The sequence below is a fragment of the Perissodus microlepis genome, chromosome 6, assembly GCF_051167445.1.
Source record: "Perissodus microlepis isolate ML-2025 ecotype Zambia chromosome 6, ASM5116744v1, whole genome shotgun sequence".
Taxonomy (NCBI): Eukaryota; Metazoa; Chordata; class Actinopteri; order Cichliformes; family Cichlidae; genus Perissodus; species Perissodus microlepis.
Genome location: NC_140466.1, coordinates 13,550,246 through 13,775,321, shown reverse-complemented (window position 1 = coordinate 13,775,321; position 225,076 = coordinate 13,550,246). Strand labels below are relative to the sequence as shown.

At 40.0% G+C, this 225,076-nt stretch overlaps 9 protein-coding genes and 2 non-coding genes across 18 annotated transcripts; 5 read left to right on the top strand and 6 right to left on the bottom strand.

Annotated features, from left to right (window-relative positions):
• The first annotated feature begins 20,865 nt into the window (after positions 1-20,865).
• Positions 20,866-24,907, top strand: LOC146385264 (C-type lectin domain family 4 member M-like). Its single transcript, XM_084929974.1, has 6 exons — positions 20,866-21,023; positions 21,276-21,365; positions 21,789-21,851; positions 21,977-22,119; positions 22,220-22,320; positions 24,084-24,907. Exons 1-6 carry the CDS (start codon positions 20,987-20,989, stop codon positions 24,229-24,231), a joined length of 582 nt encoding a protein of 193 aa, XP_084786100.1. The 5' UTR covers positions 20,866-20,986; the 3' UTR covers positions 24,232-24,907.
• Positions 24,908-26,943: 2,036 nt separating this feature from the next.
• On the top strand, positions 26,944-40,587 carry LOC146385263 (centrosomal protein of 95 kDa-like). Its single transcript, XM_084930893.1, has 21 exons — positions 26,944-27,137; positions 27,869-27,997; positions 28,716-28,823; positions 29,042-29,152; positions 29,599-29,719; positions 31,386-31,504; positions 31,727-31,932; positions 32,730-32,790; positions 32,908-32,975; positions 33,147-33,364; positions 33,509-33,635; positions 33,748-33,865; positions 34,120-34,325; positions 34,585-34,680; positions 35,163-35,313; positions 37,375-37,544; positions 37,641-37,715; positions 38,000-38,152; positions 38,705-38,851; positions 38,939-39,010; positions 39,700-40,587. The coding sequence occupies exons 1-21, from the start codon at positions 27,113-27,115 to the stop codon at positions 39,874-39,876; spliced, it is 2,658 nt and encodes an 885-aa protein (XP_084787019.1). The 5' UTR covers positions 26,944-27,112; the 3' UTR covers positions 39,877-40,587.
• A 4,305-nt stretch (positions 40,588-44,892) lies between these two features.
• LOC146385262 (E3 ubiquitin-protein ligase SMURF2-like) lies at positions 44,893-112,802 on the bottom strand. Of its 2 annotated transcripts, none has more exons than XM_084930891.1 (20): positions 112,361-112,802; positions 81,403-81,441; positions 79,492-79,600; positions 75,037-75,170; positions 71,559-71,624; positions 69,948-70,032; positions 69,516-69,599; positions 67,808-68,019; positions 64,970-65,054; positions 63,189-63,347; positions 62,160-62,216; positions 53,484-53,697; positions 50,820-50,923; positions 50,590-50,704; positions 50,138-50,316; positions 49,343-49,480; positions 49,073-49,193; positions 48,740-48,941; positions 48,068-48,143; positions 44,893-47,926 (listed from the first exon to the last, which is right to left on the bottom strand). In XM_084930891.1, the coding sequence occupies exons 1-20, from the start codon at positions 112,410-112,412 to the stop codon at positions 47,827-47,829; spliced, it is 2,331 nt and encodes a 776-aa protein (XP_084787017.1). In that variant the 5' UTR covers positions 112,413-112,802; the 3' UTR covers positions 44,893-47,826. The 2 variants fall into 2 exon arrangements, with proteins under 2 accessions (XP_084787017.1, XP_084787018.1); XM_084930892.1 differs by having other exon boundaries at positions 62,160-62,213.
• A 1,103-nt stretch (positions 112,803-113,905) lies between these two features.
• On the bottom strand, positions 113,906-122,889 carry LOC146385261 (importin subunit alpha-1-like). Of its 2 annotated transcripts, XM_084930890.1 has the most exons (11): positions 122,784-122,889; positions 122,365-122,478; positions 122,129-122,263; positions 121,586-121,674; positions 120,810-121,078; positions 119,460-119,554; positions 118,584-118,847; positions 117,961-118,194; positions 117,488-117,670; positions 115,179-115,328; positions 113,906-114,174 (listed from the first exon to the last, which is right to left on the bottom strand). In XM_084930890.1, the coding sequence occupies exons 2-11, from the start codon at positions 122,428-122,430 to the stop codon at positions 114,085-114,087; spliced, it is 1,575 nt and encodes a 524-aa protein (XP_084787016.1). In that variant the 5' UTR covers positions 122,431-122,478; positions 122,784-122,889; the 3' UTR covers positions 113,906-114,084. The 2 variants fall into 2 exon arrangements, with proteins under 2 accessions (XP_084787016.1, XP_084787015.1); XM_084930889.1 differs by lacking the exon at positions 122,784-122,889 and having other exon boundaries at positions 122,365-122,777.
• Positions 122,890-123,168: 279 nt separating this feature from the next.
• On the top strand, positions 123,169-123,241 carry trnar-ccg (transfer RNA arginine (anticodon CCG)). Its single transcript has one exon. It is a non-coding gene; the product is annotated as a tRNA-Arg (tRNA).
• A 929-nt stretch (positions 123,242-124,170) lies between these two features.
• On the top strand, positions 124,171-128,370 carry LOC146385259 (uncharacterized). The gene is made up of 5 exons (XM_084930887.1): positions 124,171-124,293; positions 124,894-125,556; positions 126,457-126,543; positions 127,208-127,399; positions 127,915-128,370. Exons 1-5 carry the CDS (start codon positions 124,221-124,223, stop codon positions 128,100-128,102), a joined length of 1,203 nt encoding a protein of 400 aa, XP_084787013.1. The 5' UTR covers positions 124,171-124,220; the 3' UTR covers positions 128,103-128,370.
• Positions 128,371-133,948: 5,578 nt separating this feature from the next.
• On the bottom strand, positions 133,949-190,680 carry LOC146385258 (nucleosome-remodeling factor subunit BPTF-like). 6 transcript variants are annotated; one of them, XM_084930881.1, is made up of 36 exons: positions 189,858-190,680; positions 185,532-186,354; positions 177,557-177,608; positions 177,168-177,336; positions 174,818-175,078; positions 174,162-174,359; positions 172,964-173,152; positions 172,593-172,768; positions 171,545-171,724; positions 171,050-171,231; positions 170,629-170,760; positions 169,820-169,949; positions 169,105-169,240; positions 168,531-168,818; positions 166,311-168,399; positions 162,945-163,069; positions 162,047-162,199; positions 161,440-161,590; positions 161,049-161,088; positions 160,566-160,788; positions 159,347-159,496; positions 154,962-155,092; positions 154,224-154,338; positions 153,586-153,803; positions 151,905-152,145; positions 151,495-151,772; positions 151,139-151,252; positions 150,705-150,866; positions 150,290-150,372; positions 146,441-146,666; positions 145,938-146,257; positions 145,354-145,527; positions 143,779-143,971; positions 143,048-143,132; positions 139,078-139,264; positions 133,949-136,351 (listed from the first exon to the last, which is right to left on the bottom strand). In XM_084930881.1, the coding sequence occupies exons 1-36, from the start codon at positions 190,429-190,431 to the stop codon at positions 136,315-136,317; spliced, it is 8,985 nt and encodes a 2,994-aa protein (XP_084787007.1). In that variant the 5' UTR covers positions 190,432-190,680; the 3' UTR covers positions 133,949-136,314. The 6 variants fall into 6 exon arrangements, with proteins under 6 accessions (XP_084787007.1, XP_084787009.1, XP_084787008.1 ...); XM_084930883.1 differs by having other exon boundaries at positions 162,047-162,175; XM_084930882.1 differs by having other exon boundaries at positions 172,964-173,149.
• Positions 190,681-191,695: 1,015 nt separating this feature from the next.
• On the top strand, positions 191,696-191,777 carry trnas-aga (transfer RNA serine (anticodon AGA)). The gene has a single exon. It is a non-coding gene; the product is annotated as a tRNA-Ser (tRNA).
• A 383-nt stretch (positions 191,778-192,160) lies between these two features.
• On the bottom strand, positions 192,161-205,459 carry nol11 (nucleolar protein 11). Its single transcript, XM_084930880.1, has 18 exons — positions 205,281-205,459; positions 204,487-204,600; positions 203,811-203,867; positions 203,283-203,431; positions 203,123-203,180; positions 202,863-203,004; positions 202,133-202,339; positions 201,426-201,502; positions 200,846-200,969; positions 200,637-200,728; positions 200,206-200,271; positions 199,910-200,094; positions 199,539-199,664; positions 195,398-195,619; positions 195,129-195,207; positions 194,932-195,024; positions 192,814-192,921; positions 192,161-192,681 (listed from the first exon to the last, which is right to left on the bottom strand). The coding sequence occupies exons 1-18, from the start codon at positions 205,425-205,427 to the stop codon at positions 192,568-192,570; spliced, it is 2,160 nt and encodes a 719-aa protein (XP_084787006.1). The 5' UTR covers positions 205,428-205,459; the 3' UTR covers positions 192,161-192,567.
• A 7,534-nt stretch (positions 205,460-212,993) lies between these two features.
• Positions 212,994-218,268, bottom strand: LOC146385255 (beta-2-glycoprotein 1-like). Its single transcript, XM_084930878.1, has 8 exons — positions 218,107-218,268; positions 217,399-217,575; positions 216,823-216,919; positions 216,359-216,435; positions 215,888-216,076; positions 215,147-215,326; positions 214,814-215,011; positions 212,994-213,388 (listed from the first exon to the last, which is right to left on the bottom strand). Exons 1-8 carry the CDS (start codon positions 218,174-218,176, stop codon positions 213,324-213,326), a joined length of 1,053 nt encoding a protein of 350 aa, XP_084787004.1. The 5' UTR covers positions 218,177-218,268; the 3' UTR covers positions 212,994-213,323.
• Positions 218,269-219,576: 1,308 nt separating this feature from the next.
• Positions 219,577-222,270, bottom strand: LOC146385254 (beta-2-glycoprotein 1-like). Its single transcript, XM_084929973.1, has 8 exons — positions 222,134-222,270; positions 221,654-221,833; positions 221,409-221,505; positions 221,253-221,329; positions 220,914-221,099; positions 220,579-220,758; positions 220,151-220,348; positions 219,577-219,760 (listed from the first exon to the last, which is right to left on the bottom strand). Exons 1-8 carry the CDS (start codon positions 222,201-222,203, stop codon positions 219,651-219,653), a joined length of 1,098 nt encoding a protein of 365 aa, XP_084786099.1. The 5' UTR covers positions 222,204-222,270; the 3' UTR covers positions 219,577-219,650.
• Positions 222,271-225,076: the final 2,806 nt, after the last annotated feature.

The following is a 225,076-nucleotide window of genomic DNA, read 5'->3' as shown; positions in this document are numbered from 1 at the left end:
CACAAATAAATTGTAGATAGAATGATGTGAGGTTGCCTGACTGTTCTGACTTGTATTGCATATACTTCATTAAAAGGTCTGGAATTGCTTTTTCTTATTTAAAAAACATTGCCATTTTACATGCAAAATCTGGTTATGTTTAATGGTCTACAGAATTATGTAAACAGCATACATAGCATTACAACAGGTAATCATGTACAGGTACTCAGACTTCCCACAGCCAAAAGGCATGCATGTGGTTACGTTAATTAGGTTAAATGGTGATTCTAAATCTGCCATAAGTGTACAAGCGTGCGTATTCTTAGTACGGGTCCCAAGCCTGTATGAATAGATAAAGGGCATCTGATATAAAGTCATTGCTCACTCCATTCAATTTCAATTCAATTCAATTCAATTTTATTTATATAGCGCCAAATCATAAGAAAAGTCGCCTCAAGGCGCTTCATAGATACAGAGAAAAACCCAACAATCATATGACCCCCACTCCTAAGTTAAGTGAGTTCCAAGTCAGAAAAGGAAGAAAAAGTAGGATATGTTTTACTTCTGCTTTTCAGATTTTGTCCCCATGTAAAGCACTTCATGGAGCATACAACTATCAGCCCAACTATGATCAGTATCTAGACTTGTACAGACTTTGCTTCTGTTTTTGATCATTCTCCTCGTATAAGTAAAGGTGCAAGACACTTTTGTGGTATATAGTATAGAGTTTAATTTTTTCACTTATAAGTACACCTCTGATGTTGACATCTGTACTGTTTGTGTCACGTCATCACTACTAGAATTGGTTGTTATTTATCCTAAAAGGAATTCTGCAGGGTGTATGTTTGTCATGTCAAGTTTCAGATTTCAACATCACTGATGCAGAAATCAGGTGAGGGGAGAAAAACAGGACAAAATACTTTCTCTGAAAGAGAGCCAGAGATTAATAATAACTAATAATTAAATACAGAGAAGTGTATAAACACATAGTGGGTTGGAAAAGTGACTAAAGAAGAAACACTAAATGCATCATGGGAATTCCCCAGCAGCCTACACCTATTGCAGCATAAATAAGGGAGGATTCAGGGTCACCTGATCCAGCCCTGACTATATGCTTTAGCAAAAAGTAAAGTTTAAAGCCTAATCTTAAAAGTAGAGATAGTGTCTGTCTCCTGAATCCAAACTGGAAGCTGGTTCCAAAGAAGAGGGGCCTGAAAATCAAAGGCTCTCCCTCCCATTCTACTTTTAAAAACTCTAGGAACAACAAGTAGGCCTGAAGTCTGACAGTGAAGTGCTCTAATAGCGTGACATGTTACTATAAAGTCATAAAGATAAGATGAGCCCTGATTATAAAAGACCTTGTACATGAGGAACAGGATTTTGAATTTGATTCTGGATTTAACAGGGAGCCAATGAAGGGAAGCCAACACAGGAGAAATATGCTCTCTCTTTCTATTCCCTGTCAGTACTCTTGCTGCAGCAGTTTGGATCAAATGAAGCACTTTTCAGGAAGTTTACAGGACATCCTGATAACGATGAATTACAGTAGTCGAACATAGAAGAAGTAAATGCATGAACCAGTTTTTCAGCGTCACTCTGAGACAGGATTAGGGATGGGTACCGGTATCCGGTGCCATGATGGCACCGGTTCTGACATAAACGGTAGTAACCAGACCGAAAAGCAGCGCACATTTCGGTGCTTTATTTCGGTGCTTTTTTTCCTGAGCTGTGATACACTTTAGATTCTAGCCAATCATTTTACGTTTCCGAGGATAGTAGGCGGGCTCAGGTATGTACGTTCTTTTAGAGCAAAGCTACAGATTAAAAATGCCCAAGGCAAAGCGGTCAAAAGTCTGTGATGTACTTCACAGCAAAAGATGCAAACTCAGCAGCCTGCAACAAGTGCTTTAAGGTGATACTGTGCAAAGGAGGTAACACCTCGAATCTGATGAAACACCTGGCGACGCATAGCGTTTTTTTAAAAGCCGAGAAATGCGCCGTATTTGATAGCTTGCTGCGAGACCTCACACCGGGCACATCTACTGCGGGTGTGGTGCCTGTTATCGGACCCGGAGTTAGCAACATCCCCCAAAAACCCGAAGAGGAGAGTCCTGGACCCTAGCGCTGCCAGTGTAGCAGAAATGATGATGGCAGCAGCAGCCGTTCTTCTCTGCGTGAGTAGCTTAATGTTGTTCGTGTGTAATTTACGTTGAGTAGGCTAACCGCGTTATTACATTAATGCATGTAAGGTGAACTAGCAAACACCGTTGTAGTTACATGCGGCTGTCTTCTTGTTTGATGGCAGATACTCCCTTCACCCTGGCCAAAAAGGCTAAAATGACCAAAGAAAAAGTGGAAAACAGTTAAACATGAGAGGTTTTTGGACAAAGTTTGTGTTTTTTCCATTGTTTAAGCACTGCTTCCAGCCAAGAGCGATACCATATATGCCCCATAGCTGCAGAAAAGGCTAACATTGTTATCTTTTTACAAAAAAACAGCTGAACATGAGAGGTTTTTGGACCAAGTTTGTGTTCTCCATTCTTTAAGCACCGGTTTGAGCACCGTTTAAGCACCAGCACCGTTTCAAAAGTACCGGTTTGGCACCGGTATCGGATAAAACCTAAACGATACCCATCCCTAGACAAGATGTTTCTAATTTTATAGATATTGTGCAAATGGAAGAAAGAGCCCTACATATTTGTTGAATGACTTCAAAATTCCTGACAGTGTTAATGGGAAAAACAAAGATACATTTAAATATAAAGATTGTTTTTAATACTTGGATGAAGAAACTTTGCAGCCATGAGTAAATAAACAACCCGGTTACTTATCGTCTACGGCTTCCAACAGCTATGAAGGTCCATCCCGTTTTTCACATGAAGGAGATTTTCCTGGCCTGGCTTTTTATAGCAGATAACCTTAAAAATATTCTGCAATATTCTGCAATTTTGCATAGTTTTAAGAAGTTTAAATGTCTTCAGTATTGAACAGCAGAAATGAGTCTTTCTTGTCCGAGGTCATTAAGTAAAAAAAGAAAAAAAAGACAGCAGCCAACAGCGCTGTAAACAACGGTAGACTGGTGGATAATAAGCGAATGGATAATGCAGAAAACAGGTTTGAGATGGGAAACTGTTCTTGAAGTACACAGAGAGAGGGCAAGAGAGAGAGCTGTGCATGAAGGGTGATTTTTATTGTGGTGGAGGCAAAACAGCAAAAGTAAGAGGGAATTCATGACGATGTTTATCAAATGTGAAGTGTAGTTTGCTGCTGATTCAGTGAATTTTGGTTGGAGAGAGACAAAACCTGCAGCTCAGAATCTAGCGTAAAAAAAGACATAAACACAGCGCGGACCCGACGCATCAGAATCAGTGAGCTGTCGGCTTTCAGCCCCAAAGGCCATGTACGTGCCACCGGGTGAGAAAGCCGAGAAAGAGAAAGCTGATTCTGATGCGTTGGGTCCGCGCTCTGTGTTTACGTCTTTGTGTGGAATCCGTGTACCTGCTCTCATTTACTGTTTGGTGGTTGTTGAAAAAGTTTTCTGAGCTTTAACCTGAGATTATGGCGTTTCTGGCAAAACACATTTATATTTAAAAGTCGATTCAGGATTAAACTAATCGATATCACTTTATTCAAGCTCTTTCCCTCCACCTGCCCTGCACTTTCAAATGTACACACGGACTACATGAATATCTAGACCACGACCACTCAGAGAGCTCCCGCCCTTGACTGTCTCTGATTGGTTTAGACCACGACGGGGGCACAATGTGTGTCTGCTGTTGACCACACAGAAACTTTCAGAGTTGCAGAGTATTTTTTATTTTATTTATTTTTTTTACTCGAACAGTTGGTCGCACCGGTGCGACATAAGATTTCTTTTAGTCGCACCATTGAAAAATTTGGTCGCACTCTAGAGCCCTGTATATATTTTTTATATATAGCGCAAAATCACAACAATGGTCGCCTATTGTACAGTAGATCATACAATAATAGATACAGAGAAAAACCCAACAAGCACTTTGGCGACAGTGGGAAGGAAAAACTCCCTTTTAACAGGAAGAAACCTCCGACAGAACCAGGCTCAGGGAGGGGCGGCCATCTGCTGTGACCGGTTGGGGTTAGAGAAGGAAAACAGTATGAGGTGCGTAAGGGACATTATTACTGAAACGCTCTCACACACACTACTGAAATTTTATCTCTCACACACACTACTGAAACGCTCTCACACACACTATTGAAACGCTCTCACACACTACTGAAACGCTCTCACACACACTACTGAAATGCTCTCACACACACTACTGAAACGCTCTCACACACACTACTGAAATTTTATCTCTCACACACACTACTGAAACGCTCTCACACACACTACTGAAATGCTCTCGCACACACTACTGAAATGCTCTCACACACACTACTGAAACGCTCTCACACACACTACTGAAATGCTCTCACACACACTACTGAAACACTCTCACACACACTACTGAAATTTTATCTCTCACACACACTACTGAAACGCTCTCACACACACTACTGAAATGCTCTCACACACACCTGAAATTTTATCTCTCACACACACTACTGAAACGCTCTCACACACACTACTGAAATTTTAGCTCTCACACACAATACTGAAATGCTCTCACACACACTACTGAAACGCTCTCACACACACTACTGAAATTTTATCTCTCACACACACTACTGAAACGCTCTCACACACACTACTGAAACGCTCTCACACACACTACTGAAATGCTCTCACACACTACTGAAATGCTCTCGCACACACTACTGAAATGCTCTCACACACACTACTGAAACGCTCTCACACACACTACTGAAATTTTATCTCTCACACACACTACTGAAACGCTCTCACACACACTACTGAAACGCTCTCACACACACTACTGAAATGCTCTCACACACTACTGAAACGCTCTCACACACACTACTGAAACGCTCTCACACACACTACTGAAATGCTCTCACACACTACTGAAATGCTCTCGCACACACTACTGAAATGCTCTCACACACACTACTGAAACACTCTCACACACACTACTGAAATTTTATCTCTCACACACATCGTTGAGTGCGTCTTGTAGCGTAGCTTCTGATTGGGCAGACCAATGTTTCACCTCCCTCGTGGTTACTTCTTCCCTCCGTATCTTTTGTTTATGCTAGGGAATGAGGAAGATGGCGTTGTGGTCAGACTTCCCAAAAGCCGGGTGTGAGACAGCTTTGTAGCCCTGCTTGTATGGCGTGTAGCAGTGATCCAAAATTCGATCCCCCCTCGTCGGACACGAGACATGCTGGTAAAAGTTCGGCATGACTTGTCCGAGGTTCGCTTTATTAAAATCTCTGCTACAATGAGGGCTGCGCCCGGGTTCTTGTTTTGAAGCGAACTCAGCACATCATGTAGTTCGGACAAAGCCAAACCATGTTCCATGTTCCAGCTATCTTTGTATCCACACCAAGATTCATGTTTTTGTTTTGTTATGTTTATCTATAGTTACTCCAGTTTAAGTTTTGTTTGTTCTCATCTTTGTTTGCCTTATTTATTACTTTTTATTTCTTCATCAGCCACATTAAACAACTCCCTTTTTGTTACAGTTTTTTTCAGTCGCTAACAAGCGTTTGTCCAAACAGTTGTCACATTTGCAAAACTCTAAACACAATTAGCACAGCATCGGTCTGTTGTGGCCATACCATTCACACATTTCATGTCGTGTTCACCCAATATGCAGTCAGTGAACACATTTCCACAATGCTTACATTTTCTTAACAGACAAGCTATACCTCCCAACAAAATTATGGACTGTTTTTGTAGTATCTACGAATGTTAACACACAACATCCCACAATAGCAAAAACAATATTCCAAACCTTAGATACAGTATAAAAACCTCTGCTTCTGCAATGATATCAGTACAAAAACAATATCAATATCAAAAATATATCTCAGCTGATAATAAACAAACAATTGAATAATTGACACACAGCTGATTTATGTTGGGTAAATTGGGCCAACCACAGCTTCTTCCATTCTGGCTTAGACTCAGTGGGGTTTATAAGGCAAGACCTTGAGGAGTGATGTTTTTGGAAACAAAAAAAAGACAAACACTGTAATGTCTGGTCGAGGAAGAGTAAGAGCAAGGGGCCCAGGGAGAAGAGCAGGCCCAAGGAGAGGGCAAGGTAGAGGTGTAAGAATGCGTGGTGGTGGCATTCCAAGGGCTGCAAGAACAGTAGTCAGTGATGAAATTCGTGCCACTATCATTGACCATGTAATCAACCATGGTCTTTCACTAAGAGAGGCTGGTGAAAGAGTGCAGCCCAATTTGAGGCGGTCAACGGTTGCCTCCATTATACGCATCTTTCAACAAACCAACAGGTAAGTATTGCATTTTACATGGATTGTTTCTATTCTCACTTGACATGTCAATATGGTCATACAGTAATGCATATGTTGAATTTTTTGTCTTTCTAAAGAATGCAACGTCTTCCACCCTCTGGGGGAAGAGGAAAGCTCCTCAGTAATGATCAGGAGCTTGCCATTGTAGAAATGGTCACTGCAAATAATGCAATAAAACTGCGTGAAATTCAAACTAGAATTGTGGCGGACCATGAGATATTTGACAATATCGATAGAATCAGCCTCACAACCATTACGCGGACATTGTCCAAACACAGAGTGTGGATGAAGCAGCTCTACACTGTTCCCTTTGAGAGGAACAGTGAGAGGGTCAAGGAGCTACGACGACAATATGTCCAGGTATAGTGTATATTCAATCCAATGTCCAGTTCTATAAGCTTTGCACTTTGCAAGTAGGTAACCTACACAATGCTAGGTTACAGTACAGTATGGTATACAGTAATAACATGACTTACATAAACTTTGTTTCAGAGAGTTATGGAATTGGAAGCCAACCAGGCCCCTCATGAATTCATATACATCGATGAGGCAGGATTCAATCTGGCCAAAAGGCGTCGACGTGGACGAAATGTAATTGGAAAAAGGGCCACAGTTGATGTGCCAGGACAGAGAGGGGCAAACATTACCATGTGTGCAGCAATTGCAAATGCAGGATTACTCCTTCACAGATGTCAGGTTGGACCCTATAATACAGAGCGCTTGCTTGCCTTTCTCAATGATCTCCACCAGCGCCTGGTTCCAGAGCAGGGTCAGGAGGGTGAAAACATGAGGACCTTTGTAATTACCTGGGACAATGTGGCTTTCCATCACTCGCAAGCAATAACAACATGGTTTGAAGTCCACCCAAGACTGGTAAGTCTCTTCCTTCCACCCTATTCACCTTTCCTCAACCCCATAGAGGAGTTCTTTTCTGCATGGAGGTGGAAGGTTTATGACCATCAGCCACATGACCAGATGTCCCTCCTTGAAGCCATGGATGCTGGCTCCAGGGACATCACAGTTGACGATTGCCAAGGGTGGATCCGACATACCAGGCGGTTTTATCCCAGGTGCATCGACTTGGATAACATCAGATGTGATGTTGATGAAAACATGTGGCCTAACCCTGAAGATCGCAGAGATTAGATGCAACTTTTTTGCCTTTTTTTAGCCCCCCTCCCCCTCCCCCCCTTTTTATCTTGGCTTTTTGCTGTTGTTTTTTTGTTCAGAATGCTCTTGTGTGTTTCATGGATATTTTGTTCACTGTAAGCAATACTGTAAAACTTTCTCTGTCCTATCATACCGTGTTTCTACTGTACCTCCTGTAGTAAACAGTAAAGAAACAAAAACTTGTTTGCTTTTTACTGGAATGCTTTTGAATGTGAACATTACTGTACATGTGGACATACAGTTACCAACCAAGACATTTCTGGTGTCAAAATGGTGGATTGCATGTTTCACATGCAAATACCTGTAAAACTGAAACATAAAAGTCTATGCAGTTTTTGTAATGTCAATAATAGCCAGTATTTTGAAACCTGGTGTACTTTGATTGACTGCATGTACCTTGTGAAGTGAAAACAAGTGTTATTCTTTGACAGACTAATTTCATTTTGAGTCAGAGTTATAGTGTTTTTGTACAGTTAGTGTGTGCAGAGAAAGATGTGTTCTATTTTGAAATGAAGAGTTAGTATATATTTACCAAAATGTATTTTTGAGAAGAAAATTATCCATTTGGCCAATTGTGTTTTGTAGGTGTGAGTCTGTGTTAAGAGTTTAGAAAAAGTATCTGAAGTATGGGTAGGCGCTTGTTAGCGATTGCAAAAAACTGTAATACTCAAGTTTGGGTTCCACGTTCCTTTGTGTCACATTTTGGGTCCACTCTTCACAAATTCATAAAGTCTTCTTCAGCACACTGAAACAAACAGCCTTCAAATCCTGAAGGTTCTGTGGCTCCCACCTATACCACTGAGTTTCTTCAATCCTGCTCTCCAAGGCAGATGCTTAGATCCACTGGTAGTCGTCTTATGACTATTCATAGGGCTGGGTATCGTCACTGATTTCTACAAGTGATTCGATTCCGATTCACAAGGTCCTGATTCGATTCGGGTGATTTTGCCTCAGACAGTCAGAAATATTATAATTCTGATCATTTGTCAGTACATATCTATAAAAAGACAGCTGAGACTTGAGACTTTATCAAAGGTGTAAGCACCACAGCAGATGCCTTTGTGTCAAAGTAACTGAGCATAAAACACAGAAAAACATGAAGGAGATTTTCCTGGCCTGGTTTTCTATAGCAGATAACCACCTTAAAAATATTCTGCCGAAGAACAAAAACTGAAGAAAACCATGAATCAACATAAACATTAATGACATAAGAAGACTTTATGGACAGGAGAGGAATTTTATTTTTATTTCAACCTTGTGTTCATTCGAGTCCCATCCACCCATTTCCATGTCCCTTCTGTCTCTGAGTCAGTCAGTCCAATCCACAAATGCTTCTTGAACTGGTTCACAAAGTTCTTTTCCAGAAAGAAAGAAATGAAATGTACACATGCAGAACTTAAAGTGATGCATCAGTGTATCCTCTGTTTTAGTCTTTGTTCTACACACATTTGTATTAGGTTTGCACACACACACCTGTTCCTCTCGGTTCTTAATAATCATCAGGTCTGAACCTTTTTGAAGACAGTCTTGTCTGCTTTCTTGCCAGGATTTCTGCTCTGAAGAAACTTGGTACAAACTATCACTGAAGGCCACCCAATTTTCTCTGCAATCTGTTTAAGAAAAACAGAATAACGGATTGAATTTATATAGCGCTTTTCAAGGCACCCAAAGCGCTTTACAATTCCATTATCCATTATTCATTCACTCTCACATTCACACACTGCTGGAGGCAAGCTACAGTTTAATAGAATAAGAATAATAATTTGTGCTTGCTTTGTGATAGGTAGCATACATAAAATAAGTAACGAGCCTTTAAAGGCGGCTCATAACTGGGAGAAGAAATCAGTGGTACAAATTCAAAGCACTTCAATTAATATATACGGTGGCCCCTAGAGACAAAGCACGTACAAACTCCAAAACACTTGCAAACTCCAAAACACATGCAAACTCCAAAACACTTGCAAACTCCAAAACACTTGCAAACTCCAAAACACATGCAAACTCCAAAACACTTGCAAACTCCAAAACACTTGCAAACCCCAAAACACATACAAATTCCAAAACACAACGGAAGTGCTCCAGGACGCTAGGGGCAGTGTTGAGCTTTTGTTACCTAGTAACTACACAAGCCAGGAAGTACCAATGACCGGATTTGGGCTGTATCCCAATTCAGGGTCTGCAACCTTAAAGGCCGCATTTTAAGGCCGATTACGTCACAGCGACACGACGAAGGCTGTCCCAATTCAAAGGCTGCTTAAATGCAAATGCGTCCTTAATTTCCCTGATTTTTAAGGATGGGTCGTGTAGCCTTCATGGCCCAACATATCCCAGATTTCATAGCGCGGCGGTGGTGTGGATAATTTTGCCGGAAAAAACGGCGGAAGCAGAGCCGCCGAAGAGTAAACTTTCAGAAGTAAGTACTGAATATTATGTCACTTATTTATGCGCAAATGTTTTTATAATGAAGAACATTAAAACATTACTGTTGGCCACATGTCGGGAAAGTTATGTGACATTAGAGATGTTTGTACTAACTTGGTTTTAAAGCCTTTACTTCAAAATATACGCCGTTCAATAGTTGACTTTAATCTTACAGAGAATGTGATGATTTTATGGATAATTAAAGTCAGTCATATATCCACAAACACAACAAGCTGAAAGTCAGTGATGCTGCTCGGTTTGCAGTCCTGAATATCACGGCACAAGCAGGATTCACTGCACTGTTAATGTTAGCTATGTTATATTGCTGCCTCTGTTCGGTGGTGTCGAGCCAAACGGACTTTAACGTGTGTTTGAACGAGCTGACGGTTCACTCGTTAAGCTGAAAGAAAGATGCTTTAATCACAGGAGTCACAGATGTGTCCACTGTACCATCTGGGAACTCTTCTTGTTTCGTAATAACACAATCCTCCTTCTTTTGTGCTGTTTTGTAGCAGTGTATACACCTGAGACTGTCATCTGTCTGTCTGTCCTGCACTCTCTCTCTTTTTCTTTCTCTCTGATTGTGTAATAAAAGTATGAACATTCATTAATAAGTTACACTTGTGTTTGAATCCTGCAGCTTATCACACATTTGATTTCCATGTGTGACAACTGCAAGTGTCCAGAGTGAGGACAGACTGAGCGACCCACTGCTGCACATCATCTGTGAGGCTTTGCACCCCTGATGATCCACCAGGACAAACTCAGCAGTGTGTGAGGAAGAGGAAGAGCCAGCAGCAGCTGACAGATGGAGAGAATAGACAGACTGTTCCCTGTTTTTGAAGGACTGCTAGAAAAGTTTAACATAACTAATTGTCTGTCCTGAATCAGTCTTATTAGGTAATGTTCAAATAATTTTATCATTCCAGTGTTTGCAGTGTGGGAGAAAGTACTCAGGGCCTTCAAGTTACACACTATGAAAGGCAGCAACAAGTTTAATATTCAGAAACCTAAAGTATGTATCAGCAGCAGAATGGAGCTAAAAATAAATGTTTGTTTCAGTTCTATGAAGCTTTGAGTATTTTGGATTAGTAGTACTGTTATGTTTGTTGCATCATATTGCTGTAATTGTTTATATGCTTTATATATTCTGAGGTAAGTTGATCTATAGTGTTACATCATATTCTATAAGGATGTTATGTGTTTGTATACTTTCTGCCCAGTTTGACCCATTTAGCAGAAGTCAGCCTGTTTAAGGCTCTGATATCTATTCTGTATGACTTAAAGCAGTTATGACATGGTCTGATTTTCTCACCCAATAAAGGAATATTCAATATATCAGTCTACTCTTCATTTTATCAGAAACAGTTATCACAGCTTGTACATTTTCTTTTTATAAATATATGTAAGCAATGAGCCAAATTTAGTAATGCCAACATACTGAAGGAACAACATTTGTCTCTTATATATGATACACCTATATATGCACTGTCAAAGATACTTTGAGTGAAGATTTAAGGTGATAAGACATATAAATAACTGCAACTTGAATCTGTACTAAGGCTCAGTATTTGACACAGAGTTCATGTTCACTGCTGTAATAGCTAATAATGATTAATATAATAACTATAATATTGGCCATATTATATTTACATTACCAAAGTGATATGACTTTAGTCTCATGAACAACATTAGCTAATTGTTATTTACTAACTAATCTTAAATGACTGTTCAGTACAGAAATGAAGCCCAACAATCATGTCCTGTGGTCTCAGCCTCAGATACTTATCAAATCACACAAAGCTCTTGTAGAAACAAACAAACAAATGAACAAAATATGTTCTCCTTCATTTCTGTCAAACAAAGTTGTATGACATGTCTCCAGCGGTTAGTATCATGGTTGCTAGGCAACCTGGGAAGCGCAACGGAGACTAGACCGTCCCATACAGACAAACTTGCCGTTTATTTTGCAAATCGAGCTCAACACTGCCCCTAGCGTCCTGGAGCACTTCCGTTGTGTTTTGGAGTTTGCAAGTGTTTTGGAGTTTGCAAGTGTTTTGGAGTTTGCATGTGTTTTGGAGTTTGTACGTGCTTTGTCTCTAGGGGCCACCGTAAATATATACTGCACATATATGTACACATACGCGCATATATATATATATATATATATATATATACACACACACAGAGAAAGAGAGAGAGAGAGCAAAAACCCTGCAAACATAGAGAGAACATGCAAACTCCACACACTCCACACAAACCCAGGATTCTTGCCTCACCATGCTTTTTAAAAAGCTAAATTTGTTAAAGTGTTAAAGAGCCAAAAATGCTGTTAGAGATAAATCGGCCATCAAGCATTAAGATATAATTACACTGAAGCTTTCTCTGAAGGTCATCTCTGTTTGTGGTCATGTCTTCCAATCTTTTCTGGAGCTGGTCTCTCTCTTTAACCAGATTGTTGTGACTGGCCTGTAATTGGTCTTATTTGGTTGTCAAGTTGTTGAAAATGTTCTCTAAATGCTTTCTCTCGCCGGTCACATTGTCAACAGGCTGGTGTAGCACCGCTTTCTCCATTTCCCAAAGAGATTTGCTTTGGGTGGCTGTGGTGGACACATCATCATGAAATAAATGCATCACCTTTGAGGATTTTAGCATGCTAATTACATTTCTTTTGTACTCACAAAGACAAACCACATTTATGAGTCCAATCAGGAGGAAAACACACAGCAGACCCAGAAGAATCACAGCAGCTCTGCAGGAACTCTTCTTTACAAATTCAGCACCTGAAGATAGAAATCAGTATTTGTTATATGTCTAAACATTTTATTATAACACCAATTTGGAGGCTTTGGGGTTAGGGTTTTTCCCGCTGTAAGCATCCACTGGGGTAACGGGGGTGTTGGGGCTTAACAGGTTCTCATTACTTTATTATTATAGCACTATGTCTGTGAAGGTTCTCAGTCATCCAGGTCATCGTAGTCAAAGGAGCTTGCAAATTATAGCACTAGAGATTATAGCACTGGGAATAAGGGAAGGATTATGGATGAGCACCATGATGAAAACTTGTGGCAGTATATATACAGTATTCTGAAAAAGGTATAAAATGTAACTGGTCGTTGTCTCGTCGTTAATGTCATCCACACCTTCTCCGTGCTGTGTCTCATGCTCCGTGTTCAGGAGAACTTCTACTTCCCAGTCCTGCTCTCCTAGTCTATGCTTCCTAGATTTAGTTTCCTAAGTTTAGTTAGTTCCAGTTTGAGATTCTTGGTTTGTTTTGGTAAATATAACTTCTGACAAAGGATGTTCCAGCAAATAAAGCTGTGCTTTCAGATAACTTCCTGTTTCTCAATCCTGCATTTGAGTCCACATCCTGCCTGCACACAGCGGTAACCTTGACACATAACACTTGTTTAATCAACTACTATCTCGCCTATAGACTTTTTAATGTCTACAGTCTCAGATCAACACACTATCAGTGCCCTCCGGCACTATTAGCAGCAGGAGCAGCAGTAACCCCTTAACTGCAACATTGCACCCCATCACGTAAAACATAGGCTACTTTTGCACCTTCAGACGTCTCTGCATGGCCCTGTGCATCAGAGCCACTTCTGCCAACAATTGCCAATTTAGGCCCAGTTACAGACACGTGAGTAGATCACACCCTGTGTCCACGTGGGGTTCGGCCTTACAAATTCTGGTTGGTTGGTTTTAAAAAATTAGGCAAGGAAAAAAATCTACTTTTTCTGTGTTCCAGCCTCAGTAACTTTGACACAGTAACATCTGCTGTAATATTTATCCAATGAAATCTCAGAAGTGTTAGCTTTATTTTGATACCAAGATTGTTTAGACAGGGTTTGTAATTGTAGAGAAATACTCCGTTCATTTTGGTCATGTCTTTTTCGAGCAGGAAATGACAGTGTTATGTGAGATTCGAATGACAACAAGGTTGAAAGGAAAATTAAATTCCTCTCTTGTTCAGAAAGTCTTGTTATGTCATGTACATTAACTAGCTTAATTTGATTAATATCTTGGTAATGAAAGTATAAATACTGACTGAACTGTTGAGTTTAACTCTTATAATATTACCTCTTTTTCAGCTACTGGAATAATGGTGAGCTAAATGATGAGAAAAAAGACAACTGTGGACAGATAGATACTTACAACTCTTACAACAGCTGGAATGATGCAACATCAACATCTGATAATTTGTTTTGTTGTCAGTGACACAAATGCTGTTAGTCACAAAGTATTTAATTGCATTATTATTTCTCTTCTAAACTCCTTCCAGTCAGGCAAATGCCGGCAATGGCGTAAAATTAAACCAACATTGAAACTAATACAAACATTATTAAACAATAAAAACTAAACTGAAAAAAAAAAACCCCACACATTCTGGAAAATCAGCTAAGAGCAAACCAGGATTAAACAAAAATGTATGTCTCAATCAAAATTAACAGCCAAAAAAGATTTCAAAACCACAGTAACTCTACAGTAAACCAGACTCCAGATTACGTTCCCTGAAATTGGTCTTTTGTTTTCTTCAGGCAATTTGTCTGAAATTCTCTGTTCTATTTTTAGTTTGGTTTATGCACAAAACCTCAGCAACATGTACATTGTAATATCTATAGATATGTTTGTGTTCTTTACCTGAGGGTGTAGGTCCGGTTGGTTCACGTTGGTTCACATACATGATTTTTATTTGTATTGCAGGTTAAGTTGGGTATTTAAGTCTCTGAGGTGATCAGTGCTTTTTGAGAGTCTCTGAAGTTCTGTGTAGTAGCTCTGAGCTATGTGAAAATACAAGCGGTTCTCTATTTAACAGGAAACCAAGGGTCCATTTCCTATACATTTCCTATGCAAACACACACACACACAAAAAAATTCCCCACACACCCCTGCGGGCGGTCTATCATTCAAGCTCAGGTCTTCTACCACAGGCCTGGGAGCTTGACGGTCCTGCACAGTATCTTAGCTGTTCCTAGGAGTGCGCTCTTCTGGACAGAGATTTTTTTTCCTGGGATCTGCTGGACCCACTCACTTAGCTTGGGAGTCACTGCACCTAGTGCTCCGATTACCACTAGGACCACTGTTACCTTCACCCTCCACATCTTCTCGAGCTCTTCTCTGAGCCCTTGGTATTTCTCGAGCTTCTCGTGTTCCTTCTTCCTAATGTTACTATCATTCGGAAACGCTCCATCTATCCCTACGGCCATCTTCTTCTGTTTGTCCACCACCTCTATGTCCAGTTGGTTAGCCATTTAGCCATCACCATTTTGTCCGTCTGTGTCTGGAAGTCCCACAGGATCTTAGCTCGCTTATTATCAGCTTATTATCCCGGCAGGGTACCTGATCACGGGTAGGGCGTAGGTGTTGATACACCGGATCTTGTTCATACCATTCAGCTGACTCCTCAGGACTTGCCTGACTCTCTGCAGGTACTTGGTGGTTGCAGTTTTCCTGGCAGCCTCTTTGTGGTTCCCATTTGCCTGTGGGATCCCCAATGTACTTGTAGTTGTCCTATATGTCTGAAATACTGCCTTCTGGTAGTTCGATCCCCTCAGTTCTGACTACCTTCCCTCTCTGTGTTATCATCCGACTACATGTCTCCAGTCCGAATGACATTCCGATGTCATTGCTGTATATCCTGGTTGTGTGGATCAGTGAATCGATGTCTCATTTACTCTTGTCAAACAGCTTGATGTCATCCATGTACAGGAGGTGGATGACAACTGTTTCCTTCCGTAGTTGGTATCCGTAGCCAGTCTTGTCAATGATCTTACTGAGGGGGTTCAGGCCAATGCAGAACAGCAGTGGAGACAGAGCATCTCCTTGGTAGATCCCGCACTTGTTGGTGACTTGTGCTATGGGCTTGAAGTTGGCCTCTAGTGTAGTCCTCCACATCCCCATTGAGTTCCCGATGAAGGCTCTTAGGGTCCTGTTGATCTTGTACAGATCTAGGCATTCCAGGATCCAGGTGTGGGGCATTGAGTCATAGGCCTTCTTGTAGAAAATCCAGGCAGAGCACAGGTTGGTCAGCTTGGTCTTGCAGTATCGCCTGATTGCTTGTTCTACCAGTAGCTGGTGTTTTGCACCTCTGGTATTCTTGCCAATCCCTTTCTGTGCCCCACTCATGTATTGAACCATATGTCTGTCCATCTTAGCCGCTATGATGCCTGACAGGAGCTTCCATGTGGTACCGAGGCAGGTTGTTGTTCGGTAGTTGGATGGGGCCGGCCCCTTGTGGGGGTCCTTGAGGATCAGGACTGTCCAGCCTTCGGTTTGCCATTCCGGGTGTCTCTCGTCAACTAGTAGCTGGTTCATTTGTGCTGCCAGACGCTCATGGAGTGCAGTCAGCTTCTTCAGCCAGGAGGCGTGAACCATGTCATGGCCTGGTGCTGTCCAAGTCTTCATATTGGAGACCCTTGAATGTCTGCCACTGTGATGGTTACTGGACCCTGTTCAGAGAGGTTGCTGTGGTCTGCCCTCAGCCCTCAGCCCTCCAATAGCCACTGAGCATTGCCATTATGGGTTGTATCCTTCTCCCATATGCTCTTCCAGTATTGCTCCGTCTCCAGCCTTGGTAGTGCTGTTCTCATGTTGTTCCCCTGCCACTGAGAGTACACCTTGGCTGATTCTGTGGAGAACAGCTGGCTGCCTTCAATCTCTCTGGTTTACCTCTTTAAGCGGCTGGCCAAGGCTGTGAGCCGTTGCTTGGCAGTTTCCAAGGCCTCAGGTATGGACAGCTTGCTGTACTTCTCAGGCACCTTCTTTGTCACACCTTTCTGCAGCTCCGACAGTTGGCTAACCTCCCTCTGTGCTACTTTGTTCTTCCAGTATTGCTCCGTCTCCAGCCTTGGTGGTGCTGTTCTCATGTTGTTCCCCTGCCACTGAGAGTACACCTTGGCTGATTCTGTGGAGAACAGCTGGATTATTCTCCTGCCTTCAATCTCTCTGGTTTACCTCTTTAAGCGGCTGGCCAAGGCTGTGAGCCGTTGCTTGGCAGTTTCCAAGGCCTCAGGTATGGACAGCTTGCTGTACTTCTCAGGCACCTTCTTTGTCGCACCTTTCTGCAGCTCCGACAGTTGGCTAACCTCCCTCTGTGCTACTTTGTTCTTCCAGTATTGCTCCGTCTCTAGCCTTGGTGGTGCTTTTCTCATATTTTTCCCCTGTCACTGAGAGAACTTCATTAAACAATTCAAAGAGTTCACATGGATCAGACTGACTGACTCAGAAGAAGAGGGGACCTGGAAGTGGGTGAACGGGACTTTACTGAACAGAAGGTTCATAAATTCTCTTTATAATTTAAAGTTATAATCACTAATAATGTGTCAATATTGACCAATCATGACCAGTCATAAAACTGTTCCACAAAGTAGTTGCATTTTGCAGAAGTAATGTTGGTCATGTTGTATAAACAGTTTAAAGATGAGTGTAGCTGAAATGCATTCACAAATCAATAAATAAGTTTTTATCATAGTAAGTAATTACTCAACCTTCAGTGAATTGTATTCTGTGATTGAATGTTTTGTGATATGTTGCAGCATCTGCAGGTATACAGAGACTTGAGTTCAGTGTATCGGACGATATCTAAGATTTAAACAGTTAATCATTATCATTATTCATATTTAATCATATCATATTTATTCAATATTTTATCGTTATTTGATTTATTTGTTAGGATGCCTGGGTCGTTGACCCAGGGTTTTTGAGTTTATTATTATTTATAAATTCTAGTCTTTGGTTTCTTTGTTAGAGTTCTGTCTTTTGGTTTATGTCTCTGTCTTCTCTAGTCGCTCTGTCTCCCCTGTCAGTTATATCCCCTTGTCTAGTTCGCGTCTCTGTGTATCCTTAGTTGCTATATCCCCGTGTCCAGTCACTGTCTGTGTTGCCCTGGTCCCACGTCTCTGTTCCCTCTGTAGTGCCTGCATGTGAGTCTTTGTCTTTTGTTCAGTCTGTGTTTTGTGTTTCCTGTTTTACTTTGAAGGTCTCTGTCTCATCTCAGTGTGTTCAGTTTACGCTTCCTTGTCTCGTCAGTTCTGATTTGCCCCAGCTGTGTTTCCCTCCTGTTACCCATTCCCTGATTGCTCCCTCTGTGTATTTAAGCCCTGTGTTTCTTTGTGTCTGTGTCGCGATCTACCGTTTACCTAGCTGTGTGTTCTGTCAGTCCTCCGGTTTAAGTTTATTTTGATTTTTTCCAGTTATGTTATATTTGAGTTTAACATTAAAGCTGTTTTGAGTTCACGTTTGTCTCCGGAGTCTGCACCTTGGGTCCTATTCCTGTCTGCACACAGCCGTCACATAACATTATTTAGTGGTTACTGTTTTACTGATGCAGGTTGAACTTCAAGCTACAGCTAATTTGAGGACCTCGTTCCTGTTTGTTCATAAGTTGTTGATATGCATCTCTGATTTCTTGTTAAAAGCTGATTCTTTAGTTTCAGATGGCACAATGGAGAGCTCAACAGCTACAATGGCCGAGATGAAGACTTTGGAGAAATGAAGATTGTTAAAGATGAAAACAAATGGAAAAAACTTATGGATCTGTGAAAAGATTGTGGATCTGTAATTGGCTGTCGCACTAGTATTTTAAGCCACAGGGAAAACGGCTTATCATTATGCATGCAAGTTCAAACACACATGGACATAAACCTTTATTAATGCACAACTAATAACAGGAAATATGTTGCTTTGCCACATGTTTCCTGTTTTTGTGAACATCTCCCTTCACAGCAACCAACAAGAGTTAGCAGCACTGTGAAATTTCTTTTACAAAGAAGGACAAATCAGGGACTTTGCTGTGTATTAATAAATTACTGCAACAGTGAAAACTGCTCAAGTGTGTAAAAAGAAAACTTCTGACTATGTAAAAGTAACAGTCAGCAAATATCCGACTGAACTTTATTTCTCTGTAAGACAGTATTAGCGTACTACTACCTACTAAATAATAACAATTGTAACTATATTTTGTTGCCAAGACAACAATGTGGCAGGCAGAGTACTTTGATGTGTTACTCATTAAGTAAACTTCTTGCTGTGGTTAGCACTGTCACCTCAGTTAAATTTGGCAAAGCTGTTCTGAATCAGCCATTTTACTAATAAACTGTACTGTATATGACATGAAAAGGACTGGATTTCAGTTTTCTTATAAAGAACTTTATATTGTATAGCACAAAATTGTCATTCCATTTGATCAGATTTATTGGCAATTTGTTTATAAAAATTAAATATGCCGAAATTTTTTTTAGAGGTGGCTATGTTGTTTAAACATTTTCCTTTTGTTTTAATAATCCTGGATCATTGTGGAACTCAGCAACCTTTGTATGGAAGTGTGATTGGATGCTTGTATGTGTATGTCATATCTTATATATGAATATGAACTCTATGCAGGTCTGTACACCTTATAGACTATAGACTATAGTCTCCACTCACAGGCTGAGGACCGGCTCCCCATAGGACAGTGTGCTGAGCCCCCTCCTGTATTGCCTCTACACCTACGACTGCAGTTTGGCCCACAACAACAACAACCTCATCATCAAGTTTGCTGATGACACCACGGTAGTCGAACTCATGTCAAGGGGAGAGAAAAAGGGAGACAGAGAGGAAGTCTTAAAGTTGGCAGCATGGTGTTCAGAGAACAACCTGCCACTGAACACCAAGAAAACCAAAGAGAACATTGTCCACTTCAAGAGGCACAGCACTGACATAGCCCCCTATTCATCAACGGTGACTGTGTGGAGAGGGTCCACACCTTCCGGTTTCTCCATGTCCTTATCTCCACTGACATCTCCTGGACAGACAACATAACAGCGGTGGTCAAGGCCCAGCAGCAGCTGGACTTCTGCTGATCTTCTACTGCTCATCCATTGAGAGCCTGCTGACATACTGCATCACAGTATGGTACGGCAGCTGCACTAAGCTGAATAGAGTGAGGTTTCAGAGAGTATTCAAGGCAGCACAGAAGATCATCGGCTGCCCTCTCCCCTCCCTGATGGACATTTATTCTTCCCGGTGCCTCCGCAGAGCAGCAAATGTTGTCAAAGACAGTTCCCACCCTGGTTTTGACCTGTTCAACCTGTTTCCCTCAGGGAAGAGCTACAGGTGCATCAGCACAAAGACTGACAGATGCAAAAATAGTTTCTTCCCAAACGCCATAACCACCCTGAACTCACACATGCACTGACAACACAGTTTCACCCCCCAATCCAAGGACTTTCCTCTATACACAGAATACACATCTACCATCACCACTGTGCAATACTTAATTTACATGCAATGACCCACACTGTAAATGTATAAGGTTATGTCTTTATTTATTTTTTCCCCCAATTTGTATAATTGTACATTTTATTTATTTATTTTTGAATACTGTTCATATGTAAATAGTCACCCACCTTTTCCCACATGTCTGCATTGAGTATGAGATGCCCTGCATCTTATTGTACATGTGTATAGTGGCAATAAAAGGCATTCTATTCTAAAGCTGGGTCATGTAAAGGACAATGATGCCAAGCTCAGCAGAAAATCTGCAACAGAATTGCTGAAAAAGAAAAATGATGGTGTTGCAACACCCCACTCAAGGTCTAGACCTCAACTGGAAAAAAATGCTGTGGTAGAAACTTTACAGAGCTGTGCTGAAATTAATGCCCACAAACCTTAAGGAACTGAAGCCACAGTGTAAAGAAGAGTGGGCCAAAGATCCTCCACAATGATGTGAAAGACTGATAAAGTCCTACAGAGATGTACTACTTTATGTTATTGCGAAAAGCAGATCTAATAGTTACTGAATCAGAGGGTTCATTGGTTTCTATGGTGGTAAGTAAGCAGGGGCAAATATGTAGCAAAAGTGTCAGTATTTTGAGGAACAGGAGGTTGCTTTTTCAGTGTTAAAAAAGGGAAACAGGAAAAAGAGAAATCAGTTTGTGGATAAGTTCAAAATATCATTATATGAGTACATTCCTTTATCTTATCCTGATAAAATAAAGAACAGCCTGAGATGGACTATGAAAATGTACCTGATACATCAGCAAGAAGTAAGTATCTTAAAGATTGTTTATTTGTTTCATTTCAGCTCGGTGTAAGTATGCGCTCCACCATCGTCCACCATCGTGGGCAATGTCAGAATCAGGTGAAAGGTTTTGTTCAAAAACAAACAGATGCAACCAACTGTGTGGAGTTTCTTTTCATCTGCTGGCAGTAATATGAAAATACTTTTTAGACATTTGAGTCTTTTTGCTGTTTAATAAAGATGATTTTGTGTTTGTCTGTTTGATTTCTGCACACAGAAAGAAAACTCTGCAGACTAGTTGTTCTGAGCTTTGGACTTCTGTTTATTCTTCAAGTTATTCTCAGCATTTCCCTGCGACTGGCTCTTTGTGAGTTCACTTACATTTTATCTGTAATGTAAAATTCATCATTTGAATAGTGTAAGAACAGAAGTTAGAAATAATTACCATTACCATCGGAAAAACTGCAACTAACTCCACTTAATTCAAGTTTATTTTTACAGCACTCTATTATAACATCACAGTCTAATTACTTTGTCAGCAGTTTACTTAATGAGGCCAAAACCTCATATTATTATATAAGACTGGAATAATTTAAAAATAATTACAAAACACTTACAGCTGTCTGTCCACTCCTTTAATAAAGAAACGTGGCCCTCTAACACATACTATCATATCACTGTATAATTTCTTCACTGCAAACTGTCTTGGCCTCCATCCATCTGTGGAATAACTGAATAAACTAAAGATATCTAAATGCATCCTTTAACATAATGTTTTATTTCACATCAGACCAGGCCACTAAAAATGAGACTAAAGAAGAAGAGTCACTGAGGAGGAAGCTGAATATTTTCGGTAAGTATGATGCTGGAAATTAAGAGTCAAATCTTTAATATTAGCCCATTTTACTAATAGTATTATCATTAGTGAAGTAGATGAAACCGTTTTCTTTTATCTTTTTATGTTTACATTTTGAACAGATCTCAATACACAACAAGGATGGGTATACTTCAGGGGTGATTTTTATTACATTTCTCATATTAAAAAGTCCTGGAGTGACAGCAGAGAGGACTGTTTGCAAAGAGGTGCAGACCTGGTGATTATCAGCAACACAGAGGAACAGGTACAGACTGTAATTCTGAAATCTGCAAGAGTTGAAACAAAATTTTAAGAACTGCAAGATTACCAAGATTTATTTTCTTGATTCTTTTACTGGGAACAAGAACTTCATAAGGCTGTTCAGGCGTAACACGTGGATCGGACTGAGTGACACAGAGGAAGAGGGGACGTGGAAGTGGGTGGACGGGAGTTTGCTGAACAGCAGGTCCATACATTTTTAATTTTTAATAATAAATACTGATTATTTATAAATCAATCCTAATCTCAATAAAACTCCACAAAGCAGTAGTAATCACTCATAATAAAATCCTCCATCCATCAGCAGCAGCACTTTGTTCATCCTCACTGTGTGTTGTGTAAATATACTTGAAGTAAATGTATTATAGTTCAAAATTGGTATGATATTAAAATATTCTTCTATTAGAATAGAATAGAACAGAACAGAATATATTTTAGTTTCACATGTAAATATAACTAAAATAACAACTATAAAAAAAACACATAAAAACTTTGTAGACATATAAAAAACTAAGACGTAAAGTTGTCATGAATATTTCAATATCCACACAATGTTTATGCTCAAAAAGAAGTAGGATGAAGTTTGCATTTATTTGTTCCCACCTCCTTATTTCAAATTCCATAATTTGCAAATCAGAATTCACAGTTTGGCATATTATCCCACAATATACATGTTTAACTGCATAGAAGTCTACACTCATATAAAATACTCACATAAAAGAATTAAAGTTCAAAAACCAAAACATTTTTACATTTGCCAAACACCCCGTCATTAACACTCCACTAAATCTCTGTGCTTTGTCCACATACTCTCTTTTATATTTGTTTTTAAACTGAGTTATGTTTGGGCATTGCTTCATATAGAATTACATCGATGTGACAGTTATCTTAATGAAAACTTTAAGTTTGGGTTACTCTCGCCTTGATCTATATAAGATGTCACACTAAAATGTTTTAGATCATCAAACAAATTGAAATTTTAGACAATGATAACACAAGTAAACACAGAATACAGTTTCTAAATGAGGGTGTTTATTAAGGGGGGGAAGAATGCCAAACCTACACGGCCCTGTGTGAAAAAGTAATTTCATCCCTGTTTGTGGATAATGGCTCTCACTGTGGTTTGCAAGAGTCTCAAAGCCTTTGTAAACCTTTCCAGACTGATAGCTGTCAGTGACTTTGTTTCTCAGGTGTTTCTTTATATCGTGGCATGGTGTGTTGCTTTTTGCGATCTTTTAGGCTGCTTCACTTTGTCCGACTGGTTCTATTTAATTGATTTAATTAAATGATTGTATTTAATTGATTCAACAGGTCTCCTAGTAATCAGGCCTGTGTGTGTTTAATGAAACTAAACTCAGTGGTTAATCACAGTGAATTCATGATTTAACAAGAGGGGCAGTTACTTTTTCACACAGATAGACCAGATAGGTTTGGATTACTTTTCTCCCTTAATCAATGAAATCATCATTTAAAAACTGCATTTTTCTATATACTCAGGTTATCTTTGTCTAGTATTAAAATTTGTTTGATGATCTGGAACATGTAGGTGGGACAAAAATGCAAAACAGGAAACCAGGCAGGGGGTAAACACCTTTTTACACCTCTGTAAGCTATAAGATAAGTACTCACTATTCAGTGGGTGGATATCTGTGACTAAATATCTCTTAATGTGCAGTGGTATCTCATTTTGTGTAACTTGGGTTTTGTAATACGCACACACTTTGTTTTTATCACTATCTGCTTATTACTTTATTCAATTTAATTCAATTTTATTTATATACCACCAAATCACAACAGCAGGTGCATCAATGTGCTTTAGGATTAGGGTTAGGATACCGTGTGTGTAGGACTTAAAGTCAGAGCTAATTTGAAGACTTTCTCCTTTGTTTATAAGTTGCTGAAATGCAAATCTTCATTTCAGCAACTTGGCTGAAAGGCAACTTTCTTTAGTTTCAGATACTGGCGAACCGGGGAGCCCAACAGCCTTGGAGACGAAGACTGTGGCGTGATGGCAGCCAATGACGAAGAAAACTGCTGGAATGACGCAAACTGCAGAGATGAAAACTTTTGGATCTGTGAAAAAAAGGTGGAACAGTGATCAGTAGCAGGAAAATTGTTCCATCACATACAGATGTTAACACGTTTGTCTCGACTGCTGGCTTGCTAGGTTGTGGAAAATCCTTTAAATTGATAATTTGTGAGTCTTTTATATCTGCTTTTAAATTCCTTAGGGAGACCTCTAAAGGGAAGTCTGCAGAGCATGTAGATGAAACCCTATTTATAAATTGCTGTTAAACATTAAGTTCCTGTTATTATTGTATACTTACTAACACATACATAGAGTTCCACTAGCTGATGCAATTTTTAAAATAATTCAAATGTTGAGAGAATACCAATATAATAGATGAGATTTTCTTTTATATTACATTTAAAGTTCCGAAGTTCTCACTTTGTTGTTTGAATAAACTCAGTTTTCTGGTTTTAACATTTTGTTTAATCAGGGTATGCTGTTGTAGGCTATTAAAGAACACTTCTTTGTTTCTGTTCCATAACAGCTGCTATAAATGCTACTAAGCCATCTTTCACATAACAACGCTAAGCCCTGAGATCATATTACTGTAAATACAACAAGACAAAAGTCTCTGTACAAAAACAAACATCCTTGATTTGTGAGCATTAAGAAATTGAAACATATTTTTATCTCTATCTGCATGTAGCTTAACTTAATTTGAGTGTGTGAAGGAAAACTGTGCATTAAAGTGAACTTCCTTATATTAATGTTTCTCATTTCTGATGCAAAAGAAAAAGCCAAGAATAACAACATATACAAGAGCATTGGTGACTTTTACAAAGTATGCACGTCATCAGCCACTTTGTAACTTTGTAGTTCTTATATAGTTGCCATTTTCTATCCTACTTGAGCAGTCAATCATTTTTGTTTGCACACACACACACACACACACACACACACACACACACATTTGTACAAGCTCTTTTTCTGCTGAACCAGTTTCTATTTAACACACATGAAAACTGTGATGAAAGCATGTTCCCTATCTTGCTCAAGGACACTTTGACATGCAAACTGGAGTAGTTAATCAGAGCAGTTAATCCTGGAATATCTAGGATGGACAAAATTTCACAAACTGACTTGTTGTAATGGTGGCCATCTGGTTACAGCCAGATGGATAAAATCATGCTAAAAAGCCTCTAAAGCCTCTATTGATCATATTAACTATGTATCATTCACACAGGAAAAAGAGAAGTATTGCAACATATTTTTGCATGTGAAATGTACACTTTCAAAACAGGACAGACGTACAGATGATACTCACCCTGTTCCTGTTCAGATGCTGCAATGATAAAAACCTGATGAAGCACGCATTAACGGGCGATATCTATGACAGCTCTGTAGCGTTCTTATTTAGATATCATGCACAAGTTCCTAAATGAGCTTTAGTCAACACATCTGCTGTTTATTCTTAAGATTTAAAAAAAAAAAAGAAAAAACTTCACACCCAGTACACCTCTCACATCCGAATGAAATGTAACTGACATGAAATTAGAAGTGAGAACTTCTTTCTTTTTATCTTCTTCAGTGTCCCATCCCACAAGGCTCAGTTCAACTGTGCGGTATTTACCTTTTGGTGGTTCAGTCTTTAGTTATTTAAAGCAGAATGCAAAGTGTTATGTTAAGGCACTAACATGACACCATTATTTCATCTTACAAAGTTGTGCCAAAGCTCAGTGTTGGGCTTTAATTCAATGCTTTTGTTTATTTAATCCTTCACCTTTATTTCTTTCTTAATAATGTTTTCTTATGTTGTTCATTTTAAATTCTTCTTTCTTGTGCTCCCTGTATGGGTCACCACAGAGGATCATCTATCTATCCCCAGTATCCTCTTCGGTCACACCACCTCTCTACATGTCCTCCTTCACTATATTGATGAATCTTCTCTTCCTCTTTTCTTCTGCCTGGTAGCTCCATATTCAATATCCTTTGTCCTGTTTACTCTCTCTTCACCTCCAAAACAATCTTTAAATACCCCAGTCCTATCTACACCACAGCAGGACAGCTTGAATTCACCTCCAATGCTCCTGTCTTTCCTTCCCTTCAACCTGGTTTCCTAAACACAACAGTATAACTACTTCCATCATATCTCCATCATACCTGTTTCTTTATCAGCCATAGTCCCTACATTTAAAGCCTTCGTGCTGTCTAAGCAGCTCTAACCTGTTTATCTGTGTCAGTATCTGCATCCTGTGGTGTATAACACTGGACAGGGACAACAGATTTTTAAGGTTATGTGAGCAGCAGCATTGCAGTTCAGTGTTCACTCTGTTACTTGGGTTTCTCCTGGGCAGGTTGTGTAGAGAGCTTCATCCTCCCTCTGACGTAAGGAACAGCCAATGCTGTGGGGAGTGTGTTTCTTCTGCAACAATGTTTTGGTGGGTGGTACGTGTCAAAGTAATATCCACATGAATGCAGGAGTGCGATTGTGACTACTTTGTGATTGGGTGAATGATACTTGCGTTAGTGCTTACTATTACTATTTACTTTTTTAGTGGTCTTCCACTTTTCCTCCTTTCTGCTAGCTATATGTTCAGCATCTTTTGTCCAAGATATCCACTACAGAAGGACGAGAACGATATCAGAAGGACACCTCAGTCCTTCTGATGTACTTACCGGTACTTGTAATCCTACCCCTCGTGGTACTGTTGTTGTCATTGTCTATGGAGGTTGGAGTATTGGTACCAGTAGGGGGCGGTACGTACCAATCGAAAGGCACTTCCGGAAACAAAGAACGAGCTAATGTCCAATCAGAAGACTTTTCACTTTCAAACGATGGTTCCTTCTCCCAGTTACCGAAAACCACAACAAAACGGATCGTAGCGCTCGGTCCAGGCGTTTACAGGACTCTCTTTTACAGCTAGTAGTTTTTTGTCAGCTCCATCTGCCTGCTGCAGACAGCTGTTTCATGGGAACCCAGGAGGGAGAGAGAGGTAAGGCAGAAGACCCTCCAACTCCGAGGAAAGCTAATGACACGTAACGCTGACTTAGAGCTAACGTTAGCACACGGTTAAAGTTGCGACTTCTCACTTGTCAGTAAGCCTGGCTGGTAAAAGCGATTTATCCATATATTATAGAGAGAACTAGAGATGAAAACGTGGGCTCTGCTTTTGTTGTTTTCTTAAAATGTTCACGTTCGTGTTAGCAAACATTAGCAGTCTTAGCTAGCTACTTTTGAGTTGTCTTAGCCGGTGAAGTTGCGTAAAAAACATAAAATATAACGAAACAGATGGCAGACAAATTTAGAGAGTTTTTTGATTTCAGGACAAAACACGACTACTGATGTTATTTATTTAAAACTTAATTTGTTCCCATCAAATCAACAGTTTTAGCCGGCGACTAGTGTAGATAGTAGGTAAAGACTACCCCCGCCCCGCTCTCAGACTTAAGTTTGCCGGGGGCGGTCACGATTGAGGCAAACTTAAAAGGCGTTGTGATAGAAGAACCACTTAATGTCATTAAAATGAGTTATACAAAAGTTAATAAAACTCTTCATGCTCGATAACCTCGATGTATTGTTTTAATTAAAGCGAGTTTTCCACTCGAAGTGATGACAAAGGCTCTGCTTTTGTAATTTCTTTTATACTCCATGATTACGTCAGAGAAATAAGTTCTCGAGTTGCTGTTATATGAATGAACGTGACTTCTCTTTTTTTGTCTACAGATTGGGTTGATGTGGCAAATGATCTTCTCAGCAAGTGTCACGTAAACCTGAGGCTGAAGAAACTGACTGACTGTAATGCAGATGTTTTCATTGCCCTGTATGAGAACATCCTGGGGGAGAAAGTTCCAGGTAAGAGGAAGTTACAGATCTGGCAGATGTCTGCTTTTACATTTTTTTAAGCAAAAGTGTAAAAATGTCTCTGTTCATAGCTTTGTAACTCAGTATCTTGAGATTTTGACATGTCTAATGTCTATAGATGGCGGAGCATGGGGGGCATTACTGTTGCAGGTAATCATGTAATCAAGTAGGGGGGCTACAGTCTTAAGAGAAATTCCAGTTCCAGAGTTAACAGTACTGTGAGTTTTGACTATGGCATTAATCAAATTTACAATCTTTTAAACAATACTGACATTACAATCGTTTAACAAAAGTACTCACAGTATTTGAGAAAAACCTGGATAAATAAAAATTTAAAAACAAACCAATTCAAACAAATAAAAAAACTGGACTGCACTTGCCACAGGGAGTTAACTGAACTTTCATGGAAGGACAAAAGTAAAAGACAAGATGTGCTAAAAGGGAAATGAGTGAATTATTGCAAAACATATAATCCAGAACAATAATTGTTTAACTTTCATTATATGTGGAAGCCAAAGTTGTAATTCAAATTAAAATAAAATTATTGCACAGTCCAACTATGACTTTAGTTGGGAGATTAGTTTTGTAAGCTTGCTTTCCAAGGCCCTGTTTTCTTTATTGTTAAGTTGACGGGGAAAGTTGAGCATGTATGCATTAATTCATTCAGCATTTGGTTAATCAGATGCTTGTTTGTTTTTTATATGTTTAGATTATATTGCAGTGCCATGTAGTCAAGAGGAAGATGTCCACAATGTCCAGTGTGTGATTGATTCTCTGTCCTTGGATTACCTTCAAATCAGCCTCTCACATATTACAGGTAAGAGAAAAAAAATAATTTGTAAAAACAAGGAGTTAATAATATAGGTCTAAAATTTTGAATGTGCATGTCAGAGAAGCGCAAATATGAATCACTGTTTCACATCTGCATAACATTAACTTAAATGAACTTGAGATCATCATGAAATTCATTCAATTTGTACTGCATGGCAGATGTTGCAGAAACAAGACATTTAATGAGTATGAGTTTGTTTTCAGGCGAAAATGTTGTCAGAGGGGATAAAGAGTCGGTTAAGAACCTCTTGGAAATCTTTGATGGCCTCTTGGAATATCTGAACGAGGAGATAAATGACGGGTCGCCGAACAGTGGTAGGAAAATGAAATTGTTGCTTTTCCCTCATCTTTTCCTCATTTACTTTTACTTTGAAAGGCAATTAAAACTATATGATTTCAAATGTCTATAGTGTCACAGCTTAGTGTTTCTAAAGGACTTTTGTAGTGTTTTTATACATTATGAAATGCTTTTTGTTAGGAGGCATAAAAGCTGCACTCCTGCCTCTCTTTGTTTGAGTAGAGTAGTTAAGTAGTAAAATTACAATCTGTCTTTTTTTAGTGTTTGTCAGACATTTATAACTGTGACTCTTTGAGGTTAGCACTTTGACATTTGGTGAGGGGGGGTTTCTGACTCTGTTGGGTATGAGTTTGTTTCTCTTTAAATTTCCATGAAACATGTTGTTATCACTACTTTTGTTCTCTTTTAAATCAGTGCCTTTTCTGTTTCTACCTCTGTCATTTGCAAAATTCATGTTTTTCAGAGGAGCAGAATGGCAGTCTCAGTGAGGATGCACACGGTGACATCAATGATCCGCCTGGATGTGATGCTACAGAGCAGAAGGAGACAAAGCTGGAGGTGGCGTCCTTGTCATCGAGTGCAGAGTAAGCACAGACATGTTTTATAGACTTTACACAAGTCTCAGTACAATGTAAAAGAATATTACTGTTTGTTTTCTTCCCATGAACCAAAACACCACTGACAGACAGGTCTGATATTGATGACTCAGACCGCCATCATTCAGCTTTAGAGCACATCCTGCTCTACGCCCTGTTGACACAGCAGCCTTTTAACAGCAGTGTAAATAATAAAATGTTAATGGCTGTCATAATAGATGAAAGACATCAAAACATGTTTGAGTTTTTTTGTGGTGCTGCTTGGACCACTGCTTTATTAATTCTCTTCAGAACTCTTAATATTCATGTTTTTTAAGAATAATAAGAAATTAACAAAAGTACTGATACTAGGGCTGCCACGATTAGTCGACTAGTCACGATTACGTCGACTGTCAAAATCGTCGACGACTGATTTAACAGTCGACGCGTCGTTTGAAGCTTTGTAAGATCCCAAAAGACGCAGGAATAAGTAGTAGGATTTAAGAGTGTAATAACGGACTGAAACAGAAGATGGCAGCACTGCATGTACAAGGATGCCAGCTGCCGTTAAACCCCGAAGAAGAAGAAGAAGCTGTGTCCCAGAATTCATAGCGCGGCCCAGCTCAGTTTACAACAATGGCGGCAGCTAGTTAGTTTTAATATTACTCTTATTATTCTTTCTGGGTCACAAAATAAACGTTTAACATATTTTCAGGCGAGAATGTAGCTGTGTAAACCTCAAATATCTGCTCAGTTTATCAAGACACCACATATTTTAAAAAGCGCCCCGACGTTTTCGGAGACGTCTGTTACCCACTAGCTCGATAGCTAGCCGGGGGCAAGGCTCACTAGAGCTGCTGAGAACCGCGGACTCCCGGCTTCAAACCCACCACTGTCTTTCGCTACTCGGGTTAAACATATATAAGTCACTTAGATAACTTAAAAATGTTATTGTTTGGCTTTTTTCAGTATTTTATTTGTTCCTGAGTAAATCGGTTTGGCTGAGATTAAAGTTATAGTTTTTACACAGCTGAATAAACGTCAAGCAGACAGCTGATTATCAGAAGTGTGAGATGCTCGAGAATTTACTCCGGTGTCCTGTTATATTTTAGATAGCAAGGAGTTTATTAAACTTCACTGAAACAATCTGCAAATGTCATTAAAATTCAATAAACTATCATCTTGTCTTTATTTTTAGTTAGCACATACCTTAAACACTGAAAGCTGTAAGCTAATGATAGTTATATAAGAGCAGATGCTGCTGGTGCAATAAGCTGTACGTTTTACGTCCAATGGATGATGATCTGATTAGTCGACTAATCGCAAAAATAATCGGTGACTAGTCGACTATCAGAATAATCGTTTGTGGCAGCCCTAACTGATACAGCACGTGTCTGAGTCATTCTACACACCCGTTAAAATTACTGGCAATCTTTTCTAAGCCTTGTATCTTAAAAATATAATTAACTGACATTTTAATGTCTAAGTTTAATTATTTCTAGACTTCTTGTGCTGCAGTTGAATTTAGTAGAAATTTGTCCTTATGGGTTGCCCACTCTAATCATCTGAGAAAGAGAGATACGCACGTGCTGTGAAGATTACAGAGGCGGCTTGTTAAAGTCAAAAAACTTGTCGGTAATTAATTTGATACAGTCTGAATGTTCTCATTATTCAGGTCTGCCGTCCAGTCCAGTAAACAGTCCATCCACTCCTGGAATGGTGAGGAGGTGGGGTCAGCCAGCGAGCTCATTGGGCTGGGCGTGTCTGCGCGCACATTCATAGATAAAAAAGAAGGTAAGGCTTGCTTTGCCTCAATGACAGTGATTGTTTTGGGGATAATACTTTATTTCTTTGTGCATATAACAAAAAATTATAATTTTCCACAGTTTCTTCAATTTTTTTTGTGTTTGATATTTTGGAAATGTATAAGAAGACATGGGCAATTTGATGCTTTATTAAAAGTCCAGGTGAGCTACCTTTTAATCCAAGAACTGGCTGTCCCTCCGCCAACCTCAGATGCACCAACCACCTCTGGTCCTGTGGACAATGATGAAGCTCCACAGACTGAACCGATATACTCAGCCATTGCACTGCAGCCACCAAACCAGTCCAACACTCCTCACACTCCCATTGTAGGCCCTCACTTACCCGATCAACTCCCCACAGCTGCTGTTGTCAAAGAACAGCACACAGAGGAGGAAGTCAGCCTCATCACTACAGAGGTATCCTTTAAATATAGTATGATAAGGTTGAAGTGTTTTATGTGTTCTGTCTGCTGTGAACTGCAGTTTAAAACGACATGCAAAGTTTTACAACTGGTGTGTTATGTTAATATTCTACACTTTTCCTATCATACACACACTTCCCACTTTGGTGACTCCAATTCAAATAAAGGAAGGATGAGCTTATGCTGACTTGGCTTCTCTGACAACATAAGTTACTCCAGTAATGCACTTCATTTTGACGTTCACATTTTCTGAATGTCTTCAACATTCACTTGCTGAACCTTTATATATATTTGTGTTTTGAGTATCTGTTGTCTGCAAGCAGAACTTGGTTATAAGATAATATCTGATAAAATTGAATTGAATTGAATTGAATTGAATCTGCTAAAAGATTAGCATTTTTCCAGCATGTTTCAAGTCTGTTTACATCTGTTCATCACTTGATGAGGAAGTCTCTGGAATCAGGAAGTGCCATGTTTACGCTGTTGTGATCTGTAAAACTATCTATGCTAACAGGTCCTGACGTGAGTCTGACCGTCTACAGCACAAAGTACAGAGAAACAAGCACCAAGTTAATTTTCCCTTATCTTTCTTCTGAGTAGTTTTTTTGTACTTTGATTATCAGCCCTTATATTAGATTCTAAAAAGCCTTCTTAGGTTTCTGATTATTTTATAGAGTTGAGTTTTGAGTGCTGCAGATTATGTTTAGTGCTAAATCTAAGTCTTTGTAATGAATTAGTTTTGCCTAAAACTCTTTATGCTTTCTCCTTATTTTTTCACTCCTCTTTTCACAGACCTCAAAACTAGTGGCTGAAACTAATGGACTACAGTCTCCTACCCACTGCCAGTCCCCTGGTGAGTCAAAGCACACCACAGTCGATAAGGACACAATTTCAAGTGAATTGTGATGAAAGTGATGAAAACATGATTGGAGATTAAGTGAAGCATCACATAGTTTTGTTTAATTTTCAGCTGTAAGTGAGAAATCTTCAACCAGCCAGCAGAGAGTTGAGACAGAAGTGGAGGGAGAGACGCTGGAGGTGAGAGTGCAAGCAGTAAGACTTCACTTGTACCAATTTTACAGTTTTAATATACCATCTAATGGTAAATTGTAAACTTGTGTGCTAGATGTGGTGCTTAATTAGCATGTACAATAATACTCAGATGCACAGTTTAAGTCAAATTGACGCTTTTCTTCTTTCTATTCTTAGCCGACTAACGGAGGTCCCAGGAGGGTTTTATTCCGAACACAACCAGATGTGCTTTTCCTCACCCTGCAAGATGGGACGACACCTGCCACCCCTTCTCCACAAGACACTGAAGAGGAAGATGAGGAGAATTTGAGTTGCACACGAAGATTAAAGGACAGAAGGATACACTGTAGAGAAAGAACTGCTCTCAAGGAAGACTTTGTAACTCACACTGAGAGGTAAACCGAATGGAAGAAAGCTATGGGGAAAAACAGAATCTATCACAGATTCAGATTGTTATGTGGAGGCAGTGTGGTGAATGTCATGTTTTTGATTTCCTAACCATCTTCTTTATGCTCTATATTATTGCCCTGGCCAAGCAGTAGCAGGACAGCACAAGAGGATTTTGAAGAGCCTCTGTCTTATAATCGAAAAAGGAACAAGCAGGCAGAACAAGAGTTGCATGAGATATCTGAAAACCTCTCCCATCGACTAGAAGAACTCGATCAGGTATGTTTGCATTTAGTTGACTGAAGTGATCAGTGAGTTCACAACTCAGTTGTGTCACTGTTCTCGAGTGAGTACTGGTTACGATATTTTAAGTCTTGTGTAATTAATGTAGATGCTTAAACGAGTTCTGGGGGAAACTGGAGAGTCCACCGAGGTCAGAGAGGAGGACAAGCAGTCGCACCACAGCGACAGCATCATGGAGCGTCGCAGGACTTCAAGACAGGACACAGGTGTGCACACATTTTTGAGCACAAACTTTGTTGTTGTTCTTTTCAATTTTGACAGTAAACTACTAACAAATGCCACAACTTTTATTATTGATTTTTACCACATCACATTGCCTGGTTGGTGAAAAAAGGATTTCCAGTTGATTTTAAAAATCTTGTTGTAGGTCTTTATATTGTTCTTAGAAAATACTATCTTAACCATTCTGGATCTCATGCAAATTATTGAAATTGGTGAATTATACATTTAACTGTTTCAGGAGCACCTGATTTTGAGTCTACCCACCGAGCACGCTCCTTATCCCCTTCCCCTCCACGAGTCCGTCGTTCCCTGCAGGGACAGCTGGAGGATGTGATGGCAGAGGCTCTTAGGTTGGATGATGGGAGACAGTCCAACCTCACAGCGTCTGATCGATCAAGGCGAGGAGAGCTACACCACAGACCATCTCACAGAAAACATGACAAGGTATTAACACAGTACTAGTGCACTAAATATTACAAGATAATCAATTAGATGCTAAACTGACTTTTAAGAGTAGTTAAAGGACAATAATGATCAAGTTTAGTCATGAACGTTTTTGCAACTGAAAAAAAGGTCATATTTGGCAAATATACTGTGCAAATTTAAAGATGCCATACGCAAATGTGAGCAATATTTTAAGCAAATAAAATATACAACCAGAAATGGTGAAGTTGAAAATAAAATGATTATTTCTCTTTTTCAGTATCTGGAGAACGAAGCGTACGAGGAGGAGCTAAAAAGATATGAAGAAAAAGAACGTAAAGAGTTAGATAAGGCTCGCATCAAAGCTCGGGAAGCTGTAAGTTATAAATCTACGGTTTTCTGTTAAAGATTATTTAATTATTAAAAAAGTAAAACCAACCCTGGGTCCAAATTTAAAAAAAAAAAAAAGATGGTATATTCTAAAAAATAGGTACACCTTTGAGATAACATAAGTAGAAAAAAATTTCTAACGTATAGCATATTGGTTCACAGAGAATACAAAGTTGAATCTATTTAAACAAAAATCAGTGAACTATGGTACAGTAAATGTTTTGGGATGCATTCAAAGAAAATTTCCAAATAAGGGAAAAAAAATTACTAGAAAAATAAAAACTGCCCTTAATTTTAGGCGTATTTTACTTAAGACTTTTATGAACATAAACAACAAGATTTTCCTTTTAAAGCAATATGTCAAAATGGTAAAGAAGCAGTTATATTAATCTCTGTGAATCCTTCTGTTTAGTTGTGAGCGTAGAGTCGTTTGTTCTAGTTTACTAAACTGGGACTGTGTGTGTGCAGGAGCGAGAATACAGAGAGGCCATACTAAAGGATGTTTCGCCAGACCCCAGACCCTCACCAGCTAAACTGAAAGCTCAGCATAAATCACAGCGTACTGCACAAACCACTCCAGGACAGAGACGACTGGAGGCTCCCAGGAAAGCTCCATCAAGTAAGTTTTGGGTGAGGCTGAGGGTTTGGAAACTGTTCTGTTTGGCTGTGATCACTCAGCTTTAGCATTAACCAGTGTTTGAGTTTTATGAATGTTCGTATTTGTGGCTTCGGGCTGGCTGGCCCTCTGATAATCACAGAAATAGCACTTCTGGTAGATTCAGAGGTAAGGACACAAAGTGTGTTTGCTGCTGCAGCACTTTCTGTTGGACATTAGGCGAGTCTTCATCAGCTGAATGGACTCCTCATCTACTGTGTAATGTGGAGCTTTTCTGAAATGCATCAGAAAAAAGAGCTGAGAAACAAAAGGACTGACTGTATGAAGCATGACTACAGATGGTGAAATACAGGAGAGGGTGGAGTGGAGGATGGAGTTCAGAGTACTTGAGTATAGTTGAATGATGTAAAGCAAAGCTTAGAAAGAGTTTTCTACTTAAATCTTGTTGCTGAATGTGATCACTGCTTACTTAATTCTCTGGCAGATTTACTTGAAGGTCTTTAAACTAATGTCAGGATGCTAATGTCTTTATAATGGCTTTATAACTTCATAGCCTTTAAATGGTTGAAGATATGGAACGTTTGGCAAATCGATTTTAGATTGAGAAGAAACAGATATTTTTAAAAAATGGCGAAGGAAAAATGAAAGTGTTTTGGTGATAGGTCTAAATTCAGAAGATTTGGGCATGCTGAAGCAATGATTCTCTTTTGGTGAGTGTTCTTGTTTGTGTGTTTGTTGTTTCCGTTTGTCAGTGGATTGCTTCTTGATGCTAAGAATGAAGATGAAGAGACTACCCTGAAACATTTGTGGACATTTACCAATAAATTGACACAGATATTACAACACCTCTGTATCTTCCACACTGCAAATATCACATGTTATGCATGACTATTACACAGGTTTGGCTGTGTAAATCATTCATAGCGATGCACGGAGAATCCAAATTAGATGGAAGTAGATTATTCTCCAACGCCCGTGTGCATCTGAACTGACCTGACGGTTGGTCCCTTACTTCCTTGTCGCCATGGCAACAGTACCAACCAAAAACACATACTTTAAGACAGACCGGGTCATAATGTATTATTGTTACACTCAAACATTGCAACTATTCTTTCTGTATTTGCTTTGACAGACAATAACTGAACCTCTGTTATTGTCTGTCTTTCTTTAACACTCCCCCCCCCCGACTTTGCTAGAAAAAGTAATGAGGTCAAGGAAAACAATGCTTTAGGAAATATCCTATATCCTGTGATCCTCGGATAATGACTGCACACTCATACCGATTTCAATTCGCTGATAAATAACATTTACATAATTTGCACCACTTCTAAACAGAGAGTTAGTTTAATTTTGTGTGAGAGTTGTTCTGCAGTCTTGTATTCTTAGTTTAACCTTTAAAACTGTGGTTTTGAGTTTTTGTTTAATCTAGTTTCCTTACTGGGTTCCTTGGGGATGGTTCAACTAGTATCTCTTTTTGAGCCACAGGTTTCTATCTGAGATTCAAAAAGAGAGAGAATCATCAGCTGCATTTCCTGTAATTTGTGGTAGTTTTTCCAGACATAAATGTTGAGTATCTTGTGACTTTGTGGTGGCTGAAGTTTCCACCCCTTGGGCGTGTAGGCAGATGATGTTGACATGTAAACCTGATGATGTCCCTCTGAAGAGCTACTCACTATGTCTAACTTTAGAAACATGTCTCTGTTGACAGTATTGAAGACTGAAGGAAAGATGAAAAGTGTCCGGATATAGGACAAGTAATGACATTCTTGTAAAGCCCCACATAAAAAGGCACACACACCAGGTCCCCTGCTTTGATGTTGGCTTCCCTGTTGAGCTGATGTTTGAGTTGTAAACAGAAAAAGACTTAATCCAATTAGACACGTTTCTGGTTAATCTGCTTTGAAATGGGTATAACTTTTATTCTTATTGTAGTAAATGCCATCCGTGGAGTCTTATAAATGAGACAGATATGTTGAATGGAGGATTGCATTGAAGTATGTTAGTTGTTAGTTTGTCACAAACAATAAATAAATGTTCTTCTCTGTGCTTCATGTGTCTCTACAGTGAGAATAATGGAGAATGAGCTTCTCCCGGTGCTCCGGGACGAGTTGCCTCACCTTCACATCTCACCTCACGCCCTGGGTCGAATGTGGGAGCAGCAAATGCAGCAGGTGGACAGACTCCACGTAATGTCGTCCAATCACAGTCGGCATCGCAGCAAACTCTCCAGAGAGGTAGGACAGTGGTCATTACATGTCTGGTGCATTTTTGACCTGTACTAGATCATCTGATGAATGGCCTCATTAATAAATATGTAATTAAACTTCCAGTTGGAGGAAGCTCAGAGGAAACACGATCTGCTGGCTGAGCTCGTTCATAAAGGACAGGACCACAGCAGGCGCCTGGTGAGCTTTAACATATCAGACAGTTACACTACAGTCCACTGCTGTCCCTTTTTCAAAACTAAACCTGATCCTACACATTTCGACCAAACATCGTCTGGTGCAGGTGCCAAAAACCTGGCAACACTGAGTAAAAATCATTTCTCAAACCTTTCAACATAAAAGACACCAAAGTCAAGCTGGCTCTGCAATGGCGTCCTGTTGCTGTGCAAAAAAAAAGTGCAGGACACAGGCTCTACCTGCCTGTGCTGGACAGCATTTCTCTAACTGACCTTTCGATCATTTAGAGAGACTTCAAAGAGCGAATCCAGCAGCAGAAGTCGACGCAGAACAGGCTGAGGGACCAGAGACAGCAGATAGCTCGAGCCAAGAAGTACCACAACGACTATCATGTTCAGCACCGAGCCCGCCTCATGAGGGCTCGCACCAAGGAGGAGAGGGTGGGTACTGAAGGGACAGTTTAGGACTAAAGACAAGTAATTATTTACTCATAATCATGATGTTCCTCTTTGTTTTAAAAATGTGCATGCTGGTGCCTGATGTGATATTAACAAACTCACCGTGTGGCAGCATAAAAACATTTTATTGCTGTAAAGGTAGAAATGTATCCAGTGATCTCAGTTAACAAGCTGAAACAGTAAATGCTGGATTTATTTGACGGCTTCTACTTTCTACAGTGGACTCAATATCGTACCTACCATTGTACCCTCATCCATGTCCTCTGAGTCCAGACTGTTTCTGACTCTAAGCAATAAAGTTTGACATCAAATACTGGTGTGGGTGTTTGAAAGGAGCAGTACAGGAAATTTGAGCCACCAGCTTATTTTCCCATTTTCAGCAGCTCCCTGTAAATAGATAAATATGAAAATGAAAAAAGTTTTACAGCAGATATTTATAGTTACTGGACTGCTGTAGATTATTTATCAAGTAGACTTCAGTAAAGGTTGGACTAATTTGAGTGATGACTAAAGTGTGTCTGTGTGTGTTTGCAGATGTTTCGGCAGCTATTCGACGAGGGTTTGGAGATACAGAAGAATCGGCTGAGAGAGCAGAGAGCTTATGCCAGGGAGCAGCGACTGGAACAGCAGAGACGACACGAGGATCAGATCAAGTCCATGGAGAACTATTATAAAGATCAGGTAAGATGCAGCTTTCTGCCATTTCAAAATAAAGGCGACGACACACCCATTCCAGGTGAAGTCGGTGACGTGCTGTCTCTCTTTCAGTTTTCACTGCTAGCTGAAAAACTTGCACAAGAGCGGCAGGACATCCAGGTTCGGAAAAAAGCTCAAGAAAAGGTAAATTATATACTTGTTGCTGCTGCTTATTGTTAATTTAAATATTTGTTAGAAAGTAGGAAAATTAAATGTTCAAATTGCACCTGATCCCGTCAAAACGCATTAAAGAAATCAATGTAATTTGCTATACGGTCCAGCAGAGGGCACCCTTTAAACTCACCTGCATGCTCTGCAGGTAGAGAATGCAGTACTGCAGCGATCGTCCAGAAATCCAAACAAATAGTTGTCAAAACCAGGCAGCAGCATCAACTGTACATTTTTTTTATTTTATTTTTTTTGTACACCCAGTTTCTCACAACCATAAAAAGCATTTGTATAAAAGGAAATGCAGCGATTTGAAATTATTTTTGGTAGAAGTTTTTCAGGATGAAGACAAACTGGGTCCCAGCTGTAGGACATCCAAGAGGGAATTGTATAAACTTTGTAGAGTTTTTATGTGATTTCATGTGAATCCACAGATTTTCCTGTGCATGGTATGCAGCATATCAAAACTAAATATATTACACTGAATTTCCTCAGTCCACTCTTAGAGATCCTCATAAACCACAGTGCTTTGCTGTTGCACTGTAGTCATGGAAACCGCAGGACAAACAACATACACACAGTTTATATGCCAGAAAACACAAATGATCAATCATTTAAATAATTTAAAGATTTACAGTTTATTTTCTTTCTTTTTTTCCCCGCAGGCACTGCTGAAGATGAAGCGAGAGCTGCGTTCCAGGATGGAGCGTGAAATCGGCGAATTGCAAAGAATCATTATCCAGAACGACGAGGACGACTACTTCCAGGAGCTGGAGATCCAGAGGCTGCGTAATCGGGTTCGGATGGCCTCCTTCCAGTACAACACTAGCTATCTGCACTGACCAAGGAAGACTCGGGTCTGACTGGTTTGAATCAAAGGACTTTCTGCCATTCACAGCCAACGGTACGAGAACCCGATGAACAGTACGATCTACTAAGGCGTCCTCCTTCAGAGCTTTGCACAGGAAAAGGATATTCTCTTTGTAAGAACTTGTTCATGTGCTGATTATTGATTACTGATGAACTGAACACACTCTGACTAAATGTAGCTATTGGCTAGTTTGGCTAGCTCTTCCTCTCTCACCTCAGCTGCTGATCTTAAAAAGACACCTTGGACCTTTTCTGGGTGGGTTTTTGGTACTTGATAACTAAGAATGTTTTAACTCCTTCACTGTGCAGTCTTTGTGTTGTTAATGTAGCAAAAAACCTAGCAATGTTCTTCCTCTTGCCAAATAAGGACCACAGATGCAAAGTTAAGTATGAACGTCACAGACTGACGACTCTTAACATTTTTCCTTTTATGTGCAACATCTTCCTTAATATTTTAACCATGCCAGTGGATTATTTATTTTTTAACTTTAATGTTTGGATTTTAATTAACCTGGTTTGCTTTCTCATCACCGGGGTAGCGATAATCAGTCTTTAATGATCCCTTATTTTCCTCAGCTCCATTGTGATTGTTTTTTTGTTTTGTTTTTTTTTAACCTCAGCTGAACTTGAAAGCTTTGGACTGATGCACAAAGGTTTCCTCCATTAAAAACACCGTCTACTGACACTGTATCGTTTCTATGAGCACACACACAACAACTGTCAGCACCTATTAAATGTGTGAGCGTGACTTGAATGATACATAGATGCCTAATACAGTCAACTGAATGATCATAAACATACTGTGAAGGATGAAGGTTGTTGTTTTAAAGCTGAGGTAAGATTTTTTTTTTTGTTAAAGTGAAGAGGAGACTGTGGCTCAGGACGTAGACTAGGTCATATAGTAATTTGAAAGTCAGCAGTTCAAGTCATCCAGAGGCAACCTCTAGACTTCAATCCCCATGTTAAGATGGACGGCATTAGAGCATTAACCTCTTGAAAGCCTACCAGGAGTAACCCTTGATGATCTTTTCTAAAATGAATGGTTTCTGTCGTGTTTCAGGCCTGTTACATGACTGGATGTGCATCAGAAGTTAGTGGGGGTGGTCTCTGCCTATGTAGCTATTCTTGGAAAACTATGACGACCACTAAAATAGCTTCCAAACTCTGACTTTATTGATACATGCTGAGGTTAATTGTTTGATGTCTGGGTAGTTTCCCCCTTCATAACAACTCTGAGTGAGGTGGTGTGTTTTTAAATAACTCATCCACCCGCGTAATTCGGTTAGCGGTGTTGGCACATTAACTGTAAGGTGTACTAGGCTCCATCGACGTTTGTGAGATTGATCAGCAAAAGCATTTAAAATCTCTGAGTGCTCTGTGGGAGTGGGCAAGTGCCATTAAACTACCAGTCCATTTACCATGGCATGCAGAGGAAAACTGGGTAATCTAGAGGCCTTTGGATATATTATCTCCTTCCTGTCTGCCCTTAGTTTGCATAATGATTTCCAGTCATTATGCAAACTAGTCTGGGTTAACTTGAAAAGGTTTTTTTTTTTTTTTTAAAAAAGGCATTGCCACTGATGGGTAACCAGGCAGCAGTCAAACTAAAATCACCTTTGACAGGGAAACTTGCTACTAATGCACACTGCTTGTAGCCATTGCCAGATTTGGCTTTTTAAACTGAAGAAGAGGGAAGTAGGTTAATTTTTATTTTATTTTTTTACTTACTGAGTAGTCTGGGAACCAATCGGATCATTCAGACCACCGGATGTAGCAGAGGCTGAGAGTTTAATCAGTAAGCAAGGAAATGAGATCAGATGTTGAAAATGAAACAGCACAAACTTTCTTCAGCGGGATCTTCTGATCTGTTAGAACCATTTGTTCAACTGTAATCAGAGTTTGTTTGTGGAAGCAAACTCGAACACTGTGAAAGTCCACAGGGGCCTAACAAGGAATACAATCAAGTGAGTTTTATACATGAACCAGCTTAACATCAGCCGATACTCCCCTCTGGTACTTGTTGGTGACACTTCTTTGCTCCGTCCATTTTCTGACTCTTTCCCACTAGGAATAGTGGGAAACACTAGGAATAACCATCGTCTTTGTCATCGTCATCGTCCGACAGGTTGGCCCGCTTACAGTGGCTCTCACAGAAGCATCAGTCCTGGTAAGTGACCAGCTTCAGTCCTTTGACTTCTTTCCTTACTGTACACTGCTGCATTCCTGGCATGACTCGAACAGCTGCAGGATGCACTCTTCATCCACGATGATCTCTGACAGGCTGAAGGGAGCAAAAGAAATGCAGCAGTTAATTATAGGAGGATGCTGATGTTTTTAAAGAGTATGAAAATGTGAGGTGATGCAGTGAAGTTTTGCTGAAAATGAACAAAAGCCTGATTTTTGAGCTGAGGTATCACAGCTGAGGTACCTTCCCATGTCCACCAGGTGATGTCCATCTCCCACCCTTAATGAGGTGCTGAATTATTTGTTTACATCTTCTTGATCTATTCTAGATTTATTTTACATGTGTGAGCACTTTTACTGAAATAATCTGCTATTTTTTTTTCAAGTCTTTTAGCTTTGGTAAGTGAAACTCGCCTCCATTTTCTTTATTTTTGCCTGCGTCTTTTTTCCTCAGCTCCTGAGAATAGACAAGCAGCAGGTCAGCAGAAAAGCTTAGGCAGCAGCTGGATTTATATCCAATACTTCATATTCAGCTGTATCACAAAATTCACTAAAACCGGATTCAAATTCAGCAACAAAAATAAAATTCAAAGTGCAGGGTCCACAGCCGAAGTCTCGAAAAAGAGTAACAATTTTAAAAGAATAACATGTACGGACTAAAAAAAAAAATCCAGTTATTTTAACATGTAAACACACACAGCTGCAGTTGACTGTGCTTGAAAAAAAACACACTTTCTTTTAAAAGGAGGTTTTATGTAGCAGCTGTGTTTCAACTAAAGTTAAACTTGCTTTGAAATGATCTTAATTAACTGACTGCCTTTTTAAATTCATTTGAAGTTCAGTTTGCTTGCTTTGTCTCAATATGTGAATGTTTATCTGCTAGTAATACTGGCACTAGATTAATGACCTCAAATAATGTCAACATTCACGCGCAGAACTTCTTACTAGGATTCAGCTGAAGAGCTTTTTTTCAAGCCTGGCCTGTTTAGGTTGACTTGCTGACTACAGTCATAACACAAAGCAGCGCATTTACATAAGCACAAACAGCATGAAGAAACACAAAAGGAAAGCACTAATGTCTGGTCTCTACATCATGGCTGCAAGCAGCTTTATGCTATTTTCCTTTGCAACCTTTATAATGCAAATAGTGACACAAACGTAATTACTGAATTGAGTACAGTAACGCATCACATTACCGGGTTACTGATTATAGTAATGCGTTACTTTATTTGGTGGTTTATAACATGTTATGCCCAACAGTGCGTGAATGAAAGAAAACATAATAATATGTTGTTGTTTTACAGGCACGATGTTCACAAATTCACTGTTAGACGTCAGTAGATCGCAGCTGCAGTCATGTTATGAGTTATGTTTTTCTATTAGCTCAACCTTTATTTTTTCTTTCTTTTTTAACTCGTTGTGTAAAGATGCCCGCTTGACCTGCCTGTCGAGGAGAAAGCAGGCGACTTCAGCATCATTTTTTTTTAATTCTTAGCTCTTCGCAACTCCTACTACCTAAAAGCTACTATCCCGATGTTTACATTGGTTTTATACCCACGCGGGTTTCATCGTCTCTTTCCTTCGACTTTTCGCTTCTTTGCTGAAGATGGCTCATTCTGAGTTGAGCAAACATAGGTATGGTCCTTCATACTTTGACTGCAGGTGCAGACAGACACAAATTAAAATTTGCCTCCACTACACGGGAAGCTTTCCTTTCCTCCTGTGTGCTGCATTTGTGGGCGGTCTCTGTATTCAAGGTGGCTTCTACAGACCTGGTCCTGTGTGTTTTTCAATGAATTAATTATATGTTTGTGAGAACGCATCGATTTACTGGAAGACGCAGTTACACAGTAATATGTGTATTTATCAGTTCAATGATTTTCCGCCATTGAAGCAGGATTTCCACCAATTGGAGGGAAGTGCATCTGCGTCTGCTGAACAGCCAACAGGAAATCAGTCCCTCTGAAATAGGCACCTGATTGGCTAAAACCTTTCCTAGCCCAGTATGCGGAAACGTTCGGTAGTCTTTATGTTTTTTGGTTAAAGGTACCCGAACCCAAACGGTTAATACCAGCTGACGGTAAAAATAAAAACTAAAAGCCTACCCCACCTGTAGAGCATTGATCGGATCAGTGGTTACTGTGCAACCCCTCATTTCTTTTATTTACGTAATTTACTCAGAGATAAAGTATTCCGATTCTGCTTTTTTTTTTTTTTTTTTTGAAAGCAGAAAATATTTGCAGCAAAAATAGTTTGTGCAATTCTAATGAGCTCGAAAGTCAATATTTGGTACGATCACCTTTATTCTTCAACACAGCCTTCAGGGAGTAATCTTTAGTAATAATTCTCCGGGATTCTTAAAGTACATTCAAAATTCTTATTTGTTTTTGCATTTTGTTGCACTCTTTGTGAGGTAACTTTTAGGCCCAGCACTTCTTTTGTCCTCCATTTGTCAAATTTATTTAAAAAAATAAATAAATAAATTAGAATAAAATTAACTCTTTGGGAATCGTATTTAATGCCTGTCAGACTGTGCACTTTGCCTTTTTGTTGCTTTGTTTAAAATTTGAAAGACAATATGAAGAAACGACAGACCAATGTTCTCTAAGATAATTTTCAACACAGCATCAAATATGTAGATTTTCTGAAGGCCCTACCTGTGTCACCCCCCCTGTGAACCCCCCATACGTATTCACTTAAGTCCTACTTAATAAGCAGATTATTACATGACCAGAAAAACCATCACTCAAAAAAAAAAAAATTACAGCTACAACAATAGATAAAAACCACAGTAACAGTCATAATTCTATAAAACATAATGCTGTTAGGTCCAAACAGCACAGTTTTATTGCTCAGCTTTCTGCAAGGGTACAAGAAGTTTATAACTTTGCTTCTTTATTGTCTTTATGTACAGGTGTCAGTTACAAACTCACAGAGCAGCTGATGTTAAAAACTATGCAAACATATACTGTAATAATAAATACAAAAACAGGATTCAAAAGGAAACATGGTGCATTAAAAAAAAGAAAAAAAGTTTTTTTTGTACTGAATTCCACCAAAAATCATTAACTCGCTCACACACACACAGGAATTAAAGGGGAGAGGAGTCTGCCGAACACTAACTTGTTGTGGTTTTTAACCAGCTGATTTTTTTTTAAGTGCACAATATCAACCAGAATCAGATTTAAGTTTGCGCTTTTATATATCGCAGATGTTGCTTCAGAAGGTTAACAATCATCTGTAAAACTGTTCATACTGTCTGATTAATTTGGCTGCTTAACAGGAGGGAGAGAGCATTTTCCCCCTCGTCTGGAAGCACTCAGCCCCGACAGCTTTTGTACGGAAGACCAAACTGTCCGGAAAAAGTAAAGACGGCAACAAAGACCAGATGCGGACTTTGTGCACTGAATAAACATACTTGTGAGTCTATATATGTCATCTACATAAAGAAAAATATTTAGTCCAATAACTATTTGGTAAATAGAAGGAAGTGTTGGATTATAACTTGGAGTCCAAGTATGCATAATGTGTGCAAAAAACAAAAAAAAACCCCATAAACTTGTAATGCATTTTTCCAGTAAAATTATCAAAGATAAAAATCAATGAATATATCTGTAACTAGACAAAGACCACAATTTCAATGTACTCACTTTTATTTGTTTTGTCTCGTGATGAACAAAAATAGAAATAATTATTTAAAAAAAAAAAAAAGGTTTACCATGCGAGGGGTGTCTGCTAATAAACCACCGATGGCTGCAAGTAAATGCAGATTACATATAACGACAACAATAAAATTAAAAAAAAAATAAAATAAAGAACATTTATTAGATTCTTTCCAAGTCAAAAAGTTTGCTAAAAGGAAAATTTATGCAAATAAATAGCCTTTAATCTCAAGCATCCGTTCATGCAGTGTGTGGTTTTTGTTTGCCTGTTTTCTTTTTGGATGGATGGAGGCTTTGCTGATGGAGATGCTTCTCGCTGTCGCCTCTCTAGTATTTCAGTGACTTTTCATTTTGGCTAAACATTTTCACCATGTAGCACCCAGGAGCTCAGCAGCAGTCAAACTCCAGCATTTGCAGCTCTTAAGATATCAGGACACCCAACAGCACAGAAACAAAAAACAGAAAAACAATGAATGTCGCCAAACAGATCGCTCCTGTACGTGTGAAATCACACCGCTGTCTGTGCTACCAGACCTCCAGAGCAGCAACTGTGGTCTCCTGTGACAACGTATGTTTGTTAAGAAGTGACGGTGAAAGACCACAAGAAAACGTCACTTTAAACTGCTAGGTTTACACTAAGGTTTAAAGAAAGGGCCCCCGTATACAGTTGTATCCCCTCCTCACATACTAGCCTAATGTAAAATTAAAAAAAAAATAAAATTAAAAAATAAAGGACAACTTCACCTGAGAATGCAAAGAGGTCTGTGACAGACATCAACATGCTTGCATTTAAACTGAACAGAAAGAACAAGCAACAATATACAAAATAGCTATGTATTTGTACATATATACTTAAAAATTACAGGTGTATAAGATACTTTTTACTCTGACTATTTCAAATGTAGTTGTATATCAAATGAAACGTGATATATTTCAATCTAATGTGAAGAAAGCACTCCTGCCATTACCGCTCAGTTTGTAAAGTGCTCTAAAGTGACGCGAGAACGAGAGAAAGAGAGAGAGAGAGAGAGAGAGGAATACTTCTGCCTGTTTAAACTGATGATGTGACCGATAACGAGCAACTGCCCTCAACAGCTTTTCGCCGAGCCTCATTCCGTGGACAGATGTGCTCTTTTCACATATGCTTTGACATTAAGTGGGCTGAGGCAAGCTTGTCCGGACAGAAAAAAAAACAGAAGAAAGAAATAGGCATGCTGCTGTAGACAAACGTGTGAACGCGAGCAGGGAGAAAAAGAAAGGTGAACCGGAGATGAAGGGCGACTGCGACATGGCTACTTTTCCTTGTACACATGCAGAAACACACAGACAAGCATCATTACACGACTGCAGCGATTTACGGAGAAAACATGATTGAGAATCCTTCACCGCCAGAGTTCGACCCTCAAAAACGCCACGAAACACGAGGACCTACGCCCGAATCATCTGTGACAAGTTCCACTTCAAAATGACACGAAATGACCTAACAGGTACAAAATTACTGCTGGTGCGAAAAATCAAACTAATTACGGCCCACAGATGATCTTTTCTGACTCTATTAACTGCCTAAATTATGACCTTTAGCATTTTGAAATGAAACCCTATCGATATCGAACATCGAGGACATCGAGGTAGGATGAAGTCGTGGCACTCCTACGAGATCAGGAGCACCAGCTCCACGAGGATCGGAAGGTGTTATATATGCTGAGGTTAAGATGGCTACTATGGTTTAAAAAAAAAAAAAAAATGTATATGGCTACCTGCAGTATTAAAGATTCAGTAGCATGACATGCATCAGTCAGTAAAAACGGCAAAACAAAGAATAATGGCTGCTAAATGTCTGGGGGGAATTTTCTAAGATGCTGACGATGACAGAGGGAGGACTCTATAGCAGCTGTTAAAACGCATCGATAAGGGAAGAGTGTGGACCGTGGTGGTGAGAGAAGAGGAAGACTGTAGGCTGGACACGCGCATCAGGCTCCGAGCGAACCTGTTGGCGCGTCACAGTGTCGGAAATAGTCACTATAGTCCTGCACAGTTACACTCGTTCATACACAAAGACACTCTACAAGATGGCTCTCATTCCACTGCGAAGCCACACGTCTCCTCGATTGCCGTCAGTAGCTTGTCGTACAGTTTATCATAGCTCTCGTAGGGCGGAATGTCGATCCGGTTAAAGCTGGAGAAAGAGGAAAAACAAAAGAGGATTTTGACATGTGCTGTGAAAAAGGATCATTTTCTACTCCAAAAATATTTAAGTTTTTGTTCCTGTTAAATGTGTAACACATGGATCAGTCCTGGAGATACACGTCACACATACCAGGTATGGGCTTTGGGCAAGTTATTGGTGTTGGCATCAATCTGATGAATGGTGAAGAGTCTGGGCCCTGCAGCACCTGCAATCAGAGCACGAACAGGATCCATCACCAACATAAAAGTGAACTTGTTATGCTGGTGAAGGTACAAATACTACAATGTATGTAAAAGTAATGCCTGTGAGCAAAAGCTCTGGATTTAGACCGTTACAAAGACCTAATTTCATAATTTTCCCCACAACTCTTAGATAAAAAAAACCAAAACTGATAACCTGATAATGGCCATGGCAGGCACAACGATTTGGCAGCAAACATAGTCGCTACTCCCACCTGCTGTGCAAACCTTCTGTTTGTGAGAGTCAGCCAATCAGAAGAAAGTTGGCTTAAATTAAGAGGAGGTTTGTTTTAGACAGCAGATGAAGACAAATAATGATCCAAGAGTACAAGAAGATGTAAATATATGAAGCTGCACATGAACATGAAGTCCTACTCACTTTTTAATTTCAAAGAAAACTGAAGGAATTGCCCATTTGTTATATGGAGGGAAAGCAGAACCAATATTTAAAAGTGGGGTTCTACCTTTTTGTGGGTTCACAAAACAATTTAGAGCTGCAGGCAGAGGCCTGCTGGGAACACACACACACACACACACACACACACACAGTCAGGTTAAGTACCCTGTAAAGCCTTGAAGCCTTGCAGCGGGACCCTAGATGAGCCAGTAACAAACTGCAGTAATCGGGCCCTCCTCTCCTCGTCAAACGACTCCACGGCTTTCCAAAACCACTTGACGATGTTGGTGTCAGGGGTGCAATGCTTCAGGCGGGTGTTTGACTTCCAGTCGGCGATGTCTATCTTTCCCAGGCCGCACACAATCAGCTGAAAGAAGAGACACTTTTACATCATCCTGGAATTTGTTACAATACCTGAGTGGGCATAGAACCCATCAATATAAATGAAACATGACGATCTTTATGTTTTACAAGAGGTGCTGCTGTCATCTAATGTACCTCTAGTTCCTTCTCGTCAAAGGATTTGAGCAGATGTTGTGGGATAACCTCATTGAAGCCTTTCTGCAGAGCCAGAAACTGAGCCTCAATGCCATGAAGGAAACGCCAGTTCACATACAACCTGCATAGAGCATGAGAGAGCAGAGGAAACAGAGGGTTATCATCAGACAATGATGCAGAGAAGTGTAAATACGGAGAGCTTGCATGGGCTCAAATTAAACTCTCCTACATGCTGCACATTGTTGTCTTTGGGTTTCTTTTAGTCCATACCTCACATATTCTTTCTTGGTGTCTTCTGTCACAGAGATACTCTTCCCGTTGGGTTTGAGTTCATGTGGGATGATTTCTCCGTAAGCATTGTGCTCCACACAGAAAGTGTGGTCCAGGACACCAGTGATGTCATTGTCCCTGAGCAGACAGGGAGACAGAAAATACAGGATGTAGAGTGATAAGTACAAGCTCATTGATTCTGATTTCTTTATCTTTCAGTATTTGTTCCACAGTCACTAAATTAAGAGAATTATACTCCCAGGGTGTTTTGTCGGGGCCATTTGTTATGTCATGTTAATGTAAAGGTTTTTGTTTTTTGTTTTGTTTTTGTTTTTTTTGGGGAGGGGGGGGGGGGGGTTCTCCAGTGTTCACCTTTACATGATCAGCAATGTCTGAGTAAGAAACAGAACCAACTGCATCACCAAAACAAAGCTGTTTACCATTAATCAGGCTAAAACAGAGGCACACAAGCCAACACAATTTTTAAAAGCTGCAGGTGAAGGAGTAAAATAGGCTGTTCGTTTTTGACGTCGGATGTTGCGCTCATGTGGCAGCAGGGGGCAGTGCAGTCATAAGAAATGGTTTGGTTGAGGACGAAATGATCAGGTTTTTGTGGGTATCTGAATAAGCGGTGCTCTGAGCTTTGTTTTAATTCATTTTAGTTTATGCAGACATGTTTCCCCCCCTGCATGAGTGAAACACCTGAAAGAAAAAGTCTATACTATGATTTCAACTTTGTGTTGTCAGCGTTTAGAAAACAGATTAAAATAATGATGTGAAAACAACAGGACTCACAAAATCCAGACGAGGCTGTTGTGTAGGTCCGGATCGACAGATTCCATATCATCCAGCGTGATCGGTTTTCCTAGCAGCTGTTTGTAGAAGGGCAGAGTGAAGCCTCCGTCAATGTAGTGGCCGTGAAACACTGCCATGCCCATGATGCGACCCACAAAGTGGAAGTATGACAGGTGCTCCTGCAGATTAAAACACAAAACAGTAATAGATTGAGGTTTCTTCCATAGCTTATCACATTCAGCTCACCATTAAGCTGAAGCCAATGGTGAAAACTCAGGAGAGGAAATAATTCACTAGTTCAAGGCGTACAGAACTGAAGCTTGATCATTTAAAGGTGAAGTTGTTCTACCTACCAACCCTATTTCATGTTTTTGCCTGCAGCAATTAGCCGTTTACATACATTATCACATGTCTTATCAAATATTATGACTATTAAACCAAAGAATTCCTACTGGGTTGACAGCAGAGTCCGGGTTAATCTGTAGAGTGTAGATATCATCTCTAGAGTACTGGAACAGGCCGTAGTAAGGGTTCAGCATCTCGTGGGACAGCAGGTACAACCACTCCCTAACACAAATACGGGTTCAGTGTGAAAATGTAATACAAAATAACACTAACAAGCATAAATCAACGTTTAATGATATTTAAAGTACAGGAAAATAAAACGCATGGGACATGTTACCTTGCTACCCCGCCATAATCCAGCCCCTCTTCTCCTCTGAACTTGATCATGAGTCTCTTCCAAAGATCTTTCGGCCGCATCTTCATCACCTGCCGGTACGACTCCTACGAATCAGCAAATTTAACATGCAGGTCAGTAAAAGACGACACCCTTCAGTATCACATTTCTATGCAATACGACTTAAACAGTGGCACTGCTATCTTTGCTGAATGGAAATACACCAACTTTGCAACTTTGGTTGGGTAGGTGTATTACCTGCTGTGCAAACACACCAAAGACTGTAAAGGAAACCAACTCACACCTTCAGAGAGTCGTGATGTGTGAAATAAATCAGAACAACCAGTACAGTTTGTCACTGTGCCAAGCGCTCTCAAACTCCACGGTCAAAGTTGAATAAGTTTGGCCACCATCAGTGAATTTTACCTATTAATGAAAACTACCCGACCTGGTAATATAAAGGGAAGGAAGAAAGTTGATCATTTGTGTTTGAATTCAGTAAATTACAACAACACAGGTTGTTGTCTGTATGTGTCCTTTTTGTTTACAGGTTTCTATTCAAACAGACATGTCGGGTGTGTGTTTTAACAGGCAGGTAGCTTGCTGTAAACGTCGCCTTCCTCTTAGGGCTTCATAGTTTTGGTGATGAGGAAATGAGCGAAACTATTACAGAATATTTTGCTGGACTCCCACTCCAAGTTTTTGAAACTTCAAAGCTGTGCAGTCCTGAGTCAAAGTTTCTATAATCAGACCAGACATGAGAATATTCATTCATGTGCAGCCTAAGATACTACAGAATTACTACCATCATTAAATACTACTATTAAGATATTGCTTTAAAACAAACAAAAACCTAAATCCTCATCATCATACGGATCCTGTACAATTAAAAAAAGGTTTTGCTTATCAAGATCTGTCCTCTAACACAAGTCCAGACGCTCAAAAGCCACCCTGCAGTAAACAATCTCCTGCCACAGCAACGGCACTGCCGCAGCTGTGAAAACATGACAGATCTAGGCTGCACTGAGTCAGCTGCAAGATTCAATTCATCACAAACACTTTAGTTGTGTAAACTACAGTTTTGGAGTCTTAAAAAGGTGCAGCTGATGTCTGGTAAACCACACAGCCAGCACGTGGGAAACAAATGAAACTAGCCCTCCGACTACAGAATGTTAGTGAGCAAAAGGATTTGTGTACAAAGTCACCAAAACATTACTGAGGGACATCAGAGAAACTCAGTTAAAGATCATTATTTAGCTAAACATTGAGTATGACAGAAAAAAGACCCCTCCACCTCTGAAAGGTGCTAAAATGAAGCCAAAAAACCTGAAACAAAAATAGCGGACCACAGTAAACAGAGTTTTACGAGTAACATTAAGTAAACTGGTTGATTACTTTGGCCTGCCTCATTGTAGTTTGGGTCTGTACAGCATCAGTGAGGAGACGCCGGTGTCTCCATGAGAAGATAAGAAGCCGTCCATGGAAGGGAGCAGAGTTTATTAACTTCAGAGGATTATTTATTTTCCTTCTATATCAAGATCTACTCTAATCTACTCTACCAGTATCTGTCATGTCAGGCTTGTAATCAGAGTTGCTGTGAGGTAGCAGTACATGAGCCTACATGCAGAGCAGTAAGCAACTTTTTCTGTTGACTTTTCTGTTTTCAGTTAAGTGAGATTGGCATTCGTTTTAAAGAATCAAACAGGTGCAATGAAATATCAGCTTGTGGCGCAAAACGAGTGTAACGAGGTGTCACCGTCACTGCAACGCTGCACGAAAACCTCCAGTAGATCTGCACTTCAGGTTTTCACACTTTCTCAGACGTTCTTCCTAAGCCATCACATCAAAGGGAAATGAAGTCATATTCTTCATCGCGCAGCTTGGAGTAATGAAGTTACGTCTAGCTACAAACACTTGCCACTGCTGCCTGAGCTCCTTTCCACACCCCCTCCCCATTACTCTTCAGCTGCTGAAATCATCCAGAAAGAATGCCTCTGCCTTGGTAGAACAAATGTTTGGGAGAGCACGAAAGAGAGGCAGAGGAGGAGAAAAAAAAAAGGAACATAGAAATAGGTTTTTTTGTGGTGTTGTGAAGGCCATTCTGTTCTGCTTTTCCCTGGAAATCATAAAGTAGCTCTCAGTACTGGTTCTGTGCTGTAATGGGCTATTTCTGATGCACATCGTAAATGGGGTGAAAAAAATTCCAGTAAAAATGCAAAGATTTGGGGTTTGCGAGCATTATGTTATTGTTTTAATGCGTGGGCAGCAGTCATATGATGCTTTCAATGCCACGTGATTAATTAACCATGAATTTGTATGTGTGTAAATTCTTAGTTATTAGGTTTAATTTGTATACACATGTTTGTGGCTGCGTTCAGACGTCCTTCAGATGTTTTCTGTTATTGTTTGCAGCACACAAAAGTTTTAGGTTGGAATGCCAGGTTTATAAATATGACAACTATTCTTAGATAAAACATTTGTAGTCATGCAGTTCATCAATACAGTTCATGGAAATAAAGGTTCAGACGGTTCACTACCTCTGAACACAAAGAAGCGTGGTGTTTGTGTTCATTTTGCATTCTAAGAAGCATGAAGGTTATGAAAAGCTTCAGACCACCTGACCGTGTGTTTTTCCTTGCGTGAAAATGATTCTGCTTTATTCCTTACCTCAAAGATCTCCTCACGGCTGACCTCAATGCGGCAATGGCCGGCCTGGGGTTGGTGCTGAGAAAGCTCCTGTCGCAGAATTTTCAGCTTCTGCACCAGGTCTCTCTTGTACTTGGGAACCGTCAGGCACTCTGCCTCTTCTGGTAACTGGGCTGGGGACAGGGCTTGCTGAGGGCCACCAGGAGCAACCTGTTCCTTTAACTGAGTCGGATGGCTGAAGGAGGTGAGATGATCAGTAGAGAATAGAAGAAAGGGAGAAGAGCATGGGAATAGATGGAGGGAGGGCATGAAAGAAAAGCAGGGGGAAAAGAAAATGTTTGTCCTTAGATGTTCTTTCCTGAAAGCAAATTACTATTGTGTGATTGTTTATACAAAGACAGAGGAGATATGTCCGGTAGGGAATTCCCTAACTCCGCCATCCACTAACCACAGGACCAGGGAGTTTTGTAAGAAATTCCCTCTGAAGCCCTCACCCGCTTCACTGGTCTTAAAGCAAAGAGTGCTAAACAGAGCTCTAAGCTCTGAGCAAATCTAATCCAGACCTGTGGACAGGCTGAACCTTTGCCCAGACATTTGGTAAATATCACCACCAGGAAAGAGAGTGAGGGAGATAAACCTTGAGTAAGCAGAGAGACACAAACAGACACAGAGAAAGGGGGGGAAGGGGGGGGGGGGGGTACGAAAATTTAGACAGGACAGTGGTGTAAGAGTAGCTGGCGCCTCCGGCGAGCTCAACTGGACCGATAAGTTGATCTGTTCTTTTCCTCTTCATGTCAAACTTGACCTACTGTTTTGAAAAACACTCTCCATCCCACAAATCTTTACTTCCTGTTTTAAAGCTAGAGAGGTCCGTGGTTCCCAGTAGGTATCACTGCCCACCAACAAGCACAAGCAGAGCTTTCATCTAGCCCGCGGAGCTGCCCTCCCTTTCCATGCAGTTCCTGCTAAATTCGTTTTGCTAGATGTCCATAGACCTGGAGCTACAGATATGGATCATATGTGAATATCTTCACATTTAGGGGGGGAAACAAACACTTTTAGAAAAAAGGACTAAGAACTAAAGTATGATACGTTTACATCCTCTCTGTAGAGAAAGAAAAACAGAGCGGTTACAGGACTATTCATCATCAATTTCTAGGACAACATTTCAAAGAAGAAAAAGGAGGGTGAAGGGAACAAGGAGCGGGTGATCTTAGAGGCGGTGGAGGAAGAGATTTCAGCTGTTGCTGTAGCAGCAGGTGAATCGGGATGTGAAAGTACCACTGCTTCATCTCCAAACTCAGGCTCAGAGCAGGAGTCTTTAGCTCTCTAGTCTATCTGAGCGGTTCTCAATTGTGTGTATCAAAACAATCTCACTTTAATTCTAAAACACAGCAACTGATGTGCTTAAATAACTGGTTACATCCACACAGACAGAGTGTCAACAGAGTTTGCTAACTATGAGACCATCAACATAGCATTTTGTTTAAACAAACAAAAAAAACCCATTGAGGCCCTTATTTTTCTCCTCTTGTTTAACTTCTTCCGCCAACTTAATTATTTGAATTTTTTAAAGCCAACTGCTAAAGTCACCTCTAGTTTTGCTCTGAATTTAGATGGAAGCCTAAAAAAAAAAAAAAAAAAAAAAAAAAAAAAAAAAAAAAAAAAAACCCAAACAAACCATAGTTTCATGATCCTGATAGCATCTCTGGTCGAAACTGACTGGCCACTTTGTCGTTTTCTTACTTGAACTAACACTCTAAATAGATTTTTCACTATTGTCCATTTCTCTCAACGTGTGTTTTTCTTGTCCTAACACAAAATAGAAAACCACCCTTTTCCAAAATGCAGTTAACTATAATTCCAATTAATGCATTCAGTTCATGTTTGTGCGGCAGCCTTGCATTTTTTTAGACAACAAGGTCTATTGTGAGGAAGGTGGAATTTGACACTGAGGCACTTAAATGCTGACCTTCATCTTATTTTGCCCCCTTCGTTTTCAGAGCTTCTATGTTCTAAGAAATATTTAGATACAGCCTATGGAACGTGAGCCATGGTGAGGATTCATGTTCTAACTTCCTCCAGCCCTCACTGTGGTTTCGGTGGTGAGATGCCTGGGTGGGCCTCGTAAAAACAAACTCCATCTCTCCCTTGAGCAGGGCAGCAGCCCTCATTTTCCTGCGAGGAGACATGCAGGCAGCAGACGACTGCTTTAAAAGAAGCTACTGTCCTCTGCTGGGAGTGTCAAAGCTGCTGTTGACTAAACAAAGACAGCAAACCAACCGGCATGAATTGAAACATAAAAGAATGAGAAAGAGAGGCCTTCCAATGCAGCATCACATATCCACCCACTTATTCCAACACTTAGTGTACACTTGGGTTGTTGGGATCAGTGGGTTGAAAAAGGCCCATCTATCTATGAGGGCTTTCCAAGCTAAACGGGTACAGTGTTTCACCAGCCTATCCCTGTAAAATCAACTCAGCTGCTATTTATTTTATTGGCAGGCGCTGGGGCTCCTAGCATGTCAAAGAAAGGGTAAGACTGCAGTACAGCAGTCTTGAAAACCACTTTTAGGAAGGAGGAGGGGAAGAAAAGATGCCTTAAAACAAAACGGAATGAGTTGCTTTTGGCTGGAGGACTCAAGAACCATATAATAAAGCGTAATTTCAGCGCACTTTTTCTTCTGAGGGCAGAGTGCAATTAAACATACGTTTCGGCATAGTTCACTGTCTCAAGTTCCTAAATGGGACAAACTCTGCATATTTGATGGTAAATATAGAAAATACAAGCACAGCAAAACTGAAAAAATTTTCCCTGAGCCAAAAAAGAGAAATGGTTCTTACTGATGTGACAACTGTGAAATATGATGAGTGGGGAGAAATCTAAACTTTCAAATTCAATCTAAAAGACACAGGATTGTGATATTGTTATTCCATGCTAGAGGGAACAGGAAAAAGAGGCTGTAAAGGTCAAGAAATTAAGACGCAAACATTTGCACGAACTGGATGACCCACACCTGAACCGGCAGAGTCATGATAGCCTTCTATCCTCTCTCTGTACTTGCAGGCTGTGTGTGCAGAGCTGCACGTCTCTGTGTGAGAAAGTTTACTTGCTGCTTTTTACACTACAGCTTGCACAGGTGGGATATAATGAGTGGTGACTAAGTGTAGTAGTGTTAAAGCCACATGAACACACCCACTCTGACCCACACCCAGCCCACAGAATCAAAGGGCCCTTTAATAGTGGGGCTATCAGGCTGGTGCCATGCTCCTTACACTTAAAATGCATAAGAGAACAGAAAGAGCGGGGACAAATGTCACTGTCGTGCGTCTTGCCAGTGAACCGTGACCTTTGACATTCTTTCTAATTTTAAAATTAGAGAACTTCTGCCTTCTCTAAAAGCAGATGCATTACAGGAAATAAGCACTAGACAAACTGTGGATAGCCTGATGAAGAAAATATTCTGTGTATGAAGACATTTTCTAAAAATAAAGGATTAACATCATTTTCCATTTCTGATCATTATGTGATTTCTGATTTAATTAGAATTTTCAGCATCCCATGGATACTAATGCCTAGCTAAAACTGGCAGAAGTTACACTGTATATATTTGTTAAGATGGATTTTTTTTTCTTTTTGAATTTTAGGCTTTAATCCATGTAGTCTTTTCTGTTTGCTCTTATACTAAAGGTTCCCTTTCAGGTGGCAATCACTGCACTGGTGAATCATGTCAGGTTTAGAAAGTACAGTAGAAAAAGTCCAATTTCCATTTAGCTCTACAGGTTATTATACTAAATATAATCATAACTTCACAAAACATCAATGCAAATGTTGACATCAAGATTTACTGTTTGGTTGGGAAAATACCTGCTGATGCCCAGCAAGGCCCAATCCAGCGCCACCTAAAAATACCTTCAAGCAAACACTGATGTAATTTTTCAGACATACTCTATGAGTGGGTGCGAAGCAGGAAGCTAAGTATGCGAGAGACGGTGTGGCAGACCACAGTAATGCAGCCGTGTCTGACTGTCTGACTATTCGAGCCCTGCATCAGCTGAGGTCAAAGGCAACAGGGCTGTGAGTCTTATTTAAATGAAGTGTACAGGATTACAGTTTGCATCCCAAATCTGCTCCATGCATCTAATACTGCAGACTAAACATGCTGTTATTACAGAGAGGAGGAATCTGAATCATGAAACAACAGAAAGAGTGCAGAAATGTGAGGTACTCTAGTTAGAGCAAGCTTCCAGCCAGCGGTTTTTTGTCACTGGAGTTAAAAATCAAGAAAAATATTGTCTGCCACATCACATAATTTTTTCAGCTGCTGTTTACGACATTGCGGCCTGAAGCACCAAAGGCTGAGCTGAGGTCAAGGATAATAAAAATGGAGCACATGTCTGCATTAGCTGCAGTGCAGTGAGTCAAAAAGAACATGAAATTTTTTTAAAGAGCTTCAGGATCGATAGAAAGATTTTTTTGGAAAGATCATCAATGTTTGATGGCGTGAGGTGGGCAGTAAATCTGTCAGAGAGAAGGAGTTGACCGAGTTTATATTTGTTCCAAATCTGATCTGCCTTCCTCTGTGTCTTTTTAAAAAAGTCATCATTTTTTTTTCCACTCTATAGTCAGAATCTCTTCATTGTTTTTGAGTGGCCAAGAATTTCATTCTGTGTCTGTGTGACAGAAAATGACAGGAACATTAATTGTGGTAGTGGAAGGAAACACACAAACAACAACTGCTTTTCTTTTCCAATATGCACGCAAAATTTCCTGTTGTGCTCTCTCCTCCTGCAGTATGCATACTTTTGTTAAAACCCACTCACTCTCACTGAAATCAATTCTTGCTGCTCTGAAATGGAGTTTCATGCCGTACTTAAGTGCGTGCTTGTATGTTATAGACCTAGGAAGTAGGAGGAAAAGTTAAAAAAAAAAAAAAGAAAAGAAAAAGGTATCTGATCTCAACTTGGCTGATCTCTCTTTCGAGGTCATCTTGTGCATGACTGGATGACTTTTTTAGATGTCTCAGTGGAAGTCACATTCTGTATCCTTACACTTGCACTTGTGCTTCTGTGATGTCAGCTAGATCTCCTCCAGAGTGTCAAAAAGATTCTTCAACTTTAATTTTATTTAGTGGAAGTGGAAAAGCTTACTGGGAGCCAAGTGTTATGAGTGGGACAGGTGGTGGGGCAAATATTTTGTTGGTGTGTTCTCAGTGTGCTTGATGTTTGTGAGAGTAATGTATTCAGTATATTTTGAATTAATATATTATGATGCTTTTTACAACTACATGAATGCACTATTGCTGTGTGATTTATTACTATTACTGAAGGTTACTCACCATACCAATACCAACTAGATTTTTAAATCTTAATATAAAATGAGTAACAGCAGGGTGGACATTAGGTAAGGCTGCACTTTTTGCAGCGATCTCATATAGAAAACTATTCCGTGCGTATATAAAACAAGTCCGCGGCTCTGAACCATAGTAAAGGGACCTCTGGCTAATACGCCGGGTTCTGTGTCGGGCTTGTAGCCAAAAACTAGCTTTACTTTGTTGTCTGTGTCAACTTTCCTAGCGAGAGACAGAGAGAGGAGTTGAAAGGCTGCTCCAACGGAACTTATTGTTTCTGAGGAAAACACGAACACAGTGTACAGTCGAGTCTTAATAGCTTACTTACAACTGGGCTCGTCAGGCACTCTTTTTGGCTGCAGTGGTTATTATTATATTTACATGCTTCCAGCTCCCGTTTCTGCTCGATGACAACTCGTACTTTACGACTCTCTCCTTTCTCCCTCCTCGCGCTCACAGACACATAACGGGTATGGCAGTCCATTCTCCCTGCAGCACGGACTACACTGCCCATGAGGCTACATTCTTTAGGGTGATGCCTGTAACACTCTCCCTATTGCCTTCATATTAAATAATTTTTGAATAATAATTTTTAAAAATATTTCTTCACGTCATTATGCGGGCCACAAACAGAGGTGACATGGGCCACGAGATTGAGGCGCAGGCATTAGAGGCTCTTAATGTGTGTTTTGTTTGAGTTTCCACCGGCGTGGAATTATCAAAAATAGAGAGGGCATAACCTAACATATGAAACAGGGAAAGACCGCCGTGAAATCCATTTATTTCAACAAAGTAACTGTATTCTGAATATCACCTTTTTAAACGGTAACAGAATACAGTTACTCATATTTTGTATTTTAAATACGTAACGCCGGTACATGTATTCCGTTACTCCCCAACACTGCCCGTGTACTGCATTTATGCTTGGGAACTGAGGACTGCTGTGTTGAAACAGGAGACCTAGCTCTCATCACCACTAATGATCTTAGATGTGACGAGTCAGTCAGTTTTAGATTTAATCATAAATCGTGCAGTTCAAGTCATCATACTGGCACTTCCAGGGAGAGATCGAAACAAGCAGCTGTACTGGAAGCTGTCTGGGTATGCACAGAAAGATGGTCTTGAGGAAGAGATCAGCCAACTTTAAATTAGGTATTTTCATAATACCTTAAATGCAGTTTTTAAAAGTAGATAATATGCAGCAATACTGTTTGTAAATAACAGTGAAGCTTGGCCCTTTCTCCGCCAAGAGTGTGTGAAAGACAAGAGGCGCTTGGTGACTTCTGACTTGCTGCCGACCAGAATTCGCTAAAATAAAAAAAGCAAATCAAAGTAGATGTCACTGCATACGGATCATGAGTGATGACTGAAACAGGTTGCTTTTCAGTTTACAGATTTTCCAAAGAAAATGCTACATATTATATCTTTAAATCCTGACAGCGATAAAAGAAACAGGTCCTGGTATGAAGTCAGCAGAAAAATCCGACACCTTTTCAGGACAGAAACGTTCAAGGTGGAAGCACAAAGGAGATTAAAAGAAAAATACACAACAGGGAGGAGGAGATGTAGAACAAAAACGGTGGTGGTGGTTTGACTGGTTGTTCTACTAGTGTTTACAAACCGGCTTAGTAGACAGAAACTTAACGAGGCTGATACTTCCAAATGTTTCGACGAATCTGCTTCACTCGTGCAATATGTGTAAACAGCCTGGTGTGGCATTCGTGCATGTGCCTATGCAGCCTCTATTACTGCCTGCTGTTGTTTGTGTACATGCCGTCACAGTTCAGCCTCTCACCCAGTAAGAAGTTCAACATTTATCACCACTAAGAAAATGTTGTGTTTCAGTGCCAAAAGTAGAAAAGTGACTAATACTGAACACATTCCAATTTTGAAGAAAAATAAATAAAATGATAAACTGATAAACTGATAAATAAACTGATTTTGAAGTGCGTTTACTTTTTCCTGCCACAGTGACTTTTCTACTTGAGTACATCAGGGTAGTAATTAAAAGCAATGTTGCCAGTTTTTGGTTATGGTCAGACATAAAGGAGCAGCTTTAAGGCAGCAGATACTATCTGAGCTGAAATTGTTTTTACAACTGTGCAGTTTTACATATGCGAGGTATACCACTGGACCATCACACGCCAAAGTTTTAAAGCCCAATTAAATCCAGCCAATATTCAACTAGGCTCTCTAAACTCCCCCCCCCCCCTCTGTAATTGTACCTATTAAAAATACAAATAAAGAGAGCAAGTGCTTACTTTTACATACAATAACATATTCGGATATTACACATACACCTCATCATATTTCGGCAGAGCGGAACATTGTCCTTGCTGTGACACAAAATTGCAAACTGACTGTCTTTCAGTTTTATTTTCATTAATATCACGCGCATCACTGCAAAAGCTGCAGTACAAATGACAGCTTAATTTTTCAAAGCTCTAAAATGCTGTCTGGACTCAAATCTCACCTAATAAGGAGTCAGACAAGCGGTTAACGATGCTGACTGTGGATAACATAACTGAGCTTCAAATCACAACCAGAGGCTGTTCTGACACATATGGATACTATTTGACCAAATGACCAGATGTTGATTTCCCAAACATGTCTATCGTGCCAGCCGCTATTATTGCAAGAGGTTTTGACTAAGATTTTCTACCAAAAAAGCAAAGATGGAAAAATCCCTACATCTCTCTGTATGCTCCTCTTGTTCTAATAATCCCCACTGCACACGCTGAAAGTCGTAAGTAAAGTAAAGAGACCTCCCTGACAGCCAAAATACTTCCTAAAATTTAGTCTGTCGTGTCTACAAAAATACCACAGACAATTTTGGTGTAATTTTCACTAAATTATGCGCCCGGCCTACGTCTTCTGTTGAAGAATAAAAGACCTTGTGCTAAGCTAGCAGCTGCTTTGCTAACATGTGTTTAGTATTTTCATGAGTGAGGTTTGGCTTCATTGGGTCAGTGTACTAAGAGCTGATCTTCCATGGAGGCAGGCTGCTGACAGACTAGACGAGCATAATGAAAGCTGAACTGACAGTTCTCCGATACGGACAGCAGGCCAGAGAGTGTGTGTTTAAAACTTGCATGGCATCCAGTTGAAAGGTAACCTTGAGAAAAAAGATTTGCACATGTTTACAATAACACAAGCAGACATGCTCCCCCTTTAGATGGCATTTTCTCTCATGGTATTATAACAGTGCAAGTCTGTGTGTATATAGTATGAAAGCCTATGTGCCCTGTGGACAGTTTATCTGTACGTTGCAGATTATGTGCAAGCATATGAATGCTCATGTTTGTCTCTATGCATGTCTGTGTTTTTGTGTGCATTTGTGGGTTACCTGAGGTTAGTGTTTTGGCTGTCCATGGCCACACGGGAACCATTTGGACTTGGGCTGCTGGAGAAAGCAGGAAAGAGGAAAAGACAGAGAAAGACAAAAGGGGGGGAAACGAAGAAAAGGACATAAAAGAGAAGGTGAATGGCAGAGAAGAGTATTGGAGCATTGAAAACATCAGGGGATGGGATTAAAAAAGGAACGGAGAAAGAGGACAGATGTGAAAAAGGACAGAATAAAGGACATAAAGAAAGAGAATGTAGGTAAGATCAAACAAGAAAAATGGTGTAAAACAATCCAAAAACATGGAGAAAATAAAGAAAGCAAGATTTTTAAGGTTATAAACAAAGAATGGGATAGAGTGTTAACATAAAAGAAAATAAAAACACGACAGAGGAAGTGATAAGGAGGAATAAAACAACAAAAAGAGTGAGTGAACCATATACATACTGTTGATTTCCACTAACACAATGAGCGGGAAGCTCATTTTAAAAATATTAAGCCATTAATGTCCCTCTGCTTCAAATACAAAGATGTCAGAGAAAGCTAAAACAAACCTTAGCAGTGCAATAGGCACAGTGAGGTCAGCACTCAATGACGATGAAATGCTGGACTTCTTTTAGAAGAAGAAGAATATGAATGATGTCTTAATTAAAATATTTACTTTATTTTACAGTCATATCCTTGATCAGACTTCTCTGTTACTTTAATGGTTACCTGGTTTCCAAATAGCTGAGGGTGCTTTACAGAAACTACTGTCAGTGAATTATGTGTTTCAGTCACCGCTACGCTCATTACTTTATGATTATAGAGGGACAGCTAATAAAAGGCTACAACAACTATATACCTGCATACTTCCAACATATCTAACTTCATTCTTTGGCATCTGACAGTTGTATGGAAATGTCTGATTCTTATATTACAGAGTGAACAGTACACAATAAAAGCAAGCATTTGTCTGTGCATACCACCACAAACCTAAATAACAACCATGGGACTGCTCTCAAAACACTCTTGAACAATTGTTAAACTCACTTGAGCACTAGATGCAGGTTAGCAGACAGCCGTGGGTCTGTGAACTGTGTTGTTCGATTGTTGTGGTCAACAAAGTAGACACGGCCGGTGGCAGTGTTTCTGATCTCCCAGCCGGGTGGCAGTGGGCCAAGCTCCTCACAGTTTACATTGCTTAAGTCCCTGAACCAAAAAAAAAGATTAAACTGTTACAACAACAATTTAAAATCATATTCTAAATTAAACTGTAAATTCACTCATGTTGCATTGATCAACCCTCTTTAATATAAGTAACTGGATAGCACTGACACCATTAACTCGAGGTAAGATGAAAACGTTTTGCTACTATGATCATAAAAATACTACTTAAGTAGTTACAATTACTTAAGTGCTGTTCCTTAACTACAAGGTCATGTCATTAGGTAGCATGCATATGCAGCTACAAGTGGTGAGAATGAAACTTTTACAGGATGCAATCTAAAAACAGGCACTGCTGGTGCAGAGGTGTACGAGGAGACGACCTTGAAGGGGAGATGGGCCGTGCCACATACCTACTACAATTAATACACTACCAACTACAGTAAAACCAAATAACTGTTCATTCTTGTATAATTCTTCTTCTGACGAAGTTGTACTTTTTGTATTTTCTTACTCAGTTGTATATAGCATTTGTATTTCTATTTTATTCTATTGTATATATTATTCTATTCTATTGTATATAGTATTTTATTTTATTTTATTGCATTCCAGTGTTTTCAAATTTCTGCTACATAACTTTGCACTTTTGCTGTAACAAAACAAATTTCCCACCTGTGGGACTAATAAAGGTCATCTTATCTTATACAGAATTTTATACGAGGGACAATTTGTTGACATATTTGATGATAGCTGTGTTAAAGTGATAATAACCTGTAACTACACTGTTGTTACCACTGAAATGATCATTTTGCCAAAGTCCTTGTTCTTATTTCGTGATTCTCCTTCTGTCTTGCAGAGTGACATTTCTGTTAGCAGAAACTAAAGTTGCGATCTGGGACAACACTGTAGCCTGAGGAGCTTCTGTGCCTTTCCTTGTGTGTGAATCCATTGTCCTTGTGTGAAGTGAGGACACATCACTCAGGCACAAAGCACATGCCTGGCTGCACTCATCGCAGATACTGGGTCATTTTAGCAGCTCTGTCCAAAATGACCAAACCCAGAGGTTTATGCTCTCAGTCGGATGCTATGTGAGCAGAAGCTACATCAAGGTGTAGCCAAAAACATAACGCAACAGAGCTGCTTGTAATCTTTGAGGAATTAAGCAGAGAACTGTTGAGAGTTGGTGAAAAAGCATGATTGAATGCAGAACCATTGGCTTATAGTTTGGTCAGTTCAACAACAACAAAAAAAAAAAAAGAAAAAAAAAGAAATGCAAAAATGCATCCAAAAATGTTCTTCCAACTCCGCATCAGACCCAGGGGTTGTCCGTTTGGCTGACACTGACTTGAGTCTGAAATTTGACTAATAAGAGTGTTTTTGAACACGAAAAACAGCAACAAAGGAAGAAATAAGGTCTAATTCAACCAAGTCAACTCCAGTTTGCTCTTGTCAGTTTTGCAGTTTTGTGTCAGGTTTGATACTAGAAATCGAACAAAAAAGACAACACACTGATTTCAACACACATTGAAATCAGTGTGTCGTTAATTCCAGTACAATCATATATATTACACAACTGCATATGCCTTATCAAATAGGAATTGAAAAGGGTTTTTACAAGTAAAGGCACAATGAAGATGAAAAGAAATATATGAACACAAATGAGTTACCTGGGCACCCGGGGATCATGCCATGTGCTGACTCCAGTCTGTGTATGGAGGAAGTAAACTTGGCCCTGCTGAGTTGTTCTTTGTTCTGTAACAGAGAGGAGATTCATTTGTCAAAAAAGGCCAAAAAGAGCACAGAAAAAAGCTTGGGTCTGTTTGTGGGACCGATGTTCTGCAGTCTACATGGGTATAAGCAAGGATAGGGAGTTTGTGTATTCTGGAGTAGGAGAAGTCTGTTTATAATTTATGTGACAGCCAAACTGCTGGGACACTGTTGACCTAAGAGTTTCTTAAGGTGTGTGCCAATGTAATCAATTAGTTCCTCTTCAGTCTCCAATAGGCGTATCCCAAGGGGATGGGAAAAATAAAATGTGAGGGAAATGTATCAAAGACTTCCATGAATGTTTTTCCTTGTGGACAGTTCGCTGATGCATCCTAGTTGCCTTATTTCACTTAAAGGTTCGTGCGTGCTTTGAAAGTAATCCACCTCCGTTAACCTTCAGAAACAAAGGAAATGGAAAGTTAAATGCTTTCATGTCGCCAAACCCACTAATGCGTGTGTAAACAACCAGAAGAAATCAAAGGGGAGTGACACTCATTTGTAAGCTATCATTAGCTCATTGAATCTGTGGTTCCATCCAGCGCATAGATGAATGGAGAGCAACTGTGTGAATGTTGGCATAAAGTCAGTGCTGCAGTGGTGGGGTATTCATGTGTATATTCACCAGCTAATCCATTACTAACTCCCACTCCAACTTCCTACTGGCAAAACACATTCCCTCTCTCCCTCTTATTCTCTCTCACCACACCCAGCCAGTAGTTCAGAGGGTTCAGCTAAGGAAGAAAGCTCTTGAGTTGTTGGGCATCAGTGACTCACTTTGTCCAACCTCAGCCAGTCTCAGTGGACACAGCAGGACCTTTCAAAGGGGGCACAGATCCAGTAGTGTCATTCTCAAGCACTGGCATATAAGCACCACACTTAAAATAATAATTTATTTTACAGAGACTGTGGCTATTGTGGGGTCCACTGTGGCTGACTGTGAGAGAAGAGCACTTCTTTGCAAAGAAATCTTTCCCACGTTGGGGAGGGCAAAAAACAAACAAAAAAATAAACCCCAAAAACCATTTCTCTGTTATTTTCCCCCCAAGTACTTGCATGCTGTAAGCAAATCCAGCTTAAAGAATAGACCAAAAAAACAAACAAAAAAAACAATAAACTCAAGTCTGTACTTGGAGTGAAACACTGAGCTATGAAAAGGATTCCCACCTTCTTTTCGTTGTGGGAATAATTGCGTGCAAAGCCAAAACATTCCAATAGTTAAAACGAGGAGAGGTGAGGAGAGGAGAGGAGAAGAGGAGCAGTAACACAAACTAAGGCTACGTTCACACTGCAGGTCTTAATGCTCAATTCCAATTTTTTGATCAAATCCGATTTTTTTGTCTGCTTGTTCACACTACAAATAAAATGCGACAGCAAACGCGCTCTAGTGTGAGCTCTGTTTAGACCCAGAGCAAACAATATTGTTTGACTGATGGCCATTCGGACTTTACGTTTCCCAAATTTTGCTTTAAGTTATTGTGTTATTTACATAATAATGTAAATAACCTAATAATTATCCTTACTGCTGTTTTAGAGGAGCGGTGCTTCAAAGGATAGTTGGAGATTTCTGTCAGAATCTGCAGATTATACAGTACAAATAAAATGTTCACGTTGTCTTCCCAACAGTTTCACTGACATCTACACTGGATGGCCAGGAAGCGTTCGCGATGTCTTCTCGGGCGCTGATAATTGGCGTCTGTCTTGTGTCAGTGACGTAAAAGACGGATTTAATGAGACATGACCGTTCAAACAGCAGTCGCTTTCTAAAACATCGGATATGTATCGGATTCAGTACCACATACGAAAGTGACCCAGATCGGATTTGAAAATATCGGATTTGTGCCGTTCACACTGTCATACCATGATCGGATATGGGTCGCATAGGGTCAAAAAAAAAAAATCGGATTTGATGCGCTTTCGCCTGCAGTGTGAACGTAGCCTAAGTGATGACTGCAGTTGTCACGATGTGCTTCTGCAGGGTGGGGGTGGGAAAGGAAGGAGGCGAGAAAGTGTGAATAAATCGAATGACGGGACGGGAATACAGGAAAAGAGAACAAAGGGGAGGTTAGAAAGCTATTTAAATGAGACTCTCATGGAAAAAAAAGTGCCCCCAGGCAACAAACAAAATACTCGCCCCAGGATCAGAGCGCCACGTCTTTCATCTGCATACCTTGGATATTTGGGTTGGGGGGGGACTGATTTTGGATTGCACTTTTGGATGTTCCAAAATGCACTTTTTTAGTTCAACGAACATGGGATTTGGTAACCGCTCTAGTCTGAAACAACAGCTGTGAGAACGTAGTAGCTGACAGTATAATCACACCAGTACAATATAATGTGATGTCAATGAGGCAGCTTTCACTCAGTGGTAACAATAAGGAATTTAAATATAAAACAGTAATTAATACTAGACTTGTATGCATTTCCCGCTTTGCCATGTCTATATTTGTATACAACAAAGTGGCAGAAGAAAAAATCTGATGAGTTGGATGAGGTTTTGGCTTATACTTGTCAAGTTCATGCTGGCCGTAGAAAGAAACTCCATCTTTCTTTAATGTCTCTAAAAGTTGTGAGGCATCACAGATACAGCATTGGTCTTCATTCATTATGACACAATAAGCATTCCTGACCAAAGCAACTCCCTACAGCGTCTGGTTTAGGCCATAATTTGGCTGTAGTCTGAACCACTGATGTGTTAATACTAAGTGTGTGCATTTGTGTGTCACTCCTCTGTCTCTCACCATAACCCTCAGGCAAATCTGGCGGCGTATGTAGGTGTGTTCGACTCATGTAGTTACGATGCCGCTGCGATCGAACCCTTCGCTCCTGGATCCGCTGTTCGCCCGGAGGGCCACTCGCCTCTGCCCCATTAACGGGCGTCATCACTGGGGTGTTTTCATCCACCACGCAGCTCAATGGACGCCCTGATGGGCTGGAGTACTCTGATGCTGGTCTGGAAAAGAAAAGAAAGGGCACATGGTCAAAGTGGGGTGATAAGGGGTTTGTATTTCACTTTTGCCTCCATTTTCAAATCACATTCTATGAATTGGTACATACTCTGACAGTATATTTCTTGGCATATCTGAAATAGCTAATCCTATGTTTGAAAGAGCATTTCTATTCCATCTTGCTATAAACTGGGTGAATAACTGAAAAGAACAATGTGTGCTTTTATTCCTACAAGTCGTATGTGTGACTCCAAGAAACAATTTTTTGGTAAAGTGATAAATGGTTGGCTTTTAGTTTTGGTGAATTTAAGCAAATGTTTACCCTGCTTGCTTGTAGGAACCTGGTTGGGAAGGATGCAAGAAGTGTGTGACTGCAGGAAAGCTGTGTTTTCTGTTAAGTCTCAGATGTAGCAAGTTGATCTCTTTTTGGTAAGCACACAGACACATGGATAGCATCTTTGTTGCAAAACACTTTGTTTCAAAAGCTCTCTTGAAGATAAATGTGTTTTATGATAATGCTTAAGCTTTGAATAATATCAGTGATTATGGGTTGCATAAAAAAAAAAGAACAAAGTCATGAGACTACAGTCTGTGTCAGCATGTTAAGAGCGGGACTTGCAAACAGATATCTGATAAGGAGACACAAACACAGACAGGCTGGCTTACTGGCACTCATTGTGTGTGCAGCCTGTCTGACCACTGTCTGGCTGTCCAGAGTTACTGACGCCTTAGCTATCTAAAGTCTTGGACCCACAACCCCTCCAAATGCTCTTCCTCCTCCCATTTCCTCTTTCACTGTGCTTATTTTTTTTCCCCATCTCTGCATCGACTTTCCTTTGTCCCGTCTTCATGTTCTACTCCTGGACAAGTGTCCCCTCACGGCAACCTAATTCATCAACTCTCACTTTGTCATTGCATCCTCCTACACCGTCCTACCTACTCGTCTTCCTCCTTAAATTCATCATTTCCTCCTCCTCCCCCAAATCCACACCGCTTGACCTTTTCCTCACCATTATTTCCTGCCGTTCCAACTTTGTTCCACTCTGCTGTGTAGGGGTGACTAAAGATGTGAAGCAAAAGTGGGTGAGGTGGTCCAGGGTGTTATTTGCTTACACTCCTAATGGCTCCACTGATACGGGCCAAGTAGGAAGGCGACAGTTGTTCCTGTAGCAACGGGGACCAAATGAAGCCAGGCTGCCTGAATGGCTGGATAGTTTATTTAGCCATTTGTGTCCGTGTGTGTTGGGGTGGAGGACTAAGGAAACTGAGAGCATTATCAACAGACTGTTTTTGTTGTGTTGAAGTGGATTTTCTTCTCAAAGGGGAAGTGAGGAAGGAGTACAACCACTTTCTCAGATCCTCGTGCAAGCTCTCTATAAAATTTGCTTTGGATTAAATTTGCATTCTTGCTGTATGTAAGGTAAAATTAAAGTGCAGGTACATTGGTATTCTTTTTAATATCCTACATAGATTAAGGTATGCTAAAACTAAAGACATGTACCTGGTTGGCCTCTCCCATTGTGTGGTGCGTGTGATGTGGTTCAGGTACTGTATCCTTCCAGAGGCTGTCCTCCTCTCTTCCCAGCTGTTTCATTGTACACAATGACACAAAGTTAATATTCACCATTTAAAAAAAACTAAACAACACAAAACAAACAAACAAAAAAACCCACACAACATTACTTCATTTGTTAGAAGGATAATATTCAAAAGTTACTACTTGCATATTTTTTTTTAAATCTCAAACTCAAACTAAAATTTGCCTAATTTCTAATAATATATTATAACTAATACAAGAGAGGTTGCACTGCACTGATTTAATTTAATTCAATCAAATGGACAAACTCCAAATACAAAAATAAGGGATTTTTTTTTTAAATTAAAAACAGAACTAATAGCCAACAGGATAGATAAAATGTCTGAGGATACTGACCCGTCAGGTAAGTCATTGTCAAATAGACGACTGCAGTCTACCACTGGTCCTCCAGAACCGATGCGATCTCTGGACTGAAGACTTACTACAGTTTAAGACGAGAAAGATAATACAGCAGCGATTTTACTCACTATAAAGGCTCAAGGTAAATTGAGCATTTTGTATTCTGTTATGTGTTTGTGTCACTTAAGCCATTTTCACACATGCACTTTTCTCATATGCAACCAGCAAAGCTGCATAATATAAGAAAACAAATGTCAGATGACGTTGGATTGGACATTAAAAAGTCTTTAACCTGCCAGCTTGTGAGTATAAAGTCAGTGAAATGTAAAATAGATGTTATTCGCCTCCTGAAGGCAAGCTGTAGAAATGTATTTTCACTTCAGGGTAGGGCTGCCACAAACGATTATTTTGATAGTCGACTAGTCACCGATTATTTTTGCGATTAGTCGACTAATCAGATCATCATCCATTGAACGTATAACGTACAGCTTATTGCACCAGCAGCATCTGCTCTTATATAACTATCATTAGCTTACAGCTTTCAGTGTTTAAGGTATGTGCTAACTAAAAATAAAGACAAGATGATAGTTTATTAAATTTTAATGAAATTTGCAGATTGTTTCGGTGAAGTTTAATAAACACCTTGCTATCTAAAATATAACAGGACACCGGAGTATATTCTCGAGCATCTCACACTTCTGATAATCAGCTGTCTGCTTGATGTTTATTCAGCTGTGTAAAAACTATAACTTTAATCTCAGCCAAACCGATTTACTTAGGAACAAATAAAATACTGAAAAAAGCCAAACAATAACATTTTGAAGTTATCTAAGTGACTTATATATCATGTTTAACCTGAGTAGTGAAAGACGGCGGTGGGTTTGAAAACGATTTGCCGGGAGTCCGGTGTTCTCACGGCTCTAGTGAGCCTTGAACCCCGGCTAGCTATCGAGCTAGTGGGTAACAGACGTCTCCGAAAACGTCGGAGCGCTTTTGAAAATATTTGGTGTCTTGATAAACTGAGCAGATATTTGAGGTTTACACAGCTACATTCTCGCCTGAAAATATGTTAAACGTTTATTTTGTGACCCAGAAAGAATAATAAGAGTAATATTAAAACTAACTAGCTGCCGCCATTGTTTATAACTGCGCCAGGCCGCGCTATGAATTATGGGACAGAGCTACTTCTTCTTCGGGGTTTAACGGCAGCTGGCATCCTTGTACATGCAGTGCTGCCATCTTCTGTTTCAGTCCGTTATTACACTCTTAAATCCTACTACTTATTCCTGCGTCTTTTGTGATCTTACAAAGCTTCAAACAACGCGTCGACTATTAAAATCGTCGACGACTGATTTAATAGTCGACATAATCGTGATTAGTCGACTAATCGTGGCAGCCCTACTTCAGGGTAACATCTCTATTTACATTTCAATACTTCTGTTTCTGAGACCAACGCATGAAGCTGATGATCTGAGTTATTTGCATAATGGTAAATGCAGGTGTTAGAGACAATGCCAGGTGGTAACTGTACTTCATGCACAGGCAAATGGGAAACAATACCCACACACTTAAACAAGCAGTTTATGCAGTGATAACAGTATTTCTTACCTACTATCTGTCCTCTCACAGTATCATTGTCATTGGGGCCCAGTTTATTCAGGTCAAGTCTCTGATCTGCAAACAAAATAGAAAAACGGATTCAGCATCTGCTGCATGTTTAACCTTTAAAAGTGTACCTTGAGGAGTCATACCAATAATGACACTAAAGAAAAAAAATAAGAAGTTGTGTAGGTAGCACAGGCTATAAATACAAGATTGTTATAACTACTGGGATGTAAAAAAATAAATAAATCCGGGTTTAAACCCATAAGCTGAGCATTTGTTACGGCAAAACCAGATGACGCAAGCGAGGACTTTGAATTGTGGCAAAAAGTTGAGCCAGGATTAGCATTTTTTGTGTGTGTTTTAAATAGTGCAAGAAACCATAAAAACCACTGGATTTTTGAAAAAAGGCTTTCTTCTACTTCACTTAAAAGCCCATATTTCTGTGCATGTACAGAGAATACTTCACATGTCCATATAATGTTTTTCTAAGTCTGTAAATTGGACCGCCGCTGGTTTCAAATGAGTGGTGATAACCCAATTTTTAACATGCAAGTTCAATAGCAGTTAATAAAAAGAGACATCTGACTTAGGAGACAGCAAATGTAGCTATGTCTGGACACAAACTGTAATTAGCCTTGTTGTTTCTGAGTAAGTAAGAATTCACTGTCTGCTCAGGAAGGGGCAGTGGTGCTAGACACAAACAGCAGAGGAACATAATCCAAGTCAGTGAACAAGATCCAGACACAGATACACTTGTCTCCACACACACACACACACACACACACACACACACACTAGATCCTACAAGGAGATTTGGACATATTCCAATTGACCAGTGCAGGAGTGATATCAATTAATTTTCATTAACAACACAACGGGTGTGTGTATGGGTGTGTGTGTGTTGGCTAAACACAAGACGTAGGTTGAGTGTAAAATAAACAGAAATATGCAGAAGAGACAGTGTGAAAGAAAGCAAGATAAAGGGACACTCCAGCTCACCATAAGCCAACTCTTAAGTTGTCATGTCTTTGGTTTGTGTGCATGACTTATTTTGCACATTAAATTGTTTAAATGGGAAGAAGCATATAGCTCATTTCTATAATGCCTGCGGGTTTGTGTGAGAACAAGTGCATCTGTTCCAGATATGTGTCTAGACTAAACAAGGATGGTCTGAGCCTTACATGGCCAGAATAGTAAGCAGATTTTTTTTCTTAAATAAGAGAGGAGGAAAAACAGAGAGACAGAACATTTAAAGACCTTTAACCACAAGCCCTCACCACACCATTCAATTCCTCAGAGCTTTAAAAGCTGTGTGCTGCAATAGACTAAACTGCATAAATATGTGTCAATGTGCACATGCAGAGCCACATGTTTAATTTAGTCGCTTCATTTAGATCATGCACAGCTGTCTGGACATGTTTGCCATGTCTGCATGCATGTGTAAAAACTGTAGAATCAACAGTATCACTATCAGCACATCAGGAAAAATAACAAGACGTTGCATCAACAGTATCAATACCAAGCACAAAAAGCAAAGTTCAAAGTGAGTGTACCAATAGTAGTAAGGCAAGTCATTTTGAAAAACTGGTGGTCTGTGTGTCTGTGTGTGAGTGTGTTAGTGAGTTTGTGGGTACAGAAATGAGGCAGATGACTTAGAGGTTTGTGTCTGTAATGCTAAAGCAGGAAATGAGTTCAGTGTAAAGCCAAACAACCTTCTAGTAAACTAGGCAACCATGCTGGATACCCTTTTGCAAGACTGTGCAAGAGCAGTGTGTGTGTGTGTGTGTGTGTGTGTGTGTGTGTGTGTGTGTGTGTGTGTGTGTGTGTAGGGGAAGTTTTGTAAGGGTTTTGTGTTTATACTGGATGGCAGAGTGTACTATGTGTATGAATATGACTTGCAGGAACTCAGGCAATTCCAGTAATGCCTTTTTGTGTGTTTGGGTTGTTTTTATGTTTTTGCCTGTGTATGTGCACATCTTGGTTAGACCACAGAGTGGGCTCCATTCATGTGTCTAAATATGAATTCATGTATCTGCACAACACAGGAGGACGACAAAGGCATAAAGCAAGGACCTGTCACAGAACATACTTCCCTGTCCACTTTCTGTGGCTGAGATAAAGTATAATTTCCGCCATGTTGACTGCACAGTAAGTGGCTTGTCTGGAGCCTAAACTGTCTGCCTCTGGAAGTGGATAAATTTAAGTCCCCCGTCATAGTGAGGTAAAAGTATTGCACCAGGCTTTCTTAGGTTGTCAAGGTCCCTTTTGTGGCAACAATAATGCTGTTGTGGTTTTTGGAGGATTAGGGGGAATTTCATGAGCCAGAAATACCATTTAGCAAATACAAAAAGGTGCTGGAAAGTATTCTGAATGCTTATGTGAAGTATTTAGCTTGACAGTTAGAAGCTGGAATAAGAGGCTGTCGCATCTGGGCCAACCAAACTACAACTGCCTGCATTCATGGAATTCATCCATTAATAGCTTCAATATTGCAGTTTGGATTAACAAAACACTTTAGTAAGTGACATTATTTGACAACTCCATAAGAGTTTTTTTGGAGAAAGACAAGCAGACTGGAACAGAGAAAAGGTTGGATACATATAAAAAGGGATAAATGTAACTCAGTGTGGTCTGGTACAAGTCTGACGGCCTGTGTTTAGGGCAGGCCAGGAAGACAGATTGAAGGAAAAGATGAGAATGACTGGAAGGAATGTTAATTTGATAGTCTGGACTTTGGTTAAGGGTATACGTGTCTGGTACTGCCAAAAAGTTAGGCAGGGTTAACAAGCATTTGGAATGCACAGAATATATTTGAAATAAAAGACCGTAACAGTGAGGTGACGGTCTTAAGCATGTAGATTAAGAACTGCTCATTTGAGAATATGAGCATCTGTACAAGTATGTTGGGATCTTGTTCTGGGGCAACCAGTGATTATCTCATGCCATCATCAATCAGCAGCATGTTTCTTCCTCTTTTTTTTCTGACAAGAAAGTCACGTTGCTTTAAATAGAACTATTGGCACTGATTTGGTCACAGGAGCCAGATGTCTGCACCAAGCAATATTTGTGATATGTTATAAGGAGTTTCCATAAATCTCATAGCAATGAATGGCTGGCATATATGCTGTAGCAGGGTGCAGGCTAGGACACAGCTCACATGCTGCATGCCTACTGTAGCAGCAGGCATGCTATCTATTGCTGCAACCAGCAGAGGCACAGGAAAGACGAGTGTCAAGTCTGAAACCTAGGCTGTCTGGAGACATTTGGTTTGATTCACACATTTGTTTATGTGCGATAAGTTCAGTGCAGAATGTGTGAACAAAGGTTAACTTGGCATACCTAACTGAATCACACTTCAATAACAATCCTGACAGGTCACCTTATGGCAAAAGATGTACAAAAACAGAACACTGACCTGTTTTCAGTCAATGCGAAAGAAACACCTAAATTCATACTTACAATAATACAAATAGCTACTTACAGCCCGTGTCTTTGAGTCTGTTAATGGCATTGGACAGGAGGCGTACACAGCCCAGGAAACCCGCGCCCTGCTTTTTGTGGATCTTCTTGTGGTTCCATACACTGATGGTTATGGAGTCGGACTTTCCAATGTATCTGATGGGGTGAGAGAAAAAGTGAAAAAAAAAAAAAAAAAAAAAAAGACAGGTCAATAAAATAGAAACGATGAGTAATAAAGCTTTTAAGTCTTGACACTGTACTTGGAAAAAAAAAAGTTCCAAGACGTGTGCTTAGAGGCTCAACCCTTAAGAAGAGTGATATGAAATTTAGAAATTGAATGAACTCACAAGTTAAAATAACCCTGCGCTCCAGAGATTTCCTAAAAGTTATTACAGTTACTAAAAACTAAGCCAAAAAGAAGAAAAACACAAAACCATAACCTTCTATTTTACATGTACTTCTCTCTGAACCTGTCACAGAGTTTTAGATGTACACTTTGTAATGAGGCTGATTAGTGCATCACATTTAAAAGTAACTTCTGTCCCTGTGTGTGTGCGTGTGTGCGCGTAGAATCAGCACCGCTGAGGCCAGTCTAGTCGTGGTTTAAGGAACAGAGGAAGTCCCCGCGATGTGCTTCACCATTGTCTGAGGCTTAGACAGCTCTTACAGTAAACACAATATTCAAATGCACAGTCTCACAATCACTAACACACACGTAATTACAGTCTAGCAGCTGTTTTGCTATTATGCTGCATCGCAGTGGCATGGAGGGGATTTTCCTGCTCAACACATCAAAACATATAGGTTTGGTATAAAAGCCAAATCAAGGATGTTGGTAAAATGATAAGATATTCTTATGACCAGAATCCAGTAGCACATTGGCACACTGTTTGCTTCCCAGTAAATATTAACGTGTGCTTCACTGCGCATGTTTGTTAAAATCTCACTCTAATACTTTAACACCATTTGATGGCAAATTGATGAACGAATAGACCATTTTCTTTGCCACAAAGCATCAATTAAGCTCCAGTTTTTTAACATAAAGAAGAGTTAATTATACAGCATATTTGCCAGGGTGTTGATATTGACACACAAAATCATTAGGATCATTAAATTTTCTGTTCTTTAGTTCTTGCTTTTTGTGTGCTGGGGTAAAAAGAAACCATACTTTTTTATGTTTTCTTTCTACACAGTGTGGTTTACATTAAACAGGTCTCTGATGCGGAGGTATGCTGTGCAAAGCACCACCTCAAAGCAACAGATTTAGAAGAAGAAGAAAAAAAAAAGCTAAATTGCTGACAAGACTATGAAAGAGTGTCGCAAGATAAGAGAAGTTGAAAAAGTCATTTCCTGACTCAAAAACATACTGACATAACACTTCAAACAATCTCAAATTTAGCAACAGTGAGGCACTGTCTGATGGTAGTCTGTCTGATGAAAGTTGAGTAAACTTTGCAGGACGGTTTATGACTGAATTGAAATGCTGATATGACACATCTCTAAAGTGTGAATTAACAAAGGCTTCCCGTTTTCAATAGATGATTCCTGGGAGAGATGGGATGTGAAAACAAGTGCAGGCCCCTAAAGTTCTCGCTGAAAAACCTTGAAATTTTTCCAAAATCGATCTTCATCAATTATTTCTTATTGCTCAAAAGAAAATTGTCTTTATGTTGCTATGCTAACTTCTTTCCCGTAACTCTTCATCTCTTTCATGAATTCAAAACAAACGATGATGATAACATGGAAAAAATACAGAAACTTAAAATGTAAAGAGCATAGAGGATCAATAAGGATTCAGCCCTTGTTTTTGTCACAAATTTTTATTAACAATTTATAAAATCAATAAAATTCTTAACTTGTTGGAGCCGACTGACTCGGCATTGTGATCGTCCAATCACATTCTGTGTAAACACAGCCTCAAAAGACGATCTTCAGCTGAACTTTAACACACAGTGAGAAAATGTTGTGTTTTGAACAGTTTTTTTTTTCTGTTCTCATCTGTACGAAAAGCACTTTGGCTCAATGTATTGATCACTACAGATAAAAATGAGATACAAACTTTATTGTCAAAACCCAAGTTTAAAGGGTAATTCTACAAAAAAGAAAAGTATTTAAGGAGAAACACGGTTAAATATGCACAGTATATCACTGTGTTAGGAAACCCTCCCAGAAACCTTTATTTTTGCTTGAATTCTTTGGTTTATTTACGCACTGAGCACTGTGTATCTGACATCATTCTCAATAAGTCACACAGATGCTAGCACGCGCATAACACATGAAGTTACTCTAGAGGTCTGAGGCGCCTTCGTCATGTTTTTAGGAAAAAATAAAAAAGTTTACTGGCCTAAATTTGGGACAATACTCTGTGTGTGTCTCTCTCATCCACATACACATTTATGGAAAAAAATACAAGGATATTCGCCACAGCAGCAGCAAAATTAGCACTTTTTTATTAGACTATAGGCAGGTAAATTTGATGTAGAGGTAATGCCTGCGTCAAGCGATCTATATTGAGGAGAGTTGGGTTGACAACTACTACCAATATATTATTGATCTGGATGTCAACAAATGCCAGAAGGAATCAACGCTAATGCCATCTATGTGTTCAACACTTTATCACTGGGAACAAATCAAATCTTGTTCAATTAGGATGTGTAAAGACTGTTGAATTACATAAGGCTGTACAACACAACATGTACAGAATTTAACGTCTCTTGGGGAAAGGCAGAGGGAGCAGCAAGCAAACCCAATACTCCCAACCAAAGTAATGCGAAGACTTGTACTGAAAAGCCTGGAAATAAGAGGCCAAGCATGAAAAGACAACCTGCCAAAACAAGACCTGCATACTACAGAGTTCATAAACTTTCAACACTTACTAGATTTTTTTTTTTTTTTTTTTTTTTTAAGTTGTGTCCTCAAATATCTTCTGTGCAGGACACCAAGGTGAATTATAGTGCATAAATTGTAGTCTAAAAAAGCAAATAAATTTTTTTAGCGTATTTACAATAACAAGGCCCCTGTCAGGACCAGTGTCATGCTGAAAAAGACTCCACCTCCTAAAGCTAGAGGCTGAGGTTGGGGGTGTGGTGAGCTGGCGATCTGCCAAGCCCACACTCCCATTTGCTTTCTGTGGCATGTTAGCCATTTCCTGAACCAGAGGAAGAGGCCAGGGGTCGCGGGTGGGGAATACACCCTCTCTGAGACGGTGGGGAAACAGAGAGGGGAGGAGAATTATGCAAACGGAGGGAACCTGAGGTCATTTGTTGACAGAGCAAAAATATTCGAATTGTCCATGTGTAGCTGTAGAGAAATGAGAAACCCTCACACATGCATGTTCACCGAAAGTGTATTTACTTTAACATTTGCATTAATTTAAGGCTGTGTGCACGATTAATAATTCTATTATTATAAATTACTGTTATTCATTACATAAAAAGTAACTCGCACACTTCGATGCTGTTGAAAAGAAGCAAACATAGAGACAACTGTCAGAATAGAAGAAGCTGTGACGGCAAAAAACGAGGATGAACTGTGATACTGTGATACATATTTTCACCCTGTAACTTGACACTGTCTTTCTTTTGGACTTCATGTGTGCATCTATTTCTTCATGACTCATTCTTCAGGCCTCTTATTTCCTCTCATTTTCTTCAGTTACCACAGTTTCATCTCTTCATCTCTCACCAGTGCATAGGCATAATCAAAAGTGGGGTTTACTGTGATCAGTTCTTGAAATGGCCTTTCGACACAATCCTCGGTAGAGATTAACATTCAGAGTGCACAGCCCCAGTGAAATCAATATTTGAGACCACAGAAAAGATGATGAACACATTATTTTATACTTGATCTGAAACCGTAACAAACAGAAGGTGTTTTTAAACATTGGGGACAGAAAGAAAACGAAAGGAGCCCGCCCTTGTTGAAGGAGCAGGTTTCAAGATTTAAGTTGCATAGTGTCACAAAGGCTGATGATATGTGGCTAATCCTAAAAGAGATTAAAATAAAGTAGAGCTTTAAATGTGTGTCATCCACATTTAGTTGAGACAAAGCTAGCTTGCCAAAAAAAGTCTTCAGATTCACAAAGAAGACTGTTCTGGAGTTATTTCCACAAATGCTCCGAAAGTAGACATAACCTGTTACTTTAGAGCACTATATCAATACAAGTTGGCTCCCTCCACATAAAATGTAATGAAAATACCTTTTGTGAGGCCTGTGGTATGGAACACCTGAAATGTTACGCTACAGGTTTTGTTTTCATGTAATTGATCAGGTTGGTTTGTTTTTTTAACAGGGGAAAGATACAAATCAATCTACCTTCCTTCCACACAAGACATGTGAGTGAGCAAAATCAGTACACTACATTCCTTCCTATGTTTCTTTTGACCATTTTGAATTTGACTGATAGTAAACGCACACTTTTACTGCATTTGTTTCTTAATTAGCCACATCTGGCACACTGCTTCTCCTGTTGACTTACAGATCATAATGTTGATTCCATTTTGGGTCCAGCGTATTTCTCACAGTATCTGTAGAGTGGCATTGTCCTGAACCATCCACCACCACTTTGGCAAAGGGATCTGGCAACCCTGTAAAAGTGGACAAACATTTTGTTTAACCTTTGTACAAACCCTGTGGGTACACCAATCATGGAGGCACTAGAGGTGACACAGTTTTTAACCCTTATTTTTGTCACTCCTTTGAGACTGCAGTGACAAGTTTATCTGGTTGTCCTCATTTACAGACAGTCAGGTTGACAGCTACACCACTACTTTGTGCAAGTTCCTCTTAAAATTACATGTTGATTTTCTCTGCATTCCCCCCCTGCTTTTTAACCGTAATAATAATCTGCTGTAGTCCATAAACATTACATTTTTCCCCATATGATGATAATATCCCTGCAGTGTCTGACTAAAACTAAACTCAGGTTCATGTGAAGGTCATGAAACCAGCAGAGACAGCACATGATAGCCCAGGAGGATGGACCTCAGATGCATGTGTTGCTGTGTAAGCTTGTGGGTAAATATATGGACACTATAAAGAAAGTTATTAGTCTAATCAAGCATCTTGTTTTGTACGTTTTGGTTAGCTTCCTATTTCATGTTATAACTGATAATACACCTATTAAACAGGTATTTGATAAGTTAAACTACTAACTTTAACGCTCTTTATCTTATGTTTAAGATGAAGGATTTTTTAAAAAGTAAGAAAGTACAATTAAAATCTTCTCACGGGCTATTGTATTTTGTGAAACATTTACACAACACATGGAACATATGAAGCAATATGCAGAAAAACTTTACGACAAGTCTATTCACAGTATCTCACTCATTTGGAAATCTGATAAGAGATTCTTCATGGTGTATTTATCTTAGGGTCCCTGTCTAGGTCTGTGCATGCATGTGTATGTTTTTTAAACTGCCGAGGTATGAAACTCTGAGCGCAGACACTTTACACAAGATAAACCTGTTTAGTCACTCAGTGGTGTCTTGGAATTTTCTTTGTTGTGGTTGTGCGTTTGTGTATATACATAAGAGCATTTTTTTTTTTTTAAGACAAAAATGAAGTACAAGCTGCTTTTGGCAGTTCAGTGCTTTCAGAGAAACCATAATTTCCAACTGAAGTAAAAACAGTGCATTTCTTGGCTGTATACTTTGGCAGGGTTTCTGCAGTGCAGTGTACTGCAAGCCCAGTGGCCGGCTGAGTCTGAGTCAACGCCAGGCCTGGCCAAAGCACTGGGCAATTTATTTTTAAATACATTTTTAAGTTGTTTTTCCCCCTTTTTTAATAAACATAAGCTGAGCTGTTAGAGCTAATGTAAGGTATGTTTTAATCCTACTTTTACATTGCAAATTTTTAACTATAACAGCTGGAAACCAAAAAGGTTTTAAAACAATTTTTTTGTAGTCGTTTACCTGATGATTTTGGATTTAAATTCAATAATTAAGGTATGTAAACCTTTGAGGTTAGTTAACCAATGAGTTTAAGCTTTAATTAAAACAAACAAACAAGCAAGTATAAACTCCGTCCTTGCATGCTCTTAAACTAAACTGTAAATGTAACCACTAAATCTAGTACTATTATTATTTACAGTATTTCATGGGTTTGACTAAAATAGCGATATCCATCCTGTCCAATTAAAGTCTTTTAGTTTGGTTTTTATGTGCCAGTGAGCCACATTCCTATTACCAGAATTTGGGTTAGCATTGGGTCCTAGTGTGTACCAGGGCTCCTGTTGTGTTTAATAGACAGATGGCTCCTAAGGGACTTCTTTTACAGTTTTCCCACTTCAAAATGCTGCAAGCCACCACTGCTGACAAAGCATTCTAATGTACAAGAGAGGAAACAGGACAGGAATAGCATCTTATAAATAAAAATAGTTTTTACTTACGAAAGAAGTCTTTCTTTGCCAGGTTCTTTGCACACAGAACTGGGGGAAAAAAGAAACAGATATTGTTTTCTTTTACTTTTTTTTGCCAACAAATGCAAAAAAAACCAAAAAACAAAGTGATTCAGATATATTTGCCACAATAATTTTGAAACAGCATTCCAACAATATTCGGTATCATTTCAAAAATTCTTTCCTTATTTTTTTATATTTAGCCATATTTAAAGAAATAATGGCCACAAATATGTTTCATATATGTCAAAAAGCTATTACAAAAAACACAATATACATAATGTATAAATGCTTGACATCTTAAATAATAATTTTCTCTCTCTAATTTTAGTAGAAGCTTTTCCCAATTTCATTAATTATTTTTTAAGTTTCTAAGGCTGAATAGGTACTACTCTCTTTTAGCCTACATCTTGGTTTGTCCATTTTCAGAGTCCCTCACAGGCTGAGACACTTGTTAAGAGTTTCTCACTGTAAAATATTGAACAGACAAGCTCTTTTTCTTGTAGCAAGCAAGTCTATGGGGGTTTGCAACACGAACTGCATACACTAGCTTTCAAAAGAAACGAGAGGGATACTAAAAGTATGTCCATGCTTGGCTATGGTTATACCCTTTAAGATGTTTTTTTAATTCTTAATTTTTCTACTCCTAAATATTTTGTACTACCTGCTATAGAATATAAGTGAAATTAAGCTCTGTCTGGAACTGGCTGGACAATCTTATGATGCTTACAGAGTAAGACAAAATAGGCCAAGCATAGAAGGAAAAGAGGGGGGAAAAAAGAAGAAAAAACGAGCGGTGGCAGAGAAAAAATGAATGTTTAGAAAAAACAACAGTGAAAAGGTGAAAGATGCAAAAGGAAGTTAATAAGCACCCTTCACTGCCAGCAGACAGACCAAGATCCCTATCACAAAAAGGCACTACAGAAACACACACTATTCAGTCTCTCTGCTTTTAGCCATCCATGTATTTTAATATTCACTGCTTTCTATTCATGGTCCTGGGCAAGCCCTGCCAATACATTATTAATACAGGTACAGGTAACTTCTCTCTTTCCAAATAGCTTCACTGAGTTTTAGTCTTTGAGCAAGAAAGCAAACACCACAGTTAATCTAGAACAACTTAAACAAGAGGTAGTGCAAATCTGCTGAGCCCAAGGCAGCTCAATGAGCTGTAAAGGTATAACATCTGCTTACAAACACAAGTCTCATCTTTTGCTGCATATAAGCTTTCCTTGTGCCGAAATAAAAAGAAGAAACCCAAAAAACAGAATTGATTGTAAGCCATGCCCCCTTTCTGTTTTCTTAGCCTCAACTGAGAACTTTAATTTCTGATGAGTCCAAAAGGTAAGTTTCCGGTAGAAGAGCTGTTGTATAATGCTTAACCGGCACCTACTTGCAGCAGAAAACAGGACGATAGCTATACTATACACAGCGTAGGTTAAAAGCTGCCATTGATCAGACGTTTCAAGCTTCAAAGTTGTATTGTCATATGCACAATAAAGAAACATGTTTCCCCGTGCAAAGAAATTCTCTTTGCCCTCCACAACAAATGCCAAACAAAAACGTACACATATAAAAGCTATAGTATGAACAATAACTAAGACATACAAAAACTATTCTGGAAACTCCATATTAGAAATATAGTACAGACTATGAAAAAAATATATAACTATACAAATGCAGCAATAGACTATATACCTAGGCACTATGGATAAAGGCATTATAAAGCAATTATAAAGCAATACTACCAACTCAGACTGCCTACTGCATACATCATTTACTATTTGATTCAGTACAGCAAATAAACAGTTTCTTATGCATTTGTCAAACTAGAAGTTTTCAAACGCATTAAGACAAGCCAAAACAGTGGGCATCTATTGTGTACATGGATTATATAACAGATTGCGTGTGTGTGTGAGAACCTGCCACTAATGAGCACTACTTCCGATAAAGATATGAGGCCAACTTGAGAAACAAACCTAGCATTACAGCCATTGAATGTGGAGACTTTCACAGTGACCAAAATGATACAGTCAATCAAATCAGAATCACAGCACAGGAACAGACAATCTCAACACAAACCAAACTGCGTTGACTGGATGAACACTAACCATCCACTTGTCGGGGGAAAATACACAGCCAAAGCCAACAGGTGCAGGCCAAATCAGAAGCAGCCAAAATAACCTCGCATGGGACAAAATGGACACGGTTATGTTGGCCAACAAGTGAAAAACAAGAGGTCTGAAATCTTGGCAGGACATATGTGAATAGATGCTACAACTGAAAGACTAAATACTGCAAAAAAAAAAAAAACCCCTCCAGAATGATCAGGATAGGCATGAAACCCATGCTTCAGGGTATTTGTAGGACTATAATGCAGATGTATTTCAAGGTGTTAGCAGTACAAATGTGGTCAGAAATCTCATTTGCTCTTCTGCTTTGAAATTCTTGCCTGCTAAATACAATCAACATAGTCAATCCAAAATGAGTAACTGAGTAAAAGCTTTGATCATTCTGTCCACAAAAACAAAAACAAACAAAAAAAGCCTTTAGTTTGTTCCTGATTATAGGGCACAATTTGCTGTGGTTATTCACAACAACTGAAGCTTTTAATAATAAATATTTAAAAGTAAAGTCATAGGCATCACCTCTATCCCATTTATTTGCTCTTATGTAGGCTTTATCAATTGTATAGTGAGATATCTATATATCTATATCTCTAGATATCTATCTCTCTATATCTATATATCTATATAGATATATATAGATATATAGTTGTTATATTCTATATAACACATATTCTGAAGTGAATTCATAAGTGAATTTCAAATATATCATTACGCAAACTGGAGACGGGTTGTCATTTAGAGGTCAGGAGCCAGGCTGGTAACCTCAAAGAAATCTGGAGTGTAGACCCAACAGCAGTGTGCGCTCACCAGTGCTGAAGAGGCAGCACAGATTAGTAGCTAGCAGGTTAAATTGGGTGCACTTGGCTCTTAAGTTACCAAACTGTGTTAGTGAAAATTAAGGGATTAATCTGCGCACTGCTCCACTGTCTCAGCCATAATTACGACAGGGCGAAAATCCTTCTTGTTATCAATGGCCTCTCACTAACTGTGCTGCCAGGCACATCAGAATAAAGCTACTGATAGTGCTTAATATGTTCAAGGGGGTGTAACTTGCACAACAAATCAATAATCAGTGAAATAAGACAAACACAAGATCTAAGAGGGATAGAAATAATTACTGCAGGTAACTATGTTACTGGTGATTTTCTAAATTTGTGCTGTAAGAGCATGGGAGGGAACAAGACAATATTAAAAGTGACATTTCATGAAACAAATAGTTCTGGACTGTAACCCATATGGACATGTGAGTTTGTACTAAGTGCTTTTTAGAGAAAAGATCTTCATTATTGATGAGCTAATGAACTTCTCACCCTTCAAATCAGGGAGAAAGCATCCTCCTCCAATTAGCTTCTTAAGGAGAACTGAGATCCAAAAAACCCCAAAACAATTACAGCAAAAGCAAACTAAAAAGAAATGACTAAAAGCACCAGAATACATAAAATAAAATTGTGACTTAACTGGCACCAAACATGACTTTAGGTACTTTATGATGAATACAAAACGTACCTAATGCTCTTAGAAAACATGAATTTGGCACAATCTTAATATGGACTAAATACAATATAACAAAAATTAATTTTCAATAACGCTGTCTCACAAGATAAATGGGACTTTGTACAAATAAAAAAAAAAAAAAAAAAAAAAACACACAAGGAAGCTCCTATTTGAGTTATTGCAGCTTTTACTACTACCACCCCAGATCAGATTTCTATATCAATTTACAGCCGTCCCATAAGGATTTAGAAAATATGCCTAAATATTTTTATAACCTTATCTACACATATGCACACTCTTCCACTGTGAACTACAATCACCAATGAGTCAAATCTCACACTGTGCCCTCTAGGGATCCGACAGTGTTAAATAGCTGCCACGTGAGCAGGCAAGCCATGGCTGGCAGGAGACCAGACTCATTCAGATCCTAACACGGAAAGCTAGGTCAACTAGGAAACAGTAAACCACCAAGAAGCCCTGGGGTGAGGCTGTCTTTTGTGTTGTCTATGGGTCATCATCCCAACCATAAAACCTAATTTTAAAAGCAAGGGGAAAGATAGTAAGTCTGACTGAATACTTGCGCAGTCACAAATGACAACCACTAACTGTCATTTTCTCTCTATTGTTTAATGAAAGAATTTCAGAATTCCTGGTATTTTACATGTATGATTTTCATCTCCTGTTTTAATAATTCTGTTTAGCTGCTGATGTTATACCAAGATTTCTCACAATTCACTTAACCTTAAATACAGGTTACAGTTGTAGACATTCTTGGTAGGTAATCTTAAGACTGTACTGTTAGTATTTCCTTACTAAAACAATAAATAATAATCCCTATAGCTATTTTGATTGCTCTCTTTTCCTAGTCTTGCAATAACATGAAGTTTTGATGATTAACTTACATCAAAAATCAGTTCAGTTAAAAACCTCAAGAGATTTGCATCTATTTTCACACTCTTCTCACTGCAGTGTTTGAATAATCAACTTTAAACATGGATAGCCAATATATTCCACAGTATTTTTGTTAAAAATCATAGTCACATGCTGTGCTTGAAAAAATACTTTTAATAATACAGATTCTTGGGGAAAAGATAAATAAATAAATAGCTTCCTCCTAACATAGTCCTCTGACCACCCAATATTGCTCTCATCTTAAACAAAGCTGTGGTAGCAGTTAAAAGTTCAAAATGGGGTCAACTCTACTCCATTGTTTATTCAAAATGATTTAAAGGAGCAGCTGCTGTTTTGGGATAATTTGCAAGTGGATCACCACATTACACAGGCTAAAATAAGCCAGTGAAACAGCTACCCCAAACCAAACTTACCCATCTAAGCAATTAACATAGAAGGATAATGTTTTTACCACTGTCTGGTAGCTAAGGGATGTGGAGACACACAGTGCCCTTTCACTAATCCAGACAATATGTCTGTACATTTCAGAGGTCAACGGTACCACTTCCCCAGGGGAACTGGAAGTATACCATTTAAAGCCCATGAAAACCTTCCAAACCTACATTTGAATGTGTTAAAACGAGGACACGGTCTATAAACGACTAACAATTAAATGGCTTTTAATTAGAGCAGGGCGATGTGACCAAAAATATTTATCACGATATACATTTGAAAATTTGCGATAACAATATAACTGACAATATAATTGACACTAGACAAGACACTTTACAACTCCACAACTTTATTAGTGCGAAACAAACCAAACAAAAAAAACAAACCATCAATGTATTTTCACTTAAACAAGCAGTAATATTATGTTGAAGCACCGTACGAATCACTCCGCGAGGCTCCTGCCTACGATAGCCGTAATGCTTTTTCCGCCATGTGCGTATAAAAACAAAGGCACTGCGCATGCGCGTTTTACCCGTATTCTATTGCGGTATTTCATTTTCTTATCGTTGCCCAACATTATACCGGTATTACCGTGAACGGTATGATATGGCCCAGCCATACTTTTAATTACTTTTCCTTACAATGCAATTTTTGTCCAATCATCTCAGGTTAAGTCAGGATTCCATCTTCTCAGATTATAAAATGATTTCATATGGTGATACTTTCATTTGCTACAACAGAGGTAAACAGAGGAAATTTTTAAAATATTTTCAATTATAATATAATAATGTGTACAAATTACATCATACAACTGAAAAAAAAAAAAAAACGTATTACTCTTCATTGCCACCCCTGCAATTTCCATGAATTCACATTTGGTTATAATTATACTGTGAATTAAAAAAAAAAAGAAAAGGTAACAAAATATTATGAGTGTCTTTGATCACAAAGGGAGGCATTTAGACAGGCGGCACTTTTGTAACATCTCCATCTGTCAGAATAAAAGTGTCAAGCTAAAGGTTGGTATTAGTTCTGGTCATAAGGTGAAAGGTCATAAACAGACACATGCGGGGGGGGGGGGGGGGGGGGGGCGCGCCGGGTGATTCTGACTTTTTTTCTCAAGGGTCCCTGCACAAGAAGTCATCAACAGTTGTTAAATGCCCTGCATTTGTTCGGAAAAGGGGTGAGGGGTGGGATGTGGGATCGGACTCCAAATCCTTTGAGTGTCCCGTGAGCCTAACGGTCAGAATAGATCGCAAGTTAATCAGTTTAATTCCGGTCGAGTACTTCTGTTGCAAAGGACCAGAGTAAAATCTCAAAAATATTAATAAAGAGAACCTTGACATGATACAAGCCTGGCAACTGCACCACAAACTAAATGTAATTGCTTGATCTGTCAATCAATGAATAAATGTTAATACATTGACCAAACTGCCTGCAGACCCTGACAATGTAAAGATGAATGGAAAAAAATATATATTTATAAAAAGGGATGATAAGAAAAAGGGCATGAGCTGCATTAGAGTTCACAAATGTGTGTGATTTGCAATCACCAGTTCACTGCACAACCACCAGCATGCCTCTAGCCTACTGCATTCTCAGATAGAGCAGAGCTGGGTTGCGCTGTCCGAGTAACCCCAGTAGATGACTGTGCGATTGCGCACAGCTAACACTACAGCCAAATGCAGCCATTTTGTGGTCCATTTGCTCAATTAATTATCCAGCAGCAATCCAAGGACAGTACAGCACCACCCTGCTGTTGAACATGCAGGGAACACTCTTTTGAAGAGCCTTTTTCAGTATCATGTTCATTGTTTCAAGTTCAGTTTAGTGCATATTTGCCTTAAGTTGTGATGATTAAACTAATGTGCAAGTTTACTGCTGTGCTGGTATTTAATTTAGATAGCATTAAGCCCATCGAGCTTCAGAGTTACCAAATATTAGCATAGTAAACTGTGTGGCGTAAAAGAAAATGTTCAACACTATTGACTTTGAGAAGAAGCCCGGTGAAAGCTCAGGTCTCGCTAAAACTCATGCAGGACCGGGTGAGAAAAGGCTTCTGTTATGCAAGCACTTTAAATATTTTTAAGCAGAATCCCAGTTTTCTGCCAAAAAAGGCATTCTCACAAACAAATAAACAAACTGAAAAAAACAACAAAAAAAAAAAGTTCAATGACCCAACAGGCAATGACTCACTAGAAAGCACAAAGTGGAATATAATCCGTTGGGGCTGGATTAAGCACAACACAGCCAGAATAAGGAGGAGGTCAAATGCAATTCACAAGCTGAGTCATATTTAACAGCTTATGCCAGGGTGTCAGGTTTGACTATTAACTAGGATATTTTAAACCTCATTGCATTAGCAACATAAAGCTAACAAAGCATTCCTGCAGGGTACAAACAAAGAAAAAAAAAGAAAAAAAAAAAAAAAAAACAACAACATGGTGAAAGTCATAATCAGCATTTTTTTAGTTACTACCTGTAACGTAAATAGTTTGAAATATTATTTGCTAACTTAAACTGTGGTTAGTGAGGGCACAAACCCTAATCTTGGCTGAACTAAGCATGGAGACAGTTAGGGCTTTTTAAGGAGGGGCAAAACAGCACAGCAATTAAAAAATAATAATAAAGAAATATAAATGGGTGTGGTTGTACCAAGAGCTGTATCATTTTAGTCCGATGAGCTTGTTTTCACAATTACTGAAAATTAAATGGAGGACACTCACCCAGCCCTAAATGATGATAAAAGTGAATAATTTCTATAGGATTTCTATAGAGACAACTACTTCTTCAATAATGCACTGGCTTGCATATTCATTCAAGTATGCACCTATAGCAACAATGTAAGTGACTTCAGGGACAGAAAGTTGCACAAAAACACATCCGATTTAGAAAATTAAAAATATAGAGGGGAAAAAATGAATACTTTTCTACTTTACCAAGTCTTGTCTGCCAAGTAATGAAATGTGTTTATGGCCCAAAGCCAGAATTTTATTACTCTCGCCTCTGAACACATTTCACCTGCTGCCTGCCAATGTGGGTTGAGAATAAAGCTTCAAGCTGCCAAACTACGCTGCTTGAGACCATGTTAACATCACCTTTTTCAATTTGGAAAAACAAACAAACAAAAACACGACAACAACAACAGAAACATAATAAAAGTCTGGCAAATAAAGGACTTTATTTACAAAAAAAAGTTCAACATTATTCCACACCAAGGTACACCAAGCCATACTACCAGTTTGCAGAGTTTATGAACACTGGGATTAAATGTCTCTAACATCTAAGCAAACTTACATCTAAAATGACCAAAGTCTACAAGACTGCCATTGCTAGGAGTGACTCTGTTAAGACAAAGTAATTAAGGAACCTGCATATTTTAATGAAAATATTTGGTGCCAAGAGCTGTATAGATATTTTTTTCCTACCTCTGTAATATACCCAGTTGCATCGTGGTAGCCTTTGTGATAATGATAATAAGAGGGAAGGCCTGCAACTTCCCACAGATTTGGCTCTGGTATGACTCTTACAACTCCCTTATGCAGTCTCATTCACAGTATTGTTTAAAAGTTAAACCAAACATTTCCACTTCCCTTCCTCGCTTACTTGCTCACTGCAATACAAGGAATAGAGCTCATGAGGGGAAGACGTCAGCACAAGTTGTCTATATGCAAGTTTATCTTACACTCTCCAAAAGTACACTCTCCAAAAAATAAATATACATAAAAATAAAATAATGATGATGTGGTATGAATAAGCATTTATGGGTCTCCAAAACCTAATCTACACTTCCTCTATAAAACAATTACTCGATTTCTCAGCCTCCTACACTGAGCCTTCCTTGAGCCCAGTAAATGCGCAGGATGCCAATTGTGTCACTCAGTTGAGAGGCCAGTAGACTACAGCTGACACTCCCCCTCCTCTCTGCTCCCTGAGGAGATGCCAACAATTTGCAGGCAGGAATTTAGAGTGAATGTAGTCACTACATAGAGAGGGGTGAGAAGGTAAAGGCAAAATGTTCATCTGGAGGCAGGAATTTACGGTGGAATGAGGAGGGAGGAAGAAATGTCAGGAAGGGAGGAGAAAGGTATATCTACAGTCACAAATCTGTGGAATGCAGATAATAGAGGGGGAGAAATGGAGAGAAATACAGCAAAAGAGAGGGAGGGTAAAATAACTAGGGAATGACAGTGATGGTATTCCAGAAACAGTGGAAACACTGAGGGAGGAGTAGCAGGGATGGCAGTGAGAGATAAGAAAAAGTAGGGCAGGACTTTGTCTGGAAATCTATTGAGTGCATGCCATAAATAAAAAATGAAAAAGTTCATTTCATCAAGTTCAATTGTTTCCACATTTATCATTTCATTATGAACCATCAATAAATCGGGCATGTGTTTGATTACCATCGAATTTAATGATAACTGGCATAAAGCTTAAAAATGGTCAAATGTATTAAAAAAAAGATCTCTATTTATATACTTTTGTCCATAGTTACATGGAAAGTTGATTGAGCAATCCTCCTTATAATAAAATATAATGCTTTTATATTCTCCAAATAATATCAGAACAACTACTGAAAGAGTTTTGGTTTTTCCATATCACCTAATAAAATACAAAGATTATTCTAAATTAGTATTTTGGATGCAGGGAAGCTGGCAAATAAGAACTAAATGGAGTTTTTTAATCTTGTGAAATCACTGATGAAAGATGTGGAGTCAGTAAAGAATCTAGGTCCAGATAATAAGAATTAAGGAATTAAGGAAAAGGAAATGAGCTCTGAGTCAAGCAAGACCATCTAAAGCCTGAGTCACAAAGTAAATGGAATAATCATACAGGAAGAATAACGCTTGAATCGGATACATTGAAGTATAATATACCAGAGGAAAGTTATTCACATGTGACTTATTAGGTACACTTGTGACTGGGAAATAGCTTACTTCGGTCTAATACTTCGGCTAGTGGAAAGCTGGTCCAGGATCTTTATGAGGACAGACCACAATGGATGTGATCCAAGTAAATAGTGGTTCAAGAATGTAAAGTCATTTTGTCAATATCTAAGATTAGACGGCTACTGTGATTCAGATGTCAAACTATGTAAGGTTTGGGCTGGAAGAGTGATTTGTTTCATGTATAAGAAACTAAGGAAGAGACAAAGGAAGACGGCCATTAGACATAGAAAAACATTGCTGCTTATTGTGCTTTCAGTTCACCCAAAAAGGCAATTTGCTCCTGAAGCTGCTTACCTGTGTGTAGATAGTCAAAAAGTTCAAATGACTGTTTTAACATGGCTATAGTTTTAAACTACTTTAAAACAATCTCCACCACTGCATTTACTATTCAGTACATGTAAAAATGTGTGCAGAAAATGCTTGTCCGTGTCATAACAGCTTTATCTTAAAAGGCAACTATGGCTTCAATCTAAGAGCCAACTGGTTGTTTGAAGGGATGAAAACTATAACTAGTATGCAGTGTAGGTCTATGCACAAAGTAACACAAAAACAATAGTTACGTGGATTTATTCCCATATGGATGGATTAATTTATTAACAGTCTCTGCGTGGACTATTAGCGTCTATAAACAACACAAAGAGAGATGACAGGTGGAAAATGATGATGTTCATGACTGTGACGTGGAAAAAAAGCATTCTGAGGATGGGATGGGGAGGTGGAGATCAAGGAGAGTGCCAACAGAGAGAAAAGAGCGATAAAAGAGGAGATGAGATGGAGCAGTGAAGGCAAAAGGACAAGCTAGTCTCTACATGAGAGCCTACATTTTCATCACAATACAAAAAGCTAGATAGTCATATATTATTTAAGAACAAGGGCCAAAATACCACACAAGTTTGACTTCTTATAGAAAACTGCTAATAAAGTGATGCCATATCTTGCCCTTTGGATAACATGCAATGCTTAACAAATTTAATAGACCAACACCCTAAAGTAAGGTTTAAGCTGTTTTTTTTAATGTGGCACTCCTTCCCTACGTATTCCCCCAAAATATAAAACTGCTCTTCAAAAAGTATATTTCAAAAGTGTCTGTGTGTGCTTGAAAGAGAAAAAGAAAGCACAAAAGTAACTGATCTACTGAGACCATTTGATACCCCTACTTGGACCTAGACCACTAAAGCACAGTGTGAGAGCAGGCCAGCCAGGTAGGGGGCACAATCAGTGGAAAATAGGTGTGTTCACACTTACAGGTACAAGGCAACCGTATCTAGTGTGAACACACCCTATGTCTTTATTCATCTTGCAGCTCTATTCTAGTTGACAGGACATTGAGAAAGGAGTGTAATAGCTGACAGAAGTGTGAGACTAAATAGTGAGAGATAGGCAACTAGTGTGAAGACAGAGGTAGGCGAGAAAGAGCAGTGACAGAAGTGTCGCAGTACAAGTTATATTTCCTGTCACTCTTCTCGTATAGAAGCATTACATGAATGTGTGTGATATTTACCAACTAATTCTTGGTATCATTACTTTTCCGGTTCCATTTTGAAATGTTGGCCTGGACATCTGCTGGCTACACCTGACGCTTGGAAAAAACTGTCTACTGCGCAGATGGTTAAGTCAGCATAGAAGCCAATGAGCTTCCATACGGATTACTGTAAAGATGCCATCATTTTCAAAAAGGCTCTGGGTTCGCTGTCCACACTGCGACGCGAAAACAGCGTTTTCAAATGTATCCACCTTGACCGAAAACGCCGTCTCAGTGTGGATGGAAGGCCAAAACAAAGAGAAAAAGATGCGTTTTCAAACGAAAACGTATTAGTGTGGCATGGCCACAGAGGCAGACAACCATTTGCACTTTACTCTTTGACCTTTGCACCTGGAACTGTTATTTTAATTATGTTTGAGCTACATGATCCTAATCTCCACCACTGCATAACTCACATCCTCCAAAACTGTATCTCAACCACAGTTACACTGAAAACACAGATAGAGAGCATGGAGTGAGCGTGGTGAGTGTGTGTGTGTGTGGTGGGGGGGGGGGGGGGGGGGGGGGTAACTTGAGTGGCAGTGGACGTGCTTGTGTGTTTATACAGTATACGCTGAGTGGTCTACCAGACACTCAAGCAAACAGAGATGGGCAGTCTGAAAGCTGAAACAGTAGCAGAAGAACATTGGAGGGAAAGAAAGTGTGGTCCCTGAAGTCTTGCCTTCCTTCCTGACAATAATAACATTTGTGGATGTTGCACATTGCCCTCGTTTTTACTTTCATGAGAAGAAAAATATATATAATTTTGATTTGACATAATGTTCTCTGTTGGCCTTATATTTACACCATCAACTGAATCTAATTTCACTTTCTCTGTGTTAAAGGGATTAAAAATAGAGAACATTACATTCTAGGGGTCCCTGGAATCCCCTCAGAGTCCCCCCAACACCCCCTCAGAGTCCCCAAACACACTTTGACAAGCATTAAGTACTGTGCTGTGTTGAGGAACTGGCACAGGAAGTGTGCGTTTACACGTGCGTTTGTGTGTGTAGGTGCATACGTGCACAACACATGCATAAAACAGATAAAGAAAAAAAAAGAAAAAAAAAGTACACCAAACTGGAGCCACACCGGCAGAGCCGTCTGACAGCTGTCTGGACTAGATCCGGGGGTGAGTGAAGGAGAGGAAGGAAGAGAGAGAAATGACAGAGAGATGAGGGACATCCTGTTCAAAAACGAAAAAAGTAATAAGACAAAAAGAAATAAAAAAAAATTCTGTATAGAAACTTGCAATGAGTGTTGCAATGGGGAGTTCAAAGCTGCAAGCTATATCTTTTAAGCAGAAACGCAGTATGTTTGGTTTCACATTCCCATTTGAACTGACTTTAACATAAAAGTAAACTGAAAATATTTGGGTTTAGACTGTTGGGTCGAAAGGGAAAAAGAAAACTGCAAGTTTTTGATGTTAGAGCCAAAGAAATAATCATTGTAAAATTAACAAACAATAAAAGGTATCTGCCAGTTGCAACCCTAGAGGATTTATATAGTTTAGGCAGTGACAGGAAGACAAAACCAGGAGTATTTTAATTGCAATGCAATCGCTGCTGAAAAATCATTTGTAAACCAAATACCTGCCTTTAGACATGCTCAAATTTAACTTTTGAAAAGCTATAACCGTCCCACCCAACACACAAACACTTTGTACACTGATGTTGGCTTGGGACTACATATACATTGTCATACACATTGTACATCATACTGGAGAATGGTTACTTTTGTATTAGTCTATACATATTTTAATAAAATATGCATGGAGTAATACCTTTAAGCATTTAGGATTTTTTCCTAAGAATTTAGTAAGGGCTGTCAGAAATGCTATTCTGCAGCCATATGAAAAGCAAAAGGTGATATTTCTCCTCCACATTCAGCAGGAAAATCCTCTTGAAGCACTTGGAAAGTTTAATGTGTTCTGCATATTGAAGCCCACCTCTTCTCCCGTCAGAGGTTGTTATGCAATACTGAGGTGTTCAGTCTTTCCATTTTCCTGCTCGCTCTATACTGATGCCACCAAGTTCAAAAGTAATTTGAAAAGCAGATTAAACTAAAGACTGACTGAAACAACGGAACAAGTTTTACAAAGCTATTAAGAGAGGCAAATTCACAGACTATAGTGTAACGTAGTATAGGTGTCACTAATAAAGTGTAATAAATGTGTCAACAAGCATACGTGATAAAATGCAGGTCATGAGTGGGGAACAGTAACGCTGAGTTATGGGAATGGCAGCAACCTGTGGGATTTCATTACTTAGACTCCTTATATATGCCAAATGCTTCCTAAAACACAGTGCTGTGTTAAGATACAAACAGACCACCAGAAAATGTTAAAGCCAGGTTTGATTTGTCATTTTTAACAGTAATGACTCAAAACAAATCACCGTAGCCTGATCTGATATCAAGTATCATTAATCTTAAGTTAAAGAGAGCTGACATCTCTCCAGAGCAATGCTCCTTTACATCTTCTTTGGTGTTCCTATTAGATTTATGTCCTAAATCTAAAAGGAAAATCCACAAGTCAACTAAAAACAACCTTATCAATGAAAGAGGATATAATTTTACATAGCAGAAACCTGAGGGTTAGTTATCCCAAAACATGAAATCCGAGCACCAACAAAAACTGTGATGACCTCAGTGCGAAGCAACTTGTTTCCTTCTCACTCACATTATGTAATTACTAGGGGTGCAACGATACTCGTATCGATATTGAACCGTTCGATACAGTGCTTTCGGTTCGGTACGCATATGTATCGAACAATACAACATTTTTAATTTATTTTATCAACTTTCCTTCTGACGATGCTGTCTGTATTGAGCGCTCAGTGGATCTGCGCTCGACAGTGCAGCCTAGGCGGAGTAGTCGAACGCAGATTCACTGAGCGCAGGGCAAGCTAGCGAGACAGAAGCTAAGCTCTCCTTGCAACATGGCAAATTGAACCTCCCCCACCCTCATTCAGATCTGGCGTTTGGAATTATTTTGGTTTTCATGTGACGTATGACCCTGAAGGTAAGTGCGTCATGGACAAAAGTAAAACAGTATGTCGGATGTGCCACGCAATGCTCAATTACATGGGTGGGAACTAGTGTGTTAGCGCAGTTAGCTCGTTAACGTGTTGATGCCGTCCAGCCCCACGCACGGGGCGATCCGCGGTAGCTCGTTAACGGAGATTTGCCGTGTTGTGGCGTTAACGTCATTTCAGATTAACGCTGACAGAACTAGTGGGAACAAAATGAATATGACTGCTAGAGCTGCCACGATTAGTCGACTAGTCACGATTACGTCGACTATCAAAATCGTCGACGACTAATTTAATAGTCGATGCGTCGTTTGAAGCTTTGTAAGATCACAAAAGACGCAGGAATAAGTAGTAGGATTTAAGAGTGTAATAACGGACTGAAACAGAAGATGGCAGCACTGCGTGTACAAGGATGCCAGCTGCCGTTAAACCCCAAAGAAGAAGAAACTGTGTCCCAGAATTCATAGCGCAGCCCAGCTCCGTTTCCAACAATGACGGCAGCTAGTTAGTTTTAATATTACTCTTATTATTCTTTCTGGGTCACAAAATAAACGTTTAACATATTTTCAGGCGAGAATGTAGCTGTGTAAACCTCAAATATCTGCTCAGTTTATCAAGACACCACATATTTTCAAAAGCGCTCTGACGTTTTCGGAGACGTCTGTTACCCACTAGCTCGATAGCTAGCCGGGGGCAAGGCTCACTAGAGCCGTGGGAACACCGGACTCCCGGCAAATCGTTTTCAAACCCACCGCCGTCTTTCGCTACTCAGGTTAAACATATATAAGTCACTTAGATAACTTAAAAATGTTATTGTTTGGCTTTTTTTAGTATTTTATTTGTTCCTGAGTAAATCGGTTTGGCTGAGATTAAAGTTATAGTTTTTACACAGCTGAATAAACGTCAAGCAGACAGCTGATCATCAGACGTGTGAGATGCTCGAGAATATACTCTGGTGTCCCGTTATATTTTAGATAGCAAGGAGCAGACGGCTGAGTTTATTAAACTTCACCGAAACAATCTGCAAATTTCATTAAAATTTAATAAACTATCATCTTGTCTTTATGTTTAGTTAGCACATACCTTAAACACTTAAAGCTGTAAGCTAATGATAGTTATATAAGAGCAGATGCTGCTGGTGCAATAAGCTGTACGTTTTACGTTCAATGGATGCATGATCTGATTAGTCGACTAATCGCAAAAATAATCGGTGACTAGTCGACTATCAAAATAATCGTTTGTGGCAGCCCTAATGACTGCACATTTACTCCAACAGCATCCTAGTGCAAAGACAAGTGGAAGCAGACAAAAACAACAAGCACGCATGCTACAAACTTTACCCGAGTCATTTAGACAGCCGTTAGCACATGATTCTCCTTATGGGGACCTGATATGTTTAATATGCTGCTGAGAATATAGCCCAGAAGAAGCATATAGTATAGCTTTTATTTTGGAAAGAGCCATTTCTCTGTAATAAACTCTCTTTTCCAAAGATGAGTGATTTCTCCATCAGATAGATTTATTTTTTTATTACTTTGATGTTTCAGCAACATTAAATTTAAAAACTGTACTTTTGAGTTAAAATATATATTTATAATTTTAATAAATGACAAATTAAAAAGGCATGAACATTTTTTTGTATCGAAAAAATATCGAACCGTGACACCAAAGTACCGAACCGAACCGTGAATTTTGTGTATCGTTGTACCCCTAGAAATTACATCCCCAAGAGTCCGTGTCTGTAATGCTGAAATTCAAAACAACCAATAACAACCAAGTGTTATATTTTTTTAAGCTGACCAGGAAAAAGTAAAAGTGCGGCTTTTCATTTATCCTCACTTATAGGGCTGTGCGATATGACCAAAATCTCATATCCCGATATAAGACATCTATCGTCCCGATAGGATATAAATCACAAAAATTTTACATTTTCTGAAAATTCTGTGAATCTCGGGCAGCTCGACTTGCGTGAAGTGTTTCCAGCTGGGCGTCGTGTACCTGAAGTCGAATGTTTTAACCGATGCATGATAACAAAAAATATTGCTGTAAACAGTTTATTTTGCGACACCACAAAACAAACGATAGCGTAAAATGAAACGATAGATGTTTTTATATCGTCATCCGATATATATTGTTATATTGAACAGCCCTACTCACTTACACTCCAACCACCAGCCTACTGACAAAGTGCTGTCCACGCTACATCATGAAATTCAAAACTAACCAAGACGATAACACTGTGTTATCATTTTAGTGATAGGACAGCTGCACCAGAGGGCAGTTAGTCCATGGGTAAGATTAATACTGCACTGACTCTGGCTCATTGTCTGCAAAGTAATGGAAAAATAAAATAGGTCCAAGTTCATCCACTCATTATTATTCCACTTTGTCATATACAGTTACAATGGCAGATGCTTATAGGAAATATGAGCAAAGCTTCAAATAATGATGTCAATAATGACTATACAATCACTAATAATAAAAATGTAACTATCAGACAAAATCTCAGCCATCAGACTGCTCTAAATGCTCAGTTTCCAACTGCTCTTTCTACTCCTAGACATACATGAAGTGCCTAACTAAGAATCACCAACCTGGTGTTTGCGAGGAAAGACAATTAGAGGAAAGGAGTTTTACAGTACGCCTGACCTTAAAGATATAGGAGCTGAAATGACAGAAGATTAACTTCAAAGCTCCAAAAATCCCCAGTACAAGCTAATTATACATTACTTTATGCTGTGAATCTTAAAACTACTCAAAAAGAGTCAAAGAATAATGATATGGAGTTATGAGCATAACAGGTACACTTGAATAAAAACCATGTCACTAGAGTTCCACATGTCATATAACATTCAGTAGTAAAACAGCAGAGCTGAAAAAATGTTAGACTTTCAGCTCAAGATAGCCTTATCTGATATCATTCAACAGAGAGAGGAAAAACAAAACAAAACAAAAAGAGAAAAAAAAAAAAAAAAAAAAAAAAAAAAAAAAATCAGACTGCAGATACCATTCTTTGCCATGAAAGAAAAAAAAAAAAACCCAAAACAAAACAAAAAACCAAAATATCTCACAAATGCAGACTAAATGAGGATTTAGGAATTTTACAATCCTCACCTTCTGGAGCTTAAAAGTAAATCTCTGGTGGAAAAAAAAAACCTTTGAAATAAAACAACATGTTTTGTAATTTCCAGCAAAAGTTTTTGCTCATTTTAGCTTTGAGCTGAATAATTGGTTTATATTGAAAGGGAAACCAGTACATTAATATTTGATGTTTGGATTATCACAAGTAATTACGATCTGAAAAATGACGTCTTCTAATAACAGAAATGATAAATACAGCTGGAGCAGCCGCATTTTGGAGTAGATATAAACATTTCCATATGATGATGAGGGCCATGTAAACGGTAAATGGGTGTATAGAACCTGTGTAGTGTGTGTGGTCAATTGAAGTATATACTAGTAATGCAGACTAAACAGAGCTGGAGGAAGTTTGGGTACGGATCTCGGTGCTGCACTACAAAATCTAACCACAGCAAAGTGACCGAGGCGCTACAGGCAAGATCAAGCAGACATGCAGACACACACAGTCACACATTTGCTTCATATTGGACATGCACACGGACCGCTGCAGACAACATGGACGCATAGTCTTCTTAATCTACTTTCTAGTTCACTTGGAATCTATGCTGCATAAATGCACAGAAGATTGGCATCGACAAGAAGACTTGTACTTCTTTGAAAAGTCTGGGCAATTTCCTCTAACAAAAAATAAATAAATACAACGCATTTAATTGTGCAATATTTTTTTCTTGTCTACAATCTTAGAAAGAGGAACTGCACAGATGTGGGTGGCCATAGACCTTTTTGAATCCCCCCCCCCCCGCATGTATTTGTATTTTTTGGGCAAATACACAGATTTACAAACTTCACCAAAACATTTTGCTGAAGAATTGGTGCATTGGTGCCCATTTCTTAATTTGAGATTAAGAATGGTCATCAAATGAAATACAATTTCAAATTTATGCTGAAATTCTACGGAAGCATGACTTGCATTTTTGTGGTTGTTTGATGTTCTTGATCAAACACATCTGCATCTACTGATTGCATCAAGGTGCTATTCTTTAACACATGTGCTGTGAAAGCACCCTTCCTATGCATCAACAGTAAGTTCTAGGCAAATTTATGAATCACTGAAGGCAAAAATAAGGACTACACAGAATAAACTTTTTTCCCCTTTCCTGTCACCAGTGTTATGAAAAGTAGCTTTTAAGCAGTTGTTTGTACAGGGAGTGCAGAATTATTAGGCAAGTTGTATTTTTGAGGAATAATTTTATTATTGAACAACAACCATGTTCTCAATGAACCCAAAAAACTCATTAATATCAAAGCTGAATGTTTTTGGAAGTAGTTTTTAGTTTGTTTTTAGTTTTAGCTATTTTAGGGGGATATCTGTGTGTGCAGGTGACTATTACTGTGCATAATTATTAGGCAACTTAACAAAAAACAAATATATACCCATTTCAATTATTTATTTTCACCAGTGAAACCAATATAACATCTCCACATTCACAAATATACATTTCTGACATTCAAAAACAAAACAAAAACAAATCAGCGACCAATATAGCCACCTTTCTTTGCAAGGACACTCAAAAGCCTGCCATCCATGGATTCTGTCAGTGTTTTGATCTGTTCACCATCAACATTGCGTGCAGCAGCAACCACAGCCTCCCAGACACTGTTCAGAGAGGTGTACTGTTTTCCCTCCTTGTAAATCTCACATTTGATGATGGACCACAGGTTCTCAATGGGGTTCAGATCAGGTGAACAAGGAGGCCATGTCATTAGTTTTTCTTCTTTTATACCCTTTCTTGCCAGCCACGCTGTGGAGTACTTGGACGCGTGTGATGGAGCATTGTCCTGCATGAAAATCATGTTTTTCTTGAAGGATGCAGACTTCTTCCTGTACCACTGCTTGAAGAAGGTGTCTTCCAGAAACTGGCAGTAGGACTGGGAGTTGAGCTTGACTCCATCCTCAACCCGAAAAGGCCCCACAAGCTCATCTTTGATGATACCAGCCCAAACCAGTACTCCACCTCCACCTTGCTGGCGTCTGAGTCGGACTGGAGCTCTCTGCCCTTTACCAATCCAGCCACGGGCCCATCCATCTGGCCCATCAAGACTCACTCTCATTTCATCAGTCCATAAAACCTTAGAAAAATCAGTCTTGAGATATTTCTTGGCCCAGTCTTGACGTTTCAGCTTGTGTGTCTTGTTCAGTGGTGGTCGTCTTTCAGCCTTTCTTACCTTGGCCATGTCTCTGAGTATTGCACACCTTGTGCTTTTGGGCACTCCAGTGATGTTGCAGCTCTGAAATATGGCCAAACTGGTGGCAAGTGGCATCTTGGCAGCTGCACGCTTGACTTTTCTCAGTTCACGGGCAGTTATTTTGCGCCTTGGTTTTTCCACACGCTTCTTGCGACCCTGTTGACTATTTTGAATGAAACGCTTGATTGTTCGATGATCACGCTTCAGAAGCTTTGCAATTTTGAGACTGCTGCATCCCTCTGCAAGATATCTCACTATTTTTGACTTTGCTGAGCCTGTCAAGTCCTTCTTTTGACCCATTTTGCCAAAGGAAAGGACGTTGCCTAATAATTATGCACACCTGATATAGGGTGTTGATGTCATTAGACCACACCCCTTCTCATTACAGCGATGCACAACACCTAATATGCTTAATTGGTAGTAGGCTTTCGAGCCTATACAGCTTGGAGTAAGACAACATGCATGAAGAGGATGATGTGGACAAAATACTCATTTGCCTAATAATTCTGCACTCCCTGTATTTGTTTCTTTAGCCTTGACAATCCAGTTAAGACAAACAACCAAAACAGACTAGAAAAATCCTGTCCAGCTGCTTTATCTCATTAGCGTAAGAGTACAACTATTGTCAAAGACGCTGAACACAGCATTTTATGTGAGGACACACACATTACTAAACTTTCTTATATCAGCCTTTAAATATTTCTAGTGGTGGTTCTTAACATAGGATTTTAATCTTTGGAAGTCATTCAAGACCACCATGCTAAGAAACGCCTTACTGAGATTCAGATCTTTAGAAATATCCCCAATTCTGGGAATTAAAACTCAGTGCTTCACAGAAAACATGGCTTGATGATGAACGGAAAAAAATATTTACAAAAAAATAAATCAGACAGTATTTAGCAAGAGAAGGGGTTGTTGGAGAGGACAAAGAACAAGAGAGGTTATAGGAGATAAAAGAAGTGGCATAAGATGATGTAGGAACAGACAATGACTCCTGTGCCTTTTCTTAACAGATTGAGTGCAAATGTTTAAGCCAGAACAAATGGTAAATGGGCCGGTTCTTATATAGTGCTTTTCTACTCTGCTTGAGCACTAAAATCACTTGATTCACCCATTCATTCATTCAACATTCATGCAAGCACTTTTTTTCTATGCCTAATGTATTCTATTTAGTATTCACATACACATTCACAATCTGATGAACACAGAGAGCAACCTAGGGTTCGGTCTCTTGCCCAAGGATCCCTTGGTATGGGATTGAACCACCAACCTTCCAATTAGTAGGCAACCTGCTCTACCTCCTGAACCACAGCCACCAGAATTGAAATGAGCATCATTCTTTTGTTAATGTTTGCTAAGAAAACTCAAACACCGATCATTCAAAAAGGCAGTGGACTAGTAAAACAAGTTGCATGCAGAGCTCCAGATATAAAACTGCTTTTTCAAAGCAGTAGGGTGGAGATGTGGTGCTGCATTCATAACAGCTAAAGCTTACTTATCTGAATGCCTGGATTGTTAAGGTATGTGAGCAACCTATGTAGATAGCACACCACATGCCTTAATCATAAAGGTTATTAGCACAAATGTTAAGCAAATATTTTTAGCCTATTATTTCTTCTTGTTGAGTGGACGATTGCATAAATTTGTGAAAACATGTGTTATAATTTTAAGAACAGCCCAGTATTCTAGAGGAAGGAAATTTTAGGCAGTGCCTATTAATTATTTCATATCTGGGTCAGACTGCACAGTCTGCTGGTGCCAGGCTTACATAAAGCAGAAAGGAACATACCGAACACATCACTATATGACTCACATGGATTGTGTGCTGATGAATCATAATCACTTACTCTATTCCACATTTCAACTGTCAAAACTGTATTGTTTAAAGGGGAGAAAAAAAGAGGCACTCAAAAATTACACAATTTACAGTCCCAAAAATAAATTACACCACCAGGTACATACATCGCCCAAGCCCGCTGGTACTAGGCTCTAGCAATGTTTTGACTAAATTTGACAACCAGCTACATTCAATATAAAAGAAAAGATCAAGCCAAAATGAAAATTTTATTTAGGGTTTTGCCTGTCTCAAAATGGGTCTCTGGTGGGTGAATAGACATACATGACACTGATCTGAATTAAAGCAGTCTATTACTTTGTTTGATTTTTACTTTGCTTTTACTGCCAATTACTAATACTTAATAAAAATGTCTACTATACTTAAGCAACAATAAACTTCTTTTGTGAGTGCAAAAACATTTTCTATGCAGGAAAAACCCTTTGATTAAGCCAACAAAAAAAATCATTACTTAAGAAAAGTAGTTAAAGTTAAAATTTGCCATTAAAAAGATTAATACACCTTTAATCATAATCTTAGTCCAACACACTAACATGAGCAAATCCAAAAGGAAAATATAACTTAAAATTTGACAATGCCGGTCAGTTTTTCACTATCACTAACGTCCACTCTCTTTGTGACATTCATTCCCTAAATTTCAGGAAGCCATCACACCTAATTTAGTTCAGCACTGCGTGCTGACAGTACATCCTGTGGAAGCTCAACTGTGCACAGAAGTGCATGCAAGTATAGAACCAAAAAAAGAAAAAAATGTGTTTAACACACAAACAAGCTGACACACAGATGTGTTTCCTGAGTGCTGATGATGAATACTGAGACAGTGGTCCCCGATAATTTCCCTGAAATACAGTCTGCCCTGTGGTAATGCAGAGTCTGGAACTGAGGCTGGATCTTTATCTTAATCACCAGCTTCCTAGCTACCCACCTCCCCACCCCACCCCAACCTCAGCACACACACACGAACAAACAAGAAAGCATCAGCATTGCTTTCCCAAAATGTCAGAAAGAGAGGGACACAAACACAAGGCATGACTGTAGATGAAAAATATACAGCCTAGTATCACACGCTCATACTGAATGGGAAAAATCCTGAGATGATTCTTCCGGTCCTTCCCTGCTTGCTGCATGCCAGTTGGAGGCTGATGGAGGAAATGGATCACATAGACAGACTCCCTTCCTCCCGGTTTAATGCAGCCAAGAGGCCATATTTGAGAGATGGATTCATCCCCTTGTACATCTCGTGTCAGTCACCTATGAGGAACTCCATGTTCCACTGGATAAAGGAAAACCAAGTTCTGTTCTTATTAAGTTCAAATCACCCACCAACTCATTCTTCGCAGGAGACCAGGGTAAGTGAAGGTCAGCACAAGTGCCTGCAACCCTGCAGTGTTTGGAATACCAGTACTCAAAATCCAAGATTACTTTCTTTTCCATGCTCTGTGGGAACACTACAACATACTGCCTACCAGTAAACTAAAAGTAGGCTGATTTTCTAATTAACTGAAGCATCAAAGAGTAACTGTCGCAGATAAATGTAAGAAGCAGCTCTGAAAATGTGAGAAATTTCATGGTGCCATTTAAATGCAGTGTGGGATGACATAACTGGGGATGAATCCTGTCACAATTCAAAATCCTGCAGTGTGGGGGAGTTCACCCTTTGTAATTTCTAAATCAGTGCTGCCGCAAGAGGGGATCCTAATGAGTGTGGATAACGATCAGAGCACACTTCAAATTCAGCCGTCTCTGTGACTCATGACCAGAAAAACACTTACTTTGGTGGAGGAGAATTTAAAAACAAAATCAGTTCAACTTTACATTACTGTGAGAAACACGGACAGAATAAGACATGGCTGCAGTTGAGCTTTGCAGCAATATCATCACCTACAATCTTTTTTTTTTCTTTTTTTTTTTTTAAACATCTGTATAGAGTTACAAATACAAGACCTGTGAGCCTCTGGCTGTTCCCTGTCCTTATTATTTAGCAAGTTACCAAAATGATTAGTCCTGGCACAGTACTTTAAGAAACAAACCACATTAAGAAAACAAAAAAGCTTTGAAGCATTACCATTTACAGCATTTAATAAAGGTATTAAGAAGCCACAAGAAAGATTTTTGTGAAAATCCACAACTATGCAATTTTTAAAAAGCCCAGCTGTGCCAAAGGTAGGTTTAATTTTTTTAATTCAAATTTTAATGCTGCAAATCACTGGGCACTAGCTCATAAATAGATTTGGAAACTGAGGATGAAACCAATAAATTAAATAAATTTATAATTATTTACTTAACTTCTTTAGATACAACCTTGCTCAGCCAATTTCCCATTTTTGCTAAAACTGTGAAAAACTAGGGAGCCAAGGAAGATGGCAGCACACTAGAAGAGCTCCCAGAAGTACCAACCCTTTTTTCACATAAACTGGAAATATATACCCTGACAGGTTGAGAGGTATAAGTACTTTTGATGCGTTAAAACGTAAGACGTTCATAAGTGGCCAGATATTTGCAGTCTCCCAGAGAAATGTTGAGTAACAGTAAGGCTAACTTTTTCAAAGATGCGAGAATGAGACGCGAGCTAACAACGAGGACCAGCCCGACGCTTGAAAATATTTCAGTGACTCCGAGCCCTCTGGAGGACTCAAGCTGTACTGATGGGAAAAAAAAACAAAACAATTCTGACTTTATGAAAAAATACGAAAGACGAGTGCGACATTGCAAAGAGCTTAAAGACTCAGCGAAAAGTATTTAAATAATACTGGGCAAAACTGTGTGAGAAGAAACTGGTGACGCTCTGGGCACATATGGAGGATTTGGAGAACCGGAGCTGGGGGAATAATGTGAGAATGGTGGGGCTGAAAGAAGGCAAATAAGAAAGGGTGACCATGGCTCAGTATGTGGAGAGGATCGCCTGGTGGCACCTGAACTAGATATGAACAAACCACCCCAAACCATCCCAATGCAGTTTCTGTGCTCATCGGCTTGATAAGGTACTACAGATGGCCAAAGAGAAACGGGAGTTAGAATGGGAAGGCTGCAAACTATCCTTCTTTGAGGATCTGATGAAGGAGCTTGTGGAAAAGCGGAGAGCTTTCAACGTTGTAAAGAAACACCTTCTGGTGTTCCCGGCAACACTCGTCTTCACTTGGAAAGGAAATAGAAATACAATCTGAGATAGCACAGAGGCTGAAACTTTTCTGGAAGAAGCCAATTAGAGAAGATGTATTATCATAGGAAGTGTATATTCCTCAAACACAAGGTAAAATTCATGCTGGTTCTATGCTTTGGGACTCAGGTGGTTGTTTTGCCTAAGCACGATTTTCAATAAGCCTCACGGACCAACTTTAAATAATAGATAAGTAGTAGTTAATAAAGGACTATAAAGCGGCAACATGTTCCCTGTTGCATCCCTATAGTTTTACGTTGTTGGTTTTTATGTTTGTAAAAGTATAGAACACAAAGCACCCACATTTTACAAATTATTTATTGGCATACAAAAGGATGTCTGTAAAGGTGTAAGGATTATCTGTCAGAAGGACCTTGGCTGTAGTATTAATGATGATGAATGGTTGAAATTGTGTTAAATAATGGCAAACACATTAAAGAGTCTAGGCTTAATGGAATGGGTCTACTTTCCAATAATTTATGTTGGAAATGTCAAGCAGAACCAGGAACCTTTATACATATGACCTGGGACTGTTAACACATTTTCCCATTTTGGAAAATAGTATTACAGCACATAGGAAAGTGGCTGGGCACGGTGATACCCATGTCACCAAGACTATTGCAGGATCAGACAATAATACCTAATATTTCAAAGCACCAAAGTACAGTGACGCAGGTGGGATTGGTCAAGGCTGCCAGAGTAATCCTCAGATTATAGAAAACCACTTCTGCTCTGGATATTTAAAACTGGTTGGAATTCATGCTGGAAACAGTGTCATTTGAAAACATGCTGGCCAAGCTAAATAACAATACAGAAAACTTCAAGAAATCCTGGGACTGTAGATGCCGTGAACTGCTATTCCGAGAAACACTGGTGACCGACTTCCTTTCCCTTATTTGTTGTGGCTGTTTTTGTCGCTCTTTTTTTTTGTTCCCTCTGAGGATGTATGTAAAAGAATTTCATCTTTGAAATTTTTATACTATTATTTTGGTATGGTAAGCACTGACCTGGTAGCTTTATGTTTAAATTATGTTATTCCTTGTCTGTTGTAAAAAAAATAAAAATACTTAATAACAACTTAATGACCTAATAACAACAAAAAACATTGAAAAACTACAGAGACTATAGAACAGACAGAATAATGGTGGACTAGTTTGCAACGTTAATTCTAAATTCCTGCAGTCTCGATCACTTAAACCAAGGGTGGTCTCAGCTAAACACTTGTGTACGGTGAGCGATGCATGCTCAAGCCTTTTACGTCACTGGTCATCACTGTAAGAACAGAAATTCTGGTCATTCTATATGTGAAGCTCAATTTCTCTCTCCCCCCCTCCCCCAAACACATACTTCCTTGTAATGATCACAGAATGTGTTTGTTATCAGGATAAAGTCTCTCCAAGGTTTCACATTCCTGGAATTCTGTCTGAAGACCACACAAGTCCATGTAAAACCATCCACATATGGGGGGGGGGAACCCAGGACAACAAGCAGGAAGCTCATTCACCAAAGCACTGCCCAGACCACCGTTTGCAGATGATATATCCGAGCAGCTTCCACTATCTATTACCACTATTCAATGGCACAACTGCTTCAATACCCATGAACCATGCACCACCGATGCTGTGTCCAGCTTATTGAAAATGTTTTGACTACTCAATCATTATTTCTGATATTAATCTTGTGCTCAGAAATTGTAACTGTAAATTTGCTCTTCATCTTCTCCACATAACAAAATCCATACTTTTACTACAGGTTTGGTCCTACAAGCGATTCTACCACTCACTTGAATTTTTTTTTTTACCTATATGTCAGTGTGATAAATCATCCCCTTCAATAATGGCATTACAGTTCAACAAGGAAAATTTCCAGAGAGAAGAGAATTTTTTAAAAAAATGTGTCGGTTCAACAGATAAGTCTGTCGTTACAAGATTATCTCTCAATTTAGTAGAACACTTTGTGGGTAGATGATTAACACTTTCCAACCAGCAGGGAGATCATACAAAATATGCCAATATTTTCTCCCCACATTTATAAGAGTGAAAAAGTAAAAGTTAAAAGTTATCTATTTTTCTAACCCTAGAGAGAGAAACAATTAAAAAATTTTGTTCCCAGAAACAAGAATACAAAGCATTAGCTTTTTTCTCTAACTCCTCCTCGAAACTGCACATCCTTTCTATCCACAACAGCTGACTATACGGTAATCTCTTCTTCAAAGAGAATGGATGATATCTTGAATAATGGAAGAAAAAAAAATCCTATCAGCCCACTTTTAATAAATAATAGTTTGTATTAGTTCTGATTTATTCATTCTCACATTTAAAATGAAACCTCACAATTGACCTCTGTTATAAATGTAAAACTAGGTAACCTTGAGTTAAATCTATTTAGATCCTCAACAGTGCCAATAAATATAAATATATGTCATAAATATATCTGAACCAAAAGTTAATAAAGGAGAGGTATGATCATGATCAACATGATCAAGTTCAAGTTTCCCCATGAATAAATTCACATAACTAGGACTGACAGGGCTACCCACTGAGACCCTTTGCTTCTATAGGGGGGAAAAACAAAAACTCAAATCTAAAAAGATTCTTAGTGAGAACTATTTCTACTAACTTTATCAGCAATTCTGTTGCTAAAGTTCCCTCTTCCCTTGCATTCAAATTATAATGTAGGGCCTTCCAACTCCTGTTTATGGGGAACATTCACATATAAACTCATGACTTCCATTGGACATAAGATTAGTATCTTTGATCTCACTCACAGATATTAATTTACACAAAAAAGGAGAGCCTACTGACACAACAGGAGATCCTGGAACAGGCCCCCACACAACTTAGATCAATCTTGGGCAATGTATAAGAGAATTGGAAATCTAGGATGTTTTTCTAACAAATATTCAAATTGACCTTGTGATATTAAAGTGCCATTTACAGCTGGAGTGTTCTTTATTTACTTCTAAACTTTCAATGTAAGATCATAACTTTAAGAACTGTAGAGGTCTGTATTACGCAACTGATTCATTACTTGAACTGCAGTATGATTCTTTGTTCTGCCTACCGCACCACCTTCACTAGCATACTGGATAACTACTGTTTCATCATTTGCAAGATTTTTTAAGAGCCTGTGGAATAAATTGGGATAGCACTTGCATCTCCTCTTTAACTAAAATGACGGAAAGTTTGCAGAGAAGCATTAATATCTTGGGGAAGAAATATGTTTTTAGATTTTAACTTCTTACTCCTCTGCAGCTCGTTAATTTTATCTTCACCACTTGAGTAAACAGATTGTGAAGAGGGAGAGAATCTTTACATGAAAAGAAAGCTTTGAGTCTTAGTGCATGAAAATTCTTGACAAATTCAATCTTGGTCATAAACTATTAGTCTTTTTAGAAGGCTCAAAAGACAGACATTTGAATAACATAGTAAAAAAAATGTAATTACCTACTTGTGGTGTTAAGTTTGTAAGGGCTAAACTTAGAATGTATATTCTCTTGCAACCCTTTAATTTAAGAGCATGTGTAAATTCTGAAATTAACAAGCTCAAGTCCAGTGAACATTTATTCAAGCCTTCCCACCAATAGGTAAATATGTACCTTATTTATCCCTCAATCCCCTCAGGATCCTTTTTGTTCCTCCAATACTGAGATAAAAATGGACCCATCATTTAATGCAACTCCCTCTGCTTCATACATTCTAAGTGTTACAACAAAAACTCCCAAGTCCAAAATACCTTGGGAGGCAAGTCTGAGGAGAAAAAAAAAAAAAAAAGTTCCTCTCACTAACCACCACAGAGAAGAGGCAAGCAGGAAGAACAGCTGGGTAAATCTTTGAGTACCGATTTGTCTTTTCGGTACAACTATACCCTGTTCTGTATGAATAAGCTTGTTGTTCCCCGTAGCAAACTGCACTTAATGAGTGCAACCAATGACTCCACAGCCATAGACATGCTACTAGAGGTGGGAATCACCATACAACTCACGATACGATATTATCACAATACTTAACGCATGATACGATATTATTGCAATTTTTAAAAATATTTTGCGATATTCAAATTCTGTACATAAAGGTAAACTTTATCAATATTCATTTTATCTAATATAAAAGTCTCACACTCAGTCTTTCTCTCATTTGAGTCAGTTTTATTGTTGACAAACTTGAACGGTTTGTATTACAGTCTAGTCCAACTTAACTGAATGCAACCATCTGGTACAATTATAGCTATTCTGAACTATGCAATTTATGAAAACTATTCAGCCCCTTCAGCAACTGAAGAATTTGAAAGTAAATTAAAACAAAATATAATTTTACATTAAAAAAGTTTTAAACTTGATTAAAATAAAACATGTCTTAAATTAAAATAAGTAAACTGTCATGTTTATTGCTGCCAAAAAAAAAAAAGTTAAACACATTTGGACAGTGAAGGAATGTCAGGATTCTTGCTCAGAAAAAGGATCAACATGCTCTGAAGTCAGAGCAACATATCAAAATATCGATTTCTGCTGTCCCTGTGTCGATACATTATTAGCAAACAAAATATCACGATACTACACAGTATCGAATTTTTCCCCCACCCCTACATGCTACAGTGCTGAACAGTGACACTAAATAAAGGTAAAAACATCTCATCACGGTCAAATAGTTTAAATTCCCTTCTTGCCTTCAGCAGTCATGCCAGATAAAAATCAACAAATCATTTGACTGATTTTGAATAGTTGATCAACCTAAGAATTGTGTCACGCATAAAGTAATAGGCCCCAGCTCTCAGAGATTTACAATACACCGTTAATAAGAAACCAGAGCCAGAGTAGCACTATGACATACTGAAGAAATAATGTTACCTGACAGCTTTTCCAAGCTTTGGAAACAAAGGCAGCTAACTTATAAACACCGAAATTATTGAACAAGTGTTTCACTCAGTCATCATCAGCACATCAAAACACCTGGTGATTTTTAAGATTTTTCAATAAATAGAGATATTCTTACATCATTAGAAGAGCAGAACAAAGGAAAATGTAACTCATTCTCATCTTCTTCTAATTAATTCATAAAGCTTGCTTTAATTCTGCCCGTTTGCAGTAACACAAGACTCAAGACTATACTTTTGTTGATAACTTTGGCTTTAACAAAAAAAAAAAAAAAAAAAAAAAATGTCAACCACATTTCTTCAAATGTATCAAGTAACTTAATTATGTTCACCTTTCATTACAAATTCATCAGAAATGGCATAGAGCACTACAGCCCACGTAGCCCACTGTGAAATAAACTCCAAGGGAGAAACTACTTTATCTTTTTTTCTGCCAAGCTAAGCAAACTGAACGAACTGACATAGCTTTCACCAGATAACTGCGATGAAAGACAAAGTAGAGTTCCTGTATATACCCATGACGAAATATATCCTACAGAGGTCATCTCCCTGTTAAACCACTCGCTCTTCAGGGTAAACAAAAATAAATACCTGTGTAAACTAAAAATAAAGCGGTGTATTACACCAACTTCACCTCTTCTGCTGCCTCACGCTTTTCCTCAAAATTCATCATTGCCATTAGGGACGTTAATTTGTAATATACTGTTGGCTTATTTTGCACTTGCCGTGAAGAAACACAGCAGCTATCTTTGGAAAATTAAGATAATATATGATTTTTAAAAAGGTAAGGCTGTAATGTAAGGCTTTTACTGCCAATAAAAGTATTTAAAATAACCACTTATCATAATGCTGAAGGGCTTTGAGGAAACGTGTCGATATCAAGCTTAAGTATTTAAACATAGCTAACCTTCGGGGGAGGGGGGGGTGGGGATAATAACCACCCAATAAACACTGTTGTCAACGCTAATGTGTGCTAACGATAAAAGCTCATTCACTAGCTTCCAATATTCCTCAGTATGCTACCCCGGATTTCAATTAAAAATAAAGGAATTCAGTCAAGTCCGAACAATAATAATAATAATAATAATAATAATAATAATAATAATAATAATAATAATAATGCAAGATGTGGTTTAGCGCTTTTATAGATTACAACACACGGCAGAGTTATGCTGTACAATCAGGAGACTCTAGTTAGCATGCTGCGCTATGAGGCTAGCTCGCTAACGTTTCCGAGCGGCGCAGGAGGGGGTTTAAATTTTCTTACCAGTCAACCGCAGCTTTACTGGGCCATTTCTCCTAACTCCTTGGTTAGACATTCCCCTTCGTGTTCCAGCTTGACGAATATTCACAAAAGTGTCACCGTGTAGGTTTTTTTCCTTCTTCTTTTTCAAAAAGGCATCTCCCAAACAAATCCCTCTGCTAGCTTGGGGTTAGCTTGTAGTATCACCATAGCAAATCACGCTGACTGTGCACGCAACAAACAGGTAACATAATCACATCCCTGGAATAACACTCTCCGCGCGAACTCCTTTTCCGCAAAACAATTGCAAATAACTACATTTCCAAATGCAGATCATGCCGTGTGCCACGAGTACTGATACAAGTCAGCAGAGAGGCTCGTCCTCCATCCGGACAGGCGTCTGGGCTGCCTGGACTCAAGTTGTTCGTGATGATGGTGAAGACAGTTCTACTGCAGGCAGGCAGGGACAGGGGAGGAAAACACGAGAGGACATCCGGTGCGAGCGTTCAAAATAAACTCACAATCAAAACAATGCTTTATAGTTTTCCAGTACCAACTACTTCCTTATTATGAATATTATAGACCAGATTTTGCTATTAAAAAAAAGAAAAAAATCGAATCTAACAGGATCACTTCGCTGGGTTCAGTGCTGGGCCCTGAACTGGTCATGTTGGTTATAAACTCAGCTGTGTTTCTTAATTGTTCACCTTATTCACCGATGACAGCAAGCTTCTTATGATAGTGAGACAAGTGAGAGTTTTAAAGAAATGTTTTGATATTAGAAAACTATCATGGTTAACTGTTGTAGTAAAAGGAAGCATATTTATATATTTGGAAATAAAAAACAAACAAAACTATGATGAATAATATCGAAGGAGGGGTATAATTTTATAGCAAAGCTCATATAAAAATGCTTTTTAAAAATGCATAAAACTAATACGCCAGTATATAAAACCAAAAGCTTTACTGAATCAAGAAATAATTAAATTGGACGCCTTCTAATTTTGATACACTTAAACACAAAACTAATATAAAAATATATATAATTCCAAACTTTGCTTAAGGGTCGTCTGAAGTAACAAAGATATAGTGTAAACCTAAGGCGAAAAATATGCTCTAAACTCTCAAATAATGAAACCAGTTAGCTCAAAACAAGTGGTGCCACCCCACCCCAAGGTTACCTGCTGTATAGATGCATAGAACCTTCCAAGTCATCACCCCAATATAAAATACAATATAGTGCAAAACTGAAATTCCATCCAGACTATAGTTACTACACTGACACACCTTGTTTTTAAACCTAACAAAAGTAGAAATACAGTGTCACCTAGTGGTGGTGAAGACATACTGCCTGTTTAGCGCAACAAAACTGTGCATCTGAAATTAATCCACTAGTTTGCACAAGCTTATTTAATAAAAATAAGTTAAAATAAAATAATCATTATCATTAATGATGAATCATTATTAATTTTCGAATTAATTTTCTGTTTTATAAAAAAGCATAAGCTCATTGTTTGTTATACACACACACAGGGAAACAGATGAAACATCAATCAATAAAACTCCATATGAATTAATAAATGTTTATTTACAAATGTTTTTAAAAAAAAACAAAAAAACATGTATATTTATTTTTCTATGCTGTTAAGTACAAAGTTCAAAAGACTATAAAAATTCCCTCCCCCCAACAACAAGAACCACAATGCAACAATTACTATTTGTTTATGTTACAAAGATAAGTGGACGTGTTAAAATTTAAAAGTGCTTTGGTCTTCGGGGATGTGGAAGGCATAGCAGTCTCCTCCAGCCTCAGGAACAACCGACTCTTCAACGTCATTCTAAAAGGCAAGTTTGAGAGAAGCATTAGACGACTAACCAAGTTATGGTAATGTTTCTGGGATGTCTCACGTACACACACTGAAGATTTTCAGACATGAGACAAATAAGATTGTTGGTTTCATCAGTCAGTTAAATTGTTGACATTTGTGATTCAGACACAACACCATTCAGAAGTTAACCCTGTGCATGACTGGACAACACAGAGCAGAGCACTCTCTGCCCATGTTGCTGTTGATGACAAAGCAGCTGCTTCTTCCCTGAAGAAGCTGGTTTTAGTTTCCTCTCTCTTTTTCCATATCAAAATTACATGGTGCAATCCTAACCAAGTTATGGCAATGTGGCCTGGCCTCTCTCCAAAACATGTCCCCGTAGTCCATCTGCTCCTGGATGTGAACATAAATGTCTACTCCGGTAGACTCAACCAAGAAGAGCGTATTCTTTTAGCTATGAAAGGGTCTCTGTAAAGTGGTTAATATTAAAAGGCAGACTGGGTACGGACAGGCTGCACTAGAGCCAAGATCAGTGAACCTCTAAGTGTTTTTGATTAGATTTGACTGATGACTCTACACATTATTTTTTAGGTTCAGGCAAGAATTTAATTCAAAGTAAATCTAGATAATACAAAAAATAAACTGTTCACAGAAGGCGCATGAAGGGATTTTAAGGAGGGTGCTGAGTGGCAAAGGCGAACATCTCTTTGGAATTTTTACAAATTATTTCTAAAAGCCTGTTTTATGACTTTAAAAACAATTTAGACTGATGATATATCTTTACATTTTCCAAAGTGTAAAATTAAGCAAGTTTTTAAAGATGCCCCCGTTTTAAATGAACCCACTGTGGTCCGTCAACATCATTAATTTCAAGCTGCATACAGCTTTATCTGAATGCTTTCATTGTCGGTGCTGAACACTGTTGCTGTCAACCATTCTTCAAACCGATATGACTGCTCCACTTTCACCTGCTATGAGTATCTGACGGGAACCTTGTTAGGAGGAACACCTACCTCGTCAGAGAAGAATGTGTCTATAATATTAAGCGAGGACTTGTAGACTGCTTCATTGTCGTGGGACTGCAGTGCTTCAATCTTGTCCAAACCACCCAGCTCCTCAATCATTAGGCACAGTTTCTGAAGTTCTACGGTTTTTTTTGCCATCTGTGCAGAAAGGGAAACGCATGTCAGATCAAAAGTTTCCACACAGAAATGATTAACCTAACCTAACAGTTATCATTTTACTTCACTTCTTGAAACTTTGACTTTGTAATATTGCTAGAGTTCTGGCATTAAAGTTTTCCCTTTAAAAAAAAAAAAGTACTTGAAATTAAGACTAACAGTTCATGTTGCAAACCTAAAAACTAAATTACAACTCCAAGATAAGGATAAAAGATTTTTCAGGTTCCCTCATTTCTTGTTTTGAATGTGATATAGCAATGAGCCATATTAGAGGCTCAGATTAAAATAGAAAAAACTTTCAATGCTATGAAGATCGTTTCTATTATTATATTTTGACTTAGTTTTTAATGTTAATTTAACGCACCAATGAAACCATGAATCTGACTTTTTGTCTACACACCTACTTGGCTCGACTCAGTTTCAGTCGTTTTCCATTACAACCGAGTACCACCTAATGTGCCTGGAGTCATTATAGCAATGCAGCCTATAGTCCCATCATGTCATTTGTTTGCACAAACACAACACTACAATGTGTGTATAACTGCTGCTCGGTGTATGGTTTTTGTCAGACTTGAGGATCACTGTGTTGTTTTTGTGTAGCCATTTCCCTCGTTTTTGGGTTTCGAAAAGGGTGGTTTTGATTTTTGTAAAGAAGTCACTCTCATGACTCATCGAGTGACAGCACTGATCAGCCAACGGGTGGCATGCAGTACGGTGATGTCACATTTCAGATCGCGTCAGATCACTTGGAACTAAAAAAAGTACCTGGTACCAGGTAATACAACCAAATGGAAAGCCCTAAAAAACTGAGTGGAGCCGAGCTGGTAATAGAGGAAAAGGGCTGTTATATTTTAACCAAAAAACTGCATAATTTTCTCTTTAAACATTACCTTTAATTAGGGATGGGTACCGGTATCCGGTGCCATGATGGCACCGGTTCTGACATAAACGGTAGTAACCAGACCGAAAAGCAGCGCACATTTCGGTGCTTTTTTTCGGTGCTTTTTTTTCCTGAGCTGTGATACACTTTAGATTCTAGCCAATCATTTTACGTTTCCGAGGATAGCAGGCGGGTCCAGGTACGTACGTTCTTTTAGAGCAGAGCTACAAATTAAAAATGCCCAAGGCGAAGCGGTCAGAAGTCTGGCTGTACTTCACAGCAAAATATGCAAACTCAGCAGCCTGCAACAAGTGCTTTAAGCTGATACTGTGATACTGTGCAAAGGAGGTAACACCTCAAATCCGATGAAACACCTGGCGACGTATAGCGTTTTTTTAAAAAAGCCGAGAAATGCGCCGTATTTGATAGCTTGCTGCGAGACCTCACACCGTGCACATCTACTGCGGGTGGGTTGCCAGTTATCGGACCTGGAGCAACATCCCCCAAAAACCCGAAGAATAGAGTCCTGGCCCCTAGCCCTGCCAGTGTAGCAGAAATGATGACGGATGATGATGGCAGCAGCAGCCGTTCTTCTCTGTGTGAGTAGCTTAATGTTGTTCGTGTGTAATTTACGTTGAGTAAGCTAACCCCGTTATTACATTAATGCATGTAAGGTGAACTAGCAAACACCGTCATAGTTACATGCGGCTGTCTTCTTGTTTGATGGCAGATACTCCCTTCAACCTGGCCAAAAAGGCTAAAATGACCAAAGAAAAAGTGGAAAACAGTTAAACATGAGAGGTTTTTGGACAAAGTTTGTGTTTTTTCCATTGTTTAAGCACTGCTTCCAGCCAAGAGTGATGCCATATATGCCCCATAGCTGCAGAAAAGGCTAACATTGTTATCTTTTTACAAAAAAAACAGCTGAACATGAGAGGTTTTTGGACAAAGTTGGTGTTCTCCATTCTTTAAGCACCGGTTTGAGCACCGTTTAAGCACCGGCACCGTTTCAAAAGTACCGGTTTGGCACCGGTATCGGATAAAACCTAAACGATACCCATCCCTACCTTTAATGTCTAACTGGTTGTTTTCATAAAACACCGAATTGATTGACTAGAGTCTAAAGAGAGACTCAGAATATGTCTGTGTTTTCAGCCAAGTTGAAATCTATTCCACACACCATTAACTCCACCATTTTGATTGGTTTCAGTTTAGAACTACCAAGCAGAAACTGCAGTTTCACTTTAGCCTTTTATTATACCTGTAAAATATTGTATATTGCATCCAGGATGACTAGAACAATCTTGCTGTCCTTGGTTATCAGCAGATTGAGCAGAGGCTCTAGCACATTGCAATGAACCAGGTAGGCCACCTGGTCCACTGTTCCACCACTGGTATAATTGGTAACAGCCCACACTGCCTCTCTCTGCGTCTTGTAGTCTCCCTAGACAGGAAATCCATCAATTCAGTTTTTATATCAGAAAAATTATAAACAAAAATGATCAAATAAATAAATTGCTGAAGGTTACAGAAAAGTTGGGGGAAGATTCAATGACTATACTGATCAGGTTCTAATTAGCTACAGAGAAGTCGGTGTTTATAGCAGCTCTATAAATAAAGATTTAATTTATTTATTTCCTCCTTTGTTTTAAACACTGACAAGTTTAATATAAATGTATTTAATAATAAGGACACATGTAACAAGTCTGCTCTAATTTCTGGTAGCACTCTGACCTGCTGGAGGATCTCCACCAGGATGGGGATCAGGCCTGCGTTTATAACTTCCTGAATCTGGTTGTCCTTGCCGGCGGTGATGTTGGACACTGTCCACGCAGCTTCTTTCTGGATGTTTGGCTTTGGGTGGCGCAGAAGGCTGGGAAACAATGCCAGAGAACCTGCATTCAGCACACACTGGGTCTGCTCATCTGTCCCAGTCACAATGTTGCCAAGTGAGCGCAGGGCTGGAGTCTGTGAGGTAGAGCAAGAGCAAGCTGGTTATTTTAAGCACTCTCAATTTAGAAAGTATACGGAATACAATCACACACATCTGACCTTCATGTAATACAAATAAAACAGATTATATATAATAAAAAAGTAATGAAGAAAGAACCAAAGAGAATATTTCTATCTTTGTGTTCAGCATTGATTAGATGGAAGAAAGTGACCCAAGAGGCCATAGTGTATAACTTCAACCCGTGTTGTGAATTCTGGATATGCTGTTTTACCGCCAACAGCTACAAACTTAACAGGACACCAAGCCTCTATCAGTCTCCATCATAGCATCTGAAATTAGTGGGAATGTTTGATAACTAAACAAATACAACAGTCAGAGTTTAATAAATTGCACTGCCACATACCACAATACTGAGCTCCCCACAGGCGAGTAGCTGCACCAGACGGGGCACCAGGCCAGCCTGCACCACCACCTCTATCCTCTCATTGGTGTGATCGGTCAGGTAGGACACAGCCCAACAGGTGTCCGTCAACACCTCCTTGTCATCGTGATGCAGGAGGCGCACAAGGGCTGGAAGCAGCTGCAGCACCGCCTCCAAAGGAGGTGGGGGGTTCTTGTTCCGACACAGGTTGGATATGGTCCAGGTGATATTGCGCAGGTAGGCGGGCTGGTATAGTGGGTTTAGATTCAAGTGTTATTTTATAACAATGATCACAAATGTGATTATTAGTGAATTACTATAATGACATTAAATAAGTAACTCTTTTCGAGAGAGTCTTCAAACTGTACAAGCTCAGTGCCTTAAACAACATGACCTCATAGTTAACAACACACCCAAAAATAAAAAACTTGAACTAAAAAATGCTTTTAGTAACACCTGCAAAAATAAAATGAAAGCAGCTCAGAGGGAACGTGTGCACTATGGATTACCCCAGTAAATAACAGCCCAATTTGCCCAAATCAAACCAGTGACCTCACTACTGCCAGCTAAAGGTGTGCATTACCTGTTGAACAGGAATAAAAAATTCACAGCTCATGCTAAGGCCTCATTGACACATTTTAAGGGGTAAATATCAATCTACTTGAGCTTCATTTTTGAATTGGTCTTTAATTACATATTTAATTGTTTATAGAATGCCAGAAAATTGCTGGTTTTCTATTTTGATATAAGGTATAAAAGCTGTTTGTTTCAACTTGTTCAGGTTGTTGATGTATGTATCGTGAGAGAATTTAATACAAATGTCTGTTAAAGGCACAATAATATTTGATAGAAACTCACAGGAAATACAGACAGGTCAGGGGCTGACAGCAAAGCCAGGAGTGAATGGACACCACCATGTGAGATCACTAGGTCTCTGGAACTGGGCCCATCACCTAAATATAGAGGAAAAAAACATCTTTAGAGTAATCAGAAAAAAGGCACATAAAGGCAGATACTTTGAAAGTACACAAGGTTAGCAAAACTAAAATTTCAGACTTCTAGTTTTTAGCTTAATCATCTTTGGAAAATGGAACCAATGTGGGACTCAGCAACAACGCGCTTTTTACTGTATACTAGTGGTGCAACGGATCAAAAATCTCACGGATCGGATCCATTTTTGGATCAGCAAAAAAAGAAAAAAGACAAAAACTTAACATTTACTTATTCACTTATTGAAGTATTTTTTGCCTGTTAAAAACATTCAACTCTAGTCTCATTCCACGCAATTATTAAAAAAAAAATTATGGTTCAATATAGGGCAGTACAGGGCTTTGTATCTACCACTCAATTCAATTCAATTTTATTTATAAAGTGCCAAATCACAAAAACAGTTGCCTCAAGGCGCTTTATATTGTAAGGTAGACCCTACAATAATACATACCGCTCATTATATCGCACTCCACTGTGATATAATGAGCTGTCACGGTCACGTAGCTTTCCGTTGCCCTGGAGGTCCACCCATTTGAAGTAGTTAGGGCAACAGAAGATGCCTGGGACAGTTCAGCCATAACTTTAAACTTTTCCTGCTCATACATGCTTGGAACGATCTTGCCACTAAAGTGGACGCGCAACAGGATATCATAGTGTGGCTCAAGCACGTTCATCATAGTTTAAACCCCTTGTTTTGCACAACGGAATACGGCCTCCCGTCTGCAGCTAAACACCCCATTAGCTTTTGTAATAGCTTTAGCCCGGTCGGATTGGGCAGCAAAGGGCTACTTAAATACCGAAAACGCCTCTGCTCCTCCACTTGGACCGCTAGCGCTGGCCATAACTATTGCTTGACAGACCCACCACGCGCACCATGCACATACTTTTTTTTCCTTCTTTTTCGAATCTTTGGATCACGTGCGTACCGAACCGTGGAGTGGGATCGGTTCGGATTACGGATCAACCGTGATCCGTTGCACAACTACTGTATGCATACAGAAATGCACTTTAAAGCCTTTAATATCACAGGCTAAATGGAACTCCAGATGAACTAAAGTGGGCACAATTGTCCACAATAATCTACAATGCATCCTGACATCAAAACTATCAGAGCATACACCTGGAACAGTGTAGGATGTAGTAATGCACAGAAGTACATAAAATAACATCAAAACATCAAATCCAAAGAAAGAGGTTGAGTTTTGTGAGCCACAGTACCTGCAATGTTACCCAGGGCCCAAATGGCCTGTTCGCTGATGTGCTGATGGGGCGATGTCACCAGGCTGATGAAAGCTGGAATGGCCCCTCCATCTATTACAGCAGAAGTCTGGTCTGAAGTACCTGAGGCAATGTTAGTCAGGGCCCAAGCTGCCTCAAATTGGATGGGGGGGCATTCAGACAACGCCAGAAAACTAACAAACGTTGGGATGAGTCCAGCAGCAATGATGCTGTCAATGGGTGGCTGTTTTTCTCTGGAAAGTAGCCTTCTGTGAATCAGAAAAACACAGTTGGATCGTTGTTAAAATCGAAGTAACTTAAAAGTAAAGGAAAATCAATTTTCAAACTGTTTAATATCATTAATATAGTAATACCAGTGATATAACTACAGGCAGATAGATAGAGGGTGTTACAGAAACAGGACAAAGAATAAGAATAGTACAGTGTACAACAAATAAAAAAGTTAAAGTGCCACAGGCCCATAGTGAGTCCCTTTTACTGGGAGAAAGCACAAACATTTCATATTTAAACGACACCCATTTTAAAAAAATTTTTAAAAATTAGGTTAAGTTTAAAAAAGTAAAAAAACTGAGTGTGCAACATAGTGCAAATTGCACTGATAAAAAAAAATATGTACACTATAATACACTACAAAAACACAAGTGCCTCATTACGCAACCTTTTTTTTTTTCTTCCAGCCTGAGGTTGTCACTGAGCAACTGTCTCACACATCCACACCCACACACAGTCAATTAACCTAGCATTACAAGTATTACCTGGCTGCCTGCGTTGCCTGCAGCTTATGATCTAAATCCTCGCTGTTTACACCTCCGACAATTTCCTCTACAGTCCAGTGATGAGGAGGCTATGAAAACAGAAAGAGAAATGAAAGGGGATTACTGCCAATAAAACCAGAGCAGCTAAAAATAACACATTTAGAGGAACTTGCTTTGAATGTTTTTAGGTCATGGTAACTCAATCGGGGCAACATATCTCAATTATAAATGGACATTTTATAAATTATCTGAGATACATTTTTTAAAAAAGTCAACAGTCTGTTATCACCAGACAGACACCTGCTCCAAGATTTAGTGACCTTTGGATAATGCTTGCAAATTAAGCAGGCTTAGCTTTTTTTCTTCCTGTGTGCACGCTAGGCAGAGCTGTTCCTTTGGAAGCTGTTACATGCTGTTTATAACGAGTAAACTTCTGTAACAATCCAATGTTTCAAACAAGTTAAGCAGCTGTGGTTATATCAGGTGGGTCACCTTTACTCTCACAGCCAAACCAAACACAGAGAACCTGCTGATTACCCTTACGTTGGGGTCTTGCTCTTGCAGAGGGGACGTTGGCTCGTCCAGAAGGCTGTGGACGTTTCTCCTCTTGAGGATGTGGTCATCCTTCTTGGCTCTTCGCAGCTCCACATTGACTTCCGCTCTTCTGCGCCTCAGCTCCTGATCATACCGACACACAAATAAAAGATATACCACAGCATTCAGCGCATTTGGGATACCGAATTAACTCTCTGACGTTTACTGCTAGGTTCAGAGCTTACATTAGCATCTTTTCCTTTATTTTTGAACTGGTTGAGTCTCGCTCCGTTGTCCGTGCCCGCTGACATTCCTGACCGTTGAGCAACACAATCGATTCCACTAAAATCAGATGCTACCTGTAATAATTTCACAACGACAAAAAATAAGCGGCAGCAGCCACGGTTGCTTTTAGTTTCAGGTGTCAACTAGTAAGCAGGCGCTGAGCTAGCTAACCAGGCGGTTGTCTCGAAGCCAAGCCGGTTATCTAACACCATGTGGCCCTTCAGATACAGGGTCTGTCTAATAATCTAAAAACCTGCTGAAACTCAGAAAACAAAGGTTATACACTGTATTAGCAATTACAAAAGCTCAATAGCAATTTCAATTAGAGAAAAAACAAATAAGTGCACTATTAGCCACATAGCATGTACAACGTGCTTACCGTTCAGATTTCTTGTATTCTTTTAATATATGCATGACGTCATGTAACGACGTTCCAATTTTTCTGATTTTTAATTGGCCAGTTGGATTTTTTAGCACCGCCTCATTGGTCACGTTTAAGGAAAAGAAGCATCAAACAACAAATATGTTGTCAAAGGCAACCGCTGTCAGTATCGCGAGAAAACCTGTTAACGTTTCTGTGCGTTAGCTTGTTCTTCGTGTGCTAAATGCTATTGCTGGGTTGTAAATTTTTTCATTGCGAATTATTCCTCTTTTAAATAAAAAACAAATATAATCTTTACTATTAAGTAAATGAGTAATATCACTGACTACATATTCGATTTTCTATTTTCATGACGGAATTTTCCCCACCTGTGCTACGTAATGACCCAGTGGCCTAATGGATAAGGCATCAGCCTCCGGAGCTGGGGATTGTGGGTTCGAGTCCCATCTGGGTCGTATTTAGCTTCCTTTTCGGGGTTCTACTGTGAGCTCTTTCACAGACTCAGAAACAAGAATATTGGAACATCCGGTTTTACATTGTGTGATAATACTACCGAGATGAAAATTTTTTTACAGTCATTGGGTTGAACATATGACCAGCGATGAATTCGGTAACAAGCTGTTTTCAACATTTTATGGTTTGTGCCTTGTTCATAAACCCATTCAATTGATCTGCACAGTTATATTTAATATATATAAAATGTAAAAAAAATAAATAAACCACCGTCAACCACCAGTAAACCACCGTCTTATGCGTGACAGAGCAACAGAAATAGCAGCAGCTAACAGCTCTGTAAATATATTTGAATAACACAAAGTCATAAATATACATTCAAAATAGGTTATTTGTTTATATCCTGTTGACTACAGCCTATTTAACAATATAAACCAATATATCAGACATTAAAAAACACATCTGCCACCACTGTTTTCAGATGTCTCTATTCCTGCTCAGCAGAGGGCAGTGAATACACATGGATCAGTCAGATCTAAAAACTGTATTTAAATTAAGTGAGGAAGGATGTTAACTTAGAAAGTCTTATTAGCTCTTGTTCCTATTTAGTACCTATTTAATAGAACTAGGTTAATTATTATTAAATAACTAAAAAGCAGAGTAATGTAACTTCAAACAGTCAACTGGAAACCACATCCCAGGAAAAGTTTCACTTTGAATAAAACCTGACTTTGTGTGAAGCAGACAATACGCACACAGTGTCACAGTTTCCCTCACAGGCTGTAAACAACACTGCGGGCCTATTCAGAATCCGTGCATGAATGAAAGGAGTGTCACGTCCAAGTGTTTATTTTCTGTGTTTGGGACGTCCCACCACCTCCCTTTTCCATCCCATCTCCTTCCTGAGAGCTCCTATAAAAATCCCAGGAATCCCAACTGTGTAGCAGACCCCTGAAAGTGTGTCCACAGTGAGCTTGAAGGATGGCAGGGATTACTTTGACGCTTTTGTTTGTGGTGTTTCCTCTTTACAACACAGAGGAGCATGTCGTTAATGGTGAGTGGATTATTTTTCTTAATCTTTTTTGAACGCTGTGTTCAGTGACATTAGTATCATTCATAAATAGCCTAAATATCTGTTATTACATGCAATTACAGATATACAATATGCTTTAGATGGAGAGTGACTTGACTTCATGTTGTACCTTTTAGGTTTAACCCTGTAACATTAAGTGCATCATATTTGATAGATGAATTTCTGATACCCTTACCTCACCAGTGTGATGTTTTTAACCCTAACCCTCTTATGTGTTTTTGTTTTGCTGAGCAATAAATTGCACAAAATTGGCAGATGTAGCAAAAAATTATACAAATTAAGACTCACATATGCAAATTCATATTTATTTATGTATTTTTATTCATCATAAGGTTCAATAAACACTCCAGTATTTTTCAAAAATTACAAATCTGTAATTATTTCAGGCATAACAGGGATAATATAGCATAATATTGTTTGTATAATAGAGTAATGAGTAAGAATTCATCCAGGTTTCAAGGAAGGTCCACTTTATCAATTACACAAAATTCACCCATTGTTGTAGATCTCTTTTTGCCAAACCGTGCAACTAAATGGAAGCTTTGTTTCTTTCGACTGCAGGTCTGTACACGCTGATAGAAAAGGGTCAGAGCAGCTTTGTGGATCCAGCTCTGAGCAATCAGAGCAGACTGGTGGTTAAAGAGCCCAACCTGCCCATCAACGAACTCCTAGAGAAGAGCAGCAAGAGCAGCGAGTCCAAGTTCAGCCTCCATCCTCTTCCTTCTGCTGTGTGGCCCAAGCACACTGACCTGGCCCACATCCCCCGCCACCACAGTCCCCACAGCAAGAGCAAAAAGGGCCCAAAGAGCGACCGTTCGGAGGAGCACAACAGCGAGAAAGCCAGAGGAGAAGTTGCTGGTCTGCATCCCAAAACCCAGGTCACAGCAGCTGCAGGTGCTTCCACCAACCGCACAGTACAGAAACCCAGTCAGGACGCTCAGTCCAACATCAGTCCTCCTCAACACAGCGAGCCAGAGGGACACCCCAACTCCAGACCCAGGGCGCCGCCTCAGACCCAACCTCAGGCTCAGCCACAACAACCAGCTGTTCCCCCGCGCAAAGATCCCCCCAACCGACGCATGGACCCAGAGGAGAACCGGCCGGGGAAGTCCAGTCTCTATCAGTCTGGCATCAGTGCAGCGACCCGGAACAACAGTCGCCCGCCGGTGATCTTTAACCGGCGCTCCTCCAGCCTGCTTTATCAGTTTGACATCATGCGGCGAGGTATGGGAGGATTTTTTTTGTGTTTCCTGACCTCAAAATGTGACCTGTGCATAATTACAGAGCTATCCAGATATCTTTTGATGGGATCTTTGAACCTTACTCCCTTCTGGGAGTATAGATTTTAAATTATTAAACTTGAATAAGACTGTAGCCAGATGGGAACATCTTTGATCTTTAATATTACAATATTTCTCACTCGTAACCATCTGCAGCCTCTGGCCTTTAAACAATATATATTACATGAGTGCAAATTATCAAAACAATAAAAACATTTGTTACAGAATGAAAAAGAGCTGCTTTGTGATGGTATTTTTCTTAGTGTAGTGTCATTAATGGAAAGTTGACATTTGATCACAAGAAAAGGCCCAAACTCAATTTTATTATAAACTTATAGTGGCAAAAAGTGGATCCTGCTGAGTTTAAATTTACACTGCTGTTTTCTTTCCTGTGCTTTAAATATCACTTTAATTATCACTTTGAAAAGTCCAATCTGTTGCTGTGCCAGTATATATGTCATGTATGCTGACACAGGTCACAGAGTTCACACAGAGGGTTGTGATGAGAGCGGTGGCTTTGTCTTTTCCTCTAGTAGGTAATTAAAGTCTCCTGCCACTAATTATAACCGCTTCCCTCAATTCTGGCTGTCAATGCGTCCCCTGTGTGCAGTCCAGTCGTGGTTATAATGAAACTAATGCAAAGCAAGGGGGAAAGCTCTGATTTTGTAGTTAAGGTTAAAAAATGTACCACCAGCGTGATCCCGAGACACGGTCCACCTCCTCCAGCTCCCTGCTGAGGAATGTGACGCCTCGGTTTCGTGATGACAGCCTCGTCTTTTCTAATGATGCTGGAATGAGAGTCAGTCATTCCCTGACTCGCTGTGTTTGTCCTACTTCCCCACAGAGTCCGACTTCACACATGACGCCGTCTGTGTGAGCGAGTGCAGGAAGGAGAAGGACGAGAAGGAGCATTACTGCTACAGTGAATTTGGTATGTGTCTAATGTGAGACAAAGACGGACTGGTTTTCAGTGGTCTTCTTTATCACACACACACAAAATCACATTAACATGTTAGTCCTCTGGACTGTTGCGCTATTGTCAACCCTCATATTTTATGCAAACCTTGCTAAGATTTTTTTTTTTTTTTGAGTGTTACTCAGTTCCACCATCAAGTAAAGGCAAGGATTTATTCTGAGAATATCTCCAAAGTTGGTAAAGTTTGGATGCCTAATTTGCACAAGCTAGAGCAAAAGTACTTCAATTAAAATTTTGGAGTTAACTCTCCTTTTTAAATGTACGCATTAACAGCTGAATATCTATCTGTGCCTTTAAAGTTTTGATAATAAAGAAATGTATGCATGCAACAGCTGGATAATGAAACTATGACCTTTGAGACTAGATGTAGTTTCAAGGAAATGCATTATTCACACGCATGCTTATGTTTGATCACTTAGACGCCAAAGCTAGAAGGAGCTTAGCCTGAAGACCAACAGTTTTTATATTAGATGAACAAAACAGAGTGCTTTAGGGGTGCTGGCAGCTGGATTTTCACCTCATAAACACATCAAAAATATTGCTTCACCTTCAAAGCCTGAGTTATGAAGATATAAAAATCTGATATTTTAAGATCTGATCATGTTTTTCTCTAACATAGCTGTCAATGGGATTGTCCATGACATCGACGTGTTACGCAGAGGAATCCGGCTCATTACGCTGATGGTCAGCAGTGATGGCTTCTACAAGATGAGCCGTCTGTACGTGACCCCTGACAGCTTTTTCTTCAAAGTGCGCCTTCTGGTCCTGGACACCTACAAGTGTAGCAAGCCATGCCCTGACATCAAACTGGGTAGGTGTTGCAGTGTAGCTCCTTAGCTCTAAAGAACAAAAAACTGGCTTCATCAGAGATAAACAGTCAACTGTCTGAATCCTTGCAAAGAATTACTGTGCAGGTTGAGCTCTCCTGAACGAGAATAATAGCGGTGTACCTTTTAATTATGTTCATTTGTTGTTGGTTATGCAGTGTAGTTAATTGAATGATAAATATCACTTAATATTTACTCATATTTATAGTGTCTTCTAGCTGTTAAGTTCTTTGTTCATGAGTAATCAAGAGATGAGATTAAAGTAACAAATCGTGGGAAGTACAGAGTTTGATAATTGATATTTTACACGAATGCAACTCTTGAGACCCATAAATTAAAAACCATGTGACAACTTAACACCAAAGCGTCACTTTGTGGGATGTGGGAATTCCTTTTCCCTGAGATCAGCAGAACGTGTTTAGTGCAAACACAAAAATTGTTTGACTTTGCACTTTTTTCCCCCTCCGTCACTTCAACGTTCGCTCTCTTTCTTCCCAAGGGACCAGATACATCATAATGGGTCAGATCTACCACCGAAGACGCCACCTCCCCTCTGAACTCCTGAACCTGCTGGGTGGTAAACTGAAGCCCGGGGACGGCATCCTGAGAAGCAACAGCTACGTCAAGAGATACAACAAGCGGCGACACCAGAAAGCTCTGGAGGCCACGCGCTCCAGGTGTAGGTGAACCAGAGATAAGACTATCGCCCCTCGCTGCAGGGGAAGAGACACTGCAGCAGACGTGAACTGATCTCACGTAGACAGAAGACATGTGGCGAAAGCATCGATTGAGTTTCATATGGACTGCTCTGATGCTAGCCAAAGACTGGATCATCTCCTTTTTACCGATCTTTGAAAATCCACAGTTGCTGGCTTGTGATCTTTTTTTTTTCTTTCTTTCTTTTTACAGAAAACACAAGCAGCTACAATTAAATGGGTTTTATGATGTTTTTTTCCATGAGGCAAATGTTATTTTGTCAACATACAAACTCTTCATCCATTCATGGCTGGTTCATGAAATCCTTGCATTAATAAGGCATTGCATGTAAAAGGGAAATTTGGCTCATCTTTAGTTCACATATTACCGAGTGGGAATATTTTTATGGAAGAGTAATGCTTTTACTTGAGAAAAGGGTTTTCTGAATAAACATTTAAATAGTAAATCATAACCTTTAACCCTACAATATCAGGATATTTGATTTTTGTCTTTAAAAAATCATTCTCATAGTACTCGGGGACATTTTGCATTTCTCTTCTCCCCCCAAAGAAATTCTTTCTTTAAATTCTCTAGATGATAGGGTTAGGATCCAAACATTAAGACATTTAGGGTACACAGACCACAGGATGTTACAGAGATAATTATCTCAGCTTTCCTGTAAAACTTTACATAAAAAAAGCAGAGAAAGCCCCTCATTCCTTCAATTTAATGAGTGCAACAATGTCCCCCCTACATAGTTTCCTCCAGTCATACTTTGGTTTGGTCTTTGAGAAATATACATGGTATTGCTAGATGAATTGTGGAATATGCTGTTAATTTAACAAAAACAAAACGTTTTTTTCCTTTAATTTAAAAAGTTTGCTCTGTATTTCCACAATAACCTAACAACACAAAGACATAGAGCAAATCTGGTTAAACTGAAACACTTCTACGCACGACTGTTCCAAAATTACTCCAAATCCTTTTTTTCCCTGTAATTAACAGTTTCTATAACTTCTTGAAGACTTATAACATGTAAATCTTGCTTTAATTAGCCAATGGATGCAAAATATTGTATGGCATTGGACTGTGTTGGTTTGCAACACTCAGTCCTGTGCATGGCGTCACTGTGGGTTGATAATGGCAAGCAGGAAATGCAATATTAAAAGGAAGGGAATTGGGGTCCTTAAAAGCAGCACCAAACCTTCAGTGGAGGAGGAAGAGGAGGGGGAAAAAAAGACAAAAAGTGAGCAGAGATTTTGCATGTCACGAGAGCGGCTTACTTCTTTTAGTTTAATTATATATTTCATGATGATGTCTGGCTAGGTCGACTGGGACATCAAAAGGAGTCTTGCTGAATGAGGAGGAGGAGGAGGTACGCTGTTGTTGGGAGTACGCCATAAATCTAATCGCGGGAATCTGATCCTCCGCACACCTGGACACACGACTGAAAGAAGTGCCTCCGTCACAGCTCCTTTTTGGAGTGCCTATTGCTTTCCTCTTTTGCAAACAAACACATACTCCTCTTGGACTGTGAGCATTCAAAGTATGTCGGCAGGATCAGAGGAAACGTGAGGTGGGGAGCAAAGAGGAGGAGGAGGAGGAGGAATACAGACAGTTGTGTAAAATAACGCAGGGAGAGAAGTGAAATTGTAGAGACCGTGTTGTTGCGTCTGTCTTTCTTATTTAATAAAAAATCCCAGGCTCAACTGTAGTACGACCCTGAGCTCATGCTTCTTATGAGAGGGAAAAGATTTGCACTGAACGCTTACTTTGCTTTACTAAACATGAACTCAATAAAAGTGTGTATTTGTTTTGTACTGTGGCCCTGCGAAGAATTTATTTATCTTTAAACCAACACCCCCTGGCTCGTTCAGTCACACGTACACTACCAACAGTGATCGTTATTGTCATTCCCACTGAGAGCCGGACAAGGAGTCACCAACCTAATTAGAGTTTAGCAACCAAAGGTCTCGGCCTGGCCTCCACGAAGAGAGAGACTGACTTGGGAACTTGGATGTTGATCCAGGCAGCGCTGAGCCTCTTTTCTCCCTCTCTGCATGTATGTCAGCCCAGGTCAGTTCCCAGGCTCGATGAAGCCTCTATCTGGGATCAGCGCTGGAGGGAACAGATGCATACGGGCAGGAAACAGGAGCCTGCTGCACATTGTTGCTACTATCACAGCGGGAGCACATTCCTCATGACAGAGGATGTAAAGGAGGGGGAGGGGAGAAAAAAGGGAGGGGAGGTTGGGTGAAAATATCTATGAGCTGCTTCCTGTGTGAACGCCCCTCACAACCAACTTCGGGCTTGTGGTCATCTGCGTCCATTTGAATCTCTGGATCCATTTAGTGGTGAGTGGAGAGTTAAAGAGTGGGGGGTGGGTTGTGGAGAGGGGTGTGTGAGAAAAGTGAAAGATCAAAGCAGGAGGTGGCTGGATGTGTCATCTTGGTAATTTCATCACAGGAATAGATGGTGTGTCTCAGCGCAGGGGTCATGACCTTGTCCCTCATGCTTGCCTTGAGCATGCAGCTAACAATTTAAGCTGAAAGCTGAACTTCATATTTGGAGTCAGATCAGCTCACCAAGGGGCCTCGGAGGAACAATTAGCTGTGGCTCCTGCAGAGACCCCTGTTTCAGTTGCTTCAGACTGCCTCTCATCTAACCTCTCTATAAAACAGTTCCCAACAAGACAAGTGTTTCTCATCATGTCAATTCAAATTACCATGGGTCACTGGGAGTAATCTACCCCAGTTTGCCCAGTTAATAAACCAGTTTTGTTTTAATGCAAAAACAGGTGTAGATACAGATATCGAAAGTAATGTTAATATGTAATTTCCAAGTAATAAAGTAGCAAGAAGTCAGTGAATTTGTGTTGCGGTGTACCCCAAGGTTCTATTCTTGGTCCTGTTTGGTTTACTGCATGCATGCTTCCTTCTCAGGAAATGATGATATTCCCTTTGCATCTTTTTTTTTTAAATTGAATGCATTATTAGAGAAAACATGATAAGAGGGGGGAAGAAATGGAATATGCATCTTAGTTAAGCTATGTAAAATAGATAAAATGTTGCAAATGTATAAATTCTTAATAACTGAGCTTCCAGATTGGAAATTAGATTTCTCCAAAGGGTGGCTTGGCTCAGCCTAAGGGTGAGAAGTTCAGTCATTGAAGAGGGACTCAGAGTAGATAAATGCTACTCCTCCACATTGAAACGAGCCAGTAGAAGTCATTTGGGGATCTGATAAGGATGCCTCCTGGATGTCTCCTGGGTGTAGTGTTCCGGGCAGATCCTGCTAAAGGCCCCAGAGTAGACACAGGACATGCTGGAGAGATTATGTCTCTCGGATGGCCTAGGAACACCTCAGTGTTCCCCAGGTTGAGCTGGAGGAGGTGCCTGGGGTGAGGGAGGTGTGGGCTTTGCTGCTTAGGCTGCTGCATCTGCAACCTGGCTATGGATGAACGATAGAAAACGTATGGATAGATTTTCTCAACTTTACACCAAGATTGACAGGTATCGTCTTATAGAAGCATTTGTTTCTGAATCAAGGAACCGTGCCCCTTAGGTATTGGAGGGGCTTATTGCCATGGACGTAATTATTTAGATCTGTTGGTGTTTTAAAGGCTCACCTTTCAGCATACTCACTTCACCAGATGCACTTTGTTTCTTTTCCTCACCTTTGGTTGGGTGTGGTGCTTGCCCTTAATTGCATTCACCTGTCACCTGTTATATAAGGACTGCACTCACCTACAGCTCACTCTTTCTTCACTCCCACATGGGTTGGCAGCTAAGGAGAGTTTCTGTTGAGTTTCCCGAGTTCATGTATTAATTTGAGTTACTGAATGACTTAAGTCATACTTTATTTCCTTTCAGAGTTAACAGTCCATGTGTGTCTTTCCTTTATACGCATTATTCAAATAAAACGAGAAACCTACAAGTAATTGCTGACTGTTCATTCTCATCCTGACCGGATAAGCCATGATGGTAACAATCTCCAACCTCCTCTGAACCTTCCTCCAGAACAGTTGTTTTATTAAAAGCTATGAGCAGATTTATTTTAAAACATGGACCTTGGCCCAGCGTAGATGTGATTACCGTTTGGAGATGCTCCAGATCCTGAACTAAGAATTTTTGGAGGGATTCTTTACCATTGTGAGATTTGAAAAAAATGGCCATTTTTACTCAAATGGTTACAAATTCAAAGAAGAAAAAATGTGAGAGATCATCCTGTTGTTCGTTCATGCACAGTGGTTGAGCATTTCTTTTGTGCTGAAAATTGGCTGTTTATATTTCATGCTAATTGAGACTATGCATGCTGTTATTTCATCTCATCTCATTGGCTGTGGTTTTCTCTTTAAAAGTGTCAGTAAAACATCCCTGGACTGCTTACAGTTCTGCTCTTGATCATTAAGTTATCAATATGGTCATGTCTCACTGATTCAAAGGGAAGGGACGCTTCTTGTATGGACTTAAAATGTTATATTTATATGCAGTAACCTATTTCAAAATTATTATCATACCTGCCTGACTTGCTGTTTGGGGTTTAAAGTTAGAATTAACTTTAGATTAACGTAAGGGTTAGATAGTTAAACCTGGTGGCTAAAATTAGGTTAAGATTTTGGTGTACACTTTATGTGTACACTTATCAGCTCTCTTATTAGGTACAACCTGCTAGAACTGTATTTAATTGTTTTCTCTTTCAGAACTGCTTTCGTTCTTCAAATTCACTAAGGAGAGGAAACATGGCTCAAAGATTTTTGTCCATGTTGACACAACAGCATCAAACAGTTGCACCTCCAGGGTGGGAATTGTCCATTCCACCATATCCCAAAAGCTCTATTGGGTTGAAATCTGATGACTGTGGAGACGGTATAAGTACAGTGAACTTACTGTCATGTTGAAGAAACACGTTTGAAAAGACTTGTAATTTGAGACATGGCATTATGCTTTTGTAAGCAGGCATCAGAAGAATACACTGTTATCACAAAGGGACGGACATGATTAACAACAATACTCAGGTAGGTTATGGTTTTTAAAGGGGCACACAGTGTACACCACTTGATACAATGCTGGATGGACTCATGCTTTCATGTTGTTTATAACAAATTCTTGATCTTACCACTTGAACCCAATTTTCAATTGTCCAATTTTGGTGAGCCTGTGTGAACTGTAGCCTCATCTTCCTGTTCTTAGCTGACAGGAGTGGCACCCAGTGTAGTCTTCTGCTTTTGTAGCCCATCTGCTTCAAGGCTTGTTGTGTTGTGCGTCCAGAGATGCCCATCTGCATACCTTGCTTGTAATGAGTGGTTACATGAGTCACTGCTGCCTTCCTTTCATCTAAAAACAGTCTGTGCTCTGACCCCTGGCATCAACAAGACATTCTCACCCAGAGAACTGCTGCTCACTGGGTATTTTCTCTCTGTTTAGAGTTAGATCCCATCAGTTTCTAAAATACTCAGACCAGCCTATGTGACACCAACATTATGATCAGCTTGAACTTCAGCAGGTCTTCTTGACCATGTCTACAAGCCTAAATGAGCTGCTGCCATTTTGGGTGATTAGACGTTTGTGTTAACGAGCAATTGAGCTGCTGCAGGTCGCAAAATGACTGGTGAGGCTATGTCCTCACAAAGAGCTATTCAAACATACCTTTGTCTGCGCGGGGGAACACAGAGTGGAGCAGACAGAAGTCTCTTTGGGGGAAACACTGATCGAAGACATTTGTTTTAGACAAAATATGAGAACTGCTCATCCAAACAACCTTAAACTTGACTAAAACAATGCACTACAAACAACCTTGTACTAAGCTTAATAAGCAGAGGCAATGAGAGAAAACACTGGTGTCAAAAACATTACTTTATTATCTAGGATGAAATGTCCTATCAAGTACAAAAGAGAATCTCCTCAGAGTTGCCACAATCTGTTAAAAACATAGAGTACTTTTATCTGCAGTTACGTTTTTTTTTTCTTTTTTCCAACATTACTCAAAAAAACTGAGAACTTTTCATTGATATGAATAAATAATACAAGAAATGCAATGTCAATATAGACGTTATGCTGAACTGGTTGGTTTCTTACAAAAAAGAAAAACTCTGTACAAGAGTTACTGTGTCACTCTACCCCGTTCAAAACCTTTATGCTCACAATATGCAGCACTTTTAATATAAAGGGCAATTTCACCTAAATGTAGAGTTCACTTTAAAGAGAAAAAAATAGACAGTTAAAATATACAGGCGGGCTTAGTTGCTGGTTCAAATAGTGAAAAATAAAAGTTTCTACTGCTCTAAAAATCTCTCATCTCTACATATTTGGACAGCAATAATATACAATAGAGATTACAAACAGTGGATAAAGCACATTATCGTCAGATTACAAAGTGACCCATGTTTGAAAAGACAGACATATGAAAGACATACAAACACACAGAAGATGACAGAGGCTACTTTATCTCTCAACTCTAATTAAAACACCTGAAAATGTAAAAACTTTGCGAGTAAAACTGAAACGTTTCCTGATTATAAACAGTCTCCAACATATAAACTAAAAGACAACTGCAACTTTGCCTTTTAACGGCTCCCCTCCTACAAAACGGATGATCACAAATTACAAAAATGCTCCCAGAAATGCCAAAAATGCAGTTATAAAATTTTCATACAAACCCCACGGTACAAAGACTCCCCAGTCCCCCCCACTCCACTCGGAGTTTACCCTGCTGCCGCGGACCGCAACATAACTGAGTTGATTGTGAGTGGAAAAGTCCATTACCCAATTACTTAACCATGCTTTGAGGCAGAGTTGAGAGACAGATGTGAGCCAACCTGTCAGCTTCAGTGAATTATGCTGGAAGAAGTGGCTGAAAGATAAGGAGAGACAGACTTACAGACTCAGCCACCGACAGAAACGGACACCGGAGTTCGATGAGAGGAGGGTGGAGTACTTGTAGGTCGGTTAAGCCTCATACAAGTTTCACCTTCCCTGAAGGCCTTTTAAAAAATAAAATAAATCCCCCTCCCTCTCCTCATATATTGACCTTTGCCTCTTTCAACTAGTCATGTTTAAGGAGGCACAAAACTAGCTAACTTTTTTTTAAACTTGCATTTTAGAAGAACACTAAATGGAAAAAAGGTCAAAAGAACGGCAGGATGCTGTGGGTGGGGCAGCTTATTTTGGGTGTTCCCTGTGGAAATCAACATGAAAGCACTGCTGCACTGAGACAAAATGAAGACCCCCCCCTCACATGATGTCCAATTTTTTTTTTTTTTGTACAAAATTGAGCTTCTGTTACAGGGGGCTCATCTCAGCATCAGCAGGCTGCTTCGATAATATACAGTGAAATGTGACCCTGAAAGACACACTGACTTATACGAGGCTGATTCATGCTTCATGCAGCACTACAAACCTGAAAACAATGTGGTCAGTATAACTAGGTCTAATGTAAGGTGATGCTGCGTCTTCAGGACTGGCTGAATGAAGCTGGTCTGCAGTGCCGACCTATCTTTGTGGGGTTATTATTTTTTCCTGGCAAAAACAAAGGTGGCGCTTATTGAATATGAGGGAAGTCAACTCCAAATTGCACATTTAGCTTCAGATGAAACATTTCCCGACATCGGCTGTGCACATTTTACAGCAGTTTCCAGTTGAAGCAGTGGCTAAAATCGAGCGGGATGTTTGCATTGTGAAAACGCGACAGGATGAAGTTAAGAAAGGGGGACAGAAGGTGACACTTTGCTATATAGGATACACAAAACAAACAAACAAACAGCCATCAGCTACAGAATGAACTTCCAAGAGTCTGCTGCTGCTTTAAAGATAAGACTGCCACCGACCATCCAACGAGCGCTGCTGCCTCGCCATCTGCGCTCTCCAGGCTTTCTTCTCATGGAGGGGCTACACTGGCAGGGATGGCTGGTTGGGATGTAAAAGGCTGCCAGAGAGTAAGTCTGCAACTGCCCTGCCCCCTGGTATGAAGACGACACTGACATTTTTCATGACAAATGAACCTTTTTCCAATTCACTTCTTTCTTCTCAGCACTGCAGGTGCCAGGTGAGGTGTTGTGTGAGGTGGGGGCGCCGTTCCTCCAGAGAGGAGTCGGGTTCGGACGCAGCCTGACTTGGACCACGCTTCTTAATCAGTCAGAGGAAACCACAAGCCGGGTCTGTGTGACACCTGGTTTGTTAAGTTTTTGTTTTTTTTTTAAGCAGAGCTAAGAGGCAGCTGACTGCAGCTTGTTGTTATGTGACCTACAGAAACAGGCAAAGAGAGGAGGAAGAACACAGTTGGAAAACTTCTTGTTGTTGTTTTTCTTCTTATTTTTTTATTAAAGGCTTTACAAAGTGACAAATATGTGACTAGGGGAAAGTACAAAAAAAAAAAGCAATAGCAAAACATGTATTGGATGCCAGTGGGTCAGACGGGTTGTTGCAGACCAAGCAGCCATGTTGGTGAAATGTTACTGAAATGTGTGTTTTTGATGTCGACCCAACAATAAGTATACAGAGAGTCTTTTTTTTTTAAAAAAAGATTTATTTTTATTATAGTGGAGACCGCTAAGCTCGTCATATTCTGAATATGAAAGCTAAACTAGATTTTTTTTCTTCACTCTACTTTGTTTTTACAGCGTAAACCATTATTTCCTTTATAACATAAAACATATTCCTTCACAAAAAAGATAAAATATGAACATGAAATATAATACATGGGTACAGCCAATAAAGAAAATGTAATGAATGTCAAAAAAAAGAAGAAAAAAAAAAAAGAAATGAGGTAAAAATGTTCTGCAGCATGTTATAATGGCAAAAAAAAAAAGAAGAAAAGAACAACAGTTCTATCAAAGCAAAAGTAAAGTGTGTGTTTGTGTCGCTCACGTGTGATTTTACAGTCAAAATCAACACCTGTGATCAGAAACTGAATCTCAGAGACAAACAAATTTAGCAAAACTTCTTTTTGCCTCAACAAAATGTCATCTGGTGGAAGAGTGTAAAAAAATACATTTTCCCTTGAATGGTTTGTGTGACCAACATGGCTGCCATTGTTTTGTTTTTAATGTTTTTAGACAGTAGAAACTTTTTTTCTCCTTTATTTGCTTTTAAAATAAAAAAAAATGATCACACCTAACGTGTGTCTTAATATATGCACTTTCTTACAAAGTTTTTAATGCTGTTTTTTTTTTTTTAAAACAAGTGAAAACAGCAACATCCAGGATAGCGAATTATGTTTTGTTTGTTTTTAAGAGTGACCCCGGCACCCAGGAGTCTGACATCACAATCTGCAAGAGAGAGACAGAGAGAGAGAATGGATGACGTCAGTACATGCAGGTGAAGTACGTCGCCACCTCAAGCACATAAAGCTGGATGCAGACCACAAGACTTACTGAGCCCATTAAAACATCGTGGCTCAAACGCTCACAGGCGCTCCATCTTCTCAGTTAGGAGACGCCCGCTACCCTCCTCGCCCTATTTAATCAAACTAATGCACACACACACAAAGAAAGCCACCTGAAAGATAATGTGACTGAATTCCTGCCATCTTGTAGAGTGCATCCGACCAAAGCAATCACATGGCACAGCGAGGACAGCTCAGTGAGATGAGTTCAGAGGCACGACCAAGCACAGGCAGACAGTGGAGAAGGTGTCGGGTATAAAGGTGCATCTAAACAGGTCTGACTTCCACAGATCATTCCCTACGCTCTGTCATACGACATGTCGGGGTGAATGGTAGAAAGTGGGTTTTTTATGTAGCTGCCAGCATGAAGTGCTCCGACGACACGATGAAAGCCTGAGCAGGTTTGTTGTTAGGAGTGCAAAGATGAGCTGACTGAAGCCTGAATGTGTGAAAGTGTGAAGGTCGCACTGATAAACAGTGAAGGTGTGAATGAAAAGAAAGGAAAAAAAAATCCAGTAATTAAGCAAACACAACTCCAGCAAAACATTATCAACGACTATATAAATCTGACAGAGTGAAAGATTTGAATTAGACGTTTCTATTCTTTTCTTTCTGAAGTGTGTATTCCTCGTCCGGTTGGTGTCAGTGGATAATGTGAAATTTGTTACAAATACAGGATGCTGTGCCGAAAACCTCCTTGCGATTGGTTTTGGTCACTTGCAGGTTGCCGCAGTCGCCGGCAGTTTGCATGGAAGATGGCGAATTGTCTGCAAACTGCTCCCTGAGCTTTATGCAAAACAGAAATAGGGACCTCAAAGTGAAAGCTCTGCTTTAATGCTCCAACCAAAACATCTGAAAAGGCCCAACTTTTACTCGTGAAAGCAAACGTTCTCCATTTCCGATCTGCATCGCACTTATTCGTTTCTTTATGGCTCAGACAGTGAGCGGCCAGTGTTTGTCAGCATTTTCCATGCAGACTATTGGCAACTGTGGCAACCTGCCTGCAACCTCCAGCAACCACCTATGAACCAGGTTTCCCTAGCGACTGGAGGTTGCCAGGGAGTTCTCTGACTGGTCTCTATGCCTGTGAAACTGGGGCTTTAAATATGACCATACTGGATCTGTATCTTTAGACCTTCTGTTTCCAGAGGAAAGCCAATCAAGAAAGCTGGCGTAAAGGGAAGGGCAGTTGAAAAGGGAAAGAGTTTGGTATTAAGGTCCAGAATTATATTTAAAAAATAGGCACAATAGAGGTCCCTTTAACAGTGTTACCGGCTTATTTCAGACAGAACAAGCTTGGTGGTTGAAAGAACATTTAAAACATTGAGGAGAACCATAAGATAGTGATCCAGGAGCAAATTTATTGTTATTTTTCTGTGAGAGATTAAATTTTATTGCTCTCACTAGAGTAAATCTACCAGTCAGAGTCAATCATATAGGGCTACAAGTGAAACTGCTAATTAGTTGGTGTCTTTCTGAAAGACACTGAAAATTCTCTCTGATTCTGGGCATTAAAAACAAAGCCCATCTTCGAAAGTACCCCGCTGCCATTTTGTTATCCTCATCATCCTCACCGTCATCTTACCTGCTGGCTTTGAAGCCTTTGAGTTTCTGGACAAAGAAGTTCTCCAGAACCTCGGCACACTGGTAGAAGGGCGAGTCGCTGGGGTTGTAGTAGCGGCAGTTGTCGAAGATTTTGGTCATGTCTGCTACAAACTCCGTCAGCTTGATGTACTCGCGTTTCTGTAACCTCTCCTCCATGGTGGAAAGGTCTGGCAAAGGGAGATTTAAAGATCTGGTTTGGTAAAAGACTTGATGGCAAGTTTGTAATATGAACGTCATTTAATTGTTAGTTTCTGGCAGAGAAACGCATCACATATGCGGAAACAGAGCACAAATATCTGGGTTTTCTAATCGATTTTGTTCCACAAATCAGCATGCTTGCTTCAAAGTAATTGCAGCTTATGTGGTATGTGCTTGACAGACGTTCAAATATGTTTCGTGGAAGCACAGAGCGTCGCTTTATATGTGACAGCAAAAATCCACAACCTCTGCCAGCATTAACCTCGATCTATTCAGCCTTCCAGATTAGTTACTGAGACGTGACCGATTCGTCATTCCTGAGGAGAGCGCCATTATCTAAGAGTCATTTCTGAGGGGGTGGAAAAAAGCAAAATGGTTATCAGTTCCTCTCTTGAAAGGGAGCTTTGAGAGTTGCTAACCTTTTTAAAACAAGTAGAAAACTTAAGAAAATAAGAGATTTAGCAAAGAAGCTAACTGGCAACAGATGAGGCTCTACATAATCTGCCGTTGCTGGCACTTCGCACTGCGTGGCATCCCCAGGGCTGCGTTTCAAACAAACACATCCGACTCTTAACCTCTTTAACCCCCACCCAGATGACCAGAGGCTCACAAACCTCATGGTCAATATCAAAGACCTCCTTCTTCTCTGTCATCAGATTTCATCTCAAAACCCTCCAAAAACTACCAACGCCAGCAGCTTCACCAGCCAAAAGCTCTTTTTATTTTTTGTAAACCAACAAGGACTTTTTCTTGCGGTGGACGGGTGAGGGGAGGACTAGAGTTTCCAGGACCAGGCCAACAGGAGCTGAATGTGGGGCTGGTCCCTTTCCACAGGGAGCCCGGCAGACACGGACCAGCTCATTAACGGTTTGTTTGGATGGAAGTTCAAAAAGGCCCTGTTGACGCAAGTCCCCATTTACATGGCCGGTTTGATCTGAGTTGGAGGGCTTCCTCCGTGTTGCCCTCCTGGCGGGTGGTGTTTTTTTTTTTTTTTTTTAATGTTTAAGATATAGAGCCTGGGTGTTACTTCCAGAGCCTAAAGCAACTCCAAAATAAAAAACCAGCACTACAGAAGCAATTTTATCGCCTACACAGGGATAACTCCCAACCAATCCCATTCCAAGTTACTCAAATTACAAAGTACAAATTATGTACCAACTCTAACTTTTGTTTTTATATTTTTCTCCTCAAGGAGGCTACACACTCCCAACAATTACAGTGCTTTTCATCACCAATCTCTTAATCGCACCTCAAGGAGACAAAGTGCGTGGAAGAGCGAGGAAACATATTTGTGTCTTTCATCACACGGCATGTTTTATAAAGGCTGCTTAAGACTGATGCTGTGAATTGCAAGATGTGAGGACGATGCGAAGGTGGAATGTGAGGATGCATCCTGTCATAATGAAACTAACCCTAGAATAGATCACACAGCTATAAAAAGAAAGCTTGATAGTCATAGAGAGTGTTGCATCATATTGTGCACCTTACATATGTTTTTACTGAGACAACCATCATATACAAAGTCCTTAATACGACCATCTATTAATCAGTATTTTGCAATATTTTCAAAATGCAAAAGTTATAGTAGTAGTTAATATATGCAACAGTTAAATTTTACTGATGCAGCTTTGTCTTTCTGGCCAGGCACAAATTATTATAATAAATACAAAAACACCTTCACAAATGAGGTTTCTGGGAAAATTAACCTTCAGCAACATCGCCTAAAAAAGGTATTTACCTTAAAAAAAAAAAAAAAATCAATGGTATGCTGCAGAAACTAATCACCATATGCAATTTTAGTAAATGAGCTGAAACGCTTTAGATTCAGTGATATCGCTTTCAAGATTTCCAAATTGATGTGGGTTTTATTTCATTTCAGAGAAAAAGCTTCAGGAGTTATATTATGTAGACAGAAAATGAGGGGAGCTGTCAGAAAAGTTTAGAAAAAGTTTGGTTAAAATGTGCACAAGTATAAGTTCAGAAGTAACACAAACAAGGCTCAAATCCAGACCAGACGGCAACCTGCGGGGTTGAAAAATGAAGCCAGCACAGGAGTGTCAAAAACTCCCACAGAGACTGGCCACAAAAGTGAGGCAATCCCCATAGAGTCCCTTATCAAAATGCCCAACCACCTGTTATATTAACATATTTACAGCCTGGTACAAAAGCTGTTTGTTTTTCTTGTTTCTACAGCTAATTTAACAGTCCGAAGGACTCGAAATTAGGGATGGACCGATCTGATATTACGTATCGGTCCGATACTGATCTAAAGTACTGGATCGGATATCGGAGAGAAATAAAAACAAATGCAATCCGATCCATTAAATATCACAAAAGCACCTCACAAAACTTGCGACATGGTGTAACTCAGCTCATAACCTTAGCAGTCGGAGCAGTATGCGTCACGTGACAGAGCGGCTGAGCGTGCGAGACCTCTCAGCGGTCTGGTTCAGCATTTGGAGCCTCGCTACCAAACCAGCATTTCATCGCAGAGAAAGTTATCCCAGAGAGAAGTAAAGCAAGTGTGTAAGTTCATCTCTGAATGTTTGTAACGCATTCCCACGTTAAGCTTAACAACCAATATATGGAGTGACTGCCTCTTCTCTCTCTCTCCCTCTCCTGTTGCTACTTCAATCATGAAACTGATCAATGATCAGCTGATCGGCTTTTCTGTCGCGACTCCCGTCTCTCTTGTTTGTTTTTGGCCCACTTTGCACCAGAAAGAGGAAACCAGCGGCTGAACAACAGCAGCACGTTTAAGCTTGATAAGCTGTTGTTAGAATTTATTTAATATTACTTTCTACACCAGGATCTTTTTCTACGTAGCTGACGGCTGGTAACTGTGCAGGGGCGGATCTAGCAAAGTTGAGCCAGGGGGGCCGATAGGGCATTAACAGGGAAAAGGGGGCACAAAGACATAGTGTTTTGTTTTTTAAAACTTGAGTATGAATTTATACAAAATGCAGCAAGATATTAAAAAACAGTTTTATTGATTAAAAAATACACTATATCGGATTCATATCGGTATCGGCAGATATCCAAATTTATGATATCGGTATCGGACATAAAAAAGTAGTATCGTGCCATCTCTACTTGAAATGAAGGCAACTGAACTTCTTTTTGGTCACCTCTGATCCAAGAAGCTTCTTCAGTGCTAAAAAACTGATGGACATGTATTTAACCCCAAGTGTGGTTGTCCTCTTGGAACCCCTGAGAGTCACTGACCCGCCCCTGTAACCATCTGTGAATCAACGCGTGGGTCATTACTGTCATCATGGGGAAAAGGTGTGAATTACCTTCCTGAGACACTGCCCCATCCCTCCAACATGTGAGCTTTTAAGGTCACATGGGTCAAGCTGTGAGTGGGGATCGGACTGCATTAGAGGTGACTGATAGTTGGTGTCTCTGTTTGAAGTGCCTATCTGGATTTTGTTGAGGGTGTGGCCCCTTTCACTGACATACTTGCAGACTTGCAGCTGTAACTTATACTTTTAACTTGTAATCGTACTTGAAATTTGGGCTTTTGTTTTGGGAGTAAAATTCTAATATTTTATTAGTTTAGTTAGGTCACTTCTAGCTCCAAAGAAACAATAACACTCATTGAGGCTATAAGATGCATCCAGAAACCGATGGGTGACATCCAACCTTCTGCCCATCCTGAATAGGATTCTATAACGTTTTATAAATAAGACAAGAGCTACTAACTGTTCATTTACAAATTTAAATAACTGAATTCACAACAGTGCACTCACCCATTGGTTCCTTGATAACCCTGTAGTAGTCTGGGGCGTCGTTCGTGTCCACTGGCTCCAGGAATGGCCACGCCATTTTATGTGCCTGCAGAGGTGGGAGAGACAAAAAAATGGAAATAAAGACAAAGAAAGGCGCTTGAGAAAGCTGAAACCAATGAAGAAAAACAAACAGCACCATGAAAATTACAGTGAAAGCAGGTGGGTCAACACAGATGTTCTCTCTCACTTTCTCCCACATTTCACAGACACACACACAGACACAGACGCAGACACACACACTCACACACACACACACACACACACACAGAAACACACACACACACACAGGCTGCTGGACAGAGGAGGAGAAAATTAGAGGAGAAGAAAGAGAAAAGAAAGGGAAGCCAGAAAAGACGCCGAGGCCAGGCAGCTGTCCAAGTAGGGGGAGCCAAACCCATCAGATAAGACGCACACAGAGGACTTTTGTTTGTGCTCTTGCATTGTAATGGGGCTACACGGAGCTACGTTAGTGTTTTTCCCCATTGCTGATAATAAAACTACAACTACAGTGCTGCTGATTCAGATACTGCTCGGTGTGTTTATGTACTTGTTTGTGACCCCCATAAATAAGCTTCTGTGACTCAACCTTCTCTTCCACAGCACACATTAGCAGGTAGTCTAGGCTGGAGGGTATGACCCCATCTCTCGTGTGAGAAGTGAGCTTGTGCAACAGCTATAAATCTTCAGTTCACCTGTAAGGAGCGCAGAATTCTTCGCAGGCCATCGTAGTCCTTGTCGGTGAGCGGTGTGAAGACCGTCATGGCGTCCTCTGTCGATTGACACTGAGGACACACATATTCGTCGATGTGGTTGGCCTCGCTCTGCAGGATTCCCACGCAGCGACCGTGGTACCAGTTCTGACATCGATCGCACCCGATGTAAAACCTGAGTAGATGAAAAGTAATCACGGATTGGTGTCATTTACACATAAAGCACTTAAGATGGATTCCTATTTGAAACATGCACATATTGATAATTAAAAGAAGAAGAATTGTTTGCTTGGATAGTAAAGAAGCCATTTTTCATGTCTATGCTTACACGTTCTTCACAGGAATGCTAATGCTTATATCTTTGCTATGTTTCTCTGTTTGCTTGACTTTTTGTGTGGAATATTTTAAACTACTTATTAAGAAAGTCTTATTTACCGAATGAAACAACAAGGTGACACGTAATAACAGTTGGTAAAAATGATTCATTTCTTTACAAATGAATAAACTCCGTCCATTAAAAACAGCTGCAGCAACTAACTGGTCGTCCAAAGGGTTCCAGGTGCTGCACATTCAAACTCTTATTGGCTGCTTTTGATCACAGGCCACCTGGTAGAAGGCAACCTGTCTCCAAACAGTTGCAGGTCAGACTCAGACTGACTGGCAAAGGTTTGGAATTAGTTGCTGTCTAATGTATAAACTCAGATTGCCAACACACTGCAAACATTCTGAGGCAGTTTATGCGAACCAGTGCAACTCACCTGCAACACATCTCTTTGCAATAGTGGACTTGACTCAAGGGGTTGCCAACTGGTTATATTCATAAGTAAAATTGAGGTTGCTGAGCACCTATTGCATTAAGCAAGTAAATCTGTCCTGACGCAACTGCGTCACTATTTGTGGAGGAATTTCTGTTTCAAGCTGCTGGATTCTGAATGTATGTAGTTAATATGAATTTCTGTCAAGGTAGACAGCAACAGATTTGAGATTTTGTTTGTGTATTCCAAACAGATTGCACGTAATTGCCAACTTGACCCCGATTAACTGTAAACTGATATCAGACTGACTATTTTATTGCTGTCTTGATGCACCAAAGTCACTTTGAAGACAGCAACTGACTGTAAGTCGTCACAGACCCCCTCCCCATCTTCCAAGTAACCATTTCAAAGGCAAACCAGATGTTGTTGTGTTTGTTGTGTCTCAAATCACTGTTTTTACTAGTGCAACCGTAGCATAATACAGATTTTGATATAACTGGATTTAAGGAGCTTAGAAAGAAATTTAAGAAGTCCTCGATGACTGAGAACCTACACAGACATAACTGGATTGCTACTTTCGACCTTAAAACATTAGAACTGGTATCTATAGGGAAAAAAAGTAAAACATAAATATACTAAAGAAGACACATTTTCATCAGTTCAAAATAAACTCTACGGTAAAAATGAATGAACCAAGATGAGTTTAAGGAAATTGCAAAAGGAGCAAAAATAGCAACTGTGTCTGAAATTCTCACACACTCCATTAAGCTGAATTTAAAACAATTAAAAACTTGCTCCTTACTGTGACTCGTCATATGGTGTCTGACAGATGCAGTACAGCTCCTCTGTGCTGCTCTCCTGGCCCCGCTTACACTCCACACAGATGTAGTCGTCCATTTTCTTGGCCTCCTTTTCTGTGATGCCCACACATTCTCCGTGATACCAGTTGGTACACAGATCGCAGCCAATGTAGAACCTTTAGAGAGAACGAGGACACACAGGTGTCACTGTAGACAGTCCCCGGTTTACAGTAAGTCAATAAATACAATAAATTTTAGTTTTAAAAATAAACATATGAGATTGGAAGGATTTGTTCTGCAATAGAAGACAGGTTTAATTCAATGAGGACTTGATGAATAGAGCAATACTGAGTAAAACCCTGAAAATAAGTGTACATTTAAAAAGAGTAACTGGCTGAGAGTGAGAACATCGTCTATTCTTTGACCTCTGATATCAGGGCAGTAAAAACTGTGAATGTTTTAATGTGGACAGCTGCACGTCTCCAGTCTTTTTTCTTTTTATTCAGCTTAGTGCTGTCACCAATGCAGCTAAACTCGCTCATACAGTATTTTTATTTTGACAGTGTTTAACAGAGCATCATCATACTTGGTCTCATCGTAGGGCGTCTTGCAGATGCAGTAGAGCTTTGTGTCCTTCTTGCTCTCTTTTGTACTCGTCGTAGAGATCATTTTCTTCTTCTTGGACTTGGCTGACGTTGTCATCTCCCTCTCCTCTTCCCGTTTCCTCTTGTGTGTGGAGCTGACAGTCGTGCTAAGGTGATGCTGAGAGGTGATGTGGGACAGATTTTGCTGTTGCTGGTTGTGGGTGGCAGCGGCGGCGGCGGCAGCCTGGGCTGCCTGTTGGGCTGCAGCTTGAGCCCTTTCCTTCTCCCTCCTCATCCGCAGCAGATCCCTCTTTAGCTCCTCCTGGAGAATTCAACGCCAGAAACGAATGCGATTAATGTCACTTCCTGCCCTTTTTGTGCAAAATAAAAGCATTCTAGTGCCATTTGTCACCAGTTCTTTATAGTTGCCTTTAAAACATCACGCCCAGAGTAAAAACCTTTATGCTTTTTTAATATTTTTTCATGTCTCAAGCTTGCTTCATACCTGGGCTTCTAGCTGCAGCTCCTTGTCAAGAAGTGCCCGCTTCTTCAGAATCTCCATCTTGAGGCTCTCTTTGTGTCGGTAAAGGAGCGAGGAGAGCTTACTGGCGTTGGCTAACCTCCTCTTGGCCTCCACCACCTCTTCCTTCTTCCTCCTCTTGGCTGCCTGCCTCTCATCTTTGTCTATCCGGTCTAGGATGAACTTCATCACCTGGTTGCACACGATCATCCTGAAAAGATGAGAACAGAATATGGTCGAGAGAGAAAACAAGAGAGTAATCACATCTCTTAAAACTAAAAATCACAACTCATAAAAGCATACTGTATTTAATGTTAAAGTGCTGAAACTGTGAATGTTGCAGACTAATTAAAAAAAAAAGCTAAAAGAAGAAATAAAAACCCAGAACTCTACTAAATCTAATGAAGGCCCATGTGAAAAAGTGCTGTGGCATTTTAAAGACATTAAACACACATAATACTCCTGCTGAGAGAGCAGAGGAGGATGAAAGGGCTGGGAGGGAAAGGATTATCACATATCTGAAGCTAGAATTCAAAAAGTCAGTACAGTCAAAGTCACAGAGGAAGAAATGTATCCCTATGACACACCAGTGGGCTGGAGCAGCGCATTAATCCAAACAATGCTTCTATGTTTCATGAAGTACAACCTGTGTGGCTACTTTGAAATATTAAAATTTTGCTTTCCACATGTAAGAAATGGCAGTCCCTGTCAATGAACAATGAAGGCATTTCTCTGAAAACAAGCCCGCGAGGCATTTTCGTGGCTCAGTTGTGTAATCCATGTAACTACAAAGTTCTGACTCAGGTTCTGAACTTTCATCTCTATCTGGCTCCAAATCTCTTCTTTCCCAGATGTGAGCAATCAAGTAAGGGTTAAAATCTGAGAAATATTAGGCAGATTATGAAGAAAAGCGACTTTGAACGTGGCCTGATTGTCGGTGCCATGTGGGGCTGGTCTGAGTATTTCAAAAACAGATGATCCTCTGGAATTTTCCCACACAACCATCTCCAGGGTTTACAGGGGATGGGCCGAGAAAGAGAAAATATCCAGTGAGTGGCAGTTCTCCAGGAGAACTGCTTCAAGCTGACAGGAAGACAACCGCAACTAAAAACAACCACTCTTTAATTTTCTTGGTACCCTTTAGGCCGCTCAATTGTGCATCACTTAAACACCACAGCCTCCTTAGTATTGTTAATGACCACATCCATCCTTACAGACTATAGTGTACCCCTATTCTGACAGCATTCCACCAGAATAATGCACTCCACAGTCCACATCTCAATCCAACTGAGCAGCTCTGGGATACATTGGATCGGGAGATTTGCATCATGGATGTGCAGCTGACAAATCTGCAGCAGCTGTGACGCTCACGTCAATACTGACCAAAAATCTCTGAGGAACATTTCCAGCCCTTTGCTGAATCCATGCCACAAAGAATTAATGCAGTTCTGAAGTCAAAAGGGGAGTTCAACTCTGAAGCAGGCGGCGAGTTTAAGCTCAAACAAAGTGTCTAGCACCAAAACCCTCTGCTAGCAGCCCACTGCTTAGAAAAGCATGAACATTTCCTTCTTTTAAATTCTGAGCCAAACACGATTAATTTCTAAAAGTGTTAGGCAAACGTGACATCATCTCTAGTTTTATTACTCACCCGCATGTTTTTACGGATGCAGAGAAGACTATTTATTTGTCTAGTGTTTATTTGTATAAGACTCTACGCTTCAGTGGCAAGCGAGTAGACTTGAGAGTTGGAAGACTGGAAGAGAGGCATGTTGAGAGATGAACAGAGAGTGGGACTGGATTCAGGAGGAAGAAATGTTATCCACGCCATTGTTATTCAAACAAATGAGAATCCATAGAGGGAGAAAGTTACATGTTAGCAGCTTCACTTCGCAAAATCAAATAAATCCACACGATTTATGGCTCTGTGTTCCCAGTATGTTCACTTGTGTTCGCTAACATTCACAGACGAGATCGAAAGCCGTTGCCTCGTTCGGCGCAGAGTTTGTGTGAACAACATGCAAACACATCCTCGGCTGCTGAGGTCAAAGATCGGCCAGGGATCCTACCGCGTGCCCGCTGAAGTACAGAGGCCAAATGCAGCGTGAAAATGGAGGAATAAAGCAGGACGCACATAAACATGCAAACGGATGCCAAAGTTCCGCGTTATTACTAACAGAACTGTGTTTTGAAGGAAAAGAGAGAAAAGGATGACATGAAGAAATGGAAAAAGGTTGAAAAAATAAGCAAAGACAGACAGCTGCTGCTTGAGCTGCTGTACTGATGTCACGGTAGTCTGGGTTTGGTATTTCAGGTCTGTGTGAATGGGTACAGTGTTTACACAGTGTCTGTGGACATAAACAAATGGTTGTCAGGGTCGGCTATAGGTCAGAGTATATTCTAACTAACATAAAAACACGGGAAGGAGGAAAGGAAGAACAAAGAAAAACATTTTTTTAAGCATTTGAATATTTTGGCTTTTATTTTACAGTTGCAGTTGTCCTAACTAAGCTTAGTAAACAAAACGGTCTGGTAGCAGCAATCGTAGCTCACTGCCTGGAAAACAAACACGTTCTGCATAAAAAAATATCGACCTACTAACGGTAGGATTGGTCACAGGGATGATGCAGTGAAAAATGGGGCGGCTTAAATTTCCGACTAATTTTTCAGTCGCTTTTCTGAAGTTTACGGCACCACAAATCACTGAAGGACTCGAGGAGAGATGTATATTTTTATTGTACAACTCCCGTCATTTATAAATGGATTTGCCTGCTTGTAGGGTCACAGTGAAGACATGCAGCTGTTGGTGGTTACACGTCCAAATGTTCCCAGGCTGTTCTGCACCTCCCAACAATGTGTTAGACAAAAGTCAGACGGAGAGAGAAGAGGATCCCGTATGGGCTGCAGGGAGCATGCACATGGGCATGAGAAGGTATCAAGTCAAAGACACAGTAGTGTCATGCAGATGCTGCAGGCTTTGGATTGAGATCTGGTGACTGTGGAGGCCATTGCAGTACAGTGAACACATCAAGCCAAAAAACTCAGTCAGAGATTGGAGAGTGGGAATGCAGTTGTAACAATAGGATGGACATTTGAGGAACGATATGTGGGTGAGCTGTGACTTATAAACGATGCTTAATTAGCATTAAGGGTTATGAGTCAAATCCACCCTCCAGCCAGGTAATCTGGCTTCCACCCACGGTCCAAAGACATGCACTAAAGGGGGCTAATAAATCACTCCCCGCACCAGCACATCACTTCTTTTTTTTCCTCCCTGCCTTCCATTGCTGAGTTTTAGTGAACCTCAGTTTTCTAGTTTCTATCTACTTTGAGACTTGAAGGTTTGTGAATTTAGAGATGCTGTTCTGTGTATCTTGGTTGAAATGACTGGTTACTGGAGTTACTGCTGCCTCACTATCAACTTAAACCAATCAGGGCATTCTTCTCTGATCTCTGCCATTAACTACACTGAGGTTAGAGAACTGCTGATCACTGGATGTTTGTATTCAGTGATCTATTCTTCATAAACCTAGACACAGTGCTGCATGAAAACCTCAGCAACTTCTTACATACCCAAACCAGCCTGTCCAGCACTTAAAACCACCCACTTAAACCACCTTTGTTCCCATTTGGTTACTTAATTTAAACATCCGATCATCTTCATCGTCATGTCTACGTGCCTAAATGTACTGTTTCTACCATTTGATTGGCTTATTAGATGTTTGCTTTGAGAAGCCATTTAATGTGTCCTCCCGGTACTAATGAAGTGTTAACCTGTTGACTTTTAAAGCAGCACATGTGACACACACACAAAAAAACCCTAATCTGGAGGCAAACCTCTGATTCTCTTCTCTCTCTGCAGGCGTCATGGTTTTCTTCTGCTTCAGGTGCTCGATCACAGCGTTTTGCTTCATGACCACCTGGAATATGCGACACAGAAGGACGACAGAGTAAACCTCATGGAAATACGAAAAATCAGAAGTATGACATTCATGGTAACAGGTCAGTCAAGGACCTGTTACCGTGAACTTCCAGCAGTTTGATGCGAACAACATCTATCTATAGAAATGTATTGTTATTAAGCAAACACAGGAACAAGCATTGCCAGGATAAAGCTTTGTAAACAAAGACAGATCTGAGCTGTAAAATTAAACAGAGTCCAGGTTGAAGGGTGACGAATGTTTATTTACTGATGGCCAGGAGTTTTGGAGTGAGATGATAACCTGACTGTGACAGCTGCGTACATACACACCTGTTTCTGAATGATGTCGCTCTGGCTGGCTGCGTTGAGCGCCAACTCCCTCTTTGCTTCTGCAGCTTGTTTCTTCTTCTGCTGCTGCTGCTCTCTGAGCTGCTGGATTCTCTGCAGTTGCTCTTGGACAGATGCGGCCTGGATGGTAACCACGTTCCCAATCTGTGCAAAGCAGAGTGTGGCAGTCAGCTTGTGCTTTAAATGGGGATTCATTGGATAGTTTTTTTTTAAAAAAGTGGCTTTGTAAATACAGGAAAAAAGGTAGAGGAATAAAGGATCAGATTATTTGACATCTTCATCCCAATGATGACATGTTTGGGGTCATTAGAACATGTGCAATACAATTTTGCTACAAGCTTAATTTAATCCAACGCATTTTCATTCTTTATTTTCTGAGGATCTAAAGTCCTGGAGTAGGAAGCTGAATCTAATACCTGTCCTCCCTGAGCTGAGGTGGTCCCACTCTGTTGTATCTGGATGGGAAGCTGCAGCTTGATTTGCTGTGGCAGCGTGCCTCCAACCTGCTGGGCCTGCAGCTGGGCCAACACCTGCAGCCACAACACAGAAAATTCACAATTTTAACAAATCACACTGTCAGCTGAATCGCAGTTCAAAGTGGGAAACAATGGCAAATCCACAGACTGCACCAAACAGCAAACCGGTTTACTGCCGGCTGCTGTGAGGCTTTCACTGGAGGATTTTAAATGTGAATAAAAGTCACAGTCATCAACTTTGAGGGGAAAGGAGTGACTGAGGATGCAGTTAACTTTTTTGCTAGTCGTAACTATACCTGCTGCTGAAGTCCAGACACACTGATGACGTGGGACGTCTGCTGCAGTTGCAGCTGGGTAGTTCCTTCCTGTGTTTTAACCTGCAGCGAGGTAGGAGACTGGATGGGCATATGGGCCTGCGTCTGTGGGGGTAACTGGCCCTGAGGGCTGGCCGATGAAGGGGTGCTGGCGGTGGCCAGAGGGGCTGCCCCTGTCTGAATCGGGGCAGCGGCCTGCTGAGCAGGTTGGGCTGGAGTTTTGGTTGAGGTGGAGCTGGGCTGACTGGTTGCTGTTGTGGCTGGAAGGAGAAAAAGGAAAAAGCATGCACTTAAATTCAGACATCACATTTAAGTATCACATTTATTTTTTATCGCTTAATGCAAGCTGTAGAAAAAGCCCTCATCTGCCCTTCATTTGTCTCTTATCATACCTGTGCTTGACGTGGGCGTAGCAGCTGAAGCCAGCGGTGTGAAGAGGAACCGCTGCACCTGGCCGTTGGGCAGCGCCGCCTGCATGAGCTGCTGACCAGGTCCTGGAATGACAGTGACCCCGTGAGGTATGACCTGCAGCTGGCCGGTGGTCTGACCCTGGCCCTGAACCATCACCGTGAGAGCCTGCTGAGTACCACTGGCACCAGCCTGCCGATCCACACCAGATCCAGCCTGCTGCTTCTGTGGGAGGATGAAGCAGAACGGGAAAGCTTGTGAATAAAATTTTACAGTCCAGTCTAATCCAAAATAAATTGCCTGTTGTAACAAATGTTGATTGCATACCATTATCTGAGGAGTAGTAATACCCTATTTCCCCCACTAATTCCCAAACCTCATTACAACCAGGTGAAATTTGTTCAGAAGGAAAATCAGCACTGCGTGCATCTTGTGTACACAAGACTTTCTTTTTAACCCTCCAAAATCCCATCTGAACTCTTTAGTGATGGGTCTGATGCATCCACAGGAGTCCATCATTTTTTTATTATTTTAAACTATTGTGAGAAAGGGCATTTTACATGTTAACAAATAATTGCCAACAAGCAGAAGGAGCCACTGCCTCTCAACTGTCTCTGACTTTTCTGCCACTGCTTAAAACATGTATGTGGTTTAAGGCACCATCCACTTTGTGTTTCATAGTTCATAAAATTGTAAAACACCATTTCTTTAAGAGAAATCCAGATCAGATACAAGGGCAATGCGGTAATGTCTTGTTTTAAATGCAATATTTTTATGAGAGTAAAGCCTTTTTCATTCATTGAATGTAAAGTTAATCCTTTACTGGGTGAAGAACCTTATATGTTAAAGTGATCTGCAACATAAAAGTTCAAAGAAAAAAAATCACAAATATAAAATAAGTCTTGTAACATCAACACTTTTGGTTGAAATGTTAAATTTCCAAGTATTTCAACCCTAGTTTGTCTTAGAAAGACTTAAAGCCCTTAAAAAACTATTAATATCAAATAGGAGTTTATGCAATATTCTAAAATTGTCAAGCTGAACATTTATAAATCTGAATACACAATTAAAGATAAACGTATAAAGACAAATGTATATCTGCAGGTTATTTGTCTTACTTTTAAGAGCAGGATGAGTGTAGTATATAACCAAGATCAAATGGTTACAGGCCACAGTGCTGTTTGTTATTTATTTATTTATTTTTTTAAAGGCCTATTATGATCACTTCCAGCTTTATATTTTTACACTTGGCCTCTACTTGAGTCACTTTGCATGACTGACTGCTCAAAAAACATCTTGTTCATCTTAGACCGATCCCTTTTGTGCTCCATCAGCGGATCCATTCTCTCAGAGAAGCTGATTTAGCTCCTCCCCCCTTACGGCCACCTTTGCTTTGTGCCAACTCTCTACTGACAGCCTGCCCTTCACTGACAGAAGGATTTAACAGAAGGTGGCACAGCCAGAGCCGTGTGCCTGAGACGACCATACTGAGGATATCCCCCCTCTATGACAACACAGAGCCAAGAGTAAGAAAAAAAAAAAGCTGCAAGAGTTTAGAGCATATGGAAAGTAGTCAACTTTCCATACGTGAATTAATAAGGGGAAATCCATTTTAATGCTGCCTGTTGTAGATATGCTGCTTGTGTATGACAGGACCTCACAAACCTGCGTGAGCTGGGTGAGCTGTGCCAGGGTCAGTTTGACCTGGCCTTGCCCCTGTGCTCGTGGGGTGCCGGGTGGTGTCTGGCCTGCTGCCTGTCCCGCTGTGTTGGGACTGGCCACTCCCTGGCCAGTGACCGTGGCGACGGGGCTGGCGGCAGATATTGCCGTGGAAACTGCCTGCCCACGAATGATCTGTGTCACTACCTGCTGTCCACCCTGACCTGAAAGAGAACAATATCACAAATTTAACAACCAGGCAACAAACTGTATAAACAGTGGGTCACTTTTACTCTCATCCAGTAGTTTAACTTGAGTAGTTTTCAGCATTTTTCCCGCCACACTTTGGTCTTTGTGGGGAGGCAGTGTTACATGACACTGAATATGATTACTTACAGTAACGAGTCTGTTATAGAGTCTGTCTTAATTTATTCAACATAAACCTATAATTTGTTATTCCTGAGAGTCTATAATGGGTAAAATCAAATCCGAAAAGAAAATGGTGCAAAAAAAATCCCCCCAAAAACACCCATATTTATAACAATGATGGCAATTTTAAAATACTTTCAGGGATCGGGTTAGTTTGCCAAAACAGATATCAGTACTCATTTATTCTTTGTTCAGCCAAAATGAATGTAAATCACCTTGTTGGACCACGAGGGGCGTTCGAAGTATCGTCTTTCCCATTGGTCCTGTTTGCTGGACTGGCGTTCGGATCATTGTCATTCCTGGACGGATCTGACTGCCACCTGCCAGAACCTGGGAGATATTATCCATAAAGACAGTATTAATGAATTATTCCAAAGCCAGCAGCTACTTTTTAAACTAGGTCAAAGATCCAGGTTGGGTTCATGCAAAAGAAACATGCCTAAGACTGATTAAAGACAAATAAAGAAATAAAAAGTTCCACAAAATTTGACTTTGCTATAAGGTGTTTATCATAAAGCTACACCGTTTTCTCTATAGACAGCACTCTTATGCTTATCTTTGGCTAAATACATAACAGAGTACCCAAAATGCCATAATCTGTATATTAAAATTTTGTGTAGGGAGCATGTGTATAAAGTTATCATCAGTCTCTGCCAGCCAGGCCCCTGGGTGGGTCTGGGGCGGGCGTGGGGTTCTGGGGGCGCTCCATCTCCTACATCGTCTCACTCTCAATTTATCGTAGTTTGGATATTCTGCTATAACTCTACCCCATCAGCCTTTTACAGCAGAGGGGTAATCACAAAGCTCATCATCAAACGCAATAATATCAAATTGTATTGTGGGGTGTTGGGTGATTCCCATCACTGGCAAACACGGTTGAAAATAATATATCAACACAATTATGAACAAAAAGTACAAACTAGAGCTGTAACCTGAGAAAACAACAGCTGTACCTGTTGTTGGGAGCCCGCGGTATTGGGCCTGATGTTGAGCGTGGTAGTGCGAGGCTGGAATGTGGTGTAGGTTTGGGCACCTCCTGCCGTGCTGGATGGGATGATTCCCAGCACTTTCTGCTGAACCACACCTGCAGAGAGGAGAGGAGTGGAGAGACAGAAAGGAGGGTGAAAAAATTAGAGGTGAGTAACATTTGAATGAGGTTTCTGAGGGAAGCTTTACAAGTCTAAAAACGACAAAGAAAAGAAGAAAATTTGGACGTGAAGGAAATACTTTCGTGATGGTGTCTGCAAAGACGTGGCTTAAATACACGATAAAGATTTAAATAGTAAGTTTGGATTGCTTATTGCTTTACATTTAACGACTACAACAAACATCAAACAAACAAAAATATTCTTAATAAGATTAAAATGCTCAAAACTAAAGTAAATTCTGATGTGAAGCAGCGGTTACCCGTTACAAAAGTGAGCAGCTGTACAGAAGTCCTACATTAACTCTGCTGAATAGATTATTTGTAAGCTTCTCTTTTTGCTAGAGGGACACTTTTTGATCACGGCACTTGTAAATATTAGTTGAGCAGGTAAACAAAATCTTCAAAGGCCCACTGAAAGCTTAGTTGGGTTTCCCCCAACATACCTGAAACCCCCTCATATATTATGCATGAATTTCACATCCTAGTTCTTAACTTTAATCTGACAAAGCCGGCGTTTCATAGCTGTTCACGGGGTTCTCTGCCTTCACGAGCTCACGTGAAGCTGACGGCAGAAATGGAAACCATGAGAGCGTGGCTCTTTTTCCCTCTGCTGCCTCGTTGCTGTGGTTTTTCAACCGCAACTGAGCAGGTAAACCTATATATCAAGGGTTTCCCTCTTCAAACAGGGACGTTAAGCCCGGTCGTAAGACTGAGGGAGTTGCTGCTCTGGTCACACACATCAAACAGGCTTTTCTATGGGCTGGCTGTTTGGAGAGGTCGAGGAGTTGGGATTCCGGTGAGTGGAGAGGTACACTTTTATTCAAAAAGACGAAGGGGGAAAAAAAGAAAAAAGGAATCCTACTATAGAGGGCTACCTGTCTGGGAAGCAGACCTCAGGGTAAACTTGTTTTCCTGCCTAACTTCCTTAAGCCCTTCCAAACCAAACAGGGCACCAAACAGTCATGCTGGATAAATACACATGTCCATTAAATGGTTACACTCCACCTGAACTTAGTTTCTCCTTCATGGCAACTTCAAAGGCAAGAAAAATCACTTTATGCTTGGTGAGCATCATTCTCATTTTCAATTGAATGCCTCTTTTTTTAAAATATATATCTAAAGAGGTGTGTAAAATTAACTGTAATGTTCCTTCTTCTTTTTACAGTTTTCTGGGAAAATGGGATTTTGCACCAGCAAGGTGATTCCCAAAGAGCTATTGGCTGAAACCTTGCCATGTGCAGTGTGAACCATTCTTCAAGACTACTTCAAGAAAGTACAAGAAAGCTTGCCTAAGAGATTTCAGTGTGTGTTTCAGAATAAAAGGTGATGATACCAAATAGTGAATTCCAATCTTGTCAGCTTATTTGTACAAATTCTGTTTTTGCCTTATTTCCATTTTTTGTATATGTTTCAATACATCGCTGCACATATTTCTAATTTTCCTACCAAAATAGAAATGTGACGCGTGACTCTGGACTATTGCACGGCGCTGTAATCATCAGATGAACTCTTTTTGTTTTTATTTAGAGAAGCCAAATTTCACTTTAACAGATGTAATGTTTAAAAGCACATGCTGACATAATAGCACTGGATATGACTCACATTAGAGCTGTCAGCAGTTTAATGAAGCATGTCAACATGACAGGCCACATCTCCAAAGTGCTGAGCAACATTCATCCCTATAATTTGACAGGGCCACAGACAGAACTGACGGTGTCCAGAACAAACCATCGTCTCATCCAAGGTGTCAATATTGACATTTCAAACTGCTCAAAAGCACAGGCGTTCGTACAGATACTACAGTTTTGAATCCACAGTCTTGATTTAGAACCTCAGACTACACAAGTCTACCATCCCAAAAACCATCCAACCAAAATAACATCTTCTTAAAAGAATACCACGCCAACAAGACAGAAGCAGACACGGTGTGCCACACCAAACCAAACCAGTGACTCATGCTGGCTCACACTAGGCACCACAATGGGGTTGGTGCAGACCAGTCTGGTATTATTGCCGCCTCACAGCAAGAAGGTTCTGGGTTCACATTGTGGGCCTTAGTATATAATATACTTTGCATAAATAGAATACAGCAGGGATGGAGTTCATCGAAATTCATAGGACCTAAAAATTGTGTATGAAACTAAAATATTTTTTAAAGAAGAAGCCAATGGCCATAAATTACAATATTTACTAGTATTATTTTCAAAATTCAGTTGAAAAAGTTCCACGTTTGTTGAATGATCTTATCGCCTTCAGTAACTTCAGCAGTCTCTGCATTGCTGCTTTACATCATCTCAAACATTACACACAGAGTTACGTTTGGAAAGACGTTCCTCTCATTCGGTCCACTGTTAAGTTGTATTTAGCGCATACAGTTGTAGGATAAAAATTAGGGATGTGCGATATGACCAAAATCTCATATCCCGATATTAAGACATCTATCGTCCGATAACGATATAAATCACAAAAATGTAACATTTTCTGTAAATTCTGTGAATCTCGGGCAGCTCGACTTGCGTGAAGTGTTTCCAGCTGCGCGTCATATAGCTGGAGTCGACTGTTTTAACCGATGCATGAAACGATACATTTTTAGACATAAGTTGTAACGGCCGCCGTTTTCTTTGTGAGTATTTATTACACGGCGTGCTGCGGGGAAAAGCCTGTTCTAACGTTTGACTCTAAGGTTTATTTCTTAGCACCTGACGGCTCTTATTTGCTTCTCATCCGTAAATATTCTGCATACTCTTTCACGTGATTCTGTTTATTTTGAAAAGTCTCAAAAGGATCTTTGAGCTTTATTGTGAAAGGTTTATGTGGAAAATACCGTTGTTGTTGCTAACAGCAACATATAAAAACATGCGCTTGTCCGGCCATAGTGTGGTTATATTAAATATAAGAGAAAGAGAGAACTTTAAGATTTTAATATAGCCACTACAGTGACCATCAAAACAATTTAAAAAAAATTGCCGTAAACAGTTTATTTTGCGACACCACGAAACAAACGTTAGCGTAAAATGAAACGATGGATGTTTTTATATTGTCATCCGATATATATCGTTATATTGAACAGTCCTAATAAATTCATTCTCATTTTTCATTCCCTTTAAACAGGCAACAAATATATATATATATATATATATATTTTTATCTTTGGAGTGACAAAACATAGAAAACAATTAGAAGTCACCTTACAACTGATAAACTGCGGTGCATTCACATCTACGAATGCAAATGATTGTAGTGAAACCAAGCCCTAATCTAAATAGTAAATGATAATTCAGTTGCACGTTAATTCTCATGTAATAGAAATCTGTCAACAAACAATTTAATCACTGATGGAGGATGGACAAAGGAAGAAGCCATTAAACTGTTTCCCCACATCAGGAACACTTTCCTTAAAATTGTCAGCTAGTTGAAGTTTGTCACTACACGCAACCACTTTTCTGACCCATTATTATCATAAGATATATATACACACAGGTATATATTGGCTACATCAGTTGTTTTCGCAATTCGTTTCATGTCTTTAAGTTAGAAAGCCATGCTTAAAATGATGTACGATATTTCAGGGTAAAGAAACGGGGCCGGAGAACAACTGAAAAAGCAAACTAAAGCTACCAGTGAATCAGAGAACAAATCAGCGATGCAGGGTGATAAATCTAGATCTAAACCAAGCTAAATACAGTATTTTAGATGCATGTAATTTCATGCCCATTAAGAAAAACATGGTTGCATTTGAACCATGGTGAATCTGCGACAGCTGTGTGACTGATTCTGAAAGAGTGCTTTAAATATTGACCAGCTATCCTGACACTTGAGCCCTGCAGTTCCCCTAAGTCGTGTTGTTGGCTCGCTGACAGTCGCAAACAAGGACAAAAGGAACGCCTGATTTGAAAGGTTCAAAAAGTCCGGCTTGCAGCAGCTGGCACCAATAACATTTATGAAATGAATAAAGACAAGCTCAGTCCCCCTGGAGAACTCTGTGTGTGGTTAGTACGCTAAATTACTTACAATGGCATCCGATTCATGGGCCAGATCTAATTTGGCCCCTCTGACACATTTTAAATGCTGCTGGTGTGGATCTGATGTGAGGCAATGAAAACAAACACACATGCATCCCCAAATGGACGGAAAGAAGAAATGCTGCCCGAGGTCTGCCTCTGAGGTGTGACTTATTAAAACCAGCAATACCTCCTTGCGAAGTTGGCACGTTGACTGTGACGATCTTGCTGTTGGCAGGTAGTGGCAGCTTGGTGGTCACAACCTTTCCACCAACAGAGGTTCCCGTAATCTGGAAAGTGTGCCCACCAGATGTGGCCACCGTGGTCTCTGAGCCCGCTCCTAATTAAAGGAATGAAATAAACAAAAAGGTACCTTAAATACAGCTACACTGCAAATTCAATAATATTTCCCTTCTAATTAACGCACATAACCACTGTGCTTAAGACACAACACAGGAAATCAACACACTTTAGAAATGCTTTACAGTTTGCTGAGTTGAATTAATAAAAAATAAGAGAATTAAAAATTAGAAAAGAGCTATGCCTAATAAAATGTCATCTCCAGCACCAAAACATATTTAAGACATTTATACATTATGGCCTCCTCTGTAGGTGATGCAAGCTGTCACCCGTCTGTGCATAAACTGTGGTAAGGACTTGCTCTCCATTTCTGGATGAGTACAGCCTGCAGCTGTGCAATGAACACATGAACCCAGCATGTCCCAGGCACGGTCAACAGGAGACAAAATGAAGCTAAACGCTGGCCTAAGTAAGAGCCTGCATGTGCTCATGATCCAGAGGAGCCCACGATCCTCTGGCAGTGTGGGGACAGGAACTGTCCGGCTGACAAAGCTGCAGGGCGGGGTGCAGTCGGATTAGTTGGAGAACCTTATCTCTGTGGCTCCAGTGAGATTTCCATTAAGAACAATCAGATGTTTGCTGTCATGGAGATGCAAGGGTGCAGCAACACCTCTGACACGGATGCCAGCATCCAGCATAACAACAGCCCAGCCTTGATGAAGATCAGTTATGACTCATGGTGGCATACACAGTTTGTTCTCTTTTGTTTGTGTGCGTGTGTGTGTGTGTGTTTGTCTTCTGAGACAGCTCCCTTGCAAATGCAGTAAATCAAAGCAATTGTGAGCAACTGGTTCAGTTTGTGTTCAGTAAACAAATTACTAATCCATGACTAGTATAGTTAGACTGTAAATTGATTTTAAATTTTTAATTATTTCTTTTTCTTCACGTAGCTCTAAAACAAATCCACTTCCTGGTACCAGCACCTGTTGATATATATAGATCTTAAGCATTGTTCTGATAGGTCCTACAACTTTATTTAGTATTCAGGATATTATAAAAAATATATAAAAATACTCCAAATGCTGATTATTAGTTACACTGTAAAGTACCTTGTGTGCTTTGACCCTGCTTCACCCAGGTAGCAAACGACTGCTGGAAGTTTTTGTTCTGCTGGAATGTGACAGGGGTCCCCATCTTGGTGGACAGGACCACCTTGGTGCCGGGGGTGCCCTGGCCTGACAGTGAGCCAACGATCACTTTGGGTGTGGCAGCAGGTGTTGCAGGACTTCCTGCTGGGGTTGTGACGGAGCCTGGTTTCTGCTCAAGACGTTTCTGAAAGAATAAACAAGTTGATCACAACATTAACTTATTTATTTTTAAAAAAAGCCCCAAAACAATAAAATACCGTGACCTGGACTTGTTTATCTTTTTATCCAGGTGGGACCACAGATGTCCTTTTTTCCACTCTCACAAAGACAAAAGGTTTACCGTAAGTTTGAAAAATAAATCAATGATTGAATAAATAAATACAATAAAATAAAATAAATTGATAAAAATGAAAAAACAGACTTAAAAAACTGAACCTCACTCACCTTGGCCTGCTCAGCTGCCTGAGCTTTCTCTTTCTCCACCCTGTGAAATGAGAATATGTGAAAAAGGTTAAAAGATAAAAAGAACAATTAAAAGATTATTAGAAATTTATTGATGTATTTGTCAAATTCTTAAGTATGCAAGTAGGATGTCTAGAGTGATGGAGTTAAATACTAAAAGAAAAAAAAACTCCAGTGAAATAGACCTTCCAGCATATCTCACACAAATCTAACCCGACGATTTACTTCTAGCTGAGTCAGAAAATTCTTCTTCTGAAAAGAAATCTTCTGGAACAATATCTGGCTCTCAGTATGGCATGTTTCTATACTGACTAATATAATTAGTCCTACACAGGACGCGCAAACATATTCCGCTTAAATTTGTGACTCTGACCTTTCTGAGAAGGCTCTAATCTCCCAGAGGTCCAGCTCCTCCTCGGCTACCCAGGTCTCGATCACCACTGGGCCAGTCTGCTTGGCAGGCTCGGGCTTCTTGGGGCGCAAGGCACTGGATCGCAGACCCTTCCTCTGTGGGGTGTGGGTTTCTGGCAGAAAGATGAACAAATGATTGATGACAATTTGTAATTACATTTGGTATTGGACAGAAACGGGGCCCATGTAAATGTGTCAGTTTTACAGCCTGGTTACAATAATAACTTGTACGGAGTGTAAAATGTAAATTAAAACAGACTGCACATCTTTTAAAACCAATATTTAACAATAAATAATACAAAGACAGCATATCCAATGCTGAAATACTGAGCAACAACCAACTATTGCAGGGAAACCAAACAGAAGAAAGAAAAAACTGTATTTAAACATTTATAGTATGGTTTTATTTATACAGTTTAAAAGTTCAAAACAGGTTTGCATATTTCTGTTATTAACAAAGAGTTAGCAATGTAATAGTTTCACTTTGTGTTTGATGGTGAGAAACGACATGAGACGATTTTGTTTTGTTTGTTTTTTAATAAATGTGAAAAAATAAAAGTCTGTTTTACCTTTTGGAGTTTCTGGCACTCCAAGGGGGCAGATGATTTTGCGTATGCAGTACTCTGAGCGGATGCCGTATGGTCCCACATCGCGGCGCTTGATGATCTCGGTGGTGGTGATTTCAGTATCTGATGTCTCTGTAGCAATGAGTGGGGATAGGGCTGGGTTGGTATGGTGATGAGGAGGAAAGCCCGAAAAGATGGAGGAAACGCACTCCAACATAAAAACAGTGATGCCCAAAAATGTTTTACACATGCTATTATTCTGTTGGGCCAGCACAGGGATAAGTATAGAGAGAGAGGACATCAAGAAGCAAAGACACTACAAGTTGGAATTTTTGGGAAGGCAGCAGTTGCTGACCGGAAAGATTACCATGCCTTATAACAGCGGTCTCCAACCCCCGGGCCACGGACCAGTACCGGTCCGTGAGTCGTTTGGTACCGGGCCGCGAGAGTTGAGGTTCGGGTGTGAAATGTATGGTTTTCAGGGTTTTTAGCGTTATTTTGGTTGTCGTTTACTCGGTTTTTCTGGGTCGTTTCACATGTGTTATGAATAAATCTTCTTTTTTCGGTACCGGTACTAGTTTTATTTTGTTGTATTTATCTGCGACACCTTAAAGGCCGGTCCGTGAAAATACTGTCGGGCATAAACCGGTCCGTGGAGCAAAAAAGGTTGGAGACCGCTGCCTTACAAGTTAGTAAAAAAACAACAACAATTGAAATAAAATCCTGAAAAAAATCTGAACTTACCTCAAAATGAAAAATAAATAAATAAAAATAACATTTATAATCCAAGCTGTAGCTGGAAGCACTTATTTAGCATAAGACCTCTGTAGGAGTTTGTTGCCATTCCTCACAGAAAATGGATGAAAACTGTAAATGATTATTGGAACTGTTGAAGGTCTACCTGTACGCGTGGTGCCGACAGCAGCGGACGGTTTCACGGCCATGTCGTCCCATCTCAGACACGCCCACAGGAGCCTCAGCATGAGGCTCACTCCAGCCATAGACTTAACTGTCTGCAGTCGATACCTGGACAGATAGATACCGATTACATTAAATTATCTACCACATTATTCCAAAGAAATAATGCACACAGACAGGCCTCATGAACCAGGAGCCTTTTTCCTCCTTTCACAGCACCACTGTGCTCCCTGTCTCGTTGTTGTATAGTGCAAATTAATATTTGAATCAGGCATAGAAACACTACTGACAGCACTTAAGGTGTCACTGAAATGACTGACTCAGAGTTACAGAAAACACGATCATGGGTCTGGAAGCGGCAGAATAAAAACAAATGAGAGTTGTTGGTGATGATGTTGACACTTCACACCTGTTTCCACTAAAGAAACAGAACAGATCTCTGCAGGGCTATTTATTTCTACAAGGCAAATCAAGCAAGTAAACAATTCTGAACATAACAGACTCTTCTCAGTCTAGAAATAGACAACAACATCTCATCCATCAATAAATAATTTCCAAAAGAAGGAAAAATCCCTTCCTTATATCGTTATGACTGCTATGACAATGAGGTTAGCATTTGGATATCGTCATTAACGGCATCTTAAACATCTGAAAAAACACGATCGTCACAGGGCTTATTATGTGTACGGGGTCTGGTGGATATTCCCTTTCCCATGTGTAACCGCAGATGGAAAAATATGCCTGGGTTGCAGGGCTTGGTCAGCGTGCAAAGCGAACATCGTGACACCTCTCCGACCACCGAATGATTCATGTCTCCTTTGGAACTCTGAGGTCGGGTCAAAATAACCAGAGGTCCCCGTGTGACACCAGAGTCAGAGCTACAGCATCACCCGAGGCCAAAGCCACAAACGGCAGACAGGAAGAATGAAGACATAACGAACAATAAATCACCAGGACATGGCGCTCTGCCAAAGCTGGGAAACTGTTTAAAGGGGAAGGATGAGAAGCGAGCGCTTATAAAACTTAGAAGAAACACAAAAACTGCTTTTGTATAATCCTACAAGAACCACAGAGCAATACAGAGAAGATTACGCACTGTGTCACACTTGCGCTCTGGCTATCATTACTTACGTTTTCTTCTTAGGAAAAGAAAGTGTGGTTACAGAGAGTTTATGCTATGAAATGCTGCATTTTTGAGCTCATTTCCTGGATATTACATTTCAAGAGAAATGAGAAGTCCAGTAAAAAGAACTCATTAAGAACATTTTTAATTGCAGTGCTGCTGGACAGAATATGATATGAAGCGGAACCTCACAATATCTGATAAAAGTGGATAACCTTGGTTATACCATGATGTTCAAAAGCCATTTAATGTAATTCTAATTCCATGATTATGCTGCTCCAAAATCTGAAAAAAGACAGCTCCTTTGGCCTGCTCTTTTACTCACAGCGGGTAGAATCACCAGTTAACATAACAAGCACATGTTTTTAAACTGTGGGCGATCATGAGCTCTAAAGAAAGCCTCCAACTGACTTTGAACCAAGAAACGTCTTGCAGTAAGGCGACATTGAAACCATCGGAGCACTCCGAACACATCCAAAGGAGTTAACACAGTAGGTATTTCCACATATTTGACTTGACAGATTTTTACGCCCTACCTGATGTAAGCCTCAAGAAATTTGCGTCTCCTCCCGGGATACAACCAGGGAACTCAGCTTATGAACCAAGGAGGATGTCCTCGCATTTAACATATTTTGAAATATACTCCCTCTGAATGGCCATTAATTAACAGTTAAAAGCAATATGTTGGTTTTTTTTTTTTTTTAATTTCCTTCAGTCTATTCAATTCAGGGTCACGGTGGGACTGGAGACCAGAGATGGGCAGTAACGCGTTACTTGTAACTGATTACTTTTTTAAAGTAACGAGTAAAGTAAGGGATTACTATCGCAAAAACGGTAATTAGATTACCGTTACTTTCCCGTAAGCACGCTGCGTTACTGCGTTACTAAAACCCTGATTTTTTTGCGAGAATGTCTCATGACAGTGACGTAAGCGAGTGCGACGTTTGTGACAACAGCTGTGTGCAGATCAACAATGGATCATATATAGAGTGCAGGAGAGAGTATGAGCGTGCAGCGTTTAAAGCCTGGAAGTACTGACCTTACTTTAAGTTTGATTCCGTAAAAAGTGACAAAAACATTAGTGTCCGTTGTGCATGGGAAGAAAACTTCTTTTTACAGCGAAAAAACCCCCTAAACAAGCACCGAGTGCGCTATGATGTAATGGGAAATTCACAGAAAAACTCGCGGATTCTTCCACTGACCGCTGCGGCACACCTGCACCAGGGTAAACCTCCGCCTACCCTACTCCTGCTTTACAGGTGAAAATAGAGCCAAAGGACCGCTAGTCTTTGATTTTATTTATTTTCTGCTGTGTTTTACTTGCATCTATTTGAAAGACTGAGTGTAAACACAAAAAATATTTTATTTTATGTGCTCAAATGTGCAAAAATAGGTTTAAATGTTAAACTAATTTCTTCCAGTCAGAGAATGGTGCATGTAATTAAATTTTTACTTGATGCATAAAGTTAAAAGATTAAAACTAATAAAACAAGTTTTAAAAAGAGACTTTTCCATTTGATTACATTTTGTATGATGGATTATGTAGAAAAAGTAGAATTGGGCTGAAAGATCTATTGCTTTATCACCTATTCAGGTTGTAAATCTTGTTTTTAAAAAGTAACTAAGTAATTAATTACTTTTGAAAATAAGTAATCAGTAAAGTAACAGGATTACTTTTTTGGGGAAGTAATCAGTAATTAGTTACTGATTACTTTTTTCAAGTAACTTGACCAACACTGCTGGAGACTATCCCAGCTATCACAGGGTGAGAGGGAGGGTATACCCTGGAGGGGCTGCCTGGCTATCACAGGCCTACAGCAGACCGACAGATCACCATTCATGCTCACATTCACACTTATGTCCAATTCTGAATGACCAATCAAAGGAACATGGGAAATAACCAGACCTACGAAGTTACGCTCAGGATGCCCATGCTCGGAAATGATAAAAACAGGATCAAACAAGATTAAACTCCTAAGTAGTTTCCACCGCCGGAGACAAGAAAAGGAAACAAATGATAATGAAGATGATGAGCTGGCAATGTCTCTTCTAGGCTTTAAAGATCAACTTGCTTCCACTTTTGCTTTTTCTATTCATGCTTAAAGAAATATGGATCTTATCTAAGACTCATTACAGATAATAGAATTTAATAACACACCGGCTTCAGAGAGAGAGGACAGTAAGTAAGACGTGTGTGAGGAAGACAAACTGAGAATGGGACCTTACCTCCAGGTGATGCCAAACGTAGGTCTGGGCGAAGGATACGGCCAGATATCAAGTGCTGGCTTAGCATTGTAACTAAACACTGGCACCTCACGGAATCCGCCTCGCCTGGCCAGGATCTTTAAGTCATCGTGCGGAAGTACAAAAATACTCTTCCGGCTGCTCTTGGTGACAAACTTGCAGTAAGAGGGAAGAGCTGTGTCCGAGCGGGTCTTCTTAGTGCGGGAGAACTTGAGGAGGCGCACACGGCCCTTTGTTGACAACGAGTCCTCCTCGCTCACGGTAACAGACGACACTGAGGTTTTACCGCTGGAGTCAGTAGTTGACTCGCCCACAGAAGCTAAAAGTGTTGTTTTCTGCTCTTGTGTCACCATTTCACTCTGGCTGTCTTCAGACTGGCCATCGAGCCCCGGGGAGAAGATTTTGGTCACAGTTGTTTTGGTCATGGTTGTGAGGGTAGACACGGCGCTGCTCTCTGTTGTCGACACTACAGGCACCACCGGTTCTCCAGATGTCATCGACGGCACCTTGGCTATCCTCATCTCAGTGGAAAGTACTGTGGTGGTAGTGGTGGTGGAGGTTGTGGTTACCTGTGTGATGATGGTCTTGACTGGTTCCGTCGCCCCACCGTTGCCGTTCTCCTCTGCAAAGTCGTCGCTCAGACTCGACTCCTCCGCTGAAGGTATAGGAGAGGGAGCCATTCTTATGATCTTGACGCCAGGACTGGGTTTGGTCTCCGTGCACTCAAAAGATGATGTGCTGTTGTGAACATTCGGAGTATGCTCTGCGGGTGTGTCTACGTTATTTTCCAGCTTTGTTTTCTTCAGTGGAGGTTTGTAATCTTGGTCAGAATTTGTAATCTTGCTTTCTGCCTCTACCTTAGAAGCTAAACAATTTTCTTTGACCCTAACCTCCGTGCTAGTGTTTAAAGAAGCAAGATCCCCGTTCACTAAAGGCTTTTGCTGCGTGGTGTCTTTCAGCGACACAGCAAGCTGTTGTTCATCTTCATCCTTCCCAATACTGTTCACCTTGGGCTGAGGCCTGTTGTTGAGCATGCCATTATTTGAGCTCATCACAGAGTTACCCAGCATGTTTTCACCCCCAAAACCATCATTACCATTTACCTGAGGGAGAGGAGAAACTGGCTCGGGAGTGCCAGTTACAGTCCTACCATCTCCAATATCTTGCATATTGTCTTGACTATCCTCTGGCCCCATACCGTTTTCCTCTGTGCTCAAATGCACTGAGCCTAAAACTTCTGTGTTTTGCTGAACCGGTTTTAAAGGAGCTGTGTCTTGACTGTCTTTTTGGTCAAGACCACTTCTAAATGTCACTGCAGCATTCAGTTTTAATTTGGGTTCCTCAGACCCTTCATTCTCAGTAAGCGCAGCCTTCGTAACATCTGATGCTACACAGTCTGCTTGTTGCTCTAAAGAACTAGCTGTTGTTTCTTGCACATCGGGGAGTTTAACAGCCTCTTGCCCTGAACTAGCTTCCTTTGGCCCCGTAGTCCTTTCATTTTCCACCAATTTCTGGGGCGAGGAGGTGGTTTGGTGTTGTGGTGAATTTGAATTTTCACCTGTACTGCTACTGTCTTTGGGTGTGGAGTCTGTAACAGGAGAAGGAAGAGGAGTGACAATCTTATCTGGAGTTTTAGAGAGTTCATCCCGACTCTCCCCTTCTACTTTTTGTCCTCCAACTTCTCCTTGCCCTGGAGATTCAGTTGTGGAAGGTTTCTCCTCCACTTTCACAGCTTCACCCAGTGTGAGATGTGTCTGAGTGAGAGATTGGGGCTTGAGTGGTGACCGTGGCCGGACCGGAGTGCTTAGAGCAGGGGTTGGTGTGGATGAAACTTGTTTAAGCTCCTGGGGTTTGGAGGCTGACACCTGTTCCCTTTGCCTCTCTTCGATAATGTGCTGCTTCACTCTGCGTTCAAGTAGACTGTCCAGTTTGGAGGACTTGACCTTCTTCTTGTAAGCAATGCGGGTGAGGAAGCCTTTGCTGACATCCACTACGTCGTAGTTAAATGGTCGCTGAAGGCTTTCTGTTGGCTCCTCTTTCAGGGAATCCTTATCTTCCTGAATACAGGAACCTGGAGAGAAAACAATTCAGATTAAATGTGTTTCTTTACATTAGAATCTTAAGTATTAGAGCTAAAGTAGTTTAAAGTAAATGACCACTCATAGTATACATGCAACAGAACGCAATGTTAATCGGTCATACTTTGCACTTCATCTGACGGCGAGTCTGTTGAATCCACTTCCATCTTCGTTGGCAATTCCTCTGCCGGCAATTCCTCTTTCGCCTTCTCCTTTTCATCCAAATCTTCTTTCTTTTCTTCGTCCCTCTTCTCATTTGACGTTTGTTGATCTGTCAGTGGCTTGGGGAGGCCAGAGGAGTCTTCTTCTGTTGCTTCGCTGCTTGTTGCAGCAGCTCCCTGAGCTTCTGGTGTGACTACACTAGGCCGTCGACTCAAGTCCAGCAGAGTACACTTCTTGCCAAATTTAGCATCTTTGAAAAACAGAATGAGAGGATAACCTTATATTAAGCTGCTCACACATTGTTATTATATTAACTGAGCAAATTAGCAGGACAGACCATCAATAATTGAATTTACTGGGAACTTTTGGGAAAATTACATTAAATTCCCCAGGACATCAGCATAAATCCAGAGAAATTTAATTCGCTGTTGACCAATAAACACAAACAATAACACGTAAAAATAACTGAATGAGGTACAAATCTGTCTAATAACTAAAAAGCACAGTATATGCCATAAAAGCCTCCTGTTCCACACCTTCCAGTTCTTTGCGGTAGTTGGCGTTGGTGTTTCCTGGAAGTCTGGGAACAAATCGTGGCACATAAGTTTTACTGATCCAGCTCCAGCCCCCGTAGCCTGTAACACGATACTCCTCTCCTTTCTGCTTCCACACCTACATGTAGGACAAGAAAGTAGGCAAGAAAAGAGGAATCAGGTAAAGTGAAAATATTCACAAGGGGGGGAAATAAGTGGTGGGAAACTAAGAGGGTGATCATACAAAGAGCTTTAAGGTTACAAAGTTATTTGCACACCGATCACTAATTGCTGAGGGAAATGACTCACAGCAGAGCTTAACTTTCTGCATCAAAGAGCCTTTGATCGGCCCTCATGCATGTATGCACAACATGCACTTCAGTGTTTCCCACTAAAAGGACTCATTTTCCAAAGTTTCAATGCAGATGTAGATTAGACCGGCATACTGCAGTTACCATTAAAATTAGTGCACAATCATTTCACAAGTGCATCTAAGCATGATTGCCTATCTTACCATTTACCTATTTGTCATTTAACTGTGGTCTTCCTGCACAGTATTAAGTATAAATTTACATTAAACGTTGTCCAATCTGAAATGATGTGCTAATCTCTGGATGAGCTTATCCAGGTTTACATATGAAATCCATCATCCATTCAATAATTCATGTGCCAGAATTTAAATAATCAGTTCAACTGCAGCAATTTGTGCAGCGCCTACCTGATGTTTTATTGGAAAGGTGTATTTGACCCAGGTGGCCTGTTGCAACGTCTCCTCATCCTCCAACTTCTTCTCCCTTTTCTTTACTTTTTCTTTCTCCTCACGCTCCATGGATGTCATGCGATTTAACCTGAAATGCATTTTAAATTGTCATACAGCTCGTACATTTTAAATGTTTCCATCTTTATGCTAAGAGAAGCAGAAAAGAAGCCGTTTTTGAGCGATCTGCATCTGAAATTTTGTTTTCATAGAGTGCTGCATCAACAATATTATCATTGCTGCATGTGATAACATCATACATGGTGATGGATCACAAAAACTTCTTCCTTTCAAACTCTGATTAAAGATGAGGAGATGACAGTAAGTCTTGAAACCATTCCATGAAAACCTCACACATATACACACTGATACAAGTCCTTGAAACACCACTTTCTCTCTCACTTACTAACAGTTCGGGCTTACACATACACACATTCTGCTCTTAACCTTGTGAAATCTTGGACAATCACTTCTTCAAAAGAGCCCTTGTGTTGCTGAAGCAGTCGTAGAGGCAGGGGTGGGTGGTGGCTGGTTGTGGACTTGCAATCTAAATATTATGCCTCACAGCCAGGGTGGGCCTTTTGATCTGATCTGGGTAAGATCAGCTCTGCCAGTTAACTGGATGCACATCCCCCCCATGTACGTGCACTGAAAGCTTGTTTGAGCTCTTCAAGGTATTTGAATTTTTTTGTAAAACTCAATTTATTTGTGTTTGTGAAGTGATAGCAGCATGTATGGTGCGCACTGTAAATATGTAAAGATTTTCATACCTGGTATGGCCCAGTGAATCCTTCCAGATGGGCAACATGGCCACAGGTTTGATTGCACACTCCAGGATGGCCAGAGCCAGTGCAAACTCTCTGGCCTTACTGCACATCTGAACTGCTTTGATCCAATTGGTCCTTGAAAGAAAAAAATAAACAAAAACAACATTTTAGCATGTTTCGACCTCCTCCTGTACTCTGGGTTCTTTCAGATTTAGGCTACAGAATATTTGTAAGCGGACAGTCTGACCACGATTTGCTTTTACATCTGTTAAAAATGCTACTTTGACCCAAAAAGTAACTGATTTACTGAAAGGTATTAACCTCACTAGCAAGTTATGACATAAAACCTAAAACCCACTAAACAAAGCCAGTGGAGCACATGAGATATTATTGTTATATCCCAGTCCCCCACTCCCTTTTATACCTGTGTGACGCCCAGTTCGGATGCATGAATGGTGCTGGAACATTGTTCTCCAGCTGAATGATAGTGAGCCTCAATGTGGAGATAGTCAGAACCTTGGAGCCATAAATGGACCCATTCCACTTAAACTCTCCTGCTGGTGTCATGCAGAATTTGTGGGAGAGATGCCGCCTCTTGTCATGGTCCTGTAAACAAACAGATAAATGGAATTTAGTTGGGAATTGGAATCCAGTAACTCAAAGAACTGAATGAGATTTTTCACTTGGAACTTAATTCCACATCTGGATAGTAACTGGTGTAAACTGCCACATATAACAAGTAAAGACACATATGTTCACAAGTGAGGACAACTTCAATGTGACTAGCACTACCATAAAAACAGTAGAAACACATGCAAATAAAAACAGCAGAAGAATACCGTAACCAAAGAGCCAGGCAGACAGATGCAGTAATGAAAGAACATTCAAATGTTAGAAACAAAGATGTCATGCTACTTGCCTCTCTATGCTGGTGCTTGTTGAGGGCCAGGGCGTTGGAGCTGTACTGGTTATGGTAGATGCGGTACTTGCCCTCCTGCCCAAGCTTGAAGTATTGGTTCAGGGTCCCCTTCATTACCACCTCTTTGCTGCTGCGTGTGCTGACGCGAGTGATGTCACCTTGTGCGTTTACTACCAGTACCTAAAAAAGTAAGCAAAGAATGAAAATCCAGTTGGAATGGAAAACGTGTCCCTATTGTCTTCCTCCCATCACTCCCAACTGTTCACAGCAAATGCCTGCCCCTCCCTGACCCTGGTTTCGCCAGAGGTTTTTTCCTGCAAGAAGGGACTTTTTCTTTCCCACTGTTGCTAAGTGCTTCCCAATTGTTGGAGCTTTCTCCCCATTATTTTAGGGTCCTAACTTGACAATTTAAAGAGCCTTAAGTGGTGCTATATAGATAAAAGCAAACTGAATTGAACTACCCACACTGACAATGCAGCCTTGAAATTAGCTAAAGTAAAAAAAAAAAAAAAGACGTATGAAAACGTGTATGAGTATGACACGCCTGAACAACCGCCGGGTTATATCGTAATATCCAGTGTTACAGTGGGTGGTTCAGGTGAAGATGATAATGTATGTTTATTTTCAATACCAATGTTGTCTCTGTGCATTTTCCAAGTCACAGTAAAATTATTAACAGCAATAACAAAGCATTCCCTGAACCTTTCATTCAAATCCTTATATCCTTAAACAAGCTCCTCCTCCCTTTTCTCTTACATTTACTATTGCTGGCTGTAAAATTACAGCCAAAAAAAAATAGACTATATGATTTATTGGATAAAGCATTAGAATATATCTTAGTTATAAGCATCAAAGTATCGCAAATAAAAATAATACTTTTAAGAAAGAAAAAAAAACACTTTAAGACTTTTTTGAAAGAATCTGTGGGAATCCTTTTGTTCCTTGTAACGTCATGAATCTAAATGCCGGTCTGAACGCCCATGTTAGGAAGCTGGCACCAATTTTTCATGTATAGTCTAAAAGCCCAAATCCATTGGTGGTTTCTTACCTCTCTGCCCTCCTTGAAGCCTTTATTGGCTTCATGAACAGCAGCTGCGACCTGTTGGTTTTTCAGCTGGCTCAGCTTGCTGTCCGGGTTTCTCAGCCGGGTCACCATGCGAGTTGCTGATGACTTCTTAGCACCGGGACCTGTCCCCTCACCGTTGGTGGAGTCTTTACCGTCCCCTGGTAATGCAATGTCCAATTCAATCAGATGCAAAGGGAGTGATACACAGCTCAGTAATAAACTCAGTAATATACAGTGTGGTGGGGATTAGTAAGACATAGTGAACAGCTTCTTCTGGGATCGTTTATCTTCTGAGGTAGTATAATATAGCATCATTCAGTATAATGTAGTCACATAACACTGTTTTGTCAGACCTGCATCATCAAGGCTCGCCAGGGATGACTGGGAGGACTTGTCAGCCAAGTCTGGGGGTTCAGGACACCTCGGAGGGACACCAGCTCCAGTACTGCTGTTACTGTTTTCCTCAATGGGGTGGGGAGGCTGGCTTAGGCTGGGGATGCCATCACCACTGACAGGAACAGAATTTGATGGCGGGTTTTCTGCTGAACAGGCAAAATACGATAAATGTAAATTTAATCATAAACAGAGCTGACAGGTTAATTAAGAGTAATGTGACTCAACTGTGCTATTCCGTGAGTAACAATCTGAGACGCATTTCATGGATCGTTTAACCCAACAAGACAAAAGTAAACAGCACATATTGTAAATTAGAAAAATGAATACCAAGCCTTTAAAAACTTGGTCAAAAAGTGAAGGGTTAATATATAGGTTTAAAAAAAAAAATCCTTCAGTTTTAGTAAAGACAGGAACTTTCTTCTGGCCATTCTGAAAAATGTTGGGGCTGTGGCTCCCTCTGCTGATAAGCCATGCCTAATGCACGCAGCACATAAACACTTCAGGTGTAACGATTGGTCACTTGAAAGTTAAAGGCTACTAGTCCAGAGAAAGAAACGCTCAACAATGAGGCTTGTGCACACATGACATCAATGATGAAGATGAGTCAGTTTTCTGGAGTATATGCACATCGTCACTGAGCTATCAACCCAACAAAAGCAATTAATAAACAGAGCAATGTCTAATCAAAGGCAGCAGTTGTAAACAAGCAATTACAAATAAGCAGCCAAAGAAAAGCTTTTTAAAGAACCAGACAATGTGAATGCTGCCTCTAGCTGTTAAAGGAGCGTTTCTAGTCGTGCTGATTGCAGAGACAATGCAATGTGATTGCGAATCAACACAACACAATCAGCTTCTTAGCTCTTTAAAGAAAGCAAGTGTGAGGAACTGAGTTAAAGCACGAAATGACTGGAACAGTTTCAAGACAAAAGCCAATATTCAAGAAGTAACTACACAACTGAACACAAAAGCCAGTAGATGGAATGAGAGCAACATGCAAAGAGGAACACCAAAGCACTGGGAATAAATGTTGGAATGAAAATGAGATTCATCACTCAGTCCCGTGAAGTTGCAAACTGTAGCAGGGAAGCAGATCTCCAAAAGCAGCTTAACGAGGGCAATTTCTCCCTTAAATATTATCTAATATTATCTATCTACCTTCATTGCTGTTAGAGACCTCCATATGGGAACACGCCTCCGTCAGAGCCTCTGCGGTCGAGGCCGGAGGCTTCGGAGCCTCGGCGGCCACACTAGAGCTTGCAGTGACGGTTTGCGTTGGAGAAGAGGTTGCTGGAAGCAGGGATCCATCTGAGATGCTACTATTGCCTTCTTGGCCAGTGGGAGGAGCTTCACCGACTACAGATGAACAGCAGCAACATTGTAAATATGTTGATAATGCATTGGTTACTTGGAGACACTGGAGAGGGGAAATGATGATTGGGCACGTTTGTGTATAGTCTTTCTTAGAGTACGTGCAATAAAAGTGCTATTGCTCTTTTTAAATACCTCTTTATCGCAGAGGGCAGCATAGTCCCAACAAGACGTTGATGTGAATAGGCATATGTCCTTTTGTGATTGCCAGCCTGTGGCTTGAGTCTTGAAATGCTCACAGCATTTTAATAGGTCAAACACGTGTGAAATTGATTCCTCAATCAATAACTAATTACAGGATTGCAGTGATGTCGTTTGTTCAAGGCTCAAAAGCAGAATAAGACGGCTGCATACATGTTTTGTTTTATTATGATTATTACTTTGTAGCATATATTTGGTCATATTTTTATGGGTTTTAAAAAAAATAAAATAAACATAATTACCTCCAGCTTTCGCACCATCCACTTTTTTCTTTGTAGCTTCTTCTTCTTTTGTCCGCTGCTCCCCCTCTTCCTTTGCCGCTTCCTTTATCTTGGCCTCCTGCTGTCCTTCATCCTTCAACTTGACATCTTCGTCTTCCTTCTCCACATCCACCTCTCTTTTCTCCTTCTCCATCTGCGCTTTCAGGGCCTCCTCAGCAGCCCGTCTCTTCACCTCTTCCAGCTCCTCCTCCTTCTTAGCCCGCAATCGTTCCAGGATCTCCTCTGGATAAAAGAGGAAGACGTAAAGTGAAATAAATGAAAGAAAAAGTCAAATTCAGGGCTGAGCCAAGAGAAGGTACAAGAAAATTTGAAGGACTGGGAAAAAAAAGAGTTAAAACACATTTCCTCTTTGTATGTTTATGTTGGTGGTTGAGATGTTCTCAGTATATGATCATCTAAATGTCCGTCAGAAAACTGATGAAGACTTTTTAATTTAATTATTAGAGTAAATCAACAAGTAGTAGATGGATTGATAGAAATGATGACTGAAATAATATGAATGATAATGAAAAATGAGCCATGTGAGTACATTATATGACAAGATTGGACTTTATTTTTAAACATAAACTAGGAGAAAAGAGAACTGCCTTTCAATGGATTCCTGATGTTATGAATGGTGGAACCGTTAGATTGTTTATGATTTCGATAACTAGCACGTACAATATCTATATAATCACTTGTGTTAACCTGGGAAGAATTTGCTGAGAAGCAGCCCAATAGAGCTAGATTCTAGTAAGGGTCAATTTTAGGTCAACTAGTCCAGTGCTGGCGCACACAGCAAGAGTGACATTGCCGGGTAGGGCATGCTGGCTATTTAATATCCTGGGAGGGTGCTTTAGAAACAGGAATCTTTGGTGGTCTGACGACAGGTGAATGTAAAACTGGTCAACGTAAAACCTCTCCCTGTGCTGCTGTAACTGAAATACAGAAAAAGTAATGAAAAAACTGGATGCCACTACTATTGATCCTACTGCATCAATAACCAGGGAGAATTCAAACAAGGCAGTAGAAAGACTGTTCAGGTGAGACTGCCATCTCTCCAAAACACTACAATTCTGATAAAAAACAAGGGCTAAAATCCCAGTGCAGCAAGACAAAAGCAAAACAAAACATAGAAAACAGGTCAAGGGAAAAGAAACAGCAAAAATGCAAATGACTGACATCTGTTTTTATTGCTGACGCTGACAAATCTATGTTTACAGAGGTAGCTTGTAGGCTTTGATGGAAGATTTTGTGGCCAATTTGATATTTATTTTGTACATCAACTCTTTGTGAACCCATGTGTGTCATCTTGCACATCATTATCTGCCATTTGTGTTTATTCTCATTTTACCCAAATTGGGAAATCTTGCTCCAAGCAGTCCAAACAGAAGACCATGCAAACACTGAGGAAATGCCTTTATTGACACACACAAAAAGGGAATTACATTTATTCTTTTAACTCCATATTTTTGTTTCTTTTCTGTCCTAAAAATTCTTTTTTTGTTTAAACAAAACTGCTTTGAAAATGCCAGAGCTGCTGACAAATGTCGTGTCTCCACCTCCCAACCAGATATGAAACTTGCAGAGAGGAGAAGACAAAGGTGTGGCGATTCTGTACTGCGTATTATCACATTAAGACTTAAATATCTGTAATCCAAAACATAACAGAGTTATGTAGCAATACATAAACTAGATTTAAATTTTAATTCAAACCCTCTGTTTACAAGGAGCAGCCAATCAGAGGAAAGCTGGCCTTAAAGTTAAAGGAGCTGAAGTGGCTGTTTTAAGGCAGAAGAAAACCCAGTGTAAAGAAAACAGAGAAAAGATCATTATGAACCATGACTAATGCAAGACTAATCTAGCATATATTTTCCAGTGTATTATTCTTATCAACTTCCACTGCAGAGCAAACAAAATGCTATAATAAATGAGCTGATATGTGGTCAAACGCTCTTAATTTTCAGACACACAAAACGCCCTGAAACAAACAAAAGACACTGGGAGATACTCTATAGGCAGAAAGAAAAGGATAAGGAGAGAGAGTAGCTCAAGTGCTGGACATGCTCCAGACTGGGACCAGCGTAACGTTACATAATAGCTGAGTTGATTCCTATGGCCAAGCCATCTATGACTGGGTGGCATTCATGAGTACTGGCGAGAACGCAGGCAGGAATGAGGAAAGAGAGGCAGGAAGAGAAAGGGGAAAAAATTACTTTGAGTTTAAAAGAGATCATTCTCCTTTCAAGCATGATTAAACTCAGCAACAGAGAGTATCTGAGACAGTCAGAGCCTATTTTATGAGGAGGAGAAAAAATGATAATCTCTTTACCATTTGCAGCAGTGAGGAAACATTTGTTGCTGCCACGGGCCTTGTTGGTTAGGTCCTCGGTGATGTCCATATGCGTGTGCACTTCGTCCCTTATTTCCTGAAGGGCTGCATACAGGTCAGCCTCCCAGTACTCCTTATCCAAGCTATCTATCAGCTCAGCCAGCTGCACCTGAGAGAGACGGAGTTCAGGGAGCATTCAGTAAATGATCACTCCACTTCATGAGCTGGAAGTTATGACAGGCTTACTGGCAAAAAAAAAAAAAGACGGAATGCCTGGAAGCATTTCATTAGAAAGAAGGTTTGTAATAAAAGAGATGATCCAAAATGATTAAATGTGATTCGGTGAAGAGCCTACAACAGAGGCAACAAGAAAAGATGAGGCGCATTACCTTGGTGCTGTAGTACCAGATGGCTTTGTCCTCCAGCTCACCATCCTCTTCACTGTAGGGGAGACATGGGAAATTAGATAAAAAAAAGAAATAATTAAGGGGAAGAAGGAAGAGTTGCTGGCAGACATGCTCTAAATAATACAGACTCTGCTGTCTGTATTCCTTTGTTGGACTTTATGTGATTTAATTTGGTTTGCGTTTTTCCTTGTCAGGAGATTTATTCTTTTCATTTTATTTTTCATATCGAACTGTACAAAGTCCCCGAAGAGTGTGGTTACGCTTCCATTTCTTCAGATCCATAAAACAGGTTGTGCAAAACATGCAAAGTGACTTACAGCGTTTGCAGCGCGGCATGATATATTATGTCGCAAACGACCGCTGGTGGTGACCACAGTGTGAGTTGACACACCCAACGCTGCAGCTCTATTGTAGCTCTGCATTTAGAAAGATAACTTGAGGACCTGACTGCAGCTTTGGCTCATTCAGACAAATGTAGCTATGATTGTGACGCTAGCTTTCACAGTAGAGGACGGAGGCTTTCTGTCATGGGCCATCTTATCTCGTCAGTGATTTTCAGAGTAATTATATAACTTTCAACATAAAATAAATAAATAACATCGCTGTCAAAACTTTACTAACTGTGTGAACTAAGCAAAAACATAATTGGCTGTGAAGTTTTTCATAACTTTGAAGAGTGAAGACAACATGAGAGATTAAAACTAGCAGCGAGCGGACCGACATCCTGAAAGGAGAATCAAAAGAGTAGAGATATGCATCGCCGCTTCCAGTCACACCTTTCAGAGTGCAAAGCAGGATGCAGTTTTAAGTTAAAGTGACATGCTTTGTATCCAGGCAACCACACGCACAGCCAATCATGTCCACCTAAGTCTTTGGAGAGAACTGTGATTTAAACCAAGGATTAGGATTTTTACCTTTGCACAGTGGCCCTCTTGTTAGGTTGCACATGTCCCTGCCACTGTGGTTTGAATATTAAACTTAAGGTTGTAACACATTAATGGGTGTCAAGAAAAACTGCAAGGCGTAGCAGCTTAAGACTTAGTGGTACTCTTTGTGGTACTGTCAGACTCACTTTATAGAATGAATGATCAGCAATAAATGCATAATCTTCAAAGTGTATGCTTGACTGACCAAAAAAATGAACAAAGTGAGCCTTGTCAGAAATGATAAAGCCTATTTCTATCTTCTGTTTTGATTCAAATGAGTCTTTTTTTATTTATTTAAGTGAACTACATAGAAATTCCTTAACAATAAGCAGGTACAGGTCTGACATGTCTATCAGAGGGACTGTTAGACATGTTTTTTTGTTCTTATCTGCATTTGCTGAACTTGTATACCTATATATAAAATTCTGGAAGCCCATTTGATATACATTAGATTAAGGCTGTGTCATATTGTATTGCCTGTGGTAAAAAATAGTCTAAACTTTTTACATGATATAAAACTATACGAACGATATAGATGCCCTGTGTTCACGCTCCCCCGTGCACACAACAAGGAGACAAACCCAGACGTGTTTGACAGCGAGCGCCTCGTGTCCGCATCTGATGGCAACTGAATAAAAAGGGGGCCAACTTCATTATCCTCCAACAAAGCTTTGCAAAATTTGCAAAGTAGAAACATCAAACTCAAAAAACACACCATCACCATCACCATCAAGGCTACAAAGGCACGCAAGAAGGAGATATTAGCAGCTGGTGATGAGGGACCCAAAAGTAAACAAATGACTCAACCAAGTGTTGCTGGAGGACTCACTAGTTGCGCTCCATGCGACAGGACGAGCAAACGGTAGATGGAAACTACTGATGCGGTTACGCGGTGGAAAAGCAGCTGATTAAAGAGCTAGACCCAAATTACAGCATCCCAAATAGAAAATATCCTTCACATTCAATGTTATTACGTGACAAAAACAATAGAGGCTGATGAAAACTTTAATTATTAAGTATTAAAAAGGTATAAAACGCCACCTAAGCTACTTTTGCACTAACATTTGATTTCTGCTGTGTCACTGCCATTGCCATGTAATGCTGCTGCTAGCTTCATGTGGCAATAGCTTCACACTTTGAATTAGGTAGCAGTCATCAACGACAGAAGCTCATTGGAAAATACGTATAGAAAATACCCTCGTTTTTTGGCCCTGATAAGTGCTGCTGACTTCAAGCTGCAATCACTGATTAAACACTGTTCAGTTTTTTCCCTATATTATCAGAAATTTCCTTGAAATACTGTGATGTACAAACACATATTAATGCATATTAATATTTGAGCTACAGTACATGTACGACATTATCACAGCTGGCTTAGGCCTCACAGGTCTCTTAGCAACAACTTTCTCAATAACAAGTGATTACAGAGTTTACATGTTTTGGCTCTCTACATCCTCTTGCAGACCATTACATGGGGAAACCATTTGAATACAAGCGCGCTGATCCACACAGGTGTGCACACGGGTGTTCACTGTTCGTAGACTTAAATTACACCTTTCTTGGCTGCTACTTCAAAGCACATTGTGCGCTGTCTGTCCTGCGTGCTGCACAACAACATTCAATATTTAGTATTTACTGCTGTTTACACTTAGCTAGATTAATGCGATGGTGTTGTGTTTAGTATGTTGCTTTGTTTTTTTTTTTTTGCTTGTTTTCTATTCTTTCTCTCTCAACAGGTGATCCAGGAGATTTTTTTTCCCCTTTCTCACTGTCCCTCTCCCCTTCTGTTTTTCTTTTCCTTCCTCTTTCTTTCTCCCTTTCCTATCCCTCACTCATGTCTGTCCCGTCTGTAACAACTGAAAATAAAATAAAATAAAATAAATAATAAAAACAAAGGTCGATCAAATGGACCAATACGGCAATGCCGTGATGATCCATTTGGCAAAATAAATCCATTGGGTATCCTTGTTGGTCTTCAGACAACAATTCTGATGGCTAAAGAACCAAATGGGACAGGCAAAAAAAAAGAAAAAGAGATTACATGTTTTGTATGGAAATTTTGTACTTTAATATTTTTCCCCAAAGGCAGAGCCCATGTTTTTTTGCTTTAAGTACATCTTTGAAATGATATGACGGTGCTTATCTGTTCATTTTAAATAAAAGGTTTATAAATCATTTTGCTTTCTCTAAATGTTAAAAAACAAAACTGGAAATCTTAATCTTTACATGACAATGGAACAACTTCACTTCACATGGACACTTGACTTCATTTTGCAGCAGCTACAGAGTTCCTGCCAAGGGAATGTGAAGCCTCAGGCCATGTAACAGTAGTGTCTATTCAGCATCCCTCCAGGCCATCTGTGCGCACAAAACTTTTTTTCCCCCCATTGCACATACACAGCTTGTGCACTTCTTGTAAGTGAACAGAGCTTTTAAAAGGTAGTCAAAAGACTGGTTGCTCAGCACCTGCTGTTGGCTGATTTGGTGATCAGGGTGGAGCAGAGGAAGCAAAAAAAGTGAAATGTAGCAATGACAAACCTCAGGCCACCTAAACTCCTAAATCTCCTTTTGTTTAGGTCATTCACGCTCCTTTATGATTTATGTTGCACACTGTCTGCTGCTGCTGATCCAGCGGGTGCACATACACACCATCTGTGGCTGCTCAATACTAATATCAGTTGCTAGCATATGGGACCAATACTGCTGATAGTAAGGTTATGTTAAAACCATAATGGAGATGTAGTCTGGTTTAATAAAAAGCCGGTCTATTCCAGCATGCAGATATGTACTCATATGCATGAAACCAAGTTATGATACAGTAGGGCTGTTCGATATTGGATGACGATATAAAAACGTCTATCGTTTCATTTTACGCTATCGTTTGTTTCGTGGTGTCGCAAAATAAACTGTTTACGGCAATATTTTTTCATTGTTTTGATGGTCACTGTAGTGGCTATATTAATTTCTTAAAGTTCTCTCTTTCTCTTATATTTAATATAACCACACTACAGACGGACAAGCGCCTGTTTTTATGCTTTGTCGTTAGCAACAAAGACGGTAACACCATCGCGTGTCCGCTTGTTTATTTTCCACATAAACCTTTCACAATAAAGCTCAAAGATCCTGTTGAGACCTTTCAAAATAAACTGAATCACGTGAAAGAGCAGATTATTTACGGATGAGAAGCAAAAAAAGAGCCGTCAGGTGCTACAAAATAAACCTTAGACTCAAACATTAGAACAGGCTTATCCCCGCAGCACGCCGTGTAATAAATACTCACAAAGAAAACGGCGGCCGTTACAACTTATGACTGAAAATGTATCGTTTCAAGCATCGGTTAAAACACTCGACTCCAGCTACATGACGCGCAGCTGGAAACACTTCACGCAAGTCGAGCTGCCCAAGATTCACAGAATTTACAGAAAATGTTAAAATTTTGTGATTTATATCGTTATCGGACGATAGAATTCTTATATTGGGATATGAGATTTTGGTCATATCGCACAGCCCTATGATACAGTGTTAAAAACTGTAAATCACCACTTCAATTACAAATTATCTGTACCAGAAAAGTATACTTTCCAATCATTTCCACAATATGATTGTACAGTGTGGATAGAAAGAATATGGAAATTCCTGACTGTTAGTCCTGCTGGTGAATTATCTGTTTTGCAAACCTTGTTGCACTGAACAAAAATTGTTTTATGTCTGTTTGACTATGCTTGGCTGTGCTTTTTGGATGTTTCAACCTGAATGTTAATATCAAAGGCATTTGACCAGTACTCATAACCCTGACACTGATCTGGGCTGAACTGAGTGGGAACAAAGCCTGGTTGTAACCTGAAAACCTTTTTAAAATGTCCAGATTATTTCCAGGTTCAGACATGTTATTTGCTGTTAACTCTGTCTGAAAAAGTCTACATGTTTTATTACTGATAAAGCACATATGTTTGTCCTCATATTAGCTCATTAGAGTGTCAATCGTGTCACATTTGGTGGGTCATTAGTGGACTTTCCAGTAGGGCTGGGCCATACCATATCATACCGTTCACGGTAATACCGGTATAATGTTGGGCAACGATAAGAAAATGAAATATCGCGATAGAATATGGGTAAAACGCGCATGCGCAGTGCCTTTGTTTTCATACGCACATGGCGGAAAAAGCACGGCGGTGACTGAGAATGAGAAGGGCGAAAGCGGATTGTTGAATGAAACAGATGAACCAGAACTGGTTTGTAAAAATGCTGCAACTTCAGTGGTGTGGAACTGGTTTAACTTTCGTCCGTCAGATACACAACAAAGCACTATTTTTGGTAGAGCATGCTGGCGGGCCGTCGTTATTACCGTGTTTTTTGGAAAATACGGCACACTTAAAATCAATTCTTTGATTTTTCTGAAATTCAACAGTGCCCCTTATAATCCCGTGTGCCTTATGTATGAATTCTGGTTGTGTTTACTGACCTTGAAACGATTTTATGTGGTACACGGCGCTCGAAAATCTGTCAAATGTTTTAGTACGACTTTGCTAAGCTACGAATCCGCACCGCTTGATCGATTGTCGGAGCATTACGGCTATCGTAGGCAGGAGCCTCGCGGAGTGATACGTACTGTGCTTCAACATAATATTACCGTGTTGTGTGTGTATAACCTCTTTTTAAGTTTTGTGGATATTATACATGGTTATGCTGAGGATATGTCGGCCAATTTCCACTGGAAATGCCTTTTGGTTAAACTGTCAGCAAGGATTTGCATTTGCACTGTTAAATTTTTATATAACTTTAATGCACATAAAAAACAGCTGCTTGTTTGAGTGTAAATACATTGATGTTTTTTTTTTTTTTTTTTGCATTAATAAAGTTGTGGAGTTGTAAAGTGTTTAGTCTAGTGTCAATTATATCGTCAGTTATATCGTTGTCGCAAATTTTCAAATGTATATCGTGATAAATATTTTTGGTCATATCGCCCTGCTCTACTTTCCAGTAATCTAGATAATCTACTAATGTATTCGCCACCCTTTCATATGGCAATCAGTGTTATCATGGCTGCTTTAATCGCAGTTGGGAAAAGTTGCTAATCTACTTTGCCTGTAGTTGCTACAAGTTTCTCTGACATTTTATGCTCTCTGGTTGACGTGTTCCTGCTTACTTCTTCCTCTGTGGCTCCTTAAGGGCACCTGAGCATCATTGTTTTGACACAGGTGCTGCCTGTGGGCAAGTAATCAACAGTTATGTTAATGCTAGCCAACTTATCCACCTAACATGCCAGTATGTCCTATTGATGTAAAGCCATTGCCATAAAAATAAAAATTACCCATTAGATCCTCGGTTTCGTGGATGCCAGAAAAGATGCATGAAAACTCTTGTGTTCTGTCTTGCAGCCGACCACAGAAGATGTATTGTGCTCTACCAAGTCATTAAAAAATGTGGCCTAAGAGGAAGCGCCTTGTTTCTGTGTGTGAGTTGTGCTAAAATAGATGCAAAGCGAGGCACTGTGCAAATGCAGCACATAATGACATAGATAACTCACTGAAGAAAACACTGGACTGCAATATGAGCCATTTCAAAAGCAGGGTCTTCTGTAGGAAAGACTAACCTCTTTTGATCTGACTTTTTGTAGTTTTAGTTTCTACAATGATTTTGCAAAGACACAAAAAAAAAAGTTATAGCGCCCTTAACCAAAGGGGAAAAAAAGGTAAAAAGCATTATATGAGCACTTCAATTTATTGCACATGACATTTAAAAAAAAAAAAGTTACAGAGAAGCTTCTGGTATTTCATTGCTCAGACTGTCCTGCAATTATAAATTTAGAATATAAAGTTTTCATTGATTCAAATAAAATGTCCGTGTACTTTGGTTTAGTACTGATTGCAATGAGAGGTGGGGGTATTTCTTAATTGGAAAAGCTGTAAAACTTAGAGAGTTAAAAGTTCAAAATCTATGCACTTCTTCACATTTTCTAAAGCTGTCCAATGGACCGCATTGGAGTCTTTGCTGGGCCGATTAGGGCCCCCGGGCCTTATGTTTGACACCCCGATCTAGAGTTTGTGAATGATTCTGTGGTTATGCTATACTCTCAGTCATGCTCAGGAATAAACTTGTGACAATATTCTGTTTTTAAATCAGCCGAGTTAAGTGCATGAATATAGTGCAGGTCTATTTTTTTTTAAAGATTAACACCTACAGGCTGGAACAAAGATGATGTCAATCACTGATGCCAATCTGTTCATAAGTGGCTGTGATTAACCAAACAGACCCCAAAACACGACATAGTAGTTAGAGTACATATCGTACTAAGAAGAAAAACTGTACAGAAAGCACATTAAGGGATTAATGGGCATATTGTGCTTCCCTGTGATGTTCTTTATAAGTCTATGTGCATATGGTTTGTGACACTCATCAACACTCCCACTCTGATACGACACCAAGTTGGAGACTCTGCCTTAGAGTGGATTAAAGTGCTTTAAAGAACACTAGTCGAACAAACAAATGCTCTTTCGTTGAGATAAACCACAAACGTCTGGCACCTGTGTCTTTGTTTTGTATTAGTAGTTTACAGTATGATTCATATCTCAGGTTTTGAGCCACGGTTTCAGCTCAGATCAGTTTTCTGAGAGGTTTATTAAAAAAAGAAAATGTTAAAAAGGTATTTTATGGAAAGCCTGATTATTAGGTCATTGTTGGACCATGAAAAAAAAAAAACTCTATTACTCTGATGTTTTTTCTGATCTTTAAACATTACCGATTTCACCAGAACAGCACACTTTGACTAAGCCATAGAGTTCGCTTGACTCTAGATAGGTATTACAGTATAAGAAAATGGAAATCGTGATTTCAGTCTCAGTTTCGCAATGTATGAACCCCCCTCAGAAGAAATGTCAAACTGTGTCAAAACTGCTGTGTCTTTTGGAAACTTTGAGAAATAACTAAAGAATAAAATTTCATATTATCAACGTACATCAGCTTACAAAATGAAGCCACGTGTCACTGTTCAATCCCGTGCAACAGCATAATATGAAACAATGTGAACTTACACGATAACGCGGCGATTCAAAAACCAGTATTTACGGTGGTGTCGGTCGTAGCCAATTGGTAGTTGACGAATAAATGGTCTGCTCTTCTGCACTTCTGGGATGCTGTCCGCCACACCGGGTACCTTGTGTGCCACACACACCTCGCATTGCCACTCGTCCTCTGGTACTTCCTGCAGTGGCGGCTTTACACACTCCAGATGGTATACAGCTGAACATGTCTCACAGCACAGCAGGTCACCAAGGCGATGGCACACCCTGCAGTGGTCGTCGTACGCTACCACCCCCTCTGACATAAGCTCCTCTCGGGCAATGTTGGTTGCCAGGAACTGGTCCACCAAAAACTGAAGAACTTTAATTTTGCTATCCAATGGTCCGTAAGGGTAATCCTCATTTTCCTGGAAAGGTAAAATGTGCCGGTACTCTGGGTCACTCTCACAGTATGCCCGCACCACCTCCGGCCAAGTCATACCATCCACAAAATACAGAGTGGAGTTAACGGAGTCCTTCACGTCAGTGGGACCAAATGTGGTGTTAGAAGTGTCCTCTTCTCTGAGAATAGCTTTGAGCAAGGAGACGTGGGTCTCTGCCAACAGCGTGCATTGCTCTTGGCTGGCCAAAGCTGCACAGAAATCCTCAAAACGGAACGGAGAGAGCCGTAAAACTGTGCCAAAGTTGCGGAGCACCTCATAGACGGCAGAAACGTTGAGGAGCTGTGAGGTAGGAACAAGGAGGTCCTCAGAGGACTTGGGAAGCTCCAAGGAAGGAATGTCCTTTGCCTCATGAATAGGTGACCGTGGTTGCAGTGTCCGAGTCTTTTTCCGGCCTATGCAAGAAAAAAAGGAAAAAAAAAGTCAGGAGAGATGAGAGATGTGGTGAAAAAGCCAAAATCACAAAAAAAACATTACAGACAAACACGACACCAAACTGTAACGAGCTACACTGTATGCAGTTTACCGTTAGTCATTACATCCTTATACCTTAATGTAGCAACACCCTTAAGGTCTTATTGACTTTGCTCTGTAATTTTGCAAGAATAAACTGTCTGCAGTAACACAGCCACAGAGAGATGCCCTTGGCAAACCCAGAGCAATCTGTGGAGATTCCTTCTTATAATTTCAGCTACAGGAGAACCCACAAGAAGCATCTTTTAAGTGCTATGAGTGCAACTGACGAGCTCCAAGCCCAATAATCTCCTCTAATAAAAAAACGGATGCAATAACACAACAGTAATAGAACTTTGCACCCTCCCGTTACAAATAGAAACAGGAGATGTGAGGAATTTTGAGGAATCACGAGCAAGTACCGATGTGAGCTGGGCTATTTGTAACCAAGTGCGAAGAGCTGGGGAAGTGATCTTAAAGGCTGACAAAAATATCCTTGTCTTAGGATAAACACACTAAATGATCCAAGTTGATTTATAAGCCTGCTTTTGTTACTGTTGAGGAAATGTGTGCAGATGTTGCAGCATAAGCTGCATGTACTAAACCTGGGTATTCATTCTGGACAATCTCTGTCTACAGACCCATCTGAATGAATAACTAAATAAACATGACACTGTGTAAAATGTAAGAAAAAGCAGGATGCAGGATTTAAACATATTTTTTAAAATCTATATTTGTTTGAATGTAGCACTAATACAAATATATAGCTGACAATGTGTATTTTGTCTTTATCATTTTAAAAATATACTCGTTTAAAATTTTAAGCCTGCATTTCAACAAAGTCGGCACATGGGACCGTTTCTCAAAGGATTGTATCACCTCTTCTTTTAACGGCATGTGGTGAGTGTTTGGGGAACTGGGGAGACAGACTGTTGTAGTTTTGGAAGCCAAATACTTTTCCACTTTGCTGCATATACATAAGAGTTAAGCTGCTCCTTTGTTGCTTTTTTCATCTCATAAAGCTCCTCTTATTTGGTGACAGACCCAGACTGTAGGCAGGTTTTTCGGCGCTGCCTTCTAGTAATAGATAGATAGTTAGATAGATGACAGACAAAGGCACAGAAAGATGGTTGGATGGATGGATGAACATTTGCATTGCACACTAATAACAAACTTGATAATTCCCCAATTCTTTAGTCATGATTTCCTATGAAGAAATTCAGATTTTGACAGATCAAACCCGTTTTCCACTTCACCTCACTCTTAAATGAGTTCAGGTCAGGATCTTGTTATTGAGGGTTGGGGTTTTTTTCCTTCTTTACATAGTAGAGTTTTAACTTTTGTGGCTCCAGTGACAAACTATGTTCAAGATCACACTGATGTTCACAAGTGTTTCTGAGACCATTCAATCATTTCTACACTAAAATCGTCTGTTTTTTTGGTTTCTTTAAAAATGCATTTCGCCGTCATGGCCACTCCTATTGCTTTTTGGCCTCATCCACAGCATATAGAGATTTCACCAGATTCCTCGAGTATTTGAATTTAATTATGCACAAATTCTTTACTATTTTGTCCATACAGTCTTGCAGAGTGCTCAAACCCTCCCTATATTTAATCAGCAAAGACTCAGTCTCCTGGGGATGCTTTATACCCACCCATGTTACGAACATTAACATCATTAGTTGTGAGATGTTCTACAAACTCCTTTTTCCTCCAGGCATTTTCCAGTCTTTCTTTGCCCCAACTTCCGCCTTTCAAACATGTGATTAAAAATAGGCAAGTATGATATGATTTTTTTAAGACTATTTTTTATATGTAGGCTTTAAATTATTTGCAAGTCATTGTTTTTATCCCACTGGATGTATTAAATATGTATAATCAGTGTAGTATTACTTTAAGTACACTGTTTTTATAACATTTGCATTACATGAATACACAATAGTGTGTGGAGATCTCACAGGCTCTTAAGTTTGACATGAGGTTTTCTTTCAAAACCCAAATAAATAACTCGATTATCAGCATTGCCTGTCATACTGTACAATCAGTGTAAGTGAGCTAGTCACTTTTTAGCAGCTGTATGTATGGTTGGCCTGATATTGTACTGTGGTTTAGAGGTGATGGGTAAACAGAGACTATAGCAATAAAACAATTAAATGGTCCAACAAGGGCAGGCAGGAGGTTTAACTGAGCATCAAACACAGGGATTGAGTCCACAAATGGTGGACTGGCATGTGCAATGTGTTTGAATTTACAATATGTGTCAGCCAGTGGACTGAATGATGCTTGTCTGTTGCTATTAGTCCTTTGAAAGCACATTCACGGTAGGCACACAATGCTGCCATGTTCACACATCTATAGCAAAAGTAAACAGATTAACAGAAAGTCGAAAATTATGGGTGTATCCTTTGAAAAATGAATCCTGACCACTGCAGACAAAAGTGGAAAAAATATTTATATGTAAAAGAATAAAATCAAAATTCTATTATTTCTTTTCAGAGATCTGCATAAGCACAAGCTTGTGCTGTTGGACATACTGGAATGCACTCCTGAGTCCTCCTAATCCTATCTAGAATTACTTCCAGTAGTTGGCATACTGTTTCTAATGCATTGCATTGCATAACAGGAGTGTCAACTAATTTTTGCGCGCACAACTTTATTAACGTGATCATTAAGTGGAAAAGAGATTAATTCAAAGCCCTTAATTGATAAACATGAGTGGTTACTATGGTAACGTCGACTGCGTAATGAGCTGCTGTTTCCAACAAGTGAAAGAAAGAGCGGTTCTCTTCAAAACAAACGCTTGTCAAACTCATTTGGCAGCAATAAGAACGAAAATACGTCTTGTGCAAATGCCCTGTAAAAAGCCTGAGTAAGGTCTACTGACTGTGCATAAAAATCTTTAAACTGCTCTTTTACTACTAACACTTACTGCACTTCACGTGGAAAAAGCACAACAATGCCCGAGAAATCCGCTACGAACTGGAGACAATATTTACAAAACACGTGTTTGGCTACAGCGTCTCACTTTGTACAAACTTTCATTACTATGCACACATTTTGTTTTGGAAAAGGTGAATGAATGAATATAAAGTAACAAACGCTTTTCGTGCATCCTATTTCTCGGTGCGTATGAAAAGAAATCCAAGGCGACGCGCGTGGTAATACCGTGCACGAGAGCACGAACAAAAAAAAATTCTTAATTACAAATTAATAACAGAAATGTGCTGATCCTTCAAAAGTCAAAAGCACGAGAGCCGGTTAAAGCGTGGAGCAGATCTGCAAACCAGCGACCAGGAGCACGGGGTAAACAAAGGCCTGTTTCTGAGTGCAAGCTCCATTTTGAACAATGCGGCTTGGTTTCTGTACTGAGCTAAAAATATAATGCACACTTTAAGTACTGCAAAACCCGGTTTCCTAAAGTGCGTGCACCTGCAAACGAACTTACCTGGGGTGCTCCCGAGTGTGCTGTGGCTTCTAAAACTACTCTCAGTACAGTAGCTGGCATCATCATCATCTGGTAGTTCCTCCACATAGTCAGAGTCGTTTCCCAAGGCCTCCTCTTCTTCAAGATCCGACGAAGGGTTGTCGTTCAGGAGTTCATCTTCGTCTGATCTGTAGCTTAAATTATCATCCTCCTCGTCGCTGTTGTCGTCGTAGACCACCTTGGTTTGAGGCCGCCTCACTCCGCCTCTACTGCCGCGGCCGCCTCTAGACCCCCTGCCTCTCCCTCTGCCTCCTCTGCCCCGCGATGCAGCGGTAGCGGCGGTGGTGGAGGCTCCAACTTTCCTGCGGCCCCGGGACGAATGAAAGTTCTCTCGGCCGGAGATTTCTGTATCTACCTCCACAGAGCCAGTGCCACAAACGCCGCCACTTGCACCCCGTCCCCGACCCCTTCCTCTGCCCCTTCCCCGTCCACGCATCCCTCTACTCCTGCCGCCTCGAGAGCCACGGACTGGCCCGGGTGAACCTTCCCGCATCACTGCTGCTTGTTTGGGCGGCCTTCCTCTTCTCCCTCTCATTGTGGGAGAGAGTATCTTCTGTTCCGCTTCAATCTCGCTGCTTGAACGAGCGACGCACACCGGAGAAAAACGGGGAAGAAAAGGCCAACAGATCTGGCGACGGTTCCAGATAGGTCCCCACCAACCCCCAGTCTCTATTTGTGAGCGGAAAGCTCAAACTGAATGGCCGGTGTCCCGCTCTGGGTCGCCTGCAGACGCCATTTTTCTTCACCACTCTCCCTCCGTTGAAAACACAGCAGGCCCCAAAACTGCGTCAAGCTAAAACTCAGGTTAACAGTGGCTCAAAGCAGACGTAGAGCGCTAGCTCCTTCAAAATAAAAGCAACTAAAGGCTAAAAAATCAAAACACTGACTATATACCCAGTTGAACAGCGCAGAGCAGCCGTTTAAAATGCAGAATATTATTTTTAATGCCACAGTGGGAGGTCATACATTAAAAAAAAAGAGATTTAAGCGATTTCGCCTTAAGGACGTCGCTGTAGCATACACGGAAGTGCTAGCGTCATTCTCGAACTTGATCTTAGCAGGCCTGAGTCTATTCGAGATCACGTGACTCACTATTCCACAATAGACGCAATTGCCGTGCTAGTTCATAAAATTGGTTATCCATGCAAAAGCTGTCCGTCAATAGTACTTTATTAGTGTTTGGTGCTTCTGTTGTGTGGTTTTAATCTCAGGTGGGTTGAGTGCACTCAGTAAAACACAATAATTCATTTTCGGCCCTGTCGCCATCGTCGTCACCGCAAAGCGAGGCGAGAAGATAATGCGTCCGACATTAAGCTCTATTACATGGACACAAATACGCGCTCATTAAAGTTAATACCACACACCAATCACTTTGAAAATACCGCGAATGTGTGAGAGCAGCTGCAATTTATTTAAGATACGAATGTATATTATATAACTTTAAAATCGTTACGCATTGTTTGCCAGTGTAGCCAGTTAACTTAAAGAGTAGTAGTGCTTATTAGCCTTTAAAGTATGTACAGTATGTACAGCCTAATAGTTGTAACTTGTTACCCTCTGGGTTGACTTTACAACTTGTATAGGTTAACTTGATTTTTTTATCTTTTCTGTCCATGTTTTCTGTCACTTTGGATTGCTACTTCACCAGCAGACGGAACATAACCTTATCGCAGAACGGCTAAATATACAGAAAAGTGTCTTTTTTACCTCATATTATCCTGTAATACAAAACTCAACTAGGCAATAGATTTGTGGTTGTGTAGTGTCATATTGCTTCTAATAGACTAATGTGAACAACGGTTGTCGTGGCCGAGTGGTTAAGGCGATGGACTAGAAATCCATTGGGGTCTCCCCGCGCAGGTTCGAATCCTGCCGACAACGAATCGTACTTTTCTTTCACCACGAAGATAAGTTTGCGTTGATTATTGGCGGGAAATAATGGAAACACCAATCGCCAGCCCTCATCTAGATTTATTCATCTTTATTTTTTAGCACCACATTCACTGATGGAAGAAAACTAAAATTCAACTGGAGGTTCACTCAAAATCTTGCTAAATGCTCACCCTCAGTAACAGCCATAACAGTTTTCTTTTCACCTACTTCCACATACAGTACATTATATATTTTTATATATTTTACTACACTTGAAATGAAAGTGATATTTTAATCTTAGTCAAAATGAACACTACAAACTTTTAAACTTAAAACTTTTTAATTAAGCTGATATCTGACAGCAGCTTTTAATAAAAATAAAGACAAATGAATTAACATGTATTCATCATCTTTTTTTAATATTAAACATAAAAGGTTTTCACAACAGTTTTCAGCTGTGTAATGACACATACAAAAATAAGTCATCAACTCTCACAGTTCTAAAGGCAAAGCCCCAATATTAACTTTACAATCTCACACCATACTGTTGCATGAGGTGGCTTCTGCATTAAACTTTTACAAAACCAGAAATTAAGCGAATTGTCAAATATTTTGACGACTTAAACAAGTTTAAAACATGGTTAAAAGAGAGCCGCAACTTTTTCAAGGCCTACACATATGGATAGCAAACGTCTGTGGCAAAAAAAAAGCACTCAAGAATAATAACTGTGAAATCATTTTAGCTAAAAGGTTGGAAGAAGATGGTGTTATGAATGATTAAAATTATTTTGTACACATTCTAAAACAGCTCAATGATTTCAATGGAGTACTGTCCGATGCTCTCCTTCGCCTTCATTTTATGGAGTTCTTGAAGGCTTCCTTCAATCTTTCCAAGCTCAGAAACCAGTCTCACCTGAGGATACAAGAAAGCATTTTTTAAAATAAGCTTGCAGTAATAAGCACAATGCTGACACACAAAATAGGTATTATTAAAACTAACATGCAGCTGATTACTGAGCAGATAAAAGGAATAACTGTTTGTTACCTGAGATTTAACAAAGCTGTGGAGGTTCAGCAGCAAGCCTTTAGCTTCTGGAGTCATTACTAGCACCGTAAAATGAGCATCCAACAGCAAACACACCCAATCCATGATCTACAATCAAACAAAGCAACGCACAGTGAGCATTTCTTTTTCTTTTTTTCTTGTTTTGCTCCAACAGGAAAACCGGATTTTTTGCATTCAATAATTTGTGTACAACAATTTTGTGCCAAACTCCAGTAAAGTATTTTTATTATTCAGGCATAAATAATTACAAGCGCAATAAAAATCGTGCGTCTCCAGTGATTGCATTTCTTTTAATCTCTCTTGTAAATGTTTACACTACGTGTATGTGCCGTGGGAGAACTAACCCACACCCAGGTGAAAATAGGTCTGTCATCCACAGCATCCATACAGGAAAATCTGTCAGCATGGTTGATAAAATGTTTTTTCTGTCACTTAATATTTCTTGGCGTACAGATAATAGCTGCACTGACACAGCTGCAAGGAACCCTGGCATTATTGTTTTTTATGTGTTGAGTTCTAATAAAATGCAGTCTGAGCTTCATCTAAGTCGTATTTATAAGCAACCTCAATCTGACTAAACCAATAACAGTCAAATTATTCAACAAATGAAATAATCATCCACACTACAGGTTGGAAAACCTAAGTGAACCTCTGTGCTAATGATTTCTTTAAAAACTATGTAAAGGGTGGTTGGTGGGAACAATACCTTTATCACAACAACTTTTACAGGGCCTTGGGAAGAAGCTTTAGAGAAACATTAGGAGTGAGGCATAAATAATTTCCAAAGATGTGAGTCTAAGTACTAACAGTTGCTCTCAGTGACACATTTATAGGAAAATTATTACATTTATTATGATTTTTAATCATTTCCCTTTGAGGTCAGGACTAAAGGCTGGTAAAAACAAAGGTTATTCACAGGCATTTAGAGGCTCCCGGGTTTCTTAAGTAGAGGAGAAAATGCCAAAGACCCTGAACAACTCTACACCATCACCTGTTTCACCCATCAACAGAGGGAATACACAGATTTCATGCAATCCAGTTCATCTTTTTAAACTCAAAGTATCACTATTTAAATTATTCAGACAAGCTGATTTGTCAAAGCTGTTGCACCAATATTTAAGGTGCGCTGACGGATTCACTCATGCAAGAAAATATCTGACCTCTTTCATTTTTTAAAAATGTTTCTATAGTCCACAGATGGAGACAGGTAGATGGAGATAAGGCTGGAGAGACAGCTGTCTTTATAAACCCTAAATATAATTGTGGGATTATAGTTGACCGACATATTTAAATCTGCCACCATTAAAATTGCTATTTCTCAACTGCAACACCAAGGCTCACTTCACTTCTATACTTCAACAACTACGGTGCAGTCCATTTATAGAACATGAGTTTGTGGTAGAAATTTTCAACTGCAATGCCCCCTCAAGTCGGAGCAGCCCCACCAACCCCAAATCAAGACGGCAGTGGTGCAAGCAAAAGAAATTGTAAAACTGTGAAACAATCTGCACTCCTGCTGTTGTCATTTGCGACCTGCTAAACGAGCCATATACACAGACTGGGCTCCATCCATGTACGTGCTAAAGCTGTGTTTTTAAATGCAAAAAACAAACAAACATTGCACTATAGTGCTAGTGATGCATGAAGGGCCCTACTTTGCTAAGCAACTAAACAAATTGTATTTTTTCTTGCGTTTACAACTAGACTGTTTGAATGCTCTCATATCATGAGTGGCATCACTCCTAGCTTCGACATTCGAGGCAAATGAGCCAGGAGAAATATTCTCCAAATGCTGCGGGTTAGATTGTGAAGTGATAATGTTTGAGGCTGATGTCATTGCAGGTTTGCTCACATTTCCCACTTAAATCAATAACACAAAAAATGTCCCCCCCAACTGACTCACAAAAGTGTGCTGTAAAGTGCTCCATGAAACACCTCCTTCCAATGGAGGTTCCACAAATTGCTAAATTCAACAGTTTGGTAAGCAATTTGTAGAGTGCACTGAGTGCTTACTTCAACTGTTCAATAAACTGTAACTTGGAAGACTGCATGCAAAGCAAAGCCATCCTAATTGCTTATTTGGACACAGATACAAACCTGACTCAGGCTTGGTGATCTAAATCCCTCCATCTGTGGGAAAGCATCCTGGGAATATTTTAGGTATAAAAATTGCAGGTACTGGAGGAAAAGCTGATTGGAAGAAAAAGAAAATGGCAAATATCAGAGTTGTTTGGGATTAAAGCACTGTCTAGTTTATTTTAGAGAAGTGGAATAATTTGATAGCAGTTACTTACCACGACATGTTGAGAGGAAAGATCTTTTAGGTGTGGGAGGAGAAAGGTGTCACTGTACAGTGTCTGCAAGATCTCATTTCTATGCAGCTCCAGTTAAGACCCAATACTTTTAGATTTTCATGCATTTTTACATTTAAATTATTACACAACCACTTTGCAAAACTGCAGCTTAACTAACAACAAAGACTGTCTGATGTTTAAGCTGAATGCAAGAAGCTGTGAGGACAACAGAACAGAATGGTGACGATGTCTGAGTGCTGGGAGGATACATTAGAACAGCCTTGTGTAATCCCACTGGACAGATGAGTTGTGAAGGAGCTGAGGCCTTCTTCACGTCTTCAGCTCTGGTCTGATGGTCATTGACGACTGACGAAGTGGGGCTAAAACCATTCTGCAAGCCAGCCTCTGCACGATCTCTCGTGATTAGGTTTTCCATAAACTCGACGCTGTCAGGCTCCAGGCTCACCTTCTCTGCATCAACATCTGGTATGCTGCATGAAACAGAACAAAAACAACTTGCATTTATAGAACATAATGCTATGTCAGGCCACGAATCAGATTATTAAAGGGAACCTATAATCCCAATTCCCATCTCTAAGTTTTGATTCTCGTACTCCACTAGGGTAGCTATGCATGATTCACAGTTCATAATAATCATTTATCTTATGCTTACCCGCAGCATTCTGAAATTAGACATTTTAACTCCTTGCCCTTTGAGGCTACTTTCTTCAGACTCATTGCATCTCACAAGCAGGCTTGAATGTCAGGTGGGTGGAGTTTCTCTGCTTTTAGTGAGAGGTGTGTGGCTGAGATGGCCATGTTAGAGTCACCTGCATTTGAGATACACTCACCAGCCACTTCCATACATCTAAACAGCCAATCACTTGGCAGCTGCTCACTGTATTTAGGCAAACATACATGGTCAAGAAGACTTGCTAAAGTTCAAATGAAGCAGGTCATCGGGTCAGAATGAGGAAATCATAGCTTTGCTGTTATAAACAATGCCGTTTGGATTTTTTTTAATGCATTTATTACTTCACTATACAGGGAGTGCAGAATTATTAGGCAAATGAGTATTTTGTCCACATCATCCTCTTCATGCATGTTGTCCTACTCCAAGCTGTATAGGCTTGAAAGCCTACTACCAATTAAGCATATTAGGTGATGTGCATCTCTGTAATGAGAAGGGGTGTGGTCTAATGACATCAACACCCTATATCAGGTGTGCATAATTATTAGGCAACTTCCTTTCCTTTGGCAAAATGGGTCAAAAGAAGGACTTGACAGGCTCAGAAAAGTCAAAAATAGTGAGATATCTTGCAGAGGGATGCAGCAGTCTCAAAATTGCAAAGCTTCTGAAGCGTGATCATCGAACAATCAAGCGTTTCATTCAAAATAGTCAACAGGGTCGCAAGAAGCGTGTGGAAAAACCAAGGCGCAAAATAACTGCCCATGAACTGAGAAAAGTCAAGCGTGCAGCTGCCAAGATGCCACTTGCCACCAGTTTGGCCATATTTCAGAGCTGCAACATCACTGGAGTGCCCAAAAGCACAAGGTGTGCAATACTCAGAGACATGGCCAAGGTAAGAAAGGCTGAAAGACGACCACCACTGAACAAGACACACAAGCTGAAACGTCAAGACTGGGCCAAGAAACATCTCAAGATTGATTTTTCTAAGGTTTTATGGACTGATGAAATGAGAGTGAGTCTTGATGGGCCAGATGGATGGGCCCGTGGCTGGATTGGTAAAGGGCAGAGAGCTCCAGTCCGACTCAGACGCCAGCAAGGTGGAGGTGGAGTACTGGTTTGGGCTGGTATCATCAAAGATGAGCTTGTGGGGCCTTTTCGGGTTGAGGATGGAGTCAAGCTCAACTCCCAGTCCTACTGCCAGTTTCTGGAAGACACCTTCTTCAAGCAGTGGTACAGGAAGAAGTCTGCATCCTTCAAGAAAAACATGATTTTCATGCAGGACAATGCTCCATCACACGCGTCCAAGTACTCCACAGCGTGGCTGGCAAGAAAGGGTATAAAAGAAGAAACACTAATGACATGGCCTCCTTGTTCACCTGATCTGAACCCCATTGAGAACCTGTGGTCCATCATCAAATGTGAGATTTACAAGGAGGGAAAACAGTACACCTCTCTGAACAGTGTCTGGGAGGCTGTGGTTGCTGCTGCACGCAATGTTGATGGTGAACAGATCAAAACACTGACAGAATCCATGGATGGCAGGCTTTTGAGTGTCCTTGCAAAGAAAGGTGGCTATATTGGTCGCTGATTTGTTTTTGTTTTGTTTTTGAATGTCAGAAATGTATATTTGTGAATGTGGAGATGTTATATTGGTTTCACTGGTAAAAATAAATCATTGAAATGGGTATATATTTGTTTTTTGTTAAGTTGCCTAATAATTATGCACAGTAATAGTCACCTGCACACACAGATATCCCCCTAAAATAGCTAAAACTAAAAACAAACTAAAAACTACTTCCAAAAACATTCAGCTTTGATATTAATGAGTTTTTTGGGTTCATTGAGAACATGGTTGTTGTTCAATAATAAAATTATTCCTCAAAAATACAACTTGCCTGATAATTCTGCACTCCCTGTATATCTGTTATCTGGGTTTGTTCTGAAATGCGCATATGAAGATGGATTCTAGGGCTGGGCCATATCATAACATTCACGGTAATACCGGTCTAATGTTGGGCAACGATAAGAAAATGAAATATCGCGATAGAATATGGGTAAAACGCGCATGCGCAGTGCCTTTGTTTTCATACCACATGGCGGAAAAAGCATGGCGGTGATGGAGAACGAGAAGGGCGAAAGCGGATCGTTGAATGAAACAGATGAACCAGAACTGGTTTGTAAAAATGCTGCAACTTCAGTGGTGTGGAACTGGTTTAGCTTTCGTCCATCAGACACACAACAAAGCACTATTTTTGGTAGAGCATGCTAGAGGGCCGTCGTTATTGCCGTGTTTTTTGGAAAATACGGCACACTTAAAATCAATCCTTTGATTTTTCTGAAAATCGACAGTGCCCCTTATAATCCCGCATGCCTTATGTATGAATTCTGGTTGTGTTTACTGACCTCGAAACGATTTTATGTGGTACACGGCGCTCAAAAATCTGTCAAATGTTTTAGTACGACTTTGCTAAGCTACGAAGCCGCACCGCTTGATGGATTGTCGGAGCATTACGGCTATCGTAGGCAGGAGCCTCGCGGAGTGATACGTACTGTGCTTCAACATAATATTACAGTGCTGTGTGTGTATAACTTCTTTGTAAGTTTTGTGGATATTATACATGGTTTTGCTGAGGATATGTCGGCCAATTTCCACTGGAAATGCCTTTTGGTTAAACTGTCAGCAAGGAATTTGCATTTGCACTGTTAAATTTTTATATAACTTTAATGCACATAAAAAACAGCTGCTTGTGTAAGTGAAAATACATTGATGGAGTTTTTTTGCACTAATAAAGTTGTGGAGTTGTAAAGTGTTTAGTCTAGTGTCAATTATATCGTCAGTTATATCGTTGTCGCAAAATTTTCAAATGTATATCGTGATAAATATTTTTGGTCATATCGCCCTGCTCTAATGGATTCTATGGCAAAAAGCTCAAACCATCTCAAATTGGTTTCTTTAACATGACAGTGAGTTTACTGTACTCCAATGGGCTCCACAGTAACCACAGCTCAACCCAATAGAGCACCTTTGGCATGTAGAGAGACAGGATGGATGTACAGCCAACAAATCTGCAGCAACTGTGTGATCCTCTTATGCCAATACGGACCAAACTCTCAAAGGGACATTTCCAGGACCTTTTTGAATCTGCGCCACAAAGAATTAAGGCAGTTCTGAAGGCAAAAGGGGATTCCTGGTACTACCTTGGTATACTTAACAGTGTCTCCAGTGAGTGTATATGTGGCAGAGATAAGGACAAGCATGGAAGTCCACTTTAAAATACTACTGCAACTGTATGCATACCAAAAGTAAGAATACCGTTAGCATGCAAAGGACACTGGCAGATCACTTACTGTAGCTCAGGTGGCAGAGCAGGTCAGCCACTAATCAGAAGGTCGGTGGTTCGATCCCAGGCTGCCTCCTGCTTGGGCAAGATACTAACCCCATGTTTGCCTACTGGTGGTGGTCAGAGGGCGCCTGTGTCCGGCAGCCTCGCCTCTGTCAGTGCGCCCCAGGGCAGCTGTGGCTACAATGTAGCTTGCTATTGCCAGTGTGTGAATGTGTGTGTGAATGTGTGTGTGAATGGGTGAATGTAGTGTAAAGCGCTTTGGGGTCCTTAAGGACTAGAAAAGCGCTATACAAATGCAGGCCATTTACCATTTTACTGTCCATAAACTGGAATTTGTACATAAGTTGTTGCACAGTTAAAAACAGCCCGTCTTACCTGATGAATGCCTTCAGGCAGGCACAGGTAACAGCTTCAGGAATGTCAGGGAAGAACTGCAAGCAGAGCTGACACAGAAAGTAATCCTTCTTCTCAAGGGCCAGGAGCACAAGGTCAGGACACACACTGTTGAATGCAATGATGGCACATAGTTATATTCAATTGCTCACTTGTTGAATATTTCTATCTGTATGCAAGAAAACAGTTTGGGGTTTCCTTCATGTTTCCCACACTAGAATGCAAACCTATTTTATGGTACCTTATTAAAAATGTAAACTACATTAAAAGAATATAAAATAAATTCTACACACTAAAAGAGTTTTGAGAGTCAATATTTTTTCCATCTACCTTATCTCACTTGCCATACATACCTGTGGCAAAGGCACCGAGTGTGAACCAGCTGTGCCAGCGTGCTAGAAGAGTAGAAGGCTGGATCGGCAAGACTCCGGGACACGAGGGTTAATGCAAGCTGTCCCACTGAGGGCTGCAGGTCCTGGAACTCTGCCCTGGTCAGGAACCCCTCCACCTCTTTCTGGATCTCTTCCACTGGTGCTGTCTAAGAGGGAAAATAAATATATTTTTTAAATTCAGAATTGTTTGGTATAATTCTGTTGCGCTGAAGCATGCAGAACGAAAGCTGTGTTATAAAAATAAGTCACGTTTTTACCTTGATGAGCTCTAATACTTGGTCAGTTGTTAAATTAGTTGTTGACTGGGACTTACGGGTCATTCTCTGTATGGAAAAACAGAAGAATCAAATTAAGGATCTACCACACAACACTGGTGTCTCACAGATAAGTTTAATAAATAAATATTACTATACTTTTTCAGTAGTTAGTAATATTTCTTCTTACTATTTATTGTACCTTATTTTAGTAATTCCAAATGTTATGCAACATTATTTTTTCTTTTAATGTCATTAGAGATTTAAACAGAACGACAAAGAAACATGTTTCCCATTATCATATTATATAACTCTTTTATATAAAGGTTTTACAAACGGGAACAATGTTAAGGCTTCTGCCATAAGCCGTTCGTCTCTGCAAGAGTGTGGACAACGACGAACTCACAATTCGCAAAAACACTTATCCAACTTACCGTCCTCCTCGTTTCTGCAGATTTTGAGGGCTGAGCTTTTTCACCGTGAAGAATGTTACTCCAAGATGGCACAGAATTCGGAGTCTTCGACTCTGTGGTTAAAAAACAAACAAAAGAGTACTGAGTGAACACAATTTCTCATGTAAAAATGGGAATCAGAGATATAATTTTGAGTCGAGCGAGAGTATGACATGTTTGATTCAGCTCACCTTCAGTCTTTGTATGTTTTAATTTTCCCAGGGCAGAGGCAAGAGAAGATTTGGGGCACTCGAAGGGTATAATGGAGAGGGTTTTCCCATGTGGAATAAATACCTTGTTGGAATAACTCCAAAGCTGTATGAGAGACAATAAAATCAACACAAAGATGATGCAGACATAGTTCAAAACTGTTGCTACATATTTGTGTCTAATACACTGGTTTTAAGATTGTAAACTGCTATAAAGTTGTGAGAAGGGACAGTGAGCCCCGTCACAGTGGAGTGCAGACACGGTGCTCTACCAAAGTCATACAGTCCTCCATCAGCACCCAGCAGCTGGAAGGACAGGGAACCTTGGCCCACAGTTAACAACAATGAAGCCTGAGCACGTGTGATTGCTGTCGTGTGAGTATGAAGTAATCCAGTCACTTTTAAAGATTAGGCTTTACTATTGTGAATGATGACTTAGCACTAATGTAAGTCACAATTTCTGAGTAGCATTATTGCTTTAAAATTTATTGCTTCATCCTAGTCAAAAACCAGGACCGTTAAATAAATAAATAAACAAACTTTATATTCAATGCATTCCTACCTGTCCGTAGATCTTTCCAGCCATCTCTTTTCCAGCCTGAAGCGTCTGAAAGTTGGTATTCCAGATGCAAAGAAAGTCTAAAATAACACAGGCAGAGAGACATTCAGGAACTACAGACACCCAGATCAGATACTTAATTTTTGATCTGACAGATATCTTTTAGGCCAGAAAGCTAGCATGTTAACCAAGCATTCATTTCAGTTCTAATAACTTCAACCTGCAAAACCACTTCAGCTTCAGAACTTTTTTTTTTAGCCACTGAATAAAATCCAGACACTACAAACCACATTTAGGCCAGCTAACCCATTATTTACTATATTGAATTACTTAAAAACAAAGGGGAAAACAGCATAGCATCAAGTGATAGCTGTTTACACCGCTATCACTATTATTTGTGATCTTGGCAAAAAGAGAAGAAATAACTAGCTAAGACTAAACAAGCAGAGTTGAGTTTTAAGTTTTTTTAACTTTTAAAAGACAAGCAGTTAGGAAAATAACAGCTCTACATTTCATCAGTATGATAATGTGAAACTGTGCTACTAAAAAATAAAGCCGCTGTTTCCATGCCAACTCCCTACAAGGGCTTACTGAAAGCCTTGATATTATATATAAAAGACTAATTTCAAGAGGATTTGCTATGCACAGTATGGTACTTGTAGAGGAGTTAAAGATCTTTATTTGAGATACTGTAATTTAACAGCATTTACCTTTACCACCTCCAGCAGAGGGATGTGGAACCCCAACAACAGCTACATGGGCTTCATCCAGAGCCATGGCCGACGCTGCCTCCAGCTGGCCATCACCAACAGGAAGACCCAGCAGCAGGCTACGGGGCAGGGGTAAGGCCTGGACCCCCTCTTCAGTCCCGAGGCCCCGCACGGAGAGTACACTCTGGTACATGTGACCATTAGGGTCTAAATGTGAGAGAAATGTTTAAACATTAGCAATACTACATACTGCATACCTCACCAACTGTGTGTTTGTGTAATTTAGCTTCATACATGTAGAGTGCACCACTTATTTACATCAGATTATCAAACTGTGAGCAATTGGAGAAGAGTGCATTCACAACTAACTGAAGTGAGAGAGCAAGGGGGATCTTATTCACAGTAGTGGACCTTCACTACACGTCTTATTTTAAACTGCTAATCCTTCAAAAGTGGCTCAAATCAGCTCAGCGGTACTGTTCAGAGGAGGGGGACTAGGGGTGCCTTTTGAGTACAAGTTTAAACTTAGTTACTTAAGGGATGTCATTTTTTTTTTAAGTCACATTTTTATAATTGTTGATGACCCTGATGAAGGAACGCAGCTGTACGTTTTTACACTCCCACCCCCTGTAACTGGCTTGCAGTGCCAGTAATTATCTTTTCCAAATTCCATAGCATATGGCCTCAAACACCAACATTCAAAATGTTCTGACAGGAAAGTGTGGCTTACAGAGATAAAGGAGGCAGATGTGCTTATCCCTGTAAGTGGCAGAGAAGCTCAGCGGGGAGAGACCAGGTTCTTCTCTCTCAAGCCGGTACCTCTGTACAGAGTTTGGGTTCAGTCTCTGCAGGTAGAGAAAATGCTCTCCTTTCTGCGGGGAGACAGTGACAGTCATGTTGGGCAAAAGCAAGGACATTAGCTGTGTTGCAAAAGCAATGAGCACTTAAAACTAAATCCACTTGAAACTTTTAGCCCATCAAGTATTTTACCTGTTCAGTTGTGATGATGATAAACTGCTGGGTCTCTGCCACTATGATGGTGCTCCACCTGCAGATAAAAAAGGGGCGGGGGGAGTTTAAAAGTTAACATGTTGCACTCAAGTACAGCTCTAGAATAAGGTCAACATAAAGTTTGTCAAATGACATCGACCTGATGGCTTCTTCTTGAGCTAGCACCTCCTCTATGGGCTGCTGCGGAGCAGCAAGGAGAGAGTCCAGCAGTCTCACAGCTCCTCTCTGAAACAAGACCACAGGCTCCCCTCCATGTGTACAGTGAACCTTCCAGACATCTGAAGAAACCTGGAGAAAAAGCACACGGAAAAGGCAGAAGTGTTCACGTCTGTCAATAACACACTGGTTAATTAATTCTTTTCAGGTAAATTGCTCTAAATACTACTGAGAATTTTAGGAGCAATGTGCAATTTAAAATCATCAGCAGGTCTACAGTGGTTCTTATGTGTTTTGTTGCTCTCTCCAAGTCTTAAGTACAACCAGTCTTGCTGTGGAGACGGTGAGCAGTGGACTCTATAACAATCTGTACTAAAATATTTACACCAGTGGAGAGGAGATACCCTTAGAGCTGGGATTGTGTGTTTTGTTGTAGTCTTCATTTCTGTTCTTGGTGGTAGAAGCGGGATGGCTGTCTACTGTCTACATCAGTGTATATGTTCGGACTTACTGTTGCTTTGAAGGCTTTGTCCAATAGTATGTCATCTTCCTTCCAAATTCTTATCACCTTAGAGACACAACATCAAAAACATTACAACATGAAAGATTTTTCTGAAAACGCAGATCACTGGAGACATCTTTGAACTGATCTCATATACGAAATACAGATACTGCCTATTGAAAGAGGGATGCACATATATGTTGGCCGATAAGACTTTTTTTTTTTTGACTGATATTGGCACTTCACAAAATAAAATAGTGTTTACCTATTTTGCCTATAGTGACTGATTCTTATATGCTCCCAAGTCGATTTTATAGTAACTAAATGGTTGTTCTTGATAATATCCATCCCTTTTCATCATAGTATACCTAACTGTCGATGGCTACTTCAGCAGGATAACACCCCATGTCACAAAGCTCAAATCATCTCTAACTGGTTTCTTAAACATTACAGTAAGTTTACTGTACCCAGTGGGCCACACAGTCACCTGATCTTAATCTAATAAAGCACCTTTTGACTGTCATGTTAACACAGACCAAAACCTCTGAGTAATGTTTTCAGCACATTATCGAAGAATTAAAGTAGTGCTGAAGGCTAAAAGGTCTCCAACTTGGTATTAGTAAGATGTACCTAATAAAGTGTCCAGTGAGACACTGCAGCAACCAAAGCAGTCACCAAAGCCTACCTTGTTGTCTGTTACTGCCACATATTCGTTGGTTTGTGAGTTGAAGACTGCTGGGCACGTCAGTTTTTGTCCTTGTTTCACTGTCCAGTTCCCCAGCGGCTTCTGGTCTGACACCTTTCAGGCCATAAAACAAAGGGATAATTAATAAAGAGGTGATGTTTCACATAGCTTCTATTTAGCCATACACACGCAGTGCAGAGTTATGTAAAGACTGTTTTCTACAACCACATCTTTTACCTCTGTGAACGGATCTCAAAAGACTTGATAAAGATCTAATAGACAGTTTGCCTTATTCAGGACACACACAGCAGTAACTTTAGCTATTTTAACTACACTGTAATGCGTTTAGCTTATCCAAACAACGAGGCTTGACACGCTCATTCACGTTGGAGAAAACGAGGATAAGACATGTAGCCTTATCGTCAAGCCGTTTTTATCGCATGCAAAACAACGAGTTAGCCGCTGAAGCTGCCCCCCAGAGAAATCACATTTTAAAGGTATACACGACTTGTGACGTCTGTAGCTAACTTTAGCAAACATTTGACTGTCATATTCGAATAGCAAGTTTACAAAACCAATGTAAAACATTTACTGCCGAGTTTCATTTAAAAGACACAAGATATAGACAGATATAGATGTATAAGATATAAGACAGCTTTAAATGCATGTTTGGTTTCGTCTAACGCTCTGGTTCCAACGCTGCTGGCCAGAAAACCGGAGGATGCTAACACGAGTCGCACTGATCAGCTGGCCCAGGTTAGGGGAGCCTCCTGAAAGCTAATTTTAAACGTTACCTTGTACAGAGTCACTGATCTGGTTGAATCCGTGACCACGACATGATCGCGATCTCTCTCCTCTTCGATCCCTTGAATGCCTGAACTTGACAGATTTTGATCTGGAACAAGCCCACACAACGTGTATCCTTCATACAGCGCTGCCATGCTGGACGAGAAGAACTCGTTGGATCTCGCGAGAATACAGATGAACTGACGCTCCGGAACCACGAGACTTCTGTCACTGCGGCGGGATCTTGTTTTGCCCCCCCCCCCCAAAAAAAAACGTGATTTTTTTTTTTTAGTTTTGAGACATTTGAAAACACTTTTAATATTTTTTTTACCCAATGATTAATTTTTGATATATAGAACTTATTGGATGAGGCTTTATTTTGAACACGTTACGATAATACAAAAACTAAACATAAGGAAAACAGTAATTCAAGAAGTAGAAAGAAGTCCTCATCCTACTCCTCACCAGTCATCACGTAAAAACGACCTTTTTATGTCATGTCCTATCACGAATTTGTGTGTGTGCTTGTATATAAACACGCGCACACATATTTTGCAACGTTGATAATATTACAATACAATACAATACAACTTTATTTATATTGCACATTTAAAACCGAAGGTACACCAAAGTGATTCAGAACAAGGTTAAAAACATAACAGATATAAGACCATAACAGAGTACAAATAAGCTAACAAATGAGAAACGCTGGTTAAACAAAAAATACACATAAAATAAGAAATAAAACGTTAGGGCGTAATTTAGAAGATAAAATCACCGAGTATTCATAAATATAAGGTGGGGGTATTTATACAGTGGTACATCAAGAGAAGATAAATAACACAGGGATTAAATATAGGGAATGTGCACTAACTAACCAAAAACGCTCGGTCAAACAGGTAAGTTTTTAACTGTGATTTAAATAAATGGATGGAATCAGAGGTGCGAATAGCAGCAGGAAGATTGTTCCAGAGGCTATAGGCTGCAGGGCAAAAGCATGGTCACCTCTGGTCTTTAGCCGGGATCTAAGCTGCACTAAGAGTAATTGTCCTGATTGGGGATATATGGACTAAAGAGTTCAATGAGGTAGCACGGCGCAGTATTGTTCATGATTTTAAAGGTAAGCAACAGAATTTTAAACTCAATGCGGTGTTTGACAGGGAGCCAATGCCAATGATAGTGAACATTCATAAGTATTGTGCCAAACCCCTGTACGGTGAAATCGACAGGAGAGAATCTGAATATGTTTTGCTTCGCTCAGCACTGAAATTCTTATGTATATATTTTATTCCTATTTTCATCCTGTTTAATCAATTATTATCACATCAAGAAATTTATTTTTATTAAATGTATCAATTTCCACACCATCTATGTGCACTTGTACATTATTCTTACCGAATAACAAATTTTAGTTTTATGTAGATTTAATGATAATTTGGTCCTACCAAACTACTTTTTTTCCCCACATGTTTGGAGTGACCAGTTCCAGTGACTCTTTTTCCGTAGAATAAAAAATATTTGTTCCATCTGCAAATAATACTAATTTTAATACATCCAAGCATGATGAAGAATATTCCCAGCTTCACAAATTGTGTCCTGTCAGTTAAAGGTTTCACTTCAGAGCACTACAGCTCTTCTAAACTGAATACTGTTACAGTTTATATTATGACTGATTTTTGTCAGATGCCTGTGTAAGCATTTATTGTAATCTCCTTGATTTAGGCAGTTATTACCAATGATGTAGAATCAGAGAATGATAAAATATACCTTATGTTAAAAAGTGAGTTATGGCCTATGATTTATGACAATTGAAGCAATAAAGGAAGTAATAAAATATGTATGACAGTCATATGTGGTTTGTACATGGCTCAGCTGCAGTGGAGGGCTGGAGCAGTGATTTCAGGGTGTGTCGGGGAGGCTGACCAGAACAAGCTGTTGACCATATCTAATCATGCCTTCCCTATATGAGTAGGACGCCAGGACCTGAATTAAGAGCTTTGTGTGGTGTGCAGAGTGGAGGGATGCAGCTGGAAAGCTGAGCAGCGATAAATATCATCAGTTGGAACAGCTGCAGGACCAGTCTAAGTGCCAGACAAAGGTGTTTGAAAGTGGCCCAGAGGACCGACCTTTTGCCTATGCCTGGTGGTGGAGGAGCATTTCTTTGCGGGGCTCCCCACAGAGACCGCAGAATGAGTCCACTCTCACTGGCCAGCCAGCCTGGATGCTGGCATAACACTGGCCAAGGAAAGCAGCGGGACATCCACAACCACTAGTCCAAGCTCTGAGGAAGATGTTCCAGGGTAGTGGCCAAAATTGGCCACTAACCCACTTGTCTGTGCTCTATTTGTACAGGTCACAGCAGCTACAGACACCACACCTCACTCACCGTGAGCCGAACAAGCACCGAGGCAGCCGTGTTGGAGGTGTGGGCAACCCGGGCACATCCACCAGCAGCCTGCTGTTCAAGATGGGGCAGATGTTTCGTGTTGCTGGCCCTCCAACAATCTCCCTCGGTCTGAGAGGGATGTACAGTGTACCAGTAAGGTTCCAAAGGGGTATACGCCAGGCTTGGGCTGTACCCAGACCATGGCGAATGGCAGACCATCCCGAGCAGTGGTGCTGCACACAATTTCTGCTAAGAGTGTGGGGCAGGCACTGTTTCAGGTCATCTCCCGAGTCAGCATCTCGAAAGAGATACTGACTGGCCAGGGCACATTGTTCATGTTTCATACACTAATAGAACTATACAAATGACTGGGAATTAAATCTGTTTGGACCAGTGTCTACCACCCTCAGACTGATTGACTGGTGGACAGACTCAGTAAGACTTTAAAGTCCATGATTTGTAAGTTAATTCATGACGATGAGTGCAATTGGGTTCGCTGGTTAGACCCTCTGTTGTTTGCAGTGTGGGAGGTGCCCCGCACCTCCATGGGATTTTCACCCTTTGAGTAACAAGAAGCCGCAGACGATGTTGGACCTTTAAAGTCTGTATCTTCTGGACCTCAGAGCTACACACATTGGGGAGGCTATCACAGGGAAATTTGCTCCAGGCCCAGGAACATCAGTAGTGCATGTACAACAGAGGGGCTAGACTCAGGCAATTTTCACTGGGACATAAAATGCCTATATTACTCACTTCTTCTAGCTCAAATTTACTGGCCAAGTGTACTGGCCAAGTGGCAAAGGCCCTTAGTGATCACGCGTCAAGTGGAGGGTGTAGACTAAGAAGTTGTACAGTCACACAGATATATCACCTCAACCTCCTTAAAGTATGGAGAGAGGCTGAAACAGCTTCTCTGGTGAGCCTAGTGTGGGAAACAGATGAGTTGGGATCGGAGGTGGCAAATACTCTACATCAGCTGGAAGTTGACAGGAAGTGAGCAAAAATAAAGCACCATGGATAAGGAGTGCCTGGCGATCTGGTGGTTGGTCAACTCCCTTCGTTATTACCTCGTGGGACGTTCATTCACCCTCTGCTCGGACCACGCCCCACTACAGTGGTTCCACCGCATGAAGGATGCCAACGCCCATATCACCCGGTGGTATCTGGCTTTGCAGCCCTTTAAGTTCAAGGTGATACATAGGCCGGGGGTGCAGATGGCTGTGGTCGATTTCCTCTCCTACTCACGGGAGGGGGGAGGGTATGTGTGGCTAGATGCCTTCTTGGCCTCAGTGGGGGTGGTGCGGTGGTGCAGTGAGCTCAAGGGGCAGTGCTTGGGAGGCTGGTGGGACAGGTGTGCGGTGTTTCGTTAATGAGCTCTCTCTCTTCCTTTATGATTTAGTGAGGCCGGAGCAGAGTGTGGGAGAAGAGTGTCACGCGTGGGTGCTCAACCAAAGTGGAGAAAGAAACTGTCAGTAGTGTGTCTCTACAATAAAAAAGAAAATAAGAACGGACAGCGTGTACACTTGTGGTCCTTTTTCACACTGTGACAGGCTTATAGATTCATTCACCGCCATCATTCCAGCCACTGTAGTCTTTTGAGTCTGATAATCCAGATCATTTTCCACTTTCTTCTTGTCTGTCCTGAATTTAGATTCATTTCATGTAGCCGTGTGATTTGTTCAGGAGAGATCAAATACATTTTGTGCATTTTTATTGTTATTATGATAATACATGTATGGAAACAGATTGTTATTTACGAATTGCACATATTGCCACCATGATAGGTAACTCCGAGTTGTAGCATGACTCCATCTCACTTATTAGCCATCAGTCTGTTTTCCTTGTATCGTCTTAATTTTTTTTATACTGGCAATCTGTAATAAGGATATTACCTTTTAAAAGGTTGATGCAGAGCTCGCCTACAGCTTGCATAAAATCTGGTGAGCATTCTTCTAATATAGCGGTGCGATTTCTCTGTGAGCTAGAGGTCAGTGTTTTCAGCAAAGAAAAGTGTCTTCTCAATCTTACAGACATATTTTTAAAATCATTTTTTCCTTGATAAGAAAACACAAAGCTGTTTCTTAGGCAGTATCCCTGATCTCAGCCTCAGGTGCTCTGGACAGCTGGGTGTGAGGTCTATCAACAATTAACCGTGAGATTAATTATTGATAGAATTATTGATATTGATTTAAAACTCTCAAATAAAAAATGTTAGTGTCCAGGAAATATTTGAGGAGCTATTATATTAATATGTTATTTATCACATGGGCTTTTGAATAACAGCATGTAAGTGTTGTTATGCTTGATTAATGACCATTGATCAAAGGCCATGAGTACCATTCACAGAGAGTTGGGGAATGGCTGCAATCTCAGCATTGTAAGATGGTGAAAGATATACCACTAGGCCCCCTCCTCGATTCACAGATGGTCTTTTACTTTTCACATAAATGCCCTGACTGATGAGACCGGGGAAGCAAAACTAAACATAATGCAACCAACAAACGAATTCATGACGATGAGTGCAATTGGGTTTGCTGGAAATAAACTGAAATGCACTACAGGACGCTAAATTATAAAGTACTGACTTTATAGTTTGGCTTTAAGTGATCTCTTAAATAACCAGAAAGAATAATGAGTCTACAACCAGCTCAAAACGCTGGGTCAGAGATGCACGATCATGACAAAAGGCTGTCCCTGTGATCTAAAATAAAAATCACAGAGGCATGAAAAATAAAAATCTTTGGCAAAGTAGGAAAATTTCCACTTTACCGTATCATAAGCACAGCGGGACACTGGCGTCTATTTTGATCAGCTCCGAATCTTTCTTGGTCAACGCAGAAGCTTGACACCTAGAGCGCCAGTGTGATGTCCTGAACTCCCCCACTGTCTGAGGGATACTAAACACCAAACCCTTTATCAGAAGGCCGTAAAAACATCTGTGTTTCTAATTGGTCGTGTAAAAGCCATCCCCCGGTTTCTGGCTGGTACCACTTTGAAGCTGCTTTATTTGTGCTTCAGGGAGGAGCTTCAGGTTGTGGCTCGAACCCTGAGTAATGGTTATTGTCATTAGGTGAAATTCTGGCTGATGAGACCTGGGTAGGGCCACCTCTTTTTAAAATTGCTTTATTTGTGGTTCACCTCGGTGCTCGAAATGTCAGTCTAAGGTCTTGTCATTTGGCCCAGACTGGCTGCTGTGTGAAGATTCACCTGTCTCTTCAGAGTCTGCTCCTGGACAGTCGACTCACATGGAGCTGTAGAATGTGTAAGTCTCACTTGGATTGTGATTTTCCTTTTTTGGATTAAATAAACACATAAAATGAGTTACAGACTTTCAACGGGGTATGCAGCCTCCAGCTGCACCCATCAACCCCATCAAACATAATATTCATAATGCTGTTCCATATGTTCATCATCATATTTTCATCATGTTGTTGTCAATTATACCCAGGTATGATATATAATAATTGTATGACATGTCATTAACATTATAACTGTCATAAATCTTTATTACTTCCTTTATAACTTCCCTTGTCATAAATCATAGGACCATAGCTCACATAATGTATACATTATTACTCTCTTTTATCCTCTTTTAAGCATTAGTTAGAATTAATCTCTGGCTCTCTTCCATCTTTTTTCCTGCCTTTAACACCCAAAAGGCTACACTATTTGGCTGCATTGACACACAAGAACATGTCTTTTTAAGCTTGTTATGATGATTGGTATAAAGTATAAAGCTGATATAGTAACAGGAAATGTTTCATCACTCGTCATCTGGGCAAGAAGGATTTCCTATCTAGTGTTGCATGCTTTGTTGTGTTTTAATGTCGAGTATATTTTAGTGTTGTATGCTTTTATTGTGTTTATTGGATCTTCTTCCGGAGAGACTCCGCCCCCTGCTTTCCCTAAGTAGACACAGGGGACAGTAATCAATCAGGCCTCTGTTGTTGGCTGCGGCCAATAAGATGGTCTGGCAGGTCAGAGAAGACACGTGTGGCTGGATGCAGATGAGAAGGAGAGAGCAATGGAGTAGCGTGACGGCAGGCGCAGCCACAGGAGGGCCTTCGGTCCATGGATGGCAGACTTCGCCCAGGTGGCAGCAAGACGCCAGCTAAAACACTTTAGGCACAGAGCAGCGGCGGGCGGAGTTTAGATCTCTGCCCTCGCGGGGTAAATCCCGTTGTAAAAATGTATAAAGACATCCCTGGTACAGGATGGGTGACTGCCGCTGCTTCACTGTGTTTAGCGGAAGCGGAGCGGAGTGGTGGAGGACACTACTGGAGGGCGCTGTCGGCCTGGCCCCACTGGTGGAGTTCGGTGGACTGTTATCAGCCTTAAGTGTGGCGGAGACTGATTGGGACTGTTGGGGGGGCTTCAGCTCGTGGACTGCGGAATGGACCTTTATTGTGTTTAGTTTTATGTTTTAATTATTCTTTCCCCTGATCAGGATAAATGTTTATGCTGTAAATAAAGTATATATTTTATTAATTATTTTAACAAGATTTTACATGTCTTTCTGGTCCCGTGATCATCCCCTGCTGCTCTTCCCGTTTTAGAAGGGGTTCCCTTCTAACTTACACCGTGACACATCCAAGTGACTTGGACTTGAATCCCACCCTTATAAAAAGTAAATTTACAAAATGAGTGAAACTAGCACCACTGGCAAACAGTGGCCTGTGTGAGGTCAGTTCCTTGATCATTGATATGTAAATTGTCATGACCACTGACCAACAAGGGAGTTTTTTCTTCCCATTGTCGGCAAAGAGCTTGCTCAGAAGGGGTCATATGATTGTTGGGGTTTCCTCTTTTTTGTATTACTGTAGGGTTTTACCTTACAATATAAAGCACATTGAGGCACTAGTTGTTGTGATTTATTGCTATATAAATACAACTGAAGTAAATTGAGTTGAATTGAATAGTTTTCACTCCCTGTGACCCCATGTCTTTATGTGATGTTAATTTGTAAACATGTGGGAGTGAGGGTCACGACAGATGGCTGCGTCTCTCTGAACCTGGTTCTGTCTGAGGTTTCTTTCTGTTAATACACAGTTTTCCCTTACCACCGTCACCAAGTGCTTGTTTATAAGTTGTCTGATTGTTTTGTGTGGGTGTTTTTTTTTGTTTTTGTTTTTTACATATGTAAAGAATATATAAATAAATTTGAATTTAATCTTAGAATTTGTCCAAATTGGTTTTTGAACCATTTTTCTGGGATTTTAGAGAATTGTGTAAGTAGAGAAACAGAAGTACAGCAATCTTCATTTTGTTAAGAACTTTACCAGTTTCAATGAAACACTAAAATAATCTCTAAATTTAACAGGACACTAGATGTGAATTGATAGAATCAAAGGTACTCTGAAAAACCAGCTTGCAAATGCGCACACAGACATATACACACTTTGAGCAACAGCTAAATGTGAACACTTGTCTCCCGGCCTTTAATGGAAAGTAATATCCACACATTGTGTTTCAATCCTGAACACAGTAAATTTTAATTCCTTTCATAAATGAATTATAAAACTACTACAAATTGAACTGCATTTTTTACAACATAAATGTAGCTTCAGTGAAACCACATTCTTTAATTTCAGCGACCAGAATGCATTAACATGTGCTCCATATTGCATCACCTCACTTGTCATCAGAGTTGGCATCTGCATTTTCTTCAGCATTGTTGAATTTCTGATGGAAGTGAATCTGAATGGAGATTATAATTCATACCACTGGGCTCTGAAAAAAGACGCAATGAAAAATGGAACAAGTTAGAATATTCACAGTAACTTTAAGCTCTTAATAACTGAAGAGTGCTGAGGAGAACTGTCATCTTTACATTTATTAAGATACAGAAAAAAAGGAGGACAGTTAAAGGAAATATTTTCTGTTATCTTAAGAAAGCAGACAGCAGAAGAACCCATGTGTGCAGCTGTGCTTTGCTATTTTCTGCAGGATTGAGTGATAATAGTTCTAATGGGAAATGAGTACTTTTAGCATCTCCACATGGCAAGTTAGTACAAATTCCTGTGTCACAGTCTATTGGTTACTTGTTGAAGACTGTAAATATGTCACTTTTACTGGCATGTCCCTTTTAAAAAAGAAATCTATCTATTAAGGGGGACCTTAGGGGCTGCGACAACTACAGAGGGATAACACTTTTCAGCCTCCCCAGGAAGTCTATGTCAGGATGCTGGCATAGACTTTGAATACGGGACCAGTTCTATATGTGTTTTGTGCATTTGGAGGAAGCATTCAATGGCATCCCCTGTGGTACCCAGTGGGAGTATGTGGTGGTGAGACTAACAAAGCTTCCACTTTGGTGGCCTCAAAATCTCATCTCTGCTTTTTGCAGATGATGTGGTTCTGATGGTTTCATTAGGTGGTGGCCTCCAGCTTGCACTGGAGCAGTTCGCAGCCAAGCTGGTATGAGAACTAGCAGCTTCAAGTCTGAGGCAATGGTCTCCAGCAGGAAAAAGGTGGAGTGCCCACTTCAGCTCAGGGGCAAGTTGCTGCCCCAAGTGGAGGAGTTTAAGTCTCCGGGACTTGTTCACAAGTGAGGGGAGTTGGACAGATTGGGGTATAGCGACTACATTGATGCTGGTGCTGCACTGGTCCGTTGGGGTGAAGCAAGTGCTATGCATAAAACAAAGCTGTCAATTTACCAGTCACTCTACGTCCCTACCCTCGCCTATGATCATAAACTCTGGGTAGTGACTGAAAGAACGAGATTGCAGATACAAGCAGTGGTAATGAACTGAGAGATGAGTTTGGCCATTCGAGAGGAGCTCAGAGTAGAGCCACTACTCCTTTGCATTGAAAGGAGCCAGTTGAGGTGGTTTGGCTATCTGACTAGGATGCGTGCTGGACAACTCCCGGGTGAGATGTTCTGGGCATGTCCCACTGGGAGGAGGCCGCGGGTCAGAATCAGGACACGCTTGAGAGATTATATCTCTCGGCTGGCCTGGGAATGTCTTAATGCTCCCCTGGATAAACTGGAGGAGGTGGGTGGGGAGAGGGGGCCTGGGCTTTTCCTCCTCCCCCCACATCCCAGTCCCAGATAAGTGGAAGAAAATGGATGGATTATTATTATTATTAACTTTTTGCTAGTGTATTGTTATGCTTTCTTTTATCTTTCTTTTTTCTTTATGAAATAGACCTTACCTTCATAGCATTCAGGGATCATGAGCCTTCCATCGATGCACTGCGTTGACACAGAATATCCACATTTCCTGGCGTTGTTCATGCACCAGACTGAGACAATATCTTTGTGCAAGACTTTGTTGGGTTTAAAGTCTTCAATCCACATTTCTTTCCCTTTGTAAAGTATCCTCCCTCTATCTATTCCAATCTTACAAGGAGCTGTAAGTTACAAGAAGGAGAATTAAAAAATACAGGAGATGAAGGTCTCCGTTCAACTAATATAATCTCCTAAAAAGCGCAGCTATTTGAAAATAAAGTGTGATTTAAAAGATGTGATATTGGCTACAGTCCTACCCTTGCAGGATGGCTTCTCAGACCAAGTTCCATCCTGCTGGCAAATAATCTCCAGACTTCCCTCCACTACATAATCTCCAGTGCAGCCATATTTGATGGTCTCCAGGTAGTCAAAGTCTCTCTGGTCATTAGTTGACATGTAGCCTCTATCAATGTTCTCTGGTAGAGAGCAAGTCACCCCTGTAAAGGAGCAATTTCAGTAGACTGATTAGACGACAATATTAATGAAGCTAGGCTTCGTGCCGTCTTTCATAGCTCTGCATCATTATGACCTTTTTACTGGAGAGGAATATTTTACTTTACAGCTAAGAAGGGAGAAAAATCCAAAATCTGTCCAAATGTATTTAGATTTATAGTATTTTTCCTCAGATTTCACATTATTCTCAGTGAACAAACAGAACCACGAGTTGTCCATTAACTGCATATTTGATCATTCATCCTGTCCTGATTTGAAAAGATACTTATTCAATCAACAACTATACTTCTACTATGCTTGTTATGATCTAATTATGGAGTAGGATAGAGGCGCTCATACTTTTTAAAGTATGATTTTTAAAGTTTTCAGAACAAAACGGAAGATGTTTCAGCTTTATCCTTTATCTAATCCTCAGCTTTTTAACAGTTTGAAATTGTGACACGTCAAAGCTAACACATATATTTTTGGGCTTTCTTTTAGTTGTGTTCAGTAAAATACATCTGCAGTGCCGCCGTAATTACTCCTGCTTTTACATCCTCACGTACGTCGACATTCAGGTGTCTTGGTCCAGGTGCCACTGGTCGTGCACTCTGCCGTTGCATCACCGAAAAGTGCGTATGGAGGCAGGCATTTGTAAGTCCCCATGATGCCGTAATCAGTGGTGTTCCCTCTAACCCTGGTGTTGTAAACAATCATCCCAAACTCTGGGATCGGAGGAAGACCACAGGTCACAGCTACGACAGGAGAGACACAATGAGTTAATTTAGATATGTATCGTTATATGAAATTGTCAAGTGTCTTACCTAATTACTTATAACTTGTGCCTGTTTTAGAGTATGTAATAATTTGCATGGCCTTCTACAGCTCGGCCCACTCAGTAAATTCTTGTTTCTCATCAATTTTATTTCTGAATGTCATAGATATAAAAACATATAAACAGTACGAAGAAAGAACAACTGCATATTCCAGATAGCTGTGACAATAAATAAATATATTTTCTCATTGTGATTCTGTACCCATGCATTCTGGTACAGGTGTGCTCCATGTTCCATTGGCTTGGCAGACAGAGGTGCTGGATCCAGACAGTATATACCTATGCAGTGCAATATTATTCATTAAGTTAATGCTTAAAATGTTTAATCACATAATAACTCAAAAATATTAAATGTATTTGAATGCAAAGGCTGACTGAATGTTTGATTGCTATTTACTAAACATGCATTTTCCACTCGACAGTCTTTTGCACCTCATTAGAAGTTCTTTATTTGCACGCCAAAAAACCAAAGCGTTAGCGAGAGCAAAGTGCCCGATAGATTAAAGAAACAAATTTGTCTTTAAATGGCGCATCAAAAACAGCAGCTGGTTATACATCTACTTTTACTGCATATTATGGAGTCTTATTACTCTTGGTTTGTGGTGTATGTGCAAAGATATGGTGTGGTGTACGATGTCAAAATTTGACAAGATGCTCTTCCTTTACCCTTCCTGACAAGTATAGTTGATCGTACTCTGGTAGACAGTATCCTCGTAGTATAAGTCTCCATTAGATGGGGAATCAGGATAAGGACACAGCTTTGCTGCAAGAAACAATATGTTCATGATAAGTTTTGGTATTTATTTGTTGAAGAATAATGTAAACACAAAAAGATTTGCATTCTGTTCTTTCATGAAACCATCAAATACTGGTCCCACTGTATATAGTCTAACCCTTTCATTATTTAAACATTTTTAAATTATATAATATATATTACAACATAAGAACAAACATGAAGCGTGTCAATTAGTAGTATTAGAAAATGTTACAGTTAAAATTAGGTTACTCTACAAAAAATAGAAAAAACACTCCTTCTAGAGCAAATTGAAACATATTAGTAATATTTGCACTTATTACAGTTTCCTTTAAATTATTCTGCAAAAGTTTTGTTATTAAGGAGACAATTTACTTGAAAATCTTAAATGCGTCATGAAAGATGATGAATTTATGTTGATATTAAGTTACAATACAAGGCAATCAGTTCCAAGATGTTAATTTCTCACAAAAAAAATGGAGACCCACGCTTGCACAGAAATTTAGTGGCTGTCCACGCTCCACTGGTAGTGCAAACAATTGTGCGAGGGCCTGAGATGGGGGTGTATCCGTCTTTGCAGGACAGCGCTAATGTCACACCAGGGTCAAAGAACATCTGGTCCACAGCCACATTGATGTTGGCATTCAGCTGAGGTCTGCGACATCCTTTGAAAACAAAATGATTTATTAAGAAGTGTATGCACTCTGTCAAGTTAACTGAGGGTTTATATTATTACACTTGCAAAATATCTAACACTAAGCCTTACAGCACTACAAAGTGAACACCAGCATTTTCCCATAGAAATGAATTAGTCACATATAATTATGGAAATGTATTTTTACTAAAAAAAAAAAAGTCTTCGGACTATCAAATAATATTAACTGTCTGTGCTAAACGAATATTGCTAATTTAGAGAAGCAGTATTCACTTGAAAGTATTGTTTTTTTGCATATGAAGTTCAAAAACACTCATTTATGATCGTACTTCAGTAACTGATTACTGATTGATTTCCTTATAACTAAAAAACCCAAATATTTTACTTCTGTGACAATCATTAACATAAAAACTGCACTACAAAAGTACATTTCTTTAAAACAAGGCTATTGCGATGATGTGATCCTAAAAACAGAAAGCAGTGAAATGAAAAATGTATATACAGTCAAGCCATATAATATCAAAAAAACAAGAATTAATACCCTTGGCAGATGTCACAGTGCTAAAAAACAGAACTGGAAACAGCAGAAGCAAAGTCAGCCATCGTTCCATCTTTTGTTGAAATGTTCAGATTTTCTTCAGTACTTTCCTGTGGCCTCTGGTTCAAATACCGACTCGCTCTGTTGCTGCTGTTTGTATTTCTCTAGAGTAAATAGATAAGAGCGACATGAAGTAACTGCTTACTGCCTATCTTTGTTTTGTTTTCTGTATTTTGCTCGCTATCTGCAGTTACAGATTGTGATCCTTGTGACCTTTTACTGGAAGTAACAAACTGGATGAGTGGACTTTCCCTTGTTGCCACAACGATTGTTGCCCAACGCTGCAACCTTTTTTTTACTTTCCTGTGTCACCATTTTGTAGCGGATAAATTACTCTGCAGAGCTTAATGCAACGCCTTGGGACAAGAGTCACCACAGGCAGGAGACAATCAGAAAAATATATACTGAATCTAAGTTGGATATGTTTTTTTTTTTTTCATTTATGTTACCGGCTGATGAAAAATTGTAGAGTTTGAACCTTTTTCAGTATCTGAAGTTTGGCATGCAACAAAAAGTTTGAGAAACATTAGCACAAGTGAGTCAGAGATGCCTTAGAATATAGGAATGCCTTAAAATCAATCATTGCTGACAAATTTCTGCACTCACCTATGCCACCATTGCTCATGGTGTCCATGCTTGATGTCTTATAGAACAGTATAAAGAAAATCTGTCTTACTGAGCTAAAACTCAAGAGAAATTTTAATCTATGTAGAAAGAGACACATTTCTCAAATAGAATCTAAATTAGTGATAGTGATCGTGTAAGTTACTGTAAACCAAAGCCAGAAACATTGTATGAGCAGCTACAGTTTTAATATCAATGCCCGAACTCAAATGAATTGAAATAAAGTAGCACACTAATTCAAATGAAACTGCGCGATTTTCTTCACAAAGAAGCAATAATAGAGCCACACAGCATCTCATCACTGAATATTTTATCAACCCTATTACATGTTCAAGCTTTCAAGTCCATTTAAATTCATTTTTATCACAAGTGGGACTAAAGTGGCATCAGCACGACTGTGGGTTGTTCACTCCCTGATATCGCATTTGAGTAGCTAAGGTCAAACGGAGAATCGACTAACATAAAAAGGTGTGAATTGGCTAAACGAAATCTCCTGGGGAAAGTTGTCAGTTGGACACTGCAATTATGTCAGCCTCTCTCATGTTAATAGCTTTTTATTAGCCACAGGCTCTCTGAGCTATACTTTGTATAGCCGTCATCTAGTTAGGAAGTTTAAACTTTTGAATGAGCCATTTCTCACAAGTTTAGCATATCTGACTGAAATGTGAAAATCATTAACGCACATAGTTTAAATCTTCATATTTCATAGCAAAGTCTGGCCTGTGTATGGCTACGGATACAGTGTGTGTTAATAAGTGTTAATAAGTGTTAATGAATGCACACTTTCATGACTGACCAATGATATTTTATTATCAGTTGAATACAAGAAAACAGACAATGCCATTTAAAGATAGCGGCTTCCATCAACGTGTGATTGTAACGTTTCCTGGACTTGAAGTTGGGGGAGAAGCACACATCGTGATTTCTGATGGAAGCGTTTTTGGCCTCAAGCTGTAATCCATCCTGCCTGGTTCTAAAAAAAAAAAAAGGGGGGGGGGGGGGGACAAGACAGAAACAAATATATTACTGCAATCTTTGAACATCTTCATTTGACTGCATGGGCTTTCTAAAAACATCTGGAAGCCATGTGACAGGAGTATTATTTAATTGTTTGAGGGTTTTTACAAAAAATGTAATGGGTTGTTTACAGTGAAAGCATGCGAGGCCGAACATGTATATCACGAGCCCAGTTAACATAAAATAAACAAGTTTTGAACAACCTACATGTCACAAAGGAAGAAGAAAGAAAGTGAAACTGCTCTTTGATTTTCTTTTTTGGTTTTTTTTTTTAACTCTTAGGGACCTGAACACCACCAAAGCTACAACTGCTTGAAAGACATTTAGCAAGTTAACAGGAACTCACCCTCAAAGCATCCTGGGATGGGCAGGTTTCCATCATTACAAGTGGTGGCCACAGGGTAGCCACATTTGTCAGTTTTGTTCAGACAATAGAAGGCGACATGTTCTCCATGGAGGATTCTGTTTGGTTTCAAGTCTCCAATCCAGATCTTCTTGCCGTTATAGAAAATACGGCCTCTTTTGATGCCAACTGTGCAGGGAGCTGGGTGAACAAACAGAGCAGCTGAAGCATTTTCACTGGACGTTACAAATCCAGTCTGTGGCTTATAAAGAGAGTGCTATATGCTGAGACACCAACTTATTTCTCGTTAGAGTTAGAGAGCGGACACTCATGAACACAAACAATCTGAACCTATCAGAAATGTTTTGGAATAGTTTAAGATGAGGCTAGAATTTCAGCCTGAGGGAAGATCTTGTTTTCCTATGACTCACCCCTGCAGACCGGCTTTGATGACCAGTTTCCTGTGTTTTGACACTGTATTTCATCCCGACCTTCCAGAACGTAGTGCTCATTGCAGGCATACCTAACCTTGTCCTTGTAGCCATGTTGTCTCATCACAGCAAAGGTGATGATGCCGTTCGGTATGTTTGTTGGAATTGGGCAGCTCACGTCTAGAATAAGGTTTTGAATAGGAATTAAACAGTTACCAGCAATTTCATAAAAAAACCAAAAACATTTTAAATAAAAAAAATGGAAACAACATTTAGAGCAACAAAATTTTCCAGTTTTTTGTGAAGATCCAAAACAAAAGTAGACGTCTGCATACCTCGACACACCGGCGGTTCAGTTACGCCTCCATTAGCCATGCAGAATCCTCTCTCATAGCTTGGTGCTTTAGGTTGATTACACTCATATGTCCAAGCTTGGCCATACTTAGTTGTGGTTCCAGTCAATGGCTTATCGTGGACAATCCTACCATCGCTTGGTGGCTTGGGCAGAGGACAGTTCACAGCTTTAAGGAGAAAAAGAGGTCCGATTAGAGTCACATTGACAAAAGTTGAATTCGTTTTCTGTCAGCTTATTTACGATGCGCATTGGCTGTTCTCTTTGCTGTCCATTAAACATTAATGGTTTGATTTTCGCTCTGTACATTTTCCTGGATTACCTTTGCAGAGAGGTGGTGGATGGCTCCAGGTGTTATCATGTAAACATCTGCTTTCATTGCTTCCTATTAAGACATACCTGATGACAAAAAGTTCTTAGATATATTAACTGCAAACACAACTGTGTTTTGGGGTTTCATTCTTGCCGTCACTCTTACCCATCATCACATGTGAAGTTAAGCACGCTCTTGAATGGTACTTCTGTCCTCCCCTTTGCAAACGGCTGCAGAGGTCTTGGGATCTGGCACATCTTAGCTAGAAAAATATGTCACAATATGGACAGCAGTGAATATTCTGTGGTTACAGAATATTATAAGCTGCAGGATATTAAAGCAGTTATTGCTGATTGTGTCTAAGACATGTTCAGGAGGTCCCACGGCCTAAAACCACGATTTTTACTCACGGGAACATGCCAGGTTTGCCTGTGTCCATTCTCCTGTGGCAGTGCAGGTTATCCTGGCCGATGGTGTCCTTGAAGGCAAGTACCCCTGTTCACACGTGAGAGTCACCTCTTCTCCAACCTCATACACACGTTTTAGTGTTGAAGAATCAATCCCATCAGTGGTTGGAGGTCTGCTACATACTGGTTAAAGATCAGGCATAGAAATGGTCACGTTTTGCAACTAAATATTAAACTTTGTATTTTTTTTAATATAACACTGCACTAAAACTCTGTGATCTATTATTCAGATAATGAGGCTTTCAACTGTAAAAACGTCACACGATAAACACACATGCATGAAATGCACAAATTAAATCATGAACAGCACAATCACTGACAGAAAGTCAAACGAGATATCTTGCAGCACATAACTCATAACAAATCTGTTTATTGCTAAAATACAAATGGTATAAATGGAGCAGTTATCCTCCTTCACTTTACCTTTCACTGATGTTACAGTTGTGTATAAAGCTACTTGGCTGAGGAGCAACAAAGCCAAAGCTGGAGACATCTTCCTGGGTTTGAAGACTCTCAGTGTTCCTGCAGATGTGTAAGGATGAGGATCAGGAGGGCTCCTGAGTAACAGGAGCGTGATAGCTCTGTCCAATCAGATGCTAGAGTAAGCCCCTATTGATTGAGCACAAAGGTCGAAACTGTTGTATATTTACCTAGAGTTGATTGATAACTTTGATTTGTTACAAGAGCAATCAGCAGACACAAAGAATTACATGAACTCACAAGAACCTAACATAAAAACTTTGCTGTGCAAAGAATTGTCAATGAATAAACGTAAACAATCTTATTAGTAATGCATTTTTGCTCCAATAAAGCAGAGAGCAAATAATTACCATGATAATGCCAACAACACAAGCACATTTAACTGCACGTGTTCTAGTTTGAGTTAACTAAAAGTTGTCCTTTAGCTCAATGAATTTAGAAAATTGTGGGTTATAGCAGCATACAAAAGGAGATTACTTCTAAAAAAAAAAAAAAAGAGGAAACTTTGTGACCTGCAGGACCATAATCAGTGAAATTGTGCAAAACCTAAGTGGGTCAGAGGATTTGTTGATTGCCAGCAATGCCATGTGTCCTTCATGGACGAATTAAAGTATTCAGATAGGCTCCACTGATTTATCGTAAATCAAATTACTCAGGAGGTCTCAGAGTTTTTACAGGGATCCCTTAATATTTTTTAAACACTTAACCATATACTCACACTCTTAAATGCCTTTGGAGCTATTTTTATTTCAAAACTTTTCAACCTGAATACTTCAGACAAATGAGACTCATGTGACAAAATCACAGACAATATGCTTTTATTACTGATAGCGTGGCTATGGGAAGAACATTAGATCTGCTAACCTAATTAAATTTAGAAGAAGAAGAATAGAGATAGCAGTGCTGTACCGCAGGTCAATGGACCATAAAGGACTTGGTAAACTCAGAGAAGTCTGACAAATAGCAAGCAATTCAAAACAATCCATGCAGCTGTGACCAAATGCTTCATATGGGAACAAATAGCCGAGCTGAAGCAAATAGCATTAGTAAAATCTGCAAAATGGAGAGTCCAGTGAGAGACATATTTATAACTCCAATCACAGAATTTGAGTGAAATCTTAAGCACATTATTAGAGAGCTTAAATGAGAAACTGTGCTTTATTAACCAAGTGAGAAATCGGTCTCCTGGTGCTCAGTAAATCCCACCTTTTACAAATGCTAATATCAACACTTTCTGCACAAATTGTGCTGCAATTTGATTCAAAGCGACATGAAAATAACGGATTCAAATGTAAACTGTGTGGTGTCATCAGTGTCATTATCTCTTTGTCCTCAGTACTTTTCCACACGACCTGTGAAATCTGACTGCGTGCAGTATGGCGTGCCAACCCTAACAGACTTTTTACATGTGTTGATAAAAATCCCCAATCGTGGTTATTTTATGCTGTCTCTAAAGAGGGCACAGACAATACTTCTGAAGACAGGCAAAATAATCATCTAATTTCTTCTGACTTGATGAATATGGATGAATATGCAGATTATCAAACAGTGCCTGAAAGAATGGATCTGTCTACAAGCGAGTCACCGTGAGCAAAACTCGATTTTCCTACTTTTTCTACACACCATGCGAGAATATGTATTGCGCTATTTTCTCCACGCGATGACGCCCCATCCTAAATTCCTGCTGTGGGATCAGGGGCCTCCTCCCACCCACAGCAGAACCTGTTGGGTGACATCAGCCCGAGAGGAAAGGAGGAAGAAGAGCGGAGCCGTGTCAAAGTCCGCAAAGAAACCAGGAAGTTCATCTTCAAAATAAGGTTAATCGAAGAAAACGAGTCAATGGCTGAATTGTTGAGCTCTTAATTTAGTGCCTAACTAACCAATCAATCACTGTCTTCTTTTTTAAATTCATGCTTATAAGTCTTTCATAGGGAGCTAAAAAAAAAAAAAAAAAAGATAGAAGTGGTTAATGAATGTAATCCACGTTGATCTGCGTTTAACAGAGTGGATATGCAGAGTGGTTTCACTGGCTCTTTTTCATCATTTGAAAGGTTGTGCGTGTTGCTTTCATGTATTGTTTGACAAAAAAGGGGCACCGTGGACCGCTTTCTGCGACTAAGATTAAAGGACGTGCAGACACGGAGATACTAAGGACCCTGAAAAGGACCCTGACCCAGATGAATTATATTGCATTATGAAGAGAGGTGATTTTTAATAGTTCACCCCAACTGAACAATGGCAACACACTACCATACATTTTCAGCCCAAAGAAAACATTATCATCTTCATTAAGCCTGGGTTTGTTGCTTGATTATTCTATCTTCAGTCATAGTTATTATCGTATTATTATTATTATTTTTAAATGAAGTACTATTACTACTAGTACTAATATGATGCCCATAAAAACAGTAATGAAAATAAATAGGAAAGAAATTAAACACTTAGGCCCTTTTCAATAAAAGCTCCGCACGCGGTCTGCACAGCTGCGGGCGGAGACTAAATAATTCATTTAAAAAAAAGGCTTCACAGTATTATCGACTGACTGCTTTCTGTTGCTCAGGTGAACAAAAACACTTTTTGTGATTTTTTGTCCTTTTTTGTCAGTTTATCTGTTCATTTAACCATTCAAACGAACTGAAATGTTCGATTTAAATACGATATGATGCAGATGAAATGTTTCCCCACTAGGAAATGCAAATGTACCGCTGAATGCAAATCAAAGACTCGGTAGTCCACTCCTGAGATCTAACTCTGAAAAGGTTGCATGAGCAGTTATGTTAGATTGGATTTTCTGCATGCTGCAGGCAGTAGTTTTTGTTTTTGTTTTTAATGTATGTGTTAGGATATAGCAAACAACCTCTTACACACGCACTCTAATTAAAAGAG

Coding starts and splice junctions, on each gene's coding strand:
- LOC146385264 (XM_084929974.1), top strand. CDS start 20,987: ATGGACTATGAAAATGTACCTGATACATCAGCAAGAA. Junction 21,366..21,788: donor TTCCCTGCGACTGGCTCTTT/GTGAGTTCACTT, acceptor ATTTCACATCAG/ACCAGGCCACTAAAAATGAG. Junction 22,120..22,219: donor TCAGCAACACAGAGGAACAG/GTACAGACTGTA, acceptor ACTGGGAACAAG/AACTTCATAAGGCTGTTCAG.
- LOC146385263 (XM_084930893.1), top strand. CDS start 27,113: ATGGGAACCCAGGAGGGAGAGAGAG. Junction 33,866..34,119: donor GACTTCAAGACAGGACACAG/GTGTGCACACAT, acceptor TAACTGTTTCAG/GAGCACCTGATTTTGAGTCT. Junction 37,545..37,640: donor GCAGCAAACTCTCCAGAGAG/GTAGGACAGTGG, acceptor TTAAACTTCCAG/TTGGAGGAAGCTCAGAGGAA.
- LOC146385262 (XM_084930891.1), bottom strand. CDS start 112,412: ATGTCTAACCAAGGAGTTAGGAGAAATGGCCCAGTAAAGCTGCGGTTG. Junction 65,055..67,807: donor AGATTTGCCTGAGGGTTATG/GTGAGAGACAGA, acceptor TCTCTGTTACAG/AACAAAGAACAACTCAGCAG. Junction 53,698..62,159: donor AGCCAAAACACTAACCTCAG/GTAACCCACAAA, acceptor CACCTCCTTCAG/CCATCCGACTCAGTTAAAGG.
- LOC146385261 (XM_084930890.1), bottom strand. CDS start 122,430: ATGTCAGCGGGCACGGACAACGGAGCGAGACTCAACCAGTTCAAAAAT. Junction 118,848..119,459: donor CTGACCTGTCTGTATTTCCT/GTGAGTTTCTAT, acceptor CCACTATACCAG/CCCGCCTACCTGCGCAATAT. Junction 114,175..115,178: donor ACACATTCTTCTCTGACGAG/GTAGGTGTTCCT, acceptor CTTGCCTTTTAG/AATGACGTTGAAGAGTCGGT.
- LOC146385259 (XM_084930887.1), top strand. CDS start 124,221: ATGGCAGGGATTACTTTGACGCTTTTGTTTGTGGTGTTTCCTCTTTAC. Junction 126,544..127,207: donor TTACTGCTACAGTGAATTTG/GTATGTGTCTAA, acceptor TCTCTAACATAG/CTGTCAATGGGATTGTCCAT. Junction 127,400..127,914: donor ATGCCCTGACATCAAACTGG/GTAGGTGTTGCA, acceptor TTTCTTCCCAAG/GGACCAGATACATCATAATG.
- LOC146385258 (XM_084930881.1), bottom strand. CDS start 190,431: ATGAGAGGGAGAAGAGGAAGGCCGCCCAAACAAGCAGCAGTGATGCGG. Junction 160,789..161,048: donor AGGCAGCTGAGCAGGCCAAG/GTGAGTGAGGTT, acceptor TTATTCTTTCAG/AAACGTCTTGAGCAGAAACC. Junction 151,253..151,494: donor TGTCTGGACTTCAGCAGCAG/GTATAGTTACGA, acceptor TTGTGGCTGCAG/GTGTTGGCCCAGCTGCAGGC.
- nol11 (XM_084930880.1), bottom strand. CDS start 205,427: ATGGCAGCGCTGTATGAAGGATACACGTTGTGTGGGCTTGTTCCAGAT. Junction 203,005..203,122: donor TCATCATCACAACTGAACAG/GTAAAATACTTG, acceptor GTCTCCCCGCAG/AAAGGAGAGCATTTTCTCTA. Junction 200,970..201,425: donor CTGGAAAGATCTACGGACAG/GTAGGAATGCAT, acceptor TCTCTCATACAG/CTTTGGAGTTATTCCAACAA.
- LOC146385255 (XM_084930878.1), bottom strand. CDS start 218,176: ATGGAACGATGGCTGACTTTGCTTCTGCTGTTTCCAGTTCTGTTTTTT. Junction 216,920..217,398: donor CACTAAATTTCTGTGCAAGC/GTGGGTCTCCAT, acceptor TGTTTCTTGCAG/CAAAGCTGTGTCCTTATCCT. Junction 215,012..215,146: donor TGAGAAGCCATCCTGCAAGG/GTAGGACTGTAG, acceptor TGTAACTTACAG/CTCCTTGTAAGATTGGAATA.
- LOC146385254 (XM_084929973.1), bottom strand. CDS start 222,203: ATGTCTCCAGCTTTGGCTTTGTTGCTCCTCAGCCAAGTAGCTTTATAC. Junction 220,759..220,913: donor TGAACCGCCGGTGTGTCGAG/GTATGCAGACGT, acceptor ACCTTATTCTAG/ACGTGAGCTGCCCAATTCCA. Junction 220,349..220,578: donor ATCAAAGCCGGTCTGCAGGG/GTGAGTCATAGG, acceptor TTGTTCACCCAG/CTCCCTGCACAGTTGGCATC.